Raw genomic sequence first — 288,358 nt, 5'->3', positions numbered from 1 at the left:
GAAGTTTAATCCCTCCACTGTTGTGCTCCACCTCCTTTGAGTGAGATTGTTCACCCTTGTTATTTTTTTAAACTATGTTTTTGCAGAGTTTAAAATTCAGGATTGGGCTGCAAATCAAGATTTAAAGTCACCACTAATCATCAGATACGGTCAACTTCCCTAGTTTGGGTTAACAGACTTCCCTTCTCTGCTGTGCTTCCTGTCGCTATAGATGCCACAAGAGAATATTTTCCAGTTTTATGTAGTTTGTAGTTTCAGCGGATGCATATTCTCTCTTTTTTCATAAATAGTTTATTAAGAAGTTTAAAACAATCCCAACCTTAATTTATTCTGTATGGATTTTTTTTCTTGAAGCTGCAATGCCAAATTTGGAAAACAAATGAGTTTAAAACATTTTTTTCATGCCTCTTAACAACGTTCTAACATAGTATGACTCTAACTATATTTAATATTATATATTACAGATAAATAATATCTTAAGTAAGTGGTTCTCTTGCAGTTTTCTAAAACCCATGCACAAAAATCTTTCTTTTTTTAATTTCTAGGGTAAGATAAGTTATTTAAAGACAAAAATATCTTGGCCAGCAACCTTTCAAACACTTATGAAACACTCAAACATTCCCATTGAGATTCTCTGACTGCTTTGGCTCTGATATTATGGTGTTATCAGAGATCGAGTGCACAGGAGGTCAGATCTACGAGGCCTGTGGGAGTGCGTGTGACCGGACGTGCCATGCTCTGTCTGGATCTGAGCCTGGCTGTGAGGGGGAGAGGGTGTGTGAAGAAGGTTGTTTCTGTCCTCCTGGGAAGTACCTGAACCCCTCTGGAGAATGTGTGACAGCTGATCTGTGCTCCTGCCTGCATGATGGACAGCTCTACCAGCCTAACGACGTCTACGCTGATCACAGCAGCATCTGGTATGTGACCATGTCTTAAAACTGTCTTTAAATCTTATTTCATGGTTTGAGTGATTTCATTGGTCTTTGTTTTTGTGTTTATAGCTACTGTGCGAATGGCTCCATGCACTGTAGCTCCACTGAAGCAACATCTTATCTGTCGGACCTTTTCTATGATGATGAAATGGTGCCATCCAGGGGTATCAATTCATTGCTTTCTTTCCTAATTATCCAGCCATTGGTTCTGTTTTATATCTAAATCACATATTTGTGTGTTTATGTTTGCAGAGCGAAGATCAGCTGAGTGTCCCCCTCCCCTTGTCCGTGCGGGGTGCAATGCAGGTGAGACGGGTCTGGAGTGTGCTAGAACCTGCCAGAATCTGGATCTGCCATGTGTCAGTCTCACCTGCTTCCCCGGCTGCCTCTGCCCACCAGGCACAGTAAGAGTGTGTGTTGCTCTGTATTTGTTAAACAGCTTTAACACAAGTCATGTCATTGATTAGTGGATTGATTTCAGGTGCGTCATCGCAGAGAATGCATTACACCCCAGCAATGCCCCTGTTACCATAACAACAGGCCATACGCAGCAGGACAGACCATCTCAGTAGACTGCAACACTTGGTAAAATTATGGTTTATGAACTAATTTGTTTAAAAATGTGTTTCCTTACATGTTTTCTTGTTTTACAGCGTGTGTGAGAACAGGAAGTGGAGTTGTACAAAGAAGCTATGTGATGGCGTGTGCCGCACTGTAGGGGAGGGCCATTACATCACATTCGATGGGCTCACATACTCCTTTCCCGGTCTTTGCCAATATGTTCTGGTTCAGGTATTTAAAAAAGAACACATTGTCCAATGGGAAAGGTCGTATTCATACTTGTTTTTCTAATTTATCCATGAAAAGGATTCGTGTCACGGAGAGACCACCTTCAGGGTGTTGGTGGAGAATGAAGCCTGTGGAATTGTGGGTCATCGCTGTGCTAAAGCTATCTCAATCTTCTACAAGGGCGGGCTGATTGTGATGCAGCATGGAGAGGTGATATATCACAATCCTGAACCATTTCGTTTACACACAGAGATAGTTGAGATAATTGGGGCAGCAGTGGCTCAGAAGGTAACCTCATGATTAAAGGGGTCATGGGCTTGATTCCAGCACCCACCAGGGGTATTCTACTGTTGTGTCCTTGGGCAAGACACTTCCCCGACTTGCCTGTGTTGGTGGTGGTCAAAGGGGCTGATGGCACAAAATGACTGCTTCGCCTCTGTCAGACCGCCCCAGGGCGGCTGTGGCTACATGGTAGCTTACCATCGCTGGCAGTGTGTGAATGTGAGAGTGTATGAATAATGGAAAGTGCTTTGGGTGCCTTTAAAAGTGTTGAATAAATCCAATCCATTATTATTACTCATGTGCATCGTGTTATGCACAACATGCGAGCTTTATATGACTAAATTCTTGCACTTTATTTCATTTCTGAAATCATTAGGTTCCTAAATTGCTTGTGCAGTTTGCTATCACTTATTAAAATGTGGTTTATAAGCAAAAACACCAACTGCAGCATCCGCCTACATACACGTCCCAGTGAAATAATTTTAAATTTGGTTTATTTCTGACACATTTATGAAATATTTTCTGCTTCAATTTCACTATTTGAGAAATTTCTAACAAAAAAATAAAAGTAGGCTTGATCTCCGAGTGTCCCCTATGCAACCATAGGTGAAGATGAAGAGACCAGTACCACAGAATTCCCAAGTGGAGATCATCCGATCTGGTCAGTTTTACACCCTTCTGCTGGGAAAAGACATCTCCATCAGCTGGGACAAAGGAACTCGCCTCTCAGTTCATATCTCATCTTCCTACATGGTACTGATGCATTCTGGGGACAGTTTTTATTTGCCATATTCAAACATTTTTTTAATCCTAACAAAAATGAGCTTTTCATCATGTAAAGGGCCAGGTGTGTGGTCTGTGCGGCAACTTTGACGGGAATGTCAACAATGATGTGATGAGCAGTAACAACCAGCTGGAAGTGGATGCTTTACACTTTGGGAATTCCTGGAAGGTCGTTCCCAGCTGTGCTGATGTGACACAGGTATGTCAAGAAGTAGAAAGAAGAATTTTTCTTTCTTCATTTTGAAAATAAACACATCAAACCTGTATCAGCATTGATAACTGGTAGAGTTACAAACGTTTATTGATACCCATCCAGATATTATTGCTAACATCATTTATCCTGCAAAAATATGTCTTTTTGCATCTATAGGTACCAGTTCCTTGCAGTGACAACATTGTGAAACTGGTTACAGTGGAGCAGTCGTGTCGTGTGATCACCGGTCCTCTCTTTAAAGAATGCAACATCCAGGTTCGTCATTTCTCACACTCCACATAAATTGTCTTGCTTACTCTTTTTCCTATTAACCAACCTTCTCTATCTCCAGGTGGATCCAGAGCCATATGTGGACATGTGTGTGAAAGCAGCGTGCTCATGCTCCTCCGTAGGCGACTGTGCGTGCTTCTGTGACGTCATCGCAGCATACGCTCAAGCTTGCTCTGAAAGGGGTCTGTCCTTCACTTGGAGATCCAGTGACCTTTGTCGTAAGTTTGAGGAATTCCCTTATTATTGTGATTAAGTGTGGCATGGCTGCTTGATCCAGTCTAACCAGTAAACTGCACCATTTAAGCTGCCATACTTTCATTTGTGTGGAATCCATTTATATGCACCAATGACATTAACTTGTTTTATTTTAGCCATGAGCTGTGAGGATCTGAACCCTAAGAGCCCAGATGTGGGGGAGGAGTTATGCCAGTGGAGGTATAATTCATGTGGTCCTGCCTGTCCAATCAGCTGCCAGCATCCTGATCCTCTTGTGTGTCCACTCACATGTGTGGAAGGCTGCCATTCTATCTGTCCCTCAGGTGACCCAAACACACATTTGTCCAAAACAGAAACAAATTAAAAAAATTTTACTCAAAGGTTGACTGAAATATATATTAAAAAATTCTTCCTAATGTTTAGGTCAAATTTTGGATGAGGTGTCAACGAGATGTGTAGATCCATCTCAGTGTCAGGTGTGTATCCATGAGGGTCAGAGAATCTCCCATGGCAACAAGGTCATCTTTAACCATAACGATCCCAACCACTGCAAGATATGGTAAGAATCAGATATTTTGATCATTTAAATTATACATCAGAGCTTTTTTGATTGATTTTAAGCACTTTTTTCTTTACCAAAGCCACTGTGAGAATAACTACCTGAGCTGTGAAGATTGCACCTCCTTCAGCATGTTCTCTCCTCCCACACCAACACCTACGTACGGAGCATTCACAACCCTGGCCTTCACCACGTTGATGCCCGAGGGCACGTGTGATCGTGCGATGGATCTGGCTTTCCTCCTGGATGGTTCTCAAACTCTGAGTGAAAATGAATTTCAAGCAACTAAAATGTTCATACTGGGAGTGGTGGAACGATTCAGAATGGGCTCGGCTCACACTCGAGCCACCGTGTTGCTTTACCACTCCGGGGTTAAAACATACGAGCTGCAGGTATTAAAACATCATCATTAAAATCCAAATTAAGCCAACTTTGACTTAAAGCCCAAGTTCACTGAGAAACAGTTTTTTAAATGTTGTGTTTTAAATATGATTGATCACTGAGTTTAACATGCTGGTTTCATGTGAAAAATATGTCTTCAACTCTGATTTCCTGCATTAGCTGCTGGTAAAAAAAATAGACAGAGAAACTCTTAGATTAGAAGTGCCTGACAATTGCACATCATGTTGTCAAAATAGCATTCATGGACTCACCCATCTTGGCTTGCAACGGGGAAGGCTATTTTGATTTAGCACCCAGGAGAGAGTAGAGCACCTCTCTGCTAGCAGAAGCATTAGCAACTCCACAACTTCTTCAGGCGTGTGTTCTTTGTGGAGATAAAACATCAACATATCAAAGCAAACAGAGTCAGTGGTAGAGTCACATTGCTGTTAGCAATCAGACTTGAGATGTCCGAATATCAGAAAATAAGGCGCCAGAACCTGCCAACTTCAGCTCAACTTTGTTGCGGCTCATTTCTAGTTCCTGAAACTGGAGCACAATAGCTTTTTATCCCACGGAAATCAACTCACAAGGCATTTATTTATACTAGAGACCACTGCAAATGTGATGAAAAGATGAGGGAACTTGGTCTTTAAGAGTTGAAAGCAGCAGTAAACCACACACACACACCTGATCTTCCTTATTCTATATTGTCTTCCTAATGGCTGCAGGTCCAAAAATGGCTTTTCAAGAAGACCGTGCGTGAGCTTCATTACACAGGTGGAGATGCAGCCTTCTTGGACGAGGCTGTCAAGTATCTAGCCATCAACATCTATGACAAAAACAAGCGTGAGCATGCTGGTCGTGTCGCCATCATTTTGACGGCCAGCGTTAATCCTCGACCCATACGTTCCATCGTCAAAATGATCCGAAAGAAATCCATCACCACTCTGACAGTGGCCCTAGGTCCAGAGGTAGATATGGGACAAATTAACGATATCACCAAAGCCAACCCAGACAACAGGGCCTATGTGCTTAGCAGCACAGGAGAACTCCCAGATCGTCTCTTGGAGATAACAGATTACCTCTGCACCTTGGGGATGGAGCCTGAGGAGCAGAAACCTCCAACACCAGCACCTACCAGACCCACAACTAGCACTTCGACAGTTCCACATCTTCAGACAAACCCACATCTAAGCATCACTACTGCTCCCACCACACCCTCAGATGTCACATTCATCCTGGAAGGCTCTGATTCTGTTGGCCAGACCAACTTTAGCAAGTCACTTCTCTTTCTGGAGGAAGTTATCTCCCAGCTAACTGAAGAAAATGAGGTCATACGGATCACTGTGATCCAATACTCTGTTACGGTCACTGTGGAGATCAGTCGCTGGGAACTAAGGAAAGAGAAGTCTCTTTTGCTCAAACGCCTGCGTGAGATTCATTGGAGAGGTGGAAGTCAGACAAACACTGGAGCAGCTGTCAATATGACTCTCCAGGAAACGGCCACAGTCAAACCATCACAAAGCCCCGCCCCTCCTCAGCTCGTCTTTCTGGTGACAGGAAATCCTCCTACTGATACAGTCACACGCCCACCCACTACAAGCACCCAAACACACGTGTTCCCTATTGGTGTTGGACCAAATATACAGGAAATAGACTTGCAACATCTCAGCTACCCTAACCAGCCAATGATGGTGACAGACTACAACCATCTAACAACCCTGGTCCACCGTGTTGTTAACATCACACGTACCACAGTCAGGCCCCAGTCACCCGAACTTCCTCCCCTAGTCCCCAACACACACTCCGTCCCCCCACCAGCAGGTACCTACACCATCCTATTTACATCCTTTAACCCAGTAAGGTCTAAAACTCCTGCTAATATGTGAACCTGTTATCAGAGCCGTGTAAGAAGCCTGTGGACGTGATGTTCCTGTTGAAGGCTGGACAGCAGCTCAAGGACATGAAGGCGTTCGTAAAAGCTTTCATCACTCAGTCAGATATAGGTGGGTGTGTCTAATATTCGTATTAGTGTTAGGATTCATTAGCTGATTAAAATGTGACACTTTGATTCTAGAATATGGAACTGTTCCACAATATTCTAATTATTCTAATTGCATGAAATTCTGAATTAGGGGTTTTCAAATGCTGTAAGCCATAATCATCACAATTATAACAAATATGGGCTTGAAACATCTGGCTTAGCATGTAATGAGTCCATCTCATCTATGAGTTTCACCTTTTTAAGTTGAATTACTGAAATAAATGACCGTTTGCATCATGCTTTGAAGTTTTTTGTAAATCAACTGAAAAGTACAAAAGAAGAAACCTCATTGCAACACAGAAAGTTGGTGGAGTTCAGAGACTACATAAGACTTTTTGAAATTAAATAAATAGGAAGAGACTGTAACACTTTTTGTTTGAGCAAATGTAACTCAGCGGTTCTTTGTGGTAGAGAGCTCACCCTTTAACATGTGGTTCCCATATTTGTTCTGCTACAGATTGCATACATTTGGACTTCTACCTCATTATCACAGATTAGTTAAATGACTGTTAAATACAAATAGGTATGTTGTTACAACCCACCCCAGTACCGGGGTGAGTTGTTACACTGTTAGGAGATGGAGGTCACAGTTAAATTATTATGTAAACGATCCACACTAATAAATGCACAGAAACACTTTTATTCATGGGCTTCAGGAGCCCAAAATGTACAATGCTGACATCTGATCCACTCTTCCCTTGGTCGTCAGTTATCAAAGTGCTCCAAGTACGCAATGCAGACATTTTCAGGTCTCTGCACCGCTGGCTGTTTTATGCACCCACTGCCTAGGCATGATGTAAAACTGAGACCAGTGTAAAATGACAACATGGTAGGGGGAAGGTTGTGATACCTGTTCAGATCTGTCACAACCCACCCCATGCCAGGTTCCTATTAAAAAGCTAAGCATTTTTAGCATTTTGCTTCAAAGCTAGCACTTGTGCTAGATATCAAATCAAAGAAAAGAAATAATTGCTTGAGCTTATGTAAGTCAAACAATTGTATTTGTAACACAGTAGACACTAGGCAAAATTATTTGTGAAGAAAATTTTTATTTTCTTACCATAAAATGTGTTTTATTGTTCCAGAACAGACTGTTTACAACTTGGAGACACGTGGCTTTGCCAGTGTGGTCAATTTGCAAGTGGGCATAAACTGTATTGATGACATCAACGTAGCTCACTTCTGACTGGTTAAACGGAGTCCAGTCTCCCTACAATAGATTTGCTTTTCTTAAATTAGAGTTTTAGCTTATTTCAGTAGCGTCAAAGCAACAAAGCGTGTCCAAATGTTTGAATCTGCTTTCATTCCCAGGATTGAATGGCACTCTGGTGAGCGTGGTTCAGTATGGAGAGACCAACACGGCGGAGTTCATGTGGAAGAATCAGCAGAGCAAATCAAACCTCCTGAAGCTGGTGGAGAGCATCCCAAGCAGAGCCTCTGCAGCTCCAGCACTCGGTAGGAAACGGCAAACTAATGTGCACACGCCATTAAAGTTAAACACACACTAATTGTGGTTTCTGTCTGCAGGATCTGCTCTGAGATTTGCTTTGCAAACATCCCTGTCATTTGCCAGTGGTGGGAGAACTGGCGTACCGAAGGCTGTGGTCATGCTGGTGACCGACAAATCAAGTGATGATGTCAACAAAGCGGCTACGGAGGCGGTGGCAGCAGGTAACTGAGTCGTCATTAAAACGCTAACATCATCTTTCAGATTTTACCTTTAAGGATCTCTTCCTTCAGGTGTGTCAGTGTTTCCAATAGGGATTGGATCAAGCTATGATAAGACTGAGCTCAGTATACTGGGTCGCCATGGTAACCAAGACAACACTCTGAGCCTTAGCAACATGGATCAGCTGCGAATGTTGCTGACTTTGGACAAGAGCTACTTTGAGAAAATATGCAGAGGTGCTTACAGACTTTTTCTTTTTTCATGTTCAGTTAAAACTTCTGAATATTATAATTAGTCTTTAAAAATATGATGTGCTTTGCATTCTAGCTGGTCCTACAAGAGTCTGTGTTGATGATTTGGGGAATGAGAAAAAGGTGGGTAATGGCTGCAGTCTTTCACAGTTTTCACACACTCACCCGTGACTGTTTTCTCTTGATTTTTTTTAAGTCTGGTGAATCGTGGCTGCTGGAAGACGGCTGTCACTCGGTCTTGTGCCACTCCAGTGGAGAAATGACGGTACAAAATCACAAAGTTAGCTGTGACAAACTGGAGCCGCCGGCATGCAGAAACAACATGCAACCTGTCAGGGTCCAGGAGGCCTGCAGCTGCCACTGGGAATGTCCATGTGTGTACACCAAACAGCCGCTAGAGTCCTAGCTTGGCTGTTAATAGATATTTGGAGCTAGCATTCCGCTCTATTAATAGATCGCATTTCTGACACCACTCTTGTCCCTGCTTTTGTTTTCATTGGCAGGCATGTGTATGGGTAGCTCAACCAACCACGTGGTGAGGTTTGACGGCTTGCCTCTCCGGCTGGACGGAGAGGGATCGTGCTCCTACACACTTTTCACCATCAGCAAAAGCATCACTCAAAGCTCAGAGGTCAAGCTTCACACTGGACCTTGTCAAGACTCAGAGAAGTACAACCAGATCTGCATGAAGGCCATGGAGGTGACCCATGGAGAATATAAGCTGATGCTGAAGGATGACATGACGGTAAACTACGTGTGTGCGCGTGTGTGTGTGTGTGTGTGTGTGTGTGTGTGTGTGTGTGTGTGTGTGTGTGTGTGTTTAATCTGATATTCAGAGAGTGACACTGTTTTTATTTGCTTTATTTTTGTGTGTGTCTGTCTGAGCAGGCCATGATTGATCGGGAAGTGCTTGCACTGCCGCTACAGTTTGCCGGCATGGAGCTAGTGCGCTATGGAGGAGTGATGCTACAGCTGAAATCAGATCTCGGCTACGTTTTGACTTTTACGCCTCAAAGCAATGAGTTTACCATCACGTTACTCAGCTCAGCTGCCAGCGGTCACACCTTCGGACTCTGCGGTAACGGAAACACGGCTCGGTTTGCTCAGAGCTATGAAAAAGACCTCGCGAGTGACAAGTGTCTCTTCCTGTCCCTCTTTGTTTTGGCTTTTTTCCTTTTGAGTTGTAATCTTTATACCTTTCTCACAGGTGCATGTGGAGAGGAGAAAGTTAATGTCATGTCATTACGTAACGGTAGCACAACCACCAACCAGCCGGCCTTCATCTCAGACTGGACCACGGCTGCAGGTGGTGGTGCTTGCTTGCCCAAAGCGGAGGCGGTGTGTTTGCCTGCAGTGGCGATGGGCTGTCAGGCCCTACGTTCTGAGGTGTTTGAACACTGCCATGCCCACATTTTTGTCCAGCACTTCATCACCAATTGTGAAGAGAAGGCATGTGAGGAGTCAGATGTGTGTGAGATCATTTCTACCTACGCACGCCTCTGTAGACAAAGGGGTGTGTGTGTGGACTGGCGGAGCCCCCATCTCTGTCGTGAGTCTCTATTTTTAAATTCAGTTGAAACATTTCACAATCTCGGTTCTGACTTTACTTTTCTCTGCGGCCCAGCCTTTAAGTGCCCCAGCTCCATGGAATATGAAGCATGTAGAACAGGATGTGTGGAGGACTGTGGCAGCATACACACACTGCAAGGTGCCTTGTCAGTTGCTAGGGGTAACGAGTCATCCTGTATAGACACGCCTACAGAAGGCTGTTTCTGCACTGGAGGGAAGGTTTTGCATCGTGGACAGTGTGTCTCACCTGAAGCATGCGGGCAGTGTGTCGACCAGCAAGGACACACTCATAAGGTGAGAGAAGAAATACTGACTTGTGTCTGAGTTGTGATTAAAAACAAACATCAGACGTGTTTAACACTTACTGTTCTGAAGTAAATTTAGATTTGACTGCCCTCTGGTGTTTGTAGTTTTTCTTTTCAAACAGCAGATGGAGAATAAAACATTTAATGAGGCCCATTTATAAAACACCCAATGCAAGAAGCAAATAAAAATGTCCGCCTGTGTCTGTGTGCACACGTTTGTCTATCTATTAGCAAAATATCTCATAAGTCACTGGATGACATGAAACTTTCAGAAAGTAATCACAATATATCTATCATGCAAACAAATATTTGTTTGTCTAAGCCCCATCTGACCTGGTAACCAAGTAACCTTAGAAACACAAAAAATACTTTACCTCAGGCAGTTTCACAGATATTCATTTATAATTACATATGGGCCACGTGTAATTGTAAATGAATATCTGTAAAACTGCCTCTCAGCATCAGCCACATGACGTGGCTGATGCTGAGAGGCATCCCTAACACATAATGTTAACAGACTGCATACGCTCCTGCAAATTATGTGAGAGTAAAATCAGAAATCAGGAGGAAAATGGCTTCCTCCAAGGAATACAAGACATTTAATTTGCCCTGTTTTTGTACAGCATCTAGAGGGTTGGATACCAGAAGACAACCCATGTTTGATCTGCATGTGTTTGGACCAACAACACATCAACTGCACTGCCAGGCCCTGCAATGACTTCAAAGGTTGGAGGTTTTTTATTCTTATGTGTTGCTTTACTTGTTGCATTGATGTTTTGGTATCACAATACAATAAGGCTCTCCTCATTAATTGTTATGCAATAAATTATCATTAGCAATTTAATAAATCATTAATAACTGTTTATTATGCATGAATAAAGGGTAAGAATGAGCGAAAGTTGACCATTTCTTGTAAATTGTGTCACTAATCTGTTCTCTCTAATTTGCCCTTAATTAATGCATAATAGACCCATATTAATTATTTATAAAATTTAACAGATTAATTAATAAAACATTTATACACATTTTTAGCCATTTTTAAAGAAGCTTCATTCCAAAGTGGTACCAGCTGTATGATTATTATGTGTTCGTGTGTTTAGCTCCAGCTTGTGGACCCTGTGAGACTCTAAAAGAAAAGAAGGGATCCAAGTGCTGCCCTGAGTATGAGTGTGGTATGTAAACAAAATTATTAAATAAATATTATTAATGTTTTAATTCCTGTTTTGAGACAGTGCAAAAGCATAGATGGTGTAACGGTCATGTGTCATTTACAGTTACAATTGGATTAAGATAACAGTAACACGTTGATAAAGGTTTTATAATCATTTAAAGTAATTTACACACACACACACACACACACACACACACACACACACACACACACACACACACACACACACACACACACACACACACACACACCTATATTAAATTAATTGTTTGCTCCAGGGATTCATCATTATCCATTACAGCAGCAATTAAAAACTAAAATTGATGATCTCTCTCACTCTCTGTGTACTCGTTGCTGATCTAACTCTCATTATGATTTCAGTGTGTGATCTTGGGAAGTGCGACCTGCCTGAGGTGCCCCTCTGTCTGAACGGTCAAACCGCGGTGCTGAAAAATCCCGGCGAGTGTCAGCCCGCCTATCAGTGCGGTACGCTTTCATAGCTAATTCTCTCTGATGTTTGAGCTCTGCTTTGCTCTCTCTGTCGAACAAATGAAAACATGCACCTCGAGTGATCTCTGTGACACAACTCCTCTCGCACCTCGAGTGATCTCTGTGACACGACTCCTCTCGCACCTCGATTGATCTCTGTGACACGACTCCTCTAATTTTTTTCCTCTCAGTGTGTAAAAAGGAGGAGTGTTCTCTTCAAGCTCCCCCTGAATGCTCGGCTCATCGCCAGCTGTCAGTCAAAAAGACAGCATGCTGTGATGAGTTTGAGTGCACGTGCAACTGCCAGAACTCCACCCACACATGCCCTATCGGGTTCGTCACGTCCTCCTTTACAAACGACTGTGACTGCACAGAGATCCTGTGCAAGCCTGAAAAGGTGGGTGTTTAAACCCCAAACATCCTACTTACTGCACATATGTCGCTGGATTCACATCCCACGCATGCTTCCAGGTGTGTGTTGTCAGTGGCACCGTTCACCCTGTGGGAAGTGAATGGGATCAAGGGTGCAAGAAATGCACATGCACAGAACTCCAGGACAAAGACACATCTCTTCATGTTGCTCAGTGTAAACCACCTATTTGTGATCAGAATTGTCCCCTGGTGAGACGCCAGCAAGCGTGTACGTTTAGCGCATTTTCATAAGAAGTCATTCTAACATTTGTTTGATGTGGATTTCAGGGTTCAACATATATTCAGACTAACGAAGAGTGCTGTGGGAAGTGCACACCAATCAGTTGTGTGGAGACAGAGGGAGAGGTGAAAGGAAAGCCTCTTACTGAGGGGAAACTCAGACACGTACGTGTGCATTTGTCTGTAGCGCTAGCAAACACTCTCATAAATCTCTGGATGGATTTTAATGAAACATCAAAAAGGAGCGATTGGATGTCCGTCTAAAACCGTCCACAGCTAATCAGCTTTATTAAACACAAGAATAGATACAGATTTGTCAATTTCACAGATAACAAGCACATTTTTGGTGTCATTGTAGCAGAAAGAAATTCACAGCATCTACTATGGGTGCTAAAGGAGATACGAATGTTATATTTGAGTTGGATTATTCTCAAAATTTGACCAAAACTGCTAAAATGTGATTGTTCAATGTAAGTCTTAGTTTGAAAATGTGAAATGGAAGGTTGCAATGCCTTAAAATGCATTTTATTGTCGTTCCTTGTGTTTTTATGCATCGATACCAAAAAAATGCGTTTTGCAAAAATCAACAGTAACATTTCAGGAAGAGTTATGAATAAGTGCAACATTTGATTTCATTCCCACGTGTTTGTGTTTAGGTGGGTGAGGTGTGGCCGTCTCCACATGATAAGTGTGTCCTGTATCAGTGTGTGAAAGTGAACAATGAGGTATTCATCTCTCAAACAAACATCAGCTGTGCCATCATGGACACTCCAAGCTGTCCACTGGGGAACGAGCTCCGTTGCGACACCCAGGACTGCTGCCCCCGCTGCCGCTGTGGTAAACCACTCAAACAGGGAAACATGATCAAGACCTTATTAGGAAACCCGCCACCAATGATGGAAATTCACCTGAAATGCATTTTCCTCTTCCTTAGCATCAGAGATGCCGTTTGTCACCAACGGATGGCTCTGTCAGACTGTTCTCCATTTACAGCGTGTTGTCCATGTGTGACCTTTTTTAAGAGCTTGACTTTAATGAATGATTCTGCTCTTCTCTGTGCAGTTCCTATGAATGGCTGCATCCTCAATCACACTGTGATCGGAGTAAGTCACTCAGAGACACGGAAATCCGTTCTGCAGGGATGAAATATAGATGGGAAATAAATTCAGTCTTATTATCTTGTGTGTGTTTGTGCAGGCAGGGGAGAGATTGATGGTTGATGCGTGTACACAGTGTGAGTGTACAGTGAATATTGGCCCAGTCACAAAATATAAACTATCCTGCAGACAAACCAGCTGCCCAGCTTGCCCCAGGGTTGGTGATGATGTCATTACAACTTCCCATCTTCTCTCTAACTTATTAATACATTCAATGCTTTTGTATCCAACTTGCCATGATGTTCTAACAACACACACTCTTGGAGGCTACTTTCTCCTGTCCTGTGGCACATGATGCTTTATGGTCATCTGTCTTTTTCATTTACAGCAGCATTCCTTTGATGTGTTTCCATGTGTGAGTTAACATTCAAACACATATTTTTCAGGGATACACAATGCAGAAGGAGGAAGGGAGTTGCTGTGGACGTTGTGCTGCCACTGCCTGCTTTGTACAAAAACCAGATGGAAAGCTCATCAGTGTACAAGTAGGTGCAGATGATGCCTTGTTCGAGAAACCTGTAATGAGGTTATGCATGATGCTATTACAGCTGCTATGGCAACAATGTTTGTGCTTCAGTAAGAGCTTAGAACGAGATCTCGGATAGAAGCAGAAATTAGTTTTCTCCGCAGGGTCGCTGGGCTCTCCCTTGGAGATAGGGTGAGAAGCTCAGTCATCCGGGAGGGGCTCGGAGTAGACCCGCTGCTCCACCCCGTTGAGAGGAGCTAGTTGAGGTGCCTCGAGCATCTGGTCGGCATGCCTCCTGGATGCCTCCCTGGTGAAGTTTTCCAGGCACGTCCAACTGGGAGGAGATCCAATGGAAGATGCAGAACACGCTGGAGTGACTATGTCTCTTGCCTGGCCAGAGAACTCCTTGGGATTTCCTGGGGACCTGGGGAGAGGGAAGTCTGGGTATCTCGGCTTAGGCTGCTGCTGCCCCCGCAACCCGACTTTGGATAAGCGGCTGAGAATGGATGGATAAGAGATAAGAGGCAGTTTGATAAGGATTGTCTTTGTGGTACATTTTTAATTTAGATATTTTTAATATTTTTTCCACATGTCTTTATAATTCCTATCTGAAATGCAAGAGATGAGAGAAGAGATCACGTTGAAGGGGAGTCTATACTTGTTGCGTTTCAATACATTTTCTGTTAATTTAGCATAAAAACCAATATGATGACTCAACCAAAGGCTTTTACATCCGTTTTCAGTAAGACATTCTGCATAGTAAGTCATCAACAAGACTGTTAAAACGTTTTTCATCTACATATGTGCTCCTGATGCACATTTATTAAGGAGCAAGGTTACTGAAAATCCATTTTTAATTTGGAAGCTAACATTAGCATTAGCAACTCCACTACATAGCAGAACTCCTTCAGGCTTGTGCTATTTGTGGAGATAAAACATCAACATTGCAAAGCAAACAGAGTCAGCGGAAGAGTCATGTTGATGTTTACCAATCAGAGGCGAGATGTCTGAATATCAGCAAATAAGACTTTAGATTCTGCAATGTACTCCTCTGGCTAACTCTACTTCCTGAAACAGGAGCGCTAGAGGGGTTTTCCCCACAGAAATCGACTCACAAGGCATTAATTTGTACTAGACCACTGCAAATATACTGAAAAAATAAAATAAAATAAAAACGAGTAAACTTGGTCTTTAGTAACATTTTCACCAAGATGTTGGCTTAAAACAGGCGTAGACACCAAACATTAAAATTAAAATTAAAATCCTTCTCATGTACCTGTGTATGTCCACCATCAGGTCAACACAACTAGTGAGGATGGCTGCAACTTGCATACCTGTGGTGTAAACAGCAGAGGAGATCTTGTCCTGGAGACAAGAGTGACCACCTGTCCTCCTTTGAACCGCCAAGTCTGTCTGGATCAGGGGGTACAGTCTCCAGACCTTTAAGCATGTTCTCACACACATAATTTTCTTCTCAACCCAAAGCTTTTCACACTGATCCTTTCTTTTGTGGTTATTGTCTTCAGGGGAAAGTCAGTAAGATTGGAAACACGTGCTGTGAAATGTGTAAGTGGCCTCTGTGTGAGAGTATGAGAAAATACAAATGCTTTGATTTTAATAAATAGTTGGGTTTGTGAAGGTTCTGAACCAGAGTGTCGGAGGACAGCAGGAACACTCAACTATGTCAGCGTAGATGACTGCCATTCAGAGCAACAGGTTGAGCTGCACTATTGTGAGGTAACAAACGCACACATTTGAGAATAAAACAGTTTTAGCCTCTAAACATCTGCAAAGCCACATTAACTTCCCGTGCCACCCTTTCTGTCAGCCCCTGTGATCCTTCTGCCTCTGCCTGCTTTGTCTTTCAGGGCAAATGTCGCAGTAAATCGATGTACTCGCTGCAGAGTGCCGCCGTGGAACAGGAGTGTGTGTGTTGTGCTGCCGTGGAAACAGAGCCTCTCAGTGTGCCCGTTCTGTGTGCCAACGGCACTCGGAGCCACCACACTGTCCTGTCTGTAACTTCCTGTGATTGTATGTCCAAACACTGCACCTGAACAGAAACTGAGTTTATCAATGTTGATATTATGTGTGTATTCATGTCATGAAAATGTACCCTTATAGAATAATCCAACAACAAACAGCAATAAAACACATGACACTTTTTCTAAAAGATGTATTCCTATATGAAATAAAATCATTACAAATTTAGTTTTTAAGCTGAATCAAGTCTAATACAACAACTGTATAATATTTTAAGTATTTATAAATATTACAGTCAGAAGGCGGGAAAATAATAGAGAAATAAAATTGGCCCTTGCCACTTTTAGAACTTCCACCAGAGGGCAGTAGACCTGTATGAGACTGGATAAGGTAAGTTTCTGGTTGAACCACATGTTAACAGGGATCATATGTGTTTCCATTGCCACAGCTCAGTGCAGCAAGGCATACTTTGTTACATTTAACTTCTATTCATCATTAAAGGAGCAATATGTACGAAATCTACAGTGAGGTAATCATTAAACACTCTGTCTCAATCATGTTGGAAGGAAAGTTATACTCAGTGCTTAATTTGAGCCGGATCTTGCCGGAACAAGATCCGGGAACTATTTTATTTTGAAAGGACCATGCCGGCAATTGTCTGCTAGGATCCGGCAAGTCACGCGACAAACTTGTGCCATATGCAGGATTCGAATTACAGGTGAGCTAAAGGGAGATGCTGGAAGCCCTCAACACACCCAGGGGGAGCCCCAAAACGATCCTGGTTCTACTTATATTACATTATTTATGTGGACTCTCCGATGATTTTGAGCTGAGAGACGCAGAGCTCTGATCGTTGATGCGCTCCAGACAGATGCATCCTGAGAACGGCCACAGTAACATTATCAAAGTGTCGCCACCTCAAAATCAAATTTAACGTGCGATCGTTTATGTCGGCTCATTTCCTTTTATGGTTTCTGTCTTTTATTTGTGCCTGATGCGTTTCGCTGCTGCGGAGCGGAGCGGAGCGCATCACCTGTTTTGTTCTCCGGTGACTTCACCGCACCGGTGGGGTCTGCGCGTGGCGCGCACTCCGCTCTATTTGCGTTCGGTAGATATTTTTGAGCTGCAGTTCAAAGGTATCTCATAAGGTAAATACATATGAAGCCAGATAGCAGTTTTTCTTTTGGATTGAGGAGATGCAGGAAGATAATAGATGGAGACAGAACAAAAATAGTCAAACAAAAACAAGTTAGTTTTTGTACCTGGTTGTTGCAACAAACAGACACCACTGAAGGTAATCAGAAGTGAGGAACAGAAAATGAATTTATTCATTCAATGTTTAGAGCAGCATGAACTCTGAGAGGCTGCAAGCGCACCAGGGAGTTTGCGGCCGCTGCGCAGGGGGAGGGGGCGGAAGCAGGAGAACAGTAAAGATGCAAACTTTACCAATGTTAAAAGAAATGTGTTGTGGGCACAATTTGAATTACTTGTCAACCCGCACATTTGTAATTTGACACCATCCACCAGACCACTCCAGAGTTGTGGACTATGTGTTAGTCAGTAATAAGAGCAGCCCAGAAGTTATTTTTTGTACTTCTAAGAAGCCACGATATTTTTTTGTTTATATCAGGTAAAGGCTAACGAGCTAACAATCAACAGTCACACTGATTTAGCAACAAATAATCAGCTCTAATAACATGGAGGTGCTTTTATCAATTCCAAATAATCCAATATTATAGTGAAATGTTTTAATCTACTTATCAGCTTACTGTGTGTGACTAGTTTTTGCTCATCTTCCAGATCATCATCTTCTGGTGCTGATCTGTAGCTGGCAATCAGCATTAAAATCATAGTGAGAGAGTGACTTGTGTATTTTGAAAACTGGACTGCAGTACCCAACTTTGACCACATGATGTCATTCTTACTTTATTCTTACATAACTCCCCTTTAAATAGAAATAACCTTTAAATACACTCCACCACTGGCATTACTTAAACCCGAATGCAAAAATAACAAAAGTTTTTGCATGAGTCATTATTTTAGCTGCAACCTATTCACATTTATACCCTCAACAGTAAAAACTGTGGAGAATATTTGATGCTATTCTACACTAAAAAAACTGAATTATTTTATCTTAATAAATTTTTTATTTCAATCAAAGTGAGCAGGAAGTTTATCTATTGTGCATCTGGGTGATACCTGCCTGCAGAGGGAGGCTGAGGTTCAGTTTCCGATCACCTGCAAGCTCTTCTGTTGCTTTAGACACACGCGCAGCTCGATAATTTACCCCCACATCTTCCCTACCCTTGCTCCCGCATGGATCAGTCAGGGAATTAGCCGCCCTGTTCGCGCGCAATAAGCCAGTGGTTCAGAGAGCGCGCGGATTGTCCACCATCTCAGCCTCTCTGGCGATGCAATGTCCGATCATCATTTATTCACATAAAGAAGTGTTTCTTCGCGGGCATTGGTGAGTTCTTTTTAGAACTTTGGTTCATATTAAACCTCTGTAGTCGCTTTTATTGCATCATTTCGCTCTCAAACGCACTTTAATTTGAAAAAGCAGATGGTTAAAGTGATGATTAAACGTAGGAGTGAACTCTGGTTCTAAAGCTGTGCTTGTGCCTGTTTTTACGCACAACTATTGCGCACGAGCATTTAATTAAGCACCCTGAAACAGCCACCCTGGGATTAATTAGTCAGAATGGACTAAGGACTTAGACTCCAAATCCAAGAAGTTTGGGAAAGAAAAGGTTTCGAAATATTTTTTTTTTTGAGTGGAACAAGAAGATGCCAAAAAGGAACGAGGTGTTGTGTTTTAGGAGTATTAAAGCAGCTGCCCCGTGCCAGTCAGTGTCTGCATGGCTCCAGCCTCTGTCGATGAGCTGACAGAAAGCTTTCAAGCCGTTAAGCTCGCGCTGAGACGCGCACGCAGCCGCGCGCGCATCTACTTCAGAGCTATAACGGGAGAAGGTCAAATAAATACCCTAAAAGTAATTTGTACTTTAGTAGAATGAACCACTACCTGCATGACAAACATTACAGGTGAAGTTAGAGTATCAGACGTCACAATAAATAAATAATTTAATTAATACTCATTCCTACCTTTGGGAAATTGTGAACTGCACAGATTTTATCCCTTTGATTTGTTCCATAAGCCCAGGAGAAAATGCTTCAAAAACAAAATGGTTAAAATATGGGAAAATGTTGCATTAGACGTTTAGAATAAATAGGTAATTGGTTTTCACTGAGTCTTAAAGTCTATATTACATATTGAGGAATTGTCAGTTTTCTTTCATCCATGATGTGGAGGGAGGTTTGGTAAATTCCTAAAATTAGCTACAGCAACGGTGTCCATGCTGGTTTGCTTCATGGGTCACGTAAACATTGCTGGAAGCAACAGCTGGAGGAAACAAATTTTGAGTAGCTTGTATGTTAGAAGTACATGTATATGTATCACTATCTTAAAGCAATCAGTTACATTTACCCAAAGTTTGATCAGCTTTAGAGCAGCTGAAGGTAAAACAAAGACTCAGCTGATTGAAAACGATTTAGTTTGTTCTGCACTTTGTCAGTGTGGAGTGAGTCAAAGATTCTTCGGAGCTGCAGGCTGGACCTGTAATATAGCTGACTTGTTAGAACATTTTCAAAAGGGGTTTGCATTTATACACATCAATGAAGTAATCGAAGCGTCCCATTGATTTGTGTATGCTTTTAAAAAGTCTGCAACTCAGGAAGTCCAGTGCACTCAGCAGGAGTTGTCCTCTCTCACCAGAGATGATGCACCTGAAACGCATCATTTGTTATCTAAACGTGTCATCCATCAAGCAAAAAATAGGTTTGCACTCTGCCAGTTTTGATCAGTTGGCTAAAGTTATTATTATTATTATTATTATTATTATTAGGGCCATTTTCCATCATTAAACCCTCTGCATGGGACTACTGTGTAATTTAATATCATAATAAGAGATTTTGGGCTATTTTTATAAGTAATTGTATGTTTAGTAAACTATTAAGAATTCTCTTGCTTTTTCTCTTCAACTTATTATGTCTGCATTGTTGGAAGCAGTACATATGAAATGTTCATAACTAAGTAAAATAAAAGAATAAAGAATAAATATTGACTGGTTTCATAGAGGAGTTTTATTAATAAAGACCGTGTCTCTGTACTTTTAGGTAATCATCAAACCATATTGACTGAGCCACACCATCACAAGATTTATTTCTGAGAATTTGTAGTGCATGAGCTTAGAGAAGGAGGCTTTGGTGAAATATGATGGTCAGGAGAGACACCTTGTGGATCAGGTGGCAAATATGCCATATTTGGAGCATACTGATGGGAATCAGACCAATTCTGCAGTTGACGTCATTTAGCAAATGCTGCTCGGTGCTAATGCTAGACAAGCAAACCGCATTTACCAATTCAAAAAACACGGACAGAGCGTTTGGGCATAGAGAAAAACAACTCAACAGACACAAAATTCAAATGTTTATGCTCAAAAAGTTATTGCTCTCAGTCCTGACCATTTCCAATTATTTCTGTGGATTCACACCTGAGATTTCACACATTCTTTCACTGGTCTTTTACTGAACTCATTCAAATGCTTTACATCTCAGAGGATGGTCCAAGTGACCAAATTACCTAAACAGATTATAAACTGTGTCGTCCGGATTTGCTTAATCTGACCCTACCACATGAAATGAGTAAAACGACCTAACAAGACTGAGTTAGATTCGTAGTTTACAGCAATAAAAGAAAAAGTCTGGGAAAATGTGATTTTTTTAATTGCTTGTTTTTTATTATCAAAATCAGGTTTTATTTTCAAATACAATGAGAATCATGATGAATTCCTCAGTTATCATATGATTTGATTATATTTTAAGTTATATTTAAACAATATAACTACTTAAAAGTTACGTCAATATTTAAAATAACTGTGGAAGGTTAATCCATTAAGATGCCTCAAAATTTTTTAATTCTGCTTTGGTTTAAGCAACACTAAATACGTTTCCTGCTTCTCCCACCGACTGGTTGAAAGCGGAATTACAAATGTCGTAAACAACTCTGCTGCAGCCAGCTTTAGCTAGCGTTAACATGGAGCTAACACTATGAGCAAACTGATACTAAAAAAAATCACAAAGTTAAAAGATCCACACTGCTGGACAAAAATATTATTGCTTACAAGTTCAGTAGCAACAAAGCCAGGTCATCATCAGTCTGGAACTTTGTAGCCTTCTTTAGCTCCCTCCAACAAGTAGGCAGAGCCAATGTTCCCTCTGGTTTTAGCTCTTTGCTTTCCCACCAAAGACATTACTCTCTTATTTTTTATTTTATTTTCAGGCTTCACCATGCAACAAAAAAGCTAAATTCATTATCTTCTTGTGCTTTTTTTTGACGGTCAGAGAATGGAAAAAGCTAACTGTTAGCCTTTATATAAGCTACCTGCACAGTAAAGAGCTATTCTGATAATCGTGAAGCACACTGAATTTTCTCTGTGTTTGAAATGTGCTCTATAAATAAAGCTTGCCTTGCCTTTTACCGTAAAGCAGGTAGAGACCTCCCACTTGTGTCAGTACCCGAACAAAAACTGTTAAGTTCAGTTTCTGGTGAGCAGATATCTACAGAGGGCTGTCCAATGTGAATGTGCTTAATTGTATGGCTGAACAACCACTAAAACCACTTTGAAGCAATGGCTAAAGTATTAAAAAATTTAGTATTACTTTAAAGAATAGTCATACAAAGAATTTTTATGAATAACTAAAAACTTTGCTAATTACATTTCCAGTTATTTTGCTTATTGAAATGAAAAGTGATTAATCCATTTTTCATGCTCCAACAGAGGGATGAAACGGAAAAGAGCATATATCCTTCATAACAGCAATGAGTGAGCCATCCACTTTTCACTCAGTGAAGCTTGTTTCGTTGGCCCGATCTCTGTCTGGGTTTGGACTTGATCCTGCCAATGGAGGGCCTGCAAACCCCCCAGAAGATGAGGAGCCTCCACTGCCGGTAAAGTTCCCAAATCTCATATTTGCCTCTGCGAATCTCCCTCATTAAATATCCCAGTTTTATAATTGTCATTCTTGAACATCACAGTGAACACCTGTGCAGTGGCGGATTTAGCAATTTGGGGGCCCAAGGCGAACACAGACATGGGGACCCTTACACAAAATTTTCGACTATCTTACCTTTAACTGGATTTGCGAAACTCTCCCCTCTTCTGACATGAGTTATTTTCCCTTTTTATTAGTCCTCCTCTTTTTTCCTGTCTTTCCCTGCCTTTGAGCGCTTTCAATATTTGCTCTGCTTTCTTCCTCCTGTTAGTGCTCCTGTGCTTTTGCCTTTGCTTTTTTTGTCTTCCTATTTGCCATTTTGGTCTATGTTTTCCTCCCTTTAAATATTTTCCATTGCCTTTCCTTTTCTGCTTCCTTTGATGTTTACATCAAAAAACAACTTCACTTTCAGAAGTGAAAATAAAAGCTTTTTTAAAGCAAACTGCTTCTTTCTCTTATTGGAGCCACTAGGATAACTCCATTTCATGCTTAATGTTTAGACTATCGCTTTGAGTTTGTTACGAACACTCCCGCCTCTCCTCTTCTTCTTATTTGTGGTCTTATGGTAGCCTGGCAAGCCAGAGTGACTAAATAAATGTATTATTTAGTCTGGCCACGCTCCATTGACGTCTCTCGGTTGTGGGGTGGGTTCTACCGTTGTCTTTCAAATGATCTCCGCATTCCACTGGACAACGAATGTGACATACTCTTGTTTCACTCTGTTGCATCATCCCACCCACCAGGCATATAGAGTGCCCTGACTGGCCCACAAAGCAGATAAAGCTCTGTGATTTGTTCACTAATCAGATAGAGCACTATGATTGGCCCACCATTATGGACCAATCACAGCTCTTTATTTGTTTGAAAACCCTCTAGAGAGTTGTGATTGGCTAGCCAGAGTCCTGCTGCGGAGGTTCCAATGGAGCATTCCTTGACCAAACTTTGCAAAGCAAGAATTTAGTCTAGCTCACTAGGCTAGTCTTATGGCACTGGGCAAACAACAATTTGGTGCATTACCGCCAACAACTGGATTGTAGTGGAATGACTACCAATCACTTCCTGTTTGTGCATCGCCATCTTAATAACCCTCTTATGATCACAATTATAACAGGGCCACCTGGTATTTTTCTTATTGCCGTAAAATTGTAATAAAATGTACAAAGTGTGTGTAACTCTTCTCCTTTTTTCAGAACAACCTCAGCTTTTAGTGTATGGTTTGTATTTAGAATTTATTTCTATTAAAGCCTTTAAAAAAATCAGCTTAAAAGTGAAAAAAGCAACAAAAAACGGATTTGAAATTTTTTACAGTATTACTGAACAGGAACTTCTAAATGACTTGGGCAAACAATTTAAACTTTGAACTGTAATACATCTATTCTTAAAAAAATAGGAACCACGGTATCTGTTTTTTTAGCAGTTTTAAGACCATTTATTTTTGTAAACTTTCAGACGTTTTTATCTGATGTGGTAGGCCTTGAAGCAGTTTCTCTCCAGCTGCAGGCAGAGTCCCACTCTGCACACCTCACTCTACCATGGGGTGCTTCTCTTGCACACCGTGCACTGCTATACCAAAAACTTTTGTTTTAGCAAAAATAGTTATTTATTGTAAAAAGCTAAATAATGCTGGAATAAATCTGAATCTTACAATTAGCAAATAGTTGAGGGTTGTTCAAATGAAAAAATAAAAAATAAAGACTGAACAAACATTCATACCCTGGTTCACTGGAGATCTGTCCTTCGTGGTCACTGTCTTCAGATATAAGCCTTCTGGGACACCTAGTGGATCGTGTTGATTTTCTTTGAGGCTTTTCCATAATTTCATGCCGGCTTTTTATGCTGATTAACTTCCCCTTTCCGTTATCCGCTTTCACCGCGGCACGGCACTCCGCTGTGCTCCGTTTCAATCAGGCTGTACAGCAGGATTTCCATAACTCTGATTGCTTCATGCTATAGATCGTTGGAAAGCTGCTTTTATGTACTTTTAGAACCCGGTGGAATTCTTTGAATCTGATCAGCCATTCAAAAGTTATAAAACGGAGCATTTTGGATGACGAACTCAGCACGTTTCTGAATCTGTGTTGTGATACGTTGCGCTCAAGACAGGGCATTCTGGTGGCTACCATCATGTAATGTATATGCACGAAAAGCCCCATTTTTAATCTTTTCAGCACCTTTGGAATTATACAGATATCTTGAACGGTTCAAGAATTATGGCAATTAGAAATGCGCATGTACAATCTCGTCGGCGGCGACAGGTTGGTAATAAGATTATTGTGGCATTAACAGAGGGGTGCCGGCGGTCAGGGCTAGGGGGCCCCCCAACATCAGGGGGCCCCAGGCGGCTGCCGACCTATGCCTAATGGTAAAACCGCCACTGCACCTGTGATATAATTCATCACTAATCCAAATATTTCTTAAATATTTATTTTTGTTTGCCTTTTTTAGGAGTCTGGTATTGATCTAGGACCTGGACTCTTTTTTGCTGATGGCAAGAGGAAAGTGGATTATGTGCTTTGCTACAAATACAAGAAAAGACGTTCATCTAAGGGACGTCTCTCCATCTCCTCCAACGGGACTGTGCCACTAATTATTCCAGTGCGATCGGAAACTGAAGCAGAGTCTGGGGAGGCAGGCGCTGCAGCAGGAGAGCCAGAAGAGTCAAAGCTGACTGAGGAGGAAAAGGTTTTAATGAGGGAGGAGTTCGAGGCTGGGCTGCTGGAGGCCGGGCTGCAGATTGAGAGAGATAAAGAGGTGTGATTATGTCGTGACATAACGTTGCATACGTTATATGTGGAATGTTCCTTTTTTTATTTTCATTGCATGTTCATGGTTGTGTTAGTTTCTGAGTGCATTTGCATGTGAGTTAAATCAGCTGGTGTTGTTGTTAGGGATTAAAAATGCTGACTGTAAGTAACTGGAGCCAAAGGCTGGATTACAAAGGCCTTCTTAGAGAGGAATTCACTCATGTTTGCTGGCAAAGCGTTAAACTCAGGGATGACTTAAGTACTCTTCTTTTCTGAATAGTTAAAACAATATGTGGTCTATATTTTGCACTGGATGCATTTATCATGCATCTCCTTGAAATTAGGAGTGAAGTACAACAAAAAATCAGATATATTTTGCAAATTTTTGATATTGTTTTAGGTTAACCATTTAAAGATTGATATGAAAATGAAAATTAGCATTTGTAATTTGTAGTACTTAAATTGTCCACTAGAGGGACATATTTAGAGTTGAAAATAGCTGATTTCAAAGGAATCTACCATCCCTGTTAAGAGGAAAAGCTCTTAGAAACAGGAATTATAGAGTTAACTGTAACAACACAAGTAAAAACATCCATATTCATTTAGATTCAGGTCAGTTTCAATGTGGATTTAATCAAAAGCGGTTATAATGAATGTGCTCACATGTAAACTTCTGAAAATATCTCACCTGGTGGAGCTGCAGGTGATCTGTCCTACCTGTTCTGCCTGAGTCCCGGCAGTGATTAAATGGACAGACTTGAAGTCCAGAGAACACAAAATCTAAGATAGGTCAGTTTTAATGTTTTTAAAGAATCCACATCTGGAACAAATAAATCTATCTGCACTTTAACTACTAGGTCATATTTAAGGATCCATGAAAACAAGTGAATGTTCTGCTTCAGCAAAAAAAAACCCATAAAAAATACCAGCAGCCGTCATAGAACTTCAGTCTCCTTTGATCAGTTTTGTACTAAATTTTGGGATCTGAGAAAGGAGATCCAAATTTAGTCAACATCTCAAATGCTGATGGATTTATCAGTAAAACTCTGATTAACTATAAGTTTTTGCCAACATAAGATTATTATTTGTATATATGCTCATAAATTAATGGCTAATGGCTTGCTATAGTACTTCGTACTATTATGTGAAGTGCAAATAATTGATATAGGATGTTCACTAATATCATATTTTTATCTAAAAAATTGTGTTTAAATTAAATTAAAGTGTGTTTAACTGACATGCACGATAATCTTAATCAACAATACACATTGACCCAGAATCCATCATTTCACCAAGATCTGCAATGCAGTAGTTCATTAGCAGTTACCAAAACGTTATTTATATATTTACCTGACAATTTTTTCTCCTGCTAAATATTGCTGCATTGTGCAATACTGCAGAAAATCCTATAATGCTTCTCATATTTTCATGTGTGCATTTACACGCAGAGGGTGAATGGTCTGGGGTTTATTCGGCTGCACATCCCATGGTCCATTCTCAGTCGTGAAGCCGAGCTGCAGAAGATTAAAGTTGCGGTAAAGAAGGTAAAATTGTAAATGTAAAATTGTATTGTAAATTGTAAAGTAAGTTCATCTTCATTGCAGAGCAAACTTGAATTCTAATGATGTGAATAACACTTCTTTTCATAAATAGCATACTATTTTAGGGAGATGTTTCAGAGCTATTAGACAAGAAGAGACACACAAAGATCCTTTTCATCCACCCGAGTCTTGTGGATGAAACAGCAATGCTGTGCTGCAGACTAACAGACCACTTCAACTGTTTGCTTTAGAAAAAAAATCGCTCCAAAAATAGCAACACAATTTAGCTCCTGCTTGACACCAACAATAATTTGCCTGCAATGCAATGTTCTCTCTCTCCTTCTCCTTCCGGTGTGTTAAGGTCCAATTGCTAAATTTAAAGATTGTAATTGTTAGGGATGTAAGAAAATGTCAATACACAGAAATATTACAACATTTTGTGCTATGACACTGAATCGATAATTAAATAAAAGCAGTGGATGATTTTTAGTTGTATTTGCGAGTCTACATGTGTCTATTTACTGTATATTTCTGTGTGGTTCAATTCAAACTCTGACTGCTGGGTGGCAGCAGGTTTTACCGCCTTCATTCTAATGAAACAATCAGATCGTGTGATAACACTGGGTGCGTTTTGAAAGCGTCTGACCAGAGTTTTCCTATTTAATTCAGTCTTAAAATAAAAAAATTCGTCTGGCTTTTAGTATCGTATTATTTCGTCTCCCCTTTATTGTGCCTTCATCGGGTCGCAGAGGCAGCAGCCTAAGCAGAGAAGCCCAGACTTACCACTCCCCAGCTACTTTGGCCAGCTTCTTCGGGGGAATCCCAAGGTGTTGCTTGTTCCATGTCCTGGATCTTAATTTAGGTCTCCTCCCAGTTGGATGTGCCAAGAAAACCTCATCAGGGAGGCGTCTGGGAGGCATCCTAGCCAGAATACCGAGCCACCTGGCTCCTCTTGATGTGGAGGATCAGTGAATCTACTCCAAGCCCCTCCTGGATAATCAAGCTTCTCACCCTATCTCTAAGGGAGAGCCCAGGCACCCTGCAGAGAAAACTCTTTTCAGCTACTTATATCCGTGATGCCACCTTTGCGGTAATACCCAAAGGTAAATCAAGAGTTTAGCCTTCTGGCTCAGCTCTCTCTTCACCACAACAAACTGGTACAATGCCCTCACTGCTGTAGATGCCGCATCAATCCTCTTTGCCATCTTCCGCTCCATTTTTCCCTCACTCGTGAACAAAACCTCGAGATACTTAAAGTTCTCCACCTGAGGCAGGACCTCATCCCTGTCGTATCACCAGATTCTTGCCAATAACACATCCCTACCAGCTGTTATAATTAACTTTGATCAGCTTGGTTCTCATACATGGTTCCTTTGGACAGAAATGTGAGTTGCGGAAGCGGACCGGCATTGCTGGAAAGTGGGATTCTTTTGTTACCAAACTGAACAGACTATTTCAGCCTGATGTTCCTGACATCGACGTCCACAGAGACTCGCAGTCACGGGTCCACTTCAAAACCCTCAAGCACCCCTTCATCAGAGACAAGCTCCACCTGTGAGTACACACGCTTTCTGTTTGGCTTCATAGATTTTTGTCAACACCTAAAAGTTGATGCTCTTCTAATTCCTGGATTAATGTGTGCGCAGATACGATATCAAGTCAACAGCTACTCTGTTTGACAATGCAACACGGAGCAGAATAGTGAGTCAACGAGTTAAAGTCAGACTTTGATTTATTTAGCTTCTTGGTTTTTAATTATATCAGTGATCACAAATGATTTGCTTTACAGTGCTGTGTGTGCTTCTAGGTTGCAGAGATAATTTCACGCACTACCTGCACCCGCACTTGCCAAACCACAGGTGAGGCGCAACTTTTGCTCTTTAGTAGTAAAATTGCAGTGAAGTTTGTCCTTGTCTGTTGTCATTCATCACAAAATGAACTTTGTGTTGCTCTCATTTTTTTCTGTCATGAGGCATTCACTCATTACTGGCCCGAGGTGTTTATGACTCTGCCTTCCCTCTGCATGATGTGAGTTAAACAAAAGCACCAAACTCACTGAAGAGTTCACAGTTTCAGCTAGTGCACCGATTTAGTGCAGGCATGTTTTTTCTTCTTCTTTCAAATGAACTGGTTCAGTCTTTTTAAACAGCATAATTTTACACCAGCATTAGAGCAGAAACATACGATAGGACTGATCTTCTGAGAATAAAATATCGGAAGGTTGGAGCACACGGGTGAGCCAAGGTGTATTAGGTGAAAGTAAAAAAAAACGTTTCAACCCTGGAAGTGTCCTCATCAGACAATAAAATTCACTGTCTCATGTCAAGAACTGATTTCTCTTTAGGGGTCGTTCACAAGAAGAGGACGGAGAGATCAGCGAAATGACAGACAGGTGAATTGATTGATCTCTGATTGTGTTTTATTATTAATACAAGAAAGTTATTATTATTATTATTATTATTATTATTGTTATTATTGTTGTCATTACTATATTTTATCTATTTAGCTTTAACTGAAGCTAAAAGGCAAAAAGAGAAAAAGTTTTAAGCTTTTTTCTTATATTTTTGAATATTTGAGGTAATCAGTGACCAGCTGCAGCACAGATTGCAGTCCCTACATTACACACCACCAGAAGTTCATGCAAAGCAACTCAAAAAGCCAATAATTTGAAGTGAAATTTTATTTAATGGCTGGTGATCAGGCACAATGTTTGTCTTCCAGTGAAATTTTACTCAAATTCAGCTTACTCTGAGATGTATCTTTTATTGTGTGTGTGAGTGTGTGAGTGCACTCATTAACTGTAGACACAGCTGGCTTTCTGTACTCGTGCAACCTTATTATTGACAGAGGTGTCACGAGTGGAACTTCACACTGTGTCATTTCCCCAGCGACGTGTGCAGGATTCAGGAGGAGTGTTTTTTGCATGATACACATCTTACAGGGGAAATAGTAAGGGCTAATGTGGACATTATATATTATTGGGTTTTCTGTCCTCTTGATTTCAGTCTTATGTTGTTTTAGGATCATTTAAAATGTATCATCAGCCTGCTGGGAAATTCAGTGAAAATCAGCTTTATTTTTTGCTTTTTTTCTTGTATGTTTATACAACAAACTAAATTACTGATGCTAAAATATTTACATTCTCTTTTAAAACCAATCTAGACCAGACATTTTAACCAGATGTTCATATGTTTATAAATATTTCTATTTTATACCTCTTTGAGCCACTTAAATAAAAAAAATACATCAGCATAAAATAGTTTTACGCATATTTCAATAAAATGAATCACACTTTTTGTAGTTCATGAGGGATTTTAGCTTGATGAATGTGACCCCTGTCTTGAAAAGTCTTGACACCATCCCCACAGGCACAGTTGTTGATTTTTAAGTATTTAATAAATGCATTATGAGTCGTAATTTGTAAACAACACCTGTGTAATGTGTTTTTGGGCTCCTTCAGATCCTCCATGAGGAATGGGCCAACTACGGAGTCATGTTTAAATATCAGCCAGTGGATCTGATCAGGTACCAGTTTATAGTTTCTTTCCTGCTCTAGATTCTGACTGCAGATTATTACCAGACTATCTGTAACAGAGCAGGTGCACTGATGACTTTATTAGTAGAAAACATTTATTTTTCACATTAATAATGCAAGATAAAAGGTACTAGTATGCTCATCATGGTCAAAATCGCCTTTGTGTGTGAAGGAAGTACTTTGGAGAGCAGATTGGGTTGTATTTTGCCTGGCTGGGTGTTTACACTCAGCTCCTCATCCCTCCCTCTGTGCTGGGCATCATCGTCTTTCTGTACGGCATATTCACTGTTGACACCAACGTGCCAAGGTAAACAGACTTGGCCTTTGTAAGGATCAAAGACTTTTAATAATGTGAAATAACAAACACTATTGTCTATGTCTTTTCACATGCATCCTTCAGTCTGGAGACATGTGATGAGAACCTGAACATCACAATGTGTCCACTGTGTGATGCTGTGTGTGACTACTGGAGGCTGAGTACGGTGTGTTCTCTGGCCCGAGCTTCTTACCTGTTCGACAACGGGGCTACTGTCTTCTTCGCTATCTTCATGTCGCTGTGGGGTAACTTGACACGCTGAGCACACACTTTGCAACAAGTATTTTACATTTCAGCAGGCAGGACCAGTTCTTTATTGTTATGCCATCAATGATCCTTTAGAGATTTTTAAGATTTATGAGGTAATATTACTAAGTACTTCCAAAATAAGACAGAATAAAGAAATGTGATCTGCCTTCAAGCCAATGTTTCCCAGTTTAAATGTTTACTTGTGTCAATCAGCTGACAGAGACAATAAGAAACCAAAAGTATATCCAATATGCAGAATAATCATAATCTTGACATTGGTCAACAATGTCCTCAATTGGTTATTATTAATAGTATAACATTTTATTGACGCAAACAAAGTAACTCAAAAAAATTATCGGTGTATACCTTTAATAAAACGTTTACTTTAAAGGGACTTTACGGAGTTTTGAATTTTTATGCTCGCGATTGCCCCCTCAGGCCAAAAGCGTAATGGCAGCTTCAATAGTAGGCTTGTGCACAAGGCGCGCATGCTGTACGTGCACACTCCTTAACGAAAATAACAGCTGAGACAGTCCCCTGTGTGTGTGTGTGTGTGTGTGTGTGTGTGTGTGTGTGTGTGTGTGTGTGTGTGTGTGTGTGTGTGTGTGTGTGTGTGTGTGTGTGTGTGTGTGTGTGTGTGTGTGTGTGTGTGTGTGTGTGTGTGGCCCGGGGACAGAGGACAGGAGAACGGGCAGCTAATTAATTAAATAAATTGGTTCTGTACCTTTCTTTTCAGCACAGCCGACAAAGGTTTATGATGGGTCAGTCCTCCTGCATGCTCAGATCATTCCATTCCCTTGCTTGAAAAACTGTTCCAAAATGAAAGTTGAACCCACATCTTTATTATCTGTGAATTCAATGCCGTTCGGTGAGTCTCAAATAAAAATTTGGGCATCTTACTGTAAAAAAATATACCATTAATGTAAAAAAGAAACTCTAAATGAACTATGATCATGTCCAGAATCGAACCCAGGTCTTCTGCATGAGAGTCGGACATCTCACAAGATGAGCTACACTCTAGTAACATTCACAGTATCTGTAACTTTTATATCTTTGATGACACCTAAAACGACGTCAAACCAAAGAACGGTTCAAAGCGAAAATGGCTATTTTGTTGCTAATTTGTAGGAAATATCTAGAAGAAAGCGTAAACAGCTTGTCAACACCAAATCCCTTAAATGCAGTTTGTTTTTTTTAACATGATGAACACACAAGGCTTTCAAACTTTTTGGACATCTCCTGTGATTTAGTGCAACACATTCGGATTTAGTCTGAGCAGTTTTCCCTCACAGTCCTTCCCAGATCAGAGCGCAGTTGAACAAAAGTGAAAGAAACTGGATAAACATCCAACATTGTTGTGATAATATTGAAAAAAGAGCATAATTTAAATGCAGTTATTCAAACTCCTGAAGTAAAACTTTACTTCTATGAGCAAATTACCTTGAAAAAAGAATCAGTAAGGCAGAAAGAAATGTTATCTGTGATTTCACATTTTTCACTTTAGTTCAAACTATTTCGCTTGTATTTTTATCTTCATCTTTATTCATTTTCAACAATGTTTCAATGGATGTTTCCAGAGATTAATGGTAAAAGTCACACATTGTCTCTTTAATGGGCTTGCTTTTTTCTAATGAGAGTCTGGATCTAAAAGTATAACATAGCGGTCTCTGTTAGCAGGATGTTTTAGCTTCACCTTTCAATAATTAAAAAGACGTCTTGTCAGATTATGTTTTAAGTTGATGGTTGGGTTATCTGTCTGTGTTGCAGCGGCTTGCTTCCTGGAACACTGGAAGAGGCGGCAGATGTGTCTGAAGCATACCTGGGACCTGACCAGTCTGGAGGATGAGGAGGTATGAACCCCCTTTACTCCTTTTTTATCTTGTAAAAAAGAAGAACACCTCCCTCGTTTTCATCCTCTTCAAAGCAGACTCGGTAGTGGTCAGACTGAAAACCTCACATCTCAGAAAAGACTGTTGATCATCCTTAACCTGTTAGTTCCCTGTAGCACAGTGAATAACACATAGTCAGCCACACATGTAGCATTAGCTGTAAAGGTCTGTAATGAGATTGGTCTTAATGTCAAAGGTCACTCGTTGGGTAAGATGACACAGCAGGGTCGCCGCACAATCATCCCCTGACACAGCTATTCTTTCTTCTCACTGTCTTTCATGAATTTCTGACTCTTAAAGGAGCGAGTTCAGGTAGGAAACACTGTCTTCCGCTGTTTTAGACACACTTTTAAAAACCTTTTAATCAGCTCTTATTTCTTAAAACTCTCCCACTGTCTTCATTAAAGATAAAATTATAAATGTATGAAATTATGAATTATGGTTCCCTTTCAGATCTATGTAGACGTGGGTCATCTATAGTCAACATGTTACTAATTATATTGTTGATGCTTTTTCAGAAATAACTTCTGCTTAATATCAGCTACCAGGTTAACCTGGCAGAGCATATTTTAGCCTCAGAGTAACCAACAAAACATTTTTCATGACTATTTTCTTGCTGAGAACATGCATAACAATAAAGATGCAGGAGCATATTTTCTGAAAGTTTGAATCATGATTTCAACATAAACCACTATAATAAATATGACTTTATCTGCAGCACATATATAAGTTTATAAAGTACATATTTGATTATGTGATGATTTATATGTCTGCAGGATGAACTGAGGCCTGAATATGAAGAAGCTCTTCAGGAGAAAAAAGCTAAGCTGAGAGCACAGGCTAAGAAGAAGGTAATTTTTACACACACACACACACACACACACACACACACACACACACACACACACACACACACACACACACACACACACACACACACACACACACACACACACACACACACGCACGCACACACACACACACACACACACACACACACACAACTATATATAGGGATGCAACGATATGACATTTTTAAGCTGATCCCAATATCCAATATGAATATCGCTGTTATGGCCGATAACTAATATCTTCCGATACCGATATGTACACACTGACATTTATGCTTCTCAAATTAGCAGATTTTGTATATACTGACAATTATGCAAGCTGAATTTTTTAATGACTTGCTTGACACACACACACACACACACACACACACACACACACACACACACACACACACACACACACACACACACATGTATTTATATATTTATATATATACATTTATGTATGTTAACGTGCAGCACAAAAGTTTTTGTTTCTCAAACAGTTTTTATGCTGTGTTTTAGTTGACTCAAGCTGGAGAAGGTGTAGACGGAGAAACAGATCAGATGTTGGCCTCACAGGTATCACTGCTCTGCTCTGAGTCCACCTTAGGTTGACAGACCTGCTGAAGAATTTCACAATTTGTCCTCCACTGGAAAAATTTATTATAAAAGCAGGTGACTTAGCTTGTTTTTAAATGATCACAGACGAACTCTGAATGCATGACTTAATGTTTGTACAAACTGAACCCTCCTTCTTGCACCGTGTGTGGTTGAGTCCAAAGCAGCTTACCTGCCTGAGATTAGCCCAGATTACTGATGGAGACATTTAGAGGGAGGAGGGAGAAGAAGAAGGGGAGGAGATTTCTGTTCTTTCAGATGGTGAACATGCTCCTTCCACAACACAACCACGTGTTTGTGTGCAGAACATGTGCTCAGCATTACAGCTCATCACACACAGCAACACACCATGAAGCGTGTGTTTGTTTTTGTCCTTCTGTTAAGTAACACACGTCCTTATCTCCACAGCAAGAACCAGAGTCGCTGGACATTGAGGACCACCTGTCAGGTTATTTCATCAATGTGTCCGCCTTACTACTACTGGTACTGAATTCAGACTCACTTCTTCATTTGCCATCTGCATCTCTGTTGATCCTCTTAGTAAATGTTTGATGAAAATGAGATGAAAGGAGCATTGTTGTATTTTTATGTGACATATCAAGCATTAATTACAACTTGGCTGATTGTTTTTAGCGGGGGTGTCAATCACTGGTTTGATCGTGATGATTCAGTGTTTGCCAATATCTCAAATTCAGTCACAAAAACATTTTGACTTGATTCGATTTAAGATTGTAACGACTGTTACATAATGTATTTTGGGGGTTTAATTATGATCAATAAGATGTGATGATTCTATATAAATATAGAATATCAACCTGATTGATCTTTGAATGTTTAACCAGAAGAATTTAGGATGCTTTGCTTATTCAGTGACCATAAACACAATTTGTATTAATTCAGAGTCAAGTATATAATTAAAATAAACTTTATTTTCTAGACTAATTATAATACATGGCAAGTTATGAAACGATGTGAGATGGATGAATATGTGTGGATGGAATGTGATTTTTATCAGAACCTTTGTATCTGGAAGAAACTGAGTTCTGAGTGTAAAACAATTTGGTCTGCTATAAACTAGAGAGTTGATTTATTAATGAAACGGCATCAGACGCAATCTGTCGTGTCTACAAACCTGATCGGAGACCCTCGTGTGATCCGGAATTTCAGGAAGTTTGGGTGGACCTGAAGGCTTCGAAGTTCGTAGAAAAATCACAGTACGACCAGTCCAGTCTCGGGTTGTCTCCAGGTCACAACAAACAGGAAGGTGTTGCGTCAAAGACGGACTCTTAAGGAGTCGAAGCTGTGTCAGCTTTGCAGCACGCAAACAGGTTTTGACAGCTTGTCAAAAGCTTTGGTGGTTTAAAGAGTTTCCCTCCAGATTGGCCACTCTGAAGTTCGCCTCAAAAACTCAATTTGGCTCAGTTGAACTCTCAACTGGACTACACGGGAAGTGATCTAAGTTTTATTCATTCCTATGTTATGATTTTCTGGCAATCCACATCGTGCCATGTTAAGGACGTTTTACCAAACAAACCTCAGAAACACTCCTTCTTCAGATAAAAGATGCTGATTTGTGGATAAGAAAATCTCAATCTCAATTACAGTAGCCTTGTGTCAGGAAGATGCACGTGTGTGTGTGAGCTTGTCATGATTAACTCGTCATATCAAACATTACTGATCATAACATATATATCTTTCAATGTTATAATAATATTCATTTCAGCTTCATTGATTTAGGCACAGATTAATCAAAACATCACTATTATTCAACTATTATTGTTCATTCAACCATACGATTATTTACATATTTTATTTAGTCATTCAGTATTCATTATTATAAAAGTTCATTCTTTATTCAGAGTGTGAAATCCTGCAGTCATATCAGAAGATAGCTTTGTTTGGGAACACTGTGTTGACAATCCCAATGTCAGCACGCACTGCAGAATCTCTGGCTTGTAGAAGATAGAGTAGCAGCTCCACTCGGATAATGGACTCGTGTCTGTGGGTGACCGGTCACTATGAGGTCAATAAATATAGGTGAAAATGGACCCTTTCTGGACATTACAAGATCCATTAATTGATACGAAATGATTTTACAAGTAATTTGTTTTGCGGTGGGAACACAATTTCTTCGTTGTTTTCTCACTACTTGCCATGATGTCATTAGTTTCTTCAAAACACGTTTGAGGATGTGCAGAAACACATAAAGTGTGTATGATTAATACTAACAGGCGAAACCTCTAAAAGTCAGAATATGGTGCAAAAATCCTTTCATTTCAATAATTCAACTTAGACAGCGGGACCATTTGAAGGCTCAGGAGCGCGTGCGTGTGTGTCTGCTCTGTCTTTTCAAACCCCCAGTTAGTTAGTTAGAGCTAACTTCTGCTGGGGGTTTCTTCCTGTTAAAGTGGAGTTTTCTTCTCCACTTTAATTACAGGAATCTGCTGGGTTACCATTTTATGTCTGATCTGAAGGGGCAATGCATTCCAAAGTCTCGGCCCCGCCCCTTTAAAAGCTCTCCCCCTGACCAGATAAGTGAGCGGGACTTACACGAGGTTTTCTTACATAGGAAATGTTTTATTGGCATAACAAACTGAACTCAGTGCATGGAAAAGTGGGTTCAACTGGAATGTTTACTTTGTAAATTGCTTTGAGATGACTTTTGTTGTAAATTGGCGCAATTTAAATAAAGCTGAAATAAATAATCATCAAAATTATAACCAAGGCTTGAAATGTCTGGCTTTGCATGAAATGAGTCTATCTCATATATTCGTTTGTCAACTTTTGCACCATATTCTCATTTTTCGAGTTTCACTTTCTACTGAGCGTTACATTTGGGTCAATGACCATACAATGGATTGGTGTTGATGATATTTATGTAGTTTTCACCAGTCACAATATTTCTTATTTTATTGACAAAAATAAAATTTCAAATCAAAATAGACTGATCCTAAATTACCCATCAGTTCACTCCACAAATGAAAGGCTTGTAAATTAGAGAATGAAAGGGATTTTTATGTTTTTTTTTGACAAATGTTCCTGGTTTGTGTTTTGTTGATTTTCAGATTTTTGTGACCTTCTCAGCGGTGTTTGGGGTGGTTGTTTATCGTATCTGCATGTTGAGCGTATGGTCCATGAACCCTGATCCAGAAGCCAAAGCCAGTGTCAGGATGACTGTCACCACCACAGGCATCATCCTCAACATGCTGGTGGTTCTGGTGTTGGAGGAGGTTTATGGAGCCATCGCTGTGTGGCTGACTGAACTTGGTAAATAAAACAGAGAAATTTAGAAGGATAAATTACAAAACTAAATGCAAAATTTTTTTTCAACTCCAACATTTTCTACAGAACTCCCTAAGACAGAAGAAGAGTTTGGAGAAAGGTTAATTTTTAAGTCGTTCTTCCTAAAATCCATGAACGCCTTTGCACCCATTTTCTACGTTGCCTTCTTCAAGGGCAGGTTTGTTTCCCTCTCTTTTTGTGCAAACTCAAACCGTTGTCTGTCTTCAGTTCAGATCAGGCCATCTCTTTGAACAGGTTTGCTGGGCGACCTGGTGATTATGTTTACATCTTTGAAGATTACCGCATGGAGGAGGTCTGTTCAGCTTGACACACCACTGAAAATTGTTCTTGTGAATTCTTATGTCAAGTTACAATATCTTTTTTACTTTAGGGTTGCAAAAGATTCTCTTCCTTTGTGTGTTTAGATTATGTCTGACTGAAAACTTCTGAAAACAAGCAAGAGCACATTTTTTAAGTCTACATTTCAGTCACTCATTGCAGATTCAGTTTGCGATTATTCATCCTGTTATTGCGTTATTTTATCTAAACTAGCTGTGCCAGTTATTCAGCTGCTATTGAAGGGGAGAAAAGGGATTAATCCACATGACTTATCTGTTTGTTGCATTCTTGATAACTTTCAAACCACCCTTAATGAAACATAATACTTGCCTGGCCAGCCATCCTATATACGTGAATGTATAGTCTGGCCACGACCTATAGACAGAGCTCAGTAGTGGGGTGGGATTTATGGCTGTCTTTCAAACTGTCTCCTCATGCTATTGGACAATGAATGTGACATACTCACCACTACAGACGTCAGTCAAGGGAGCGGTCTGCCGTACGCTGTCGAATAAGACGCAAATGCGTCTGTTTTTATAAAGCATCCTCTATCTGCTCTTGACTCAAAGAAAAGCCAAGTCTAAAAAGTCCAAAGTTGATTCCAAAGTTGTTTCAAACAAGCCGTCGCCACATTTGTCGTTTCACTCAGTAGCAGTAACATCCCTCCCATCGAAGCGATATAGCTCTGTGATTGGCAAGACACTAAACTGCTCAGGCGAATGGTAAACCTTCCGAGGCTATAAAGTAGCGTGGCTAGACTGGCCTGCAGAGCAAACTCATTTAGCTAATACTATGGCCTGTCTAGATTTCTAGGATAACATAATACAGAACACTTGTTCAGCAAAAAAATAAAAATAAAAAATAAAAAAATGGACTCCAAATGATCACTTATTTAAGTTAAAGCCAAACTTTTTCCATATTTTTAAATAATTTTCTTGAGCCAGTATGTGCTAAAATGACACTTTAGGGTTACCCAGAATACCACATTTGCAACTTTAGTGTGGCATGCTGGACTTAAAAAAAAAATTAGCTAACATACCTGCAGTCTGCTTCCAGCATGTTTCATGCATGTTTTAGATCTTGAACACAGCTGATTTGTTAGATTTAGTGAAGAATCACTCCTGTTGACACTAAGAAACGGTGGGGAGACGTTTCAGCAGTTAGATTAAGGTGTTAAAAAGAGAAATGCACAGCAAAGAGGTTTTATTTTCAGTTTGACTACACAGAATTATTAACAAACACTAGGGGGTGCTAAAAGCAAGCAAACCTGCCAAGTGCCTTCATCACCAGGTAGGACAAATTTTACAACCGCTTTTTTGAGACTGAATCCTAAATTTGATCCCATGAAGGCTTGAAGATATTTTGAACTGAAATTCCAGTCTTTATTTATTTTTTTGTTCCAACTGAGCAGAAACCTGCGTATATAAGTTGGGTAAATGTTTACATTTAGCTCAAAACTAATGAGTGTTTTTGTGATCCACAGTGCGCTCCTCCGGGCTGCCTCATTGAGCTCTGCATACAGCTCAGCATGATCATGCTTGGAAAGCAGCTCATTCAAAACAACGTGTTTGAGATTCTCATACCGTATGTATTTATCCTTTGATCCTTTTAATTCCCAACACACTTAGTTTATTGAACTTGTAAATATCTTCAACATATTTAACAGAAACTTCTAGAGAACCACTGTAAAATCCTAAAACTGCATTTTATTATACTTTTGTTTTATTTTCTTCATTTAGCAGCACTCAGATCAACTGCTTAAAGAGACAATGTGTAGTTTTTACCATTAATTTCTGGAAATACCCACCAAAATGTTGTTGAAAATGAATGAAATGATGCCCAGTTGTTGAAAAATATTGGCGGCTTTGTAATTTATACCCATAAAAACAGGGTCTAAAATACATGGGAGCGGTTCTAAGTCTCTGGATGACGCCATATTAGATGCCATGTTTCCTTCTACAGGAGCCCATTAGGACAAAGTGTATTTATTGATTTGAAACAAATGGTTACAAAACTTTCATCATTCTAAATGTCATTGTCTTACGCATTTACCTCCACTTTTTGCCAGTGATTAAAGGAAATCTGATGAGCTTGTTATTTTGCTAAAGTTTGCTCTCCCCGGGGCTTTTTGACCCTAATGGGCATCCATTGGTAAGGTCTTACTCTAACACAAAAATACTGCTTGCTTGCAATGATTTAAGTATGTACTGCCCCCTATAGCCAGGAAAAATACACACTGTCACTTTAAGTAAAATTTGTTTCAATTCTTTCTTGAAATACAAAAAAAAGTCAATACTTCAACATCTTCTTTGTCATACTGTTAAAGTTTTCAGAAATTCATGAGGTTTAGATAAAGTCCTGTTTTACTTACGTCTGTGTTTTTGTTCCCCTGCTTCATTTGCCTAATTTTACATCTTTGTTATGAATATTTAATTATTTTTAGAAAGCTGAAAAAGATGTACAGAACAATACAAGAGGAAAAAGGAAAGAAGCTAGCAGCGGAGGACGAGGAGAATGAAAAGGAAGAGAAAAGACAAAAGCAACAGTTTGACAAAGATTTCACCCTTGAACCGTTTGAGGGTGTCAGCCCGGAGTACATGGAGATGAGTGAGTCTCGTTTAGTTTGTCACTCATTTACTCACTAATTCACTCATTAAGTCAATTAAATTCTGTGTGTTGCATCATTAAATTACACAGTAATCCAGTACGGATTCGTGTCTTTGTTTGTGGCTTCCTTCCCGCTCGCTCCTGCTTTTGCGTTGCTAAACAACGTCATCGAGATTCGCCTCGATGCTGCAAAGTTTGTCACCGAGATCCGGCGACCCGATGCTGTGAGGTGTAAAGATATAGGTACAGATTTATTGTTTCTTCTTCTTTGTGTTGAATGTGGAAAAAAAAAACTTTTGTGTCTTTGTTCTACTCTGATTTTCCATTTTCTACACAACATTCACACACACGCTCTTCCATTTCCCATTTGTCTCTGTCCATCCTGTCTTCAGGAATTTGGTACAACATTCTGTGTGGAATCAGCAAGTTCTCTGTCATTACCAATGTAAGTGTCCGTGTGTTGTTGTTGTTGTTTGTCTTTTCTGCCTACAGACTCAAAAATTTGCTTTATTAACATTTTAATAAAAAAAACATAATTTTTATAAGAAGCCAATTAGGGTTAATAACAGAAAGAAAGTCAAAGATGTTTTTTTTTATTTCTTACATTTCTTTAATAACCTTTTTCTTACTAGTTTGTTGTGATGGCTATTCCACTCAATTCCATCTATTTCCAGGAATATTTCTGTCAAAACACAGCATAAAAATAAAAACTAGCAACTTAAAATGTATTTTCTCAAATACCTAAATTTACATTGTTGTTCATCAATGAATAGCTAGCAAGGGTTAATCTTTAAAGCACAGTCCTGGTGAGTCGTGTGTTGAACAGCTCTAGGTTGCTAAAATAACTCAACACAGCCCACTGGGCAGCAAATACACCAGCAACAGAACTCCGTTCTTGTTCTTTCTCTCTTTAAATGTTCTTTTCTAAGGAGTAACTTTAAATTAAATCATAGGAACAGACCGTTGCTTTGGTTTTCTTTAAAAATGTATCTCTAACCTGCTCATTTAATAGGAAAGCAGTGGTGAAACCTGGAAAGTGTTAAGGCTTCTCTCTTTTTTTTTATTTTATTTTATTTTTTTTGGGAACATATGAGTTTAAAGAGAATAGTTTTACACCCAAATTATCTCAGTGCTGCAAAAATCATGTGTTTAAAACATGATTTTTTAACAAAAAAGAAATCTCTTTAATCCAATAATAATTTCAAAGCCTTTATTCACATGAATAAGGTAAAATTGCTGTTTAATAGATGACAAGTAAAAAAAACTAAATCTTTGCACTCCTGCACAAATGAGATCTGGTAGCTGGTGCTTTTAAAGTCGTTTTGCTGATAAGCGAGGCAATTTGCAAAAGGGTTTCTTTTATTTGTTTTAGTTTCCTAATGTTTATAAAGCTTTACCACACCTTTTTACGCCTAGTTGTGGGCTAGCAGGAAGTCATTGCCTTCTAGAAATGTGCACAGTGAGTTCATGACAAGTGCAAACAATAAAGCCTGAAGGCTGTGCCTCCATGTGTCAAAAGTCAATACTACTACTGATTTTAATCTTGTTTCGAAGTTTTGTTTGCTGAGTTTCATAAAAGTTTATGTGCCGACGTTAGCTGCATATCTTTATGCTGAAGATCATATTCCAAGTTTATTTTTTCACAGGCGTTCGTCATCTCCTTCACATCAGAGTTTGTTCCACGGATGGTTTACCAGTTCATGTACAGTGTGAACGGCACCATGAGCGGCTACACGGAGCACTCGCTGTCTTATTTCAATGTTAGCAACTTTCCTCCTGGCACAGCACCAACCACCACGCTCATCACAGGTGTCAACATGTGCAGGTCAGTGATTCTACTAACCTTGGCCTTGCTTGATCTTCCTTTAATTCTCTTAGCCTGCCAGCTTAACCTTGCATTTACTGAGAAATGTGGCGTGGATTGCAGGGTCTTACTGATAAATGGTACATCTTACTAGTAAAGCAGTAGGATTGATCAGCTTTCAGTCTTACTGGTAAAGGCGGTTCTTTTGTAAATAGTCACTGTGTGTCTGTGTTTGTGTTTTAGATATAAAGACTACAGAGATCCACCATGGGAACCGGATGCCTACACCTTCTCCAAACAGTACTGGTCTGTCCTTGCAGCTAGATTGGCCTTTGTCATTTTCTTCCAGGTACCTAGCTCATTAGCAATCATCTGTATTTCTGTGTCACCTTCAAGTCTGTTTTTCTTTGATTACATCTTTGTTTGTTTATTTATTTATTTAACAATAGACCTTTCTTTAAAATATATACAGGATTTTTTTTTACTTTTTGGTGGAGGAGTTTATGTATCTCGGGATCTTGTTTACTAGTGAGGGAAAGCTGGATTGAGCGGACTGGTGCTGCGTCTGCAGTGATGTGGGCATTGTACCGGTCTGTCGTGGTGAAGAGAGAGCTGAGCCAGAAGGCAAAGCTCTCTTTTCACCCACTGGCTCGGGCATCTGATTAGGATGGCTCCTGGACGCCTCCCTGGTGAGGTTTTCCAGGCAGGTCCAACCGGCAGGAGGCCTAAATGGAGACCCAGGACACACTGGAGGGACTGCGTCTCTTGCCTGGCAAGAAAACGCCTTGGGGTTCCCTCGGAAGAGCTGGCCTAAGTGGCTGGGGGGAGGGAAGTCTGGGCCTCTCGACTGAGGCTGTTACCCCTGTGACCCAACTCCGGATAAGCGGAAGAGAATTGATGAATGGATTGGCTCACTTTCAGTTTTCCCCATCAGCAAGATACAAACTACGGCACCACATTCACTCTGAGGTTCACATGCAAGCTGAACTTGAAAATGGTCTTCGACCCCTATTTCCTAGCCTACAAACCTAGAACAACAGTAGCATAAGCAAAATGATTTAGCTCTGCATTTCAGTCTAGCCACGCCCCATAGGAGCCACAGCAGATCTACAATTGGCCCAATCAGTTTTGGGTTATGCCAATAACAGCGCTCTATCGGTTTGGTGGGTGGGATGATGCAACAAAGCGAAACATCTAAGATGGCGGCTACTTGTTTGAAACGGCTTTGGCATCAATCCTGGACAATTTAGATTTGGACTTTTCTTTGAGTCCAGAGCTACTCATGTAATTTACTTAGAAAAGGATGTATTTGCATCTTTTCTGACAGTGTGTGGCAGACTGCCCCTTTGACTGAAACCTGTAGCGGTGAGGGTCATATTGTTCATTGTCCAAAAGCCTGTGGAGGCAGTTTGAAAGACAACCATGGATCCCGTCCCATGACTTAGCTCTGTATTTATGTCTTGCAGGCTACGTTACATACTGCCTGCATTTCCTGCGGAAAGAAAATAGACGGGGAAACTCTCGAATTAGAAAAAGCCACACAGATCTACGTCACACTGTAAATTAGGATTCGTGGACTCATCCATCTTTGCTTGTGACGAGGAAGGCTGTGTTGATTTTTGCAGCCAGGAGAGAGTACCGGTAGATATCTGCTAGTAGAAGCTAACTGTTAGCATTAGCAACTCCACAAAATGGCAGAACTCCTTCAGGTTTGAGTCATCTGTGTAAATCAAACACCAACATTGCAGAGTGAACGGAGACAGTGGAGGAGTAATGCTGCTATTAGCCAATCAAAGGCGAGATGTCAGAATATCAGGAAATAATAATGAGTGAGACCCCAGCAATTTTCTGAGATTTATGAGATTTTGTAAATTTTATTAACACAAAAACTTTACCACTTTTCAATAAGAATATCCTTATAAAACATTAACAACAAGAATACATAACTGATTTAATATTTATGTCATATACTATATAAATTTTTAATAAACAATAGGATAAATGAAAAAGACAAAAATCACAAATTTTTGCCAAATAGTCACCTAATATTTACATATTCAGTGTTTGCTTAAATTTGTAAGGATAAATAAGACGCAGCAGTTGATCTTGCCAGATCCTTATCTTCCATCAATGTGTTTGAAAGTGTCATAAAATAATTTTATATTAATTAATGAATTGTTCACAAGGGAATTAGTTACAGAGCATTCATAAATAACTTATAAAAAAATCTCATGCCACTGAACCAACATCTCTTACCACTGAAGGAGTTGAGTATCTATGACAGAATGACACTCTTAAATCCGGGAAATGATACTGCAAGGTTACAGACTTCCTTTGAGCAATTCTTTGTTGTCTTGGCAGAGAAATAAGAGCTTAGCCAGACTGGATGGGAAGCATCAGTGCACAGCCAATTATCCAGTCTTTCCAGAGCTGCTCGACTGGGTTCAGAGCCAGAGCCTGACAGGTCTTAACTGATTTGTAATGGAGCCGCTCTCGTGCTTTCCTGGCAGTGTCCTTTGAGTTATTGTTCTGTGGAACTATAACGCTTGTTATGAAATAAATCTTGTAAATGGTTGTAAATTTCTTTGTCTAGTGTTTAAATTCAGCTTGGTCTAAAACGTCCTCATTAAGTGCTGCAGCCGTAGATGTGTTCGACTGTGTGAAGATGATCCTAAGAAACGCCAACCTCCTGAATGAAGTAGCGAACCTGCTTTTTGGATATTTTTTCTGCAATTTAAAACCAAATTTCCATTTCCTCGACAGAACTTGGCTATGTTCCTCAGCATGCTGGTTGCTTGGATGATCCCAGATGTGCCGCGGTCACTGCGAGATCAGCTGAAAAAAGAGAACATGGCTTTGATGGAGTTCCTGCTTAATCAGGACCAAGAAGCACGTGCCAAATCTCACTCTCCACAATGCCCAACCCCTTGCTTCCCAGCCAGCATAGATGTTGTAGTGGATGCTGCACCAGACGAGGAAGAAGATGTGTGCCAAGTGGAAAAAGATGAAGAAGATGAAAGAGGTGAAGTGAGGGTTGAGCTCAGTCTGATTGAACCCGGAGAGAAATATGACCATAACCCAGAGGTTGGAATGTCAGTAGAAGATGTTGAAGAAGAAAACGAAGTAGAGCAAAATGATGCTAGTTTTGAAAGTGGTAAGGAAGACGGTGAAGAACATGAAGATGTGAGTAAAGAGGAAGAAATGAAAGAAGAAGTAAAGGAGGATGCTGCAAAGGCAGATGAGTCTGAGAATTTCACTGTAGATTTGGACTCCTTGGTGCGTGACCTTGGCTTGTTGGGTAAGAGTAAATGTATCACTACATCATTTTATAAATTCACCTCTTCAAATATCTATAATCATGTTCTAAATGATCTAAGCTAGCCTGTGTCTTGTGCTTGTTCTCCATCCAGAAGAAGAACCTTCGTCGAGCACGTCTGCAGACGTTGAAGTTCCTCGCTTAAACTCCAAAGACAAGAAACTTCCGTCAAATCCTTCATCACAAAGAGGCTCATTGCAGAGTCTGAAGGGCTCCAGAGCTGATCTTACATCATCAGCTGTTGAAAATAGGATGTTCGCTCTAATAGCTCCTCCTCCCAGAGACTCTGACCCAAGGGTAAAGTCCCGCTGCTCCACCCTCCCTTCTCGATACCGAGGGGCTGAGGCTTGCTACAGCCTGCCAAGGCCCAGCCTCTCCTCCAGCCTCACCAGGCTCCAGCAGCAGAGCGTGATTTCTCCCTTCATTCCTTTGGCCCCTTCCTCAACTAAATCACCCAAAACAACTTCTCTCCCACACACGCCTGCTTCACTGTCATTTTCACAGCCTCAAGTGGCTCGAAAGCCCCATGCCTCAAGTGAACTATTTGTGCTGAAAAGCACCCCGCCTCAGCCGCCACATTCCAGGGTCAAAACCCGGTGCTCCACCCTGCCTCCACGACAGAGAGCGCCCGGCTCTGAGGAGCCACCTGCAAGGCCCAGTCATTCTAGCAGCTGTGTGAAGCTCGGAGACCGCAACCCACCTCCGCCCAGTGAACTGAAGCGCAACGACACACCAGGATGAGGCTGCAGAGGGAGGGGAGGACTACCCGCATTAGCCTCTTGTGTTTGTGCCTAGGGCTACATCCTTCTTGTTGTCCTCTACATCTACATCCGGTTTCAAACAAGAATATCCAGATCAAATGGACCACAGTTAACAATAGTCAGTGGTTTACTAAAGAACAATAAAAAATGGACCAGGACATCACTTTGTATTTTATTATCTGTTTGGGACATTATTGTATTTTATTTTTATTTATTTTTTCATGTGTGTTGGTTTGTTTTTCCCACTCAATAGTGAAATTCTTGGATTTTCAGCAGTTTTTTTTATGTTTTGTTGACACACCTGTAGCATCGCTGCTGTGTAGATCAGTGGCATGATGACAATATCCACATTACAGCCTGGATTCAACAGTTACGCTTTGTAGCTTTGCAGTTTCATCCTAGAGGTTTTGATATAATCACAAATTGAAAATCTAATAAAAGAACAACTTTTTCTAAAGTCATTGTTTCTTTTGAACTCTCGTGATTGGGGGGTGATTAAAAAAATCTTTCTATGATTCACAACCAGGAAAGGATTTGCCTGATCATTTTGGATGCTCTGTTTTATAAAATTAGGACATTTTTCAAGGTAAAACACTAGTAGCCTGTTTAACCTTGCTATCACATTGCAGAAACAGATTTCTAAGAATTGTTTTTACTGTTTTTTAGACATTTGAGCTTATCTTTAATCTAATATGAAAAACAAAACCACCAACGGAGAAGTAAAAGGAACAATATGGGGAGAAACCAGTCTCAAAGGATCTGCGAGTGATATTCTATTTTTCCACAGAAAAACTTGTTTGACTCTTCAACACAAATGAAGCCCACGCTGCACCGTCATTTTAAATAGAAGCCATTATAGTTCATGAGAGTGGGGAGCGCCACGCCGAGGTGCTGAATCTAGGTGCCAGTTCTATCTCAAGCTGTTTACAACATTGTGGATCACTTTACAACAGACATTACGATGCAGGACGGCTTTACGACACTAACCCAGCCGCAGTTTTGATAACTTTAAAATAATATTAATCTTAAAATATTTGAATAAATAGCATGCTTACCCACTGTTAATGAATTAGAGTCTCACAAAACATGACGGCAAGTCTGATCACTTATAAACAGTAGAGTCACGGTGCGTCCGCTTCTGGTACGCCCCAGACCTAACGCCAAAGAAAATTCTCATTTCTAAGCTTTCACCCATTCAAAGCACTGCTTCACAAATCTGTCTGGCAAGAACAGAGTCTCAAAATCCTTTTTGTACTTGTAAACCGATCTGTGTGTAATGTAGTTTTGTTTGTGTGTGCCAGGTGATTTGTGTGTGTGTGTGTGTGTGTGTGTGTGTGTGTGTGTGTGTGTGTGTGTGTGTGTGTGTGTGTGTGTGTGTGTGTGTGTGTGTGTGTGTGTGTGTGTGTGTGTGTGTGTGTGTGTGTGTGCGTTCAACCATTTGTATGTGTAGAAGTTTAAGTTACACACGTAAATGTTAAAACAAGTTAGAAATCAAGTTACACATGCGTAGATCTAAATACACGCAGATCTTTAGTTATACACACATAATTTTTGTTACATCCACACACATTTTGTCATGCACAAACAGATGTACACACACACACACACACACACACACACACACACACACACACACACACACACACACACACACACACACACACACACACACACATACACACACACACACACAGATATTTTGAAACTTGTTTCTCCCTATAGAAGCGTCTCTGTCGACATGTGTGTGTGTGTAAGTGCAGTCCTGCAGACCGAGAGGTTTAAACTCGCAGGTGCAGAAAAGGGATGGAGGAAACCTCATGTGAACTTTAACATTGAAACTGACCCCAAGGGTAAAATATGTTAGCAATTCAGGAGAAGAATAGGGAGGGTTAAGCTGATTATGTACTGATTTGTTGCCTTTGTTGCCCTTCTGTGGTTTGTTTATTATAAAAACATAATTCACTTTTCTGTATTAAACACAGATTTCCCCATAAATCCTAAAAACCTCCACCACATTTAGCAACTAATAGTTCTTTGCATAAAACATTAGAGGGAGGTGTTTTGCCCCACCTTTTGTCCCTTTTTTTATCTTAATGTGTATATGTGTCATTCCTCATATCTCTGTTGGCAGAGTGATGTTTCACTCATTGTCCTTCTGGGTGAGGGAGTTCCTCTTTCTTGCATGGCTCCTCCTCTGTCCCAGTCGTGAATGGGGCCTTTGTGGGGGCTTTTTGGCATTCCACGTAGAATTTGTGCAGGTGAAGGTGCGCAAACAGTCCAGCACACAGGCGACTGCTGGAGCTTAGTATTTACAGGTTGAAAAAGCAAAATGCTCCGAGGGGCAGCTACCTGTTTGTATTTGCTAATCTCTAAAGACTTATAGCGGCTGTAAAGGTGTGATCAGCAGAAACAAAGGGGGAGGGCAGGATCCAAATCTTTCTAACCAGGTGAGAGACCACATGCATGGTTTAAGTTTCACTCAGTTCAAACGCAGCAAGGTGGATTGTCCGGTTTAGCAAAAGCTCTGGCTCAGATTATTTCCATGAAAGGCGGCTCAGTGCGTCTAGCATTATTAGGAGAATCAGACGTGTAATATTTATGTCAAAATACACTCAGGTCTAGTTGCTTTTTTACTGATACAGCTCTGACAAGGCTGCTGTCCTTCTCCGTCTGATAAGCGTGTTCCAAAACCCGTTCAACTATCTGAAGGACATTTTATTCTTGATTGAAAGTGTTTCATTGGCTTTATAACTTTCATTGTCAGCTTTTGCTCTAGAAAACGCTGGGTAATCTTGTTCGTCCTGCCTCTTTAGTTCACTGCACAAGCCTTTTTTTTCAGTAACAGCCTGGATTTTCTCAGGCAGATCACAGGAAACACCACCATAACCTGAACTGGACACTCACAAGGTGAGACGCTTCATGTTTACGTTGTGCATTTTCTTCCTCTGATGTATTCTCTGGTTACAAATAAGTTCACTTGAAGATTTGGCTTGATAGAAAATATTAGCTGCATACATTCTGTCTATTATGAAGCTTTTTTATCCTTTGTTGGAACTTGTTAAAGCATCACAGCCTGCAGGTATGTAGACTTTTCCCTATGCTGACTTATTAACTGCCGAGTTTGCCCTTTACCAAGAATTTCTCCTTGTTTATAGTTATTTGAAGAGCTCTGAATGCACATTTGAAACAGGTTTTATTCTTGCTCAAGTAGCACCTTTTTATCTGAACTAATGAACAGAGTCTATAAAAGAAAGGACTTTACTTCTCTTTAATCTGTCTTCATCATTTGTTAGTGTTTCTTTATCTTTCCTGCCCTTTGCTATTTGCTCCTGCAGGTCTCTAGTCTCCAGTGTAATTTATCTATTATAACCGCTCCATTAAACATGGATTTAACCTCAAAACTCATCGTTGCCAATCATTTAAAAAAATCAACTGTTTTCTTGTTCTGAAATGATTTGGATGGAAGTTATAGTGGTTACTGCATTTTCAAACAGATTTTTTTGGCTTTCCATAAATACAAGAACATGAAAACCTTTCCACACATGTTGTACATGAATTCTAACCTTTCTCAGAAGTGTTTTTGTTAATCCATAGATTTGTAAAATTCATTTTGATCTATTATTTACCGTTTACTAATTGCTGAGGTATGTATCTGAAAAACAAACTTGTAATTGTACTTCAGTATCATATCATTAGTATTTTATGATGGCCATCGACCAGACTTGGAGATGGATAAAGTGGAAGATAAAACAAAACAACTGGCCCTCTAGTGGCAGGGTGCAGTACAGGCAGATTTCACAGTGGTAGCTAACATCCACACACAGAATAGAATAGAATAGAATAGAATAGAATAGAATAGAATAGAATAGAATAGAATAGAATAGAAACACAGACACGGACATTCTAATACATCCGGTATTGCACAAGTATTGAACACATACTTAATGTTGCACTGACGTTATTGTGTACCAGGATAATGCCAGTACCACTGAGGAGTCATTCACTCTTGCTGCAGAGGGGATGAATGACCTGTGGCAGTGTTCTGTTTTGCATCTGGGATGTCTCAGTCTGCCTCTGAAGGAGCTGTCCATGGTCTCCACAGTGGAATGCAGTGGGTGGGAGGGGTTTTTCAAGATGGAGGTCATCTTCACCAGCATCCTCCTTTCACACGTCTCCTCAACTGAATCTAGTGGGCAGCTCAGAACTGAGCTAGCTTTATTAACTAGCTTGTTCAGTCTCTTCCTGTCTCGAACAGAGCTGCCTGCACCCCAACAGACTACAGCAGAGTGGATAACAGAGCCAGCAACAGGGTGATAAAATAATTTTAGCAGAAGGGAATTAACTCTGATGGACCTCAGTCTCCTCAGGAGGTGGAGGCGGCATTGGCCCTTCTTATACAGAGCATCTGTGTTGTTGGACCAGTTCAGTTTACTGTTGAGGTGAACACCCAGGTACTTAAAGGTATCCACCACCTCAATGTCTGCTCCCTGGATGTTTACTGGTGAGTGAGGAAGAGTGTTTCTCTGGAAGTCAATCACCATTTCCATTTTCTCACTGGTGTTCAAGCAAAGCCGGTTACACTCACACCAGTCCACAAAGTCCATCAAGACTGACCTGTACTCTAGGTCATTCCTCTCAGACACACAGCCGACAATGGCTGAGTCATCTGAGAACTTCTGGAGGTGACAGCTGCTGGTGTTGTAGGTGAAGTCCGAGGTGTAGAAGGTGAAGAGAAAGGGTGAGAGCACCGTACCCTGTGGAGCTCCTGTACTGCATACAACCACCTCAGATGTACAGTTATGCAGTCTCACGTACTGTAGCCTATTAATTGATCCATGGTGGTCCATGCAGTCAGATGTTTGTCCACTCCTGCACCCCTCATCTTCTGCTGCAGTAGACACGGCTGGATGGTGTTGAAGGCATTTGAGAAGTCAAACTATTCATACAGCGCAAAACGCACTGACAGAGCTACGTAGGCACAATAAATAAGCACATCTGACACACACAAAAAAAGAGTACTTTAAATAAATCCAATGCTGTTTATCAACTTAAAGGTATGTTAACCGACACATCTGATTGTGGAATTTTATTGTTCATGAGCTGTATTTATTTTTTTATTGTCTCATTTTAGCACCATGTTGCAGACAATCGGTGAGTGGTTGTTTTGGGAACGTCTGTGGCTGCCTGCAAACGTCTCCTGGTCAGATCTAGAGGACAAGGGAGATCATATTTATCCTAAAGCATCCCATCTTTACGCTGCCCTGCCCTTTGCCCTCTGCCTACTTGTTGTCAGATGCCTGTTTGAAAGGCAAGAATACTGTCAGTAAATGTGCCTGTGTGTTAGAGAGCTAGGTTGTTAGGATTATGTTACCCAAGCGTAGAGCAGAATCAGAAAATTCCAGTGTCATGTTGGGAGGAAGGTTTCAGAGTTTTGTGTTTCTGCTTCAGATACTTGGCCACACCACTGGCTAATGCCTGGGGGATCAAGGACAAGATACGACTCACAGCCGAACAAAACCCGGTCTTGGAAAAGTTCTTCTGCAGTCAAACGCGAAGTCCATCACAGGTATGTTAAAAGAGGCAGTAGTTTAGCATTTGCGTAATCGGTGATAAAAACATACTTTTGTTTGCAGTTGGCTGTTAAGTTGATTGTTGGGTTTTTAAAGTCAAAAACTACTCTTCAGAAAATAAAACTTCTGTTGTGATAATTGCAAATGTTTAAAATCACTTTAATGTGGACGGACTTCCTGTTTTGGGTCTCAGGCTGATGTCACATCTCTGTGTAAGAAGACCAGTTGGCCACAGAGGAGAGTTGAAGTGTGGTTCAGGAGGAGGAGGAATCAGTATCGGCCCGGTCTTCGGAAGAGGTTCTGTGAGGCCAGGTGCGTGCATCTGTGTGAGCGGACTTTTGCACAAATGTAAGAACACGCGTGTCCACGCAAATGGATGACATCACTGTTTTTGTGGTTCCAGCTGGAGATGTGTATTTTATCATTTTGCATTTCTTGGAGGAATCCTGGCCCTTTATGATGTAAGTTCTCATACATTTTTGACTTTTCCTTTTTTGTTTATTCTCTTTGTGGACACACATTTATTCTTTGTTAAAACTCTCTTCACCCTCTTTTTGTTGTTCCCACTTCAGAAACCCTGGTTTTATAACCTGAGAGAAGTTTGGGAAGGATTTCCACAACAGGTGGGTGGTTTTATTTTTATTAACAGGCTTAATTGTATAATTTTGTAAGCAGGATGATGGAAACGTCTTTGATTTTTCCATCTTCATACAGTCTATGCTGCCATCACAGTACTGGTATTACTTCCTGGAAATGGGCTTCTACCTTTCTCTGCTTCTCAGTCTCGCTTTTGACGTGAAACGTAAAGTGAGTGTTCTCATGGCATCTGTTTTTACCTGTTGAGTCCATGTAATCTTTGTAACTTACTATTTAATTCGTCTTTACAAATTCTTAGTTTTGCATGGATGTATAATATTTCATTCTGTGTATAAAAGAAGGCGATTTAGGTTTTGTGTGACACTGATCTAGTTAAGCTGTCATCTGCATGTTTACAGGATTTTCAAGAGCAGGTGATTCATCATGTAGCGACGCTGACTTTACTGAGCTTCTCCTGGGTCTCAAACTATATTCGTGTTGGAACCCTTGTGATGATGCTTCATGACTCCTCTGACATCCTGCTTGAGGTCAGTGGTCCTCTAAGAAGATTTCAATAAAACCACATGTAAGCCACAGGTCAGGTAGCAATATGATGACGCACGCTGATCTTCAAATTTACAAATGTATCTATTCTAAGATAAGATTGAATGAAAAGTTTCAGAATTGGTTTTCTTGATGTTAAATTTAAATGGTTTTACAGAAAATTGTTTGATTTCTGCATTCATCACCAATTAAATAATGCAGTGCTTTTCCCGACACCTAGTGTGTGTAATTAAAAGACTCCAAGGAGAGGAAACAAAGATTTTATTTGAACTTAAATCAAGACTGCTGCAGGTACGGGGATTCAGAGAATGTTTAATGGTCAAATGAAGAAACTGCTTTTTAGGATGCAGGGACATTATAATTAAAAGAAGAATATGTTCGGGGATAGTTAAAAACAAAGGTGGGTGGGTGACATTAAAAACTTAAAAAGTGATGATTAGCTGCAAAGCAAACATGACAACAGATGCAGAAGAACTTGTATATTTTCGGGTCATGACAAATAAGATTTCTACTGCTTCTGCTTTTGAAAACTCAAAATGACCCTGTGTCTTCATTGTTTGTTCATCTCACAGGGTGCAAAGGTGTTTAACTATGCAAAGTGGCACCAGACTGCCAATACCATGTTTGTGGTATTTACAGCTCTTTTTATGGTCACAAGACTTGTTATTTTTCCATTCTGGTAAGTGCAATAAATACATAAAAAAAGATAGTTGTAATAACATGATTAAAAAAAGTGTGTTTATCTTCTGCAGGATCATCCACTGTACATGGGTGTACCCAATGGAGAAGTGCTCCCCTTTCTTTGGCTACTACTTCTTCAACATGCTGTTGTTAGTTCTGCAGATTCTCCATGTCTATTGGTCTTTTCTAATACTGCGGATGTTTTATAGGCTTGTATTCACCAAGGTGTGTCAGTGTGCATGCATACTTTCTCACTAAACGTGTGGAAAATAATTGCAAATATTTAATGCTGTTTTGTCATATCCTCTAAAATATTTTCCGTGGATTGTTTTATTGCTGCAGCTGGAAGGTGATCTCCGGAGTGATGAAGAGGAGGAAGACAACGATCCACCAGCAGAAGAAAATCACAAACTGGGTCACATAAATGGCTGTGGGGCCAGAGACCGGGGCAGTGGTCACTGATACATAAAGACAAATGTCCATTTCATAATTGGGATGCAGCAGTTAAATCTAAGGGTGAATAAAAAAAAGTTGACAAATTATATATATATATATATATATATATATATATATATATATATATATATATATATATTAGGGCCGAGACTCGATAAACAATTTTAATCGAATTAATTAGAGGCTTTGTAATTAATTAATCTAAATTAATCACATTTTAGTCGTTCAGAAAAATGTGCCCTCAAAGCAAAAATTTTAATTAAAATTATGAGACAGAGAATCAAACATTAGACATGGTTATTACTGTAAACTAAAGCTTTTAAATTAAAAAATGCATTTTAATTATTCAAATGTCACTGTGTGATGTGAAACAAGACCCAAATCAAATAAAATCAGGGTAGTGAGGATACGGAGCATTTTCCCAGCTGCAGCCAGGTGCCTCTCGTTTGTCTGACTACTTTCATAAACTACTGTTAGGGCAAAGAATTATTCTTTCAGGTGCTTTCAAATTTATAGTTAAAATTATAGCTCACCGCTACTTTTGTAAAGTATCCGGTGCCACCGGGCAGCTGCAGCAGAGATGATCTCTGAAAAATGTCCGCGACAAGGACTCCGTTGTTGTCTGGAAGTTTATTTTTTCATAGTTAAGAAAAGAGGCGGAATTGTTTCCTATATCCTGCATCAGTCCAAGCAAGGCAACTTCTTTCTGTTTTTATTCTGTTTTAGTAGCCATTAGCGCTGTGCATTGTTGTGTGTGCCAGTGATATTGGGTCTACGAGGAAATCGTGCAATGACAAAGGTTCCACCTTGCTCGAAATGCAAGCTGTGATTAAATGCATGAACTTTTTTAACGCGTCATTTTTTTCTAACTAATTAATCAATTAACGCGTTAAAGTCACTGTCCTAATATATATATATATATATATATATATATATATATATATATATATATATATATATATATATATATATATATATATATATATATATACTTTAAAGACAAATAAGAACAAAACAATTTTTTTCAGACTTGAATAAAGTATAGAACATGTTCTTCTATGTTTTCTTGTGTCTTTGTATACTTAGAGGAACAAATTTATTTACACACACACACACACACACACACACACACACACACACACACACACACACACACACACACACACACACACACACACACACACATATGTGTATATATATATATATTTTTTTTTTCATTTACTGCCCGTGGCAGCTTTGCGCAAGTGGTGCTCGCTGCAGAACCACAAAGGCGGAGCTGCACCAGAAGGTGGAGCTGCACCAGAGTCAGCCCCGCCCATTCCAGAATCAGCCCCGCCCATTCCATAAGAGTCAGTCCAATTCCTTCTAGTTGTCAGACTTGATAGCATTCTGGAACCAAAGAGGGTGTTATAGCTAAAAAATTGAGGACGGAGTTGAGAAGTTAATTGAACAGTTTTTGTAAAGGTTCCATATAATTAAAAATCAAACTTTTGGAACTTTTAATCATGTTATATTGTCATTTCCTCATAAGAAACACGCCAAAGCCATTTTTGGCCTCATTCATGCATTTTCTTCCCATCTCAGCTTCAATTTGGTCTCCTCCCCCGAAGAGGGTCTGGTCTTGCTTCTCAAATCTGGATATTCTGTGAATTTTCTGACAAATTATTTCTTAAATGACTTCTTCTGAGACACCGCCGGAAAAATCATACATACCATCTACAAAGACACACCGGATAGGACAATCAAATGTAACGCCACATGACCTTTTTAAGATGTGGTGGTGTAGTGGTTATAGAGTCAAGTTGACATGCAGTTTTGCGCAGGTTCGCCTCCCACTAGCAGAAATATTAGGTAGCTTACAACCCCTTTTCCTCATTTCTAGCTACACTTGCCAGTACTATGTTTACAACAATTTACTGGTATACCGTTTAACATATAATGACTAATGTGTTTATTTATTTATTTGTTTATTTAGCCAGTGTGAGTCCATTTGTGAGCAGAGTTTCAACTAAAATACTGTTTAGGAACGACCAAATTCAAAGAACTTTTAGAGACATAAATATTTTGCTGAAAATAAACATTACAACTAAAATATAAACAAATTAAAATGTTTCAGCTGGCTAAATGGATTGTTGCCGACCTCACCGAGAATCGAACCAGCACCAGCTCAGGGGAAAGCAAAACTTAAGTTAAACGATCTCGCCACTGGACTACCAGAGCACGTACGTAAGCCACAGATGCTGTTGTACACCACCTTTCTTGGAGCGGCTGTGGGTAGATATTCGTTAAAAGAAACCTTTTCATTTCGAGATATATTCAGGCTTTGTCATGTAGCAAGTTATATTTATCTTGTTTAATTGAAGCATAGAACATAGCATTAACGACTGTAAACTAGTAACAGCCGTAATTCATGTGGGTCAGGTTAGTTTGCGATAAAGTTGGAAAAACAAAAACGGAAGTCAGTGGGCTAGACTGAGTTTGCGTGAATGGGCGGGGCTGACTCTGGTGCAGCTCCACCTTATGGTGCAGCTCCGCCTTTGTAGGTCTGCAGCGAGCACCCTCTCGCTTTGCGTGGTAGCCAGGATCTGAAACGTCAGCGTAGTTTGCGGTACAAGAGCGCCCTCTGGCGATAATTACGCCGAACTTTTGAGAAGGCTGTTACCTTGGAAACCAAACCAAACTAACCTTTGTTTTTAATCCACCGATTCAGTACCGTTCTTCTGCACTGGAAATCGTTTACTGTAGTTTTTCCAATGGCTCATGCACGACGATCAAGATCTTTGAAGGGAAACTGGTTTGAAGACCGAGTCTTGGATGAGGTTTGTGAAAAAGAAAAAAAAAAAAAAAAAAAAAAAAAAAAAAAAAAAAAAAAAACATTCAAGCGCGTCCGCATTTGTCTTGGAAGCTATTTATACGCTTTCACATTTTTATAATTTTAATTTAATAGTCCTATTTTATTACGTTATCACTAAAAGTGCTATTGAATTTAGTTGAGTGAATTTAAAGTGCAGTTTTATTTAGATAAGAGTCTTTTCCAAAACAACTTCCTTTCTTGTGGAATAAATATAATCTTTTTATGCTTATTAACTAAGTTAACTTGCACAATTAATACAAACTTGTTTAAGTACAACATTTGTTCTATGAGGGAATAAAATAATTATGTTGGTCAAATTGATAAAAAAAAAATCCTTCTATGGTAAACCTAATTTCAGATTATAAAATGTTCAAGTGCATTACTAATAAAATGTGTTATTATTATTATTGTTATATTATTATTATTATTATTATTATTATTATTATTATTATTGTAGTTATTATTATTATTATTATTATTATTATTATTTAAACAGCTTGAATTTTGTTTATCTCACTTCATAAGATTGATATAATTATTAGCCTTTAACCTAATTAAAGACATTTACTATACTGGTTTTATTAAAACTGTCAGTTAAATGCTTTTGTTCACAATGGACAGTTTCCTTTTCCTCTGAGTTGACACAAAATATTTGTTCCCATCTTTCTTAGGATAGTAGGAAAGATTATTTAGAGAAGAAGGAGAGAGGTGAACTTCTTTCTCAACAAATAGACCTCCTCAAATGGAACATTTTACAACCGGTATGCATCTCAGCTCATTTTAAATCAAATTGAAACCACTAATACTGATGCAGTAATACAGAATTTGCTGTGCACATGTGTAGGTGAATCTCTTGGTGACAAAAGATGGAGAGGTGCATTTTGGGGATGTTGTGATGCTGATGAACAAGGGAGGAGAACATAGGAGCCGCAGCATTCTCAGCATTAATGCTAATCTTGAGAGTTTAATAAAGAACCCATCACCAGCCATTAAATCTCCATGTGGAGTCAGTGCAGGAAGAGTTATTCAACCCAGCACTCGCAATGCTTTTATTGTCACAAGGTAAGCCTCCTTAAAATGACATCAGTGTGACCTTAACTGTAAATATTTGTTTATTACCATGTAAGCCTGCTTTTGTTGTAGTGTTGATGGCAGTGCTGAAGGATCGACTCTTCGTTTTGAGCAAAAATTTGCCCTAAGAGCGACAAGTGGTTTTGCCAGAGGAGTAAGTGAACCGTAATCAGAGGTGCTGTGTGCTGACAGGCAGAGCAGAGTAGACGCCTCCTGGCCACAAGGGGGCCCCAGAGAGCCAATACCTCTTGAAATCAGAACTGAAACAGTAGGGAGACAGTGAAAAACATCATTAAAAACATAATTAAAAGGTGTGGATCATTGAAAAACATTATTTTATTATAATTTCTGATTATAATCTGTCACTTAGAATTTTTCATGCAGGCTGAATGTGAAATTAGCCACCTACACGTATCTCCTGCATTAGCTTCTGATTTGAACATCCATGATACATCTACATCACACTGTCACTTAACATTCATGGATCCACCCATCTAGGTTTAGCGTCCAGCAAACAGCAGCAAACACTTTGGCTAGTAGACGCTAACCATTAACATTAGCAACTCCACCAAAACCCCTCCAGGCTTGTGTTGTTTATGGAGATAGAACACCAACATTGCAAGGCAAAAAGAGTCAGTGGTGTTGCTGTTATCCAATCTAAGATGTCCAAATGTCAGGAAGTAAAACTCCATATCCTGTCATTTGAAGCTCAATTCTGATGAGGCTCACTTCATCAAAATGGTGCACTAGAGCTTACAAGGCATCCATTCTACCTAGAGACCACTGCAAATGTATTGATTAAACGAGTAAACCATATATTTACCAACACAGGTGGCCATATCACACTCCCTTTCCCTCCTAGCGGAAATCAAATTAAAATGCATTTTTGACCATTTAATGAAAAGAAGTACACACCAGGACTGATATTATCATCAAAAAACATATTATACTACAAACTTATACTAACGTATTACTTCTCTGAACAACTGAGGCTGACCTTGATCTTTGTTATTCTCATCTTATGAAAACCACTTTGTTATCCCGTCTGTCGTTTCACAGCCCCTCACATGTTTTCTACTGTTTTTTTCCTCAGCTTTATTTGACAAGTGCTCTGAAAAACTTCCAAAAGGTACATCAAGTTTTAGTATAACTAGTTGCTGAATATTTCTAAAGTGAATGCAGTTTTTAATGTCATGTTGTGGTTTACAATAAAGTTTGCAGAAAAGTCGGGCCTCCAGGCCGTGTACCTGAATGACAGCCACAGCCCTCTGTCATGGTGGAGGATCGTGCACTTTGACCCCGAGGAGAGACTTGAATACAAGGATCAGCCAGTTCCTGTAAGTATTTGCTTTACATATAAATAACTTTACTATTGAACACATATAAAAGACAAAGTGTTTTCATAACCTCTTTTGCATTTTTACAGGCTGATGAGAAAGTGCTTCTCTTTCACTGTTGGACTAACAAAGCTCTAGCTGTTATGGAAGATCAAGTAATTTGGTATTATTTTATTATTTTTCTGTACTAATGAACACCAAATACTGTATCTTAGACTGGGAGAGCGATCATGGGCACAAAGTCTGTAATCTGTCTGGTGTTCCTTTCTTCCTTTTTAAACTCTGATTGAAGTTAAACTCTTTATTGTGTCTTGATAAAACACACAAAGTCACATCACAGCGTCTGCTTCTGCTGTTTAGTGTGTAACGGTTATGTTCTTGCAGGACAATATACGGTAATGAGTATGAGGTGACGGCTCACACGTTCCTGGACTCCCACAAAGTTGAACGGGACAACAACCACTGGATCCTGTGCACCAAAGTCCCTCCTGAAGACGAGCGTGCACCCTCTGACGCCCTCGCCATCAACATCCACAACCAGGAACTCACACAGCCACATTCAGGCACCCCAAACCAATATCTTCAACAATAATTTTACATGTGCAACGTAACCCAAACCTTTTCACATTTTAACAAAGATTCAGTCATTCAAGATTTTTTTTTTTTTGGCGGGGGGGGGGGGGGGGGGGGGAGACTCGGCAAAGATAACCCGATTATATGCCCTTTTCCATAAAACTTTTGTAAATTTGGCTAAAAATTTGGTAAGATATTAATAAAAGCTTCATACCAAGAGTGTGAAAAAAACCCAACTTGTCACATGCTTGTTATTTAAATGTTAAGACCCAAACTTGCAGCAACAGCCTTTTTAGCTGCACATGTCAGCTTTACTGCTATTTCCTATGTGTTCATATATCTGCTGTCACAATCCCCCTTGATTAAACTCCTCATGCATTATTGTGATACTGTGAAGGTTTCCTCTTGATTTCCAGCATCAGATTTCAGCTTTTTGCAGACTCAGTGTTAAATACGCAAGAAGGGTGATTGGGAATGACACACCCATTGGTATTTTAGTTCCAGCATGAACAAATATGCTTCAACATTTCAGTCAAGTAAGACGCAGGTGAATAAACTCTGTGATAATTGCTTCGAGGCTTTTGCAAGCCAAAAATGTGAATGTGTCTAGGAGTTGCGTTCTTGAATTTTTTTTTTGTTGTTGATGTAATTTTGTGATTTTAAATGAAAACAGCATAACATACAAGAGCTTTTCCCCATGATCAGCTAAAATGTTTTTCATTAAATATATAATATGCTTGTTTTTTTCTGACTTTTGTTCTGGAAAAACTAGCAAAATACAAAAATAAAGTAAAACATATAGTACAAACGTAACAAAAAATAAATGAAATACGCACAGTTAAATTAACCCTGCAGGGTAAGGTCACCATAAAGTCATTTGTTGACATTTTATTCGCATACGTGTTGCTTTTTGGATTTTTGGCATCCATAACATTTTTGTGGCAATAAAAAGAATTGTTACCAAGTTCTTTGACAGTATTCAGAAATAGCTTTTTTACTTTTTCTTTATGTGCATTTTTGTGCATGATAACAAAATCTCAGTTGTAGGATGGGCTGCTATATCAAAACTGACTAAATGAGTTCGAATCAAAGGGCAAAAAAAAACATGCAGATTAATAGGCTACTGTAATTTTATCACTTAGTCCATAAATATGACTTCAGATCAGGAAATAAAAACATCTACTGTAAAGATAACAAGCTGAGACATATTGGTCTATCAAAAAAATTGTTTTGATCAATTAGGAACAACAAATGCTGCTGGGACTTCTTCCTGTAGGACGAATGGACTGATGTGTTTAACAAGATGTTAAAAACTTGGATTTTTAAACTTGCTTTGGCCTCATTTTATTGCTTGTCTTATTCTGGTGTTTGTTTGTGTTCTTGTTTTTTTTATTCTAATTTAATGTGAAGCACTTTATTTGGGGCTATATAAAATGTACTTAAAGTAGTTCAGACAAGATAATTAAGCATAGCAAATACGGTAATATATATGTGTGTGTGTGTGTGTGTGTGTGTGTGTGTGTGTGTGTGTGTGTGTGTGTGTGTGTGTGTGTGTGTGTGTGTGTGTGTGTGTGTGTTTGCCTAAACATATTTTGTTCCCAGCATATATTTTGGGTATTGGTCGGGTGTGAAGGCCCAGAGATGATTATATAAGCTCTCACTTTAAATATCTGCAACCAGGAGCTGACACAGCGGCATCCAGACTCTCAGAACAAACAGCTTCAGGGTGGCCACAGACCACCTGCACCTTTCCTGCACACTGGAGAGCTCATTTATTGGGATAATCTTTTAGACCCTTTGTCGACTGATTTTTAAAATGTTCTTAATTATATGGATTGTAGCCAACATGTCCCACAGCCTACTCAAAACAGAGGGCACACCCTAGACTTGGTCATCACGTATGGCCTGTCTACACGTGTGCTCTCTGTTGTTGGCTGTCTCTGACCACTATTGCGTGTTTTTTAATATCACCGGTTTCACCCAGCGGGAGACCTCTGTGAGAACTGTCAGGAAACATCATCTAACCCCTGAAGTGGCTGCAGGTTTTATTGATATCTTAGAAAAGATACCTCCTATTGCTTTACCTGCTCCCTGTCATTTTATAGTGAACGATTTGAACCCCAGGCTTCAGTCCACCCTTGACCGTCTGACCCCCCAAAAAATTAAAAAGATACAGCCTAGACTGATACTCCCATGGAGAAACGAAGCCCTCAGAATACAAAAGAGGAACTACAGGGTGGCAGAGAGAAAATGAAGGAAAAACCAAATCGCTATAAACTATCAGATATACAGAGCAACTCTAAAGTGATACAACAACGCAGTATGGAACTCAAGGTATGCATACTTTTCCATAATCATCTCAGAAAATAAAAAAAAAATTCTTAAAATCTGGTTTTCCATTATAAAGTTTTTAACAATACCCCTGATGCATCTCAGAAAACACCATCAAACACTCTGTGAGGTCTCACTTCGGAGGGAAGGTACACAGTCAGATGCTACATTTTTTCTTCTCACAGTGACATAGTTTTATCAAAATCTGAGTGTGCACCCTTACCAGAGGAAATGCTGGACAGTTTTGCCCTGGTTGAGGCTGGAACTCTGGATAGTTTTCTCCTCAGTGAGGCCCACCATGTCTTTTAGATCCAGTTCCTTCTTCGTTTTTCAAGCCATTTTATGAATATTTTAGAGATGAGATTTTAACCATGATGAACTGTTCTCTTCAAACAGGGGTCTTTCCTGCTGCCTTTAAAGGGGCGGTGGTGAGGCCCCTTTTGAAGAAGAGAAATTTAGATTTGAGCGATTTTAACAACTTCAGACCGATATCTAACTTACCATTCTTAAGTAAAACTTTAGAAAAGCTTGTTTTAATCCAGCTTAATGATTTTATTAATGCATCCTTGAGAAATTTCAGTCTGGTTTTAGAGTAAACCATAGCACTGGAATGGCCCTTTTAAGAGTTTTAAATGATGTAAGAATACCTTATGATGCACAGAAAGTAACAGTTCTGGTTCTACTGGATTTAAGTGCTGCCTTTGACACAGTGGACCACAGCATTCTTTTAGCCTGGTTAACACACATCAGCCTCTCTGGTGCTGTCCATAAATGGTTTACTTCATATCTCACAGACAGGACTTTAATGATAAGTCTAGATACCTTCTGTTCTAAGACCCGTGAGATTGCGTGTGGTGTGCCCCAGGGTTCGATTTTAGGCCCAGTGCTTTTTTTAATCTGTATATGCTACCACTTTGTGGTGTCATCGGGCGACACAGAGTAAAATTTCACAGTTGTGCAGATGATACACAGTTGTTCATCTCTGTGTCTCCCGATGACGCACGACCATTGGATCCCCTTTTAAATTGCATGTCGGATATTGAATCCTGGATGGCAGAAAACTTTCTCCAGCTTAACTGGGACAAAGCCGAAGTCTTAGTCATCGATCCTGAGACCCAGAGAGAGAAACTTTTACCAAAGCTACAGTCACTAACTCTTAATTCGTCCTCTCAAGTGAAGAACCTGGGTGTAATTTTTTACTCTGAGCTAACTTTTATCCCCCACATTTAGAACAGTACAAAAATTGTTTTTTATCACCTGAAAAATATCGCCAGAGTCCACCCCTTTCTCTCTCTGGCCGATACAGAGATGCTGATGCACGCTTTTATCAACAGTAGAATTGATTACTGTAATGCCCTGCTTTCTGGTCTTCCCAAAAACTACTATTAAAAAATACTATAAAATTCAGCGGCTCGTGTCTTGACGAAGACCAGGAGGCAGGAGCACATTACACCTGTGTTAAACAAGCTGCATTGGCTTCCTGTACGTTTCAGGATCAATTTTAAGGTTCTTTTAATGGTTTTGGTCTTGGGCCTTCTAATCTCTCAGAACTGCTTCACAGACACGAGCCTTTGCGGTCCCTGCGCTCCTCTGGCAGCCATCTCCGCATCATTCCAAAAGTCAGGACACAATCCCAAGGTGAGGCATGCTTCCAGTTTTATGGCTCTCACCTCTGGAACAGTCTGCCAGAGAACCTCAGGGCTGTAGAGAGTGTTCTTGTTTTTAAGGCCAGGCTCAAGACTCACCTTTTTAGTACAGCTTTTAGAAGAAGAAGAAGAAGAAAATATCATTTCTATTGTGCCTCTCAAGATAAAAATCACGAGGCGCTTCACAAAAACAAAAAATGTAAAAATATTAAAAAAATTTAGAAAATGTTTAAAAATAAATTTAAAATGAGCAAAAAATAGACAATTGTGGTAAAAAATGTGAAGAAAGAGATAGAGTGAATAGGAAAGAGGGAAACCAGTGGATCCTGAGGAAGGTGGAATAGGTGGGGAGAGCAGAATAAAGAGAGAGTGGTGAAGAAGGTCATACAAAAGCCAGCTTGAACAAGGGAGTCTTCAGCTGCTTTTTAAAGGAGTCCACTGAGTCCACTGATCTCAGGCTCAGGGGGAGAGAGTTCTAGAGTCTGGGGGCCACAGCAGCAAATTATCTGTCACCTTTGGTCTTTAGGCTGTTGCGCTGCACAACCAGTAGGCTGTGATCACTGGACCTCAGGGACCTGCTGGGGGTGTAGGGACTAAGAAGATCACCAATGTAAGATGGTGCTTGTCCATGTACAGTGACATGTCCAGATCTTTTAAAATGGGGTGGCCCAGGTGAGGCACAACTTTGAGCATGGGTGGCACCAATGGTTATGCTTTTTTTGTTTTACCCCCAAGCCTTTGGGGACAATGAAAAGCCTATTTAAAGGTAAATTAGTGTGGTGGCACCTGGAGTGGCCAATCAGATTCCAAGGGTGGCATGTGCTACCCCAGTCCACTCCCTGGACACGCCCCTGTCCATGTAAGGCCCTAGAGACCAGAACCAAGATCTTGAAATGAACCCTGAAGCTGACTGGCAGCCAGTGAAGCTGGAGGAGAAGCGGGGTGATGTGGGTGTGTTTGGAGGACTTGGTCAGAAGCTGAGCACAGGCATTCCGGACCACCTGTAGACAGTTCAGGGAGGTTCTGCTCAGACACGTGAAAAGAGAGTTACAGTAGTCTAAGTGTGAGGAGATGAAGGTGTGGAGAACTGTCTCAAGTTCAGAGCGGGACAGAATGGGACTCAGCTTAGCAATGTTCCTGAGATGGAAGAAGGAAGAGCGAACAAGAGAACTGACATGAGAATCCAGGGTGAGAGCTGGGTCAAAGGTCACGCCAAGATTCCTGACAGAAGGTTTGGTGTGAGAAGCAAGCTGACCAAGAGAGTCTCTGACTTTGGGAACCAGCTCGTCTGGGGCACAGATGAGGATCTCAGTCTTATCTTCATTCAGCTGAAGAAAGCTCCCAGCCATCCTGGTTTTGATAGAGTCTAAGCAGGTGTGTAACAGCTGCAGCTTAGACATCTCATGGGGCTTAAAGGAGATCCACAGTTGGATGTCATCTGCAACAAGATGGTGGAAGATTCCTTTGAAGGAGCTCAGAATGTGCTGAAGAGGAAGCAGATAGAGGAGGAAGAGCAGAGGCCCCAGCACAGAACCTTGTGGGACACCATGGGTAAGGGAGATGGTGGAGGACCTAAACTTGGAGACAGCCACAGAAAAGGAGCGCTCAAAGAGATAAGAGGAGAACCACTCCAGAGCAGATCCTGATAGGCCTACCCAGTCTCTGAGCCTCTCCAGTAGCAGGTGATGATCAACAACAGCGTCAAAGGCTGCAGTCAGGTCCAGCAGGACCAGAACAGAACAGTCCCCTGCATCACTGTGGGTCAGGAGGTCAGTAGAGACCCTAAGAAGAGCTGTTTCAGTGGACTGAGCTCTATGAAAACCTGACTGGAAGCTATCATAGATGTTAGGTTCATCAAGAGCAGCTGTGAGTTGTTTAGCCACAACCTTTTCCAAGATCTTGGAGATGAATGGAAGTTTAGAGATGGTCTGAAGCTGCAATGGAGAGAGGCGTCAAGACTCAGTTTTTTAAGAAGCGGGTGGATTACAGTGTTCTTAAAGTAAGCAGGGACCTGACCAGAGACCAGAGAAGCATTAATTATAGAGAGCACGCTGGGACCGATGGACTGAAAAGCACTTTTAAACAAAGATGAGGGTAAGATGTCGAGGGGGCATGCAGAGGTCTTCATAGAATTAACTAGTTTGGTTAACTCAGGCAAAAAAACAGGAGCAAAGCTATCTAGGATGATGGGCCTGGGTGGAGTCGGGAGAGGCAGCGACAAGGCTGAAGGAGAGATGCTAGATCTAACCTTATTGACTTGTTCACAAAGAAAGACAGAAAGTTTTCACAGTCTGCAACAGAGTGGATGGAGGCTGTAGGAGAGGCAGGAGAGACGATGCTGCTGATGGTGTTAAACAGCACCTTGGGGTTCCCTTTGCTCTGGGACACCAGGTTGGAGAAATAGGAAACCCTCACGTCTCTGACTGCAGAGTTAAAGGATGTCAGAAGATCCTTTAGGTGCAGCAGATGGACGTGGAGATGGGTTTTCTTCCACAAGTGCTCAATTTTTCTGCATTGGCGTTTCAGGCTGCGAAGGCTGTCATTAAACCAGGGAGTAGAGTTCACTGCAGGAACTGATCTGGTTCTGACAGGACAGATGTTGTCCAGAATGGAGAGGCAGTGCTCGTTGAGCTGAGAAGTTAAGGAATCTGGGTCATTATCAGAAGAACAGGGTGGATCAAAAGCAGCAGAAAAATTGCTAGCTGTGCTCTCATTAAGAAAATGAGAACTAACCATACGGCGAGCAGTAGGAGGGACGCAGAAACTGACAAATAAAAGAAAACGCAATGGTGACCTGAAATATAAATGTCCTCAGGACAAACACTATCAGCATTTAGACTCAGGGTAAAAACAAGGTCTAGAGTGTGCCCCCTGGTGTGTGTGGGGCCAGAAACATGCTGGGAAAAGCTGAAGGAGTCCATAAGGCTGGAGAAATTCATGGCAAAGTGAATTGAGGGATCATCAACGTGGATGTTAAAGCCACCAACAATCACCAGTCTGGACAGCTTCACAGTGGAGGATAGAAAGTCACTAAACTCCAGAAGGAAAGAACTGTTTGGACCAGGTGGACGATCGACCACAGCTCAGTAGAACGGGTCCTTAGGCCCGACTTTAATCAGCTGCAGATCAATGGAAGCAAAGTGACCAGAGGTTGTAGAGCTACAAGGAAGATGGTCGCTGAAAACAACAGCTAGGCCTCCACCACGACCAGAACCCCAGGGCTGGCTAAGAAAAGAATAACCACTCAGGCAGAGTTCAATCAGACCAGAATAATCAGATGTTTGCTGCCAAACTTCAGTCAGAAACAGAAAATCCAGGTTTTTAGAGAGAATTAGATCATTGAGCAGGAAGGACTTATTGTTAACAGAGCGGGTATTTAATAGAGCCATGCTGAGTGAGGTGGAGGAATCAGAACCTACAGAAATAGCTGGAGTTAGTGGACGTAAATTAGCAGGGTTAGATCCACGGTGTTTATAAAAACCACTTATGGAGGGAACAGGAGGAGAAACCACTGAGGAATGAGGATAAACCGACCTTAAAAAACTTGGACGGATGAACTGCGCTGCAACGCGGCCTGGCGGGAATGCGGAAGTGGCGCTCAAGTCGCCAAACAAGGGAAGAGAAGCTAGAAGATCATGCCAATGTTTACTAGATAAACCACGCTTTAAGAGAAGTCTTATTCTCACCTGGATTCCTGCTCATTTACCTCTTTTCCTCCGACGTTTTCCCGGGACCGGACAAACATCGCTGGAGGCGTGCAGGTCGGAACCGTCGTTTGGCTCCGGGCCAGCGCGCCACTCAGGTAAACAAACAGGGAGGTACGTGCTCAGTGCATCTTTTAGTTGATTTTGATCTATTTTAGCCTGTTTTACCATCTTTTATATATTTTATCAGTGTTTTATTACTTACTCTTTTACTTAAATGATACATATTTCTTGTATATACATTTTAACTTGAAATAATTATGGCGTTTTTGTCTTCTTTGTGCCCACTACAGCAGCGCTCAGCCAGCAGCCCTTTCTCTTTTACGTGTGTGTGTGTGTGTGTGTGTGTGTGTGTGTGTGTGTGTGTGTGTGTGTGTGTGTGTGTGTGTGTGTGAGTGTGTGTGTGTGTGTGTGTGTGTGTGTGTGTGTGTGTGTGTGTGTGTGTGTGCGCGCGCGCGCGTGAGTTTGCATCTGCTTGGGGATGGGATTGAGGGTGGGAGGAGGAAGTTACAAAGGGGATCTTGTATGTGAATCTATGTGGGAGGGGTGGGAAACCGACTGCTGTCTGATTGTTTTTAATACTGTAAAGCGCTTTGAGCTGCATTTGTATGAAAAGCGCTTCATAAATAAATTTGATTGATTTAAATATCTTTGTGCACTCACAGGGAACATGGGAAGAAGGGGAAAAGGCAAGTCATTATTACACAAAGGCTGTTAGAAATAAAACTAAACATGAGTTGAACCCTCTGGAGGCAGGCGTTGCAGATTTGAAATGTTAAAACCTGCCTACCTGGTTACTCCGCATACGTATTTCATGATCATTTTTTAACTCAGAAGTACCCCTGAAGGACTTGTTTGTCCTTTTATCAAAACTTATTTGGAGCCTGAGAGTGTTAAGGAAAGCTGCCCATAAACACACCAAGATATATGCACAACTTTTACATATTTAAAAATATATTTTTTTAATTTTAAAGGTAAATATTTATCATTAGATATGATCAAATATAAGAAGTTGTTTTTTACATGGGAAAACAAGGAGTGCACAGGTGTTATAGCGGAAGATCTAATGGAGACTTTGCTGTTTGTGTGTTTGTGAGTGAAGGTCTAATTCTACAAGCCAAAAGGCAGCTGACATGCATGAACTTGTAATTGGCCTTTTCCCCTGAAGGCCTTTACAACAGTCATTATGTGTTTGATCGACATGCTCATTTTGTCAAGCTGGAGCAGCAGGTAATTGGAATTACCATCATTAAATCACACAGTCACGCAAGAAGACATGTTAAACACCAGAGTGCGGAGTCAGATGTGTGCGTCAACAAATTGATTGTTTAGGATGAAGATTGGCAAGTTTGAGAAAACAACAGTTTTTCACTTCATTCTGAAAATAATATGGTAAATGATCTGTATTTGTATGGTGCCTTCTTAGGGTTCTACAACCCCCCAAGGTGCTTTACAACACAATGCGTTATTCACTCATTCACTCACTCAATCAAGCGCTGGTGGGGATGAGCTACAATGTAGCCCCAGCTGCCCTGGGGCGCACTGACAGAAGCGAGACTGCTGAGCACAGGCGCAACCGGTCCCTCTGTCCATCACCAGCAGGCAACGCGGGTTAAGTGTCTTGCCCAAGGACACAACAGCAGAATTCTCTGGCAGGAGCTGGGATTGAACTTGCAACCTTCCAGCTGCTGAACAACCTGCTCTACATCCTGAGCTACTGCTGCCCTTTAGAAATACTTTGGAAATTGTCATTTATATTAGTTTTCATCAACATTTATACTTTAATCCTGACATTTCTGTTTTCTTCCCCTTCTCAAAGCACTGGCGGTCCTAGAGTTGGAACAACAGGGGCATTGGCCCCTGTTGAAATCCAATTTTTACTCAACTGTTCTTGGCAGAATTATAGGCAGATGCAATTCATATTCTAAACAGCGCCAATGAGCCACATGGGCATTTCCAGTGTGAATTCTTGTGTAAAGCCTAGTTTATGCTTCTGCGTCTACGTTGGTATGAAGACACGCAACGCCATTATCCGTCCTTGCGAGGACTCTCTAGCAGGCCTGCAAGGACGGATTGAGTCAAGCCCACAAACATCTGTCAAATGAGACGGAGAACGCAAGCTTGTGATTAATCAGGACGCCACTTTTGTCAACAGTACCGCACCACCATTGCCCCCTCAAAAACATAAAGAGAGCTGAAGATATCTAGCGGGTGACTCGAAGCAGCGAGCAAGAATACATAGCTGAAAAACTTTTAAAATAATAACGTTTTACTCACCCGTGACTGGATGAGTGAAAAGATATGCGGCAAGTGTTTTATTTGTGAATAGAAATGATGGGAAACGTGGGTTTAGAGCCGGCGAGCACACGAAGAGGTGAAGGAGGATGAGAGACAATTTTGTTTCTGTTAAATAGTCTGATAATAATAATAATAATGCATTGAACTTATATAGCGCTTTTCTAGACACCCAAAGACGCTTTCACACACTCTCACATTCACACACTGCTAGTGATGGTAAGCTACTTGTAGCCACAGCCACCCTGGGGAGGTCTGACAGGCGAGGCTGCCATTTGTCGCCGTCGGCCCCTCTGACCACCACTAACACAGGCAAGTTGGGTGAAGTGTCTTGCCCAAGGACACAACAGCAGGATACCCCTGGCGGGAGCTGAAATCGACCCCATGACCCTCCGATCATGAGGCAACCCGCTCTACCACTTGAGCTACTGCTGTGATAAACACAATATTAAATGTACTGCCTTTGACCGGATACATGACATGATACCCCAGAACAGCGCTACGCTCTCTCTGAGTGCCAAACGTCTCTGTCAGTGCGTGTGTGTCTCTCCCTGATGGAGCTGAAGCATAAACTAGGTTTAAGAATGTCGGACTAATGCACCTCAACCCTAATTTATACTTCTCCGTCTGCTTCGGGACGGACGCATGCAACGCCATTATCCGTCCTCTCGAGGCTCTCCGACAGTCTCCCTAGGATGGACGGAATCGAGCTCTCTTTTCTAAATGTCGTTTGTCCAGACGGAGAACGCAAGCTTGTGATTGGTCAGGATGCCGTTGTCATCTACAGCGCTGCCATTGCGCCCTCAAAAACATGAAGAGAGCCGAAGATATCGAGCAGCAGACACGAAGCAGCTTGAAGAATACATTGCGAAAAACTAAAAATATGATTGTTTTATTCCCCCATGACTGGAGAAGTAAAAAGATATGCAGCAAGTGTTTAATTTGTGGACGGAAAGGACAGGAAATGTAGGTTCAGAGGTGGCTAGCGCATGAAGAGGTGGAGGAGAATGAGGGACAAATAGTAAAAATTCTCTTAAAGAGCAAGTCACCTCCAAATCTACTTTTTTCTTTCTGATAAACAATATAAATGTGTGTCTAATCATGCTGCAGACACGTGTAGTCAATAGTTTTGCGCTTTAGTGCATTTTAGTTAAAATTTAAAATTTCAGCCCAAAACTGTCAGTGTTGTGCCGTTGTCAGGTAAAAACTCTGCACTGCAGTTGAATTTAAATCCGCCATCACTATTGGCTAAGAGGTACCCTAGAATGTTAGCTGGTACGATATGATGTCACAATGTCGATGTGAGACTGTGTGTGTGTGTGTATATTTATTAGCGGCTCCACCCTCTCGGCCTGCTAGGCAACAGTATTTGTTGCATTTTTCAAACAGGAAGTGGGAGTGGAGTAATAATCTGGTAGGGGGTGACTTGCTCTTTAAATACAAAAAAAACACACAATATAAACACACTATCTTGGGCTGGACACAGGACAGGATACCGCACTACGCTCTCTGTTGTCCTGACGGGGAATTCTCCCAGGGAGACAGAGAAGTATGAGCCTCCGTCCGTTCGTCTCTCCCTCGTAGAGCTGACAAAGTATAAATTAGGCTTTAGCCTCTCTCAGAGGCAGCACACCATCATAGCTGGTGTTTCTTTAGAAAAAACAAATCAAAGAAAAGTGTTTTCTTTGTGAAAAGAGACAAACATAAAGAAATGCTGGTGGTAAGGTTCCAAATAATAATAATAATCTCTTATGATCATTTAAAAATAATAATGTTGGGTTCACTTTTTTAAATTTATATGTAATGTATAAAGTCAAAAGAAAAAATAAACAAAAATGGGGAAACGAGACACGTCCCTTTCAGTTTTTCCATGATTATTTTTTTGTCTGTGCATGGCACAAATCACCTACTATTATTAACGTGAGCATAGGCTACTCGTTCCTGGCTTGCGTGTTTCTTCGACATGAGTTTTAAGATGTAGATCTGGTTCCTCGCGTGTTTGTTATGACGTGCAGCAGCTGTGTACGGCGAGGGTGTCACCTTTCCAGCTTCGTTTTTCAGTTTAACGTGGATTCAAAGTTAAATATGTATGAAGGACAGTCGTGAAATGCTTTAGCTGACCGTATTCTGTCTCCCAGGGGTTAAAAACAGAGCATGAGCCAGGAGCATCCACCTTGGTCGGTCTTTCGCCTCCAGCTACAAGGTGCGTTCAAGTCAAACCCGTTTTTCTAAAACGTTCCCTTACGCGAAGACTGCTTCTGTTCACCGCTTTTATTTTGTCGGGGCGCGTTAACATGTTGGCTGTGTGAAGCAGAGACAATGACAGAAGCCTTAAGAGTTTTACTACAAAATGAAAGCGCGGACTGATGTGAAAACAGTTTTATAATAAGCTAAACTACAAAAACCGTTTGAGTGGAGAAGGATATTTGTGCCACAGAGAGGGATACACTAAGGGTGAGTGATTTTAAAAGTTTGATTGTGGTTGTGTGTTGGGTGAAAGACTTGACTGTGTTACACTTGGAGATAAGTGCTGTGTCCAGAAATACAGAGAAATAATTCATTCACGGTTGGGTTTAAAGACCAGAGCGTGAATAAAGCTCTCTGAGTGGAAGTTGCTTACACCTGCTCTGTTAGTAAAGCGTGTGCGTAAAAAATAGCGCAGTTTTAATGCGATCAATGTAACTGTAATTAGGGCAATTTAAACGTATTATGCATATGATGAGACCAAATCAATACATAAAAATATGCACCCCATATACAAGATTTATAGCACTTCCTTGGCATTTCATGCATCAGGGGCACATCTACAGGTGGGGCTAGGGCCCCTCCTCCTGTATGTCTGCCCCCCACCAGCTCCCCCTTAAACTTTCTTAAAATTCTCCTTTGGCTTTGCTAAAAGTGATGGCAGAAATATGTCCTGGATGTAACCCTCTCGAGCTCAAAATAAGTTTTGACAAAAGGATGAACAACTAAGTCCTTCAGGGGTACTTCGGAGTTAAAAAATGCTCATGAAATACATATGTGGAGTAACCTGGTAGGTAGGTTTTAACTGTTGCGAATCTGCAACGCCTGCCTCCAGAGGGTTAAGCATTTCAAATGCATTTCTCTCTGTATTTTTTTTTTTTACTCATTTATACCTAAATTCATGCATTCATACCTAAAATAGGGAATGAGATGAATATATGAATCTACAGTATGTAGAACCACTCCGTCATATTAAGAGTAATCTGAGTTACTGGTGAAGATGCAGAACTTACGGCAACATTGTACAGCAGACCCTATGAAGCACGGGAACCATAATGATGCTTCTCCATTTTGATATTTCCTCTGCAACCTGACATAGAATAAGCAGCTGGACACAGATGGATAGTCTATAACGTTTCTTTACTTTTTCATATCCTCGTTTTCATCCATCCAGACTTGTTCCTGGTGGGCAGAGTGCACTCAGTGGCTGTGGTATGATCAGTCATAATACAGAGTATATTCAAAACATCACCCACCCCTATTATGCACCTGCTTTTGAGGTATTTTAAACAGCTTTCTAATGCTGCCTCGCATGCGGGTAACTATACTGTATGTCATCATCTCTGTGCGTTAAGACGGGACCGTCCCTCTCGTCTTACTTAAGCACAGTCAACCAAAAAACTTAACTCCTTTTCACCACATTTAAGGAAAGGCCAGCACTTTAATTTTTAAATCTGTGACCACAGTTAAAAATCAGTTTAGTAAAACTTTTACCAAAGCTATAAATGAGATCTTTACAACTTAGTACAAAGTAAGCAGTGCAAAATGGATCAAAGGATAATAATCATGTTTTCAGTCAACAGAGGAATTGCTTGGAGGCTGTCAGGTGGTACAGACTGACCTTGCGTCGTTATCTTTGTTAGGCTGAAGTCCACTAAGGAATAAGGTGTGGCTCATTTAGGTCGGTTCATCTCAGATTTATATTTACTCGAGGTCATGATTTGATGGAATCTGATTTGAGTTTCAAGGACAAAGCATTTTGGGAAATGTCGTTTGACTGAGCAGCCTTTAACTTTGTGCTCGGTAGTGAAAGTACCGTTAATAAGTGCTGGTGTAGATTCTCAGTCGTCCAGTGGATTTCAACCTCAGATTTCTTAAACAACATCTGGACTTGTTTATTTATTTCTGAGGATGATTCACTTCTCATTTGAGGAGCTCTCTTGATTTAAACAGAAAGGTGCAAAGTGACAAGCTGCTTGGGGCAAAGTGTTCGACGTTTGGAAGAACGTGATATTAAGGACTTGATATTATAATTCCAGACGCCCTTTCTCTGCTGTCCATTACGTTTTGGATTTATTTTCAAACTTACTAAATTAATACCCCAGTATCATAGGGTTAATACTAGCTTTACAACATTTTGTCGTAGATCATTGTTGCAAATTATAACGAAAAAGCTACATCTTCATCAAAATATTGGTAAAGTAATATTTGCACATTATTTTAAGAGTTTAGCAGGTTAATTAATATCTTTTAAATCCTTTTTAAACATACTTCTGGAAGGATCATCCGTTTTGTAATAATAACTGATAAACAATGATAAGAAACTATAATTAACCTTGAAGGAGAGTGAAAGGAAATACTGTTCAGTATGTTTAAAGTTCACATCAACGTCAAGATGAACAGCTCTTGATAATCAGCAGAAACATGCTAACTGTTATCATTCAGTTATTTAACTCTCTGGACGCAGGCGTTGCAGATTTGCAACGTTAAAACCTACCTACCTGGTTACTCCACATACGTATTTTTAACTCAGAAGTACCCCTGAAGGGCTTAGTTGTTCATCCTTTTAACTTATTTTGAGCCTGAGAGGGTTAAACTGCATTTCAATAGTATTACTATAACAGAAAAGGACATCATTTGAGACCATTAAACCTAAAAAATCATTTTTATTCACAATTTAAGTGTCCTTGATGCCACAGCTTGTTACAGTAAATAATTATTATTAAATTTAGTTAGAAGTATAAATTAGAAGAGAGTAGAATGAGTAGCAAAGTTAAGCTCCGTTTTGTTCTTCAGAGATTTTAACTGCTGGAAATGTGTTCTAAAAAATAAAAATCTACTGGAAAATTACTGGATCTAAAAGCCACACAAGAAGAAAGAAATCTGGAGTAAATTTTTAACTGAGCAGTCCAAACTCCTAAGAGGCAGCTAAGGGTTATAAATTTGTAGACTAATTCCCATTTAATCATTTTCTAGTGTGTTGTGGGTGAATACTGTAGGAGAGAAATTTTCTGGGATCATTTCACTTGCGGTTGTATGAGAATCAGGGAGGATGGGGAATAGTTAGGGTGCTGTAAACAAGTAAGTAAGTAGTAAGTAAATTTTATTTATACAGCACTCATCACAGACATAGAATCACAAAGTGCTTCACATAGATCAAAGCAAAATAAAACAAAGTCATAAAATCATAAATAGATTAACATCATCAAATCAAAATGCTCTCAAAACAGAATTAGAATAACATCAGAAAAAAATAAGTCATAAAATTATACATTTTCATAAACAGATGAAATATTAAAAATTTGACTTAAGTTGTTTAAGAACTCAGAAACAATAATACACTTTAACTTGCTATGTAATTACCATGCAAGTACTTAGTAATTAGGGGACTGTAAAAGGAAGCATTACTGTTAATGTAAATGTCTATGTACTTTTATTACACAAAGTCAATGAAAGCTTCACTTTTAAGGTAACCTGTTCTTATGTTTATGTTGATTTGATTTGTTTTTAACTGTTTTTATAAATAACATTTGCAATTTTACAATTGTTCTTCAAAAGGGAACTAGGCAGTTTGGCTTGCTTTTAGCACCCCCTAGTGTCCGTTTGTAAAACCAAAACCCAAGCCTATCTTCTTGTGGTGCGTTTGTCTTTTTAACACTTTAATCCAACAAATCAGCTGTGTTCGTGATCTAAAACGTGCAGGAAACGTGCTGGAAGCAGCGCCAGGTGTGTCAACTCAAATATTTCTAAGTCCCAACAGAGCGGCCCTCCAGTCTAAAGTTGCAAGTGAATATTCTGGCCACAGGGGACGATGGGGGCTGGGTGGCCTTTCAGTAATCCTGTAAAAACAACAAAAACACACCTTCCTGCCCTGAATGGCATCTTCATCACTTGCTGCCTTCAAAAAAAAAAACACAAACATCCTAAAGGACTCAACCCACTCTTCAAAAGTCCAAAAATGGGATTGGATTTTTGAGTAGAGTTTACTAAATATATTAGTTAGATTTTACATTAATTACAGTTTTAGCTGGCGTTTACTATAGCCACAAGTCATTTTTTGAGTGCAGATCTAATTTAAATGTTTATGGTTTAATTCATCAGCTGATTCTTCTAAACACATTAATGATAAAGATTGTTCTCCTTGTGTGTAAATGATGGACGTGGGATCTTTTCTGTAATCAGGCCATCATGGCTGTGGACATCCCTGGACTGGTGTCGGTGATCGTTTTTTATATTTGCATCCTGGGGATCGGAGTCTGGGGGTCTCGAAAGTCCAGGAAGGTTGAAAAAGCGTGCACCGGCACCAAGAGCGAAATCTCCATCGTCGGTGGTCGGAATATCAATGTTCTGGTGGGGATCTTTACCATGACAGGTAGAACAGTTTATTATCAAAGTGAAATGTTCTGAATGTGCTCCAATTCTCCATTATTTTATGGCTCTGTTTTGTTTTTAGCAACATGGGTCGGTGGAGGCTATATTATGGGAACTGCTGAGGCTGTTTATTCTCCATCTCAAGGACTCATCTGGGCTTTGGGGCTCCCAGCATATGCCGTATGTTTTTTTCTGGGTAAGTAGACAAAACAAACAAAACCTCTGCTTAATGACAGCAAGATGAAGGTTTTCAGCACAAAGCGTTTAAGCGTTCCAGGAATTAACCAGACATATTCTTCACTGGTTAGATAAGGCTCTTGTGATTGTTTGTCATGAAGACACTAAAAGACACCCAGAAAATGTTTAAAGTTGCAATTCAATGAAAAAGCATTTATAATGATTATTTCTGATCATGATTGGTCACTGTGAGTTTTCCATGCAAACTGAACATGAACCTATCTCCTCTCCTGCATTAGCGTCTAAGAGAAAATAGACGGTGAAACTCTTGGATTTGAAAAGCCTGACAGATCTACGCCACACTGTCACTTAACGTTCATGGACTCACCCGTCTTGGCTCGCAACAGGGAAGGTTGTCGTTTTAGCTTCCAAGAAACAACAGACAACATCCCGTTTAGTAAAAGCTAGCTGTTAGCATTAGCAACTTCACCACATGGCAGAACTCCTCCAGGCTTGTGTTATTTGTGGAGATAAAACATCAACGTTGCAAGTCAGTGGTAGAGTCGTGTTTCTGTTTTCCAGTCCGAGGCAAGAAGTGAAAACTGTCAGGAAATAAGCTGCCACACTCTGCAGCAGCAGCCTTGTCTGTGCTGATCCAAGCATTCATTCTTGCAGAGACCACCACAAATGTATTGATTAAACGAGTTTCCCAAATCTTTAAATGTCTACAAATGAATAAGTAAAGACTGACCATATTTTACAGAATAGGACTTGAGCTGTAAAGTTTATGTATTTGTACTTTTAAGGGTTGGTCTGTTTGGTTGTTTCTGTTGAGGCGACTAAGTAATTATCAACCTTTTTTTGCACATTAGCAGCAGGATCATCTTGTTTTGTCTATGTTTGTGTTCTTAAATGTTAAAGTTAAAGTTAAAGTCCCATTAGTTGTCACACACACAGGTGTGTGTGTGAAATTTGTTCTCGGCATTTGACCCATCCCCTGGGGGAGCGGTGAGCTGCAGACACAGCCACGCTCGGGAACCATTTGGTGGTTTAACCCCCCAATCCAACCCCCTTAAGGTGTCAAGCAGGGAGGCATTGGGTCCCATTTTTTCAAAGTCTTTGGTATGACCCGACCAGGAATCGAACCCCTGATCTCCCAGTCTCAGGGCACTAGGCCACTGAGAAAGGTGTTTGTTGGTAAAAGGTGAAAGAAATGTGTTTGTTTCTCTCCCCAGCACAGTATCTTATGAATAACATCACTGATTTTAAATGGAATAAATAAAATACTGAAAAATGTATTACTGCGCCATCACTAGCAACTTTATCAAACACAAAAATGGCTGTAACTGTCAATTTAGCTGATATTGAGCTTAAATTTGGTGTAGCCATTTCATAAACCAATCTTTAAGTGCTAGATTGTGTGATATCTTGCAATATTCTATGAGATTGCGCACAAATCAATTGAAAGACTAAACCAAAGTTATTAAAAGATGGTTTTAGTTTAAATATTTTTATTTTCACAGGTGGATTGTTCTTTGCTAAACCAATGAGGTCGAAGCGTTATGTCACCATGTTGGACCCGTTTCAGGAACATTATGGCAAAGCGTTTACTGCAATAATCCTAATTCCTGCTTTGCTCAGCGACATATTATGGGTTGCCTGCATCCTCGCTGCTCTGGGTAAATAACACTCTGTCTCCATTTTTGTGGCATAATTCGACACAGAATTATGTAAGTATCATAATATACACATTTTATATTTCTATTAAAAATATAAAAAAATAAATCATTTTAACCCACCAGTTCTTAGGTGGACAAAATATAATTATGTTTTTTAATGGTTAAAAATGAGAAATTATTCACTGCTTTAAGTTACACTTTCAAAGCCCTCTTACTTTTCTTAGAGGATGAGAGCACGTGCACAAAAATGCATTCTGTATTCTACTTCTGTGAAATATGATGTTATTTCACGGTTTCCAGGTGGAACAATGAGCATCATCCTTGGACTGTCATCTACCATCTCCATCATCATCTCAGCTGCTGTCTCCATCATCTACACATTCCTAGGAGGCCTCTACTCAGTAGCATATACTGATATTATCCAGCTCTGCTTTATTTTTGTCAGCCTAGTAAGAATACAAGTAAAACTGAGATGAAAAGTGAATTGTTGCAGAATAGATTGGCCTGAAGTTTGATTTGGGAATGGGAAAAATAAATTTCGGACTAGAGACTGATGGATTAATTTGGTTGTTTTTGCTCTTTCAGTGGCTCTGTGTTCCTTTTTTGGTGCTAAGTCCTGCAGTTAATGTCATCTCACAAACTGCCCCCTTTAACCAGTCACACGGAGACGCCTGGTTAGGACGCCTGGAGCTGGAAGATTCTGGAAAATGGGTCGACGAGATTCTGCTCCTGGTAATTGTGAAGTTTTGAAAATTAATATTTTTTCTCTCTTTGTTGCATCACAAGTTGTTTTTGCTCTTAAAATGAAGAAAACTGCAGGAGAAACCCTCTACACTGTTAGATTAAGCACCGGTTTTCCTGCCTAACCTGTTTTTGATGCTCCAGGCTTTAGGTGGACTCTCATATCAAGCTCTGTACCAAAGGATCCTCTCTGCAGCCTCCTCTGTTCAGGCTCAAATCACCTGCTATGCTGCTGCAGGAACTGTGTTCATTATGGGAATCCCTTCAGTTATCATTGGAGTCATGGCTGCCTCTGCAGGTACTCTAACACACTCAAATTATAGATAATAATAAAATGAGCATTGCAAAACCTTCTCCTCCGTATCCCTCAGACTGGAACCAGACAGCTTACGGTCTCCCCTCTCCTTTTGAACGAGGAGATGCGGGGAAGATCCTGCCGCTTGCCCTGCAAAACCTTACTCCGACCTGGGTCGGGGTGCTGGGGATCGGCTCTGTGGCTGCAGCTGTTATGTCCTCCATGGACTCCGCGTTGTTGTCCTCTGCGTCTATGTTTACACAAAACATTTATAGGGCGACTCTGAGGAAGCAAGTGGGTGTGTTTTGATTCAGCATTAAACAAAGCCACTCTGTGCCTCTTATTGATTTTTCCTTCCTGCACTTCAGGCCTCGGAGAGGGAGCTGCAGTGGGTGATCCGTGTTAGTGTGCTGCTCGTGGGCATAGCAGGAACTGGCCTGGCATTTGGTGATGACAGTGTTGCGGCTCTGTGGATTTTAAGCGGGGACCTCATCTACGTCGCGATTTTCCCTCAGCTGGTCTGTGTGCTGCATTTCCAACGTGTGAACACTTATGGTGCTATTAGTGGGTTTGTGGTGGGTTTGCTGCTGCGAGGGCTGAGCGGGGAGCCGATACTTGAAATACCCCCTCTGCTACTGTACCCTGGTTGGAGGGAGGAGAATAATGTTATCACACAATACTTTCCATACAGGACAGTTGCCATGTTCTCTTCTTTAACGTGCATTTTTTTAGTGTCCTGGATGGTGGACCTGATTTTCAATCATCAGCTGGTTCCTCAGTCGTGTGACATCCTGAAGGTTTTTAAGGACAAAAAGGAGACAGATGGGGAGGAAACGCCTGACCTAAGAGAGGACGTGACCCGTGTTCTCAATACGAAATTCTAAACCAAGGAATTTTTGTTCTGACTTCAAACGGATCTTTCTTCTGTGGTTACCAGGATTTCTGTCACATCAGGATCTGATGAGTCCAGTTTTGATCCAAACCACATGTAGCAAAAATCTTTTGTTTCTCAGTCGGGCTTATTCCCTTGAAACCTTTAAAAAGAGGTACGTTTATATGATGATGCAACTTCGCTTTTTGTTTTCTCTAAGCAGAGAGGAAACTTTAGTGCTCATAAAAAACCCAGAAGAGATGATTTGTGGTTGACCTGTTCAACACTTTCATCTATGAATGTGAATTTAATTTAAGAAAAAGTAATTAAGCTTAAAAAGTGTTTTTTATTCCTTATAGAAAAATGTAGAAATAGCATTTATTTATTTATTATTTATAGGATTTTTTCATTGTTATCATCAAAGCTATGTTTTAAGCAACAATTAAAATCAATGGAATAAATTCCCCAAACAAGAATAAACGTAAGGAATGTAAAACACGAGTTAAGACTAATTATACAGTAATAGACACATTTTTAAACTATTAAAATTTTTGTTTATGTTTTAAGCTATAAAAAAATTATGTACTTTGCTTGCAAGTTTTGTTTCATATTTTCTTTTATCATAAAAAATAAACCGGTTACAATGTAAAATAAAATGTTTTAGATACAAAATGACATTATACAATCATATCTGTAAAATACACAGTCACATAAATTTAAGGATGTGAATGTATTTATGTTGTTTAAACTAGACGTTTTACATTTTTTGTAATGTGCCTTTTGGTCCTGTAGGGGACAGCAGACCAACACTAACGAGCTCTGAGCGCTTTAGTTTAACCACAGTAAAAGTTTCTATTTTCTAAAGAAATCTTTAAACTGGGAGCACAAAATATGTGTCAAAGAAATGCAATGTATTTATTTTGCAAAGGAGGTCATATTATTGTTTGTTTGTTTTACTTTCAGCTGTTTTCTGATCATTAATTGGATTTCAGAAAACCTGCAGCTCAAGATCCCATTTTAAAGTGCATACATGTATCTCATCCTCTTTATAACTACAGTTTGCAATATGCAAACTGTAGTTATTGGATATTTTAACAATAGTATATTCATAAAACTTTGTAAAAACTTAACTTGAGGCTTTGTGTTTGTAAATTTGCACACAATGAACAAACATTTATGTTTCACTCTGCAACTGTTACATTTATTTTTTATGTCATCAAAATTTGACTCATAGAAGCATCAAGATGAAGACGAGCAGACTCTGGTTTTTGCTTGGAATAAATGAAAAATAAGAGCAGGTAGATCCTGCTCCATGCCGGATTTTCTTTTTAACATTCAGGATGTTGTGTAGTGCAGCATAAGCTTTGGTATTTCTTCTGAGCGTTAAACAGTATTACAACTTTATTCCAGCAGCAACAACACCATTATCTCAGAAACACTCCAAACAAAGCAGCCATTTAATACTTTTCTGTGACTTTATAATAATTTCTCAGGTCAAATGTTCATGAATTTTTATTTAAATCACTGTTCATTTTTTTCTATTTAACTTATGTGACTTTTAGATCTAGTGTATTTTGCAAAGATGCTTTTGATGGAGCTGAGAGTTTAGCTTGAAATAAACTTATTTAAATACAAAAAGCAAATGAATTTTAAAGTAGTCCTTCAAATAATGATGTATTCCCCTGATATTCAAAGTAATTATTAGCACATGGTTTCCCGAACCAATTAAGTTCTAGAGGTAAAATTTAGATTTTGCATTTTTAAATAATTAAACAAGTGATTGTATTTTTAATTTAATATAAAATATTCCGTGGGCTACTTTTGTTACTTTTTCCACTAGGAATCTTGTCTCTCTTTGTTTCTATTTCTAGATCATGTTATTTTGTTTGGGTGTTTGTGTATTCCAAACAAGACATTTTGAATAAAATATTTTTTGGGGAAGAAAACGTTTTCAGATTAAACTCCAACAATGCTTTTTACGGTGCAGTTATGTAAAGATAAAACATGAGTTTTGGTGTCTTTTAATGTGCAGCTGTAATCATTAGCATGTATTGCGCTTGATCAGGATTGGGTTGCACTCAATTACAGATAAGAATCCTTCTCTTTCCTAATGGGACAAATTTTATTTTACTGCATCAATTCTTTTAAGTACTGCTATTTGCTCAAAAATGAACCTCATATGATTTGTTTATGCTTTTCTTTAAGAAAACTTGTTTATTTACCAAGTAAATTATTTGTTCTGTTTTGTGTTTATGACATCCAACTAACTGGGCCTTTCCACTGGGTGTGTATGTGCCGTGTAGACATCTGTGTAACATCTATTAAATGTAGTATGCAGAAATTGATGATGTGGTCCTGTTGGCATCATCAGAACGTGATCTTCACCTTTCGCTGGAGCGGTTCGCAGCCGAGTGGGAAGAAGCTGGGATGAGAATCAGCTCCTCTAAATCTGAGACCATGGTCTTGATTCGGAAAAGGGTAGAATTGCCTTCTCCGGGTCATGGATGAGGTCCTGCCCCAAGTGGAGGAGTTTAAGTGTCTCGGGGTCTTGTTCACGAGTAAGGGAAAACTGGAGCGTGAGCTCGATAGGCGGGCATTGTACCGGCCTGTCGTGGTGAAGAGAGAGCTGAGTCAGAAGGCGAAGATCTCGATTTACCGGTTGATCTACGTTCCTACCCTCACCTATGGTCATGAGCTTTGGGTAGTGACCGAAAGAACGAGATCGCGGATACAAGCGGCCGAAATTAGTTTTCTCTGCAGAGTGGCCTTCCCTTAGAGATAGGGTGAGAAGCTCGGTCATCCGGGAGGGGCTTGGAGTAGATCCGCTGCTCCTCCACATCGAGAGGAGCCAGTGAGGTGGCTCGGGCATCTGGTCAAGATGCCTTCTGGACGCCTCCCTGGTGAGGTTTTCCAGGAACGTCCAACCGGGAGGAGGCCTAAAGGTAGACCCAGGACACGTTGGAGGGACTCTGTCTCTCACCTGGCCAGGGAACGCCTTGGGATTCCCCCGGAGGAGCTGGCCCAAGTGGCTGGGGAGATGGAAGTTTGGGCCTCTCGACTTAGGCTACTGCCCCTGCGACCCGACTCCGGATAAGCGGATGAAAATGGATGGATGGATGGATGGACGGACGGACGGATGGATGGATGTAGAAATTAGCCGCCATTACAGTGGATTAGTGCAATTCCACTGGCCGTGAAGCATAATGTCTGTTTTTTAAATGGTACACTTCCAGACTGCATCAAACTCTGCAGTTCAGATTTAAACGCAAAAGCAGTGTAAAATATCCTTAAACTTTCAAAAATAAAAGTCACATGCAGATTTCCAGTTTCTTTCCTGTGAAACCTTCAGAGCTGAGGTAAACAGAGCAGACAATTAACCACAAACCTTTTTTTGAAAACAGGCTGCCATATTTGCTTGTTATCGTGCTATCCTGAAATCACACGTGGTGTTGCAATTCTAGTTGGATTTTGTGACCTTATGGGACCCGCTATGTGGAGTTCTTTTGCTGTTTTTTCACATCTGAAACGCTCCCAGTTGGAATGGAGCTCACAGGTTAAACAAGTCTATGATGTGCTGCTTACGTGCCCAGTGAAAAGGCTGGGTTATTCCAAATAGAGATTAAAGGCACTAAACAAAGTTAAAGGTATAGCGGAGGATCTTTTTCTCCCGAGTACATCGTCTGAACCATATGTTTGCATAAATGTCAATCATTCTGGTCAACCCTTCACACAAGTCCATCGTTGTACGTGCTTGTTGCTGGATAGTTTTCACTTCCTGCTCATGCGTAAAGGGAATGTTGGCCTTCCCACACACGCCTCTCTCGCCATTTATCTGCTCAACAGGTAAGCTAAAGTTTGGCATTCTATTTGGAGAAATTCATTTCAGATTACTGCTAGAAGAAGTTAGCTGCCAGGCTGGAAGCTACTTGTAAACAGAGGTTGCTCGAGGATAATTGGGTGTTCTCTCTCAAGTGCATTATTTTCAAAACATGGGTGGTTCTTTCCTGAAATTAAGAATAATTACCCACCATACCTTTAAGGATATGTTTTTAATATTTATTTCATTTCTATATACTAATACAACTGATCAAAATCAATGAAATCAATTTCAGCAATGAATTAATTTGAAATCGATAAATTTGCCCTTAAGTTGGGCTTGGCCCCCGGTGTTTTATCAGCCATTAACGCCCCTGCAGATCGTCGGTGCTCCCGGGATTTGAGCGCTCCGGGATGCCGTGTTCCTCCACCGTGCGTAAATCCAGTCCGGTTTTTCCGTGCTGCTCGCGGCCACCTTATCCGTGGAGCTATGTGTTTTTGTGTGAGACGCTGACTCTTGTTTAGAGGAGAGAGAGAGAGAGCGAGAGAGACCCGCAGCCTGCGTTTACCGAGGGCGAGCCGCGTGATTTCATCCTCTGGATTTATACAAGATTGTACTTCATCTTTCTTTTATTTTCTCGTTTACGTGGGGATAAAAGCGAAGAAAGACAAGAAACACTCTTAAGGGCAACTGCGTGGACACACTTCTCCCTCCCACCCCAGCCGAGGTCGTCTAGCTGGAGACCCATTCTCCTGCGTGGCACAAGTCTGGTATTTTCTTTCAGCTGCAAATCCGGCAGGGATACGTCCGAGCGGAGGAGCTGAGAAATTGGTTTAAAACAACTACAACACGGCTTCCTTACACCCCTAAACCCCGTTTTAGCCTAGTGGCACAAAGAAGGACAAAAAGGAAGGTTTTTCATTCATTTCCCAGCCACCCAGCCACCACCCCTGTGGATCTGGACGTGTTTTTTTGCCCCCCTCCTCCTCCTCCTCATCATCCCCATCATCCCCATCCATTCTCACAGGGGGACTCCTGTGAAAGGCTGTGGCTTTAATTCTTCTAAAGGCAGCTGATAAAAGCATCCAGGCAACATATTTGTACCGTTACCGCCTGCCCTGGACGCGCACTGCTGTTTTCAGGAGATGGAGAATGAAGATGGGGATTACCATCATTTATCCAGGAGAAACACTGGCCTGCGTGCCACACCAGCCAAAGTGCACAGTGATTGGCAAAAATAGCAGACATTTTAAGTAATTAAAGAAAACTCCCATTTTTTATCACTTGTGCGCATTTATTTATATTTTAACGCGATACACAGACTGCCAAAGAGAACCCCCTCCCTTTTTTAGGCTACATGCATTTATCATGTTCCTTCTTTTTACAGAAGTGGATGTGTACAACATTTTTCTTTAGTTTTCGTTTGATACCCACATTTTTCTTTTTATTTTCTTTTTTGAGAGGAAAATAATGATCTGGAACGAGAGATCAGGACCATCCATGGGTAGCCTGACCTTGTTTTGGGGTTTGCTGCTGTCTATCTCCACTATCCACATAAGCTCCATATATGGAGAGAGTAAGTATTCATTATGTTTTGTTTTAATGCCAGAATTTATTGCTTTATCAGAATGAGGCCTGGAAAACAGAAGAAGGGGGCGCGCGTTTGGTTACCTGGTTTAACCTCTTCAGAATCCTCCTCCCGGCTGGTGGAGAAAAACAAACCAGTTAAAAGGTTGTATGTCAAATAATTAATAATAGTATTCAACATTAGGGATTAGTTTTGAATCTGATGATCAAACAAAATTAAAAATAGACTTTTTATTAAGTCATTTTATATTCAAAGAGGACCATGTGGTGCGTTAAAATGGACAAAAGCCACTAAATCGTCCACATGTTATTTAGCAGATAAACCCCTTTTTATCCCAGCACACAGGAGGATCTTTTAAATCGTAGCTCTCCCATTTATTTATTTTAAAGTCGCCATGAGGCAGAGGATGAATCCAGAGAGCGGAGCTGAAGGTTACTACGACCATGTGGCCATTTTGCATTTTGTAGTGTGGCCTCGCTGCGCATGAACAGCCAAATTCAGACAATCCTCTGCTCTTTTTAACACATTAAACTCACACACAGTGGATCAGAAACGAGCAGAGATTTAAAATAATCACAAATATCACATAAAACGTGTTAAATCTATCATTTCTATCAGTTTATTATACAAATTCCGGAGTTTTTATCACATCTGTGATTTTAAAATGACAGGTACAAAAATATAGTCTTTAACTTTTGTATGACACAGTACTGAACGTGTATTATCCTGTAGGGCTGTAAACTGCAAATATACGTTTTACCCATTTTGTGAATTTAGTTTATTTTAATTCATTTAAATGCACAGGTACGTTTTTGTTAACTGTTGTTCTGTCAGCTGTTCGAGTCAATAACAGCAGCTCCTTTCTGTTCAGTGATTAACATCAGTTTATCCTCATGGTTGAAGATTAATCAGACTTCCTGTGAAAACTTAATAATTGACACATTGAATGGAAGGAGCACCTGAACTGTTTGGGGACACAATAAAAAATCTCAAAATTAATGTAGTTTTCAGTTTTACTGAATTGAATAGTTTGCATTCTTGTGTTTTCCTGATACTTTTTTCCACTCAGGCATGGGAAGAAGGCATGCAGACTGACCCTTATTAGCATTCAAATAGATGGAAATATTTACTTATTCCTGCTGACCAGCGATCTGACCTCAGATGTGTTATTTAAACCCTTCTGAGATCAGTCAAAGACTACTGAACACGCAGAGGACTGAATTGATGCAGATCGGCACTGGATAACACACAGGGCCTTCACCAACAAAGAATTCAGTGATAAAAACTGTGGAAAGTATCAGGATCTGCTTTGCCCCTAGGAGATGATGTTTACTTTAATGGGCTGCAGAGGTTCAGAGTTTCCAGTTTCTGTCATCACTTAGTGGAAAATCACAAATCTGTGAGAGCTCTATTTGGGGTTAAAAATTTCCTGTTCGTTTTGATATCTGTCCACACCAATAAAATGCAATTAGGCTCCCTTTTAACTCTCACCGCAGCAGACTTTCCATGCCACGGCTTCCAAGCGTGCAAGCGTCTAAAAAAGATGGAGAGGGTGCGAGGATGATGGAGTTGGTGTTTGGAAATAGACTGTGCATAAATACACTTGCAGCAACACTTGGTTTGAGTTTACCAGCTGTCTGGTGTGTTTGTTGAGCGGTCTCCTCCATGGAGTGATGCTCTGAGCTTCCTCTCTACAGCAGCACAAATGCAGGTAATAAAAGTTTCACCAGCAGCAGGGGTTGTGCGAGTCCTGCTCCATGCCGGCGTTCCTGTTCAGTTATTTATAAACGAACACACGGCCTGAGAAAACCCAAAGGAGTCAGACAAATAACCAAACGTCAGCAAGCGTCATGTTTGACAGGTAATCCTCCTCTTTGACCTTTCCCTTCTGGGTCCGGCATATTGCAGCTCAGCTCTCTATGTCATGACAGGGCACGCAGCTCAGCTATGACTGCTGTCATTCTCCCTTTCCCCATCCCCGCCCTCATCCCTCACTCCCTTCAGCCTTGTGATTCGCTCGACACAGCCTCCACCTTCACCTTCCTCCACCATCCATCACCTCTCTGCAAAGGTTGCTTACTTGCAAAAAACAAGCACTAGGAAATGTTTCCAGGCTCTGCCATGGTGCACATTTGTCTTTTAGTGTGTACCAGCACCTCAGAGTAAAGATCTGAAAGTGTGTCACTGGGCTATTTATGAAAAGCTGCCCTGTAGCTCCTCTGGGCTGCCAGCAGAGGTTTACAATGCTTAATTAAACATTTTATTTTAAGTGGCATGTCATTGGACTTGCTCAGATGCAGTCTCTGACCCACTGCACATGCATCTTCATTGCCTGCTGCTTTAATGGCCCGCAGAGTATTTTACAGTCTGTGCAATGATTACAAATGGATGTTACCCACTTTATGAGATGAGCGCTGTCAGATATGTCCATACTGAAGTGTTTGCAGGGATCATTCTCACGCTTGCTTCCTGTTTCTTATCGTTTTATTGCTTCTCAGTGATTTTGTAAGGCTTCTACAGACGTTTCCCTCCCCTGTATCCATAATCAGGCATATTTTTTACTTGGTTTGTAATGCTGCTCACCTCCTCCTCTCATATGTGAGGGGTGGTAGTGGTGGGATGGGGAGGGGAGGGCAGGGGGGTTCCTTGTGTGAGAGTTGATATGATGGTTGAGTGTAAAGTTACTGTTTAGGGTCTCGGTGATATTTGAGCTGCAGTGTTTGAAGTGAGGTCCGTTGAGGGGAAGCGGCCCCACCAGACCGCTGGTCAGATGACTTCTAGTATGCAGCGAATTAAGGGCCTGTAGATGTGGCAGGTGCGAGGTGATGTGATGACACAGTGACAAACCTCCCTCAGTTTGAAGAGAGAAATCCAGCACTTGATTTGTTTTGCGTCAATGAACACGTTTGCAAAATCTCAAAAGCGACATATTTCAATGTACTTAAAGATCTACTTTATTCATAGTTTTAATACACTTGCAGTGGTCTCTAGTTGGAATGAATGCCTTGTAAGTCATTCTCAGGGTAAAAAAAAAAAGCTCCTGTGTGCCCACAGGAGAAAGTAGCTTCAGACGACAGGATTTGGAGACTCATTTCCTGATATTTGGACAGCTCGCCTTGGATTGGCTAACAGCAATGCTACTCTAAAAAGATTCACGTTGGTTGTTTTAATTGCATGTAAACATGTTAGTCTGGCTGAAGACAAACTGGTTCTAATCGAGCTGAAGCACCCAGATAATGTGGTAGCAATTCAAATGCATGTAAACGGGTCAGCCGAACTAAAGCGGTAGGACGCTCGCGTCACAGAAGTGACGAGACCACGGAGGCGGTCTTCTGACAAGACCATCATCACAAAGCAACACGCATAACACTATAAAACAGGACAGTACATACCAAATAAGCTGTGCTGCAGCTTTGTTGTTGTATATTCTTCAGCTATTGTGCACATCCTGTTTCAATGCCATCTGCTTCACTCCCGCCATTCTCTGTTTACTGCTTGTGTTGCTAACCGGGAAAGTGCCGACATGAAAAGGGGCATGTCGCCACCTACTGTACCGGAGTAGAACAAACTTTATTTCAGAGGACGATTTTTTTAATGCACATGTAAACTAGGATAAAGACTCCCAGCTTGTTACAATAAGACTGACCTGAATCGACTTAGATGTCGGTCAGTGCTCATGTAACAGCACTGACTATCGATTTTCTATCAGAAGCTAATGCAGGAAATAGAAGACTATTTTCAAGTTCAGCCTGTATAACAAACAGAGTTTATAATCAGAACTAATAGTTAAAAATGTTTTTCCAGTGAAGTTGACCTTTAAAAAGCATGTTCACCGAGAAACCATTTTTGACTTATTATATTTTAAAATGACTTGTCACTCTGAGTTTTTCATGCAGGCCTGAAGGTCTCCTACACCTATCTCCTGCATTAGCTTCTGATAGAAAAAGATAGTAAAACATTCGGGTCAGAAAAGCCTGACAGAATTACGTCACACTGTCACTTAACATTCGTGGTCTCAATCATTTTGACTCATGATGGGGAAGGCTGTTGTTGTTTTAGCATCCAGGAAACAGCAGGGAACGCCTCAGCTAGTAAAGGCTAATCATTAGCATTAGCAACTCCACCACAGAGCAGAACTCCTCCAGAATTGAGTTATTTGTGGAGATAAAACACCAATGTTGCAAAGAAAAAGCAGTTAGTGTTGCTGTTATCCAATCAGAGGCGAGATTTCTAAATATCAGGAAGTAAGACTCTGGGCCGCCTTCTGCCACTTTCTCATCTGGCTGATTTCTACGTCCTCAAACAGTCATACCAGAGCTTGTTTTCCCCAAAGAACCACTTACAAGGCATTTATTCCTACTAGAGCAAATGTATAAAAATATGAGTAAACCTGATTTAAAAAAAAAGTGAAACTGTGGCATAGTTAAGCAGAGGCCAGGGTGAGTAATGGCCCCTTTACGTTCAACATATCTTCTAAACATGGTTGAGAATCAGCTCTACATTTCACTGTGATTGCCAAGGCCACCAGAGTTTTAGGACCTCAAAAATCTCCAGGCATAAAAATCAACAAAAGTCCTCAGCCGAAACGCTGGTGGGAGGAATTTTTTAACAACTTTTCTGGAGTTTATTAGTTGGATGTTTTCTCGAGGACCCAGTTAAATGCTTCCTCAGAATGCTCAGTTTGTGTCCCATAAATAAACAGAGCTGCGTGAGGTCTCAGTTTCAGTCCTCTCACTGTCTGCCTAAACTGAGATTGAGTTTATTATTTACCAGGGCGTGTTTACTGGTCAGGGAATCGGATTTTATGGGACTCGAAGACAAACGGCAACCATTGGCTTATTTGGTTTAATTTTAACGGAGGTGTGCAGAGGGGTCATGTTTGCCTGTGCGTGTGTGCTTTTGCAGGTGTGTGTGTGTATGTGTTTGTGTGTTGACATCTCCACAGAGGGCCAGGGCAGGGTTTATCAATCATAAACATGAGCCGATGGATCTTGTTACGCTGCAGAGATATGTGTGTTTACTCAGCAGTGTGAAGAGCAAAGAGACGCAGGAGGGAGACAGACGTGTGCAGGATGCCACTTTGTGTGGACCATGGTGCTGAAATATGGTACTTTTTTTTTGAATGATGCTTTTTTTAACAAGTGAATTTTCTGGAGTCAGTCAAGCCTGCAGGGTTAGTTGGAGGCAAATTGGTCTTTGTGCAAAGAAATGATTGGAATTCCAGGTCTTTAACATGACTAACAGGCAGATTAAGAGGGTTTTATCATTCCTCTTTATTGTTGCACTCGCTTTCCCAGCCCTTTTTTTATGTTTTTTGGGATGAAAATCCAGAAATACATTTAAAAGATAACATTTGTGTTGCTGCAGCCATTTCACACCAGCGTGGCCTCTCGATAGCTTGGCTTGGCTAAAATCTTATCTTTCCCTGGCCAGACGCCCCTGATTTTATTAATGCCCTCATCAGGAAGTGGAGCCCAGAGCTTCTCTTTACTAACAAACAAATTAGCCTTTGTATCCGAGTGGCTCCACCCCTCCTCCTCCCCTCGCTCCCCGGCTGCTGGAGAAGCTGGAAGAAAATTCTCAATGAAACAAAGAAGACGTGCAGCTCGATGGCTCTCAAGTGGAGCCCAGGGGCATTGGTGTTGATTGGAGAAAGCAAATACTATTTTCTTCGGGAGTAATTGTTTCCGTTCTAAATGTAGATGACTAAAACACCCAGTCAGAAGCAAAAATAGCTCGTTCATCCTCATAAAACAACGTGGATTCTATTTTTGTCCTGAAAGGTTTCAGCAGAACAGATCAAACGCTGCTTTTACAAACAATTTCAATGCACTTGTAGGGTTTAAATACGTCAAATGTAGTCACTTTTGTCTGAAACCCTGTTTCATTTTTTTCATAAAACACCCCCAGTGTTTGTCCTGGCTTGGAAACTTTCTTTCTGCTTCCTTCACATTTTTATTTTGATCAGATTGTGTTTTGATTAGTATGAAACCCTCATGGGACAGGTGATGTGGCAGAGTCTCTGCAGCGGCATCCTAAGCTTCTGTAAGAACATAACAAGTTTAACCGAGGAGCTCAAATGTCGGCGCTTCCTGCTCCGGTTGTAAAACCTTCTTTTAGACAAGACTAAAATAGTTAGCATTCATTTTCTTCCCACGTTACCATTTATTGTACTTAGATTCATTTTCTTTGCTTTTGTTTTGAAATAAATGTTAGCTTTTCAGCATTTTGGATTTTCGTTATCACACTGTGGTGAGATGTGAGATGTTGGATTAGCCTCGAAATAAAAAATAAAAAAGTGGGTAAATTAATTCAGTTCAATTAAATGGTTCTTCTTTCTGTAAATATGGTGTGAAAAATATTTATTTAAACTCTACATGAATGTTTTAAATGACTAATGGATAAATCCTCTAAATTGGATTTAAAGCAGCAAAGTTTTTAAAGACTAATATACATATATATATATATAAATATATATATATATATATATATATATATATATATATATATATATATATATATATATATATAACAATGAATAGGCAGAGAAATGAATAGTTATTGTTTGCTTCTAGTCTTTACTTTCATTAAAGAACTAAATGAAAGCTTAAAGGTGACCATTTAGTGCCTAAACATAACAAAATCTAAATATTTTGAAGTCTGTTTTTCCATTTTAGTGCTTTATTTTCTATATTCGAAACATTTTGTTAGCATTTAAATTAAACCTTAAAGCCAACAGACGCATGCAACAATATTAAATGAAAAAAAGATTTTGACTTTTTCTTTAATTTAGTTTTTTCCTGAAGCGTTCTCATTGTCTTATCTTTCAGATTTCTCTAATTTTCTGGCCCTTTTCAGATAAGTGCTGCTCCGAATTCACATGAATGTTACAGTTTTACTGTATGACTGTGACCCAGAACCACATTTATACATTATTTGGAAAAAGTGTTAGCAGTCTAGATAATGATTAATTAGACATGAAAATGTAGGACATTTATTTGTGATGTTTTCAAATTTACAGTCAAATCGAATGAAGGGAGTTTGGTTTTGGAAGTTTGACCTCTGAAGCAGTGCAAGCAAAGAGGGGAACATGTCATATTTTGGTGTCACATTGTCAAAAGTGTTAAAATCTGAAAATAATACAGTTAGTTTTCTAATATTTGGAACTAAATTGCTGATAATAACTGCAAATGAACCTAACTGATTTAACCTTGTGTGGTTTTAAATGGATCCTCTCAGAAAGCCTGAGATGTGTAGGAACAATCAGCATTTTTGGGTGTTGCAGCATTCATACATTAGAAATACTACACTGACATTTGGAAGTTTGTTTTTGGGTAAAAATGATAAATTATCTGTCTTACCAACATAATGCTTTCCTAAATTATTGCAGTTTGGAGAAACTGTTCATGTCAAAATAGGACTGAAGAGCTAATGACTAGAGCACAACCAAGACCAAACATTATAACATTTTGACATTAAACCCTGGATGCTCCAGAAGCGTCACATTTTATAAATAAAGTTTGCATTAATCACTGTGGAAATCACACTTCCTGGTCAAGTTTACAATTCAAATGTCAGAGACTGAAATGATATCAGTCTGTGAGAGAGTTATAGTGAGCCTAACGCCTACTGCACACTGGAAGCAAAAGCGGCGCGGAACAACAGTGGAACGGTTTACTCGCAACAATCACAGAGCTCGCTTTTGCTTCCAGTGTGCAGTAGGGGTAAGTCTCCTCCCTTTCCAATCGGCTCATGGGTCCTTGAAAGAATGAAAAAATTAATGCAACTCAACTTTCTAATTTGCTTAGCCTTACGTCCCGAATCACACTTCACTTTAAATGAAAAGTAATAATGTGTGTTTCGTCCACGCCACTCACGAACTTCGAGATTTATCAGCTTGTAAATGTTTGCAATTGGCGTAACTACAAATCAGATGTTGGTATGTCGCATATATGACATTACCACATAATCTCCTCTCCCCCAGCGTAGCTGCTACTTACCACATGGTAATGGTAACTTATGGTGGTTCTTTCTTCCTGAGGGAAAGATTAGAAGTTTGCTGAACTTACATCCATTTTTCTCTGGAACAATTTAGTAATGTGCATAAAACCTAAAATAACGTTTCCCCCTGTTCAAAAATAAGTGCACTCTTAGCATCAAAAGGATATGTATTTAAAATGATACTTAGCAAATGTTTCCTATTTTTAAATAATTTTCTTGAGCCAGATATGTGCTGAAATGACCCGTTACAGGGTTAAATGAAAAGCCACCCGGCCCCTATCACCCCCAGTGGCCAGAATATTCCTTTTTCAACTTCAGACTGGCGGGCCACTCCGTTTGGTCTTAGAAAAAAATGAACTGACATACCTGGTGCTGCAGTCTGATTCTAGCGCTTTTGCTGCATGTTTTAGATCACAAACACAACTGATTTGTTTAATTTAGTGATGAATCACTCCTGTAGACACTAAGGAAGGCCAGGGAGACATTTCAGCCGTTAGATCAAGGTGTTAAAAAGACAAACGCACAGTGAGGAAATTTGGTTTTGCTTTTGGTTTGGACTCTAGGGGGGGTTCAAAAAGCAAGCCAAAGCTGCTTCCCCTTCAAAATTCATGGACATCATACGTGAAATCCATGGCACATAACAATCGGGATTAGAACATAGCGCTTATAGCCCTATTGACTTGCATTCAGTTTTTTGTTCTTCGGAACATCTGGATGTAGATGGGCATGACTTGGACTCCCTATAGCTTTAACAGCTGAAGAAATATCAATATTAAATTACCTGGAAATCCTCTCATCATGTGCATATACAGTTTAACTTTTCTTTTTGAAAAGAAAAAGTCATGTTTTGGGCTCGTGCGAATGAGAGAAAAGTCACAGGATTGATAAAACAAGCAAAGTTTGGATTCCTCATCCTAAAAAGGTTCCTTCTATTCCCAGGCTCTTTTTCTTTATGTGATCACCGTCATGGTGTGAGTCACTGCATCTGTGTCAAAACTTGTTCACACATTTTTCCATGCTTGGAAGATAGCATCATAATACCCAAACCTTGCTCATCTAAATAGTATCAAAACTAGGAGTTATCGAACTGAGGAGTTGAGTTTTTTTTTAGCTTTCGCTCTTCACTTTTTAAAGCATTGTTTCTCTTTGCAGTTCATAGTTACACGCAATAACTGGCAGAGGACTTTGCCATCAATAATAAAAGGCGTCTTTGTTGTTAAGGACTGTGAGTGTGCTGTCAGCGGACGCTCCCAGCGCTGTGGTTTCAAGTGTTGTTTTCCAAGCTCAGAGAATTGGCTCACGCACATGTTGAGGTTATTTGAGGTGACTGACAATAACATTTTACAGCAAAGTCAGGGGTGTTTGTATCCGTTGTGACATCAAAGAAATGAGAACATGTTAACGTGCATCTCAGTAGAGACTCCATTACCAGTCCTCCGCTCCAATGATTGTTTTATAAAATAGACCTGGTGTTCTAGGGGTGTACATGCACTTCCAGATCTCTGTCAAGCATTCTGCCAGGCTCACCATCTTGACTAACAGGATTATATGCTTCAAGGAGATTACTGTAATCAAAATTTTTGGCAAAAGTGATCCATATGCGAATCTAAATGAGGCCAAACACCTGTGCTTCCTCTGTTTCTGTTAAAGAAAATGCGTAACTTTTTGCCCTAACACATCTCCATTCTGTGTTTTTCAGTCTGCAGCCCGAGTATTGACATCCGAAATGACATCAGCGAATTCAAACGTCTTGAGAACTGCACTGTGGTGGAAGGTTACCTACAGATCCTCTTAATTAATGAAAAAACGAGTAACATCAACCAGGAGGTCTTCCGCTCACTTAGTTTCCCAAAGCTGACCGTCATCACCGATTACCTGCTGCTGTTCCGTGTCTCGGGCCTGGACAGCCTCAGCATACTCTTTCCCAACCTGAGCGTCATACGAGGGCGTAACGTCTTTTACGGCTTCACTTTGGTGGTCTACGAGATGACCAGCCTGAAGGACATTGGCCTGTACAACCTGAGGAACATCACCCGTGGAGCCGTGCGGATTGAGAAGAACCCAGAGCTCTGCTACCTGGACTCGGTGGACTGGTCGCTGATTATGGACGCTGAGGTTAATAATGTTATAACTGGGAACAAGAAGGCAAAGGAGTGTGACAACGTCTGCCCGGGCATCATGGGGGATAACTCTCTGTGTCAGAGGACATCGATCAACGACAACAACGACTACCGCTGCTGGACATCCAACCAGTGCCAGAAAGGTAACCTGACCTCTCCTGTTCTAAAGCAAGAACGTACTCGAGGCTAAACGTTGGAGTTTTTGATTTGCAACACAAATGGAGTAAATGCTAACAAGACTGGTTGCTTTACATTTAGAAGTTGGCAAAACCTTAACCAACGAGCAAGTCCCACCAACTTATGCTGGGGTTTTTCCTTTGCGTCCCTCTTGGCTGCAGGATTGTCCACGGGCCAGTGAAAGCATTTCCTCTATGTTTATTACAGAGACCTTGTCTTTAGATCAGGCTATTTGTGGAGTGAAGGATGGCTGCAGCATTCAGCACCAGGTATTAGAGAGAGGTACAGACAGAGTAGGGTGAGAGAGAGAGGGAGCGATGCGCTCAGTCGAGGTTAAAGGAGGGATGCCAAGAAATGAGGTAGTCTAGCAGTCTGGACCATGTCAGCTAAATATTTGCCAGGGGGACATTTTGCAATTTGTGAAAAAGGGTTTTATTGAAAAAACCTGAGGAGGGTCATCCTTGCTTAACTTTGGCCCAGTGTAAGGGTCATGAATTATGGGCTTTGATGTTTTTAAACAAGTTTTCTGTTATGTTCGAGTGGATAGTTACTGTAATGGAACAGTTTTTGGGGTAAATTAGTTTTTATATAAAATCTGGTTCCATTCATTTAATTTGCATCCAACAAACTTAAATGAGATCTCCGAGCTTCTCTGGACACCCTCCAACCCTTCATGTTCGACTTTATTTTTCATTCTACCCATGTGAGTTTTCACCTTATGCGTCCTTAATACCAGGATGTTAGTGACTTTTTACCTCAGAGTCGGCCTTGAGTGGAGTCAAAACAAGCGTATTAAACCATAACTCCGCAGATAAAGAAGCATTTTGTGGTGAAAACACTTAAGTGGGATTACGCTCTGTTCCGTTTCCTTTGTTCTCTCATCTATGTGAAATAATTGTGGGAACGCATTCCCTCAGCCACCCCTCGCTCTTGTTCTTTAAGCTTTGTGCAGGTCTCATGGACAGCTCCGATTCACAAACAAACCCCTTCCCCGCAGAACAAAAAGTGGAAATAAAACCTGCATTTTTCCTCTGTTAGAATTACTATGGTGTTTATTGTCTTTGTTTATTTTTAGATGCAGGGGCCGCTGGACTTTCCTGCAAGCTGTAGAACAATGAGGATTAATAAGAATGTTGCATTATTTTAATCTTGAAGTTAAAAAAAAGAATTAGCATATTATCACAATGCAACATTGTGAAAGGTTTGGGAATCGAATGCTTCAGTCACGTTTACCCTTCCCACAGTCTCCTCTATGCAGTGTTTTAGTGGTGAAACTGTGTGTTCACATGCAGCAGACCTGAGAGCAGGAGTATTGTTTAGATCAGTTTGAGGCCCAGGCTGAGGTCAGGGTAAACACATTCATCTATGAGGGCTGTGAGGTCTCCAGATTAGAGATAAAAGCTTTAGAAAGCTACAGGTTGGTCTATAAACCGAAGACTTGACTGGGTGACGGATCAGGGTGAACATTTCCTACCTTTAGTTGTTTTAAAGACTTGACGTGAATGTTCTATCCTTCCTGTTTAAGTCCTCCTTCTTCTCCCTCCTCCCCTTTGCATAATTGCCTTGTTTTTCTCCAGTACAGATGTTCCTTCAAGTGCACACAGTGGTTTTCTAGTGAATACAGCCTGGTCTCCTCTTTAATTACCCTACATGAGGAGGAGTGCTGTCTGCTGGTTAAATGCCTCTGCCTTTGGGCTTTTGCAGAGCATCGAAAACATCTTTTTTCTCTTTTTTTCTCTCCATGTGTCTGTCCGGTTTTCAGACAATGGTTCTTGCAGCGGTTGTAGCAGCGTTAGATCTCAGAAGCACACGCTTGTGTGAGTCTGAGCGGAGTATGGTAGGTTTATGTCGTACGCGGTGACCGCATGGAAGTGAGTGGGAGTCCAGCGTGTAGGGAGGCAGGCAGGGATGCCCACAGAGAGAGAGAAGCCCTTACTGAGACGTTGTACACAGGAGGGAGGGTGCTGAGGGAAAATGTCAGACAAATGTCAAACGTACAGGCTCAGCAGAAGGCTCTCTGTGAAGGGCAGTGCTCTGTGTCCCTCCCTCCCCCCTTGTTTTTCCTCTTCCCCGTCCACCTTCCTTGCTGTTGCTGTCCTCACATCGTACACAGTGTCTGTTCATTTTCCTTTTAACTGGCATGCTCAACTTCACTTAGCCTCATCTTTGATTGTCCTTGTCAGTCTGTCGGCTGGTGTCTCCTGCCCCATTTTCACCTCACTCTTTTCTGCAGGGCTTATCAGGGGCTGCTAACAGCCGAGGCTGTCAGATATCGCCACTATTTACTTGTGGGAGACATTCTCTCACTCACACGTTGGTCTCAGGTGGACGACTTGTTTGACCAGGGCTCTGGGTCTTTTGACATTATCCTGCGACTTAAAGGTGCCTGGGCCTGGCTCAGAGAGCCTCCTCCAATCTGAGTTTTCTTGCAGATGGCCTGCCATCCACCAATGGACGCCAGCCAAATCCAGATTGACGAAAGCCTGTTACAATTAGTCAGATGAGCAGAAAGCATGCTGCCGGACACATGGCCCGTCTCTGGTCATGTTAGTCTCCAAAGCTCCACAGGGAGGCACACATTCTTTCAGGTTCTCACAGAGATCGTGTTTCTTTCTTTCTTTTTGTTTTTTTATGAAATGAAGTATTAAATTATGGAATGCTGGTGCTCTGCGTTCTGTTTATACTGTCTGATTCAGTGGAATACATTTTCTGTAGATCAAACCTACCAACAAATGTGTGACACGAGTCGGGTTTAAAGGACCTTTTATCTGAGGGATATTTTGCACTGTTTAAGAACAGAAAATTACTTATTAAACACAAAAAACCAGAAACAACACAAAACTAGGCTGACATATGAGTAAGTTAAGTATTGACAGGGTTGCATTTTGCTGTCCAAACCTTTAAATTTCAGTTAAAAGATAAAAATTTAAACCAAAAATTGATGTCTTTGTTCTTTCTGAACTCAAAATGAAGCCAGAAATTTAGCAGAGAAATAAACTGTTCGGGTCTTATTCATTGAATTAATTTGTTTTTAAAAATGCATGTTGGTAGTAGATGAATTTAATTGTGTTTTCAATTATTTGAACTTAAAAATAAAGGTGACGCATACTTTAAGAACATCTGGATGCTTCTGGAACTTTTTCAATGAACCTAAATTTCAATTAAAAGTCATTTTTGACTCATGATAAAATACATTTATTAGATTTTGGAACTACTAAAGTACACTAAAGTTATTCACAAACAATTCATATATTAATTTATAGAACACCTAATACAACAAAGTTCTTTGAAATCTTCCTTAATTATGCAAACATGTTAGTAGGTCAGGGTATCTAAATGGGCTGTCACTAATGAAGATGAGATAATGGCTATTGCTAACATTTCTAGAAGTTGGATTATATCCTAATAAACAAACAAACAAACAAAATAGCTGAATGCAAATTTTGTTTTTATTTAGATTTATTTCCAGAATTGTGTCTATTATTCAGTTTAAAAAATACGTAAAATTTGTTCTTGAATATTGGATTGATATTTACACACAAAGCATGCATGCTATGTTGGATAACACGTCTCTGCCCCTTTAAGCATATAAGGCAGAAATTCCTGCTAGCTTACTCATTGCACGTGTGAGGGGATAAAAAGGGGGAAATGCAGAGCACAGGCCGTATGTGTGCAAGGCCATACAGAGAGCCTCTGTGTCTTTTTTTGCCATTAGGAGTTAAACGGATTGATGTGTGGTCTGTTCTTTGTTTGTGTGGAGTTGTTGTGGGTCCAGTTCACAGATAGAAGGAAGCTTTTAAATATTTAATGGACTTTCTGGAGCTTATCAGAGTCTTGTGGTTTTAGGGACAGGAAACAGAAAAGGGCTCAAATTCCTGACTTGCTGGTACGGTGTTTTCCTCGGGGCACATTCAGCCCTGTGACTCAGTGCCCACACATCCGTTGTTCCTACCGGGTATGAAGCTCTTGCCTGTACTTTGATCCACTTTGCACAAAGCTACAGCTGCATTCCTCTGTTGGTACTGATGTTGATCAGACTCCTTTTAATCCTCAAACAGCAGACAAATGACAGAATGATCCACAGTCATCTATTATGCTCTCGTCTCTTTTGTTCACCGGATCACCACATCTTCGTGGGAAAACGGAAGCTGGACCTGGAGTGTATAGGTTCTGCCAGAACTCTCTGTGGTGAACACCTAAACTCAGATGGAGGTGCAGACATCTTAATCAGTTACCCTCCACCTTGCTGGAATTTACATTTATTATATCTACTGTAGACCGATATATCGGTCAGCCAGTACATCGGGCCTATATTTATCATTTTTTATATGTCAGCATTGACCGATATACTACCTTCTTAGTAAAGCCGATTTAAAGTCAGGCACATCCCCAGGCAGCTTGGTGCTGCTGCGACATTTCATTTATTTGTATATTTACGGGCTACGCCGCGGTGCAGTGGTTAGCTCTGTTGCCTTGCAGCAAGAAGGTCCTGGGATCACATTCCAGCCTGGGGTCTTTCTGCAGTGAGCTTGCATGTTCTCCCTGTGCATGCGTGGGTTCTCTCCAGGTACTCCGATTTACTCACACGGTCCAAAAACAAGACTGTGAGGTTGATTGATCTCTCTAAATTGTCCTTAGGTGTGAGTGTGTGTGCTTGATTATTTGTTATGTGTGTCTCTGTGTTGCCCTGCAATGGACTGGCAACCTGTCCATGGTGTACCTCACCTGTTTGCCCAGAGACTTATGGAGATAGGCACCAGGCCCCCCCCCCCCCCCAACCCCCCCACCCCCCCACAACCCTGCGTGGACCAGCGGGCTCAGATAACAAATGGATGGATGTATATTTACATGTTTTATAATGCTCAAAAATCATTTTCAACAAACATTTTCTGTAATTTACCAGTTTAGAATATTTAATAATTGGTCAGTTTACTAATTTGTTTGGTTACCTTTGGTAGAAGTCTGATTTTAACACTGAGCAGTGCACAAAATTAAGATTTTTGTGTAAAAAAACTGATTCGGTTTCATAAGTTTTGTGAATCAACTGTTGTTTGTGACATATTAGCATGAAAATGTCAACCATGAAAATCAGCCCAAAATATCGGCAGCACAAATCGGTCATCGGCTGACCATGAACTTTACCTATCAGCATTGGTGTCGGCAATAGAAAATACAATATCGGTCGACCTCTAATCCATCGTACACCACGTTGACTGAATCCTCTTAATCTCGTTGATGTTTCTGCTTAAAGAGCTATTACCAAACTACGACCAGAGTTGTTCATGTAAGAAACTCTACAGATGTCTGTTAGAATACAAAGAAACCTAGCTTCCATGGGTCTCATGATGAACTAGGGTGATTACGCCAATGCAGAGTTGTGTAACACCTCCTTTTCTGCTGATGGTCTCGCTCTCGAGTGTTGTGTCATATGTGCAACAGCTGTTGATGTTTTCAAGGTTACAGCTTATTCTCTGACCAGGATCTTTGTAAAACTATTTACTGACATGGATAAAACATTTCTAATGGAGTGAACATCTATTGGACCACTACATTCCTAATAAAATGTGGGCAGAGTTCAGATTGACTTGCCATTCTGTTTTGATCCAGATCAGCGTTCCGGTATTCAGTTTCTTCTCCTCCCTTTGCTTGGCCTTTGACGCAAATAGGTCACTTTCTTAAATGACATTCTTGGAATTTGGTGGCAGCTGATCTTCATAAATCCACCAAAAACAGAAACCCTCTTCAGTGCTTACCCCAAATCTCTTAAAATTTGGGGAAAACACAGCGTGCTTACATACGGTTTTCTATGCTCAATTGGTTTTATTAGTTGCCTTTGGACTTCCTCAAGAGGCCCTGCGTGAAAATCTTTTTTGCCTCACATTTGAATGTGTTAAGAGGTTTTTTGCAAATTCACAACTGTAAAATATGACATTAGCCTCTCTGTTGAAAAGCCACAGACAGGAGTTGACTGCTGATGGTGACGTTTAATGCCAGTGACTGGTGTCTTTTTTTGGTGGGAATCAAACTTGTGAGCTTGCAAAGTTTGCCAAGTCATGATGACATACAGTGTGTTATTGTCCACATTTGAACAGCGCTCCTTATTGTCCATTGATGGTCCGTTGTGCGAGTTTATCCGACTCGTGTCCTCTGCGGTCCACAAAGGTCTCCTCTCAAAGCGCAGACAGATTAGCTTATTTTCGGAGGTTTACTCTCGTAGACTTGACTGACCAAAATAGGTTGAGTGTGTCTTGCTGCCAACAACCTAAAGAGACTGGCAGACACACTCAGGCACAGCCTTTTTTCTCACACATATCTTCCCCTCTTGACAAGTTTTCCTCAGCTTTTCCTCAGGCTACATGTGTCCACTGTGACGGCGTGGATGCATGTAAACCTGTCTAAGCATTCACTCAGGGTGTAATGTGTTTGTAGCCTGTGTGATGCCTGTTTGGTAATAGGCTGCCTGCTGCCTTCTGGCTGTGCAGTGCGGAAGCTGTGACTCATCCTTTTACTCTCACCACTCATTCATAAATCTACACGAATACTACATCTTCTGTCCAACCCCCCCCTCCCCACTTCCGTCCCTCATTCTCCTCACTTCTGGCTGTGAATGGCTGGAAAGATAAATGCTGTTGTGGAGAAGTGAGAAAGAGGTGTCTGGCCTTGGCACCCAAGCCGCCCCTCCGCCTGCCTGAATGTCCCGTCGCTCTCTATATAGCCGGGGCCGGATCAGCCATTTACTCGCAGCTTGGCTGCCTTGGCAAAAGCTCCTGGGAGATAATGCGCCATGCCTGCGAGTAAGCTTTGAGAGCACGGGTTAATTCCACAGTGGAAAAAAAAGAAAGAAATCTCCTGCTGACAAATCTTTCCTGCTGAAGCGAGGATGTACAGTGGCGTACTGCGGGGAGAGGAGAGTATCCTGCCCTGCCAGAATTGTTTGTCAGGTTCACTGGGGTCACTGAAACACTGCTTCTCTTTTTCTCCCAGTTATGTGTGTGGTAAAGGGCATCTGAGCTATTCCCTCTACATTTCCTTTCATGCATGACTGAAATGTGTGTTCCTTAAAAAACAACAACAATCCACTTATGGAGTTAGACAAAGTTTTGTATTTTCAAGAGGTGTCTCCTTCACGCAAATGATGAGGCTTGCCTAATCTTATTTGAAGTGTTAGAGAGTGGAATAACAAAGTTACTGTATCTCGGAGCAGTTTAGCTAAGGATGAATCATGTTTTAATGGCTACGTTTGTGCATGCTTTTAGTGTGTGTGCACGTTTAACTATAAAGGACACATCGAGCAAGCCTCAGCGTGCCAGCAGTGCTCTGTTGTCTGTTCTTCTTCATAGCATGTGCACGACGAGGAGATGAAAGGGCATCATAAAATTACAAAGGAGCCCTCATGAATTACACATCTAAATGAAATGCCTTTGACAACCACACACTTCCCCTCAAATACTTTCTTTTCTATTCCCTTTATGTGCGCAGGAGGGCTCGCATTGTATTTGCTCCAAGCAAGGTTTGGATCATGACAGCTTTTACAAGTTGTCCACCATGTTAGTCTGAGTGTCAGCAGCTTATAAAATAATCAAACCCACTCAATAAAACAGACAGGGATTTTTAAGCAGAAGACAGACTGAAAGGCATCATTCGTGACCCCCCCCCCCCCCCCCCCCCCGACATTGTCTTATGAGTTCACTTGTCTTGAAATGTGTCAAGGTTGGAGTTGTCTCGGCCAGTAGATGTGTTGCTTGTGATGTTGCAGCGATGTATTGGACCGTATATTTATGCTAAAGGCACACTTTTAATCATCCAAGATAGATTTTCTGAAAATAAAGAGCAAGTTCACTGAAAAGAGCAAACAGAGGCAGTGGAAGAGTCATGCTGCTGTTCGCCAGTCAGAGGCGAGATGTGAGACTAGCCTGAATAATAATGAGTGAGACTCCAAATCCTGCTGTTTTCATTTTTTTTTCTTTGTTTTTGATTATTTTTGTTCCAGAGTAAAGTTTTTATTTATCACAAGTAATATCGTCATCGCAATATTAATAACTGTTATCGCATATTGCAGGTTTTCCTAATATCATGCAGCCCTACCCTCTATGAGCTCCAATCGTCTCTTCTCCGCTCCTCAGTCGGGACTCAAGATCCTCTGGATGAGGGGTGGTTTTCAAATGCTACAAACTCAGAAAATGTCAGTAGAAACACCCAAAAGTGTTGCTCAGATTGAAGTTACACATGTCCACTATCTTCTGGTGTAATGTAACAAATTCATGAGGGATTAAATTTGCAGGTGTGGCTCGCTCAACGCATGATTGAGACTTTGTCGCTTAAAAGATAAATTTTACAGTTCTTCTGATGCTATGGTTTCAATTATTGACATGATTACTTTCAGCGTTCCGATTTTCGGCCTTGGTTTGCTCATGTTCGGTTTTCGGCTTCGGCCGAGAATTTTCATTTTGGTGCATCCCTAATATATATATATACAACAAAACAAGTGAGTGGGAACTTTTATCCGAACAGTTTAGTTGTTGTTTTGGGTGAGTAATTTGGAGCTGTGTTAATCTGTCTCTATCTTACCTGCAGTGACAGTCAAAAGAATATCAGCTTTTCGAAAAATTCCCACTGGAAATAATTGATGCTCAGAGCATGACCATTCAAGAATTACTTTGTCTTTTGAAACACAAGCCAGACTCAAAACTCTTAGTTATTTCTAATCCCGTAGGCCACTTTTGCATCAGGCTGGGTTCATATGTGACTTAGACAAGAAGTTGCAAATGATTTCCAAACAGTTTTCAAATATTTGCGAGGGGTCTGACATTCCTAGCTTAACAGGGCCTCAGTATCTAGTTGCAGGAGTGCTTAATATTTACAAAGCATGTGTAAAACAAATGCCCTCTCTAAATAGTTGCAGAGTCATTGCGTTTGTTGAGAACCAGTGGGGTACTCACTGTCCTAACCGAAACAACCTTTGTGTTTCTGCGATACAGATTTGCCAGTTAAAATGAATGATTATAAAGCTTAAGACAATGTGTTCTTCTGGGATGATCTAAGTTAAAGAGAGTAAGAAGTGTTTGGTTACGGACATAAAACAAGCCTTGGCTAACTCCGCTGATCGGTAGGAAATGTTCTTCTATCTCCGTCATTATGGAATGCGTATGTTTGCGCCACAATATTTATTTCACACTTTTTTCCATCACTGCTTTAAAAGTAATGTTCAGGATTGATGGATGCTTGAGTGAAATAGAAACGAAAGTCCAAACGTATCATTCTTTTGATGTTATAAATCTGCTTTAAGTCAATGACCAATAAATTGACCTTGACTTTGCGTGGGTCCTCCTCTTCCTCCGCTTATCCTGTTTGGGTGGGATCTTGGTGGGCAGGGCAGCTGTCATCACGGGGCCTAACAGGCACAGGTGGCTGGGTCTACTCTGCCTTCTCCTGCCCTCTTGGCATGGTTCTCTTGGCAGACAAGAAGCTTCTTGGCTGCATGCCTCAATGGGCCACTCCAACTCTGTAATCACCAGTTGGTGCTTTGTTAACATCGGGGTGGCCCCAGATGAATTATGGCTCTCGACTTTGAAATATGGCTCCTCCTGTAGAGCGGTCCAACAGAGTGTAAAGTGCCGCTCAGAGTCCCGTGCATGTCTTCTTCCTTTAGCCTTGGACATAAACACGGTTTCATTCATGACATCTCTCGTGGTGAGGACATGTCACCGGGTCGGCGACAGGGTCCCCTCGAGATTGACCTCAGTGGAGCATAGAGGGAATGGGTGGAGTGGGGCTGGGCTGGGTCAGAGTGAGAGGGTTGGATGTGGAAATGCTGCGCAGCTGGACTGCAGCATGCAGCAGTCGGACAGAAGCTCGTTACTGTGTCAGATAAATTTAGAGGTCTCTGGAGCTCCTCGATGCAGCTCTGACTCTGCTCGCTGCTGGAGGGGAGGGGAAGGGCGCGTCACCTGGGAGCCACCGCTGTCCTCATTCATCCTCGCTAAATTGGCTTCAGATTTGCAGGGCATTAAAGATGTTGGTGCCTCTGACGTAGCAGATGGGGTAAGCTAAGGTGACAGGACAATTTTGTCACTCTTGTTCCGTAACCTCACTGGGCTGCCCGCAGGACCACGCAGTGCTGAGTGGTAATAAGATCAGCAGAGAGATTTGTTGTTTTTGGCAAGAGCTGGGTCTAGACAAGGGATAATAGTCATTTGTCTAATCTATTTTTTAGAGCTCTAGATTTGAGAGAAATCATTTATTGACACAAGTCGATAAATCAGTACTTATATTAAAATAAAATTCCACATTTTATTGTCACACTGCAAGTTGATTACTCTGACCTATCAGGTGTTTAAAACAGTTTAGAGCTGAGATGGATCCACCGACCGACATGTAGAAGTGTGTGTCAGGAGCTGTTACAGACACTTTTGTCCATGTTGCTTGAAAAGCAAAATGTGCAGCCTACTTAATGACCCGCTGTCTGTGCGCCTGTTTTAATGTCTTTAGTGTGTGTTCTGATATGACACTCCTTCCAGTGCCATCCTAGCTCTGCTGATAGGGGAAAAAAAGAGGTGCATTAGCACTCCTCCTTTCATCTGTTCCGTCCTCTTGTGTCTGATGAGAGTGTATTTGTTGATAAGCGTCCATGGAGTCTTTGAAGTCCCAGTCTGGACCCCCCCCCCCCCCCCCGATTCACCCACCCACTCACGGGCAGCCATTAGTTCATCAGTTACAGAAAGCAGGGCTTGTTTACACTTGCATCAGGATTTGTCTGACTGACTCTGCCCTGCGACCTGCTTCTAAACATATTTCCTTGTCATTCATATTTTATTACTCACTCCTTTATCTGCTCAGGCCATTTGCTTGCATACATTTTGTTTCCTCTTTTGTAAAGTACCATGGCTTGGAAATACTGAGGCTTACTTTAAAGGTGCATTATGTAGAAATGAAGTAAAAACGACATCCTGTGGTAAAATTTGGTTACTGCAACCACTTTAAACAACTCTGGAACTTTTTGCCTGCCGTTGTTAAATTACAATTGTCGTCGCTGCAGTATTAGCTCGCAGGAGACACGGCACCCCCACACTCACTAATGGTAAACAGTAGTTACGTCCCTCCTATGTCACGGTTTGCCTCTGCAGTAACCCATTTGCAGGAATAAAGATCCTTTATCCAGAGTTCAAAAAAGATTTAATAAACAAAACTTCCTCCACTGACTGTGGGAACCAAAACCAAACTCAATCCATACAAGTACAACTCAGCAAAGACAACTCCACACTGATGACTGGCAGCAGTGGCCTGAAATAGGGTGAGGGCAATCAAGATGATGTGGTTCAGCTGCAGCACTCCAGGAGGTTCACAGGGAAGGGGAGGATCCCTGAGAGGAGCTGCAGCTGACCTGAACAAAAACAGAGAAAAAGTTAAACACAAACACAAAAAGGGGCGAATCATAACATCCTAACTTTGTTTTGAAAGGAGAAAAACTGACAATCCCCACAGCATATATGAAATAAGTTTCAGTATAACCTTCCTTCCAAAATGACTGAAATATTAGACTCTTTTGGGATTTTCTCACAGCAAAATTCTCACTAACATTCTTACATACTGCACATTTAAACTAGTTAAAATTTCACCACAGGCTTTGCTTGACCCTGGTTGGTGGAGAGACTATTTTGTCACATGTGTACCTGTTGTTAGAAGGTTTCCAGACCAGGCTTGTGCTTGCTTGTAAGAGGCTTGTTTTTACATTCCACCTTCCTCCCTCTATAATATATGGTATTATCTTTCAACCCTTTTCCTTTCCTGCTCCCTTCCTTCTCCACCTGTGTTTGAGGTAATGATATTGATGCTCCTGTTTAGAAAAAAAAAACCTCAAACATTTTCCTACTTGGCTTTTCCTTGTTGCTATCCTTCATTCCACAGATCTGCCTCAGTGTGGTAACTGAAGGCAATATGTTAGTGTGGTAAAGAAACATTGGTGTCATGTTTATGTAAAGATTATGAAAAGGATTGTGTACGTTCATGAAGCATTGTCTTCTCATTAGGATAAAATAAAGTAATGTGCGTGCATAACATTGTTCACAACATTGTTGTGCATGCAGGAGAGCAGTATGTGAAGGTTTTTATTAAATACTGTATGACACATTTTCTCCTATTTAGAAAATGACAGGTGATTTAAGTCTTAATAGATGTTTTTTTATATATATTTACATCACAGACCTGCCTGTATTTAACAGAAAGACAAAATACTTTTTTTCCCACTCTTACGGCACATCCTTCAGTCAACAGCAACTTTTCAGGGGCTAGGATTAACTCTCAAACACTCGGCTTAGTGTTTAGGCTAAGTGTCAGCTTTGGTTGCGTGTTGATGTGAAAATGAATCTTGAGCAGCAAGGGGCATGAGCAGACGTGTGTGTATAATGCACAACTGTTTAAACTGTATATTGTATCTGCAAACTTTCAGCTCCGTCAGACACAAAGTAGACCCCGTTCCACTTGTTGTGTTGTAATGCCGACGTGTTTGCTGTGCCTCAAGGATTCGTCTGCATGGCAGAAAAGTTTCCCTACTTTAGACACTGTGTCCACCTGTGTTCTGCACCTACAACTCAAAAATACTTGTGACCCAACAAAATGAGCTGTGGCCATGCAGGTGCGTTAATTAGTCAGTAAATTAGATGAAGACAAGGACATGGTTGTTTAACATTATCCACACCTCAACACTACTTAACTGAGTAAGCACAAGGCCTGTTGACTGATAACAAGCTTATCCATTAACAGGTTTGACACAGTGGACCTGTAAATGGAAAGAACTGCATCCACCATTATGGATTCCAAACACGTTTTGCATCTTAAAACAAACAGCCTCTAAAATTTTAATAAGATTGATGTAAACATTGTTTTTAAAGCTTTACACCACTGTTGGTTTATTTTGGCAGGAATATAAAATGTTTCCTTCTGGACATGACCCCTGAATGCACTGGAAGGGCTTTAGTTTGCTGCAGCACTTGTAACTTACCATATGATTGAATATAAATGATGGTATGATGTAAAACATATAACCTTTTAAAGTTGCTATAGCAAATTTGGAAAACAAATTGAAGTCCCATTGGTCATCACAAACTGGTGAAATTCATCTACCATCTTGTCTACCATTGGCTGGAGCAGTTGTGTCTTGCCAATCACAATCAGTTTGGTAGGTGGGCTGTAACTGTGACTGAGCAGAACAACAAAGATGGTGGTGGCTGCTTTGAAATGGCTTTAGAATCAACTTTTGACTATTTAGACTTGGGCTTTTCTTCAAGACAAGAGCAGATAGAGGTACTTAAGTTTATTTAGATGAAGGGTATATTTACGTCTTCTTCAACAGTGTATGGTGGGCTGTACTAGTGCTGGACAATAAATCGAAAATGTATCGTTATCTACATTTCTGACTCTTATCAAGAATTTTTCCCATGTCAATAAACTTGATAATAAAAACGTCTGTAGGTTGGCAACGTTTATGTCCCTTTAAGAAACTATACCACCTTGAGTCACATAAAATTGTGACTCAACGTAATACATGTGATAGCCCCATCTAGTGCGCAACTTAAGGTGTAATCCTCAATGTATCTGATGCTGATTTTAGGCCATATCGCCCAGCCCTAGACTGTACCATTGACTGACATCCGCAGTGATGAGTTTGTCACATATTGTTTACACTGATGATACAGTAAATATATTTTCGTGGTATACTTTTCAGCCCCAGACACAACACGCTTTGTGCTAAGCTGTAATTGAACTAGCTGTTAGCCCATCAGTCTTGATAGATGTTAAGCACTATTTCTGCAAACAGAGGTTGTTCAGGAGGACAGCTACAGTGGGTACAAAACACATTTTTTATGACTTTTTATACACTGAAACAGGCTTCAAAATGATCAAAATATCATACTATGAAATAAGTGGAAGAAAAAGAACATTTAAAACTAAGTATTTGTCTAACTCATAGGTAACATCCTATAAAGCCTTAAAGCCTGCTAGTTCCTAATACTGTTTGTGGATCACTGAGTTAGAAAAAAGGAGCACGTGGAGAGGGAGTGAAGATACTTCACTTCATCACTTAGGTGTGGAAAGTCTGTCAATTGCAGCAGAAGCAATGAAGAACACTTGACTGACCTTGAAGTACAGCTAAGAGGGTGCTGGGTTCAGAGAGTGCACTTCTTTCAATCATTATCGATTATAGCTAAAGAAAAAAACACTTTTTCGTGTGAGGACTCCTCTGCATGTGATGATGGACAGTCATGATTAGACAAACTGCTGTAAAAGCTCTGACTATTAGCCGCTGGGGTTAGCGTGAGTGTCACATAGGCAACATGGAGCTGCTGAACTCAGTTTTCCTGTGTGTAGCTGCAGTATTATTAGCATTCAGTGCATCTGGAGGAGTTCTGGTCATAAAACCTACCCAGCTGTGTACTTTCGCCTGGTGAGGATGTCAAGTATAACTGATTTGACTCATTTAAAAAAACACCCATAAGTTCGGTCAAAAATCTGAATGAACTAATTCTAGTCACAGCTGCTTTAATTAGTGCAAATATTAGTGAAATTATTTCAGTTTAATTACATTTTTAGAATATTTGCAAAGAAAGTCAGTGTGAATGCCGTCTCAAATGTTGGTTTTATTTGGTTGATTGATTACATCTGGTTATTACACACAAATCACCAACCTAGACTAAAAGATAATACCAAAGTGTTTTGTTACGTGCGCGCTCCTTCCAGCTTGCTCTTTAATGCTGCCATGGAGACAGACACCTCTGCAGTTGACGTGCCACTTTGTGCCTGCGGGTGTCAGAAAATGCTGCACACAAGCATGCGTTTAAACCCTTGGCTCCAGCGCAGTGGGAGGATGCGGCCTCCCGGGGCACAGCGCCTCCACTGCCTCTTTTTAAAACACAACAACAGAGATGAAGCTCTTGATTTATGGAGTAAGTATGAGCTGGGCGGGGCATGTCCTGCCAGACAGGCCGGCTACTGGAAGAAGAGAGGGATGGCGGGGGAAAAAGAAAGTCAAAATAAAAATAAAGACTAAGCAGCTGAAGCCACAGTTTTCAAATGTCCGTGCGACAGTGAAGGCACATTCAAATCTGACCAAACTTCCTCTCTACTAATCATCTTAAAGTGAAAATCTTACATTTTGTCTGTTTGTATTTTTAACTAGGTGCTGACAGTATTTGAATAAGGATAAAAAAGTGTAGAACTTCCCTCAGAGCGACACACAATCCAGCACATTGTGTGCTTTTATGTGACATTATTCCTCTTTTCTTTCCTCCTTTCATTTTTTCTTCTTTCCCTGACAACTGACTGACACACCCGTTCCAGGAATCTGGTGGTTCTACTGATTTAAACTTTCTCATGTAAATACTTACGCTGTGGATGGACCCTAATTAAGAGCATTATAACAGCAGACTGGTGGAGCATGGAGGCGACAGGCCACTTTGGAGATGGTTTTGCAGCGTGATGTTTTCCTGACAGTTCAACGGAGTAGGTCTGGGAAGGTGTGTGTGTGTGTGTGTGTGTGTGTGTGTGTGTGTGTGTGTGTGTGTGTGTGTGTGTGTGTGTGTGTGTGTGTGTGTGTGTGTGTGTGTGTGTGTGTGTGTGTGTGTGTGTGTGTGTGTGTGTGTTGGGAGGTGGAGTAGTGGGTGGGTGGGTGGAGGTGGAGCTAACAGAAACAACAGCGACTGCTCTTTGGTGTGTCGCCTGTTCCCTGCCTCTTGGCTGTAAACTTGATCAGCAAAGGAAAATAAAAGCTCTGCCTTTTCAATGCAGGTCTTTGTCTCTGTTCAACATCAGAGCCATCAACTCTTTTGGAAATAGTTTCCATCTTATTAAAACGGTTCCAGACTGCGACTGTTGAACCAGTGCGTTTTCCAGTTAATTGCTTGGCATCTTTCCCCATCTGTGGTCTGTTGCGGGCATCTTCAGAGAGTCAAGGCCTTCTGGTTGAAATTTATCCACCGTTGTGGCGTCCAATCATTCTGTTTTCCCGCCCATTCTCTCTTCCTATAACACACACACACACACACACACACACACACACACACACACACACACACACACACACACACACACACACACACACACACACACACACACACACACTCCCCTGACTTTGATTAACTGTGAGGATCATGAGCTTGTTTAAGTGTGGCCTCACAGCCTCGTCTCCCTGTGTCATTGTTCTGACTAAGCTGCGCTCTTCAGCAGAAATGAATTAGCCTTTTTGTGCTGGTGGTCTTTTACAAATGGCCGTTTACACTCTGTTAGTTTAGTTTGGACTCTATTTCCGCTGAGTCATCCATGCCAATTAGCAACACGGCTAACATGGGACGCGGTATCAGACTTGTGACCCGTTGAAATAAACCCTATTGTTTTTTAGATTGTCAGTAGATTAGGTCTCGCATTAAAAGTGTAATTAGATTTCTTTTATGGAATATTACCTCAGTTGTGTTTAATCTAATCCGATTATCCATTCCTGCCATCACTTTTGAATTGATTTCTTGGAGGAAATGGGGGCATGGCCTCTGCGCTATTAGATCCAGAGTCCTTCATTGATCAACTGCGTAGCTTTTCCTCTGTTAACCACTTTTTTCGCCTCTCTTTTTGCCAGTGACCTCTGACTAAAATGAAAACAAAGCTGCTAATTGAGTTTTTTCGAGTGTTCCGGTTCGTTAAAGTGTTGGAAGAAAAGGTCTGGACTAGAATACCTTTAGTGGCAGAAAAATGCAGCGCTGCAAGTTTGATATAGCTCGCATATTTTTGTAAATAATGCTGATCCAAGGTTTGAAGTATTTTGTACTGGAGATATTTTCTCATCATTTATTAAGATCTGCAATTTCACTCTGCAGTCCTGGACAAAATGAATGAAACAATTGCTGGTTTCAGTATTTACTGTGGTAATTTTTAACATTTAAAAAAATATTTTATCTTCAAAACAGCATTGGGTGACCGTTCTACATAAAAGCTGTGGTAAGCTTTGGATTGTTCAACAGAGGGAGTGTCCTTCATGCCAGGAAAATTTGTATAACATGACAAAAACAAATAAAATTGATTTTATGTTGGAATTGTTGCTTGCTTTTGTTATAGCAAATGCAAAACTAGCTAACATTTTAACTTGTTAACTTGTTTTAGCTCAAATGTCTTCATCTTTACTCAACAATTGTTTGCTAAATTTCCTTAATGAATTAAATCAATAATATAATACATTTAAATATGCAAAATAATGCAGCTGGCTATACTGTAATAGTAATAATAATAATAATAATAATACCTTTTTATATAGCATCTCTCAAGATAAAAATCACAAGGTGTTTCACGAGAACAAAAGTAAAAAAATAAGGATTTTATATATATATATAGAGAGAGAGAGAGAGAGAGAGAGAGAGAGAGAGAGAGAGAGAGAGAGAGAGAGAGAGAGAGAGAGAGAGAGAGAGAGAGAGAGAGAGAGAGAGAGAGAGAGAGAGAGAGAGAGAGAGAGAGAGAGAGAGAGAGAGAGAGAGAGAGAGAGAGAGAGAGAGAGAGAGAGAGAGAGAGAGAGAGAGAGAGAGAGAGAGAGAGAGAGAGAGAGAGAGAGATGAATAACAAAAAGGTAATACAGGTTCCCGAGTTAATATTGTTAACTATGGTACAGTTATTTTTTAAAAAGGACCTTTACATCCTTACTACACATCTTTTAAAGTGGCAGTGTGTAGTTTCTTGGCACTAGGGGCAGTACATTCATTTCAGGGTAGTTTTACACCATAGCGCTGTGACTGTCGCTAGTTTTAAAAACATTACGGTAAATGTTGTTACCTGTGGAGCAGAAAGCATGCAACCTTGGCGTGACTTCAGATGTTGATGGTCCTTTAGTTCAGTAGAGATTCTGTTCTTTCACATAGGTTTTTGAAAGAGTTAGCAGTTGTGTTATTAAATTTATGTTTCTTACTACGTAAATGTTTTTGAACGTGGTAACGTAACTAATGTAAGTCATATTTCCAGCCAATCATCTAGTGTGATGTCATCTACAGGTGCATGACCTTGAGCCAGCCAAAAGGAAACATGGCATCTAATATAGACCCACACCCTATTTACTTTAGACACATTTTCTTGGTTATATGTTACAAAGCCGCCAATATTTTTCAATACTGGGCATCATTTCATTCATTTTCAACAATGTTTCGGGAAAAAAATACACATTTCCTCTTTAATGATTCAGCCCCGCTGTAAGATGCAGTTTCACCAAGAGATTTGCGATTTTCTGTAACTCAGCCAATGTTAAGTTCATTTTAATGGGTTTCTGTCCAGCTGGCATTCTTGTTGAATGCTGAAGATTCCTCTTCTTATGAAATAGACAAACTGATACAATGTGGGGAAGGTATGGGATGCCACAGAGAACCAGACAATGGGTGGATTCTGTTGAATGAGTCAGTTGTTATTGACAGGCTCCCTGTGTCTTGCATATTGTCACAGTGTTTGTACTATTCCCCCCTGGCTGTTCATGTCTGCCTCTCAAAATCCTTGCTCTTAGTGCACGGTAGAAGCCATAGTTAGTTAAGGCCTGAAAGAAGAAATAGACAGTGTTTTTTTAGGGCACAGCATGTGGGGGGCGTTGTTCTTTTCACCGTCTGACCCTTGCAGGGAGAGCTGGAAGAATGCCCATTGTTTCCACATAACTTGCATTGTCTGATACACTCAAATTTAGAGTTGTCTGAAAGCTGTCAACAACTTCCTATTCCCTCAAAACATCAAGATTTAAAAATAAATAAATAAATATATAAATAATCATTGTCAGAGCAGCTGCTGGGGCTGCTCTCTGAACATAATAATAGTAATAATAATAATAGTAATAGCAAACACTTTCTATCCATGCCAGCGATTTTCTCTCTGCTCAACGACTGCTTAAGATTTCATCATCTTGTTCAGACCTGCACTTTCTCTGAACCCCTCTCAGTACTTTTCCTTTTGTTGTTTTGCTCAAGTTTATTGTCAAAGAAAATGATGGCCATGGCCCGGCACTTGATCATAAATTATATAACGTGCAATTCTTGTTTTCACCTGGGGAGATTACTTTGGCAGTCAACAGGAATACAGCCCAAGTAAAGAATGCATGACGGCGTGTGATCAGCTGGCACTCGCCACCGCATGGCTAAGCTTACCCAGAAAAACACGTTTAGCCTTTAAAACACCAACAAATAAGGTATTTTTAGAAAATTCCACTGCTTATTCCTAGATTAGGCATTGACAACACATCTATTATGTATTTATACTCAGAAAATACCAATGAAGCTCTTTTGTAAAATGGTTTTATGTGGACAAACTGGGCTTTGTCTGACTTTTTCACAACACTAAACATGTTTTTCTTATGCTACGAGACAAACTGCTGTAAGTTTGGATCAGTTCCACTTCCACATATTAAGCATCATGTGTGTGTGTGGTCCTGGCTATAAGAAGTGTTGATGGTTTTGGTGTTTGGGAACAGACCAGCTGTTTAGCCGTTGCTTTTGGCTTGTTTGTCTACATTCTTCCCTCACCTCAGAGATATGAGCTCGCTTGTTTACATGTCACATGGCAGTGGCATCTACCAATGAATTTTTTGCATGCTCTGTTTTGTTGTTTTGCTGTTTTTGTCAGTGTAAATAAGAATTTAGAGATGTGTTTTACTTCAGCATTACAACAGTGATCATCAACCAGCGGCTACTAGACAATGTCTGGCCCATTAGCTTTTATTCTGTCTTGCAAGAAGTATTTAATTATTTATAAATTAGTCAATACAGTCCAGGAATCAGGTGTAGCACAGTTCAAAAAGATCATTGACTGTAGCAGCTCAGCCAATCAGAGCATTCATATAGCATGTGACCTGGAATGTAAATAAGAATATTTTCCTGTTGTGAATGTCGACTAAATGCTTACTTTTTCTTGCTAATTTAGTAAGAGATTTTGTTCATGTTTTGCCAGTGTGTCTATAGAATCTTAAGTTATTTCGATCTAATTTCAACCCCCCCAAAAATACTAATGCAGAGATTTCCTGTTAATTATTTGAATCATTTGTTTTACAGTAGAGATTCTGTTCCTTCACATAGGTTTTTGAAAGAGTTAGCAGTTGTGTTGTGTTATTAAATTTGTTTCTTACTATGTAAATGTTTTAGAACTTTTTACAATATTTCATGAAGCACTTAAAATTTAGCTCAATATCAAACATTTTTGTAGTCATTCATAAGAACTGTCTCATTTTATAGAAGGTGAAGAATTATTATCATTATTATGGTTACAAGAAAAACAAATGTTGCTAATAAAAACTTCAAGTACAATCTAATATCTAAAAAGTATAGCAAAAAATTTGAATAAAGATAGATCTGATTTGTTAGATTTACCAGAAACATGGCTAATAGGAATCTGTCAGCCGGTGTGGTTCACTGAAAAAAACAAATTTTAATTAATATTTCTGATAAAAATCGGTCACTCTGAGTTTTTCATGCAGACTGAACATGAAAATATTCTTCTGCACTTACAGTACCTCCTGCATTAGCTTCTGATAGAGAATGACAATAAGTTGCTCGCGAGCTACTGCACTTGAAAGTCGCTCGCCTGCAAGCAGCCAGAGAGCCGTGCTGCCTGACTTGAAATTAACAAGGGACTGATTTTAAATTTGATGGCAAGCTGCCCCGGTTTTTCGTAAATCTAATCTAAAATTAGAATTTTGTGGAAGTAAAATAAAAGTCTGATCATTGCACAAATCTTTTCTGGTTTCAGAAAAAAAAACATCCCCAGTTAAATATTCTGGGCAACTATAAAGTCCTATCTGTGTTAATAGAATAGAATAGACTTTATAGATCCCACAGTGGGGAAATTAACTTGATAGCTCATTAACGCAATTAAGTGCCATTTGTTTATTATCACGTGATGAACACATGCTTCTAAACTCTGGAAATCTCCTGTGATTTAGTTTAAACAAATTTCACTCAACACTTTCAGCAGATTGTCTCATTTAGGAGTAACCAAGCGGAGATGCCCTTTTGGAACCAAGATGTCGGGGGGGGGGGGGTCAGAGACCCCGGTACCGGAATCCATAGACTAACTCCTCGAACGACCAGGTCAATCCAGGGTCATCTTCAGGTAACGACAGTTGGAACTAGTTTGCGTCTCAGGAATAACTCTTAAGGAGTTGTAACAATATCAGTTTTGTTGTGCAGGAAACTATCTTGTTGCTTTCAGCTCCGCAGGTGCGGAAAGGTAAAGGTTTTGACAACGTGCGAAAATCCTTTATGGTTAAAGAGGTTTTGCGACAGATGGCCGGTCTGAAGCTTGCTCTAGAACTCGAGAAAACCCAGAATGACCTAGTTTTAATGGAACGATACTATGATTGAATAGCCAACCAGAAGTTGACAAGTTTGAGGAAAATTACCAAGAATCTCAGAGACACACCCTCTTTGATCCGGAGTCTCTGAACTGGGCAAAAAGTTAACTATGTGTCATGCGTTCACTTAACTTTACTTTGTTTTTGTGTGAATGCAGATGGTGATGACCTCGTCAAGTAAACATGCTAAACATATATCATTAAGCACAGATTAATAAAACATTTCATTGTTTTTTGTTTATTATAAGTAGCAATAAACAAACGTTTATTTAATGATTATCTTTAATTTTAAAATCTTCTTTCTTCTTTCTTTTGTGAATCGAGGAGTTCATTTAATGAGTTCCTCTGTAAAGGGACCTTGGTAGGAGAGAATGTTATTGTTTTATCTTATTATCTCTTTCAGTGCGTCCGGCTTTCAGTCTCCTGAGAGGGAAAATAGTGTAGGTTGACCTGGCTGTGGATTTGACCTGTGGGTCTCAAAATCAGGCCATTTCGTGACGTTACACCTCCAACAATATTTAAACACTTTCAACAAAAAACATATCAAAGCATAATTTTACCTGCAGTTATTGAAGCAAAACTGAACTTGTATGATCAAAAACCCATATAAATGATTACATGAATCAGGAAAGCAGGAAGAAATGTTATTTCTGTTTTTACATTTTACCTTCAGTTGAAGCTATTCAGAATGATGTGTTTTCATCATATTTAGCTTTTATTTTATTTAAATATCTTCAGCTTTATTCATTTAATGAGAATTGTTGTGTTGTTTGTAAAATAATCATAATACTTGAAAGGTTTTGTAATAAATACTATTTAACCCTTTGATGCATGAATTATGAAATCTTCAATCATGACTTTAACAATTTTTTTCATTCATCTTTAGGTGTGAATGAAACAAATTGCAACAAATATTTTTTGTAACCTTTAACAATTTACAAATAATTTATTACATGTCCACCTCATGGACAGCGTGCATTCTGAACATGAAACATGTTGGCTTGACTTACTGAAGTCCAAATGGAGGGGCTCAAATGCAATTAAGTCTTCAACAGCTGTGCTTAATAGCAAACAAAAATAAATAAATAATTTTGAGTACCTGTCCACTATAGTGACCATTATGCATCAAAGGGTTAAAGAACATTACATGTGACTTTACATGTTCTTTAAAAGGTATTCGGAAGTGTTTGTTCATTTATGACAAAATAGTTTAACACTATGAAAAACAGACATTGCTGCATAGGCTCTGGGCAGGATACAGGGTCAGGGGCTGAACAGGAACGGGTTAGCTAAAACAAATAAGTCAAATCATTCACACAAAGTAGATTAGTATTTAATTGTCTGAAAATATCTGATTAGTTAATATAGATTTTCAGAATGCCAATATTTTCCTTGTACTGTTTTTATCATATTGACATATTGAAATACAGAGAAATCAACTTGTCGATACAATGCATGTTAATATAGGAAGAAAGGATATTCACACATGAAAAGTATAAATGTGAATAAATCGTATGCGGTGGCTCTTCTGTACTTCCATTGTGTAAAAGTAGGTCACGGGCCAAAAAAGGTTGGAGAGTCCTGCAATCGAGGGTTAAATGCTAGGATTTGAAAATCCTGACAGATCTGCGTCACGCTGTCACTTAACATTCATGGACTCACCCATCTTGACTCATGGCAAGGAAGGCTGTTGTTTGTTTAGCGTCCAGGAAACAGCAAAGAACGTCTCGGCTATAGAAGCTAAGCGTTAGCATTAGCAACTTCACCACACAGCTGAACTCCTTCAGGCTTGTGTTATTCGTGGAAATAAAACATCAATGTTGTAGAGCAAACACAGGGAGTGGTAGAGTTGTGCTGCTGTTAGGCAGTCAGAGGCGAGATGTTCACATATCAGGAAATATAGAGTCTAAATCCTGCCTCCATCCTCCTCCAGCTGATTTGTACTTCCTGATTCAGGCGCATCTGAGATATGTTTACCCAGAGAACAACCAACAAGGCATTTATTCCTACAAGAGACTACTACAAATGCATTGATTAAACCTAAAAATTCTATCCCCTGAGCACGATGACCCCTGAGCTACAGGTTTTGGTGTTCTGTTGGTTTCATCAATTGATTGGACGTTTCTTTTGGTAAATAGCTTCAATAAAGTGGAGTTAACTCTCAAACTTTATCACATTGTTGGACTGTGAAGCCCTTTCAAGTTCCTGCTGGAGTGTTTAGAGGCATGTCTGGTTTGCTATAGATCAGAGAGTCAGTGGGATGAATGCCTTTGAACCATTTATCCCGTTTTAATCTGGAACTAGAGATTGGTGCCACAATGATACACCACTACTGGCAAACAGCACTTGCTGGAAAACCCTGTCCTCACAGCTCCCAGCCATGGTGTGCATGTTGATGTTTTGGCCTCTGATATCTCCTAGAAGTGAGTTACCATTGAACACCTGCAGTTGTTTTGACAAAGGTATTCATTGCTCATAACATTACCACTTCACAGTTTATCCACATGCATATGTGGAGAAATATGTGTGAGTAAAAGAGTCGGAGAAGGGATACTTCTCTGCGAGTTCAGAGTCCTTTGGGCCTTTCCTGACAGCTGCAGCAATCTGAGAACACAGGGCTCACCTTGGATGGGAAGGGCGCGCACACGACCAAACACAGTCATGTGTTCATCTGACAAAATGGGGTTAAGAGACCACTGCCATGTCTTATTACGTGCTTCATTTGTAAGAATAGACGTTGATGGCAAAGAGGCAAATTCTCCATCAAGAAGCCGTAACCTTTTTAGTCCTTATTCTCATTTGCAGACAAGTATGCTTGCAGAGTTGCGGAGAATGACCCCAGCCAGCGTGTGTATACTGTTCCATCCTGAGCACAAGGCAGATCCCAGAGCCATCAGAGGCAATTTATGTAGTCATTCATCTTGTAGCGCTCTCTGGTTAACACCAAAGGATATGTGGGTGGAGAAGCAGGCACATGGATAGAGCAGGACTCTATCAAACCCTGTGTTACTGACTGAGTGAGCTTGTATGGAGTAATGAAGTGCCGAGGCAAAAACACACACATGGCTTTGCAGGATACACTCACACCTACTCTAGCTTTATCCTGCTAACTCAGAGTTTAAACATGCATGAATGTGGGAAGATTTTAATCATACAAAAGACAGCACCAGGTTATTGGAGCTTAAGTAAAAAAATAAATTGGTTTAATTAGAAAAATTAAATAAAAGAAAACTGTTATATATACGAGTGCATTTGCTGCTGTCTCTTTAAGGAGAAACCTGCATCTTTTCAACCCCTACGTTTCTAAAGAGGGAAGCCAAGCTTTTCTGTTGTGATTTGATTTTGGTTGTTTGAGCGGCATATAGGAGGGGTGGTGGGAGGTTAGCAAGCCCTGGTGCTCCCTCCTTCAAGTGGGCAGGCGTGTGCATGCAAAGCACTCTCTAGTCTGTCCTTAGTCAGACGGCCAGCTGGTCATACAGGCTTAGAAGAGGAGTGGGATGTCTGGTTTCTGACTTAAGCCCATTAGGTCCACATCTTACTGGTCAACAACTCACAGCTCAAAGTTGTTTTGATAGTTATGTGGACGTGGGTCAAGCCTTGGGCGCTTTTGGCCAGTCAGTGGTGAAAAATCTTCCAAAGAAACCAGAGATCATTTACATTTTCATCTTCTGACCTGTGCCTAAGTGTTTTCAGGTTTATGCGTGTGTGTTATGTTGAGTGTGACAGGGTGCCCCCCCCCCCCCCCACACACACACACACACACACACACTTCCTGGGCTAGCCCCCCCCCCCCCATCCATGCTGTTGTGTGCTTGTGTCGCGTTGCACGTAGGCTTGTGGAATGTCGGACCGTTCTCCGCTTCCCTCATGGCGGGTGGCCTCAGCAGGAGGAGTCAGCAGAGTGGGTACCAGGAGGTTTCAGGGGCAGCTCGGCGTTCACTGGAATGTTCTTCAGAAATGTTATTTTCTGTGTTTAGAACAGAGGGCAAGGTTTAATTTTGTTAGCAAACTTGATTTTTTTCTCCCACCTTTGCAACATTCCTTCTAGCACTTTTCATCCGGCTAAACAGACAACACAGTCAGCTTTTGAATCAGGATGTTATTTATTAGTTAATGTAATACAAGACCAGCAATGACTGTCTTTGTTTCCTGCTCTGGACGGAGAACAGAACACAACACTGTATTCACAATAAGCACAAGGAACAGAGGAGATTATTGACTCCTATAAAAAAACTGTATTATTCCCAGAACCTGTTTATCCAATCCAACATTCGCCATCTGTACCACTTTTCTTTAAATTCAAGCCAGCAACTGCTGATCAACCAGACAGTGCTATTTTATTTGAACACTGGCTTTACTGTGGGCATCGGGAATGCCTCAGAGTTATTTGAGAGCAGACATATAATTATACCATTAGGCTGACAGTGAGTCCTCGCTGTGAAATGCTAAAGTTTCATTCTGCTTGCTCTAATCAAAGCTGATCCTAGTTTCTGTTTTTAGGAGGCTGCAAACGACTTTGAAATCCGGATCGTGCTCCCCTCCCCTCCTCGTCCTCTTTACGCAAAGCCAACTCATGCAGGCGCCCAGTCAAAGCACACACATGCTTACGTCACGCGGGCTGCTTGTGGGCTGACGTCGGTGTGCAAAGCCGAGCCATATCAGAGGAGTGAACGGGGCCCCAGCCAGCGCGGCTGCCTGGTAGCACAGTCCACAATGGCTCCTGTTCAGACCTCATGTCCCGCAGCCACAAACAACACTTATGAGTGTGTGTGCCTTGCGTCAACCACTTCATGCCAGCCATATCTAATGCAGCATCAGATCAAGGGATCAGTGTGTCATTCTTGAGAACAGCCTTCTTTATTTGTGTTTTACTCACTTTGGACTGGACATTAGCGTAGGCTAGCAGAGCCAGATGTCACTGCGTTAGCAGATGTTTATGCTTTTGGAATCGATGGAGGGGAAGTCAAATCATTCTCTACTTGTAGCCTTTTTCAGAAATTGCTATTTAGAGTTCGCTTTCCCTCATCTTGTCTCTCAAATGCACATTTGAAGTATTTCTACCCTATGATCCATCATCTGTCCATGGATCCGCTAATAGATTGGTGGGTTTTTAGCCCACCGGGGGCTGGATATCTGGTTACAAGGCAGTGAGGTTACTTCTGCTTGTCAGAGAAGTACCATAACCACTTTATGTCAAGTCTCACTAACAGTTTGTACTCACTGTAATAGTTCTATGCAAAGCTCAAGCTGGTTTATTTGACATAAATCAGCATTTTTCAGCATGTGAATCTGAGTTTATTTACACATTTTTTATCAACATTATTTGTTTGTTAAGTAAAAGTCCCATTTTCATAAAATCACAACAGAAAAGGAACCATTTGGTGGTTTAACCCCCCAATCTAATCCCTTAAAGCTGAGTGTCAAGCGGGGAGGCCAATCCCCCAGTCCCAGGGTGGACACTCTGCCATTAGGCCACTGAGAAGGTGAAAAAGACACTTAACTTTTCCAGTTTTCCTTTGCGCTTAAGAATATAAATTTCTGCTAAACTTTTTCTTTCACATTCAAAAATTTAAAAGAACATTTATGAAATGGAACAGTCCCGGTGATCAAACAAAAACATTCCCAAAAAAGACATTTCTTGAGTTGCATTGTGACAGTACCGTCATTAAACAGACCCAATAGCTGGATTATGTAGTGAGTGACCTGCTGTTTACTGGTCTGTCCAGTCAAGCTGAAAATGGGCAGATTCTGGCCACCAGCCCATTTTTCCACTCCGACGACCAATCACAAAGAAAAGCGAACACGTGTTTGTCTATGTTTTCCTCATTGTGAGAGGCGTATCTCTCCTAAACACCACAGTAGCTCGACAAATGCAGAGAACCGTTGGATCCAGGCAGTCACCTCTTAGTTCTTCCTCTCACATCTGGATCCAATAGGAGCAGCTTCCTTCTCTAAAGGAGGAACACATAAATAGCAAGGCAGACCTAACCCTAACCACACCAAGCATCTCAGTTTGGATGTTAGTTCATTTGTTTACCGCTCACTCGCCCCTCTTTAGCGCAACAATTTAAGAAATGACCCCTTGAGATCCCTCACCCTTTCACACTCGTGTCCCTCAGCCACACTTTGGATGCTTTAAACACTGGATTGTGGCGCGGTTGACGCACGTAGACCTAAATGCCGAACGCGCGTCCACACGGGTCTGTGCCCATGTGTGGAAAGTTTGAGTGGAACGAGGCCAGGATTGAAATGCAGATGAGTGGAGGATGGCTGGTGGGTGGGCTGAGGGTGGCCTGCGTGGGCTGGGACTTGTGGGCAGAGGAGGACGAATGCAATATCCTGGTTGTAGCTGAACAACCAAATGTTCCTTTGTGAGATTTGGAGGAACGGAGATAACACCAATTTTTATTTTAAGGCTGCTTGATAAATCTTGACATCATTCATTTATAAAGAGTTTGTTAAACCATGTGGCTGACTTTCCTTTGTTTCTTCTGCGTCTGCCATGTGTGTGTTTGAGTGTGACCCCCCCATGTCTTAACACGTCCCTTTTGTGTGGCTCATGTGCTCTAACCGTACAAGCTGAAGTTTTCCTGACCCCGCTCCTGCTTGGGGCTGCGTGGGGCAGAAGATGAGGTGTGTTTGTGAGGGACAGCTGCAGCTTTTGCTTGAGTGAGTTTTAACTTGTGTACAACAGAAGACGCTGAATAGTGCAAACCCCTTTGAGGCAGGGAGAAGCTGGTGCACCTTGTGATGAAACATGTCTTCTTGCACTTTTTAGGATTTGCCTCCTAAACACTTGATGTAGGAGACACAAGTTCTCCTGTTTGTGGGCAACAAACAGTCGAGGGATAAAGCAAATGGTGAACGTGCTTCTTGAGTCGCTTTGAAAGCTTGCCATGTGTGTCCGTGTTATGTGGTGAAATGGCAGAAACGTCGGTGTTGTGTTCAAGGGATGGAACTGGAGAATGTCCCTGTACCCCTTTTGCTGGCCTCCGAGGAGGAGCAACCAGTGCTTGCTCCTGCCCCCTATCTGCCCCACTCCTTTCCTTCCAGACACACACTTACGCAGCTACAGTTTCTGTCTCGGACAGAGAGGGTATCGGGTTTGTTTTGCAGCAAGGTAAAAAAGGAATTGGAAGGCTGGCATAAATTAGCAATTGAACATGTGTGCAGGATATAAATGATTCAGTAAGCTGTAAAAGATGGGAGAGGGGAAACGGGTTCCTCCTGGCCTGTTGCTGCCCCTGACTCCTTATCCATAAATTCCATGCCAGCAGCTGGAATTTAAAAGCGGCCATTTTATTAATGGGTGTAAGGGAGAGGAGGAAGGAAGCAGAGGGTGAGAGGGCAGGAAGGTCAGGTTGTGTTTGTCATGTGTAAGGGTAGGTAGGCTGCAGCTCAGAGGCGCTTGTGGTGGAGTTGGTTATATGTGTGTGTGTTTGTGTTTTGTTCATGCCTCTGTATAGGGACACAGCGCAGTGTTGAACAAAAGCTCGGTTCAGGGCTGGGCTTCCACCTGAGGCTGCCACGAATCAGTTATCAGAATCAGGTGTAAAAGAGACACATCTGTGCTTGTGTGTGTGCGTGTTTGTGTAAATGTGTGTGTGTGTGTGACAGACTTCCTGGTTTTAAATGTGTTCACCAGAGTGCTCTCATGTTGTCCCAGTCACGCCATAAACTGAACTCCTCTGTTATTTTAAAGTCCCAGAGGCTCAACAGGCTGGCTCACAACAGTTTATTTACTCTGTTACTTCATTTAAGCCTTACAGTAAATACCCGTTTTCTACTTTTTTTTCCCTGCTAAAACACCCAGGAGGTTTTCTTGCTATTGCAGATTTTTATCTTCTTACAATATTTTCAAGACAGTGATGAAGTACTTTCTGATATTTTTTATTATGGATGTGTATTCTGGTAAGGTGGCAATATGACATACGTCACAATACAAGGGATACCTATATGTGTATGTATATATATATATTATGGCAACACCTAAGAGCCAAACGATATTTGTAGTTTTAAAGGCTAAATTTAAAGCTGCAGTGGCAAATTTGGAAAACAAGTTAGCTTAAAACATTTGTCATGCCTCTTAAGCTTAACAAGCTATAAATATATTGTGGAGATAAAAAAAATAAAAACGTTAACCCTTAACGACCAGCGGGAGCGCTGGCGCTCTCATTCGCATATCTGTGTTCAAATGCATGTGCTGAAAATATACAAGATGAAATAAAACTTTTTTTTTTTTGCATATTAAACTGGAGGAGTTACACTTATATCTCACTCACTGAACATGTCCCAGAGCACTGCATATTTCTGCTAACGAGTTTGCAAAAACAACCAAAATGCGCAAATAAGGAAAGCGTTTTCATTCAGACAGACGCTGTGTCGTTCTGATCTGCAGCTCACAGGACTTCACACGCTAGAGTAAACGTCGTCACGTTGTCAACGTGAACTGTCACATGATTATCACTCACCCAATCACCTCCTTTGACGTCATTTCCCCACGAATTGTAGTTCTTTGTAGTCCCAGTCTTTCGGCTTTTTCTTGTGCTTTTTCGCAATAATACGTTTAGACAAACACGTCCTACAAACATCACACACCCACTACAAACTCCCAACACACTCATACACCACTACGAACGTTTTGACGAATCACGGACTCGCCAAATAGTACATCTTCCCTCCATGAAGCAGTTGACACCATAACAGCACCTAATGATGATGGAGTTTCTATTTCCTCATGTAAATCTTCATGAAATAGTCTTTATTATTGTTATTATTATAAGTGAGGAAAACTATACAATGTGCTACAAATATTCAACATTATTATATTAGACTCCTGCTGATTATTATTATTTATGTTTTCGTTTTTGTTATATAAATGAGTGTACCGTATCTCAGAAACTAATTTATTGAAGGACTTCAAATTAATTTGTTGTTTTTTGAAAGGATTGTGTGTAACTTTTTTTCATTGACAATTTTGAGGGATAAAGCTGTGGCAATTCTGTATAATCAAAAATATGTGTAAAAACAAAAACAATTTTAAATTTCTGTGTGGATAATTGCATTTTTTTTATTAAATTGTTTAGTTGCTGTGAACATTGAATGTAAGGGTTGTATTGATGTATAGCAGGTTGAAATACTCCCCAAAATGGCACCACAGCATGTAAAAATGTAAATATAAGTTCTGGCGAACTTGTTCTGTGGCAGGCCCTAAAGGATTAATAAATTGGTTCTCTCGCATTTGTCTAAAAACCTCAGCCACGTTTTGGACTGAAAGCAACCCTTGGATCACCCAGCTGTCGGTCTCACGGAACCACCGCACTTTCCAGGGTCCTCCATTCATTACTCGTGTATTTAGCAACAGAACACCACTGGTGTGAGATGTTCTCTACTTAATAATATCAGAGAAGGAGCTACCACTGCAACTTTAGGACAAACTACCAGAGTGCCCAAAAAAACATGATTTGAAGTCACGAACAACAAAAGATGTTTGGACCGCGCTCTGGAAAATTTCTGATTCTAGCAGAAGCGTCTCAGGGCAGATACCCGAGGGGAGGGGTGAATGTTTGGTGACCGTGTTTGCATTGGAAACCTAGCTTGTTCTGTAGATTTGCTGTAGCATCTCTCATTGAAAAACTCAGGCCAGACGCTTCCAAGGCACATCCAGTGTTATCGCGAGACCTGGTGGTTCCATCAGAATTAAGGTAGTAAAAACTGCTGCCACCTAGTGGTCATGGTTCGAATACATCACAAAATATTGTAATATTTCAGTGTATCCATATTTTCTTACATATGTATTTTATAAGTTTGGGAAAGCTAAATTTCAGAGTCTTTTAGATCATTTTGCCTCCTCTTATGGATGCTTTTGATTGGAGGCACCACGCTGCCAGCCCACATCGATCCCTTCAACTCCCAGTGCCAGCTGACCCACAGCGACCCTGACACAAATGGTGGCACCGTCCGCCATCCTTTAGTCCCTATGGAGCTGGTCCCATAATGCATCTGCCTTGTATCTGCTTATTACTTATTTAAATGTTTTAAATGTCTATGTAGTTAAATGCATTACTTAACAGACATGAACGAGCTCAAGGATAGTGTAACCTCTGTGTTGTCATGACGATCATACCATCACACTGTGTGCTGCTGGGTAAGAGCCATCAGTCAGTAAGTTATTCAGCGCAGGTCGTGCACAGCTGTAGGTAATGAGAGCTGACACAGAGTGACAGGGTGGACAGGAGGACATGCTGTCACTGCAGCTCAGGCCCAGGAGGACGTCCTTCCTGTTTGCTCCTCATCACTTTGCACATTAACCCTGCTGGTGATGCTGCTCTGCTCACCTTTTACTTGAGGGGGACTCTGGGAACAGTTGGGAAGAACTGGGTGAACTCCAGTTGCACTTGAGTATCCTTGTCTTATTTTTCCCTTTCAAATCACGAAATGCACGTGTAATGCGGCTGTCTGGTGCAGCCAAAAACTGGCCATGTTGCGACAAAATGACATTTGTGGGATGCACATCCAGGGCACGAAGCTCCTGTTCCACCACATCCCAAAGATGCTCTATCGGGTTGAGATCTGGTGACTGTGGGGGCCTTTGTAGTACAGTGAACTCATTGTCATGTTCAAGAAGCCAATCTAAAATGATTGGAACTTTATGACATGGTGCATTATCCTGCTGGAACCATCCAGAGGATGGGTACATGGTGGTCATAAAGGGATGGACATGGTCAGAAACAATGCTCAGTTAGCCCGTGGCATTTAAACAATGCCCATCTGGCACTAAGGGGCCTAAAGTGTGCCAAGAAAACATCCCCCATACCATTACACCACCACCACCAGCCTGCACAGTGGTAACAATGCATGATGGATCCATGTTCTCATTCTGTTTACGGCAAATTCTGACTCTACCATTTGAATGTCTCAACAGAAATTGAGACTCATCAGACCAGGTAACATTGTCCAGTCTTCAACTGTCCAATTTTGGTGAGCTTGTGCAAAATGTAGTCTCTTTTTCTTACTTGTAATGGAGATGAGTGGTACCTGGTGGAGTCTTCTGCTGTTGTAGCCCATCTGCCTCAAGGCTGTGCGTGTTGTGGCCTCACAAATGCTTTGCCGCATTCCTCGGTTGTAATGAGTGGTTATTTCAGTCAAAGTTGCTCTTCCATCAGCTTGAATCAGTCGGCCCATTCTCCTCTGACCTCTAGCATCAACAAGGCATTTTCGCCCACAGGACTGCCGCATACTGGATGTTTTTCCCTTTTCACACCATTCTTTGTAAACCCTAGAAATGGTTGTGTGTGAAAATCCCAGCAACTGATAGGGGTGGGATTGATACTTTTTATCAATATCAATGGCATTGTCGATTGTGTCAATCGATCGAATTCCTTATCAATTCCAGAGTAGTTAAACAGGTGGCAAAAAACTAACTGCACATGGCTCCTGCACTAAAACTGTCAGTTTCTTTATGATAAATGATCAGTTGTACCTGTATTGGTTGGAAATGCATTTCCAAATGTTCTCCTTTATGCTCCCTGTGAAGACAGAGTCATCTTCTTGTTTGGTGCAGTGTTGCTGTAGCTTTTGTAGAGTGGTAAAAATCTCACCACAGGTCAGACCTGTGTCCCTGGAGTCTGCTAGTGTGGATGTGTAAATATAAGATAAATGACACTAACATGATAAACAGTGTTAGTTGATCAGTTACTTGCAGCATTAATAGGAGAGGACGTGCGAACGTCACCGCTGCAGCTGCGTTGATATTCACTAGTCTGGAGCGGGTCAAAACACGTCAAAAACTTTACATTTTATCGTATTTTGTGCGCAAAGGCTTTTGTATAATCGGAATGCTTCCTGCCTTGATGAAATATCTACTTTGCAATTATTACAAGTTATCCTGTTGTAATTCTTTCTTGTAAAATTTAACCAAACTTTCGAGCGTGTCTGCTGCTTAGATGCCATGTTTCCTGCTTCCGTAAGCTATACAACGTGCGCGGTGACGTCATTTGCGCCGACTGGAACTGAAAAAGGGAATCATTAGCAGAAGTGGCGAACGATTCCTAGGAATTGAATCAACCGGTTTGCAACAACAACCGGTTTTCGATTCCCAACCCTAGTAACTAAGCAGAATGTGAAATACTCAGTCCGGCTCGTCTGGCACCAACAACCATGCCACGCTCAAAATTGCTTAAATCACCTTTCTTTCCCATTCTGGCATTCAGTTTGGAGTTCAGGAGACTAAGATGCTATCCTATCAATATGGGCCAACATTTCTAAAGAATGCTTTCAGCACCTTGTTGAATCAGTGCCACATAGAATTAAGGCAGTTCTGAAGGTGAAAGAGGGTAAAACACCGTACTAGTACGGTGTTCCTAATAATCCTTTAGGTGAGTGTGTTTGTGTCTTCTTTGACAAAGTATGGTGGACCACCCCATTGACTGACATCCGTAGCGTTGAGTATGTCCAGTTGTTTGTTGTCCATTAGCATGCAAAAACAGTTTGAAAGACAAGTTTGGAGCCCACCCCATGACTGAGAACCGTGAAATGGGTCATGGCCAGACAAATATAGAATGGAATTGTAGAGCAAATGTTCAGCAAATTAACATGTGTTTTTTGGTTTTGCAAGTTAAAACCATAATAAACATGAAAGTGAAAATTTTTCACACATTCATGTGTTCACACATTTTCTACTGAAAGCTTAATCATGGGCATTCAGGTTTTTGTTTTCAGCCTAACTGTTCTTCTCAAACCGGAACCCAGAGGCTTTAAAGGCAGCTAAATGGAAGAACATTGGTATGAGCCACTACTGCATTTCTCCAGCTTTTTCACAACCTTTCACTGAGTCCAAGGCAACAGTGGGCAGGTTATAATAGCTAGTAACTGCTGTTGTACAGCAGTGTTAGTGAAAAATGTATTTACATAGACCATTTATAACAGCTAATTGAATCGGTTTCACACTGAAAAACAACATTTACACAAAAACCTCTTCTTACATACAACAGAAATTAACTATAGGTCTGTTAGAGGAGGTTTAAGTTTAGTTTTGAAAGCCGGCACAGTCATGACAGACAGCAGAGCAGGACCAGAGTAACTAGAAATCACTGGATGACCAGGGAAACCTGATCAGTCCTTACACACTGAGCATTTCAGAAATGGACTCGAGGCTTAAAACCATTAAGTGCTTGATGGGCTGTTAGGAGGAGGTTAAAAGTGATTCTGTATTGAACTGGGAGCCAATGAAGTGACTTCAGTAAAGGAGTAATATGGTTAAATCTCTTAAGTGAAAATAACTCCAGGAGTTGAGCTAGTCTAACCTGAATGCATGGAGAAATTTATGACATTGGTGCCCTATTCTTTACTTATAGGACAGTGAGACACACACACACACACACACACACACACACACACACACACACACACACACACACACACACACACACACACACACACACACACACACACACACACACACACACACACACACACTTCCGCTGAGAGGGGTCTGACTAAGAGTAGAAGCTAGCCATCGAAAGAAAAAAAAAGCCTGGAGTCACAACCGGCCCTTTGATGGCTTTCTTTAAAGTGGTAGTTAAAAGATACAGTCTCCTGTTTCCTGTGTTTTGCTTCACGCTGTGTGTTTGTGTGTGTGTGTGTGTGTGTGTGTGTGTGTGTGTGTGTGATGACTCATTGATTGAGCAGCGTGCTCCTAGTTTCTCTCCCAGCCAGCTATCTGTCCCGTAGCTGCGTGAAGCGAGCCAACCCCTGCATTACAGATGTTTCAGAGCACACAAGCGCCGATGCACTGTTGTGTTTGTTTAAGTGCATTCTGGTGGAAATCACTCATCTAGCTGGTGGGACTCATTCTCTCTCGTGACATCTTGTTGTTCAAACTCATACGTGACACAAAGCTCAATCAAACTCCTTGACACCATACACATATATATATATATATATAATTTTCACTCACATTTCTGCACTTGTGTTTACGTTCTGAGTGGATGCGTAATGTGCCTGCAATGCAGCATGACTTCATCACATGTGTTGGGCCCCCTGTTGGTGCCTGAGTCCTGTTGCAGCCTGGTTTATGGGAGGGCATGAAAACAACAGCAGCATAAGAAACAGAAATGAAGTTAAGACTGTGCAGGGGGTGTCAAAGTAGTGATGTGTGCTCCGAGTTTAACTAAAGGGGGGGTCTGCAGCATCTGCAGCCCCAAGGAGAAAACTAAAGGAGGAGGGGTAAGGCCCACTGTTTTTAAACTGTCTCTTCCTGTGCCATAGAGTTTTACAATAGAGGCCATTGTTTGTTGGGGGTAGAAGGCATGGGCATGTAGTTTCAATCATTTTTGGAAGTCTTATGTTTGACATGGTGGGGGCTCAACACTTCCTGTAGTTGGAGGCAGGCTTGTTCTTTGTGTCCATCCTGCCTTGCTGGTGGTATTTGTCTTATGTGACCTCTGTGTTACTTCTTTGAGTGTTCTGATTCCTTCCATGCTCACATAGGTGTTGTTGTTTTTTCCCCACCCTCACAACAAGGTGTTTACCCTCAAAAGTAGCTGTGCTGTGGGTTAGAAACAATCTAACACACAAAGGAACCAATCCTTCTCCATCTGTCCATCAGTTCTTTCAACGCCAGCCCCCTCCTCCTGCTGCTGCTCTGTTCTGCCTCCTGCAGTGATATTTTACCTCTCCTGCATGCACCAACTCCTCCTTAATCCAACTAGAGCTAATCTCTCATGGAGGGATGCGATCATGGTCCGGACACAGTGTCTGATTGTGGCCGAGCAGCAGAAGGTCAGCTGACGGCCCAACTTACACACTTCTGTCACCTCCCTTCTCAACTCGTCTTCCTGTCTTCTCAGACACAGAGCTCCTGTGTGGCTCAGGATGGCTGGATTTCTTATCCTGGCAAACCCTTTTTTATGGACTATTAGTCTCAATATTCCGCTTCATCGCATCTTTCATTTGCAATTAACTTTTTTTTCTCTAACTGGCACCGGAACACAATTCCACGCTTTGATGGAGCTGTCTTCTCATGTAACTCCTCGCCTGACTTGATTTAGTTTTAAAAGAGCCGGTTGAGTATCCAAGTTTAAAAAATAAACACGTGGAAGAGAAAAACTCTCAATAATGGTTAGATTGATAACTCTATGAAACAGACTTTTCTTATTTTGTCCTTGTTTGTATGCTCTGATGCTCCCCAGATTCCTAAAAGGCAAAGTAGATGAAGGTAGGGTAGGAGACAGAACAGTGATGTCACACACAGCCATTAGGAAGTGTAGGTCGGTGACTTGTTGAGACCCGACAGCTGTCCTGCTCCATCCAGATGAACTGTTCATTTTTCCTGTTGGTCCAAGTGAAGATAAAGGTTTAGCCATATTCCGTTTCATCTGTGGTTGCTAGTTTCTGACCCTTTAATCAAGGAACTGTCCAAGGTTACATGCGACTTTTAAAGCTCCCGACCCCAGCTCAGATCTGACGCCGCAGCTGTTTTGCATCTGTCCCAAACTAAATATGGTAGAACTTAGCCTGAGGCCTGCAGTTTTTCACTTCTGTGGCGTCAACACTCTGTTGTGGGACCGTAGTGTTTGTGTCTGAGGTGAATGGGAGAATTTCGTCATGGCAAAATCTTATTAACACCAAAAGCCTGAGTGAAACTTACCAAAGGGTGACGTAACCCCCAGCCTTTTCAAAGACTTGTTAACAGTAAAGCTTCTTTTTTTACTAATCAAGGCAGGGATTTGTTCAACTATATTAGGTGTTGTTCTTACCTAATTACTAATGAGGATAAGCGTTTTCCAAGTTGATCACTGGCTGTGCAGTTAAAAGGCTTTAGCTGCTTGTTTCTTTTTCGCCTTCCTAAACCTTTTGGAGTCCTCAAAGAAAACAAATCAGCCACATTGAAGCATGTTTTTGTGTATACCTCCAAGTAGTTACTATTTTAGCATCCTGAATGGCATCTGTTCTGAGAAATAGCTTTTACATCCATGACTAATGAGCTAACAGCTAGTCTGAGTGCAGCCAAGACCAAAGTGAATTTCTGTCTTGAAATTGTTCCAGTCTGTGAAAAATTCTCAACAATTCATGCAAATGTTTTCTTATAAACATTTACACCACCATTTGATTAGGATTTCTTTATTTCTGCTAGTTTTGGGTTTAAAGACCAAGTTCACTGAGAAACAATTGTTATTTTTCAAATATAATTGGCCAATCTGAGCCTCACATGCAGGCTAAATGTGGAAGTCTTCTGCCCCTGTCTCGTGCATTAGCTGGTGATAGAAAATAGATGGGGAAACGCTCAGATTAGAAAAACCTGTCAGATGTATGTCACATTGAAAATTAGCATTCATGAACTCTCCTGTCTTGGCTCCTAATGAGGAAGGCTGTTTATCTAGCACCCAGGTGAAAGCATAGTGTCAAGCTTAATTGGCTGAGCTGATGTTTGACAGAGGTTATTTGTAGCGTGGCTGTGTGACCCAGTCGCGGAGTAGCTGGCGGTGGGTTAAACAGAACTTTAATCTGGGAACAGCGACGCAGCGCTCGGCAGGAGCTGAGACTGAGCAGCGGTTCCGATTGAACATGGAAGCTGACTTACTGGTAGCAGGCAGCGAGGAAATGTCTCTTTCTTGGTTTGAGGGCTGGTGAGCTTGAGAACTCGGGTCAAAGTCTGGCATGGACGATGACTGAGTGATGAATGAGCGGCGGCACTTTCGTAAATAGAGTCGGCGTGATGACGTCGACGAGCCACGCTGGTGATGGGAATGCTGGGAAGTGTAGTAGTCCGCCAGTTGGGTCCGTAGGGGGTGGTCAGGAGGAGGAGTTCGTGACACAGAGCATGTCTTGGCTAGTAGACACTAACCGTTAGCATTAGCTACGCATTAACACAGCAGAAATATTTTATTTGGGGAGATGAAACATCAACATTGCAGAGCAAATGTAGTCAGTATAGAGTCCCACAGAGATCCTCTCACAAAGCATTCATTTATACTGCAAATGTGATGAAAAAAACGCGTGAACTTGGTCTTTAACCCCTAGATGCACATGAAGTGCTACATTTAGCTATAAATACCCTTATTTAGGTTTTCTCATCAGTCATAGTTGATGTATTCTATTTCTCCAAACAAAGGCTGTTCAGGAAGCCACATAAAAAATGAGTGTGAGTCCTCCTTTATAACTTGGTGTAAAACAGATTAAAGACAATAGAAATACATTTTAACCCCCCTTTGTTGCAATATAATCTTTGATTTTGAAGGATCCGATGAACTTGTTTGTATTTCACAGTCATCAGCCCTCTTTGGTTTAATGTGGAGAACACTCTTTCAAAATCTTTGCCAAGCCATGTGTCATAAAAGGAAAATAAAAAATCCCTTTCATGTGGAATGAAGCTTCTTCTAGTTATTTTTTTATACCGCCCATGGATTTTTCATATAGGGACGTTATAGGAATGCCGTCAAGTCTCGATCCAGGCGATCCAGCTGAAGAAAATAATCTCAATGTCTTGCTGCAACAGATGTTAACTCCAGGCTTCGCTTTCCCTGCTAAACAGATCTAATCTGCAAACAAATGTGGCTTTACTGTGATTGTGCGATTTCTTCCTGTAAACTCACAGTAAAAAAAAAAATTGTTGACTCCAGAATTTTCTGTTCAGGCTCCATTTCTGAATATTTTCCAAAGAATAAGAAGAGATGCACAAAAATATGTTAATGAAGTCGAGTTCCACTTAAAATGAAAGAAAACCACTAGCAGATTTTAGTGCAGTTTCTGCATATGAAGCCACTCACTCACCAGTTTATATATACTAACAGTATATAAAGTGTATATGTGGCAAACTGTTGTTGTGACTAATCAGGATTAGAGCCTCTACCCTTGAAGTGAAAGGATGATGTGTTATTTTAAATCCAGACGTTGTGCCGGCAGGGAGAATCCACGCCAGACAGCTTGCCAGGATGAAATCTGGGTAACATTTGTCGCAAAGTTGTACATGATTATTTACATAAATAGGCCTTGGCATCAGTCGCACTGCTATTCTGATGCTCTGATGATTATAGACTGAGTCTGAGCAGAGGAGAAATGTTCAGCAGAGTGATGCATGTGGTTTTCGTGCAACATTTCTGTAAAACAATAAGAGCAAAAACAGTGTTAGCTGAAATTGTATGGTAGGCAAGTTTAAAGGGATAGTGCAAATATCCTAAGGGGAATTTCTGTAACAAGATAATAAACGTTTATTATCTTACTTACATTATGAAGCTTACTTTATTATGTTGAGCTAACCGCTGCTACGGCAGCCTTAAACATGTCTAAGTCCAAAAATGTTATTGCAGGTCATGCAACTTTTATTTTAAAAACAATGAGTCAAAGTTCAGAACTATAACAACAAGAAGGCAAACTACCGTAATAATAATAATAATAAGAAGAAGAAGAAGAAGAAGAAGAAGAAGAAGAAGAAGAAGAAGAAGAAGAAGAAGAAGAAGAAGAAGAAGAAGAAAATATCATTTCTATGGCGCCTCTCAAGATAAAAATCACGGGGCGTTTCACAAAAAAAATGTAAAAATATAAAAAAGAATTTAGAAAAGGGTTAAAAATATATTTAAAAGGAGCAAAAAATAGACAATTGTGGTAAAAAAATGTTAAGAAAGAGAGAGAGTGAATAGGAAAGAGGGAAATCAGTGGATCCTGAGGAAGGTGGAATAGGTGGGGAGAGCAGAATAAAGAGAGAGTGGTGAAGAAGATCATACAAAAGCCAGCTTGAACAAGTGAGTCTTCAGCTGCTTTTTAAAGGAGACCACTGATCACAGGTTCAGGGGGAGAGAGTTCCAGAGTATAGGGGCCACAGCAACAAATGATCTGTCACCTTTGGTCTTTAGCCTGGTGTGCTGCACAACCAGAAGGCTTTGATCACTGGACCTCAGGGACCTGCTGGGGGTGTAGAGACTAAGAAAATCACCAATGTAAGATGGTGCTTGTCCATGTAAGGCCCTATAGACCAGAACCAGGATCTTGAAATGAACCCTGAAGTTGACTGGCAGCCAATGAAGCTGGAGGAGAAGCAGGGTGATGTGGGTGTGTTTGGAGGACTTGGTCACCAGCCGAGCACAGGCATTCTGAACCACCTGTAAACGATTCAGGGAGGTTTTGCTCAGACATGTGAAGAATTACAGTAGTCTAAGCGTGAGGAGATGAAGGTGTGGATAACTGTCTCAAGTTCAGAGCAGGACAGAATGGGACTCAGCTTAGCAACGTTCCTGAGATGGAAGAAGGAAGAGCGAACAAGATAAATGACAAGAGAATCCAGGGTGAGAGCTGGGTCAAAGGTCACGCCAAGATTCCTGACGGAGGGTTTGGTGTGAGAAGCAAGCTGACCAAGAGAGTCTCTGACTTTGGGAACCAGCTTGTCTGGGGCACAGATGAGGATCTCAGTCTTATCTTCATTCAGCTGAAGAAAGCTCCTAGCCATCCAGGTTTTGATAAGAGTCTAAGCAGGTGTGTAACAGCTGCAGCTTAGACATCTCATGGGGCTTAAAGGAGATGTACAGTTGGATGTCATCTGCATAAAGATGGTAGGAGGTTCCTTTGAAGGAGCTCAGGATGTGCTGAAGAGGGAGCATATAGAGGAGGAAGAGCAGAGGCCCCAGCACAGAACCTTGTGGGACACCATGGGTAAGGGAGGTGGTGGAGGACCTAAACTTGGAGACGGCCACAGGAAAGGAGTGCTCAGAAAGATAAGAAGAGAACCACTCCAGAGCAGTTCCTGATAGGCCTACCCAGTCTCTCAGCCTCTCCAGTAGCGGGTGATGATCAACAACAGTGTCAAAGGCTGCAGTCAGGTCCAGCAGGACCAGAACAGAACAGTCCCCTGCAACACTGTGAATCAAAAGGTTATTAGAGACCCTAAGAAGAGCTGTTTCAGTAGAATGACCTCTACGAAAACCTGACTGGAAGCAATCATAGATGTTATGTTCATCAAGAGCAGCTGTGAGTTGTTTAGCCACAACCTTTTCCAAGATCTTGGAGATGAACGGAAGTTTAGAGATGGGTCTGAAGCTGCAATGGAGAGAGGCGTCAAGACTCGTTTTTTTAAGAAGCGGGTGGATTACAGCGTTCTTAAAGTAAACAGGGACCTGACCAGAGAAGCATTAATAATGGAGACCGATGGACTGAGAAGCACTTTTAAACAGAGATGAGGGTAAGATGTCGAGGGGGCATTCATAGAGTTAACTAGTTTGGTTAACTCAGGCAAAGAAACAGGAGCAAAGCTATCTAGGATGATGGGCCGGGTTGGAGTCAGGAGAGGCAGCGATAAGGCTCAAGGAGAGATGCTAGATCTAACCTTATTGACTTTTTCCACAAAGAAAGACAGAAAGTTCTCAAAGTCTGCAACAGAGTGGATGGAGGCTGTAGGAGAGGCAGGAGAGACGATGCTGCTGATGGTGTTAAACAGCACCTTGAGGTTCCCTTTGCTCTGGGACACCAGGTTGGAGAAATGGGAAACCCTTGCATCTCTGACTGCAGAGTTAAAGGATGTCAGAAGACCCTTTAGGTGTAGCAGATGGACGTGGAGATGGGTTTTCTTCCACAAGCGCTCAGTTTTTCTGCATTGGTGCTTCAGGCTGTGAAGGCTGTCATTAAACCAGGGAGTAGGGTTCACTGCAGGAACTGATCTGGTTCTGACAGGACAGATGTCCAGAATGGAGAGGCAGTGCTCGTTAAACTGAGAAGTTAAGGAATCTGGGTCGTTATCAGAAGAACAGGGTGGATCAAAAGCAGCAGAAAAATTGCTAGCTGTGCTCTCATTAAGAAAACGAGAACTAACCATACGGTGAGCAGGTGGTAGGGACGCAGAAACTGGCAAGTTAAAGAAAATGTAATGGTGATCAGAAATATAAATGTCCTCAGGACAAACACTGTCAGCATTTAGACTCAGAGTAAAAACAAGGTCTAGAGTGTGCCCCCTGGTGTGTGTGGGGCAAGAAACATGCTGGGTAAAGCTGAAGGAGTCCATAAGGCTGGAGAAATTCATGGCAAAGTGAATTGAGGGATCATCAACGTGGATGTTAAAGTCACCAACAATCACCAGTCTGGACAGCTTCACAGTGGAGGATAGAAAGTCACTAAACTCCTGAAGGAAAGAACTGTTTGGACCAGGTGGACGATCGACCACAGCTCAGTAGAACGGGTCCTTAGGCCTGACTTTAATCAGCTGCAGATCAATGGAAGCAAAGTGACCAGAGGTTGTAGAGCTACATGGAAGATGGTCTCTGAAAACAACAGCTAGGCCTCCCCCACGACCAAAACCCCAGGGCTGGCTAAGAAAAGATAAACCACTTGGGCAGAGTTCAATCAGACCAGAATAATCAGATGTTTGCTGCCAAACTTCAGTCAGAAACAGAAAATCCAGGTTTTTAGAGCGAAGTCATTGAGTCATAAGTCATTGAGCAGGAAGGGCTAAAGCCTGATTCATGCTTCTCCGTCAGCTCCGCAAGGGACAGACACGCACGGATTGACAAAAGCGTTTTGCGCTCATGCTTCTCCGTCTCCTGGGGAGTGTTGCAAAGCAATTCCCCAGCAGGACAACAGTCGGGCGTAGCACTGTTCTGTGGTATCCTGTCATGTATCCGGTCCAAGATAGTGTGTTTATATTGTGTTTTTTTGTATGTAAGAGACTTTTTAACACAGACGAATTTGTCTCTCATCCTCCTCCACCTCTTCTTGCGCTCACCACCTCTAAACCCACGTTTCCTGTCATTTCTGTCCACAAATAAAACGCTTGCTGCACATCTTTTCACTCCTCCAGTCACGGGGGAATTAAACGTTCATGTTTTTAGAGTTTTTTCGCGAGGTATTCTTCAAGCTGCTCCGTGTCTGCCGCTAGTTATCCTCGGCTCTCTTTATGTTTTCGAGGGCGCAATGCCGGCGGTGTAGACGACAGCGGTGTCCTGACCAATCACATGCTTGCGTTGTCCGTCTCGACTTTCGGATGTTTAGAAAAGAGAGCTCGACTCCGTACGTCCTTGCGGAGCTCTCCGGCAGGCCCGCAAGGATGCTGCGTGTCGCCGCACTGACGCAGACAAAGAAGCATGAATCAGGCTTTATTGTTAACAGAGCGGGCATTTTTTAGAGCCATGCTGAGTGAGGTGGAGGAATCAGAAACTACAGAGACAGCTGGAGTAAGTGGACGTAAATTAGCAGGGTTAGATCCACGGTGTTTATAAAAACCACTTATGGAGGGAACAGGAGGAGAAACCACTGAGGAATGAGGATAAACCGACCTTAAAAAATTTGGACAGAGAAACCGCGCCGCAACGCGGCCTGGTGGGAATGTGGAAGTGGCGCTCAAATTGCAAAACAAAGGACAAGAAGCTAGAAGATCACGCCGATGTTTACTAGATAAACCAGGCTTTAAGAGAAGTCTTATTCTCACCTGGATTCCTGTTCGTTTACCTCTTTTCCTCCGATGTTTTCCCGGGACCGGATAAACATTGCTGGAGGTGTCCAGGTTGGAAGCATCGTTTGGCTCCGGGCCAGTGCGCCACTCAGATAAACAAACAGGGAGGTACGTCCTTGGTGCATCTTGGGCGATCGTGAACGAACGGAAGGACAAAAGAGTCTGGCGATCATAGGAGATGGTAACAGGGACACTACTGAAGAGGATCGCAGACAGGAGCAAAGTGAAAAAGAGGAGGTTAGTGGAGAAGAGTTTGAAAAAGTGGCCAGTGACTGCTGCTAAGCCAAGCACAGGCGCCATCTTGTTACTGATCGGAAGCTAAGCCTCAAATAGGGATGCGCCGATACTGGTACTGGTATCGGTATAAATAAAAGTTTACTGATACCAGTGCAGTTGACTGGAAGAGGCTTCACTGTAACTTGTCATTTCTGTTCACCTAATATTTTAGTTTTGTGATCATTTCTAATAATATTTTTTTATTTTTTTATCTACCTCACAGTCTTTTCCTGTTGAAAGCAGAGAAGAAAATAAAACCTGTATTCCAATTCATTGCATCTTTTTGTGTGGTAGAAGTATCGGTATCAGTGATCTGTATCAGCGAGTACTCAGATGAAAATATCGGTATCGTATCGATTTGGGAAAAAAGTGGTATCGGTGCATCCCTGGTAACAAGCGTAGTAAGTGCTCCACACTCTAAAACATCCAAGAGTGCTAACACCAGACATATTTATCTACAAATCAACTTAGTGTGCATGGCTCGTCTTTACTTGAATCTTCTGCTGATCTGTAACTGGCCACAGCCATGAAACCCATGAAACAGGAGTGAGAAAGTAAGATTTTTACTTAACAAAATACTGTAGTAACCACATTTGACCACAGGATGTCGTTCTTAAAATATTGCACCTTTAATTATAGAAAACTGGTTAAATTTGTCTGCAGTGTTATTTTTTAAAGGTCATGACTGCTAGGCAGTGTACTAAAATGCATCTAAAATGGGTTTAAAATAGATAATTTTCTCAATCTTTCATGCTGCCAGAGCTTGTCACTATCTAAACTCTTAGTCAACTTCCCAACCAGTCACCGAGGTAACGGAGCAGCCAGCTGACGCAGCACTGCCAGGAAACATGCTGTATTTTAATGATGCAGATATGGGAAATTGGATATTTTTAAAACTTCTTTTTTTGTTCAAGGGAACACTCCTAAAGTTTGCTTCCAAGTTGCTTTCCCCATTTGTCTTCAGATTGTAACTCCCTGCAATTAACTCAATTCTTTAAACCACTCTGAACTCAGAAAATGAACTGTAACCAATAGCATGACCTTGTTTAAGGAGCTATAAAGCACGTTTAGCTTTTGATAGTGAGTTAACACTGCTTTAGAAGTAGTTGTTTCCTTAATTTAAATCAGAAAGTTGCCTGATTTAACTGGGAGCTTTGCTGCAAGATACCCTTCTGTCTGCTGTGATCAAGTTTCTGTGGGAGATGATCAGGGACTCTGGGATTTCTAGACCAAGAGGTCTGACCCAAAAGGGATTAGAAGTTTAGATTGGGTCCAGGCTCAGCTTTGACCAACTCACACTACCGTATGTATTGCCACCAACACTCTCCTTGGATGGAATTTGAAGTATGAGCTATACAATACATTTCTGTTATTGATTTATTTAAAGTCATATACTTTAAATTCCAGTTACAAGAAGGAAGAGTAAAACCAGGTTGGACTTCCATTCACTATTTTGTGCCAACGAACTTCTGAAAATCGATATAAATTGTAATCATCTGTGCGTCGGTAAGATTTTAGTTCAAATTATTATTTTTTTCATCACGTTTTTTACCGTTTTAACAAGAATCCAGAAGTTTTTAACCTCAAACCGGAGTTCTTTTTGGTAAGAACAATCAATCACCAACAAAGCTTCAACAGCAGCTGCAGATTGGGCCAAGCCCTGAGGGTAGACGGAAGGCAGTGTGTGTGTGTGTGTGTGTGTGTGTGTGTGTGTGTGTGTGTGTGTGTGTGTGTGTGTGTGTGTGTGTGTGTGTGTGTGTGTGTGTGTGTGTGTGTGTGTGTTGTTGTTGTTGTTGTGATTGAATGTGAGTAAGGGGAAATACCATGCATGCCTGAACACAGACCAGCACATAGTTGTGTAAAAGAAAAAAAAACTACACGTATGCTCTTTACGAGTGTGGAAGAGAAATGCTGGAATAGGGAGGATATGAGATCACACACACACACACACACACACACACACACACACACACACACACACACACACACACACCTTTGCACACATGGATTTTAATTAAGCTGACCTGACCCAGCTGCATGGGAAAATGATATTACTTTGCACCTTTCGGGACAATCAGTCTGTGATTTTTTACAAGCAGATAAAATCATCCAAAAATGTAACAAACCAAAACACCACTTTAGCTCTGGAGACTGTAGTGATGAGACGTCAGTAGTGGAGTCTGTGATGCGGTTTGCTTTTGGCCGTGAGTAAAGGAAGCATCTTCGCCCCGTCTGCTTGGGCTGATGTGGTTTAAACAAGCATCTGGAGTGATCCGCTGGGGGCTCGGGGGGAGATCGGGTTGCTGGTAGAGGATGTGGACTGATGCAGCTCAGAGGCCTGGTTTTGGGAGAGGAGAAGGGGAGTGTTGTCAGGCTTTAGAGGAGGCAGCAGCAGCTTGTGATGGTTTTGACGTCTGCTACTGTTCTTCTGCTCTCTTGTTTGCTCTTCCTTCTTCCATCTCAGGAGCATTACTAAGCTGAGTCCCATTCTGTCCTGCTCTGAACTCGAGACTGTTATCCACACCTTCACCTCCTCAGGCTTAGACTACTGCAGCACACTTTTCACTTGTTTGAGCAAAACCTCCCTGAATCGTCTACAGGTGTTTCAGAATGCCTGTAGTCGGCTGGTGACCAAATTGTCAAAGTACACCCACATCACCCCTCTTCTCCAGCTTCACTGGCTGCCTGTTAACTTCAGGGTTCATGTCAAGATCTAGGTTCTGGTTTTTAGGGTCTTACATGGACAACCTCCATCATATATTGGTGATCTTCAGTTCTTACTCCCCCCAGCATGTCCCTGAGGTTCAGTGATCCAAGCCTACTGGTTGTGTATAAAGACCAAAGGTGACAGATCATTTGCTGCTGTGGCCCCCAGACTCTGGAACACTCTCCTCCTGAGCATGAGATCAGAGGACTCAGTGGTCTCCTTTAAAAAGCAGCTGGAAACTCACCTATCTGGCTTTGGTTTGACCTCCTGCTGATTCTTCCTGACTACCTTCTCTTCATGCTGCTGTTTCAACCAAGTATGTCTTTCTTGGGGGCTCATGATGAACATTTTAAAAAAAAATATTTTTTATTATTTTTTGTTCTTGTAAAGCATCTCGTGATTTTTATCATGAGAGGTGCTATATATATTAAAAAATGTTTCTTCTTCTTCTTGTTCTTTTCGGCTACCCTGTTGCTCTTGAGTCTAGTAACCCGACCTCCACACCGGGTGGGAGGATTTGCATCCACGGGTGCAGTGTGTAGCAGAGGGATCCGTGTGCAAAACATTAGAGAGATAAATCTAATTATGTTGTAATGGCCTTTTTTTTAAATATAAATATCATAAAGCAAAAACACTTAACCTTTTCTGACTTCTCCCTTTTTATCAGCAGGGTTATTATTAAACTATATATATGCTTTTACTTCCTAAACAGCTTAAATGTAGCGTGCCACTTCTTTTCAATAGACTAATATGGTTGTGGAAGACTAATGATGTAAGGAAAAATAAATCAGCATCATTTACTGGAAGAACGATACAAACGCTTGTTGTGACATGAGCCCCGGCTGTTCAAGGTTTTCTGTAACTTACCGTTTCTTAGAATCAGTGGAAAAGTCATGTTTAATCACTATGGTTACAACTCCCCCTCCCAACGCCTGCTCAAGCGAGGACTTGTTTACCATCTCTGCTCCAGACTCAATAACATGTCAGTCATTAGGCTAAGAACCTCCCTCTCCTGCCTGCTATTGGTCCAAAAGAGGGCAACCAGTACATCCCCCACCCACCGCATCTCAGACAGCACACACACACACACACACCTCCTTCCCTCCTTCCTCTGCCCCAATGTGAATAATGAATGACTTCCCAACTGTCTGTCACGCTTCCCACTTATCTTCTTTGACACACACACACACACACACACACACACACACACACACACACACACACACACACACACACACACACACACACACACACACACACACACACACACACAAATGCTGTGCTTTGATGTCAGAGAGAATCAAGCTTTTAATCTTTCATCACACCATTTTTATGTTTTATTATGATTGGCATCGGCAATGAGCTTTTGAAAAAACAGGATGGTTTTCAACATTTCTTCTTTCCTCGTATCCCGCCCCATCTCCTGAGGTGTCAGCGGCGTGCTGGCAGTGAACATGTCACTAGTCTTCCAGTGTAAACAATGTAGTAGTCTACTTAATGCAACACACTCTTGAACAAACAAGACGCGACTGGAGTTTAGATACGGAGCTTTGCCATTTATTTCCTTTCATGTGTTGCTGTTTTATATGTATTTAGACACTAAGTTACTGTGTAAATGATCACCAGGCCCATCACTATGGATTTAAAAATAACATAAGGTGCCACTTGTGTTGGACTAGAAACTTTGAGATTTGCTGCTTCCCTATTGTTGTTGTGATATATCAGAATTGTTTTATTTATTGCAAATGTAGAATTTAGGCTGCAATTTTTAATAGAAATTTATAAAGTGATCAGAGCTGATTTGGTTCTATTATAAAATCTATTATTATTATTATTATTATTATTATTATTATTATTATTGTTATTATTATTATTATTATTATTATTATTATTATTATGGAGCAGAATCCTGCTGTGGAGCTGGACCTGAAGGTTGATCATCTGTAAGTAAAATGTTAATTAAAAATTTTAATATGTGAAAAACGTAAAACTGAGTTGATTATTGATTCTAGCAGCATATTAATGTGTATTTTACATTGTACACCTTTTGGTCAGATGTAATGTTGACATAAAGTACAGTAATTTTAGTAGTGTGCACGTAACAGTGTGTTTAAGTAACAAATTTAAGTTCAAAATCAAAATAAAAGCAAAATAAGTAAATTATTCAGCAGCTCTAACACTAAAACAAATATTTCTGTTCTTTTCCATTTTCACATTTTACACTGCTGTAGTCACCTTGTGTATGTGTGTATTTTTTTTATTAATTTTTTGGTGTTTAATTAATAACACATAATAAGCTGTAATCCAATTCAATTTGATTTTATTCATAGGAGAACCTTTATTCAACAACTTGGATGGTTACATTTTGTATGTAACATGTCCGGCTTTCAGTGAAACTACAAATTAATAATAGAAAGGTTTTAAATGCTTTCTTTGAGTTTTTAGAGATTTTTGACTTGTCTAAATCTATAATAGTCCACTCAGAGTCTTGCAGTAAAACAAATAAATTCATAATCAGAACTAGAAAAGAAAATTTTAATTTAAAATTTACATCAAATACAGGCCATTTTTCTCCTAAAGGTGAAATTCTGAAATCTCATGAACTATATTTAATAGAATAGAATAGAATAGAATAGAATAGAATAGAATAGAATAGACCTAATTGAAGGTATATGATTTTCTAATTGTAACCTTCAGCAACTAGAATAACAAATAAAAATAGAAAATTGAATTTCCACAAAGAATTACAAAAACAAATGTACATTATTAATGTTAACATGTCTGTTGGTGAAGTTATGATGGTAAAAATATTATAAATAAAAGTATAAGCAGCCTGGTAAAATTAAAACTAAAGCACGGATGCTTTCAAAAGTACAAAACATCTTCTGTAACTTTATATTCTTCTCCTTTAAAATGAAAGTGGAAATGTCCCACGATACATAATAATACCATGTGAGCAGCCCAAACATAACAAACTTGGCGGTGCTGCTGACACAGGGCTGAAATGCTAAAAGACAAAAGTGCCCTCTGAAAACTCAAAGAAGTCCAAATCAGCCCAGCAGAAACTAACTAAAGAAAATAAATAAAATTGTGTTTTTTGTGAAAATCTCATCAATTCCTCTCTTTCTGCTCCTCTTTTTTTTCTAATTCCACTCCGTTTGCTTTTAAATTAAATGTCTGCCTCTCAGGTTTTCACAGCATTTCTTAAACTTGTCACAAAGGATTAACATTCTCTCCTTTGAATCCTCAGCTGCCTCGCACATTTTGCAAATTCTTCACATAGTCGTCCTGTAAGTGGACAAAACCGTGTAGGATTTCAGGAGAAAACCAGCAGCACGGTTCTGGCCTGTCCCTCCACCCGCCCCCACTTAACGGTGGTTGTAGCGCCGCTCCAGCTCGTGGGGACGCTCCTCTGTATTGACTGTTGTCTTGTTGGGATGATTGCGATCCGGCTGCTACTCGTGTTGCAGCGGGGACAGGCTGATGCTTGGGTTTGGTGTCTGACCTGACTGTGTTTGCTCAGTGAAAGAAGCTGGAGGCAGGGGAGTTGTGTAACTACTGTATGAAGAGAACAACATCTTACGCCTCCCCACCCCCAGCAGTTGGATGTGTTTGACTCAGATTATAACAAAGATTTCTGCTCTGAGATCTGATTGATGTGGGCTGGGAACACAGTCAAGACCTCCTGATGTTTATCCTCGAACATGCCGACCAGCGAGGACGGTGACGTATTGTCTGTAGAGAAGCCCCTTGTTAGGAAGTCCCGTTCCTTTGAAGTAGTGGAAACCTACCTCACATAGCTGTGTGTGGTGGGTAGCAGTGTGGAAATAGGCCTGCAATGGGAGCATCTAAAAATAGGGGGGTTGTGATACCACGGGTTTCTCTGGTCCCGCAGTGAAACCCGCTCGACTTATATGGATTTAGGACGGTGACTCCCCCCTTTTCTCTGCTCTCTGGCAGAAGGTATGCATGCTTGGAATTCTTCCTCACTGAGGAATCTGCTAAAATGCTACAGAGAGAAAAGACACCCTTGCTGTGGCTGCCCTCTTTTGGTAGGTTTCCAGGAAACTAAACCCTCGCTTGTGTTTCTCCACACCGTGCAACACTACTCTGCTTGTGCTAACCACACTCGTGTCAGAATAGCATTTCCAATCCAACCCCAGCTGTTGTCCCAGAGAACCTGCGCGCGTTGACATTTGATGCTGTAGTTTTAAATAAATCTTTGCCTTGTGCTTTGGACCAGATTCAGAATACTTGGGCAACAGTGTTTGTGGAGTGCCTCAGAGCAACCCTAGCCCCTGTGTGATAAAACGTCACAGGAAGGCCCGTTTAGCATGATACCCTACTTACTTGTGTCCATGTGAAAATTATGTTGCAGACAGAAACTACTGGGTGGTTTTTATGTGCTGTCTCAAGTAAATTGCATTAAGCAAACATGATATCTCACCGGTGCTGCCGAATAAAATCCAATTTGAAAAGGAAGCAGCCACAATAGATGTTCCATTTTGTTGTAGAACCCTGGAGGAATTTCACCTCCTCTGCACCATTAGATCTGACTGAATGGGAAGTATTCAGGAGTGGGAGGGTCACTTCTTTGCCTTGTGAAGTAAAACTAGATTTGGCACGGTGTTAGTGTAGGTTTGTTCTGCAGAAATGCTGCGGTCCACCATCGTGTTCTTAAGCTAGATGTTTGGTAAAACGAGAAAGATCCAACAATAGGATATATTCTTATAATGAAATCTCAGTTCATACTGAATAAGGGGAACAAAATGCAACAAAATGTGAGTCGAATTTTTAGACTTCTACATAAATGACCATTTAATCCAAAAGTAGCAGCGATGTAACAGTTCATTAAATAGTGTTCATTTGAATTACCGTGACATTTCTGAGGATGAAATTGTTTCAAGACAACGGCAGTCCACTGTGCTCCTAATCTGTTTGGATTAGCTGTTATCTTGTCAACACGGTCAAGACTAACCGCTGCAGGTAAATTGTTAATTGTTCATAAGCTTTCCACAGAATCCTATAAATCTATCGCTTTAAGGCTCCAAAATCTCCTAAGTCTATTGTCAGTAACACACACACACACACACACACACACACACACACACACACACACACACACACACACACACACACACACACACACACACACACACACACACACTCATTTCAGGTGTGTTTATCTCTCCTACTTGTATCGAACCAGTATACCCCCATCTGCACAGACTCAGGACTGGAAAGGGAATCCTACGCTTTCTTTACTGCTTTGTTTAGTTTTGTTTTATTTAAATATGTATTTTCTAGCTAAACAATTAAACAGACTTACATTTTGCAATACTTAAACAAATAGCATTAGGCCTCATACTGGGTATTTTTATGGTTTCTGTCTTTATTTTCTGTCACACTTCATATTGTAAACGACTTATTCTCTAAAAAGGAATGCTGTGTCATTAAAGATCCACATTTGCAAGATAAATCTGACAATCATCTGCACGCTTTGTTTATCAATGAAATAGTCTGCCATGACAAATAGAAAAAATGCTGCATGTTATTATATTAGTAACACATTGTCTCATGTTTTGGTTTCTCAGTGATGCCCAGTAATGTTGCTCAAGTTTAATGTGGAACCAAGGGCGTCAGTTTGTTTTCAGAATTGCTGGGGACAATAACCATACACTTGAGTGGGGTTTAAAAATTGTTGGGGACAATAAAGTAGGCTAGCACAGGGGTCGGCAACCCGCGGCTCTGGAGCCGCATGCGGCTCTTCCATCCATCTGATGCGGCTCTCTGTGTTTGTAAAATAATGAATGGATATTTAAATAAAATGCTTTATATTTTACTGCATTAATTTTACACCTGTATGCTAATTCTAAATGTAAAGATTGTCTGCGTAAACCTGAACAGTTCCAACCCGGTCTTACTGTGAGACTGGGTTGATAGGTCACGCTTGTGCGTAATCATATGGGCACTTTATGAGCTGAAGAGGATGTGAGATTCTGGGCTTCTCCTCAGACGGCTCCTGGATGTGTCGCCACATTGGAGACAGGAACAAGTGCTATTCAGCCAAAGTTTCATAATCAGGGAACATTTTCTAAGTGACAAGTCTCTCTGAGAGACAGGGTTTGGAAAACACTCGCTTCAGTGGGAGGTATCTTCCACATGCGCTCTGGTTCTCTGGGGTTAATCAAGTTTAATTGTTTCTCTTTGCAACAATCTTCACAGGAAGGCAAAACAGTTAAACGGCAGGTTACAGATATTTCCATTTGACTGTTTATTTTGACAGATGAACTCAAGGATGTTGCTTGGTTTGAAAGAATTACCCCGACGCACACTGATGCGCATGGATGAGCTGACATTTTAATCGTTAACGCACATCGCGGAGGTAAAATATTCCCATCAGAACATCAGAGCTTTATACTGGACACTGTGTTCAGCGCGGCTCGGAGCGCCCACGGTGGACAGTGAGCTGAAGATCTGGGGTTCGCAGCGCAGTGCAGAACCACGCGCATGCGATGATTTCCTCCCACTGAAGCGGTCTAGAAACCCGGTCTCTCTGAGGGATGCGTCACTTGGAAAAATGTTCTTTTTATGAAATTATGAAACTTTGGCTGAACAGCGCTTGTTCCCGTCTCTAATATGGAGACGCATGACGCGTAGAGACATTTGATCACGCACAAAGTTTATGTGGAGCAGAGGTGGTCGGGCCACGGCAGGTGAAATGTTCCTAGCCTACATGAAGTGAAACTGTTTAATTGTAACATTAATATGTTACTGGACACGCTGGTCTGGTTGGTTAGACCAGTGTTTGAAGTGGAAAACACACACACACACACACACACACACACACACACACACACACACACACACACACACACACCAATTAAAATAATGCTGATAGCGTGGACTAGAAGCCAGGTGATGGTTTACGTATTTAAATGATGATCAGGCTGCTGTAAAATGTAATCTCCATCCACATCCAGACACAATTGTCCTTTATTCTTTCTCTATTTGCTCTGCTCTTGTCTGGGCTGATCAGCTGATGGTGCGCGCGGCGCGCCTAACTAGTGGCTGATGCACATTTTACGCATTTGGAGAGGTGGACTGGATGCTTTGCGTTTACTGGAAGATGGTCCACTTAACGCACGGGTGTAGACTACATTTTAATGACAAATGAATGAAAATGAAATTGTGAGTTTTTACTTCATATTTTATAAATAAAAATGACGGGGGAAAACATTTATGACATCTTTTTAAACTAAATTTTCTAGCGCGACCTGCCTGCTTCACTTAAGTCACTGCTTATTAAGGTCCGTCCAAAATTACCGTGGGAAACGGGTAATAATGGCTCTTTGATGGGAACAGGTTGCCGACCCCTGGTATAAGATCTGAGCTGGTAAAACAAAAATCCTCATCAGCAGGCGTTTTTGAAAGTGGGGGGACACAGCTGCCAATCACAAATTTTGCCGGGGACATGTCTCCGGCGTCCCCGGTTAAAATGACGCCTATGTGTGGAACACCACACATACTTATCTTCTGTGGAGTTTCTCACAACCTGGAACCATCTGAGGCTTCTCTTTCAGAATCTGTAGTGATACAGGAAGGAAGCTTTTCTTCTACTATTGCAGATTTGAAACGAAATGAGACGTTTTTATTGTTATTATTAAAGAGATTTTTACATATGCACGAACAATAACATGATATTTTTTTTACTTTAACATCACCCCCCAAAAAACATGTGTGCCACTCTAAATTTGCATAATTTTGAATAAAAAATGTACATCATTAGAAGGCAGGCCCTCAGATTTTTTTTTTTTTTACCTTAGCATCCCCCAAATATCATTATTTGGCCTCTTTAGCATGTTGGTGCAAGATAGTGGCCCTTTTAAAATCTCTTTTGGAATTTTCTTCTTCTTCTTCTTCTTCTTCTTCTTCTTATTATTATTATTATTATTATTATTATTATTATACTGAATATTTTCTCCCCATATAACTGGGTTTGATAATTATTTACAGACGTTTAACCCAGCTGGCACTTCGTTGCTCTTGAAATGCTGTCTAGCTTTGTCATTTTGGATTTGTGAGGGCTCTATAAATGAGAATCTCTTTGAAATATTACAGAGTTGTTTTTTCCTCTCTCTAATTGCAGATCAAGACTGTGCTCATGTTAAAATTTTGCCTGTCCAAGCAAATTTGCAGATGTGACAGTGTAAGAGAGAAGTGTGTTTTAATATTGATTCCTTCCTTGTGTTTTTTAAAGGAGACGAGTGAAACTGTAGAAACCCACTGAGACGCAACACTGCTACTAATTAAGAGCTCAGTTATTGATGGAGCTAGGTTAACAACTCTTTTTGGATATTCTGGACTAATGTTTAAGAACGTGAAACTGATTGCATTAAGGAGGCATAATCTCATTTCATCCATGGAGAATGCACCAGGTCTTAGCCCTGTTTAGGTCATTTAGAAAGCAAAACACCTCTAGGTTCATTGTCATTGTCGTTTAATCGGTGTCACTATTTTGAATAAAAATAATAATTTGACTGAATAAAGGCAATTCATGAGGAAGGAGAATCTTGTGGTAAATAATAATTATTTTTATCACTTTTTATAACCGTTACATATATGTACACTAAGAAAATGTCACAATCCTTTCTTCTGTGAGTTTTCTTATTCATTTCAGACATTGAGAGTCAATAAAATATATGGTGATACTGAAACAACAATGTGAATAGGGGGATAAAAGTCTAAGGTAATGTTTAAGTTTTTATTTAAAAAATACTATTTTTATGTTTTCAATGAGGGACTAAGTTCTGATCATACTCAAGTAAAAATGATTTTATGTTTATTTATCTGTATTTATTGAAATTAATATGATTTAATACTATTAATTAATCAATATATTGGGTATGGGAATGGGTATGCTGCTAGTAAGTGGTAGGAATGAATATTTATGTACAGTATGAGATTTAAGCACACTATATTTGGGTTTGTATTAAATTCTAAGGAAATGAAAAGAATACTTTATATTTTGTTCATTTTATATGTTTTGTTATGTTGTTTGATAAATACAAAGTAAAAATAAATAAAAGGATATCTTTAAAGTTGAGGAAACGTGTAACTATCACCTCTTGTATCAATATCAACAAAGTGCGTTTTCCCAAAATGAATTTAAATTTTGCTCATTTTTGCAGTTTTTCTCAAAACAAAAACAAGCGTGTATCAAGGCTGTTTTCCTTGCATTTTATGTCAGTTACTTATTTGCACATGGCTTCTTTGTTTTTGATCAGCATTTTCAAATATGTGACCAACATTTCTGTTCTTCGCAAAACCGTTGACTTTTTCTGAAACTGACCTCTTCACCTCGTTCCTCTGTCTACCTCAGTGTGTCCGGAGAAGTGCAAGTTGGCCTGTACAGACAAAGGCCAGTGTTGCCACAGCCAGTGCTTGGGAAGTTGCACCGAACCCTTCAACGACAAGGCCTGCTCGGCTTGCCTCCATTACAACCACGACGGTCGCTGCGTGCCTGATTGTCCCCCTGGCACCTACAAGTTTGAAGGCTGGCGCTGCATCACCATAGAGATGTGTGCACAGGTGCACCTGCCCAGTGACACTCACTTTGTCATCCACGGCGGAGAGTGCATGCTGGACTGTCCCTCTGGTTTCATGCGCAATGATACTAATCGGTAAGGACGTACACTTCAGGCCTCATTTGGGGCCTGGTGGGTTGGGAACGAGGCGACACGCTTAATGTACAAGCTTTACTGACATAAATGATTCATGTAAAAATTTTCCTAAGGTTTATTTATTTGTCTTCGGTGTTGTGTATTTATTTTTTTGTGATTGAAACCCAAGGCTTATAACAAGCAGAACCAGTCTTTGTGCTATTATTTCCCTGTGAAATTTCTCTGAACAGATGTGTGTTTACACTTCACTGTTCAGATACATTAAAGCAGCTTGTAGCTACTGTGCACTTATGCATAATGAATTCTTTTGCATAAGCTATCCTTGAACTGAACTTCTCTCGACCTCGCTCTTCACACGTTCCTTTTCTTAAAGTAGGTTTCAACACAGAAAGTGCAAGAGGTTAAGAGCGTGCCGGACCATTAATGATTTATGCTCAGATTTTCCAGCCTATTCAGTGAAATGTGTCCAATTCTCACCACTGCTAGAATTTTCAGACGAGTGCTCAGCCACTTGAAGAAGAGGCTTGGTAAAGCATCTCCTCCTGTGCTATTAAGTGTTATGTTTAATTTGAAACAAGAAAGCACTCCTGTGCAGTTTCTGATTTGTTCGTCTTGTCAAAATCTAAAGTTTGGCTCTGTTGCCGAGTGCATTTCTGGCAAAAGTATGCGTCGATGCAGTGAGTCACTCTCTCACGAAGTGGTTCAGCTAAGGCTCCATAAAAGATTAAACTGTCCGTGTGAGAGTTGACCTTTTACCATGCTCTGAATTTACTTTCCTGAATTCTCTGGAAAGTTTGGGAGAAGATGTATTATTTCAGGGCGAGGTTGAAAGTGCCATAAGAGTTTTTCTAATATATTTTCATTCTCTCTGGATCTGCTGTATGCAGAATGCTGTGCACTGCTTGCAACGGTCTGTGTGACAAGGTCTGTCCATCAACTGTCATCGACAACGTGGACGCTGCTCAGTCCCTGAAGGACTGCACTTTCATTGAAGGCAATTTGGACATCAACATTCGCAGAGGAAGTAAGTAAGCTCCTGGACCAAGTACCGTAATTTCCGGACTATAGAGCGCACCTCAATATAAGCCGCACCGGGCTAAAAGTCGCAGATATCTACTGAATTGAAAACGTAGTTTAACTGAACGTAACTGAACTGATCAGTATCAAACAAAACAGAAAAGTTATTGATTAGTTTATTCATCGTCCTCCTGCGCACTGAAACCACTGAAGTCATCTTCTTCAGTGTCGGAGTTGAACAGCCTCAGAAGAGCTTCGTCACATACCTTTTCTGTGGCGATGTCAGTGTCGCTCTCCGTGTTGCTGTCGTCATCCCGGGGTGAAGCTTGGAAAACAAGCAGCGCCGTTTTACTGTGAAAAAAATCCTCCTGGGCGCTTTCCGTAGCACTCCTTTAACCATTCCTTCATTAGACTTTCCAGCATCCTTTCTGGTTGACTAAAGCTGCACCTCATTATAAGCGGCATGGTTCAAAGCGTGGGAAAAAGTAGTGGCTTATAGTCTGGAAAATACAGTGAGCAGTTTCTGACAATAGGGTCTACTGCAGATTATCTAAACGGGTAGTCTGCTGCCCTCAAACTGAACAGAAGTCAGCAGAATATTTATATTTGCTAAAGATCTACACTGCAATGTTTGGTAAGGCTTTAACACGATGTGGTACTCTTGCCCACCCTGAAAGCCGTTAGGCCTAGTGGAGTAAGCTGGTGGGATGCACAGTGCAAGTTACGAATCCAATATCATAACTACCTTCCATACTCTAACTCATGATTCCATAATGGTGCTAGTTGACAGAGTGGCTCATAAGCTTATTTTCACTTGTAATGTAGCCCGTCCAGTTAAGTGCCTCATTTCATACTTGCATTAGGGGCTACTCTGGGTAATACAGTAGCAGTAGATACCTGGGAAGAATTTCATCACTTTCTTACTTAGACTGTTTTCGTTCTTCTTTGTCATTGTTCAAGTTTTGTTGATTTTCCCTTCCACAGATAACATCGCCTCTGAGCTGGAGAACTTTATGGGGCTTATTGAGACAGTGACAGGCTACGTGAAGATTCGACACTCCCACGCTCTTGGCTCGCTGTCCTTCCTCAAGAGCCTCCGTTACATAAATGGGCAGGAGCTTATTGAGAAGTATGGCTCGTCTGTGTGCATGAATGCATGCATGTGTGTGAAAGTGCATTCAAGTAATAGTTCAGATCTTTTAAAATATGCTTCTGTGAAAATTTTACAAATGTTTTGCATGTTGTAGATAGCTCTCTGAAACACTTAACAGAATAGTCTGACCGTATTGACGAGTTCACATGACCTTTATTTTGTTTTGCCAAAAGTTTTCCATTGCATGTTCAGTTACATTTAATTATATGGTTACTGAAGTTCAAATATCTGTAGCAACTTTAGAAGATACCTGCATGAAAATTATAACAGCTCTGCGAGAATAACAGTATAATGCAATATTGACAGTAATGTGTAGAGCTCCGGACGTCACGTGACTCTCAGAGAGTAGATGCCATGTTGGCAGGCAACAAAGGTAAACAAAATGAATGGGATCGGCTTGGATTTTACTCCCGTCTGAGTTTACTTCACACTTTAAAACCGAAGAAATCATTTTATATAGTCAGAAACATCTCCGACCCTTACCATGCCCCTGGGATACTTTTTAAAAACGCCAGAAGCTGTCGGAGCAGACCTGTCACCGGATTTGAGATGCCCTGACATTTATAATTTATAAAACTAATTAAACAAAAACACAAATAACATAGATTTACAAGTCAGATTTTTTTCCCGATAAATAAAATAAATGTCAGGCTGGAGCGTCTCAGGATCTGTCTGAGATCTGTCTCGCTGAGACAGATAATAGCAATCCAAAGTGCTTTTTATGTGTTATCTGACAATTGATCAACCATTGCTTAAAAATGAAATACAGCTTAGCCGGTTTATTGCTGTGATCATAAGACACGTAAACGGCAGCACGCAGAAATCACGTGATGTTTACTTGTTGCTATGAGCAATGATGGGAATAGCGCTGTTTAAAATAACGGTGTCAATAACTGTGTTCTTTTTGAGGTAATGGAATAATCTAATTAATTACTTTTCCCTTTGTTGCAACTCTGTTACCGTTACTGGGGATGGAAGGTTGTGCGCTACTACGTGCTTGTCGAACGTTGAGCAACAGTGTGAGGCTTTCTGACCGCCACACTTCAGCTGCAGCCAGGGAGAGAGAGGTGTTGGTAACACACTTACAAACACGATGGTGATTGGCCGGGTGGGCGGAGACCCTCAGAGTTCCCAATGTCTCAGTCACTGCATGCTGTAGACACAACAGAGCAGTGATGGGAATAACGCCGTTTAAAATAACCGCATTATTAAAAAAATATATTTTTTTCAGTAATGAGCAATCTAATTAATGTCTTCTTTTATCAAAACGTCGTTTCTGTTGCTGATAAGAAAAAGCGTGCGTTAAGCAGCACGGTGTGTTGAAGCTGTCGTCAGCTGATCAGGAGCTAAAGAGGCAGATGTTTTCATCCAAGCGCATCACGGCCCGTGAAGAACGAGGAAGACATGATGAATAGTCTACGGCTGCAGGTGTGGATCTGCAGCTGTGCCCCTTCTTAGCATGACAGCGGGACTACCCAAAGGTCCGCTAACCTGTTTACCGCTCAGGCGTCATGATCTTCTACCTTCCTAGATCATCCAGCTGTAACCTATTTCTGATCATATCTTTAGTCCCGCTGTAACACTGATGCATCAGTTTCAGACGTCATGGAGCCCAGGTGTTATTAGAAATACCTGTGTGTGTTTATTTATTTATTTATTTATTTATTTATTTATTTGTACCTTTACTAGATTACCAGCAACAGAAATGCTACTAAAAACACGCAATTATGTGAAGCTGGAAAAATTTTAATACTGTGCAAAATTACATTTATTTCTGTACTTTAACTAGACTGAGAGACCATTTAAAGGCTCAGGAACCTTTACAGGTGTTTCTATTTGCAATTGTAAATTTTGACTGATTGGGGTCTTGTTAAATATCACACAGTGACCTTTTAATAGTCTAGATTAGTGTAATGTTCCTGTTAGTAGTTCCTCCTGTTAAGTGCTCATTTATTGAAATTATTCAGGTTTATAAAAACATTTGGACATACATTTTATTATGTTCCAGTCATTAGTCATTTAAATTTTACTATTGTAGTAATTTATAGTAAATTAAGTAAGTTTAATTAAGAGGGGGACACATTTTTCTTGCATTCTTTAATGAAAAAGTAACTAAGTAGTTATTTTTCTTGGTAATTAGTTACTTTTATAATCTCGTAACTCGGTAAGTAACTGAGTTACTTTTTGACAAAGTATTCAGTAACTATAACTAATTACTTTTTTAAAGTAACACACGCAACACTGGCTATGAGTAATAAGACAGAAAAAGCCACACCAAAATACGTTTAGGAAGCCCACTAAGAATCGTAATAAAAGCATTTAAAATAAATACCATACACAGTTGAAGAAACGGTGTAAGTACCTGATATGAAGTGGTCGCTGCATAAGCAAAAACCTTTACTCTCGGCATCCCACAGTTTCAATTTAGTCCGGTCACTAGCGCGTTTTATTGCAATGATCCAACATTTGCGGTATTACAGATTTTGGGGAATCCTGTAGAAGGCTCTTCCCTTATCTCGTCCGCGTCTGTTCTGGCATCCTGGGGCACAACAGGAATCTACCATATTTCCCGTTTGATTGAGGTTTCTGACAATAACAAATAGCCTAGCTGCGGGCTACTGCCTTCCAAGATGGCACCATTTCGATTTGAACTGTTGCATGCCGGGAGAAGTGACGCCAACTCCCGGAGCTCTATAGGTTCATAATTTAATATTTTCCTAAACGTAAAAAGCAAGTCACCCCAAATCAACTTTTTTTGCTGATGAACTATATAAATGAGTTTCTAATTGTGCTGAAGACACGTGTAGACAATAATTTGGCACTTTAACATATCTTAGTCAAAATTAAAATTTTCTTCCTAAAGCTTCAGTGTGCAGTCGTCAGGTACACTGTTAGCTGGTACATTGTGATATCACAATGTCGTTGCGAGCCTGTGTGTGTGTGTTTGTTAGTGGCATTTGTTGCATTTTTCTAACAGGAAGTGGGAGTGAAGTAAGACTATGGTAGGGGTGACTTGCTCTTTAATTGTTTGACTCAAGAGCAGCAATCGACTTTGCCCGCTCCAATTAGTCGATATTTCATCAATTTGGTCAAACATCTGCACATAGCTGCTTAAGGTGTCCTGTTTATTTCCATTTGTTTCCCATCCATCCATCCATCCATCCATTTTCTGAACCCGCTTGTCCATGTAGGGTCGCGGGGGGGCTGGTTCCTATCTCCAGCGGTCAACGGGCAATCAGGCGGGGTACACCCTGTACAGAGAGCCAGTCCATCGCCGGGCGACACAGAGACACACAGGACAAACAATTATGCACACACACACACTCACACTCACACCTAAGGGCAATTTAGACAGACCAATTAACCTAACAGTCATGTTTTTGGACTGTGGGAGGAAGCCTGAGTACCCGGAGAGAACCCACGCATGCACAGGGAGAACATGCAAACTCCATGCAGAAAGATCCCAGGCCGGGAAGCGTTTTCCACCATATTTTATTTTTTAAACCCAAAGCCTGTGCAATGTTTAAATCTAAAATGCACAGTTTTTGCAAGTAATATGCCATGCATGTGCAAAGACATCATGTGGGGGCTGACATAAAGTAGATTCATAGAACTCGGATGTAACTGTTGCACATTTAGATTTAACCAATATGATTAGGGCAACTAAATCTCATCATTTTTGACTGGACCTAACTGTTTAAATTAAAATCAGTTGACACATTTTTTGTTGTTGTTTTTAATATAGATTTGATTGGCATTTAGATTTTATTAACAATGATGAATTGTGTATCGTAATCATTGGGATCTAGATTTTATTTTTAAGTGGCAGTGTCTAGTTTCCTGCCACTAGGGGGCAGTACATACATACATTTCAGAGTAGTTTTACACCATATTGCCGTGACTGTCGCTAGTTTAAAAATCATTAGGTAAGGGCAGAAAGCATGCAACCTTGGTGTGACTTTGATAATCTTCAGTTAATTTTGTCTAGAGAATGCAATGCCACTTCTGGCGCTGTAGTTTATGGACCTGCTCAGGGTCCTGCGCCTGCCGATGACATCATACTACGGCAATAACGCTCGGCCAAAATATATTGCATCTCTTTATCGATCCTGTTCTGTCACTTGGATTTTGGAAGGAGTTTAGCAGTTTTATTATTAAACTCATGTTTCTTACTACCTAAATGTTTTAAATGTGGTAAACTTCAGTAAGTCGTACATCCAGCCAATCATTTAGTGTGATGTCATCGACAGGCACAAGACCAAGAGCCGGTCAGAAGCTGGCTAAAAATGCTAGTCCAGCGCCCTATGTAACTTAGGCCTGATTTTTATGGTTACATGGTACGAAAACGCCAATATTTTTTGACCACTTGACATTATTCATTTTCAACAATGTTGCGATGGAAATCTCCTGAAATTAACGGTTAAAACTACACATTGTTTCTTTAATAGTCGCTATTTTCAAATAAACAACAGAAAGAGTTGCCGTAGTTTATTCTAACTATCAGCAAAACAGTCAAGGTTTTCTATATCTATTCCACTGTTTTTGAACAGATACTCATTTCAGGTACTTGCAGAGTGTATTTAGATACTGAATCGTCTGAAACAGGATAAATAAATGGTTCCAAAGCTGATTGAAAGTCTCAGTTGCAGTCCAAGAAACGAGAGCTTTTTTGGGTTAAAGAGGTCATGGGAACGCTTTTCAATCTTCCTGTTATCATTTTTCCCAGTGTTAGGTTTCACTCAGAGGAATGTGCTCGAGGATGACAGGCATTCCCTTCCTTCTGAAGGTGCTCTGATTGGCCCGCCGGTGCTCAGAGTGTTAACATGACTGTTTCTGTTTCATGTCTTGTTTCGAACTCATTGTCAAACACAACGCTGAACCCACACAACATAAAAATGGCCTACTGTTATTTTTTGGTCTTTCAATCAACATGTTTCTGCTCAATAAATAAATAAGTTGTTGATTAGATCTGAGTACCATGTTTGTGACCATCTGATGGTCTCTTTCTCTTCTTGTCAGTATGTACTCGTTCTCCGCCTACAACAACCACAATCTGCAGTTGTTGTGGGACTGGAGCGAACACAACCTGACTATTCGGGCTGGACGCCTCTTCTTTCGTGGAAACCCAAAGCTCTGCATGTCTGAGATACACACCATGTGGGAAAAGACGGGCATAGGTGTGAAGCCAGAGGAAGGTGATTTCCGCAACAATGGAGAAAGAGCCAGTTGTGAGTATTTTTAATGGCGTCATTTGAAAGAGCTGTATTTTAGGGGCTTTTCTCATTTCATGGTGTCGCTCTACCTTTTAAGTGTTCTGTTTTGTATAGTTTCCTTCTTTTTAAGCATTAAGTGTTTGCTGTTGCAGTTTCAGCATCCCTTCAGTGAGAATGTATTACCTCGGATATTAGGTCAACCAGTAACAGTATATTAGGAAAGCATTTCTTATATTGGTCAGTACAAATAGTAAAAGTTGCATGTTTCAAGACCTCCCCCTCAGAAGGCCTCTGGGTAGGAGGCTCTGATTAAGAAAAATGGTGGCGTGTGAGGCTGCAGCTAGTTCTTTGTTTGAGGTCGGCCTGGTTAAACATTAGGCAGACTTCATGTTAGTATTGTGCATGCTTACGTATCATTTGACACACCTGGGCTACAAAAGGAATGTTCCAGGCCGATCAGATGAGGCGATTTCACTTCTCAATATAGAATCACTTTCTTTGGTGTGAACTTTTGTCTTTGTGACCATAAAGACCTTTTCCACTTTAAAATGTACCTTAAACTAAAGGAGACGTCCAAAGGGTTGGCTCTGTAATTGCAGGTGAAAGTCATATCTTGAAGTTCAAGTCAAACATCACAACAAGCGACACAATCAAGCTGACTTGGGAGCGCTACCAGGTCCCCGAGCATGGAGACCTTAACAGCTTCATTGTTTACTACAAGGAGTCGTAAGTTCTTTACAGTGTTCTCAGCCACTGAACAAGCAGCATGTAAAACACACGTTTTTGCAACTAAAATGCACTTTTAATGTATATTTTAGCTTTTAGTTGTGAACATACTGTGAACAGTCTTGAATTATCTTCCATAGCTTTCTCTTCCAAGCAACCAGACCTTCTCATGCTCTTTGAACGTGATCTTAATCATTAGTTCTCCAGGTTCACTAAGGCTCTGTAAGTTTTTTAGTGGACTTTTGCTGCTTTTTTTGCTCAGATTCAGTCCAATACATGTTAAGGAGAACATACTTTTTGTTTGGACCAAGTTAGAGGCGGACTGGCATTCTGTGAGTTCTGGAGAATCCCAGAACAGCCGGTGTGATCCCGAGGTGGGTGTGCTCCGGGCTGTTGTCAGCAATCCCCCCACCTCGAACATCCCGACAGAGGGTTGAGCGGACTGCAGCAACGTTCCGCCTCTTACCTGCTCGTAGAAGTTATTACAGAAAACTCTTGCAGCAGTGTAACACCCCACCCCTAATCCTAACCCTAACCCAATCTTTCAAAGACAGATTCAAACGTATTAAAAGCATCTTCCCAACATTTAATTCGATTCTTGTTTGGGATCTTTGGTAGACTGCTTGAAGGATGTCTAAAGAAAGACATATTTGTTGTTTGCTTTGGAATACAAAAAGGAAAACGTTTTGGTAATTCTTGTTGCATTTGCTGAACGTGTCATTTTTATGTAAAATCCTTTGTGTCGTTGATTTTCCAGACCTTTCCAGAACATCACAGAGTTTGATGGCCAAGATGGCTGCGGCTCAAACAGTTGGCACATGGTAGACGTAGATCTTCCTCAGGATGAAAACATCAACCCAACATTTACTCTTCAACAACTGAAGCCCTGGACCCAGTATGCTATATTTGTGAAGGCCACCACCCTGCAGGTCAAAGACAAACACATAGCTGGAGCTAAGACCGATATTATCTATCTGCGCACTCGCCCATCATGTACGTATTTTTATTTTGCTGTATTTATTTATTTTTTAAATAATCAGCCGTAACAGTTTTACCAGCTATTATGTGCCATGGTTTGGTCTGTTATAGTGCCGTCCGTGCCCAAAGATGCCCGTGCATATACCAACTCTTCAGCCAAGCTGGTTGTGAAGTGGTCGCCACCTGCTTCTCCCAACGGGAATCTGAGTTACTACCTGGTGCGCTGGCAGCAGCAGCCAGAGGACAGGGAGCTCTTCCAATACAACTATTGCTCAAAAGGTCTGCAAAACACAAAAAATCAAACAAAATAAATGCATTTGTTGTTTGAATTTTCTAACTGGTGGCCCTGCAGGTGGGCTTAGTTGTGTATAAATATTTAGATGGGGGGACAGGAAACATGTAGTTCTGCCTATTTTCCACAGAATAAACAAACAGAATATGGTAATTATTAATCTGCATTTGTGTAGCCTTTGGCTAGATTTAGGTTTTGGTATTTTGTATTGTTTTTTTTTTTGTTTGTTTGTTTGTTTTTTTGTCTTGGTGCTGCAACCTAACCCGCTCCAGATTGTTGCCTCACATTTATACACAGATATGGTATTGTACATGCATAAACCAATACATTGATCCTTTAAAGCTTAAATATAACACATGGAACACTCTCTAAACATGGAAAACAGCCTTTCATTACAGTATCTTTTGTTCTGTTTCTGTTTTTTTTGTGTTTATAATCTAGACCTGAAGGTTCCGATCCGGATCCCAGCATCAGGGCTCACAGATGTGGAAGACAAAATGAAGCCCGCCAAGTCGGACCTAGCAGGGGAGAAGAAGGGACCTTGCTGCGCTTGCCAGAAGACACCTGAAGAGAAGGATCGGGAGAAGCATGACCGATACTTCCTAAAAGTTTTTGAGAACTTTCTCCACAATGCCATCTTTCTGCCGAGGTACGGGTTGAGTGACGCCGCTTATCTCTTCAAATCTCAATCTGAACTTTTTTGTGGTGACAAGGATTAGTTGACAGGCAGCGAATTAAGCAATCCAAACAAATCCAGGACAGAAAGGAAGCTGCTCTATTCTCCTCAAAATAGACTGAATTTAAACTAAACCAAATAGAAAAACTAAAACCAGTTCCTTGTGCACACCAGATAGTTTTTTGCTCCCAACTGAAAATGCGTAAATTTACATTTGGATAAGAAGGTGACTTTATCAAATATTTCATATTTTTAGTAACTTGGATATTTAACCTTCACTCTTTTTTTGTGGTTATCTGGGTTTAAGGATATCTCACTTGTTTGTTTTCAGTGTTGAGGTAGTTACTGAAAAAGTTAACAGTTACAGGTACTTTTTTTTACTTTGTTTAAACCCTTGTTGATTCCTTACACTGAAATGTAATGCATAACTGTGAAAAGTAACTATTTAGTTACAATTTAAAAGAACATTCTTAAAAAATTAAAGAGATACTTGGTAATTTTTTCAAAAGTTTAAATCATATTTTTCAGGCTATTATGTACTAAAATGACCATTTACAGCATTAATGAAAAGCCACCCAGCCCCATCACGCCTTGTGGCCAGACAATTCCACTTGCAACTTCAGAGTTGCCGGTCTGGTTTATTGGAACTTAGAAAAACTTGAGCAGACTTACCTGGCGCTTCAGTCTGGTTCCAGCATGTTTGCTGCCTGTGTTAGATCATGAACACAGCTGATTTGTTTAATTTAGTGATGAATCGCTCCTGTAGGCACTAAGCAAGGCTGGGGAGATGTTTCAGCTGTTAAATTAAGGTGTTGAAAAAGACAAGCGCACAGCGAGGAGATAGATTTTGCTTTCCTTTTTACAAATGGACACTAGGGGGTGCTAAAAGGAAGCCATAACTGCCTAGTTCCACTTTTATGTCATCTTAAAGAGCAAGTCACCCCCAAATAAACATTTTTTTTGCTGATAAACAAAATAAACGAGTGTCTAATCGTACTGCAGACACATGTAGTCAATAATTTGGCACTTCAGTGCATCTTAGTTAAAATTTAAATATTCTGCCTAAAACTGGCAGTGTTGTGCCATTGTCAGGAAAAAAACTCTGCACTATATTTTAATTTAAATCTGCCACCGCTATTGGCTAAGAGGTATGCTATGATTTAAACTGGTGCATTATGATGTCACAATGCTGTCGTGAGCATGTGTGTGTGTATTTGTTAGCAGCTCCGCCTTCTCGGTCTGCCAGGCAACAGCATTTGTTGCATTTTTCAAACATGAAGTGAGAGTGGAGTTAGACTCTGGTAGGGGTTGACTTGCTCTTTAAGACCAGCAAATTCAAACTATTGGGAAGCTCGGTGGAGCCCAGCTCCCCGAAAATGGTGATGGACTCCCCTGGAAGGCCTCAACCGACACACCCAAGATTGGACTTGTCATAAACTTGTCATGAACTATGTCATAAAAAGGAATTTACAAAGCATGTTTTAGGGCAAGCATTTAGAAACCAATCGTCTGGAATGCATCTTTTAAACTTGCTGAATAAATTTTGCGTAGCATGGGTGAAAAGTTAGCTGCCACCATCCCCTAAAATGCCCATTCAGCATGGGCGACTAATAATGGACAAATGCACTCTTGGGTAACGGTAACTCAGTAACTCGTTAGATTAATAGTTACTGGTAAAAGTGACGGCGTTACTGACTAGTTGCATTACTACCCAACACTGTTTGCTTGCACAACAGATTGTTTCTTGTGGATAGCAGAGGCCAATAAAAATGTCTTGATTCCATTTACACTCTAAATAAGAATCTCAAATACGTGTTTAAACAACTTCTAATCTGTCCACAGGATGGGTTTGATCGCTAAAGTGTTTATGTTTAGGAAAGTGTTGAGTATGTTTCCTATAATGGCTGATGTACAAACAGCTGGCATAAAAACTGTGGAAATTGTGTGTTTTTTAACCTAAAGTTTAGGGTTGAGAGAAAAGAGGGTTCATAAAAAGCACAGGAAGTGTTTCCCATATTGCCTGAACAACCCCCGACTCTTTTTCTTGAGTTTTTTTTTCTTTTCCCTAAATTGAGACAGCTGCCAGGAATTGTACAGTGAATCCATTTGGAGTTTAAATGAATGAGTCCCGCCAGCAGTGGAAGACAAACAGGAAAAGAAAGAAAAGAAAAGAAGGCAGAATAATTGACTCTAGGGAGTGGATCGTTGGCTGTAGTAGTGCAGTGCAGAAGCTGCCATCACCTGACAGGAGCATTAAGTTACTATAATCATCTGCTGTTGTTGGGGTTGATGAAAAAATACTGATACATTGACGCAGATTTCCTGGAAGTTGCCATTTCTAATCTGTTTTAATCTCATAGCCCACGCAAAACCTTCAAACTTTCTTTCATCTGCCTTTTGCATTTCTCTTCTGCTGATCTGCTTTTACAACAGGCTGCCTGTCAGAATAATGAATCTGTCTTTGCTCGGCTCTAGAGGAGAACGTTTACTTCTATTTACAGTTTATTGTAAGTTGTAACTTATGTGCTGGGCTTTGCTGGTCTGCACCAGATACAACTGTCAGAGAAGAATGTTCACATGTAAGTGTGACTGGTCTTTCCCACGATGTGTGCGTGTGTGTGTGTGTGTGTGTGTGTGTGTGTGTGTGTGTGTGTGTGTGTGTGTGTGTGTGTGTGTGTGTGTGTGTGTGTGTGTGTGTGTGTGTGTGTGTGTGTGTGTGTGTGTGTGTGTGTGTGTGTGTGTGTGTGTGCGTGGGATTAGTTAGAGCTGATACCTCATGAGGATGTTTTCTATCTTTTTCTGCTTCATTTAGTTAAAAAAACTGTAGGAGTTATAAAACAGTTTTCAGCCACTTCAGGATCAAATCACTTGGATAATCAATAAGTTCAGTAAAACTGGTATCAGCTGTCCTCTTTTCCTGTTCCAGATAGAAACTCTTCTCTGTATCTTCGCTGACAACAGAGCAGATCTTACAGGTGGACTCGCCGCCCTGTGGGGGTCTCTTTTACAGCTCCTGGTGCTACATTCACAGATGTCACCACCTCTCCCTCCTCAGTAATGGCAATGTGCAGTTCCAGGAGGCTCTGCAGCTTATCTTCTAAATTCTGATACCAAGTGCCAAAACACACCAGCAGCCTGTGTTTGACAGCTGAACATTGACCTACATGATTAGAGCCTTTGATGTTTCTCTGCCGTGACCATCTCTAGTCAACTCCTTTTATTGTTGATTGTTTTAAATTTGGACAGGAGCTTTCACCCCCTTTATTTATTTATTTTTGTGATATGGAAAAAATGTCTCCCTTCATTCATTTTTTTCCTCCTCTGTCTGTCCACTGTGCAATGATCTGTCTGACCTCAATCTTTTACTTCCAACAGCATCACAGGGAGTGCTGTGCAGCATCTGGGCTTATGACAGTCACAGCCACACACACACACAAACGCACGGACAATATCTGCTCACTCAGTCTCCTCCTTCCTCGCTATATTTCACTGTTTGGGTTGACTGAACTTTTTATTTGTGTCTGTTTCAGACCTCCGGACCGTCGACGCAGAGACATTTTCGGTGTTGCAAACAACACTTTGCTTCAGGAGGGTGGTCAGGGAAATACGTCCCTTGGCCCCGGAGATAACAGTACAGATGGCATTCCTCCTGTCGTAGAGTACGCCTTCTTTGAGGACAAAACCCTGGCAGAACATTTGGAGATCTCCGGGCTGCGGCCTTTTACCGTGTACCGTATCGAGATCCACGCCTGCAACGAGGAAGTGGGCTACGACTGCAGCGTTGGAGCTTTTGTCTTCTCCAGAACTAAACCTGCTGGTGAGAAATGCAGCAAGTTGCACTTGATGGAAATGTGCAAACTTTTTTTTTTTGTTTGTTTTAATAATGTGCATTTTATTGTGTGTTTGGTAGCTAAAGCTGATGACATCCCTGGTAAGGTTGTTTATGAGAGGAGTGAGAAGACTGAAGGGTGTGTGGTTCTGTACTGGCCCGAGCCTGTCATGCCTAACGGACTTATTCTGATGTATGAGATCAAGTACCGTCTGGGTACCGAGGTGAGCACTGTATACTTTATGTAAATATAGAAAATATATGCAACTACAACACATTAACTTTTGTTGTCAACCTGATATAAGATGGGTACCACAGCTAACTGGTGCTAGCAACACAAAAAGGGAAATAGAAATAAATTTTTCTGATTGTACTCAGTCACTCTGAGTTTATCTTGCAGGATGAACATGAAAATAGTCTCCTACACCTATCTCCTGCATTAGCTTCTAATAGAAAATAGACGGTGAAACTCTAGGATTTGAAAAATCTACATTACAATGACACTGATCATTCATGAACTCACCCATCTTGGCATGTGACAGGGAACGCTACAGTTGGTTTAACCTCCAGGAAACAGCAGAGAGTATCTTGGCTAGAAGGAGCTAACCATTAGCACTAGCATCTCCACCACACAGCAGAAGCTCCCCCAGGCTTGTGTTACTTGTGGAGATAAAACAATGTTGCAAAGCAAAAGGAGTCAATAGCAGAGTCACAATGCTGTTATCCAATCAGAATAGAGATGTCCAAATAGCAGGATCCAAATCCTGCCGTGCTCTGCCACTTTTTCCTCCAGCTGACTCGAGGCATACCGGAGCGTTTTTACCCCCGAGAACGACTGACAAGGCATTCATTCCTACGGAGACCACTGCAAACGTATTGAAATATGAGCAAACTTGATCTTTAACTTTACAGATGCTAAGCTCAAATTTGGTACTGGTAACACTTAGCACTAACACATCCTGCAGATCACGTTATTTATTCAACTATTTAAAGTCGTTAGAAAATAGGTCATGAACTAATTGTGGTTTTGCCGAATAATCCAGCAATTACAAACTTAAATTGCATGTAAAGTAGAATGAATGTAATTGTCATTTTACAGATTATACTCATACGTGCACAATTTAGCTGATTAATGTAAAAAAGTCTCTACTGCTGCACAATAACAAAGATCAACATCAATTACATGCAAGGGGTCAAACCCATTGATTGGTAATTAGCCATTTCTTCAACAATAGTTGAGGTAAACTCTGTACTGACCTGCCCTTTTCCTCTCCCACAGCCTGAGAAACATAGCTGTGTATCGCGGCAGCAGTACCGTCAGCACAAAGGAGCCCGTCTGACCAATCTGAGCCCAGGAAACTATTCTGCCCGCGTGCGAGCCACGTCTTTAGCAGGAAATGGCTCGTGGACGGAGAGCATTTCCTTCTACGTTTCGCCACCTAAACGTACATCGGCATTTCTTTCAATTCAACCACACATTGATTAGTTTTAATGTGCAGCTGATTTTGTTTTGCTGTTCTGTCCTACAGGAGATGACGTTGTTGCACTCTACTTGATCATCCTACTTCCCATCCTAGCGACTATCTTAATTGTCGGCCTCACCATCATTGCCTTCTTTATCAACAAAAAGAGGTGAGTGCTTCTGCAAACGCCGCTTCCACTGACTCGATTAGGTTGCCATCGTCATGAAGCTTAATGACGAGTGTAATGTTATTTAGAGTTAATAGGTGTTTTCATTATCATGGCTCTTTGGGGAAAGAGTAGACATCCCATTGAGAACTGAATATTGCATCCAGAGTCAGAGCTGCCTGTCAGCTCACTGAGCCGGGTTTGTGTTTACAGGAACAACAACAGACTCGGGAATGGAGTTCTTTATGCATCTGTCAACCCAGAGTACATCAGCGCTGCTGAAAGTAAGACACGTGAATATCCTTGTTGTGTTTTATGGTTCTGTTTCGATGTTCCTGCACATTGAGACGAGATGCTGTCTCTGTTTGCTGCACCAGTGTACACACCGGATGAGTGGGAGGTGGCCAGGGAGAAGATCACCATGCACAAAGAGCTGGGTCAGGGCTCCTTCGGCATGGTGTACGAAGGCATCGCGAAAGGCGTTGTTAAGGACGAGCCTGAGACGCGGGTGGCCATCAAGACTGTCAATGAGTCGGCCAGCATGAGGGAGCGGATAGAGTTTTTAAACGAGGCGTCTGTCATGAAGGAGTTCAACTGTCACCACGTGGTAAGATGGGCTTGTTGAAGGGTTTGCTGCAAACAAAAAGCCACACTGACAGAAATAAACATGAATGGATAAATGTAGTTCTTCCTAAACTAATTTGCATAAACACAGGGAGGCCAGCAGGCCTTGAGGAGTTTAAGCGTTTAGTTATTTATTTTTATTTTTTTATGCAGGCGGCTTCAGCCTGAGGCAGGGCAAAGCCTCCTGGAGGTTCAGTACATTCTCACATCGATGTAATCACGGCCTCATTAACCACTATAAATGAATGTGGTAAAGATTTCCCTCTAGAAAGCTGCTAAAGAACCCAAACACTCAATTACTGAATTCACTTTGAATTATTCAAAGGAAAGAGTCATTTTTTATTTTATTTATTTATTTTTTTAACAATCTTCAAAGTCAATCAGAGCTAAATATTTTTCTAGTATGTTATGTGTGACGGAAAACCTCCAGTGTTTAGTTTGTTTTCCCTTGTGCATTTCTTATTGGAGTACCTCCGACCTGTGTTGTTATTTTTGTTATTTAATATTAGTGTACAGTAAAAAAATAATTTTTAGAGAACTACGATAGGCTTTTGATGCCAGTTTCATGATTTTAATTTTTTTATTATTTTGCAGTGTGACATTAGTTATAATGTTTATGCTTGTTTCCATTTATAATGTTAGAAAATACCTCTTTATCTTGAGTCATTAGATCAATAATTAATACACAGATGAGCTAAAATGTGATGTTTTGGTGGCTGTGTGTCATTCACATCCAAATGCCAGTGTGGGTGTTTTTATGTAACTTTGTGGTTTAACAAGGAACCGGAAGAATAGGAAATGTTTATTAAACAATCAGAATTTTAGCCCGCGGGTAATATGGATTGATATTTTTTATGGTGACTAACTTTGCTAAACACTGATCCCTGACTTCTTTGGTAATATTCTCCTAATAGGGTATCTGTTATTTCACAGCAGGTTCACTAAGAAACTTAGAATGTTCTTTTTAAATACAGTCTCTCTGAGTTTCACATGTATGCTGAATGTGAAAATAGTCTTCTAGCCCTATTTCTTGCATTGGCCACTGACTTTACTGAGTAAACAAAAGGAAACTCTCGGGTCAGAAAAGCCACATTAATCTACTTCCCTTTGTGAAGGTAGTATTCCTGGACTCACCCATCTTGGCTCGTGACGAGGAAGGCTGAATTTATTTAGTGGCAAGGAGAGAGCAGAGCATGTCTCAGATAGTAGAAGCTAACTGTTAGCATTAGCAACTCAAAAAAAACTTGGCAGAAGTCACTCAGGTTTGTGTTATTCGTGAAGATAACAGGTCAACGTTGCAGTGTGAAAGGAGGCAGCAGAAGAGTTGCGTTGCTGTTAGCCAATCAGAGGCGAGATGTTGGGATATCATGAATAGTAATAGGAGTCAAAATCTTCTGTTTTCTGCCCCCCACTCCTCCAACTAACTTTTACATCATGAAACAGGAGCGAGCGCCAGAGCTTTTTTCCGCTGCACATGTGATGAAAAGAACAAGTGTATGCCTGCTTTAAAATGTTTTGCTTTGCTCACCAAGATGGCGCTGGGAGACATGTTTGTCATATAACTGACTATTATGACAAACAAGCCAGTATTCATAACATTAATAATTCCTGAAATTAATTAATAACACATTGAATTAGCTTCTTCAACAAGAGCATTGCATGAAATTGCAATAATTTTCCAGAAGGTTTTAAATTCTGACTCTATCACTTCTTGACATTAACAGTCCTAGATTAGGATTAAAGCAGCAGTGGTATGGATTTGAAACCCAGCTGTTGATTCCCCAGAAGATGTGAGCTTGTTTTGTTGTTGCTGCAGGTGCGGCTGCTGGGTGTGGTCTCTCAGGGACAACCAACCTTGGTGATCATGGAGCTGATGACCCGTGGAGATCTAAAGAGCCACCTGCGCTCTCTGCGTAATGAGGTAAGCAGCTCCGAACAAACACACAGATATGTCAAACCCTGTTGCCAGAAATTTTCATGAGCAGTGTGAAAATCAAATACTTTCTGCCTTGCCCCACAGAACTCTAACACTCAGGTGCTACCCCCGCTGAAGAAGATGATCCAGATGGCGGGGGAAATTGCCGACGGTATGGCTTACCTAAACGCCAACAAGTTCATCCACCGAGACCTGGCTGCCAGGAACTGCATGGTAACAGAGGATTTCACGGTGAAGATCGGAGGTGGGTCCATTTAACGTGCTGCCTTCGGCTCCTCCAAGTTTGCCCAATGCTAAGCCTGCTCTGCTGGCTGTGAAAATAACTGTTAGGATTTCAGCAAGTGCCTTCAGGCGGTGGGGTGTTAATGTAGACGGACAGAGAAGGAGGGAGGACGTGAGGGGAATGCATGAGCTCTCAGGAGTCTCCCACACATCGTGAGTGATGTTCAGTGGCTTACCCCGTCTGATTTCATTATTTTTTCCTGCAGATTTCGGCATGACCAGAGATATTTACGAGACAGATTACTACAGAAAAGGAGGGAAGGGCCTGCTGCCTGTTCGCTGGATGTCTCCAGAGTCCCTGAAAGATGGTGTCTTCACTACAATGTCTGATGTCTGGTATGAGAAAACATTACTCACCCTCAAAACAAGCCTGCATCATACGTGCATGAACCTGCTGTAATCCAAGGGGGTGGGGGGGTCAGGGGGACCCTGAGCTGCCTGCATATTTTCCCTTTATGCACTCCAAAACAGTTCAAGCTGTGGGGGTCACAACTGTAAAAACCTGCAGATCACCTCAGAATTTCAGTAAGAACATGAATTTTCTGACTTTTCCATAACATCCACAGTGTGAAGACAAAACAGCATGTTTGCCTCCTTATGAGCTTTTTTTTTTTTTTTTTTTTTTACTGTAGCTCGTCTGTAGTTTTTGTTCCCAGCCTAAAATGCCCCACGGGTTTGTTCCCGACAGTGGGTTTAAACTTCTCCAGATGTTCACAAATGAGAGGCTGCCGTGCCAGCGCAAACCCACCTTCACATGTTGAGCACCATATCCTCCTCTTTGATGTTGAAGTATGTCCTCCTCTTTGATGTTTAACTTTAGTGTGAAACAAACCAATTCTTGGGTTTCATGAGTAGGTGATTTTAAAAGAGTTGATCGGTGAGGGGAAAAAAACTTCATTATGGCATTTTTATGAGTTTTGCAATCAGTGGTTTAGGAGACAAAAGTCCCAAAATAAACATGTGGGTAAAAAAAATATTGTGGTCAGCGTTAGTCCAGTAAAACATTGTTTTGTTCCGGACATAATTTCATATTCATGTCATTGGCCGGCGGCCTGAGGTTCAAACGTCAATAGTTTATAATTGTCCTACAGTGGAAAGTTCTCTGAATTAGGTCCAGGTTTGCTTGTTGACATGTTTTTAATATGCAGGAAGAAAAAACTGAGGTTTATTTTAGCGTAAAACATCTGCATGAAACTGAAAATATTCTGCAGTTTCATCTCTGCAGAGCATGCAGAAAGGAGGACATGATGCTGCAAACACAAAGTCTCTTTTTTTCAGTCATGGGACAATAAACTCCTTTTTTATAGTTCATGTCAACAGTAAATTGATTTAGACTTATTTTTATTATCAACAAACAAATAGAAAGTAATATAACAGCACACAGAGTAGAATTGGAGTCAGCAAGTGTGTGTGTGTGTGTGTGTGTGTGTGGGGGGGGGGGGGTTACTAGAATGCTTTAGGACTGCTGTGCTGAATGAGCATTTTCTGCAGAATTTTCTTCCCTTGGGAAGAATATTTTTACATAATTTTACCTGAATCCTGCTGTAAGAAGATGAAAACACACAACCTTTTAATTTTAAGTTCTTGTATCATGAGCAGATTTAACCCCGACCCTTTTATAAAAGGTTTTACTTTCCAGGTTGGTCAGAAGAATGTTTTTATATGCATAGTGCAGACTTGCAGAGACACCAATTGTTTTTTTTCCTTTTCAGCTTTTACATCAACATGCATGAATGATCACATTACAAGGTCCTCAAAACACAGATTCCTTAAAGTTCTTTAAATTATGATTTGGTGTTGAAATAAGTGGAAACATGCTATTTCTCCATAAATCTACAATTACATGATATATTATATATATTATAAACAAACAATTATGCAATTTGTTTAACATTATTGCTATTAACAGCAGCAATACCTGCTTGGGCCACACGTGGAAAGAAGACTGAACAAAGCACCGATCTATAATGAAAACATTTATCTCATTTTATAGAAGTTCAAAACATTTTCTGATGCTACTAAAATCCCACTGATGGAGGTTCATATACGCGACTTTCTGCTGATTTTATGACCTGATCTTCTGCTGCAGGTCATTCGGTGTTGTATTGTGGGAAATTGCCACCTTAGCAGAGCAGCCTTACCAGGGAATGTCCAACGAACAAGTGTTGCGCTTCGTCATGGAAGGAGGACTCCTGGAAAAGCCTGACAACTGCCTAGACATGCTGTGAGTCTGAATTTATTTGTGATAGAATTTATTATTCCATGCAGCCATTGTAACCTTTTTTTTTTAATTCCCACCATTATAGTTGGCCACACGTCTATTTTAGGTGTAAGGGATATCATGTACGTGTGCTAAACTAGAGCGGAGACCAACTCTGACATTAACGTCACCGGCTAAATGCTGTCAGCTGACAACATCGCTTCATCTGTCAGCGACGGCCTCCTCACTCATCAGTGTTGGCCAATAGAGGCAACATCCTAACCCGTGTGTGAAAATGCCCCTCATTTCCTTACTGAAACACCTCTGATTGTTGTAAAACATCCTTCTTCTGAAAAGCTGTATGTATATATATATTCTCTCCTTCTCTGACCTCAATATAAAGGCATCCTGCAGTCCCCCCTCCCACTCTACATGGCTGACCTCACCTTAGACGGAGCGCGAGGAGAACGAAAAATAGGGCCGATTGTTGTGCAGACACAAACCTCGGGTTTCTATGGCAGCCTGACAGTTTTGTCCTGATTACAGGAGTGTGTGGATTGTGTTACAGAGGTGGTGGAGGCGCGGGGGCTTAGCCATTTGAGCGGCTGTGCCAGTGATGGTCGCCTGTGGAGATTCACAGAAAACTGCCTTTTTTAGAGTATTAAAGCCAGACACTTAAAAACGGACAAACTGTGGGAAACACAAAGTCAATGAGGGTTAGATAGCACATCTCCTCCTCGTACTCTCCATCTCACGTGGATGTGAGTCACTGGTTAGGTTTTTCTAGTTTGCAGATCTGGACATACTTGCTTGTGTTAAGATGGATAGAACCAGTTAAATTCATTAAACGTTACAGCATCGATATTCAGAGACGGCTCTGCACTCACACTTGGCCTGAACTCGAGTCTGTTTCTAATTTTATCAAATATTTGCAGCCTCTTTCTTCTGTGAAACATTTGGCACCGCAGCCTATAGCTCATGTTTTAACACAACGTCACCACACATTTGCTCGAAACGCTTACCATCTCACCCGTTAAAGTTTTAAATCTGCACCACCGGCGCTGCGTTTTTGAGTCGCAGCTGAAATTTAAAACCAGCAAAAATAAATCAATAAATAAACAGCTAAACGAAGAGATAAACAGGAGAAATAAACAGAAACTGGACGAAGTATCGGCTCAGTCGATCCGTAGCGACGGAGTTTATTGTAATAAATTCCACTAAAACAATAATAAAAACGACAGTATAAGAATCAGCCTTTTTATATCATATAAACTAAAATGTACATGTTGTTCTCTGTTAAGTAAATGTGGACTAGATGCACATTTTTAATTATCTACTTTTCTGATTCTTTTAGAGAAATTTCTTAGTTTTCTGATATTTTTATAACGTTTATGACAACATTTTCTTTATTTCTTCCTAAATAACCTAAATAACCAACTGTGGTGTGCAGCTTTAAAAAATAACATTTGCATGAATGAACCACTGATATTTAAGCAATGGGAGCTGGTTTCAGACAACAGAAATTGGATTTGGATGTGGCTTCATGCACTAAAAACTATTTTAGCTGCAAACTGAGTTATTTAAAAAGGCTATTTATAAGATAAGAAGGCAAATATGATTTTTACCAAAAAAAAAAAAGAAGTGATTTAAATTAATAGCCACGTGTTTCATGACATAAATCTGGATTTCCTGCCTTGTTTGCTAAATCTTCATCAACAGGTTACTGTGGTGTGTCAGCACAGCTCAACAAATGTAAGTCAACTCTGAGACACTTCCTCCAACTCTGAAGTGGCAAAAACAAAAGAAAACAAAAAAATCTCTGTACTACATTATATTCTGTAGCAAGGCCCGTGATTACGCAAGTTCTACACTGAATTCCTCAGAGTGGAGAAAACTGGCATCTAGCTGCAGAAGTGTTTCAGGGTAGGAAGGAGAAAGCAGGGAGGAGAGAGGTGAGAGAGGGTGGGGGCAAAAAACCAGACGGAGGGGAAAGCTGTAACCCAGCGAGCTAGCCGAGGTGTTTATGTCAGCGAGCCTTAGAGAGTATTCTTAGCTTGTTTGTGTATAATTGAAGTTGCGGGATGTGGCGCCGTACCACAGAAAAATGTAATAATTCTCCCTTTTTATGGCGTTGTTTTGACATTCCCAAAGCTCGGCTGCTGGCCTGGCACAGTAACCTGAGTGTGATTTACTGCTCTGCTGAGTACACGCTGTGGTACTGATCTAACCGTTTGTATCGCAACGGGGTACAAAACCATCAGAATTCCACATCAACTGATCAGATCAGATGCCATCAAAGTCTAAATTAACAACATCCCAAAATCATTATTGTCTTTGTTTTTTATTTTTTTATTTTTTGTCAAATTGTTACTGGATTTAACTTCACATCAGAACAAAAAACAGAAATTATGAATTGCACTCAAATAATAAAGGTCAACTTCATTGGCAAAACTTTTTGTTTGTTTCTGATTATAATCAGTCACTCGGTTTTTTTATGCAGGCTGAACATGAAAACAGTCTCCTACACCTATCTCCTGCATTAGCTTCTGATAGAAAATAAATGGTAAGACTCTAGGATTTGAAAATCCTGACAGATCTACATCACACGGTCACTCGTGGACTCACCCATCTTGACTCGCGACGGGGAAGGCTGTTGTTGGTTTAGCACTCAGGAAACATCAGAGAACATCTCGGCAGGTAGAGCCTAACAGTAGAGTCGCTTTGCTTTTATCTAATCAGAGGGGAGATGTCAAAATATCATGAAATGTGACTCCATAACCTAAATGGCCCGCCCTAAAACAAGCGCACCAGAGCTTTTTTTCCCCCAGAGAACAAGTTACTTGCCTTCATACCTGCTGGAGACAACTGCAAATATATAAAAAATGTGAGTTAAACAAGCGATGAGGATATTTTAGACAATTGTTGAAAATTAAAACAGGAAAACAAATTGAAATGTAATTTTTTACATTTTTAAAATCTCTTTAGACTGTTTTTAAGACCCATATGCAAAAGAAAACTATGTTTCGGTGTCAACAGGTACAAAAACCAACACGAACTGCAGCTTCTTCTGCCACCTGCTGGTAAAAACAGGAAATGCTCCTCTTGCTTATCATGGATGTGATGGATTAACCTCTCTGCAGGATGATTATGTCAAGAAAGAGTGGAGAAAATTAGAATTTTAATCTAATATAATGCTTTGAGTGTTCCAGTGTTCTCTAATTACACATGTGATAAGTTACTTTTAGGTTTACACTTTATGCGTTGCTTCCAGGTTTGAGCTAATGAGGATGTGCTGGCAGTACAACCCTAAGATGCGTCCAACCTTCCTGGAGATCATCAGCAGCATCAAAGACGATCTGGATCCCCATTTCAGGGAAGTAAGTTTCTTCTTCAGCGAGGAGAACAAGCCACCGGACACAGAGGAGCTGGACATGGAGGTGGAGAACATGGAGAACATTCCACTGGACTCAGTATCTACGAGGCAGCCGTCTTCTTCTTCTGCTGCTGCTGTTTCGTCGTCTGGGTGCGCGGGAGGCACGTCGCCTCCTTCTGCCCAGCAGTTATCACTCATTCAGGGCCCAAGTACTCCATTACTAGGACCTGTGTCCCCTTCATCCCCGGTAGCCTTGGCCGGAACGTCTTCAGGACAAGGCTCGAACAAGCACTCAGGACACGCTTTGGCCAATGGGCCCGTGGTGGTGCTTCGGCCCAACTTTGACGAGTTACAACCATACGCACACATGAATGGGGGTAGAAAGAACGAACGGGCGTTACCGCTGCCCCAGTCGTCGGCCTGCTGATATCAGTCCAGCACCTCCTTTTTCCTCTCACACAGGGTATTAAAACCTCTCTTAAGTCTTCTAAGGAGGGGCGGATGAGGTTTGAACATTACTGTGTCCTGTGTGTGCCAGTAGACGGTCTCTCCGCTGTTTCAGGAAGGAACAAAAAAGCAGAGGACCTAAACTGTACAAACAGATCAGAAACCTGCTGAGGCGTCTGGAGTTGGGCGGCTCAGACACACACTGGGGGACTCCTTCCTGGGCAGCCTGCATATTTCAAATTTTCGTTCCACATGAGACGGAAAACGACGCACACATGCGTCCTGGCACGCACAAACTTCAAGTAAATCCTTTTTGTTTATAGCATATCTGCCAGCAAAAAACCAACAGAAGAGCACTTTTTTTTGTCCTGAGGATTTCAGAGATGATGTGATGGATATTTGAGTGTGTATTTATATAATCACGTCTTTCTCTCCACAATATGATATAGCAACTTTTTTTAATTACTTTGTTTCCATGAGCCGACTGGCTGGTGTTTGTTTGTGTGAGGTTGCCTCGAGTAAAAGGTTTGGAATATGATTCATGTTGCATTTAAATATTGAATTTTCTACGTGATCCTCTTGGGCGGGTATGGGTGATACAGGTGGACGGCCTGTTTTTTACCCGCCAAATAATTGCCAAAATTGAGCGTTTCTTTCATGTTTCTCCTTTTTTATGTTAAAGGCTGTGATTCACAGTTGATATTAATCATTCTGTGCAATAATAGCTGAATTATTTGGTGTTTTTCCAGACTTTTTTTTCCTTCGAGTGATCATAACTGCTCTGGAAGCGAGGTTTACCAGATGTTGCTGTATCTGCACTGGGTGTGGAAATTATTATTTTTATTTTTTAAAGAACACAAAAACTCCAGGGAGTGAATTTTAGTCAGCACTGAAACAAGACATGATTGAGCTAATATCTGTAAGAATTTTTTATTTAATTTATAAAAAGCAGACTAAACACCAAGTAGCACTTATACCACAAAATATTTGTCAATCAGACTCCAAGATTTTTATTTGTGGAACTAAAGCATAAAGTAGTTTGTGTACTGTGTACATGTTGTACATTAAAAAGAGTGACCGATCACAAAATTATTTAAATTATTACGAGGTAACATAAAGGCTGTCCTCACTCATCACGCATATTTATTTTGTTTTTGAATTGTAAACAATCAGAAAAGTGGAGGTTTTTGCCCCTCCCAGCTCAAAATTAGTTTATTTTTATATTTTATGCATATTTTTTCTTTTTTGTTAAATCATGTCATGTGGAAATAAACAATAAAAGCATTTGTTATTTTAGGGAGCAGTTTTCTGAGACGTTTGCATATCAAACACTGAACTGAAAGTGGCCTTATTAAGATGTTGCTTTACCACCCCGATCCTCGCAGATCTGAGCAAAAGTGACTTCCTTATCCATCGATTTAAGTCACCAAACTGTGAATCACAGCCTCACGAGTGTCTTTGGTTCAGTTTTGGTTAAAAGAAAGGAAAAAAAATGTTTTTGCAAATCATTTCCTGTCATAATCAGTCAATACAGCCCCTCCTCCACAAAAACGAAACTTTTATTTCTCTACATCTGCATTTCTCACCCAAAACGGAGAAAACAGATCCATCCCACCGAGAAGTTTTGCCTGGAGGCAAATTTAATAAAAGGTTATTAATGTCTCTGCTTTTCAGTCACAGTTAACAAGGTCTTGTGGATGTTCTGTTTTTGATAGCAGGATCATTTTTCTTCTAGTTTTCTTTTATACATCATTGGTTTTGTCACTTTTTGACGGACAAAAAAAACTTTTTTACGATACAAATGTTTGCCTCTGTGTCTGTACAAAACAAAGCTGCTATTTTATTCTTCTCTCTCTTGGTTGATTTATATATATATGTATATATATGTATATATATATATATATATATATATATATATATATATATATATATATATATATATATATATAAGAAATCCTTCAGGTTTTCATACTTTATGATCTCAACAACAACAGTCCACTTCTAAAAGATTTCCCCAAGTTTCCGGTCACATGACATTTTCTTCATTGCCTTTTATTTTTATGAAATGTTTTCTTTTTGTTGTGTAGATGTGAAAAAATATTATTATTACTATTATTATTATTAGAAATGAACATGTTAGCTCGGTGCGCATGAGTGTACATTCTGCCCCCCCCCCCCCCCCCGCCCCCCCCCCCCCATTTGTATTTTACGTTTATCGCGCCTAGCGTTGCCCTCTAGGTGCGACTTAATCTCAGGTTCAAGTAAAAGGCTTTGTTTTCTCCACACATTCTCTTATCATGTCCTCCTCACCTCCCCCTTTTTGTTGTGCTGGATGAAACCATGTCCTCCCCCCTTCCCTCTGCCACCCTTCACACACACCCCTGCTGTGCCTCCTTTAAAACTCAAAATTAGCTCTAAACCAGCTCTGGGTTTGTCACCTGTTCGTTTCTTCCCTCTGACAAAGTAGGGCTACCTAAGTTGTCCTGTTTGCCTTAATTCACAAATCATCTTTTAAGCATTTATTCATCTTTTCCTATTTATTTTAATTTCCCCAATCCACTTCTCCTAGCAGGACGCCCTTTTCTGCTAAAGCTTCAAAGTGAGAATTTCAAACTGGTTGATTGTGTTCATTACTGCTGCCTCTGAAAACCAAATACAGGATGGTTCAAGTCCATGGAAAGGAATGAATCTTGCATTCATAAAAAAGGTCTTAAAAGTGGCTGAACAGTGAAAGTTTTGAAGGATCTCCCATGCTGCCTGCTTGTTTCTCTCTCTTATCTCCCTGTAGGAGTGTTTATATTTATTTCCCTTCCTTTCTGGGTGACCAGTACACTAGAAGTCATTGTATAAATGCCCCATAATTCAGTGCAAACATTTGTTTGTATGCGTTGCCCCTTTTATTTGTACCTCACACCCCCCTTCAGGCATATCTACCTCACTCTTTTTGAATATATTCGTGCGTGCGTGAAATAAATACATCTCACTCATATCAGTTTTAACAGAAACCTCACCTGATTCAAACCCACAGGGATCTAAACGAACCTCATGAACTTGGACAGAAGATGGAATGGAAGCATCGTGAGTTTGGCTCATGAATTTATGAACTACTTGTTTTACAAAAAAAAAAAGCATGTTTCTATGTCTGACTTTAAAAACTGAACCAAAAGTAGATTGTGCTGCTGATCATTAAGCACAGTCTGGTTTAGTTCTCTGCAGAAACACTGTCGAACATTTGCCGATGTTCATCAGAAACAATCTAACGCGGTTAAATCAACCTACACTGTTTTTCAGCTGGTTAGCAAACCGTGTGTGGCGAAGGAGTTTTAAGCATTCCATCTTCACCGAGTCGCAGAGTTATTATCATCACAACCTCGAATCCTCAAGACACAACCGTAACGTTCTCATCTACAAACGCATTTATCGAGAAGAATTTAACACGGGAAATATTACAGAAGGGAAACCTATTGTTCACCTCCAAGAAAAGAAAAATAAATATAAGTGCTTCATTTGCAGCCGACAGTCGCACCTATTCCGTATAAAGAGATGGCATTTATTTCTATTACATTTATGTATGTAAACTAAACAAAAAAAAATTCATTTCCACCCAAAATAATTTAAAAAGCATCAAATTCCCCAATCAGCTTTCTACTGTTAGTGGAACTTAAAAGAGACCTTTGGTGTTTTTACTATTTTGATTTTATTTATTTGTGCAAAGTTCATCATTTAAAAATTCAACCAACTCAATGCCTTAGTGTTCATTCTGACGCATGCTCATCAGACACTCTCAAAGATTATATATTCTAAAGGTGTAGAACACTGAAAAAACGTTTTTAATTGTTATTTCTGATCATAATCGATCACTCCGAGTTTTTCATACAGGTTGAGCATGAAAATAGTCTCCTACACCTATCTCCTGCATTAGCTTCTGATTGAAAATAGACGGCGAAACTCTAGAATTTGAAAAGCCTGACAGATCTATGTCACTTATGTCAATTAACACTCATGGACTCGCCCATGTTGACTCATGACGGGGAAGGCTGTTGTTGATATAGCATCCAAGAGACAGCAGAGAATATCTTGGCTAGTAGAAGCTAACCGTTAGCATTAGCAACTTCACAACATGGCAGAACTACTCCAGGCTTGTGTTATTTGTGGAGGTAAAACATCAACATTGAAAAACAAATAGAGTCAGTGATAGAGTTGCATTTCTGTTATCCATTTAAGGCGAGATGTCCAAATATCAGGAAATAAAACTCCCAAATCCTGCAGCATTAGGCTCACCTCTGCTGCAGCAGATTTGTCTGGGCTAATGCAGGCGCTTCTGGGCTTTTTACCCCCCGAATACGACTTGAAAGGCATCATTTCTACCAGAGACCACTGCAAATGTACTGATTAAGTGTTCAACACCTTTGAATTATCTCTCTAATGTAATCTATACACACCTGTTTGTGTGCTGCCAGCTCAGTCGCCACAGTCAGTCCTAAACTGTCATCAAATACAACTACCTAGGAAAAAGCAAAGTAACTCAGACATCTTTAATCTTCTTGAACTTCCTGAAACATCAGCTGGACTATTTAATTCCCAGTTTTTGGCCTATCTGTGATCCCCGCTGATGAATATCCAAAAGCAATAAAAAACTTTAGATAATGATTTAGCCGACATCTAATGTGGGAGGCGAAATTTGAGGTGCTCAATAAAGATTAGTATGTTTTCTTGATTTAATGTAATAAAAATGAAAAATATTTTGGTTATAAACAGTAAAACTGATATTAGCATTTACTATTTATATGTTTAGGTGTCTTATTTCAGATTTTCACTTCAGAGTAGAAACTGATCATCAGTGAGGTGAACTATTGAAACTGCAGCATTTCACATATGAAAATTATGAACAGGGATGTCGCATAGATTACGGGTAGTCATAATAAATAAACATTATTAGCAAAGAATTCACTCTAGATGCTTTTTTTCCTCATTTTAATTAAACGTCCTGTATGGCCATACTCTTATTTAGTGATACTCATGTTTTTAATTTCTTCAGAATGTTTATCAGATAAATGTCAGGTTTGTGGGAAATTGCATCCTTGTGTTCCCCTGCAATAATAGGGTTGAGGTTTATTGTTAAAGTCTCTTTTGTACCATTTGCATTCCTACACCTTCTGAGGGGCCTTGGTCTACTTCTATGATCTACTATAATGTTTCTACTAAATCTGTGTTCATAACTTGATTGGGGAAAGCAACTATTGAAAGATAATGACTTAGACTCTCATCTTCTTTTAAACTCTGTATCTGAAGCCTCAAAGTTGTTTTATCACTTCTATGGCTGAGACGGTGACATTTTTTGATGCGCCGTCTCCAAATGTGTATGAGAATTATTTGTATTTTACTTTTTTGTTCTGAAATTTTGAATAAATAAATCAATGAGAACAGAGACTGCTTTTATTTCTGCTCATGTCCCGCATGATGTTGTGTTTGCTGACATGATGCAACGTGTCAGATAAGAATTGGGGCCACTGAAAAGAAAAATAAGAGAAGAAACAATCTTGGCTTTAGAATTGAAAGATTCTAAGGAAGATTTAATCTCAGAACTCTGACTTTTTTCTTAGACTTCAAAAAACTGAATTCTTACGGGAAAAGGGTCAGAATTTTTCAATTAAAATCAGAATTCTGATATTAAAGTCAGAATTCTGAGGGGAAAAAAGTCAGAATTTAGAAATTTAATTAAAAGTTCTGAGAGAAAACAGTCAGAATTCTGAGAAAAAAGTCAGAATACTGTTGGAATTCTGAGATTAAGGTTACAATTCTGAGATTAAATTAAAAATTCGGAGGGGAAAAAAATAAAAATTCTAAAATTAAAGTCACAATTCTGAGATTAAAATCACATTTCTGGGAAAAAGTCATAATTCTGAGAAAAAAATTCATAATTCTGAGGGGGAAAAAGTCACAATTCTGAGAATAAAGTTGGAATTCTGAGATTAAAGTTGGAAGTCTTTTCCTTATCTTTGTTTTCTCAGTGGCCCTAATCTTCATCCATACTACATAATTGTTGGGTCCAGGGGTCTGTCTCCTCCAGTTGTTGGAGCATTTTCATAATGATTTCTTGCAGTAGAGGAACGAGTCTGTCAACTGATGAGAGATGGCCTTAGAGGTGATGTGGACAAAGGCTGCTCTCCGATCACCATGATGTAATGAGCAGTAATACGCAAATCACACATCTGGGAAAAAAAGTAGCATCCATTACTTATCTCCATCAATACAGTGCAATAATGAATGCACACCAGCATCTCTTGAATAAATCACATCCTTCTCTTCTTGTTAAAAGTGCTTGGAGATGATCTTCATGTTAACCACTGAGTCTAGTTTTTCTGCTCCACCTTCGATGCAGCAGTGACCTGTGGGGCAGAAGCCACACACATCTCCATCTCTGTAGCCATCGTTTTTGCCTGTTTGCTCCAAAATGACGAGGCTGGAACCTCTGGCAATGCCCAGATAAACAGCAAACTACAGTAGAAAGATACAATTAAAAGGTGCTTTGTTGACAGTATAAACAGTACTGTGCAAAAGTTTTAGGCAGGTGTGAAAAAGTGTAAACCCTGCTAAATGTGCCTCACTCCATCTGTCAGTGGATTACGGACTTCCTGGCAGATAGAAGACAGCATGTGAGGCTGGGAAGAAATGTCTTAGTATGAGGAGAAAAAAGTTTCAAAAGATTTGTGCATGTGTGTCTAAATTTTTGCGTGTGTATCTAGATTTGTGCGTGTGTGTACCTAAATTTGCGTGTGTGTATCAATATTTGTGTGTGCGTGACTAAAGATTTCTGTGTGTGTGTGTGTCTAGATTTGTGTGAGCATAACTGAAGATTTGTGTGTGTACCTAGATTTGTGTGTGTGTGTCTAGATTTGTGTGTGTACCTAGATTTGTGTGTGTGTGTCTAGATTTGTGTGTGCATAACTAAAGATTTGTGTGTGTGTAACTCTTGATTTGTAGCATGTGTTTACATTTTCATGTATAACTTCAGCTCCTAAACATACTGTTCGGGGTTTGTTCTGTTATTACAGTTATGTGTTTGTTGTCATGTTGCTATGGTGACAGGTGACGCGCTCTCTTGGCGACTGTTTTTCCGGTGAGAGCGCGCCTTTTTGTTGTTGTTGCTGTGGTCACGCTGAGGAGTGTAAGATTAAACGGGTGCTCCCAAAGAAACCTCTGTCTCCTCCGTGACTGAGCTCACCACATTGGTGTCAGAAGTGTGATTTTCACACTTGCCATAATGGAGAGAGACATTCGGAGGCTGGAGCAAGCTATCGAGGAGAACATTACTCGCCTGGAAAGCTGGCAATTGGAAAGAGAGGATGTGAGCGGCCATGTAAGCTCCCCGATGGGTCCCGATGGCGCGAGCGCACCGAGATGGCGCCCGCCGCGACCGACGCTAGGGCAATGCTTGATGGGCTGCCTCCGTCGGCCGACACACCGGGCCCCCGACAGCGAGCAGTGATGCCTGCAACGCCAGCTAAAGTACCGAAATATAATGGGCTAACCCCGCTACAGCCCTACCTCTCACAAGTACGGCTAGCCGCGAGACATAATGGCTGGAGCGACGACGAGGCTGCTACACACCTAGCGCTAGCATTGGAAGGAGATGCACTGCAGGTACTCCTCGACCTAGCCGCGTCAGAGCAGCATGAGCTCCAGGCCCTCACCACAGCACTCGAGAGGTGATTTGGGCAGCGGCACTCCACTGATCAGAGCAGGGAGCAGCTGACCAACCGGAGCCGTAGGCCGGGGAGAGCCTGGGCACCTTTGCAGTGGATGTGTTGCTGTACGCTCGTCGTGGCTACCAAGAGTTCCCAGCAGCAGCCCGGGAGGAGCTTAGCCTGCATGCTTTCCTGCGAGGACTTTTCCCAGAGCGACTGCGCCAACACGTCCGCCTGGCCATGCCTCAGACTCTCAGTGAGGCGCTCCTTCAGGCTGAAAGGGCCGAGCTGGTGCTCGCCTCGCCACCCCACCAGCAGGTGCGCCCCCCCCCCCCCCCCCCCCCCCCAAGCTACCTTGTTTAAAAACTTTTAAAATGATCAGACACTCCAATTTACAATTAATTCAGTACAAAATTCTACACAGAGTACTATACAGGTCATCGGATGTTCAAGATGGGGTTTGTGTCATCTGACACCTCTACACACTGCACAAACAACATTCCTGACAATTACATTCATGCACTGTGGTCCTGCCCACCTGTCCAGGAATTTTGGGGTGGAGTGTGTGAAGACCTGTCAAAGTCTCTGAAATGTCACATCCCAAACACCCCCTCTCTTTGTTTACTGGGAAACCTGGACGATGTCCCGATTGAAACATCTTTGGTTCACGTGGTTCTGACTGCCATATGCATCGCTAAGAAAACTATCCTCTTGAATTGGAAAAATAGAGAAACTCTCTGCATTAACCAGTATAGAAATCTTTTGTTAGATCATATTACACTTGATATAGCCTCTGCTTCCACTTCAGATCAATCTCTCTGGGCTCCTTTGATCGGTTCCATCACATAGAGAGGGTGGGGGGCCGTTGATGTTGTCCTTCGGGATGGTGTGGGTGGGGGGGTGTGGGGTCTGAGTTTGGAGTATCCGGATGTTCCCTGGAGGTGGGTTCACTGGGGGTGTCTGGGACTGGGGGGCCGTTGCTCCCCTCTGGAGGTGCTTGGGTTGCCTCGGGGGGTGGACTGCTGGCAGTTGTGAGTGGGGCCCCTTGGGGATCTTGGGGGCAGCCATGGGCCACTGCCTGGCAGCTGCATTGCCCCTGGGTGGTTCTGGGTGGGGGCCTGGGGGCTCGGGGTTTGGGGGTGGCCGGCCCCGGGTGTGGATCTGTGCGGGGCCTTGGGGGTCAGGTCCTGACATGTATGCTGCCGGGAAGAAGGCAGGAACATGCAGCAGTGCCTGGCCCGGGTTCGGGAGCCTCAGGTAGACCTTGGCTCCTTGGCCGTTCCATCACAGGGGAGGGGGAGGTCCAGGAGGGGGAGGACCCAACCTTACCTGGATGTCCCATGTCTTATATATTCTGGAAGTTGTGTAAATGCAGGGATGGGCATAGATATTCTGCTGGAGTGGGGCTGGGTTGGTGCCCTCGGGCTCCGTGAGGCTCTGTAATGCTGCTGCTTTGGGCCCTGGCATGATGGGCTGGGGTCTCCATGCCCTGGGTGCCAGTTTGACAACAGAGGTGCCTATTGGGGCCAGTAGTGGACCTGGCTCCCTGGAGGGTTAAGCCCAACCAGCCATTCCTCCCCATCCCCGCATGTTTCTCTCCTCCTGCTCCCTCACATCATCACACAAACATACACATAGGACCTTGGGGGGTGGGCAAGTCAGGGAGTGCGGGTATGGACCCCATTTCCGCATTCCTGTGGCTACCTGCCCCCCAATTTTATTTGCACCTTATACACTTCCCCTGATGACATTCCACACAAACACACACTTAGGGCCTTGGGAGTGAGCACATTCAACAGCATTTGGCAGGGGGATATATCAGCCTCCTCCCGGGTGCCGGTGCCCACTTCCAATTTTAAACCGCACTTAGCCACTCTTCTTCCTGCGCTCACAGGAAGCAGACGCTTCTGCCTTTTCCTCCCTTATCTGTTTTTTCCCAAGGCTCTTTTTGTCCCGTCTGCCTACAGAGCGCTTCTCTGCATTTCCTCTGCAATCACCTTTTTTCAGCATTTTTCAACATGGACTTGATTAATTGGTCATTCAACGCGATTGATAAGATTTTTTCTACAATGAGGACGGAGGAGGGGGCTCACGCTTGTCCTCAGGGGACACATGCAGCGGGATATATGTTCAATTCCTGGAAAAAGTGGAATATCATCTGTCTCTCTCAGCTGTCCATTGAGGACGTCGAAGATATGTGGATATTTGGCCTGATGATCGTTGGATTTCTTCTGATTGGAGTGGGAGGATATCTGGCTTTCCGTAAAATTGGGATGACGGGAGCGATTGGAGGGCGACCCGCAACCATGGACGGCACCGTCCGTGTGGATACCTCACAGACTGGGACGTTGCTCGAGGTGAATCGCAAGCTGGACAATGTCTTAGCTGCGTTACCGGTGTTAGCGCACAGGATTGATAACATCTCAGAAAGGGTCACCGGACGGTGTGGAGATGTTTAATCACTGAATTGGCTTCACTGGAGGACTGGAATGATCAATACAGACTTAAGGCAGAGAGGAAAATTTATCTCTGTCTGACCCAAACAAAGTTCTGTTATCGAATCTGACGCCATAAGCAGCCTTGGAGTTGCATGCAAACCCCCCACGATGGAAGGAATGCAAACAAATGCTGTGAATCTCTATCCACCCACCCCCCCGCCTTCGGTTTGTGGTCTCTACCGAGGTCATTAAGCTAAGGACTCACTGCTCTCTGTGCTTCCCCATGACCTCCCTCCCACCTGCGGAGCCAGCTGGTTGAGCGCCACACAGGCAGCCCCCGCTGAGGAAACCAGGATCCCAGCCCCTCCCCCCTACCTACCGGGTCTCATGTTGTGAACTGTGACGTTTGTTGCTTACATGTCGGGTGTTTTTTTTTTTTTTTTGCATTGGAGTGCTACACCCTGCTGGTGTAACCCTGTTAATGCCTTTTTTATCCCTCCCTGAACTTTCCTCATGTATTGCCTTGCTCATCTACAAAGGAGCGCCGTCATGGCTGCTCCCATGGTCTGCCTGTATCTGTCCTGTCTATATATGTGTGTGTGTGTAACCTTGGTCAGGTTGTACTATGGAGTCAAGTTCCTACGCTCTGAAAGGAGCGCTGGCAATAAAATTCATTCTGATTCTGATTCTGATTTTGTTGTTGCTTGGCTTCCTGGGGCTGGAGGCTAGGAGGGAGATCTGGCCGTCTGGTTGGGGTCTGGGGTGGTAGATTGCTGTGCTCAGCGTTGGGCGGGGGAGCCTGCTCATCAGTACCCCAGCAGAAAGGGTCAAACTCTGGTTACTGGTGATGGTTGTACCCAATGTGCAGCAGTACCGGGACCAGAGTGAATAGGGTGTGTATGGGGAGCATGAGTGGGTGTCCGGCGTGCATTTTTGTAAGTCTTTGGTTGTATGTGTATGTGTGAGCATGAGGGAGGGAGTGTGTGACTGTGTTTGTGTATGACTGTATATGTCAGGTGGGGCCTTTGACTCCTCCTCTCTCCTGGAACTTCTCTTGATGATATAGATCTTCGTCCCCCCTCCCCCTGCCACACCTGGTGTGAGGGGTTGTGTCTTGGTCTGCCTGAGTGCTCGTGGCAACCGGGTCTGGGGGTTTAAGATTTTGGCATCTGCCTGATAGATCCCGGTGGCTGCCTGGTGGGGTCTGGGACCCTGGGCTCTGCTGGGTCCCCGGCGGGGGTAGTCGCCCCTGGGTCCCGGGTCGCTGGGTCCCGGGTCGCTGGGTCCCGGGCTCGGCCGGCTAGGGTGTGGGAGGCTGCGGGCGGGCCTGTGGGCTTGCCGCTGATGTCTCCCGGGACTCTGCCGGCTGCTGGTTGTGGCCCCCCGGGGCGATCCTCTGTGCCTCTCGAGGGGGGCAGGGGCCTTTCTGGTTGCAGTCTCCTTGGGGTTCCTGTGTTCTGGGGCAGCGCCTGGATCTCTGGGACTTGGAGCTCCCCCCGTCTCCTGCACATCTTTGGGGGGCGGATCTGTGGTCCCTCGCACACTCTGTTGGACGCTCCTATAGAGAAACCTTAAATAAACAAGCGCGTGTACACACACAGGTGCTCACATGGTGCTCTCAAAAGTATGGGCTTGGGCACGTTAAACACAGGTCTTAAGACTATGGTGGGCACTTAATGCACTGTGATTTATTATCGTGATTCTTCAGTTAAGCAATGTTGATTATATATTTTTTCATCAAGTTGACGCAGTGATAGCTAGATCTTGTTGTATTGTTGTTGTGTCCCTTTTTTTTGTCCTTTTGCTTTTTTTTGTCTTTTTCTGCAGGTCTAGAAGCAGACTCTTGTTCATTATTGTTTATTTTTGTGGAACCCCCCCCCCCCCCCCCTCTCTCTCTCTCCCCACCTTTTCTTTTCCTTTCTCTTTCACCTCTGTCTCCGTGTCTGGTCGGAAATACAAAGCATTCAACAACAATAACAATAAAGTTTTAAGTATCAGGCGTGACATTAAAAGCAGACGCTTTGATGCTCCACCTGAGAACAAATCTGTAAGGCTTGTTACCAGCATTCAGACATCAATTCTGTTTGCTTCACAGCCAGACAGGACACGGTAAAAAAAAAAAAAAAAAAAAAACCTGTGTGTGGTATTTATTTTAAATGCTTTTATTACGATTCTTAGTGGGCTTCCTAAACTTATTTTGGCGTGGCTTTTTCTGTCTTATTACTCATAGCAGCAAGTAAATGTCACGTAAAACGTTGCCTCGTGAGTTCTGCGTGCTGCCGTTTACGTGTTTTATGATCACTTTGGATTGCTATTATCTGTCTCACCGAGACAGATCTCAGACAGATCCTGAGACGCTCCTGCCTGACATATTTATTTTATTCACGGAACAAAATCTGACTAGTGATTTCTCTTGGCGTTCAGTTTATACATTCAAACAGCACAGCACTCTATTTAAACTACTTAAGTGTAAATCTGTTATTTGTCCATCCATTTTCATCCGCTTATCCGGAGTCGGGTTACGGGGGCAGTAGCATCGAGAGGCCCAGACTTCCCTCTCCCCGGCCACTTGGGCAAACATCCTCCGGGGAAATCCCAAGGGGTTCCCCGGCCAGGTCCGGTAAGAAGTCCGCTCCGACAGCTTCTGGCGTTTTTTAAAGGTATCCCAGGGGCACGGTAAGGGTCGGAGATGTTTAGTCTATTTAATTTCTGACTATATAAAACGATTTCTTCGGAGGAGTCTGGGGATCGAAACCCGCCCGGGCACTCGCCTCTCCACCTTGCCACACACACGCCGATGCTTGACCCCTACCTTAAGTTTCAGAGGAAAAGGAAGTCGTTCATTCAGTCAGAAAGGCAAACGTAGGACAGAGACAAGGCAAGGAGCGTAATTACACAACCATACACAATCCTGCATCTCTACAAAACAAAGTGTGTTAGGAGGCCCGTCATTGATGTCTTGCTGTTACAGAACAAACGTCTGATGCCCTGATTTTAGTTTAATCCTAAGAAAAACAAAGGCACATGGTGATTGATCCGGTTACTCAGGACAACCAACATTTTCTTTTTTATGTGGTGAGAAATGTATAAAACTAGAAAATCCAGTGATTATTATGCAAGGTTACACAGAACTGATGATAAAGAGTAAAATGGCAGAAAATTCAGATTTTATTCCTACACATCTGTGACTAAAATGAGGCACCCCTGCTTCTTACAGCTGTTGTGTTGGTGTTACAGCGCCCCCTGTAGGAGAAAGGTGGAGTTTACAGCACCTGTAGGTGGTTTAAGATGGACGGATGCAGCACCACTCTTACTCCACTGACATCACAATGTAACAAAAATGTCAGGAAATAAAGTCCTGGTGCGTTTATTTTTTATTAAAATAATTTATAAATTTATTGTTACATCAAAACACAGTCATGTTTTTCCTGTTTAAAACACGTTGATAACTCTGTGTGTGTGTGTGTGTGTGTGTGTGTGTGTGTGTGTGTGTGTGTGTGTGCGTGTGTGCGTGCGTGTGTGCGTGTGTGCGTGTGCGTGTGCGTGCACAACACCAACCTGTGCTGCACATGCATACTGCACCCTAGTGGAGGATCTACAGATCAGTAAATGAGATTTTTATACACTCACCTAAATGATTATTAGGAACACCTGTTCAACTTCTCCTTAATGCAATTATCTAATCAACCAATCGCATGACAGTTGCTTCAGTGCATTTAGGGGTGTGATCCTGGTCAAGACAATCTCCTGAACTCCAAACTGAAGGTCAGAATGAGAAAGAAAGGTGATTTAAGCTATTTTCAGCGTGGCATGGTTGTTGGTGCCAGACGGGCCGGTGTGAGTATTTCACAATCTGCTCGGTTACTGGGATTTTCACCCACAACCATTTCTAGGGTTTACAAAGAATGGTGTGAAAAGGGACAAACATCCAGTATGCAGCAGTCCTGTGGGCGAAAATGCCTTGTTGATGCTAGAGGTCAGAGAATGGGCCGACTGATTCAAGCTGATAGAAGAGCAACTTTGACTGAAACAACCACTCGTTACAACTGAGGAATGCAGCAAGGCATTTGTGAAGCCAACACGCACAACCTTGAGGAGGATGGGCTACAACAGCAGAAGACCCCACCAGGTACCACTCATCTCCACTACAAATAGGAAAAAGAGGCTACAATTTGCACCAGCTCACCAAAATTGGACAGTTGAAGACTGGAGAAATGTTGCCGGATCTGACGAGTCTCGATTTCTGTTGAGACATTCAAATAGAGTCATAATTTGGCGTAAACGGAATGAGAACATGGATCCATCATGCCTTGTTACCACTGTGCAGGCTGCTGCTGGTGGTGGTGTAATGGTGTGGGGGATGTTTTCTTGGCACACTTTAGGCCCCTTAGTGCCAACTGGGCATGGTTTAAATGCCACAGGCTACCTGAGCATTGTTTCTGACCATGTCCATTCCTTCATGACCACCATGTACCCATCCTCTGATGGCTACTTCCAGCAGGATAATGCACCATGTCATAAAGCTCAAATCATTTCACATTGGCTTCTTGAACATGACGAGATCGGTCAGATCTGGGATACGGCGAGAAGACCCGTGAGCCTGATCTGGACTCCAGGGAGGATGCTGAACATCTTCAGAACCAAATTCAGTTCAGTTTGCTTACTTTAGATGAATATTTCATTTATAAGCTTGTAGCCCTCAGCTGGCAAGTTGTTAGCTGACCATTAGCCCCATCATACCGTCCCAATATTATTCACTAATCTATAGATAAAACAATGTGCTGCCAGTTGAACCGCTGCGTGTTTATATTGAAATAACTCCAGAACAAATTTAATCGATAGATCCGCAGAATAATTCCTCCTGACTGGGATGCTGCAGTAGCTCGCTAGCTTTTGTTTGTAGTAATCCAGGATGGTTCTGAGGTTCTACCGGTCCCTGGAGGATCTATTGTTGAAATATGTGGATCTTCTTTTAGATCTTATCTGTGTGAGTGTGCCGTGGCTTTCCAAATGACTTTTCCCCTTGCTAACACAGTTAGCTGTGTTGCTGCAGTCATGCTAACGGGACTCGTCTGGAGTGCAGAAGGACCGGTAGTGGTTCCAGATAGATTTAGGTTATTATTTTAGGTCAAACCGTTAGTTACAATGTGTGTAGGACTCCAACATAGGGTTCAGACTTTTTGCTGCAACTGTAAACACAAATTTCTGTAATTATTGAATATGAAGTTGATTAAAATACAGCTAATCACGACGTACTAGCGGCATGAGCTGCCCTGTAAGACATCTTTTTAGTGACGTATGACAAACAGCTCTTCACTGTTTAGAGGAAGTTAGATTTTTATGATGATTTATGACAAAATTCCTTAAAATGAATAACTGAACCTAGTTTATCTTTATGTAGATGGTAAAGTGAAGTGAAACAGCGTTAGTCTCAGTCGGCATAAGCAGCAGGGCCCTGCAGGGAATCGAACCCCGTCTCATTACTGAGAGTTCCATTACCAGAGCCTTTTGCTTTGGGCGACCGGAGACGGTAAAGCAAAACCTGCATCAACATAGCATTTAATGTTGGAACATGAATTCTGTCTTGATGCAGGAAAAAAGAAACCGTCAGAATAAAAAATTATTTCTAATTAAATTCATTTTAGTATTTTATAAACGTTTTAAAGATTTAGAGCCTCCTTTGACTTTTATGCTTTTCGTTGACTTCTCGTTCTTTTACGATGATTATCCGTTCTTTAGTCGCGGTCAAACGCATCGTAATTTTGTTCTGCGGTGAATCTTAAAGTTATGTTCAATGTAAATAATCTGAGTCTTTATTGCTTTAATTTAACAGCACAGTAACTTGTTAAAATATTCAAGTTAATTTGAATCATTTACATGTTTAGACTATATTTTATTAGCCTTTAATATTTTAGTATTTATTGTTTAACTTTTGTAAAGAGCTATTTTTAAACGCGTGCACATTTAAACACTAAAACCTTTGTTTGCTCCGTCTGTGTCAGAGCTCTGCTGTTCAGCTCCTTCCTGGTTCCTGCAGGACCACAAAGCCCAGAGAAGCTCAGTCCAGCAGGACGTGAGGACACAAACACAAACAAACAATACTGGCCGTCGTCAGCACATCACTCTAATTTTAGCAAGACTTCACTGGCTTCCTGTGCACTACCGTATACGTTTTAAAATTTTATTGTTTGTTTTTAAGGCGCTGAATGGCTTAGCACCACCCTACATATCCGAGTTACTCACTCCTTATGTGCCAGGCAGGACTCTCCGTTCAGGTGACCTACACCTACAGATTCCCCGTCAACGCTGCAAAACCCGTGGTGAACGAGCTTTTTCTGTCTGCGCTCCAAAACTCTGGAATGATCTCCCACTGAATATCAGACTCTCCTCCTCCATTGGGGTTTTTAAGTCTCACTTAGTCCTTACCTTTATTCTCTTTCTTTTACTACCTAGCTATTTTATCGATGGTTTATTTACACTGTTCTTTTACTGATTCTCATGGTTGGTTCTTTGTGTTTTGCTCTAGTTGTTTTATTCTTTTATATTATTCGTTTAACCCTATATGTTTTTACCCCTGTACAGCACTTTGGTCCGCTCACATGCTGTTTTTAAATGTGCTTTATCAAATAAATGGAATGGAATGGAGAGCTCCTCCTAAACCTGGAATCAAACTTTTCTACAGATTATTTAGAACAGTTTCTTGTGGCAGAACAGTTAGTGAAACAGAAAGGACATGATGAAGATGATGTTATCGTCCTTGTCTTTCATACAGATCAAATATCACCCCAGCTTATGCTCATGTCACCAGGTAAACGTTCCATTTCTCACTAAGACCTTCTCTATCTGCTCTACCAGATTATCAGAAGCATCACTGTAGTTGTAGTTTTGCCTCCATCTTCCTGCCCTCCTTGGTCTCTTGTTAATCTTCTACTACCTCTCACCATCCATCTCAGGTGGGATCTTATTTGCTCCGATGGCCTCTTGTGTTCCAGGCTTACATCTTTTAGTGAACATTAGAATATCATATACTAATATATATGCATGTGTGTGTGTGTGTGTGTGTGTGTGTGTGTGTGTGTGTGTGTGTGTGTGTGTGTGTGTGTGTGTGTGTGTGTGTGTGTGTGTGTGTGTGTGTGTGTGTGTGTGTGTGTGTGTGTGTGTGTGTGTGTGTGTGTGTGTGTGTGTGTGTGTGTATGATGCTAAACCAGACTGCCTGCTCCATCAGATGAAAAGGAAATCCTCTCAGGACCAAAATAAAACAGAAGATTTAGCAACCAGACACAGAAGCCCAGGTGAAACCGTCCACATCAGCATCTCCAGTTCTACCAGCTCCAAAAACACACTTCTTAAATAATAAAACATTAAACTCAGCCAACGGATGAAGACGTCCTGGTGCCAGATGCTACCTAAGACATCACCAGTTCAGCTGACTTGATAAAACACTTGGTGACTAAAACAAACATCTGGTGACCTGGTCAAAAACAGTCCTGGTGCAACAAGCTACCTGAGACAAACGTTTCCAGTCAACCAGTTGAAAGAAAGAAAGAAAGAAAGAAAGAAAGAAAGAAAGAAAGAAAGAAAGAAATGATCTTCAGTGGCGCTGCACTGGAAGAAAAAGATATCTCTAGTCCGAGTTGGAGTCATCCGAGTCGTCCCATCTTGGTCTCTTCGGTGGGATGTACGGGAAGCACTCTCCAGTCCTCTTCTGGCTGGATCCAAGGACCGAGGTAGAAGGAGTGGGTTCTTCTACCTCCTGGTCCTCTTCAGTGCTCCCGTGGGCAGGCCTTGGATCTTCTGGAAGCTCTTCCGGCAGGGCCGGAGGAGCTACCACCAGCCAGAAGTCTTCTGGTGGTGGAAGCTGCTGGTCTTCATCGCTGTCCAGAACTGAGCTACCATAACCAGAGTCCACACTAGAAGCCATAAAACCTTCTAAAGATGACCAATCTGAGCTAATGTCAGTCTCCTCCGACTCCTCATCACTACTCAGACCCTCAAAAGCAAACTCTGCCTCTACTGGAGGAGCCTGACCATGATCCACAAACACATCATCCTCATCAGGAATGTGAAGGGCTGGGTACCTACCTTCATCTTCATCGAGAATCCGGATGACCTCCTCAGGGACCCCTGCAGTCACGGGACGCTCCACGATGAAGATGCCTGTGAGGACAAAACAAGACACATTAAATCCACTTGTGTCATAAAACAGTTATGAAAAAGCTACAATGACTTGTTTACAATACAAGAGATGTGTGTCTGCATCTGCATGTGTGCACAAGACACACTTTACTAATCTGGTTGTTTTTGGGGGTTAACAGGTTAAAACCGAGTTCTGCTTTTACTGAAAAAGTTTCCATTTTTAATTTATGTGATTGTTTATTATTTATGTTTCATGTTTATAGCTGATGCATTTCTTAAAAGATGTAATGTTTTACAGCTTGTAGACACAACACTGCTCAAATAAAGTTGTTTTAAAATGGGCTCTATAAAAATAAACAGAAGACTCATTAAACTGGTGAAAAGTGTTTGAAAAATATTCAAACGGACAGAAATGCATTTATAAACCTGAGAACCAACTCAGAGAACACGTCAAACTTTCTACTTGGATAAAACAGATGAAGTCCTTAAAAATCAAAGGTCTCTAGTTCACTCAGATTTATGGAAACAACTCATGTTCACCGATGCTAACAGGCCGAAGCTAAAGCTAGCTGTACGTTCTAGCATGTTCTACGTCATGACGTTTCATACCTGGTTCATCCGTTGCTATGGTCACGAAAATAACATGTTTTTGTTTGAATACAAATCATCTGATGTATTCAAACTGGAGATTACAAAAGCACAACGGCACTAAAAGTCCTCACTGCTATTACATAATTAGCTAAGAGACAGTTCGAAAACAGCTGCAGTAATAGCTTCTGTCCACCAGAGGGCTGAGAGACCTCTCGGGTGCACCTGCTGCAAAGAGACAGGTTAGGAATCTGTTGCACGCATGTGCGTGTATACGTCATAGAATTAGAACGTTGCTCGTCTATAAAAGCTCATCGAATTTTCAAAAGTCTTTCTTTCTTTCGAACTTGCGCTAGAGCAGCACTTGGTCGAGAGAGCCTCTGGAGATTTGCTTCAAAAGTAGCCCTTGGACGAGCTTGGAGAGCCTCTGCAGAGCAGAAATCGCTGAAGAAGTTTGTGGCTAGCTGAAGAAGACCCGAGAACCAACCTACTAGAGAGATGTTGGTCTTCTGGGAGGAGCACGGTAAGCTAACATCAGTTAAATTCTCCATCTGACTTATTTCATGTTTCCTAAAGGACAAACTATTGAAACGTTATTATAATGTTAAATTCGTGTATTTGAGAGACCGAATGTGTGTTTAAAATCACATTTGGTGTTTTACTCGTGAACAAGACCCCGAGATACTTGAACTCCTCCACTTGAGGCAGGACCTCTCCACCGACCTGGAGTTGACAAACGCTCTTTTCCGATCGAGAACCATGGTCTCAGACTTGGAGGTGCTGATCCTCATCCCAGCCTCTTCACACTCGGCTGCGAACCTCCCCAGCAAGAGCTGTAGGTCGGAGCCTGATGAAGCTGGGAGGACCACATCGTCCGCATAAAGCAGAGATGAGGGTGCGAGATCGACAGGCGGATTGGGGCAGCGTCTGCAGTGATGCGGCCGCTGAACCGGTCAGTTGTGGGGAAGAAGGAGCTGAGCCGGAAAGCAAGGCTCTCGGTTTACCAGTCGATCTACCGGCCAGTCCTCCCCCATGGTCATGAGCTTTGTGTAATGACCGAAAGAACACGATTGCGGACACAAGCGTCCGTAATGAGTTTTCTCCGCGGGGTGGCTGGGTCAGCCTTAGGGATAGGGTGCGGAGCTCGGACATTCGGTAGAGACTCGGAATAGAGCCGCTGCTCCTCCATATCGACGAGTCAGTTGAGGTGGTTTGGGCATCTTGTTAGGGATGCCTCCTGGACGCCTCCCTGGTGAGGTGTTTTAGGCATGTCCTGCTGGCAGGAGGCCCCCTGGACGACCCAGGACACGTTGGAGAAAGTACATATCCGAACTGGCCCAGGGACGCCTTGGGGTCCTGCCGGAGGAGCTGGTGGAGGTGGCCGGAGAGAGGACGGTGTGGATCGGGATGCTGCCCTCGCGACCCGGACACGGATAGGCGGAAGAAGACGAGACGAGATGTGGTGTTTTATGGAGGTGAAACATGTTTTCCGTGGACAAGTGAGGCTCAAATTCCCCTGGAACAGTTTGAACACATCAAATGTTTTTACTAGTTTTGTTCTGGCATGTCGGTTTCTTTTGTATTAATGATATAAAAAAGGATGGACAGCAGCGAGGCGAGAGTGAGCGCGAGGAGCGCCTGTTGGTTTTTGTCAGCTGGGCAAGCAAAATAAAAGCTGAATATGTGGTTCTTTTAGCGGGATAGAGACAAAAGGTTTCTCACATTAGCACCGACCTGTGACTCAACCTCATCACACAGCCTCAGCATCTTGAGGGTCCCAGCAGGTCGGTGGGATGACTAAATCAGACTAGAGAGAACCGTTAAAAGAAAACCACCAATTTGGTTTCAGCAAACCCGTTTAGTTCAATTTTACATCGAAAAATTTAAAACTAATAAAATGACAAGTACGATTCTAAAAAGGAATGCTTCAAACAAAAACATGTTTTTTTCGTGACCATAGCAACGGATGAACCAGGTATGAAAGTCATGACGTAGAACATGCTAGAACGTACAGCTAGCTTTAGCTTCGGCCTGTTAGCATCGGTGAACATGAGTTGTTTCCATAAATCTGAGTGAACTAGAGACCTTTGATCTTTAAGGACTTCATCTGTTTTATCCAAGTAGAAAGTTTGACGTGTTCTCTGAGTTGGTTCTCAGGTTTATAAATGTATTTCAGTCCGTTTGAATATTTTTCAAACACTTTTCACCAGTTTAATGAGTCTTCTGTTTATTTTTATAGAGCCCATTTTAAAACAACTTTATTTGAGCAGTGTTGTGTCTACAAGCTGTAAAGCATTACATCTTTTTAGAAATACATCAGCTATAAACATGAAACATAAATAATAAACAATCACATAAATTAAAAATGGAAACTTTTTCAGTAAAAGCAGAACTCGGTTTTAACCTGTTAAACCCCAAAAACAACCAGATTAGTAAAGTGTGTCTTGTGCACACATGCAGATGCAGACACACATCTCTTGTATTGTAAACAAGTCATTGTAGCTTTTTCATAACTGTTTTATGACACAAGTGGATTTAATGTGTCTTGTTTTGTCCTCACAGGCATCTTCATCGTGGAGCGTCCCGTGACTGCAGGGGTCCCTGAGGACGTCATCCGGATTCTCGATGAAGATGAAGGTAGGTACCCAGCCCTTCACATTCCTGATGATGTGGTGTTTGTGGATCATGGTCAGGCTCTTCTAGTAGAGGTAGAGTTTCCTTTTGAGGGTCTGAGTAGTGATGAGGAGTCGGAGGAGACTGACATTAGCTCAGATCGGTCAGATTTAGGTTTTGGGTACCCAGCCCTTCACATTCCTGATGATGATGTGTTTGTGGGTCATGGTCAGGCTCCTCCAGTAGAGGCAGAGTTTGCTTTTGAGGGTCTGAGTAGTGATGAGGAGTCGGAGGAGACTGACATTAGCTCAGATTGGTCAGCTTTAGAAGGCTTTATGGCTTCTAGTGTGGACTCTGGTTATGGTAGCTCAGTTCTGGATAGCGATGAAGACCAGCAGCTTCCACCACCAGAAGACTTCTGGCTGGCGGTAGCTCCTCCGGCCCCGCCGGAAGAGCTTCCAGAAGATCCCAGGCCTGCCCACGGGAGCGCTGAAGAGGTCCAGGAGGTAGAAGAACCCACTCCTTCCACCTCTGTCCTTGGATCCATCCAGAAGAGGACTGGAGAGCGCTTCCCGTACATCCCACCGAAGAGACCAAGATGGGACGACTCGGACTCGGACTAGAGATTTTTTTTTTTTCCAGTGCAGCGCCACTGAAGAACATTTCTTTCTTTCTTTCTTGAACTGGTTGACTGGAAACGTTTGTCTCAGGTAGCTTGTTGCACCAGGACTGTTTTTGACCAGGTCACCAGATGTTTGTTTTAGTCACCAAGTGTTTTATCAAGTCAGCTGAACTGGTGATGTCTTAGGTAGCATCTGGCACCAGGACGTCTTCATCCGTTGGCTGAGTTTAATGTTTTATTATTTAAGAAGTGTGTTTTTGGAGCTGGTAGAACTGGAGATGCTGATGTGGACGGTTTCACCTGGGCTTCTGTGTCTGGTTGCTAAATCTTCAGTTTTATTTTGGTCCTGAGAGGATTTCCTTTTCATCTGATGGAGCAGGCAGTCTGGTTTAGCATCATACACACACACACACACACACACACACACACACACACACACACACACACACACACGCATATATATTAGTATATGATATTCTAACGTTCACTAAAAGATGTAAGCCTGGAACACAAGAGGCCATCGGAGCAAACCTGATCCCACCTGAGATGGATGGTGAGAGGTGGTAGAAGATAAACAAGAGACCAAGGAGGGCAGGAAGATGGAGGCAAAACTACAACTACTGTGATGCTTCTGATAATCTGGTAGAGCAGATAGAGAAGGTCTTAGTGAGAAATGGGACGTTTACCTGGTGACTTGAGCATAAGCTGGGGTGATATTTGATCTGTATGAAAGACAAGGACGATAACATCATCTTCATCATGTCCTTTCTGTTTCACTAACTGTTCTGCCACAAGAAACTGTTCTAAATAATGTGTAGAAAAGTTTGATTCCAGGTTTAGGAGGAGCTCTCCGTGTCTGTTTGTGTCCTCACGTCCTGCTGGACTGAGCTTCTCTGGGCTTTGTGGTCCTGCAGGAACCAGGAAGGAGCTGAACAGCAGAGCTCTGACACAGACGGAGCAAACAAAGGTTTTAGTGTTTAAATGTGCACGCGTTTAAAAATAGCTCTTTACAAAAGTTAAACAATAAATACTAAAATATTAAAGGCTAATAAAATATAGTCTAAACATGTAAATGATTCAAATTAACTTGAATATTTTAACAAGTTACTGTGCTGTTAAATTAAAGCAATAAAGACTCAGATTATTTACATTGAACATAACTTTAAGATTCACCGCAGAACAAAATTACGATGCGTTTGACCGCGGCTAAAGAACGGATAATCATCGTAAAAGAACGAGAAGTTAACGAAAAGCATAAAAGTCAAAGGAGGCTCTAAATCTGTAAAACGTTTATAAAATACTAAAATGAATTTAATTAGAAATAATTTTTTAATCAGACGGTTTCTTTTTTCCTGCTTCAAGACAGAATTTATGTTCCAACATTAAATGCTGTGTTGATGCAGGTTTTGCTTTACCGTCTCCGGTCGCCCAAAGCAAAAGGCTCTGGTAATGGAACTCTCAGTAATGAGACGGGGTTCGATTCCCTGCAGGGCCCTGCTGCTTATGCCGACTGAGACTAACGCTGTTTCACTTCACTTTACCATCTACATAAAGATAAACTAGGTTCAGTTATTCATTTTAAGGAATTTTGTCATAAATCATCATAAAAATCTAACTTCCTCTAAACAGTGAAGAGCTGTTTGTCATACGTCACTAAAAAGATGTCTTACAGGGCAGCTCATGCCGCTAGTACGTCGTGATTAGCTGTATTTTAATCAACTTCATATTCAATAATTACAGAAAATTCTGTTTACAGTTGCAACAAAACGTCTGAACCCCATGTTGGAGTCCTGCACACATTTTAAAGCCATGATATGAAATTTTTTCTTATTTTAAAATGTTCTTGAGCCACTATGTGCTAAAATGACTGTTAACAGCAGTGGTATGAAGTCCCCAGCCTGGAGGGCCGGTATCAAGCACGTTTTGGTTTTAACTCCGTTTCGACACACCTGATTTCAACCAGCAGGTGATTAACTCATTAGCACTCCAGCGTCCCGCCCGAGGGACAAAACCCCATTGCGCTGGAAATTTACGGGGTTAAGCTTCTGCAGAGCCTGAACTGCTGCACAGGTGATTAAACCACTGAATCAAGCATATTGGAGCAGAGAAACCACTAAAACTTGCTGGATACCGGCCCTCCAGGACCAGAATCGAATACTCCTGTTTTAGAGGGTTAATGAACAGCCACCCAGCACATATCGCACCCCTTTGGCCAGAATGTTCTACTTTCTACTCCAGACTGGCAGTTCGCTCTGTTGGGACTTATACAAATATTGAGCTGACATACCTGGAGCTGCAGTCTGCTTCCAGCACATTTCCTGCATGTTTTAAATCATGAACGCAGCTGATTTGTTCAATTTAGTGATGAATCACTCATGTAGACACTGAAGGTGGTTTCCCAGGAGCACTATTGAGTCTAAAACAGCTCTGTACAGCGTGGTTTGAGTCAGCCCATCTGAAAGCAGTTTTGTTCCCACGCCAGCTCCTTGAAGCCCCTAGCCAATCAGCGGCCAGAATCACAACACCGGCCCACCTCAGCCTTGCCAGGTACCTCAATGGAGCAGGGACTAAAAATAGGGGAGAAAATACCAAAGCGTGCCCTTGGAAACCGTGGTCGGGCTGAACTGCATCGGTCCGAGTTGCCCTGAGTAGTGTTCCTGGAAAAGCACCTTAAGGCTGCAGAACCAGGCATATCAGCTCTACTAACTCCAACAGACCTGACCGGCAATCTGAAGTTGCAAGTGTGGTATTCTGGCCACAGAGCGGTGAGGGTCTGAGTGACGTTCCATTTACCATGTAAAGGGTCATTTTGGCACATGCTGGCTCAAGAAAATGAATTCAAAATACGAAAAAGTTGTAAAGTAACACTTTAAGTTATCTTGGTGTCATGGTCTGGGGTGAGTCCTCCTCTCTCTGCTAAACCTTCTCTGAGCTTCTCCTACAGGTGGGCGTGTCAAGGAGTGGACCAGCTGCAGCCCATCTGCTCATCAGTTGGCCAGGGACATGTAAGCTGCTGGGAGACATCTTTATTCGCTGGATGATTAACACAACTTTGGTATCTACCGCTCCCGAGCCTGATTACTGAGTAATCCAAATATATATCGTCCAAGTCGTACTTCTAGCCAGATTGCTAGTTCCTGTGTGTTTTTCCAAGCTTGCCTGATTTTTGTAAGCTGCCTCTTCTCCAGATTTCCACCACCACCTTTCACACGATGCTGCAACCTACCGGACCAGTCCCGCTGTCTCCCAGCCGCTCCCTGGCTGTCCACTCCATACTGACCTTACCTTACCGGATCCTGCTCCCTATTCCGTGCTCCGTTCCTCCAGTCCTCCAGCAACCTGGAAACCCAGTCTCCTGTGATCCAGCAAGTGTGTGTCTCTGTCCTCACCCCCCAGACCAAGCCTCCCTCCCTTCTCTGGTTTCCCCTGGATCACAAACTGTAAGTCTCGACCTGTACCTCATTTGTCCGGATCGTCAACATCCACTAACTCTTCCCCCATCTCTAGATACCCCCACCCCCCGGAGCCCCAGCTGGATTTTCCTGCTGCGCTTTTAGTTCACGTTTTATAAACCTTTTTCTCTGTGAATGATTCTGCATGTGGTGGGTCAGACACCTTCCCCCCTAACATGACACTTGGTTTGACAAGTTTTTGTTTATATTTATACATTGTTTTCATTTTGTTCTTAATTCTCTCAACTACTTGGCTTTAGTAGGAGGATGTTTTATCTCAAGAAGCTTTATTCTGTAAGTGAATAAATATGTGGGTGCATATAGGAAACACCCAAAGTATTTTCTGGATTTGAATCATTTGGATGTGTCACAGTGATTTAACTATAACGCTGTTGGCAGACAAAGCAGAAACGTGATCAGTAATTCTCAGTTTTTACTGTGATAAAAGCTGAGCCAATCAGGGGATGGGTGGGCGTGTCCAGCAGCAACTTTAACAGCCCCAATGAAACGACTCATTCTGAAAGATACTGAAAATGTCAAAGAGCTGGTGAGATTGCTTAATTTAAAGGGGTTTTGTGCAAAAATCTTCATGTTCCTGTTTTGTATAGACCACAAAATTGTTCTAACTTTAAAAATATAGCCGTAACACGTCCCCTTTAACATGTGCTTTTGTAGCAGGAAGTCCTTTACAGTTCTCCAATCAGCCCCAAGACAAAATGCACATTGCCGTACATGACGCATTAAAATGGCAGAGCGAGGTTTAATTTATACATTTATTTTGATCACAACTGTACAGGAATGTATCGTCACAGCAGAAACGCAACCTAAACCTGACCGTGGAACAACAGCCGTCACAACACATCCAGAACTCCAACAGAAATGTACAGGCTCCGATCATTTCAGCTCAACATTTAGATTCCTCTTTATTATCATCATAGTTATTATTATTTACATAGAACTATCTGTCTTTCAAATATATCTTTGTTTTAAAGAGCATAAAAATACAAGTGGACTTTTCACTAGGATGAAAACTGGTGGCTGATCCACCGTCTGGCTTATATGAAGGGAAAACACTGAAAACTGGGGGCGTTGGGAGGAGTGAAGCCAACTTATTACAGCTTACCAGATTTTTTGTTACTTTATATATTTATATTAGCTCATTCAAGGCTTTGCAGTAGTTACAGAAGGTTGCAGACATTTGGGGGTTGACTTTTAGGGTTAAATCACTCGGACATCACTGACACAAAGGGGCGTTGTCAAAGAAATCATGAAGCTGTTAAACAAAAGGAATAGATAAATATGAAAGCACGGAGATTTGCAGAATAAACACCAGATTTAGAAATAATGGTGATAAAAGAGGAAGACGAGAAGGAGGTTAAGTTGATTAAAGGCAGTTTTACTAACCAAACACTAGAGGGCGCTTTAGGAGCGCCTGTTTTAAACCTATGTGTGAATGTTGATTGGATGGGCTATATAAAGCCTTGAAATGTAAAGAAATATATTTTTGAAATCACTGTTGTGCCTCACGTGTGCTTTTAGTCAGTGTTGGTCTCTTATTATTATCAAGCATAAAACCTTCATGGGTAGAGATGAACACCGGCGATCTGATTTATGTGCAAGTGTCTTAAGAATTCATAGCTGGTCTGATCCTTAGCGTAACTACGTACTGTACGAGCAGGAGGACACTGACATGAGCAAAAAGCAGGGACTACGCACACGCTCGAAACAACAACGCCAACAATAACAGCAAGAGCACCAACAACAACGTGAGAATAGACGACACGCGGGCCAGGAAGTCCAGCGAGCCACTGGCCTCCACTCGTACAGAGGAGAAACGGAGGCTATGACGCATCTGGAAAAATGAATCCTTTTGATATTTTAGAGGAGAGACGGACGCAAAGAGAGCGGTCCGTGTTTCAGTGTGCTTTTAAAAATCCTCATCAGAGCGTGTCGTGTTTGTTCATCTCTCCGTCTACTTGCCTTTGAGACAATTAGTGTGCTTAGTTTCTTCGTAAGACTGCACCCGAAAGTTTGTCTAAGCCAGCCTTTTTGTGTAGGGATGAATTATTGTGCTTCTCAGTCCACGCAGCACTCTGAGGCTGGGTGGAGGTAACGCACTGGGCTGCAGAGGTCAGAGGTTGTGTGGGAGCAGCTTCCTCGCATCAGGAGAAGGAGCCAGAGCTACTGCACCAGATAAAGAGGACTCCCTCTTCAAGGCTACTCAGGAAGCACTTAACATGGGAGGGCCAGACGCTCAAACACGAGCTCCCCAAAGCGCCAGCATTTAGTCTTGGGAGCGCCGTCTTCTCACACACCTACATGTCATGAGGGATGGGTCAGGGGGAGGGGGGCTGGAGATCAAATGAGGGGAGGAGATCAGTCGAGCATTGCATCCAGTTGGTCTGCCAAGTCGTCCAACATGCTGCCGATGTCATCCAGGATAGAGACGGTTCCTTTTTGGCTGGGAAATTTTGAAAAAGAAAAATGGAATAATTAGCTTTTACTGAGGCTTCGATAAACGTGCTGACAGAATCAACGAGTCAGGTGTGGAGGTGAGTTCCTCCACTGACGGAAAGCAGCTTTAAGATTCAGTTTATGGGTAACATTCACTATTTTCACATACACACGCACGCACGCACGCACACACACACACCTGACAAACTCAGAAACAGTCGACTAATTGTAAAGATCAACAAAAAGTAATGATAAATCTTAAAATAATCATATAAATCATTATTTTTTTTATTGTTTATACTTAAAAAACTCATGTTTTACAATTGTTTTCATTTTATAGGAGAATGACGTTTTACAAAGACCAGTAATGAGAAATCATGTTTTTATTAGGTGTCATGGCTGCCATGGAGCTTCGTAAAGAAAGTAAAAATCGATTAGACTATCTGGACAATGACTGTTTTCTTCATTTGAGTTTTTTAGTTTTAGGTCATGGTAAAGGGGGAAACCTGGAAGTAAAGATGATTTTCTACATTTTTGCCCCTCATCCAGATCTAATTTCTGAAATTTCATATTAGACTTGTTTATTTCAGAAAACAAAAAGATAATGTGATGTGTTTTATTTACCCGGACATCCTATGTAAAGGATTCTATTTGATTCTACTCTCTAGCCTGGCTTCATGTGTACTCACTCATTTGGCTTGTCCTCCTCTTTTATTTTGTGCTCTACAGCCTGCAGAGCTGGCTGTAGAGCACAAAGAGGAGCCAAGGAGGCGCTGGTCTCCTCCAAACAATTCTGAATCTCTCCCTCTTTCTCCCCTTCCTCCACGTGACCCACCATCTCCTCCTTCGCTCCATCCCTCCTTGAAGGCTTCCTCTCTTCCTCGTGTTCTGCTTCCCTCGCTCTCCTCCCCTCCTCCTCTTCCTCCTCCACCTCCCTTCCTCCCAGGAAGTCAATAGAGAGGCCAGCGATGGAGGAGCGAGGAGGTTTGACGGGGTGAGGCGACGGAGTGGAGGGACTCTGAGCTGGAGACGGGGAAGTAGGAGGGAGTCCCGGAGACAGACAGGGGCCGGAGGGGGGTGTCAGGAGCTGGAAGAGGGGCTACAGAGGAAGGCTTAGGGGCCGAGGTGGGACTGGCTGCAGCCGGGCTCATGGTAACTGGAGACGCTACAGCTTTGCCGGGTTTAGGAGCTGTCAGAGGCCCGCGAGGCTTCGGTGATACTGGAGGAGGAACGCGCTTTGGCTCTAGACAGAGAAAATGGCAGAAAATATTTTGAATTGAATTAAAACAAAACCAAATGGGTTATAGGTAGGAGCAACCTGACATCTACTCCTTTAATCTACTAGCATCAAGCCAACAGGGATGCAGGAGAGTAGCCTCACTCTCAAACCTCAGAGCGTCAAACATAAAGACACTGATCTAAAAGAGCTACGAAGCACCAGAGTCATGCTAAAACTCTTAGCTACAAATCTTCTGATTGGCTTCAACAAGAGAGTGACTCTAATGCACAGTCCTTTTCACACATAAACATGTGGAAATATGTAGAGTTCAGGGTCCAGACGTTGACTCTCTTCACTTCAGGATGTGATGTTTTGTAGGGCGGAGGATGAAGCTCTTACCTAACATGTATGTGATGACACATTTGTGTTGGCTGGTATCATGTGTGTTTGTTAAAGGATACTAAGCAGTTTTGCTTGCTTTTAGCACCCCCTAGTGTCCGTTATTTATTCTCTGTGGTCAAACCAAGCCCCCACAATGCGGCTCAGAAATTGGTGTCGGTACAAGATCTGCTCGGGTGCAAGATCGGCTCGGGGTCCTTCGACTGCCGATGACGTCAAAGTATGGCAAACCCACTCGGACAAAATACACTACACATATATACTGTTGGAAAGAATTTAGCAGTTTCGTTATTAAAATAATGTTTCTTAAGACGTAAGTTTGTGTTTATAATGGTATTTGTCAAATAAAACACTATATTTTATTCATAATGTTGAACTCCTCTTTGAGCACATCCCTTGAAGAATCATAGGTATTAGCAGTGTTGGGAGTAACGTCGTTTAAGTATAACGGCGTTTCTAACGGCGTTCTTTTATAGGTAACGGAATAATCTAATTAATTACTTTTCCCGCCGTTGCAACACCGTTACCGTTACTGGGGACGGAAGGTTGTGCGTTACTATGTGCTTGTCGAACGTTGAGCAGCAGTGTGAGGCTTTCTGACCGCCACACTTCAGCTGCAGCCAGGGAGAGAGAGGTGTCGGTAACGCACTTACAAACACGACGATGATTGGCCGGGTGGGCGGAGACCCTCACAGGCTCAGTCACTGCCTGCTGTAGACACAACTAAGCAGTGATGGGAATAACGCCGTTTAAAATAACCGCGTTGATAAAAATATTTCTTTCAGTAACGAGCAAACTAATTAATTACGTCTTCTTTTATCAAAACGTCGTTTCTGTTACTGATAAGAAAATGCGTGCGTTAAGATGACTGATGAGCTGATTGGCCAGCCGTATATTCCTTTTGCTATTGTCTGTGACCCTTTTGGGAGTCCTATGCTAGGACAGTGAATTTGAAAGCCAGAAAAAATATATTTAAATGCAAGAAGGGACTTGTTGATTGTGAACAGAGTGATTTGAGAGAAAGCAGCACAAGATGTAAGCATGAAAATAAAAATGTATGCTCTCAAATCATCAAAATACACTCTTGATTAAAGGTAGGATATTCATCCCATTAGATAATCATTATCAAATTTCCCATGCAGACATTTTACCTTCTTCCACAAACTGCCTGAAGAACCCTGCCACCTGTGTAGTTTCTGATTCCAAGTCATCGCTGTCCTCACTCTCATCAGTTTGACTCACCCGAGGCCAAATGATTGACTGCAGGACAATCTTTAATTGTGAAATGTTACAAATCCCTGTATACGAGATAATTATTTAGACTGAATTAATACTATTAGATACATTCTAAGGTTCTGTGAATGCACCTGGGGTGTGATTTCCACATCACTTCCTCTGGGGAAAAGGAGTGGCACCACATCAGGTCTGGAGGTAATCAGTGGCCAGATACCAGTTTCTTTTAACCCCTTTTTCAGGTGCTTTATTTGCACACTGAGTCGACTGAGGGCTTACAAATTTTAAACGTCACAATATGAACATTACTTACTTCTAAATTACACTAGGACATTGGTTACTGCAGCTAATAAAAGAAGAGGTTCTGTAATGAAAATATAAAAGATGTGGACGTGTGTATTACAGCATGAGTGAGTAGCTGCTGGAGGAGGATGAGTTTATTTGTCCTCTTGGTGGGTACAGGGAAATACCATTCAGTGCACAGCTGGGACAATCTTGAGGTCTCTTCCTCAGTCATTTCTTCTTTCAGCAGCTGGAAGACATAATTGTGTTTCTGAATAGAACCAAAAATATCTAGATTTCATCTTTGAAAGTTGTTACATTTAAAATGTGAAAATAAGGTCAATTTAATGTACTTACAAGACGAATGGTCTCCCGGTCAAGTCAAGCCAAGTCCCGGTGATCAATATCTGGGCAGTCATCTAGGGAAAGGTAAGTTGTGGCTAATTCCTTTGAGCCGCCCGTCATGGCATGTACCACTGCTAAGCTGAGACCTGACAGTGTTGGGCCTCCGTTAATTACTGAGTGGCCAATCAGCTGACCAGCCATGACAAAAAGCTCCCTCTCACTGATGTGGCTGGTACAAGGTGATCAGTTCCCCCTTCAAAGATTGCAGTCACTGCAGCATTTCCTAGACAATGAAAAGGGTAATACATAACTGAGTACCTAATCATGTACTATACATTCCTCAGTTCAAAAGCAGAGTTTTATTATTTATTTCTGGTGAGGTTATTAAAATATATATTGTGTTTTTTCCAACCATGATTGTCTAAATGAGTGTTTAAGGTGCTTATGATACTTTAATCATCAGAAAAATGGCAACTTGCCAAAGTTTATTTTAAATCCTGTTTTCAGTTTGGAAATGGCAGATGAGATGATGAGTCTTGTTACACCTCTACCAACTGCAGCGTCTCCTATAAGAAAAAAGTAAGACCGGTAAACTAATCTGGTATTTTTATTGGTGGTTCATCCTAACTTTGAAGTATTACCTTGAATGCGACACCGAAAAGGAGCAGCCCACTCGATCTTGTCCCGCTTGTAAAATGAAAGGAGTGATCTATCAGTGTCCCGAGCATCCAGATTTAGCAGAAGTGCTCTCTGGTGCTCTCCTCCTTGCTTCAGTTGTCCGAGGAACAACTCAATTGCCTTCTGTGGATCTTTGATTTCTTTCCATGCTGACAAATCAGTTAATAACATTAAATATTTTTCTATTACAATTTTTATGCACAACAGTGAATTATTTTATAAAAAATACATTTTAATGTTGAAGTAAAATCTCAAAAAGCATGTAGTTGTAGAAAGAATAACTATATAAAACAGGAAGTCACACAGCTGTAGGCATTTTAACTTTTAATAGGGCAAGGCGGACCACAAAGTATTTGGTCATAAGCAATGTGATTAAAAAATAAAATAATAATCAGGCATTAAGAAAGAATCCTACAACTCTACTGTTCTTTAAAATCAGCATTCAGACTGTAAAATTACCTGCTGATTTCCTACATCAAAAAATGGTCATTTGGATTTAACCAAAAAATTTCCAAAAATTATATGTCTAATACAGTTTTTCACCTTCAGTTTCCAGGTCCATGACGAGAGTCTTTAAAGGGTGAGGTAGAACACAGAGAGATTGTGTCTGAATGTATTTTTGATGATAACCGCTTTATAGCTTAGAGCAAACAAAATTCTTTTCACCAGAACTCAGCTTATTTTGATAAGGAAGCTCTGACTGATATCGCATTCACACATATGTTCCTTCAGCACGTTTAGTTACATTCACTCACAGTAAATGCTTAATTCATTAGTCATGTTTTAAATTGTTTGTAAAATAAATTCTTAGTTTTATAAACTTGACTCTTTCTTGAAGTAACACAAAGTGTGGTTGATCACTGAAAAAGCAAAGAACCTAGATCTTCTGAATTAAATCCTAGAATCTTCTGAATAATTACAATGAAGACCTCGCAGATTAATATTTTATATTTATATAGAATATTACATCTTCGTGGTCATAACAGATAAAATCATCAATTTGCCTCCGCTACACCAGAATACCGCATTTGCAACTTCAGACTGGTGGCTGCCGCCTGTTGGACGTAGAAAAAATTGAGCTGCCAAAAAAATTGACACACCAGCGCTGCAGTCAGGTTCCAGCATGTTTCGTTTCCTGCATGTTTTAGATCATAAACACAACTAATTTGTTTAATTTAGTGATGAATCACTCCTGTAGACACTAAGGAAGACTGCAGAGAACTTTTAGCAGTTAGACTGAGGTGTTGAAAAGGTAAGTGCACAGTAAGGAGACAGATTTCCTTTTTGGTTTGAACACAAAGAATTCATGACGAACACTAGGGGGTGCTAAAGCATGTAAAACCACCAAGTGTGCCTTTAACTGAGAATGGATTAATAACGGGCACTAGAGGGTGCTAAAAGCAAGCAAGTGTGCCATTAATTGACTACTTTTCTGCATGTGGTTATTGACAGTGATGATTCCGATGAAGGAAGTGTGTGTTACTATTTTTATTATTAATGTATTTAAATTAACCCTAGCATGAGTGAATACAACATGGGATAATTTCAGAAAGTGGTATTTTTTCCAGTAAATGTGATGACTTCCATTTAATACAGACATTTTATTCTGTTTACCTTTGGTATGAGCGTTTTCCAAATTCCAATAATTATCAGAAGAGTTGTGACGTAACTCACTAGTCGCTCCCTCACGTAAATACTGATTTTTTCTCCCAGTCTGGACATCTTTAAACCCTGCTGGGTTATTTAAAATGATAGGATCTGACAAACACTGGAAAATAAGCACAAAACTTAATGCGGTTTACAAACATGAATCCGTACCTGAGCTGCCTTCCAGCTGGGGTTCACGAAGAACTCCGTGAAAGGTCACCCTGAAAAATACATGTACTTTAAATTAACCCTCCTTTTGAGAAAAGAAATGTAAATAGAAAAGCAAAATGTCAGTTTACCCGTGATAACCACGATATCCTGTTCAATCATAACGCAGCTAGCACTGTAGGTTTAAGTAAACACATTTATATGAACTTAAAGAGCAAGTCACCCCCAAATCAACTATTTTTTTCTGATAAACTATATAAATGCGTGTCTAATCGTGCTGCATACACGTGTAGTCAATAGTTTAGCACTTTAGTGCATTTTAGTTAAAATTTAAAATTTCTGCCTGAAACTGTCAGTGTTGTGCCGTTGTCAGGTAAAAACTCTTCACTGGATTTGAATTTAAATCTGCCACCGCTATTGGCTAAGAGGTATGCTATGATGTAAACTGGTACACTATGATGTCACAATGTCGTGAGTGTGTGTATTTGTTAGTGGCTCCACCCTCTTGGTCTGCTAGGCAACAGCATTTGTTGCATTTTTCAAACATGAAGTGGGAGTGAGGTACGCTTCTTGTAAGGGGTGACTTGCTCTTTAAATAGCTTCAAATGTTTGTTTTTAAGCCAGTGTACCTCACGATGTGTCCACTAGGGGGAGCGCTGCTCTAAAGAAATGCGTGCAGCCCGCAGCCTGAGTGGCCGTGAGGCGTTCATGTCCACCACGTTAACTTGAATTGTCAACAAAAAGATCAGTAAACGGACTTAAACTCACTTGATCATATATTTACCAATTACTGTTAAAACTAGAAAACATACTGACAAGGTTTCATGTAAACAAGATGCACTCAAATATTTAAGGATCTATGTTTAATTAAATAAAAAGGATGTAAACACTAATGCTGCTGCCAATAACGGAGTATGTGATTCTACTGTAAGCACCCCCTTTTAAATTTTCAGAGCAATGACTGCACAAAATTTACTTTTCCAGAGTAGAAAATGCACTACTAGAGAGTAAAAAGCAAAACTCTACAACATTTGCTACAAGCAGGGAAAACATGACTTTAAAATCATTCATTTCATTTGCAATATGGAGTAGATTTGTAATGAATGCAAGCTATTACAGCTGTACTCTCGGTCAGTGAAGAGGATTCACGCATCATTGTGAAGAGCAAAAGAGATAATTATATAGATAAAGTTTGTAAACAAGAGTCTGTTGCACGGGATTGTGTATTTACCACAACACACGAACGCAGCATCACATCTGCCAGGGACAAGAGCGCAGCGCTTAGGACCCGCCCTCCTCCGCTGCACTTGTCAAAGGGTACTGATCGCAAAATTACATCACAGTTCTGCCCCAAGACGCAGAGGCGAATAACTCCAAGGGAGTTTTAACAAGTCCTTTCTATTCGCCTTGACCATAAAAAATGCTTCCTTTGAAGAGAACTTTTGAGAGCGAAAACCAGCAGCTGCATGAGCTCAACAGCAGACTTGCCCGCTACCTGTCCAGAACGAAGCAGCTGGAGCAGGAAAACACACATCTTATAGCGGAGATCAGTAAACTGAGGCAGGTGAGCAGGAAAGCGGAATGGGAGCAGCAGTGCAAAGCGGAGATGGAGGATCTGAGACGGATGGTGGGACAGCTGTCCTTAGAGAAGTCCCAGGCCGAGATGGAGAGGGAGAAGCTATGGCGAGAGCTGCAGGCGGTCCAGAGTGTGTGCAGCGAGCAGACGGTGGTGTGCAGGGACATCAGTGAAGAGCTGAGGGGCTGCGAGAAGGAGCTTCAACAAGCTCACAAAACCAACACTGAGCTTCAAGGGAGACTTCTTCGGTTGGACAACGAGCATAAACGCTTGGAAGATGCGCACAACCAAGAGGTAGCTCATCTCCGGCATCAGGTGGAGTCCCGGGTGGCACCCATCATCACGCAAACTTATTGCGGGGCCCCGGCGGTCTCTGTAGAGGAAGTGCAGGAGTACACCCGCGGTCTGTCTGAGGGATGGATGGAGACGTTTGAAATGTACCAAAAGAAGGTGGAGGAGATGGAGCGCTCGATTAAACTAGACCAGACGAGGCTGATCGACCTGCAGAGGGAGAAGATGCTTTACGCGTCCGAGTTGGACAAACTGCGCACTGAGGCGGTGAAACAGGGCCAGATCCAAGAGCGTCTGGAGGAGCAGCTGATGAACATGCAGGAGCAATTCCGCGTGGACCTGGGTGAACATCAGGTGAGGAAGAGTGCATTTTTATTTTCACCTTTCAGGGAATGAAAACAGAACAATCTCTCATTAATCCCACTGAGAGAGGGGGTTGAGGCGGTGGCCTCTCCCCCTCTCCCTGCCACACCCTCTCTGCTCTTAGCTGCATAGCTGCAACAAATAAATTATAGATCACTCTGATTCTTTAGAACTAGCTGCTAAATTATTGCTATCAACTCAATGTTGTAATAAAATATCCACTATTTTAATTTTAGGACCAAGTCTGAAATCTCATGATGGCTCAAGTGCAACATTTGACCTCTGTATAAATGGATTAAAAAGCCTGGTGAGCGTTAGCCTCCAAAGGTCTTTACAGTCACTAGATTATTTCAGCCACTTAAACCGATTAGCTGTCAGACTGACAAATCCGTATGAGGTGCCTTAAACTGTCAGAGCCCCAAACAAATGGGTGAGTTACAAAAAAAAAAAAAAAAAAAAAAAAAAAAACAGAGATGATCTCCAATTAGTGCTAAAACATCAAACTAAATTAAGAACGTTAAATTATCATGCATGGGGTGATTAAACATTTAACGTGACAGTGATGAGTCTGCAGTTGAATTAAACAGTGTTCAGAAATAAAGAGTAAACATTTCCTCTCCTTCTAGATGATTATTGAGCAGCTTGAACATGAGAGGAACATGCTGGTTGATGCCATGGAACAGAAAATGAGAGAGCATCAGCATCTTTTTCAGGTGAAAATGGATCTGGGCATGGAAGTAGCTGCTTACAGGTGAGGACTTTGTAAACTTTGTTCTGTTTTCAAATAAAACAAATCAAGCATGTATTTTTAAACATCATACTAAAAAGAATGTTGAAGAATGCCATCAACAGGGTCCAAAATGAGTCTTCCTTATGTGCTCGTCTCAGATTATAACAAACCAACTAATTTCTCATTTGAGATGTCCATATAGGGCTTGTGATCGTGACGTCATCACCGACGCAGCCGCCCCGTTGGAGGCTTACTTGCTGCACTACTGTAAACAGCTCAGTCTCGTTCTTGCGGCTTAAATTAATATAATATTCAGTTGATCGGTTATATTTATTACACAACTTTAGTAAATCGTTGCTGTGTTGTGGGGTGACACACGTGATTGCCAGGGGAATAAAAGTGGAAAACAAGCTACCTTTTCACCGTTTTCCTGCTTGGAGTCAAAGCGACGAAGACCAAACATCTAGCATAACAAAGTCTCGTTGGCTCACTTGGATCGCAGCTATACGATGAATAAAAATCACATTCCGGAGTATTTTCATTCTGGTAAGTTACAGATGGTGTACGTTTTTTATACACCATTTCTTTCCTTCAACAGCGACATGCACACGAAACACACACACACATTTTGGTCCTGAGAGGATTTCCTTTTCATCAATGGAGCAGGCAGTCTGGTTTAGCATCACACACACACACACACACACACACACACACACACACACACACACACACACACACACACACACACACACACACACACACACACACAGAGGCTACATGCACATTCCAACTAATGCAGGTGCACTGACACAACACAACTTCTCTTGCTACATTTCTTCAATGGGATGACAAATTTGATTGTTTTACTTGAAAAACCAACAAATAAATCGTTTACCTCTCAGCCGGACGTTTACATCCGCTCATACCACAAACAGGATGGCTGAAAATGTCCCTTATGCAGAACTGCTGTGGTAACGATATGTCATCGGTGCTCCAGTCTTGGCTCTTTCATAAGGATCAAAACCATTTTAACGCTGATTTTGTCCACATACCGGTCCCCGGCGTCTTTATCCCTGCATATTCCACATCCTTTTTGGGATTTTATAATGTTGTTTAACACTTTCTTTCACCTAAATCTGCTTCTTCTCTGCAACAGTTCTGTTTGTTTCATGGTTTGTTTGCACTCATCAACTTTCCAACATGTCCGTGGACATCCCAGAATGCTATGCGTAATCACGTGTGATCACAAGCCCTATTCCTTCACGTATGAAGGGAGAATTTAGATCATTTGTTTGTCTTTAAAAATAAAGCTCGTGTCTATGAAAACTTTTTTGTTTGTTTGCATAAATTACCTAATTTACGATTCTTCGGCTCTGAGATAGGCCCAATCCCAATGCTCGCACTTCCACCCTTGCGCCCTTCAATTGTGCGATCCGGACCAGGGAGGCAAGTGCGTAGGGTGTCTCGATTCTCAAGTGCGGAAGTTGATCTCGCCCCTTTTGCTCCCTTGATGCGCACTTCACCCAAGTCCACAGCAATGCAGATTTGGGTGAAGAGTATTACCCACAATCCATTGCTGCAGGAGAAAAGGCTAAGTTCCTTTTCTGAAAATATGTATTTTCTAATGAAATTAGTTCATTTTAGGATGATTAGTTGATGCTCTGAAAGTTTTTAGACAAAGACGAAATGATTTTAGATTTATTTCAAATAATTGTTTGGTTGTTTGTTTGAAAGTTGTTAATAAAGGTTTTAGAAAAAAATTCACAGCAACCAGCATCCCGGCAGGCATTGCGATTGATGACGCGGTGCTCTTCGTCTCAATTTGGCAATTATTTGCACACTTGTGTACTACACACTCAAAGACATTTAGCACACTTTCTCCAAGTGCACTTTGCTGAAGACCACAGGGCACAGTGCGAGTATTGACATTGGGCCATAATCCTATTTCCAATTTCATCAGGTTTTCACTTCCTGAAACTGAATAAAGATTTTGTCATCTGGCTTCCAAGAGGCTAACTTTTGAAAATGAGAAGCTGCCATTCCGATAACTAATGACCTCTATACATTACTTGAAACCACCTCAGTGGTTGTTTATGAGAATGAGTCGGTTATATGTGACTAGGGATGTCCGATATTATCTGTCTACCATTAATTTCGGCCGATATTGGCATTACAATTTAACATTAGAAATGATCTGTATTGGTTTTCAGTCATTTATTGACACAACTTCTACATACCATAAAAATATTATACATCAAACTCTTAATCTACTTCTCCCCTCTCAAAATGTTAAAATATGACCGATTTGAGGTAAAGTCTTTGAGATATTGTACTTTATTTGGCACAACTTGTGAGGTAGAAATTTGCCCTGTGAACGTACGCTGTCCTCATCGCACGTATGTGTAGCTAGACAGCTAACAACAAAAACAAAAATCTTCATCCAAGGCTTGCTTTTCTTGTATGATGATCTTTATAAATGTTTTATCACTGTAGATGCAACATACAGAAATATACACACACTTTACTAACTAAAACACACATCTTAGCGTCACACTTAAGAGAATGAGATTCAGCTGCTGTTGGAGACAAAATAAATATGGCACTTTTCTTATTACCAACTTAAATTGAAGTTTAAGCACGTATGGTGGGAGATATATGTTAGTAACCTAAAATGTTTTAGTTTTTCTTTTTATTTTATGAGAGAGGGACAAGACGTATATCGGTATCGCAATGTCGGTATAGCGGATATTGGTAAAAAGGCCAGTATCAAGCTTCCCTAGATGGGATATTTATTTTCCTGCACGAGTCTACCGTATATGGATCTTGTTCCTTGTTATGTTTTTGTATTACATAGAACCTCCACTCAGAGATGTAGCACTGCCATTTGTTTTTAGAAGTCTCACAATTCTGCTTCTGCAGTGGGATTTATAGGGAACAGTGTGGACAGTCCCACATTGTCAGGTATTTTTAGGTCAGTCTTTGGAAAGCCGCTCTCTGGTGAGGTAGTTCTATCAAGAGATCTATTAGTTTTTCTGCTGGATCATGATAAAAGAAAGGTGAGCTCTTTAAGCTAAACACAACAGAGTTGTTACCACTGTAAATATCGGTATCTTGGTTTTGCTGACTACTACCCTATAAGACCAGATTCAGGATTTGGTTTAAGGAGGGGAGAAATTGCTGAGCTGAATGGTGCACATTGCCTTGTGAGGCATTTGACCTTCATATCAATGAAGGATGTCCCGACTCATTTTCTTTAAATGTGTTTTCTCTCACCTCAAATTAGGGCTCTCCTTGAGAGTGAAAGAGCTGGCCTGCAGGATGCCGACAGGAAGGTGACTCAACTTCATAGGGAAAGAATAATAGGTACTGTATTTGATATGTAACCATTAGAAAGCATTCTAATGTCTAGCTTCTGCCAAGATAAACAAGAAATACTCAACAGTTTATCATTTATAAATATTAATTCATCTTCTGCTTCAGATATCAAGATGCCCCCTCAACCTTACACCCCAAGAGCATCTACCTTAACCACAAGACAACATTTGGATATCCGTTATGCATCACCATCAAACCTGAGAAGGTCCCCCTTGCCCTCTTCTGGATCCACAAGTCCATCCAGGATCACTCCCATTTCGGCTGCAGAGAGGGCTCGCCATCAGAGTCCGGCATCTAGAAGGGATATGATCTCATTCAACAAAGCCCGGGCTGCTGCTTCTGCCCCTGCCACCACCAAGGAGCAAAATCGTGGTCAGAGTGAAAAACAAAAAAGTCAAAATGTGCAAAAAACTATGGCAGAAGAAAAACTCTTGCAGATCAAACAGGTACCCCCAGAAAACCAGATCAATGCTACGACTGAGAGGCAATCTGTAAGAGTGGTAAGAACGGAAACCGAGACAGTAAGTAAACAGCATGTGTCAGACAAGAAGGAGAACGGCAGTGCTCATGATGAGTTCAAAGACAAAGAGAGAGTAGAGCCTATCACAAGCTCAGGTGAGAAAAAGATACTAGACGGTGTCTCTGTCGAAGAGATCATTGACAAAGTGATAAAACCAGCAGGTTTAGAGGCTAAGGTTTGTTCATCGGGGGACTCACAGGTCAGTTACCATGTGGAGAAAACTGAGCAGGAGGATGGCACCACCAAGACACAGATCGTCCTGGAGTCTAAAGTGGAGGAAGAACTGGATGTTTCCAAAGATTCAGCTCTGGATGAACTCCTGAGCCAAGGTGTGAAGAAAGTGTCACTAGAGGACATTGAGAATACAGCAACAGGAAACATGATCAAGAATCTGCTAAGTAGCCTTCAAGGTGAAGAAAACTTGGAAAATAGGTCTGTCAATGTACAAATCATTGAGGAACCTATTGAGTCTCACAGTGACGAACAATTAGAGGTTGAGAAAAAGGCTGGATCAAGTTTTTATGAGCCCTCAACCTACTTCCAAATCGAGGAGATGCAAAATACACATCATGTTCCACGTGAAGGAAAAAGTGAGCTTGATGGGATGGATTCTTCCCTAGAAGTCATGGACCAGTCCAGTGGTGGGTTTGCTAAAGTCCAGAAGGTCTTTAGAGAAAGTGAATCTCCACATTTCTTCCAAGATCAGGAGTTCCGAGAGTATTTTGTGTCCACACCAGATGAAGACCTTTCGGAAACCGAGGAAGGTGGAGGGATAACCTCCTGTGGTCACTATGGCATTGTAGATGACCTGTCAGATGAGAGGTATTATCAAGATGAAAGCCTTCCTCAGAGAAGAGTCATCGTGGAGGAAAGTGATGAGCACAAGCCAGGTGTTCGTTCATTTGCCAAAGAGAATTTCCCAGAATGTATCATTGAAGAAGAAGTCCGCGTTTCTCCCATAGTGCAAGAGTCGGTGCTCGAGTTCCTGAGAGAGGACTCTTTGGAGCCCAAAGAGCAGCTGAAGGGAGCTCTGGAGACACTTCAAAGTTCAGTATCAGGTCCTTTGAGGGAGGAACTGGATTTCCTCTCAAAATTGAGCAGTGAAAATCCACAGAATGTGGAAGTCAAAAAGGTTGAACAGACAAGCGATAACGGAACCATGACGATAGTTGCAGAGCTGAATGTCTCTCAAACCCTTGAAGATTCTGGGCTATTGGATGATGGAGATGATCTTTCCAAAGAGCAAATCATGAAAGCTCTCAAAGCATCCAACATAGAGTTTGGGAAGGCCTTCCAGGAAGGAGCAGGAGCTGGGTACAGCATCAGAGTTTCCAGAGAGGAGGGTGTTGCTGAGATTGGGGGTTTCGAAGGCTTGGGAGAGTCTACATCGGAAATCACTGAGAAGCACGTTCAGCTGGAGCCATCAGAGAAGCCCTTCACTTTTCAAATGGATGTTCAGGGAGGCCATTCTGAGACAAGCTCAGGTCAAGCTCTCGGGTCACATATTTTGGAAACATCCGTGAATAATTCTAACGAAAAACGAGTTGCAACAGTTTATCTTGAAAGCCCCTTTGAAGGGTGAACAAATGTAACCAGAAATAATTTCAGATGGAGAAACAGAAGCTCCACAGTCATAGCAGGCTGTAGACAACACGAAGCAAAATGTCTTTAAATGGTATTATTCATTTAGCTAAAAACATTATTTTTGATTATATTGCTGCTTTGCTAACACCAAAAACACCTAATATTAACAAACATTAGCTTGATGATGCCAAGCCTGAAATCTGCAGCAGTTTTCCTCTCAGGACTTGCCGGTTATTATATTTGATCTTTAACGGACTTTCAAGTTATGCATTCTCCTTTGATTTTTTCAGTTTTAAACTGTCCTGTTGAGCTTAAACAGCATGTTTTGCAGTCAAGAACACGTTTGAGTCAGCTACATTTCGCCATATTGTTGATTCTTCTGGATCCAACACAGGCCCTCTGGAGTCATGAGGTGCTACGCTCCATTTGCAAATTGGAGTTTTTGTGCCTTAGACTCCTCCACAAAATAAAATAATGTCAGTAAATCTTGGGGACTGTGATTCAGTTTAAGAAGAAAGTGCAAATGTATAAAAAGCAGAGTTAGGCTTGTAGCCAAAAGCTTTGTGGAAAGGGAGAAGATCAATGTCTAGGCAAAAAAAAAAAGGCATAAAACATACTTGCTTGATATTTTAGATTTTTTTTAGCTACTCACAAATAACAAAAATCTGTATATTTGTGTTAATTGTGACATGAACCTGTGCAAATTTGTTTAACCATGAACATTCAGGTCTAAACAGGTAAATTGGGGATTTGGAATTGAAATTCTAGACCTCACTTTTCAGAAATCCAAGAATAAAACTAAAAGTAAAGGGACATTAAAAAATGAGGGGGAAATGGTGAACCGCTCGTGAAAATGTAATCTTGTTTGCTTCTAATGTATGTTGTGTTTGACAGGTGTTGCTTGTTCATCTTTGTTGGAAATGAAATGACAGTGCTGGCACACAGGATTCAACTTTGCTCTGACCTAAGTGTGTTTACGACTGAAGCTATTTTTGGATCATCAGCTTAGTGGCACCCAGTCTTCACTAAGGATGGTTGTGTCGTGTCACGTTTGCAAAGGCAGAAGTGAAACACTGTGAATTCTGTCGGATACCATGCATATTTTCTGTGTTCAACACGTTTCCACACATTTTTAGCAGGTCTGGTTAAAAAGGATGTCACTCGTTTATTAGAAATCCACATTTCAGTGTGACACTGACAGTTCCACGCATAAACACAAATATGTAAATGAAAGAATGTATTCAAGTATAAGGAAAGCTTTGTGTTTGGTAAATGTTGAGAAACCAAAAAAAAATTGTAATTTCAATGATTTCTGTTTAATTAATGATACAACTGTTTTGGTTGTCAGTTCTTAACTGGGGAATTGATAAATAATTAAAAGTTGTCATTAGAAATTCTTGTTGGAGATTTTATTTTATTTTATCTGACGTGCAGAGAAATACATTCTTTTTGAAACAGGTTTTTTGTGCAATCCTTCACAAAATCTTAAATAGTAGAATGTTTGAAACATTTACCTTTACAGCAGGGACTGGTGCTGGTCACACAGAAGGATCAAAAATGTCTTTAAACATTCTGTACACATACTTACATAAACAGCGGTATTTGATTTTGAAATGAAACAAAATAGAAGAGATGAAATAAAAGGAATTTTAAGAGTGAGACTAGGAGTTTTTCTGGTTACCACTGGACGGTACAACATAAAATGTGTCAGATTTCTTTTTTCTTCGGTGTTTCCTCTGTTGCGCCTCAGTCACCTCTGGCATGCTGAAACCCAAACAATAAACAGATGCATCACTTAAACGTGGATTGCCTTTTTAAAGAAAGACTCAGGTCAGAAATCTTGCTGTCACTGATTCAGACCTGAGCTTCACTGGTCACATTAAGGCTATAACCAGATCAGCGTTTGATCATCTTCATATAGCAAAACTCAGAGGTCTCATGTCCAGACAGGAACTAGAGAAACTCATTCATGTGTTCATCTACAGCAAGCTGGACTATTTCTATGGTCTTTTGTTTGGCCTTTCCATAAAATCTGTGGAGCAACTGCAGCTCATTGAGAATGCTGCTGCTACAGTCTTAACAAAAAAGTAAGAGGACCGAGCACATCACTCCTGTTCTTAAATCTGTACACTGGCTTCCAGTAAACCACAGAATCCATTTCAAAGTGCCTCCACTAAATCACTCAATGTCATGGGGACAAAATACATGTCAGATATCCTTCAAATATATACATCCAGCAGGGCTCTGAGATCCTTAGGAAGCAGTCAGCTGGAAGAACTCCGGGTCAGAACCAAACAGGGTGAAGCTGCTTTTAGCTACTGTGCTGCACACAGAGGGAATCGACTTCCTCATTCTGGTGTAATTCTAGTAACTTTTAAATCGAAATTGAAAACTTTCATTTGAAATGAATTCTTATACTGAATGATTTTTATTGCACTTTCTGCACTTTAACTGCTCACCATTTAACTATGTATTTTTTAAATCTCATTCTTACATCTAATTTTATTTGTGCATTTGTAAATTTGATTTTAAAATCAGCAGTTTTCTGTTCTTGCTGCAATAAATCACACTGAATTGCTTCTGTGTATGAACTTTATAAAGTTCCTTAAAGACCAACTTAATTCGTTTAGTTTTTCAATACAGTTGAAGTGGTTTCCAATATTAATATGAGTCAGTCTCCGTGGGAAAGAAGCTCTGGCGCTTCTGTTTCAGGAACTACAAGTGGGCCTGTTATTTGGACATCTCGCCTCTGATTGGCTAACAGCAATGAAACTCTACCACCGACTTTGTTTGCTCTGCAATGTTGATGCTTTATCTCCACAAATAACAAAAGGACTTCTGCTGTGTTGTGGAGTTGCTAATGCTAATGGTTAGCTTATTTTAGCCAATATTTCTCTGCTCTAGAAGCTAAACCAGCATCAGGCTTCCATGTTGCGAGCTAAAATGGGTCAGTTCATCAACGCCAATTTTCAGTGTGAATGACTTTTTCTGATCTGAGCGTTTCTCCATCTATTTTCTATCGGCAGCAAATGCAGGAGATAAGAGGAAGAACACTATTTACACATTCAGCTTGTATTTTCAACAGAGTGGCCAATTACACTTAAAAAATAACAAGAGAAAACTGGTTTCTCAGTGAACTTGCTCTTTAAACCGTACTGCAGATTAGCTATTCAAACAAAATCCATCTTTAAATCAAATCACTCTTGTCTTTAAGTTACCTCGCGAGCATGTCAACAGCTTTCTGTACAGCTTTTGTTTTCTTGTGCTGAGGCCCGTACAACCAACTCTGAATCTCCAGGCACTATAATTAAAACACACATTCACAAACACAAATATAACAGTGAGAGGTAACCTGAAGATGAGAAGTGCAACACATACTCAGAGGGGAAGAAGCATTCGTCCTAGCAACATGTGGATGGACTAAACACACTAAAATAACCACTGTAGCTGTCCGAGGTTTAGATAACACCTGTGCCAACCACTCAGGAGCGTCGTGTGAAAGATAGATCTCCCAGAAATCCGATAAGTTTGTAAACCAGAGTCTAAAATAAAGCCTGCACTTCATTTGCAACAGAAAACATCAGCATTGCTTGAACGTATGATGTCATGATCCTGTAACCAAATTCAAAGCACAGAAAAGTTAAAACACATGAACATGATTACAGATATTGACACAGACCTGTCCCCCTATTCTGCAATGACTACACATAACTGGAAGCAAATGCTGAAAGCAGGGAAAGAGGGAGGGAATGGCTCAATTCTTCACTGGGGAAAGCAAAACACTGGTAATCTGGAAAAGATCCATCTGGCCTCTTGGATGTTTTCACTGTTGCTAAGGCTGATGTAATGGAAGAGCCTTTTTTCAGCAGCATGTCAGAGGAGGAAAGAGGGAAAAGTCACATTTTCATCTATGTGCTACATTGTTCTTTGTTTTTAGTCCCTCTTATGGTCTGTATCCACTGTATAAACAGGGTTTTTTGAGGGGGAGGTAAACATTACTCAATCGGAGTACAAGTAGTGCCCCGATGACAGGAGATTAAAAAAAACCCTACTGACATATCCGCTCTGGACTGAGGCACTTCAGAAAGGTTAGGAGTGAGACGTGGTGCAGATAGTGAATCCTGGTGCATCCTGTCATACTTGGACCCCCTTTGAGCTCAGATAACAACAACAAAGCAACATAGCAACAGGACTGTTTCACTTAGTGACATGTCTTTACTTGAAGAAAGCTATACCCCTTCCCTTGTGTGTTACCATGATGGAAATGAAACGGGGCTCGTGGAGCATATGTGGGAAAACCCCACAGCTTGTTACACAAAATGGGATTAACAAGCGTTTTTATGTTTAATAAAAAGCTGATTGATTTTTAGTTTAACATGTAAGTGAGGAAAGACACAGGAATGTCACTTTTCCTTTAAAGGACATCCTGCTCAAATTGGGGTCAGTGTACCTTCAATCTACTTCATTTAGCAAAATGTCGTTCTCTGTCCAGATCCGTGCGGCCCATCTGCCAGGTTCAATCCAGGCCGAGAAAACACAGAGTCACTCTGTGATACTTTACACCAGGGAGGGTAGCTCTGCACACTGCACCCCTTCCAAGATTAGCATGCAACTTTGATAACAGCTCTATAGAGACAGAGGAAATAGGTCTTCTCAGACTGGACCTGTCTCACTGGTGTGGGTGTCCCAACATGACGAGTTGTGACCTTTTATTAAAACCCTCTCTGATGGAGATGTCCTGTTTGATAAAAATAACTATTATTCATGTGTTGCTCATATTCAGGGGTTCTGGGATTACCTGAGACATGGTCCGGTGGGCCTGGCTCATCTTGCCTTCAGTCATCTCTGCACTTCCAATCAGCTGGAGCGTTTCTGCAACCTCTGAGCTCCGATCACCAAAAGCAGATCTTTTAGAGTCAAGAGAGGATCTCTGGATCTCCACACATTTCTGAGAGGATACATTTAATGTGAATGACATTAGCTGGGGAAAAAGTTATTAGCATAAACTGGCATAAACAACAGTTAGCATTTCTACTTATGAAAAAAAAGGGTTACTGTTGAGTTAAGTTGCTATATCCTTCATCCACCACAAGAGGGCTGCAGCAACAACAGCCTTTCTACTTCCTGCTCTAACAGATGCGTCACAAGTTTAAATGTTTATCAGTTTTTGGACAAAATAAGTAAATATTAAATATCCTAATGCACTTATTACAACTGCTTTGCAGTAAGTTGAGTTTGTGATGGTGTTTGACCTCCTGTCGTCCGTTTGCAAGAAGAAAGCGACAGAAGTCATCCTGGGCGTTAAGGAAGGCTGGATCCTGTAGGCCTACAGACTTCTTGTATGCACCTAGACTCTGCTCAAAGTAGTGACCTGCAGCCTCTGTGGCAACACACAGAGAAACCATAATATAGCAAAACCCTTCGTTTTAAAACTAAAATTCCCGATAAGCTCCATTTTACACTCAAAACTTTATTTTTTCCAGATGTTTTGCACCACATAGCTTCCATTCAGCCCACATTTGCCTTGTAGCTGGTGACAAGTCTGAACCTGATCAATGAGGCTGTTGTATGCCTGACTCCTATACCGCTGTCTTAAAGAACTTAATGCAACATCTAGATCCTAATTAGCCCCCTGTGTGAATCACTGTAACCTTGCCTCTGTCAGTGAATAAACTCACCATTGTGATGAGGCTCTGCTGCAGAAGAAAGGATCATGGCCAGGCAGTGGGAGATCTGAGCCCCCTCTAGACCCTCTGGACTATGACTCACAGCAATGGCATGAGCCTGTCAGAAACACGCATGTCCAACAAGACAGATCAACTAAATAAGAGTACAAGAGTGTGTGTTGCTACTCACCTTGGAGAGATGCTCTATGGTTTGATCCACCTGACCTCTGTCCTGTTCAATGGCGGCCATGTCCTTATAAACAGCAGAAGTCTTTTCTGGCTTATTGCACTCCTTCAGCAGCCGCAGAGACTTTTCACACTGATTCAATGCCTCCTCTGGTCGGCCCTGTCTCTTATAGACACTATAGGACATATGGGACATTTAAAAAGACAAAAGGGACAGTATACATAAGAGAAAATATAATTAAATGACAGCAGAACATGTCTATCCTTATTCACCTCCACATAATAATTATTAAAAAAAACAGCACAGCAGTAATATCATTTTACATTTCGCCACATTTTGTTTAGTTTACAATATAGCCCAGGAAGAGATGCCAGTTATCACGTCATTGTGAATTGGTTTCATAAAACTGCAGTAAATCTCCAGCCAAGCTGAGGAAAGAGTTGGCCCATGGCTGCAGTTAACACTCAACACGGTACAACTGTAACAAACTTTGATTGAATCCACTCATAAGGATATTACTCAAGGATGTCTAAATGAGGGAATGCTTTTGGAGGGTAAAGAGAAATCATCTAAGCAGATGTGACACTCTATAAAAACACAGATTTTTGTTTGTGCTATCCTGGATGGCTGAAAAAGGCTGCTGTGCTAACAGCTTCAAATGGACTATATTTAATCCAGCTCTCCAAGAAATGGGTTGGCCTTCCTCAGAGGGCAAAATGGTCACCGCTGAACAATCTGAACAGAAAATATTGAAAGAACTCAGCTTCTGCACTGTATTGTATTTTAAAACAGGTCACATGTTTGATTTAGGTTTGATTTAGAATCCAGACTCAAAAATAATCTAAGATCCTTTTTTTAGACATTTACTTTAAGTATTTGTGGCTCAGTCACTTTAAAGCAACAGGTTACGTAAACAATACAAAAGTTTAGATTCCCATGAGTCTAAGTTTATATTAATATGCTTTGATGGACAGAAGGAGTTCCCCACCCATGAATGGTTTTTGGGCTGGCATTTCAGACCATTTTAGGACACTTTTTCTTATTTTTGCCAGGTTAATGTCTGCAGCCTCTGCACCTTGGCAGACAGGCAATTTAATGCAGAGTCCAAAAGACAGGAATTTAATATGATTAAGGATTTGTAGATGTGCTGCCAAGCAAGCCACACTGTGCTCTATTGTAAATGTTTCCAGACGATGGCTGACGTGCATTTGCTACATTTTCTACAGGAAAATGAAACAGAAGGGACAAAAACACAACAGCTTGTGCATGCAGGTGAAGAAGAAAATGTATTACCACAAATATGGTTCCAACTAAAAGAATGGCTACCTCTGAATTCAATAGACTAAATTTGGGCAGATTTCAAAGGTGTGGAACACTGAAAAAACATTTTTAAATGTTGTTTTGGATTATTATTGGTCACTCTGAGATTTTCATGCATGCTGAACATGAAAATAGTCTCTTACACCCATCTCTGCCTTAGCTTCTGATAGAAAACAGAAGGTGAAACTCTAGGATTAAAAATCCTCACAGGTCTACATCACACCGTGACTTAACATTCAACTCATGGGAAATCAGTTGTTGGTTTAGCGTCCAGGAAACAGCAGAGAACGTCTCGGCTAGTTTAAGCTAACCGTTAGCTTTAGCCACTTTAGTTCACAGAAGAAATCCTCTGGGCTTGTGTTATCTGTGGAGATAAAACATCCATGTTCCAAGTCAGTGGCAGAGTTGTGTTGCTGTTATCCAGTGACGTGCGGTCAGAGGAGGCAGGGGAGGCACTGCCTCCCTTGTCAGTGTGACAAGTAAAATTCTAATAATGATTTAAAATAAAGTCAGTGTATCCACTGACTGGTTTATACATTAGTTTTCTGTATGATTTCATCAGTTTCATGGTAAAAATTGCTGAATCTCTGGGGAGACAGACGAGCCTGCCTCTGCTCTCACGGAGCTGCCTCACACGCATTAACTGATTCAGGCATAATGCATGCTCCAACTTCCTGTATCAAGGGTATGCAGCGCTAAATCAAACCAACAAAACATTTAATTCAAAGTCAAAAATAAAACACAAGCTTCTATTTCAGGATCATTTATTCCAAAGCAGTCAGTGCCTCCCCAGCCATGAACCTCACCGCACGTCACTGCTGTTATCCAATGTGAATAAACAAGTAATTCACTCCCTTAAAGTAATTAAATATTGTCCAAAGGTCACATTGACGTATTATTATGAAGAGAATTATTATTTTTAATAATCAGCTTCTCAAACACTGACTACAGTCCTCTATTAATTATTTCCAGTGCTTATGTAATTACTTTCACTGTTTCTAAAAAATACCATTTCTTACTTAAATTACAAATGAAGGAAAGAGCAATCTGAAAATGCGTTGCAATCCCCTAATAGCTTCCTTTTCTCATTGTGCACATTAATTATTCAGAGTTTAGGAGTGACAGGCAGATGTTTAAATGGCCCAAAAGCTGCTGATTTAAAAAGCAGCTGAAAAGTCACCTGTTCAAGCTGGTTTTGGTGTGACCTTCATCGCCCTCTCCTTGTTCTGCTCTCCCCACCTATTCCACCCTCAGGATCCACTGATTTCCCTCTTTCCTATTCACTCCCTCTCTTTCTTTACATTTTTTAATCACAAATGTCCATTTTTTGCTCATTATAAATATATTTTTAATGATTTTCTAAATTATTTTTTATATTTTACATTTATTGTTTTTGTGAAGCGCCTTGTGATTTTTATCTTGAGAGGTGCTGTAGAAAAGATATTTTCTTCTTCTGATTTGTGGATAAAGGTTTTAAAAGTCTTTACGATTGCATATTATATCACTTAAAAATAGTACAATGAAAATATCTCATTCAGCCAAAAGGAAAAGTTATACAGTTCTGTTCTTATTAAAGTAAATTATTTATCATAATTGACAGATTTAAGGGTTTACACAGATATCTTCCTAAGTTTATAAACCAAACCTTTTGTTGCTATATGCAGAATCTAAATGGCAAAACAAAAGAAACGTTGACGCAAAATCCATTAATCTAAGTTAAATTCTAAGATTTACCCTCAAATATTTTCATGCCACTATTAGAAGCTCAGTTGAAACTGTTCAGTCAACATTGTTACAGTGGCTATAGCAAATTTGGAAAAGAAATTAGCTTAAAATGGTTTTTTTCATGCCTCAAAGGGACTTAACAGAGTTTTGAATTTTTATGCTCGCGATTGTCCCTCCAGGCCAAAAGCGTGATGGCAGCTTCAATAGGAGGCTCGTGCACGAGGCGCGCATGCTGTACGTGCACACTCCTTGATGAAAATAACAGCTGAGACAGTCCCTTGTGTGTGTGTGTGTGTGTGGCCCGGAGGACAGAGGACAGGAGAACGCACAGCTAATTAATTAAATAATTTGGTTCTGTACCTTTCTCTTCAGCACAGCCGACAAAGGTTTAAGATGGGTCAGTCCTCCTGCATGCTCAGATCATTCCCTTTCCTTGCTTGAAAAATTGTTCCAAAATGAAAGTTGAACCCACATCTTTTTTATCTGTGAATTCAATGCCGTTCGGTGAGTCTCAATAAAAATTTGGGCATCTTACTATAAAAAAATATATCATTAATGTAAAAAATAAACTCTAAAACAACCATGTTCACAATCAGAATGGAACCCGAGTCTTCGGCACAAAAGCCCAAAGTCTTACTAGGCGAGCTAAACCACCAGCAATGTCTTCTGTATCTCTAAAATTTATATTCTTAATGATAGCTGAAACAACGTTCAAAGAACGGTTCGGAGGGCTATGCCTGAGCGTGAACGCGCATGAAGCAGCCTGCTTGACCCGAGCAGCTCTCTTTTTCTGTGATTTAACAGAAAAATAGGCAATCACAGTAAAATTGCCAGGGCTCATTCTACAAGACCAGGGCATTGCAGGAGAATGTATTAAGAAGAAATTTATTATTTCTATACGTTTTGTCTGTTAAACTTCCACAATGCCCCTTTAACAACATTCTAACATAGCATATCTATAAGTATATTGTGGAAATTAAAAAAAGAAAGTGGTTCTCTCGCATTTGTCTAAAAATCTCCACCAATAACACGGTTTGGACCGAAAGCAACTATCTGAACCATCCGGTTGTCGGTCTCGCCGCACTTCCCTGGGTCCGTCACTCATTACACACTTGCATATCAGAGAAGAAACAGTTGGCTGCTACCACTTCAACTTTAGGACAATGTACCAGAGTCCCAAAAAGAAAAATGCAATTTTAAGTCACGGAAAACAAAAGATGTTTGGACCTAGAAAAAGGTGACTGATGTTTCGCGTTACCTCATTTCCTCTGGCAACGCAGGTTTCCAGTTGCTCTGGACACGGATCCAGGGGAGACGCCCGAGGGGAGGGGTAAGTGTTCCATATAATGCTTTTTGGTTTACATGTTTCAATAACATTAAGATAAATGAGTGTTGACAATCTTGACAGGGTTTCCTCCAGTGCTTATTAGACAAGGTTTTCCTCACTCCACCAGGCTAAGCATCACTTATTTATGTAAAATGTATTTATTTTTTCATGTCTGACTTTAACCACATCTAATACTGTATTACGGCGTGAGCGCAACAGCGATAACTTAAGATCGATGTGTGAGCAGCGTGAGAGGTCGGGTGTTTTCATCTGAACCCTAAAACCTCCAGCAGGCTATGCTGCACTATTGACATGTTAGCGCACAGTGCTAACAACTTAGCAACGTGACGTGTCTCAGAGAAAGCGTAAAAACACGTTGGACGCTTCTTCTGAAGCGGGAAAATAACACTTCTTCTTAAGCAGAGCACGACGTTGCCTCGGCTCGTTCACGGCCGAGCCGGACTGAGCTCGATAACATTGACCCAGCACAGCCACTGGGTCGTTGGAGCTGCCCCATGACTGCCTGATGGAAAACCAGCGGGTTTCATCAGACTCGTAAAGTTTCTTGTTTTTGCTGGGGACCCCCTGTATTTTACCGCTCCCTCCTGCAGTCTTCCTCTATTAAAATGATTCTGTAAATTCCGTGTCAATAGAAAAAATGTCTGCCTCTGCCAGCTGCAGTAAATGTAGTTTCCAAATAATAAATAAGAGGTGCATTCATCTGTGTATCTCCTTTGATCCGCATTAGTGATATTCTCAGCACGAGAACAGTGAAGCAAAGAAACAGATTCCTGAGTTTGTTAGTAATTTTATTTATTAGGTGCATCTAACCTGTTCTATTTTTCTCTGAAATGAGATCAGATCAGTGCTTCTATGGGTTGTCTCCACTCTGCACTAGAAAATTTTTACTTTATTTAGAGATGCTGGGGTCCTGCCCTCATGAGAAAATTTCTACGCAGTATTTTCTCCAAAAGACTGTGCCATCTACGCCCTGAAGCGTAGACAAATAAGGCATATTGAGATCAGCGCCAGCAGGGACTTCATGTCCCATGATTCCCTGCAGCTGGCAGCAGCTTGATGATGTCATCACGCAACACCAGTGGATATCGGCCCATACAGGGACCGCCTGCTGGACGAGTCTATAAAGCCGAGGCGCAGAGCGGAAATCTTTCTCTTCCCGGCCAGTTCATCTGGTGAAAGGAGACACCCGCCTCTGCCTACCGCTCCGGACAGCGTGTGCTGAGGCCTAGCTGCTGAGACCGACGGACCAACGCCATCCGATCTGCTCAGCCCGAACACGGAGGGACGCCTTGTGTTCGTTCATTCAAGATTTTTTTTTCCTTTTTTCTCTCTCTCTTTCTCTCCTGCTTCTCTAATAGTCCGAAACAAGCGGTCGACCACGTGACCGCTTTAAATTAACAAACGGTTTCTCTACTCCGTACTAAAACGCCAAGGGATCATCTCAGAGTAAGCTCCGTTCTTTCATTGTTTAATATCTAAGTTTGTTTATGCTGTGGCCAGGCTGACAGACTGTTCAGATATGTGATTTGCCTTTTTGACTGATCTGTTGTTTTTTTCTTGATCTTTGTGAAGCGGTTTGAAGTGTTTTGATGAAGTTACTGTGAACGTTTGCTCACACATACACAGTTCGATCCTTTGGGTCAGCCAAACAAAGGATCCGCCATTTTGTTTCAAAACTCCCTCCAGTTTGGTAATCAGCCTATCTCTGCCTGATTACATCATCAAGCAGCCTCACCATTGCTGGATCACACAACATCTCACCCCACCGGTCTGATTAGATTGTTACTGCACATTATCATTCCATGGTTTCATTACTTGTGGTTTGTTTGATAAAATCAGTTGGTTGATATTGATTGGCTAGCACTTTGAAGGAGCTGAAGTGGTTATATTAGTTAAGAAATGTTATTGCCAATTAAGTTTTGTCTCAAGTGAATTTGTCTGTGTTGGATAGAATATGACCGCTGCTTGTTAAAATAATTTTACGTACTTTAGAACGATTGACAGAGGTTTGGATTCGTTTTTCCCCTATTAAAGGGGTAGTGCCCCAAGGCATATCCACGGATATCCTAAATACGTAATAAATCGGTAAATATTTCCATATTTACGAATTTTAATGATGGATCCAAAAAGTAAGTAAAGCTTACAAATTATTTCCCCCAGCTGGAAAAATTCCTAGGGGAAACACTGAACAGTCGTTTAATTTGCAGTAGTGGTCTCTAGTAGAATTAAATGTCTTGTAAGTCGTACTACAGGGGGAAAGAGCCAAGTGCCTGTATCAGCACTGAGAATTTAGCTTGGGAAGAAAGTAGCTTCAGATGGCAGGATCAGTAGCGGTTTTAGGCACGGGCAGACAGGGCAGTTGCCCGGGGCGGCATTTTTTCATGACACAAAAGGGGCGCACAAGCGCGGAGTAAAAAAAAAAAAAGGAAATCTGCGCCGCACCGAGGTTTTCTATTATCTGTCTTATGACAGTGTCTGGATTGGAAACAGCAAGTTGGCGCCCCCTGCAGCTGCAGGCGCTCCTGCTGACTGAGAACGTTCACGTGCTCCGTGTGTCTATGAAGAACAGGAAGGGGAGGGGTGCGGCGGGGGAATTCACCTCTGCGTCTTTCCCAAATGAATGAGCGTGCAGGGGCTGAATCAACTGTATTAACATGGCTAAAGTCAATCACATCTTAACGTTCTTCCATATTTCATTCATAATATCATAAACACAGGCCTATCATTCTTTCAGGTTTCTCTGAATTGTGTGAAATGGCCGAATAAAAAAAGGAAAAACAAAACGATTTTGTGGTCACCCCCCATCAAGGTCAAATTGATTAGTCCTGACTAAAGGAAACTTACTGAGTCAGGAGCCAAACAGAAGAGATGAACATAAAAAGGCTAAAACCACCAGGTGCCCGATTCAGGGGGAAAAAAAGAAAAAAGAGCAGAAAGATAAAGGTATGTAGCTCTCATGATGCATGTTTTCAATTTTTTGAACCAGTTAACTGGGATTTTAACGGTTAAATGCGGTCAACTACTTGCTAACAGAGCTAATAGGGCTGAAATATTTAAACAAATATTCAAATGGTTTGAAAAAAGTCCTCGAATCGTTTTTTACTGGTTCAAACTAGGATTTGTTAAATGCTCACTGCAGCTTGTGGCCTGCCTGAACAACAACAAACACATGTTGATCATGTTCACATAATAATAAATAAAACAACTCTTCAAGCAGAAGAAAACACCCCAGTCACCACTAACTATCCTGTTTATTTATTGCAGATGGCTGCACTGATTATTTTTTACATGATTTGTTCTGTAAAAGTAGGTATTTTTGGTAGTCTACAGTTTTTTATGTCAGTTTAAATTACAATTTCAGAGGCAATTGTAAAATATTATGGATCATGAGATCTATTGGAGATCTACCCCAACTTTTGGACTGCTCTGTCAGTCACTGTGGCTCAAGCTGAGAGGAGCTTTTCAAAACTTGATCAAGTCATACCTGAGGTCATCTATGTTTCAGGGGCGGCTCACTAACCTGGCTCTGATTAGTACCAATCACTCAGTAGGGGAGCAGATTTCATGTGATGACATTATTGATGACTTTGCATCAAGGTTAGGTTTTAATTTTAGTTTGTGTTTTCTATTCTAAGTGCAATGCTGTAGTGATTACCTTTAGTTTGTTACGTGTGAAATATTTTTGCTATTTAGAATATTTATTATCTATTATGTTCATATATTCTTAATATTTAGTTATTGTTTGTTTTTGTATATTTGATTCTATATATTTTGATACAGTATATAATGTATAGTGCTTTACATTCTGACAACTTCATAGTAATTAATGTAAATATGTGCAACTTAGAAAAATGAATGTTCAATAGTCGTTCTAATAAAACATGCCTGTTTGTAGAAAACATGCGTGTGTTCATGCAGGTGGGGTGGTGTGGTGGTGGTGGTGGTGGTGGTGTGGGGGGGGGGGGGGGGGGGCGCTCAAAGGGGGCCTCGCCCGGGGAGTAATTCGATGTAGAACCGCCACTGGGCAGGATTATTTTTTTCCTGAGAGTGTATACTCCTGGACCACTCATAGGTCCACTCATGGGACATGGTGATCAATCGAGAAAGTGTGGACAGTAAAGGGCGATATAGTCTGGGGGCGGTGCTCTGACGAAGGCGGCAGTGGACGCTGAAACATGTCAGCAAAGGTAAAAATAAGCTCCGTTTACTTTGTGTACAACGAAGAACCGCAAAAAATGAAATCAGATAGAAAACGCAGAATGAACGTAACAAAGAAGTTCAAAAATAAATTACATTTAGATCCCAAAACTTGAGAAACACTCACCAAAATCTACAAGTAAAGCGTGCTTTTCAGATAAGATCATGCATCTCTGCGAAATTAAATCAAAATTCAGCTAAATTCATTAATCATTTAGCAACAGTTTAATGAACCACAGAAACTTTTTGCAATGCTTATTGCAATAAAGTTTGTCATTTAAATCCCTTAATTTACGACAGGAGTCAACAACAGTTGAAGAAATAAATCTTTTAGCAGCAATGTTTAAAGAAAATCTGCAAAGAAAGACAGGCCCCAACCAACCTAGAGGTAAAAACGCCTCGATCTAAAACCTCTGCTGAATGTTTGGACCTACAGCTGAGCGTATGTCATCGTTCCAGGCTTTGGTGGGAACGTTCCCCTCAATAACAACAGTGTTGACTGACTGAGCTTTAGAAGTGTGCCAAATTCTTAGTCACCAACAAACAAAAGCTTACAATCACCATTCAGAGTCTGCACATTTTTTTTACGCTGCACACACATCAACAAATGTCTGCTCTCTGAAACATATAAAGATGTTTACAAATTCCTGCAAGTGCAGCTCTGTTGACACTCTCAATTTCAAGAACTATTTACAGATTTAAACGCACATAATCCAACTCTATTCATCTCTCAGCATATAAAATCAGGTTAAATGCTTCAGAATAAACATTATTACATTTATTCATTCCTGGTTGTGCATTTAATTTTATCCCAGAGGACCTGAACTATGAAAAGTGGAGGGCATTTTTTATGCTGCCATGTGGCGTGATTTCTAAAACAGACCGTCAGTCTGCAGAACACATGATGTGCATGCTTGCTTTCTCCACCGTGATCCTTTAATTCCTTAATCTCCTGAGCTAGTATGGTCCTAACCTTAGCACCACCACTGTCAACAACAGAGGTCACAAATAAAATAGAAATAAATCTGAATTGTAGATTGGTCGTTGGCTTGAAGCAAACAAAGCAGCTGACATTTAAAAGAATAGAACTTTACTTCTTTTCCCTTCGTTGTCTCCAATTCATAAAAAAGATGCAGCAACACAAACCAAAGAACACAAAGGTGTGCTTGAAGATCAAAGGGAAAATTGGGACGAAGCTGTTCGCAAAAAAAACATTAAATGAATATTTTCATGCTGCATAAACAAGTCAGGAAGTTTCTCAAATGACTGATATTGTGTGCATTCGCAAAAATATATCGCCATCTAGTGGTCTAAAGTACAATATAAGTTTTTTGAGGAAATTATAAAACAAAAATGAATAATTAGACTGGGCTTTAACATCACACTGCAGGTCTCAGGACGTGTTAAATTATATAACAAAATTAATCAAAACCGAGCAAAGCTTTTTATTTTATACCTCAAATTCTCACATTTAGATAAAAATTTATGATCTGCATAATGTGAACATCTTTTTTTATTCAAACTACATTTTTTGCTCCACTGAGGAAAAGGTAAGAAGACAAATGTGACACTTTCCCCCTCCCTGACTACAGTACCTGTACAAACCACCGGCGATTTCCAGCTGGGTTTTTATCTTCTCTTGTTGATTGACAACATCATGCTGATGAAGTTGCTCCAGGACTTGCTCTGCCTTCAGTAAGCCTTGGCCTGCCTCCTCTAAAGTTGAACAGTCAAGGACTTTTTCCAGCCTTGTTTGTTTATTTGTTTACATTTTACTGACTTGTGCATTACTGTAAAACACTGCAGTGGCAAGGATATTCATCTGTTAGAAGTGAAGCACCTCCCTGTGTAAGGTGTACACTCAGAAGACATGTGAGAACTTCCAGCCTTTCATCTCCACAGGAGGACATAGAGGAGCAGAAAGGTAGGAAGTCTTTGGGAAAAGCCAAGTGATCCAGGGCCTGCTGTCCCCAACCTGGGACAGAAAACAAATAGAAACATTAAATCAGAGGGAAGTTATCAAGAATGACTCTTAATGTACAAGAAAGGGCAACTGAGAGTTAAAACTTGTGAAAATAAGTGCTTTAAAATGACCTTTGAACTGTAAATAGGCTTTAGCCAGTCTGGTGTGGGCCTGGGCAAGTTTTAGGTGTCTGTCTCCGTATACAAGCCTCGTCAGAGCCACGCACCGCACCAGGTCCTGAATGCAAGCGTCAAACTGAACACACATTACAACTCTGTCAGTGCCACGTGTTGGTCAGCCACTTCACCCTCCATCAAAAAGTAGTAACAATAAAAATAAAATTCTGTCCATCGGTTTTCTGTCAGTGTGTGGTTTGCCTAAAATATCCACCTCAAAGAGTCTCTTTTGTTTCATCACAAATGAGGAAATTAGAATTAAACCACTTCTTGTGTGTAAGAGAGAGCTGCTGCTGGAGAAGCAGCAACTCTACTCCAAACCCCTCCCAGATATCAGAACTTCTCAGCTAAATTATCTTTTGCACTACCTCACGTGGGTCCACCATAGTGGACGGCTACAGTGAATTACCGGAGTATTGGACAGAGAGCAAAAGTGATAACTGGTAGGATTTTTCTTTGCCAATTTACCCTGGTTTCTATTAGCTCAAGCCCATTTCACTTGTGGGAAGGTTTAGCACACCTAAGTGGGGCTCAGAGTATTTACAAATGCCAGTTTCACCAAGAAATATATTCTAAAAAAAAATTTCGCTGCTATTTGACATGGAATACGACCAGAATATGACCGGAAGACGACCAGACAGTAATCGAGTGTGCATGAGAGGGAAACTTTTTCCATGTCAATAATACAGCCATCAGACTGACAGTTTGTGGGAGACAAAAACAATCATATTTATTTTTTGATACATTACTTTATGAAAATAATAACATTGACTTAAAGGACACACATAAATAGGAAAAGTCAGGAAGCCAGGACAATGTGAGATCCATGTAACTAAAGTTATTACAAACAGTCAAAATGACTTCCTTGGGAGTTCTAGTTATCCGTGAGATTAACAGTTGATCTAAGGCAACAAACAGGCTTGCTTTGACTAGCTTCACAGGAGTTTTGACGTGCATAAACAGCTTCTGTGCCGTCCATCGTAGCAAAGGGGGTGGTTTCATGATGTCTTGTGCAAAGGTTCAGTTGCAGCCTGAGTAGGAACGGGTGGGCATGGCCAGCTCCAGCTTGTTTTCTTAAAGTGACAGAGCCCTGAAACAGCTCATTCTGGAAGGTACTGAAACTGCCAAGAATAAATCTGCTGACTTTGCTTTATGTGAGAGGGATTTACAGCAAAGAACTTCATGAACATGATTTTTTTTTACCACAGAACTATTGCAACGTAAGAGAAACAGCCATAATGTGTCCCATTTAAACGTTCCTTGCTTTTACAGCCAATTGAGATCAGTGGACTCAGAGGTCTCCTTCAAAAAGCTGCTGATATCTCACTTGTTCAAGCTGGCTTTTGCATGACCTTCGTCACCACCCTCTGCTTATTCTCCACCTTTCCCGCGATCCACTGATTTAGCTCTTTCCTATTCATTTTCGCTCTCCCTTTCCTTACATTATTATTGTTTTTAATCACAAATTGTATAATTTTTTCCTCATTTTAAACCTATTTCTAATCATTTTTTAAATCTTTTTTTATACTTTGTCTTTTTTTGGGGGGTTGTCTATGTGAAGCGCCTCGTGACTTTTATCTTGAGAGGTGCTATATAAAAGATCATTTTCTTTGTTTCTTTCCTTACTGAAAACAGCATTTTTCTCCCTTTAACAAACGTCTCAGACACTTGTGACCAGCTTTATTACTGGTTAAAGTATAAACAAATTGCAAATAACAAAATAAGTCTTTAAACACTGAGCCCTCATTCATTATTTTATCGCTGTCCCTTTTCTTCTCTTGTAAGTCTTACAGGTTAAATGAACAGTGTAGAAAATGTATATGATTTAAAAAATATATTTTCTCTACTTTGTGATGATGCTGTAAACCAGTTATCAATGCTCTATTTTTAGATTACATCCCAAATCGCTTGCAAATGATATCAGTAGGTATTATCTGAATTACATTTATGCAATAAAGACTAGAAGAAGAAGTTCACTATCTACCTGTTGGCTGTCTTCACTGGCTTGAGCCCGACAGGTAAAGTGCTGCAGCTTTTGTTCAGGAGACATCATCAAAAATTCCTCCTTTGCAGATCGTGAGGGACTCGGTCCATCTGAACATCCATCAGTAAAGACACTTCCACCTCTGCTGCCATTTCTCTTGTTTTCAGGGAATCTGGGGGTTTGTTAGAATAGCTCTTGAGAAAAAGGCTTTGAAATTTAAAGAATGTTTTATAAGTTATTATCAAAAAATATTAAAAGGAGGGGTTCGTTTTTGCACGTAACTTACTCAGTCGAGGTTTCTGGTGAATGATGTTCTGCTTGATCGTTTTCCATGTTTACTATTGGTGAAAGGGCATTTCTAGGAAGTTGTTGATCGCCTGCCGTTCTCGCCGTTACCACTATGGTAGTTCTTCCGCATACGAAGTTGGGCTGCATTCAAAAGCACCGTTAAAAAAAAGCAGCAACAATAACACCAACGGCCAATCTCCTACTAGGGAGCTTAAGTCGTTTTTTTCCCGAACAAACAGACCGTGGTGCATGTATGATATAAAACATGTCAAAGTGTTCCTGATTACAAGTTAAGCTCGTATGTACAGTCTATGGTTAAGCTACAACCGCTGGCGTCCGAAGCATGGAAGTCGGGTGCATTCAAGAACACTACGACATCAGTGTTTCAGAAATGCAGGCCTATCCGAATTTATGACAAAAGAACTACGTCAAGTGGAAAATAAAATTACAAATTCGTCTTTCACCGCATAAATATTGTACGTAGCAAAACATCCTGCCTCTATATTTTTGTATTTTTTGTCAGAACAACGCTTCACTTTTGTTTTAGGATGATCGATTGATCAATCAATCAATCAATCAATCAATCAATCAATCAATCAATCAATCAATCAATCTTATTTGTAGAGCACCTTCCACAACGTTATCAGAAGCTCAAGGTGCTGAACAGCATAATCATAAAAACATTCCCAGTACCTGGGCATAAAAGCAAGATAAAAACATAAAATCATAAAATAACATGCAAGCAATATTGCAAATACAGAGAGATAATGGAATAAGACTATATCAATTAAAAACAAATGGTGGAAAAAATAAGATCAAGCATCCTGATCAAAAAGAAGAAGTATTAAAAACCATAATGTCAGGGCAATTCAAAGAACACTAGCGCTGAAAAGCAATCAAATAAAAATGAGTCTTTAGACAAGACTTAAATACTTGAATGGATGGTGCCTGCCTAATGCTCAATGGCAATTCTGTCAGCGCGTGGCGGTGAGTGAAGCAGATGCAAGGATTCACATGCGGGTGAGGGAAGCAGGCAGGCGGACAGACCAGCACGAGTAAAAGTATTTAATGATCACACGCTGAACAATGAAACAATGATCCACAAAAAGACACAGAACTGAAGGGGTTTAAATACAAGAGGGCTGGGAGCTTGGGTGATTGGAAAACGAGAGGCAGGTGGGAGCAATTAACAGAGATGCAGGACAGGGTGTGACAGTAACCCCCCCCCCCCCCCCCCCCCCCCCCCCCCAAAAGGGCAGATTCCAGACGCCCACAGGAGCACAGAACAGGGTGGGAGGGGGGAGATCTGGTGGGAGGGCCAAGAGGGGCTGATGGAGAGGAGGCAGGGACCAGTAGAGTCCGGGGGCCTGCGTCTGGGGCAGAGGAGGAGGCGACAACGGATTCTTGGGGGCCTGTGTCTGTGGCAGAGAAGGAGGCGACGTCGGGCTCTTGGGGGCCTGCATCTGGCGAGGGCGGGACCGGCGGTGACCTGAGGCAGAGACACCGGAGGGGACGTCCTTGACCTTTGGACTGGAGGAGACGGCGTTGACCTCTGGGCTGGAGGAGGCGGGGTCAACCTCTAGACTGGAGGAGACGGCGTCAACCTCTAGACTGGAGGAGACAGCGTCAACCTCTGGACTGGAGACGACGACGACGACCACTGGACTGGAGACGACGGCGTCGTTGGACAGGAGGGAGCGTCCACCTCTGAACTGGAGGGAGCGTCGACCTCTGGATTGGAGGGAGCGTCGACCTCTGGACACGAGGGAGCGTTGACCTCTGGACCAGAGGGAGCGTCGACCTCTGGACCAGAGGGAGCGTCGACCTCTGGACCCGAGGGAGCGTCGACCTCTGGACACGAGGGAGCGTCGACCTCTGGACACGAGGGAGCGTCGACCTCTGGACACGAGGGAGCGTCGACCTCTGGACACGAGGGAGCGTCGACCTCTGGACACGAGGGAGCGTCGACCTCTGGACACGAGGGAGCGTCGACCTCTGGACACGAGGGAGCGTCGACCTCTGGACACGAGGGAGCGTCGACCTCTGGACACGAAGGAGCGTCGACCTCTGGACATGAAGGAGCGTCGACCACAGGACACGAGGAGGCATTGACTTCAGAACACGAGGAGGCGTCGACATCAGGACTGGAAGAGGCGTCGACATCAGGACTGGAAGAGGCGTCGACATCAGGACTGGAAGAAGCGTTGACATCAGGACTGGAAGAGGCGTCGACCACAGGACTGGAAGAGGCATCGACCACAGGACTGGAAGAGGCGTCGACCATAGGACTGGAAGAGGCATCGACCACAGGACTGGAAGAGGCGTCGACCATAGGACTGGAAGAGGCGTCGACCACAGGACTGGAAGAGGCGTCGACCACAGGACTGGAAGAGGCGTCGACCACAGGACTGGAAGAGGTGGCGAACACAGGACTGGAAGAGGCGGCGACCACAGGACTGGAAGAGGCATCGACCACAGGACTGGAAGAGGCGGCGAACACAGGACTGGAAGAGGTGGCGACCACAGGACTGGAAGAGGCGGCGACCACAGGACTGGAAGAGGCATCGACCACAGGACTGGAAGAGGCATCGACCACAGGACTGGAAGAGGCATCGACCACAGGACTGGAAGAGGCATCGACCACAGGACTGGAAGAGGCATCGACCACAGGACTGGAAGAGGCGTCGACCACAGGACTGGGGGCGTCACCCTCCATCGACTTCTGGTCTGGGGGCGTCGACTTGTGGTCCGGGGGCATCGACTTCTGGTCCGGGGGTGTCGGCTTCTGGACCGTCGGCTTCTGGACCGCCGGCCTCTGGACCGCCTGCTTCTGGACTGTCAGCTTCTGGAGTGGAGGAGGAGTTGCTGCAGACGGGACCGCTTGGACAGGCTGGACCGGATGCGGTGCGACCTCCGGGACCACTGCTGGAACTGGATGCGGTGCAACCTTTCGGACACCACGGGAACTGGACGCAGCGCAACCTCCGGGACCACCGCTGGAACAGTATCTGACTGAACAGGTGGTGCCGGAAACTGGGAGAGAAGGGAGGATAGATTGTCCAGCTGGAGCTCCTGGAGACTGAGGCTCTGATGGAGTTGGGCCAGCTCAGCTCGGAGACCGGCAAGCTCTGCTGGGTGGACTGCGGGCTCGATCCTTTGGCCAAGAGATGAGGGAGCTGCAGACTGGACCAGAACCTTCTCCTGGTAATTCGGGGAGGATAGGGTGTCCAGCTGGAACTCCTGGAGGCTGACGAGCTGACGGATCCGGCCAAGCTCCGCCTGGAGACCGGCAAGTTCTGTCAGCTGGGCTGTAGGCGTGGTTCCTCCACCTGCAGATGACGGAGGTGCTGATTGAAATGGAGACGGGACAGCTGGTCTGAGTGGGGGCGGGTCCAAGCTGGTGCGCCGAGCCGGGGCAGCGGCGAGCTCACGGCTCCGTCCTGGGACACAGGGTTGCGGTGGAGCCCGGCATCCTTCCCCACGCCGTGGGCCAACTCCGGGGGAGCACACAGCCAGCCTGGTGCCCACGTAGCAGGAGCGGTCTGGCAGCGTCTCCCGGTCCAACCTCTCACCTGGCTCCGGGAGGGTGTAGAGGATCACCGAGGCTGAAGTTCGGTGGCGGCGTCTGCGGCGAGGAGACGCCGGAGGAGGAGAAGACGGCCGGTGGTCCGAGGAGAGAAATTGGAGCAGGAACTCCCAGGGGAGAATCTCCCTGCTGGATCCTTTAGTGGGGTGGATCATTCTTTCAGCATGTGGCGGTGAGTGAAGCAGATGCAAGGATCCACATGCAGTTGAGGGAAGCAAGCAGGCGGACAAACCAGCACGAGTAAAAGTATTTAATGATCACACGCTGGACAATGAAACAATGATCCACAAAGAGACACAGAACTGAAGGGGTTTAAATACAAGAGGGCTGGGAGCTTGGGTGATTGGAAAACGAGAGGCAGGTGGGAGCAATTAACAGAGACGCAGGCTGAACCAAATGGGGAGACAGGACAGGGTGTGACAAATTCATTCCACAGAGTTGGAGCCAAAACAGAAAATGCACGATAACCCCTCGATCGATATTTCGACCGGGGGACCACCAGACGTCCCTGCTCGGCTGAGCGGAGAGAGCGAGATGGAGCATACCTGTGCAAGAGTGCAGTAATGTAAGAGGGGGCACTGCCCTGGAGGGCCTTATAAACGAGAGTTAAGATTTTAAATTTAGCTCGGTATTGCACCGGGAGCCAGTGCAGAGCATCCAGCACTAGGGTAATGTACTCTCGACATCTAGTACCTGTCAGGAACCTAGCCACTTAGTTCTGTACAAATTGGAGCCATGCAACCGTGCACTGGGCCAGACCAGCATACAGAGCATTACAGTAGTCCAGACGGGACAGGACGAAAGCATGCAACACAGACTCCAGATGAGCTCTGGACAGCAGAGGCCTGATCCTGGATAGTCGTTTCAGATTAAAAAAACAGGACCTCTCCACTGTATTTACGTGAGTGTTGAGATTAAGTGAGGAGTCAATTTTTATCCCCAAATTACTGACTATTTTCTTTTCATAGGGGGTCAATGGGCCAAGGTCAATATCAGCACCTGAGCCATTTCTTCTGCCAGGACTAAGTATTATGACTTGCGTTTTGCTCTCATTTAGGTGCAAAAAATTAGAAGCCATCAAACATTTTATGCCCTTCAAACAGTCCAATAAAGGAGAAACAGATCTATCCTCCCCAAGTCGAAGAGGCAGTCATCAGCAAAAAAAAAAAAATGAAATTTCACATTATGCTGACGAAGGAGGACTCCAAGACGAAGCAAATACACTGCAAATAGGAGAGGACCAAGGACAGAGCCCTGTGGCACACCCCAACAAAGTCTCACGCAGGGTGAAGTCACCTCACCCATCTGAACACTAAATGTCCTGTCTTGAAGGTATGAGAGAAGCCATTGGAGGGCCTGCCCAGTTATCCCCACCCAATGCTGTAGTCGGTCCAGAAGGACTTCGTGGTCGACTGTATCAAAAGCTGCAGATAAGTCCAGCAATAGTAGGACAACATCGTTATCCATGTCACAGGCTAAAAACGTGTCATTATAAAACATTAAAAGAGCAGATTCAGTGCTGTGGCCTGCCCTGAACCCTGACTGAAAGGTCTCCCATTAATCATTTGTGTTCATAAAGGCAACCAATTGTGAAATTCAGAATTTAAGGAACCCTGTTTAAAATTCCCCTAACAAGTCAACTTTCTTTTAATGAATATTGCAGCTCATATAAAGTCATTGTTTAGTAAAATATTTGATTTACGTTGTTTGACAAAAATTCAACCGAACAAATTTTCCAAAGAGCTGTAATTTCCTTTATGTCCACAAGATGTCAGTATAGTAATACAAAAGTATTGGTCCCAGACAAGCAGCAGGTTTTACATCTTGATATAAAGGTAGAAATTGTATTTTAGCGTGTGTCATTGAAACAGTTAATTTGTTTCAAACTATTTTTAGGTTCTACCAATTAGAAAAAAGTATCAGATCTTTAAGGGTCACATGCATTTTCTTAGGGAACTGCAACAGACATTATTTTCACAAGTTTCTTGGAGATGATCTCTCTATGTGTATTCAATTTAGAAAAATTATATGCTTCTCTGAATAAAAGACATTTAATTATTGATTGCTGATGTGTCTATATTTTGAGAGAGAAGCAAGATTGACCTTTAAGCTTTCCAAAGTCATTTAGAAATAGCCCATTAGTTTTAAAGGGTGAATGTTAAATGGACTGAAGTCAATGTGGTGCTCAGGACTAAAGGTACCACTCAAATGAGATGGTGAACAATGAGGTTGAAAGTTTAAAAAGAGTCATATATTTCCCACTTTGCTTCTTTTTATAATGTTTAATCTCTGTGTTTATTCAAACTGTGAGCAAATATTTGATTTATCTCTCGAAACGTTCTTTTCTTTCATTGATTGTATGTGTTATGGTGTTCTTACTCTGTGTAGGGCTCAATAGGTGTCTGAAAATCTCAACTGTAGATAAAATGCTTGACATGCTGAAAAAATAAACAAAGGTAGAGGAAACTCAGAGTTCCACGTGATTGGGACCTGCAAAATAAAAGCTACTGTGTGTGCATGCAGCAAGAAGAGGAAATGTACATTTACTTGTGAAAATATTCCTTTTGACATCAGTGCCCAAGTATCTGTGCCAAATAAACAACAAGTAACTTGTGTGGCTGCTTTGAGAAATTGGCCCCTGGAGACAGATTTCTAGGTTAATTTATACTGTATTGGTCTGGCAAGGGGGTTGTACACGATTGCTGCTTTTAAACTCGGGGCAGGGCAAATTTTGTGTATGCAACACAGCCTAAGATAACTCCTGCTGGCTCCTTGGGATGGCTACTGCCGGTTGACTCTGGCAGGCCATGAGACGACTGGTTTATTTGTTTGTTTGTCCCATGAGTTTCTTGGCTGGCCATTTGGCCCTGGTCCCTGTTGGGCTTCTATTTCTGAAACCCAAGTGGCTCTTAATGAAGCTGGTGGGGTTGGCATGGGCCCTCAGCAAACCCAGGCCTGATCAGACCCTTCTTCTTCTGCCTTGGCAGCCGCACTCCATTTGCTCCCTCTGCCTTCCTAATTTAGTAACGGTGGGTAAAAATATGCGCTAACGAACGAGGTCTGGTATGTCAGGCTGGCGTCCAGAGAAGAGGAAGAGTGGAGGGGAGGGGAAGAGGGGGTGAGAAGAGTGGGGTGGTGCTGTTTTCACAGCAGTCAACCAGTGACAGGGATAGAGTCACTCAGACTTTTCTGACATCGGAGTGTGTGTGTGTGTGTGTGTGTGTGTGTGTGTGTGTGTGTGTGTGTGTGTGTGCGTGTGTGTGTGTGTGTGTGTGTGTGTGTGTGTGTGTGTGTGTGTGTGTGTGTGTGTACATTCAGGGGAGTGTGTGGGTGTGTGATGAGAGGTAGAAGGTGAGGAGTGGTGCTTAAAAATTTTCACCCTTGCCAAACTCCATTCAGACACTTCTAATCACATCTTTTCTGCTGCATTCTCACCACTCTGAGATTTCTGAAGAAAACATGCCAGAAGGGCTAAAAGTATTGATAGATTTTTATGTATTACAAACTTTAAGCTGCATGCGGTTTTACAACGTTTTCAACAAATGCCTTGAGTTTAATGTTTAAATTAAGAATACTTAGATACTTGAACCCTTTGATACACCTATTTCTGAGCTCTACCGCCTCAAAAACCTGCTGTGTCCCACGCATGGGATCTGATGTTTTTTTAAATGGTTTTTCATGACTTTATTCAGCCAGAATTACATTTTTACTGGATTATTCACACGCTTATACTTTGCATTCATGTTTTTGAATGGTTTATGGGTTAAATCTGTAGGGTAACCCTTTAGCTGCAGAACTTCCTTTGGAAATCACTCACACCTTGCCAGCAGTGGAAGAGAAAACATGTCTTTAAAGCATGTTTACTCTGTGTGCCCCTATGAGTTTCCAAGTACTTTTTCATGGAACCACTCCATTGGCACCTATTCTGTGAATTAACTTTTTTAAAGCGTTTTATGGAAAGGCAAAGCAAGATTTCCAGAAAACAGTTGTTGCTTGAAAGCTGTTTAGAAATCTTCATCCAAGATTGCAGAGAACATATATTTTACACTTCCTGGTTAAATGCAAAGACATTTTGCCAGCTTGGTTTTAAAAACCCCAAACTTTGCATAAAAACAAAATAAAAAAACACACCCTGAAATATTTATCTTAAAACACGGGACACATTTCCTCCCATTGTGCTCTGAACTTTTGCCACACAAATTAGTGGTCACTGACAGGCAAGGTGACACACCACGCTGCTGCAAGAACCATGCCATTAATGTGCATTTAAGCCACAAAATTGCATTTTTGCTCTGGAAAATAATTGAAAAAATTGACAACATTTTTATTTAATTTGATTATTATTTACAGCCATACCCAGCTTTAGCTTTCTGTGCAGAAATGCAACAATGGGAAGTAATTTATGGATCCAATTCACAGCAGGATAAAGCCTTCAACATTTTATTGGAGTCCAAATTCAATTAACAAGAAGCATCGATCATTTTGTCCTCATGCTTGTCAAATATGTCACAGTTATTTGTTGAAACCACAAAGTAGCACCTATCTTTCAGACAGCTGTCCCCACTTCCTGTGTTAGTTAACCCACAGACGCCACCACCCAGCGATGAACATGAGCCGCTTTTACCCACAAATACTCTTTAAAACAGCTACATAAACAGCATCAGTAATAAACATAAAGTTTCTTTCAATTCAAAAAATAGTTGTACCTGTTTATCACATTTAAATGGAGGGTCTGTGTTTTGGGGAAACTGCATGAGTGGTTCTCCACTTTCACAAAGGTGTCCTCTAATGACTCACAGCGAATATGCAAATAGCCTTACAGGTGCTACACTTCAGATAAAACCACACTATTTGCAGGAATATGTGTCAATGCAACAATCAAACAATTTGTGCAAGAATATGCTTTTGTTGAGAGGCAGAAACAAAGCCAGACACTTAAGCTAGCAGCCCCTCCTTTTGAGCTAACTGAAGCTGCCCGCGTTGCAAAGATGTGATAGCTGCAACACAAAATGATAAGCTCCCCTTCGCTCATCCTCTTCCCATTCCCAATGATTTGTGAAACAATGGCTTCATATTCAGCTGTGAATTGTTCTCTGCTGTGGCGAAAAATGTGGACCGGCTTAAAGTCGTGTTTATTCTCAACTAAACCTTAGAAGCGAAACAGAAAACAAATCTGCCGTTCTTTCGCTCTTAAAGACATATTCTCTTTTTCCATTCAATGTCAAATTCAAAGATTACAGCCAGCTTTTGAAAACATGGTGACTTTTTTTCTTTCACACACAATGACACACTAAACCGGTAACCGTGTTTTGTGTGCTGATGGGATGTAGACTCCTTCACAATTGCAGTTTTAGCTGTTTTCACAGGAAGACATGTATAAAGAGAGTTTCATCTTATTTCACTGTCTGCTGCTAAAACAAGGATCAGCAGCTGTTCACAAAGAGGTTTTTTTGCATCTCTGAAACTTCAAACCATGACACTTTCACACTTGCACACAATTACACACTCATGCACTCACACACATGTAATCCAGCCAAGGAGGATGATCAGAGAGATGAGAGGATTTTGCATGTCTTTGTCCCTGTACTCAGTGGTCCAGCCTTGCACCCTCTGTCACACCGGTGTTTATAGTGTAAAGTGTTGCTTATTTATAATAGACGTAATTGGATACATTTTATTATTGCATCATTTAAATCAAATTCTCAGAAGCTTGTCATTGGAAGTACATCTACACTAGATGGACTTTAGAAATAATTCTGCTTCAAGATGGCCACTAGTTCTAATCAACATTAAAAATGCAAAAATATCAAACTGTCTCTCTGACATATCAAAATGGATGAAACCCCACCATCTCCAACTCATCCTCTCTAAAACTGAACTACTTGTCATCCCAGCAAAACCATCCATACAGCACAATATCTCAATCCAAAATGACTTCCTATCTCTGGCTCCTTCAAAGGCAGTTCGAAATCTGGGTGTTGTGATTAATGAACACCTGACCTTTAAAGATCATGTTGCCTCTGTTGCTCATTCATGCCGCTTTACGCTTTATAACATACGAAAGATCAGACCATACCTAACACAACATGCCACCCAGCTCCTGGTGCAATCTACTGTCATCTCCCGCCTCGATCACTGCAATGCCCTTCTAACTGGTCTTCCAGGCTGTACTGTGAGACCTCTTCAAATGGTCCAGAACGCAGCGGCGCGTCTGGTCTTTAATCAGCCAAAAAGAGCACACATCACCCCTCTGTTCATTGAGCTCCACTGGCTACCGCTAGCAGCACGCATCAAATTGCTAACACTAGCATACAAAGTCCGAGATGGTACGGCTCCCATCTACCTGAATCCTCTTACAAAGGCTTACGTCTCGGCCCGGCCGCTCCGGTCATCACAGGATCATTGGCTAGCAGTGCCTACACCACGCTCAGGACAATCCAGATACTTCTCATGCATCTTCCACAAATGTGGAATGACCTACCAAGCACTACCAGAACAGGGGCTTCCTTTTCAATTTTCAGGAAACTCCTGAAGACCCTGCTCTTCAGCATCTTCTTAACTAGCACCCTCCCTGCACCCGTCCCCCCTCTCTACTGTCCACTCCTTGTTCCCTCCTCTCCATGACTGATGTCAAGTTGTTGTTATTGTTGTTGTTAGCCTCAAGGGCAACATGCCGATTATCACTTGTAAGTCGCTTTGGACAAAAGCATCTGCTAAATACATAAACATAAAAATATAAACATAAAAATAATGAAACGTAAATGGCTGAAAGTTTCAGTAGACAGACACTGAGCTAAAACATAGTGAGATGGTAATCGATGGTCTTCTCCACTTTGAGCACAAGATCTTTGTTTCAAACTTTGCTAATAATTCAAACAATTACCACTGGAGTCAGATGGATTTTTTTTAGGAAACTTGTGTCCATCCATCCGTCCGTCCGTCCATCCATCCATCCATCCATCCGTCCGTCCGTCCGTCCGTCCGTCCATCCATCCATCCATCCATCCATCCATCCATCCATCCATCCATCCATCCCATCCATCCATCCATCCATCCATCCATCTTTCCAACCATCCACCCATCCATCCATCCATCCATCCATCCATCCATCCATCCATCCATCCATCCATCCATTTTTGTCTGCTTATCTGGAGTCGGGTCACAGGGGGAGAGCCAAGCAGAGAGGCCCAGACGTCCCTCTCAACTGGCTCCTCTCGATGTGGAGGAGCAGCGGGTCTACTCCGAGCCCCTCCCAGATGACTGAGCTTCTCACCCTAGGGCTGCATGGTGGCGCAGTTGTTAGCACTGTTGCCTCGCAGCACATAGGTCGCAGGTTCGAAACTCGGCTGTGGCCTTTCTGCGTGGAGTTGCGTGTTCTCCCCATGCATGCGTGGGTTTCCTCCAGGTAATCCGGTTTCCCCCACAGATCACAGCATGCCCTATAGGTTATAAATTGTAAGTCGCTTTGGATAAAAGTGTCTGCCAAATAAATAAACATAAACATCTCTAAGGGAGAGCCCAGCCACCCTGTAGAGAAAACTGATTTCAGCCGCTTGTATCCGTGATCCTGTTCTTTCGGTCACTACCCAAAGCTTGTGACGATAGGTGAGGGTAGGAATGTAGGTCCACCGGTAAATGGAGAGCTGAGCCAGAAGGGTACAACACCCGCATCACTGCAGATGCAGCACCAGTCTGCCTATCGATCTCACGCTCCATTTTTCCCTCACTCAAGAACAAGACCTGGAGATACTTAAACTCCACCACTTTGGATTGGACCTCATCCCTGACCCGGAGAAGGCTTTCTACCCTTCTCCGACTAGGAAACTTTTGGAGAGTAATTTTTACATATGTACACAGAAAGCTCATTATCTTTGGAGTCAACCCCTAGAAGAAGGCCACCACAGCTACAATATTTCACCTTAGTAAACACTAAAAAGGTTACAACTTTACAGCTATTGAGCTAAAATTATGTTGTGATATTCAAGACTCCACTTAAACACTCACTCTACACATGATAAAATCTTTATCACTTTTCAAAATTGTATTTATTTGACCTAAGCCAATAGTTTCTCACCAAAATCTCAAACTTTTATTTAATCACTCGGCAAAATAACAACGTTAAAACACAAAAAAGTAGATGAATTTTCAGAATATCAGTAAAAAAAAACAACTTTTTTTAATTATTGTTACTCAAGACAAAATTCAAGGCTCCAGTTTTGTTCATCTACAGGAAATATATCAAAATGTGTGCTTTGTCACGTTTGACTGATTCCACGCTTGTGTTTGAGACAAACTGTCTTCATGTGACCTTTTGACTTTTTGCTCTCCCGCTGACTTGATGCAGAGGAGCCCAGGTTTGTGATGCAGAGGTATCAGACGAGGAGGATAGACAACCCCCTCCTTCTCTGCTATGTGGGTCAGAAGAAGCTCCTGGTGAATCTGAGAGATTGATGAAGAGAACCAGGGAGAGCGTAGGAGTGCGTACACCTCACAGCCGCGCAACTGAAGCCTCTCCCTCTACGCTCACCGCACCGCCTGGTGCTCTTTAAATGACCTTCAAAATCTGCTTTATTCATCAACACTCCAAACCCTTCAGAAACCTTCATGGATGGTTCTTGTTCTCCTTCTCGTCTACTTTTTCCTTTCGGTATCCTTCTGCTGATAGCAGATGGAGTAAAAAAAGAGGAGCCGATGCAGCAAAGGTGACTTTTATTTTTTCGTTGTGTGTCCGATGCGATTAGACAAATGTGAGCGTGAGTTACACAAACACCTAACTACAGATACAAATTTTCACATTTTAATGCACATCCTCATGATGTCAGCATCTGTAGACAATGATTCATATGATGGTATGAGATGTTCTGTGTGTGAAGGTGGACGGGAGTCACAGCGGTCCTGTTCCACTGCATCACAGAGCAACACTCTGTCAAGCAGCCATCCATCACCACATCAAGGGTTTGCGGAGGCTCAGTGGGTCACTCTGGTCCTGTGTTCAGGTCAGATGAGCTCTGGATTCTCCATTTGCTTTAAGAAAAACACATCTCTCTTATGGGATAAAATCAGTCAGACAAGTATGGTTTATAGGTTATGCTTTGCTGAGGGGGAAAAATATTTAACCACTGTAAAGATGATTTTCTTTCAATTTGGACTCATCATCTCTCATCTTATTTAACGACTCTCCTATAAAAGGGAACGACTGTTCTCTGTGATTGCAACCAAATCACTTCAGCCATAATGTGAAGATGAGGGTTTGAATCTTAGCTGTGAGCTCAGAATAAAGCAGCACTATTTAAGCTGATGCTACTTTTAGGAGATATTTGTTACTTTCTTGTAACTTTATTTTGAAGGTGCGAAACACTGGAAACGCGTTTTCTAATGATTATTTCTGATTATAATTGGTCACTCCGAGTTTTTCATGCAGGCCCGAACATGAAAACAGTCTCCTACACCTATCTCCTACTTTAGCTCAGAAAATAGACGGTGAAACTCTAGGATTTGAAAAAGCTTGACAGAACTTTGTCATACTGTCACCTAGCATTTATGGACTCACCCATCTTGACTCATGACAGGGAAGGCTGTTGTTGGTTTAGTGTCCAGGAAACAACAGAGAACGTCTCAGCTAGTAAAAGCTAATTGTTAGCATTAGCAACTCCACCACACGGCAGAACTCCTTCAGGCTTGTGTTATTGTCATGGCCTGTGCTGAGCTAACCCCTGTTTTTTGGATCTGAGTTTTTTCTACAGGTGGGCGTGTCCTGGAGAGCTCAGCTGTTGCTGGTCGACTCATCAGTGGTCAGGGGATTTAAGGAGCGGCATGACAACTCACCAGTGCCGGATGATTACTCAGTCTTGGGTAGTTTCTAGCCAATGCTCTTGCCTGCCCAATATTTTGTTTGTCAGTTCATTTGCTGTCTCAGTATTAATCTGCCCTGTTCTCCTGACCTACTCCTGCCTTTCAGCCATGTCGCTTGCCCATGACCATCTGCTCTCCGCCGCTCACCTGCCCGCCTGGAAACACCTGGATTCCAAATCCTCCAAGCTCAGCTCCCAGTCTCAGTCTCTCGATGATCCTGCTCAGCCAGACCTGACTTGCCCTCCTCATAAGCTCTAAAACATCCTGGAAACCGTGAGCCTCCACTTCCTTTGTTTATTTTGTTACAATTAACTTCAAGATACTCACGTCTGTTTTCCTCTCAGAACCTATCAAAGCCTCCGAACCACGGATCTCCACCTTCACCTCAACCAAGCATAATAAATAACATTGTTTTAATTACCTTCTGTCTCCCGTGGTGATTCTTCATGTCGTGGGTCAAAAACGACCCTCAAACATGACAGATATTTGTGGAGATAAAACATCAACATTGAATGTCTCGTCCTCTGTTTAATTCTGCACAGAGAATGAATCTGGTAATGGTAACTGTCCCATTCAAATAACACCACCCCTGAGAATTCAAAATGAGCCATCAACGCTGAGCAGCGTATGTCACACACCACAATGCTCAGTTTCTCATAAACAACGAAGATGGCACTTGAAGTGGAGTTCGCTGCGACTCTTTCCTCTTGGACATGTCTTTAAAACCACAACAAAAAGAACCACTAAAACTCTTTCTTCTAAAAAAAGATGTTTGCGCAATCGCCAGGCGCCATTTTTGACGACATCTAAAAGACTACAGCGTCGCGCGGTACAGTCGGCACTTCCGCGTTTTTCTGATTATTTTTTTTTTGAGCTGGTTAGTCCTGCCTCTCTGTCTTTCAGTGACAAGACATACTCTCCTCAGTGCTGATTGGCTCGGTTAGAATTCTTAGGGGTGGGGTTATTTGCATGGGAGAGTTACCAGACTCATTCTCTGTGCAGAATTAAACAGAGGAAGAGTCTGGCAGGCCAGGTTAGTCTGATGTAGGATGTACAAACATCAGGAAATAAGACTCCAAAACCTGCCACCCAAAGATCTGCTGTGATTTGGGTCACTGCCAGTTCCTGAAAATGGTGCACCATTTTTGTCCCACTGAGAACAACATACAAGGCATTCATTCCTACTAGAGACCACTGCAAATGTATTGATTTGATGAGTGGACCACATCTTCAATTAATTTTATCTATGTGGCAATGTCACATGGATATAGATATCAAATGGTGACAATTTATCGCATTTGATTTTGAAGAGGAATTTCCAAAATGTCTCGAAGCGTTCACAAGATAGTTGTTGTAGGTGTCTGGAGCCCGTCTCGAACTTGCCTCTGTTTAGTTTTGAAGTCAGGAGTCAGAAAAACTAACAAACTGTGAAGAAACTCAGATTATGTTTCAGACAACTAGGGACATAATTACAGTGTAATTGGTAATTTTTTAACAAGATATTTTTAGCTGATGGGCAATCATTAATAAAGTATCATAAAAAGTACGGAATATACCAAAGAAATCGAATCTTGAAATAAAGATATACCATAAACATTTTCATCTTAGGACTTTTTCTACTTTTTCATGAAAATTTGGTTCACAAAAGTCAAGAGTCAATAAATGCGACATAAGTGCATGAAAATATTTAGTTTTTTACTCTGGAAAGAACAAGATGATGTAAAAATAGACAAGAGGAGAGGTGGAGCATTACTGCTGGCTGAATTGGATGGGGGCTTGTAGCTCCAGAAGGGTAAACATGAGCTGATTGATTGCCAGTTAAATTTTTTTTTGTTTGGTTTCTTTTGCAGCCCGCATGCACATTTACAGAAACGCAGGAGAACATCTGTAACATTTTGTTGACATAATGGACGGGAGAAAGAACATTATTTTGTGAGTGAATGAGGAGGAATGAGGGCATCATGATGTCATCAGTGTTGGTGGACTTTGGTGTTGTGATTGAATCGGTTTGTAGTTGTTTCTCAGCTTTACTTTTCATGATGTTGAGCTTAGATCATCTTGTCATTCTTTCCAGTTATATTTACTTAGTGATTTTCCTCAGTTTATTCCCTTGGTTTGCGATTTGGTTCAGTTCATTAGTTTCCACCTCCTCCACGCAAGTTTTACCTTTCTTTGCGCAAGTTTTACCTTTCTTCCATTGAGTTTGAATTTGTCTCTTCTTCTGGCATTTCCTGAGCTCGTCTCTTGTTAAGTTTTTGCTTCATGCTTTTTCTTTCTTTTTACTTTCCTAATGTTGCCTTCATGGTAAAAAAAACTGCCCCCTCCCATGTTCCTCTATGACTAATATTGTTTTTGAAGCTTGATTTACTGAATGTGTTATTTTGTGTATTTCATCTTGATGTTTAACAGAATTAATTGCAGCAAATTGGAAATTTTATTCCAAGCGTTTATACTTGGTGAAGTAAGAATTTGTTTGTTCTGTGAGGCTTCGATAAATTTAGCCAATTCTGTGGCACTGCTCACGTGTTAGGAGAGCCCATGTTGCTCTGATAGTGGCCTTCATCTTCATCTTCCGAATAACCCAAACAAGAACAGGGATACCATGGTCCTTAAACCAGGTACTGGTGGCTTTGGCACTGTGTGCAGGTGCCAAGTCCTGTAGGAAACACATGCATCTCCATGGAGTTGGTCAGCAGCAGGAAACAAGACATGCTCTAAAACTTCCTGGTAGATGGCTGCATTGACCTTGGACCTCAGAAAACACATTGGACCAACACCAGCAGATGACATGGGACCCCAACCCATCACTGACTGTGGAAACTTTACACTGGACCTCAAGCATTGTGGATTCTGTGTCTCCTTTCTTCTTCCAGACTCTGGGAACCCGATTTCCACAGGAAATGCAACATTTACTTTCATCAGAGAACATAGCTTAGAACCTCTCAGCACCAGTCCAGTCCTTTTTGTCTTGCTTCTGACGCTGTCTCTTGTGGCTTGACACAAGGAAGCGACACCATATCTTGCATACGTCTGTGAGTGGTGGTTCTTGAAGCACTGACTCTAGCTGCTGTCCTCTCTTTATGAATCTTCTCCACATTATTGAATGCGTTTTGTTTCACAATCCTCTTCAGGGTGTGGCCATTCCTATTGCTTGTACACTGTTTTACCACATCTTGTCCTTCCTTTTGCCTCTCTGTGCTTGGACACAGAGCTCTGTGACCAGCCAGCCTCTTTAACAATGACCTTTGTGTCTTGCCCTCCTTGTGCAAAGGCTCAATGGTCATCTTTGGGACAATTGTCAAGTCAGCAGTCTTCCCCATGATTGTGTAGCCTACAAAACTAGACTGAGAGACCATTTAACCCTTTGATGCATGAATTATGAAATCTTCAACCATGATTTTTTAAACAATTTTTCTTATTCATCTTTAGGTGTGACTGAAACAAATTTCAACAAATATTTTTGTAACATTTTGTTAATTTACAAATAATTAATTACATGTCCACCTCAGTGGACAGCGTGCATTCTGAACATGAAATGTGTTGGCTTGAGTCACTGAAGTCCAAATGGAGGGGATCAAATGCAATAAAGTCTTCAACAGCTGTGCTTAACAGCAAAAATAAATAAATAAACATTTTGAGTACCTGTCCACTGTAGTTACCATTATGCATCAAAGGGTTAAAGGTGTTTGCAGGTGTTTTGAATTAATTAACTGATTAGAGTGTTGCACCAAGGGTCTTTAATATTGAACCTTTTCACAATATTCTTATATTTGGAGATACTGACTTAGGAATTTTCATTAGTTTTCAGTTCTAATCATCAAAATGAAAGAAATAAATGTCTGAAATGTATCAGTCTTGTGTAATGATTTGATCCAATTTACAAGTTTCACTTTTTGAATGGAATTACTGAAATAAATGTAACTTTGTCATGATATGAATGCTGGCTGGGCTAGTTGTTTAAATGTAAACATTTAATGTTTTAATGGAACCAGTTGACATAACTTAAGTTAATTCAACATTTAATTTCTTACAGTGCAACAACACCAGATATTAGTTAGGATTGAGGGACCTCTAAAATAATTTCCTCCAAGGACAATTAAAACCTGCATGTGGCCAGCTGTGTGATAATAAAGTGAATGAAACAGCATAAATCCTGGAGGCGTGCCACCTCCATGCGCAGAAACCACAAGTTTTAGATTATTAAGCAACATTTTTTCTTCCTAATCCTAATTACAATGAGAATCTCGGCATACTTTCTACTGAAACAAACTCCAGGAAATAGGGCATTAAACTTTAGCAGAAAGACACATTAACGTTGCATTGAGCTTCAGTGAAGCTCTGCTCTTTGTCTGGACCGCGGAGTGGCTGCTTCCCGGCTGTCTAATGTCTATCCTGAGACCTTATTATACAGAGCAAGTTCTTTATGATCCACAGACATGATTTAAAAACATCCATGGCAGCCCACTGTGAACTTTGTCAGAACATGGCCAGCTGTTTGGCTGTTTTAAATAAGGAAAGAGGATACATGCTCTTTCCTTCTGCTTTTGCCTCTTTGAACCTACTTCAAACATTACCCTGTGTGTGTTTAGTGTCATGCCAGCCATGTGGAGGGCACATGCTAACACTATGAATGGGCTGGCGGGGTTCGAGTGTGTGTGTGGTGACCAGTAGCTCTCTTGTCCTTGAGCTGTAACTTTGATGTGAGGTGGTGGATGCCACGAGATGGCCAAGGTGAGTGTGTAAACAATTCAGAGTGTATTACAGTAGCCACCTCAAAGGCCCTTTTGTGGGAGCTCTGCTACCTTTCAGAGAGTCATCTTCCCTTGTCCATTAAATAATAACAGTGCTTGATGTCTCCCGGGCCAGATGTGCTAAATGGGTATGATGCCAAAAGGAAACAAATCGGGGGGGGGGGGGGGTATCCATTTAATTGAGCGCTGGTGTGTTTATTTTCTTGAGACTGTCATTATAGACTCCAAAATTCCCATAAAATGCAATTCTGATGGCAGATTAGCCCATTTAGCACCTCTAGACAGTAAACTTTCACATGAGACTTCAGTCTTAAGTGCTGCTCTGCTGGTGGCGAGACCTCCACGCGGGACTGACCACATCTTTAGTCTTATTTCTGCTCTGTGATCTTGCACTCAGAGGCACCTCTTGTAAAAGGAACAGTCGCAGAGAGGTCGCCCTGACATCTTTATCATAATTGCCCTAAATACCCCCATTAGAGAAGCTAGCCAGTATCTTCAATAACACAAGATATCCCTGTTAGCAGTGGTGCATCTAATTGCCTGGACCCTTTTTTTTTTTTTTTTTTTGAAAGATTGCCTGACATCAGCTCGGTTCCCTATGGGCTGGCCCTCTTCATTCCCTGCCCAGCAAAGCATATCGTTATCGCAGCCAGTGAAGAGACCTGGCCTCCCTGCTACCGGATAATTAACTGTCTGGCTTAACTGCATAATGGAAAAGAGGAACATCGGAGGTATAGTAGTTATTCAAGCAGGCCTGGGAGCAGAGAGGTATAAGACAATACCAGGGTCATCCATGCTCACCATTTTTCAGTTGGATGGGTGATAATGTAGATGGATAGAAAGTCATATTGGAGGCCAAGGCTGGTTATGGAGACTTGGGTTTCTTATGATAATTAAGCCCATATGCTAATTGCTGAGGAGGCTTGATGATTTTTTTTCGAGTCTGGTGCTCCACTCTAGTGCTGCCTCTGCTATCAGCTGTCCCCAACATCCCCTACTTCAAAGGCTTCAACCGTCTTTACACAGCCCCACATTTCCCCTTCCCGCTTGCACCCCTCCACAATCCCACTAAAGAAAAAAAAGTTAAAAACAAAAAGTAACAGCAGTAGGGGGGAAGTAAAGGGACGCCTGCCATTGTTTGACATTTACAAGTCTCTTAGTGAAATGTATGATGCACATCCTTGTGAGTGTGTTTTTTTTGCACACGCCTGTGTAATTAGAACACGGCAGGCATGCGTTTGTCTTTGCGTTGTTGTACGGTGGAGGTATCAAGGACAAGTGCATTAATGAGCACCTGGAGAGGAACAGCTTGTGTCTCCTGGTTAGTGTGACCGCGAGCAGGGCACAGACTCCTTCACTGACTCAGATGACGTGACTGATGGAGGGGGAGGTTTCTGTCAGAACTGGGGCGCTCCCAGGAGCTGCAGTTTATCTCCGGATGACAACAACGCTCACTGAAAGGGCCCTCATCCCACTCCTCAGCTGGAAATGGAAGAGAAGGCGCTGCCATTTCCTCTGATCAGGACTTAGTGTTGCTTGTTCCAAAACTCATTTGGTAATTTGTAGAGTTTTGCACGTTTTCATGTAGTGTTTGAAAATGTTCCTACATGTTTGACGTGCACAGAAAAACATTGATCACTGATATGCAAAATAAACAAATGTTTATTATTTTTTCCATGTAAAAATGAATCAGGTTGTGTTTTATAGCACTTCACAGGTTTGTGAAACTAAATTTTTATTGATTTCCAGCAGTCAGCACAAACCTACTATATATAAAGATAAAGAAAACATATTTTCTGTTTAGAGACCACAAACGTAAAATGCAATGTGAGATCAAAACAGTACAGTTTATAATAAAATGTGATTAGCAGCATGATACATGAAAGAAAATGTACTTTTAAACATTTTAGAACAATTCATAGGATTAGGGTTAGTACCTGCAGTGCTTCTAGCCCCCCACAAGAGGTCAGAAGACACATGTAGGATTCAGGAGTCCCATTGGTTTTTGAGGAACATACCACTCTTGTTAAAGAGGTAGAGCTCTAAAAACCAGGAATGGGCGTGTTCATGCTTAATGGTGCTGTGGGCTTAACTACTCACCAAGAATGTGTCAAGAAAAAAGAAACAAAGAGATCTTTTTGTAAAATTTTATAAAAAAAATTGACAATCTCTGAAAATATAACTAAAATATTTGATAATGATTATGATGATGATCATCATCATCATCATCTTGTCAGAGAAGATATAAAGATCAGGTTCACCGAGAAACAAGTTTTTACTTTTTTTTAGACCAGAGAATTCTGCTGTTGTGTCCTTGGGCAAGACACCTAACCCCCCTTGCCTGCTGGTGGTGGCCGGAGGAACCGGTGGTGCCTGTGTTTGGCAGGCCTCGCCTCAGTCAGGGCACCCCAGGGCCGCTGTGACTACATCGTAGCTCATCCCCACCAGCGTGTGAATGGGTGAATGACTGATTGTGTTGAGAAGCGCCTTGGGGGGTTGTAGAACCCCAAGAAGGCGCTATAAATGATAAAGACCCTCACTTGTATAACCCCTCTCAGAGTAAGGACTCCAAAGCGCTTTACATTACAGTGTATCATTCATCCATTCACACACACATTCGCACACTGATGGTGATGAGCTACGACTAACACATTTATTTTATATACATACATTTATCATTTTTTAAAACGATCAGTCACTCTGGTTTTAACATGCAGGCTGAACATGAAAATAGTCTTCTACCCCTATTTCCTGAATTACCATCTGATAGCCTGACAGACCTCCATCACACTGTCAATTAGCATTCATGAACTCATCTATCTTGGCTTGTGACGGGGAAGGCTGTTGTTAGTTTAGCGTCCAGGAGAAAGCAGAGAACGTCTCAACTAGTAGAAGCTAGAACTGTTGGCATTAGCAACTCCAAAACACGGCAGAACTCCTTTAGGCTTGTGTTAGTTGAGACCACCAGAAGTGCCTTGATCAGTACGGAGCAGAGAGTGGCACAACACAGCAGGATTTAGAGTCTTATTTCTTGATTTTTGGACATCTTGTCTTGGATTGGATAATGACAACACTTCTTCTTTACCACTGACTTGCAACGTTGATATCTCCTCAACTAACACAAGTCTCTGCCATGTGGTGGTGTTGCTAATGCAAATGGTTAGCTTCTACTAGCCAAGACAATATCTGCTGTTTCCTGGACACTAAACCAACAACAGCCTTCCTCGTCACGAGCCAAGATGGGTGTATCCATGAATTTTAAGTGACAGTGTGATGTAGATCCGTTAGGATTTTCAAATCTTAGAGTTCCACCATCTCTTTTCCATCAGAAGTTAATGCAGGAGATAGTTGTAGAAGACTATTTTCATGTTCAGCCTGCATGGAACACAGAGTGATTGATAATAATCAGAAATTATCATTATATGGATTTTCAGTGAACTACATCTTTAAAGTTGTTTCTAGAAGTCATTATGTTTCTTGAAGCCACTTTTCACACTCACTGCTTCTGCCTTTTACGTTAGTTTTTATTAGATACATCACAACACTCCAGTGTAATAATGTTAATACGAGGTTTAACTTATCTTTTAAAATCTTAGTATTTGCAGAGGCATAAAACATATAAATTTAAAGTGTATGTGCTTTATTTAATGCATGACTGTAAGTTGGGTCAAGTATTATATAAACAATTCACCAAAACTTTTATAGTTTGATCCCCCCTTTTTGTTTTTGTTAAATGGCAATAGAACAAAGAGAAAGAGTCACATCCTCAGTTACATATGGACTGAACAGGATGCATGTGAGACCAGGGCTGCAAAAGAGCTGCAGTTTTTTTAGGAATTTGGCATTGCTTGAAAGTGTACCATGGTGCTGATTTCAGACATCTTTGGGGGAAAAAAGGCATGCAGAGTCACTCCTGCAACTTAACAATTGGACAACCATGTTCAAGCTGGGACATTGGTACCAGCTGATTTTTAGATAAGAACCCCCCTGAGATTTTCTTGTGCCAGCTTCACATTTGCACCGATATTAGTTTTACATTCCCTTGTTTTATCGAACTGCTGTAAACCACAAAGACCTTTTCAAACATGGGGATCATGGCATTCAAAACAGATGTTTTCATCGTGAATATCTACAAAAAACTGAACAAGTCTGAGACCTCACAAAAGCTTCAACATGTGTGTCATTCAACCAAGATGTTTAGTGCATCTGAAGAACTCATTAACACTGAAAACAGTCTGGACCACAACAGAATGACCCGATCACCATAACTGGAGGTACCCGCAGTGATTTTGCATAATTCTTTTAATTGTTTCCCATCACTTTAATGATAGCATTCAAGTAACAGACACAAATTCCTCAGTATTAACATATCATTATCACCACTTGACGTTATTAGTCTTTTGTTGTGGCCCTTCTGCTGTGTCCTCTTTATGACACCTGACTGAAAAATATCACTAGTGATTTAGTTTCAAAGGAATACAACAAAGACCTTGGGTATGCATTTTAATCTTCGATGAAAGGGAAATATAGAACTCAGTTATTCAGAGGAATGCATCTCTAATTCCAGTTGACTTGTGCATCTGCATGTAACTTTCAATAGTGGTGATAAAAATTTGAACATCTTTTGTACATTCTTGCTGTGTCTGTCTTCAAATTCCATTTTTGGTTCTTTTTTAAACACAGATAAGGTTTTTCTTTACCTTGCTGATGTTTCGTTTGCGGCTGCAAACATCTTCAGAGCTGTTACTGATGGTGGCGTCGCTTCCTACTCCGTTTATCCGCGGGCAGCAAAGGACGACAAACACCGATCCGGACCAAGACAGCACAGAACATAATGGAAAGAACACAGAGAGCACTACTGAAAGAAAGGATAAGAAATGTCACAACCAAACAGAAGCAAGTAACGAACTGGAAAGAAGACACTTGGACTTAAAAAGGAATTACAAACTTGATGAAAAAACAGAGGAACAAATTAAAGGACACATGATGGAAAAAGAGTTCACAAAAGTAAAAGAAAGACACATAAAGAAGTTAAACAAACTCATCAACAAGAAAAAGAGAAAAGAAATACAAGATAACACCACACAAAGCTCATGGGTCTGTAACCTTTCACAACACGAACTAACAGATGCAGAAGAGAGCATATTAAAAAAAAGGTTTAAACTTTGCAGTAACACCAAAGAAAATACCACATGATGAATTTATTGTAGCAAAAGAACTAGCATGTCAACAGATGACAGATAAGGGAAAGAAAGCAGAAAGGAAGAACCACAGTGGTAATGGACAAAGAAAAATATAAACAGATAAAACAGATGTTAGAGGACAAAAATACATACAAAATACTTTAAAAAATACCCAACAGAAAAACATGAAAAAATTACTGAAGCCACTACAAGAAAAAAGCAAAATAACAGAAAAAATGTCCCTACAGCAAACATAATACCAAGAATATACAGAACTCCAAAAATACACAAACAAAACACCCCACTTAGACCAATAGTAGACAGCATAGGTACACCAACATACAACATGTCAAAAGAAATCAGCAAAATCATCAGCCCGTTATTAGGTAACACAGATCAACACTGCAAATATAGCACAGAACTGGCAAAAGAACTAAAAAAGATTACAATAAAAGATAACGATATACACATCTCACATGACATCACATCCCTGTTCACAAAAACACCAACCCAAAAAACCGTAGACATAGTAGTTAACAGAATCAGACAGACAACTTTACACAAAAGAACAAACCTCACAGCAGATGACATAGCACAACTGATAGGACTGGTAGCTAACTCCACTTACTTCACATACGATGACACAATTTACAAACAACTGGAAGGCTTCGCCATGGGTAACCCGTTATCAGGCAACCTGTGCGAGTTTTTCATGGAAGACCTAGAACAAAAAGCCATAGGCACTGCTCCCTAAATTGCTAAATAAAATTATGGAAACGCTACATAGACGACATACTGGAAATCATACCAAAAGGACAAACAGAAACACTAACACAACACTTCAATAACAGTGATGACACGGGCAACATAAAGTTCACTTATGAGTTAGAAACAGAAGGCAGCATAGCATTTATGGACATGAAAATAACCAGGCAGACCGACAGGACCCTAAACATAAACAGACATAGGAAACCAACACACACAGACCAATGTTTATTATGGACATCAGAACACCCTACCATACACAAAATGTCAGTAATCAGAACATTATATCACCGAGCAGACGTGATAACAGAAGAAAGAGACCGTAAACAAGAGGACAAACACATACAACACGCTTTAAAGACCTGCGGATACCCCCCATGGGCGATAAATAAAGGAAAACAACAACAGAAAGAAAAGAACAACCTAAGCAAAGAACCAGAAACCCAGAAAGACAAGAACCAAAACCAGTGATAACCTTACCATACATCAAAGGCATAACAGAAAAAGTAAGAGCAACAATGAAAAACCATAACATAAACACACCAACAAAACCATACACAACAGTTAGAAACAGACTAGTACACCCAAAAGACAAGATACCAGCTGGACTTGAATGTGGAGTCGTTTATGAAATCCCATGCAAACTCTGCAATTAAACATACATAGGAGAAACCGAACGCCAACCCAACACACGAACAATAGAACATAGAAAGGAGTGTGAGAAAGAAACAAGTCGAAGACACACAAGAGCAGCAAAAGAAGAAGCAGAAAGTACAATAAAGAGATCGTCCGTAACAGATCACTGCACAAGAGAAAACCATGTAATGGACTGGGACAACACAAGGATCATAAACACAGAACAACAGAAATACAAAAGATGGATTAAAGAAGCAATCGAGATAAGGAGACGTGGATGTGGGACCATGAACAGAGATGATGGAGTTTACTCATTGGATCGTACATGGGACTGCATCATCGGAGAGGAGAGAGCGGGCAGCAGAGGGCGACAACGTCCTCTGCTGCCCGCAAATAAATGGAGTAGGAAGTGACGCCACCATCAGCGTCAGTTCTGAGGATGTTTGCAGCCATGAAACGTCAGCAAGGTAAAGAAAAACCTTGTCTGTGTTTAAAAAAGAACCAAAAATGGCAGGTGATAAAAATTGTTTTACAAATAATTTGTCTCAAGCATGACAATGAACTACATGTTGATTATAACACCAACTTTGTCATAACCTAATCTAAAATGCCAACCTTTAAGGGCACTGGGTGTGTGAACTGATCAAAATCAACAGAAATGTTGAAGATGCTGCCAGTAACTCATTAAGATCAGCATGGTAACCAGACATCTGTTTCTTTTAACCAAGAATGGCAAACTTAACAAAAGGCAGACAAAAATGAGACAAACTCATGTAAAGTCTGCAACGGTGTTAATTTTGTTGACTAAATATTTTCGTTTTTTTTTGTGACAAATTCATTTTCATGAACTAAAACTAAATGAAAACGTACACACCAATAAAGACTAAATTATGATGAATATTGATCAACATTTTCATTGACCAATAAGAGAGGACAACGAAAATTGACAGAAACGAAAATCCAATCAGAAAACAGAAAAGATGAGAGGCCATAAAAAAGAACCAATCAGCAAATGAGTCAGGCGGGACTCGATGCGAAAAGAACCAATCAGAGTCTGGTGAACAAGCTCTTTGAACAAGCTACCACTAACCAGACACAGTTTTGCCAGACGAATGATTATTGTCGTATTTGCAGGTTAATTTAGCCCTCTGTAGATCATAAATCCCACATGTACGATAATTTCAGCCCTTCCTTGTGTGGAATGTGCGACTGTGAATTGCATCCAGAGCCATTCCTTAACAACCAGTCATCGCTTACGTTGCATGCAGTGACAAATGATGCTGCCCATGACTGCACTAATATTGAAGCTGTGGATCATCAGATGTGTCAGGATGCAACTAAGTAGTGTACGATAATTTTTCTCAACATACAATAATTTTAAGATCCTGGCTTGATACCTTCCTATTTTCAGTCTGGCAACACTGACCGGACATCATATGCTGACGTTCATGCCGGTAAAAGTTATGTGTAAAGGGAGAAAATGTCCGCAGCTGGGGATAAAAGCAGTAGATGTGACAATCTCAAAAGTATTTGCTTGTTGAGTACACATCAGGGTTTACCAAAGGTGTTAGCAACTAGCAGGGGTGGGCGAGTGGGTACTGAAGCTCCGCTAACCAAACCAAGGTCATGAAGGAATGCGCCATGCATCTTGTTAATCTTTTTTTTTTGTGGTACTGTTACGGCTGTTACGGCTGTTACGGCTGTTAGGGCTGTTACGGTGTTCTAGTGGTGCTTTTGTGATCAATCACTCTAATATAAACTCTGATAAATACACCTGAAAATATTACTTATCTTTACTTTATTATAACCCCTTGTAATGTTTTGATGGTATGATGTAATTTCCTGTCATGTTTACAAAAATTACTGCACATTATACAGATTTGTTCATTTTATTAATATTGAGCGACTAAATTTAAAATCCGTCAGTGTTATTTTTGATATTTCTAATAATTATTGTTATTAAAACATTACAAGTATAAATTATACAATTATAAATATAGAGTTTTATTGATCCAAAGTGTGAAATGTGAAGTCTTTATGTTTCAAGTAGGTGTAGTTAACATTTTCTTTACAAAAGTTGAAAATTATTGCATCAAAAGAAAAAAAAAATAGTCGACTAAAGTAAGACTAAAGCTAAAAGTAATTTGATGACTAAATTATGACTAAAATTAAAGAGTTTTAGTCAGAAGACTAAAACTAAAACTTAATTAAATTTCTTGTCAAAATTAACCTTGGTCCACGGAAAGTAAGACGTAGCAATTAGCCATGCATCGTGATAGTGGATGGTGTGTTTCCACTGACCTCAAAACATTCATTTTGGATGCCTCCCAGAATGGTAATGTTGCGTTACTTTGCTAAATGTATGCTTGAAGTCTACTTTTTTACGCAGTATTCTTGCAGATCTTGTCAAGTTCAGCAGCTCCGATCAGGCCAGAAAGAAAGTCAAGCATGAATGCAGTGTAAACAGTCTGGAAACTTTCAAAATAAAAGACACGAGCAGATTTCCATTGCTTAAATGGAAAAATGTATACCTGCGACGTCTCTGTAGCAGAGGCAAGCATGTAGCTGTCTTGCTTCTTGCTTGTTATGTGAACTGGTGAAGTCACACGTGAACTTGCAATTCTCCTGTGATTTCGAAAGCCCACAGGATCAACTGCTTGAAATGCTTTCACTGCCGACTTGTGTTTAAAACGTTCCCGTTGGGAAGGGATGTGCTAACGGGTCGAATACCTTACACAACACTTACGCATCTGGTAGAAAAGCTGGTAAACAAAAAGCAAATTTACGCTCATTCATCATACTTCTCTGTTCTCATCTTGAGATGACAAACCATAAGTTGCGCAGATTAAACTCTGCTTGTTTCAGAACTTCAAGGTTTGTAGCCACTGTAAATGTTTACAATAGTTTCAGTCACATGGCTCTAGTTACCGTAATGAAAATGAGCATTTTTTTTGGGGTCAAATGTATCGTGGAACATTAGGTAATTCTCTCTGACTTACAATGTTTTTTTTATTTTCCAATAAAAAACATTAAAACTGGAAAAACAGAGTTTCTTTGATGTGTAAATGGAGCTCAAACTCCTTCAGAGGTTTGAACTTTTGACAGTTGTTGCTGTAAATGAACCAAGTCTGCTAAAAGTGTTCTGGAAGCTAAGAATTTCCAAACACTTAATAACGTTATTGATAAATTGCCTCCTCACAGCACTTTCTGTATATTAAACCCCCCTTCAGTCAAGAAAATACTGTACATACAGTTTGTGCTGGCGTTACAGCTGCTTGTGTTTACCATCCTCCACCTCGGGCCGTTTCCACCGAGAGAAAGATGCTGGCTTGGGTGCAACTCTGCAAATCCCACCTGGATGTGGCATTTGTAATAAACAGCCTTGAGGCAGAGCTGCCACACTTTCTTTTCACTCCCAGCGCTCCTCGAGCCCCTTCAGCACAGTCCATAGGTTCTCCAAACAGCCCCTAATTTATCTCTTGATTAGTGGCTTATAAAGTGTGGTGTGTTGTTGGAAGTAACTATATAAGGTATTTTTTCTCTCCCGTCTTTTTATACGCACACATAAACTCTGACTTTTAGCACTGTGATAGCACATTTCAGGGGAAGATATAGGTATTCAGGGAATTATCTGGCTCATTGGTGCCATATCTCATCCCGTGCTTTTGTGCCAAATGGCCGTGTTTCCATAGAGCCTGCCTCTGTTTACTGTGACGCACAGCAACAAGGCCTTTTCTGGTATAGAGGGACTTACTGCACAGCAGTGGAGGGTATTTCAGTTCCCGATGGAGTTTTGGGACTTACTTCTGCAGCTCTCTGCGCTTCTCCCACCTGTTCTCTTTGCTGTTCCCTCGAATGGGCGCCAGTGTGACTGTGCACTGCTGCTCCTGGCCCTGTTCTTGGACAGGCAAAGCTAACTGAAAGGGAAAGCTGCTCTCTGCTGATCAGGTCTGACAGCAGCATCTTGCCAGAGGTAGGTGTGCCGCCCCATGCTGAGAGTTTTCGCAGGCAAATAACGTCACTGTCGTGAAAACAAAAACTGAAAACATGCACATAAAAATCCAAATCTGCGCCACATCTATGCAAGCAGCTTGCAAAAGGAACCAGGTGAATTTTGCGAACATAAGAAAAGCACACTTCGTATTCCTCCTGACTCAAGAGATAAAACCTGAGCCAGAATTCAGTGGAACTATTATCAAACATTGTTTTACTTTGGCAATAACTCTCGGAGTCAACCAACAAAAATTCCCATGACTCTTGATGATCCCCTTTTTAGCGGTGTTGAGTAAAATCCATGGACACTACTTTTCACGGGCTGTCCCTTATGTATCAAATGTCATTACCACACGAATCTTGCTTTTTCAAAAACTCACACTGACCGTCTCGACACGACAGATCTTTCCCCCGTTCATTTCAGATTCTTCTTGGCAGCGCCTCCTCAACTTTTGCAACATGTCTCAGTCTGCTTGCAGGTCCGTCTCACTGCCCATATCAGAGGTGCCGCTGTTCAAAGTGACTTGATGCACCAGGACAGGCTGGGAGCCCTCAGCAGGCCCACAATTGACAGCTGTGATTACCGCTGACAATAATTTATGGTCCCCTCTGATTGAACAGAGCTGGAGCAGGGCGGACTGGTGGGGAGTCAAGGCACCACCTTAAGATATAAAACTGAGGCCGCAGCTGCTGTCAGACGCAGGACTCCCACCAAGCTCTGCAGGCCTTCTGCCCATCCAAACACCAGCTCACAGTTTTCACTGTTTTCTCTTCTTTTCTGTTTCATCTTGCTTTTACTCCACCTATAGTTGCTCTTTCAAAATAAAATCACACTGTGTTCTCAGATTTTTGTTGCAACCGCTCATCGGAAAGGCATAAATGAAATCAAACGTTCGACTAAACAATACAGGATGGTTTTTCAATTTATTATTGAAGACTGCATCTTGCAGTTAAACTGCAGAATATAAAGGAACAAGTACTTATCCACTCTCTGTGATCAGGTGTCTCCACCCAGAGCTTTTCCAGCCCTGAGATTACCCCACTAATCCTAACAATAGCACAGTGCAGCTGGTTTGAACAACTAACTGCACCATTGTTTATGTTGTCATCCCCGCTGGATCGTACTCATGAGGAGTAACCGTTTTAGTGGATTTGCATTTACTATTTTGGTGCCTCATCTAGGGATGAGGACCTCTTCCTCCAAAGTGATGTATGTTGTGGGTATTATGCTCTATTTCTAAAAGAGTGAGCCGGTGAGAGAAGAGCTGGAAAAGCTCTTGTGGTTAGAAAAGTGAAATCAAACATTTTCAGATTAAACTGAAAATGATTTAAATTGAAGATCTATTGATTGCACTTGAGTAAATTAATGTATTTTAGAAGCTAAACATAGTAAAAGTTTTTAAAAAAGTAAAAAAAAAAAAAACCTTTTTTTGACACATTTTACAATGTGTCACCCCTACAAGACTGCTTGGGACATGTTTAGGCCAAAATAAATATTTTTGGTTTAAGAGCAGGTTCACAGAGAATATTTTTACTTATCATTTTGGAAAATGATCAGGCACTCTGAGATTAACATGCAGGCTGAACGTGAAAATAGTCTTCTACCCCTATTTCCTGCATTGGCTTCTTATGGAAAATAAACATGAAAACACTGCAGAGTACTGATTTTTAGTTCAGAAACACCTGACAGATCTATGTCACACTGTCACATAACATTCATGGACACACCCATGTTGGCTCGCGACGGGGAAGGCTGTTGTGGGTTTAGCGTCCAGGAAACAGCAGAGAACGTCTTGGCTTGTAGAAGCTAACCGTTAGCATTAGCAACTCCACCACACGGTAGAACTCCTTCAGGCTCGTGTTATTTGTGGAGATAAAACATCAACGTTTCAAAGCAAATAGGGAGCCTAAGTCACATCCATCTACTTCCAGACAATGTGGTCCTGCAGAATGAAAAAAAAGAATGCTAGTCAATGGAGCTAAAAATGCTATTTCCTCATCCAGTTTGTTATGTAACATTGATTTTACATATGATGTCTGTGAATTTTAAAGTCGCATTTTCGTGCAAAGAATGTACTTATTTTTGAACGGGGGGAAACAGTATTTTAAGTTTTGTTTGAAAATAAGTCCAGGACAACAAATGTGCCGCACCAAATTTATGTCATCGAAGCAGACACGTAGAAGTGCAGAGAAAAAATGGCTGGAAGTTCAGTGGACTTCAAATCCATCCCTCAGGAGGGAAGAACAACCATAAATTTTGCCTATGTGGTAAGTAGTGTCATGTTCTGAGGTATGTGCTTAACCCAAGACATGCAAAATCAGAGACCGGAGGCAAGTATGATGGTAAAAAGTAAAAATAATTTTATTTTGACAGTAGAACTAAGGGCGCACTTAAGTCCAGCGGTTTCAGAAACAGGAAGCGGCGTCTACAGGGAAACAGAGGTGAGCATGGGAGTTGTAGTTCTGGGAGATTTGTTTGTAGTCGGACTTACTATGCGGAAGAGGAGTTGGAACTTGGAGGGGGAGAGAGCCGGGGTGATATCCAAAGCGAGGTAGCGGTACAAGATGATGAGTGAGACGGAGGATGGTTTGAGGATGTTGATTCAGAGAGGGAGCGTGAGCGTGGTGGAGAGCGGGTCGGCTGGCGGAGGTGAAACAGGAAACGAACCAGTGATCTTCTTCCAGAGAAAGCGAGATTTCCGAGGATCCAGGAACCTGAGGTGAGTACCAAAAACACACGAGCGAGTAATCCAAAAATCCAAAACACGACAAATCTTTGAGCAAAGTTTAAGCGAAATCTCGAAGGGCAAGCGACTACCAGTTAGTGGCAATCATCCGGCGTCGTAGTCTGGTCACCCTCCTCCTTATAAAAGCGGCCCGATGATGAGGAACAGCTGTAGCTCCCTCTCCTGCAATCAGAGCTCAAATGTTTTGAATGAAGTGACGAGTACTCACCCCAGCTCATGACAAGTAGCAGCTATGCTAGGGGAGAGGAGACTCTGTTGTGATGTCACATATGCGACATGCTGACATCTGATTTGTAGTCATAGTAATTACAAACGTTTCCAATCTGTTAATCTCAAAGTACGTGACAAGCGTGGTCAAAACACACAGCATTACTTTTCATTTAAATTGAAGAACCACATATGTGTGATTCAGGGTGTGAGGCAAAGCAGATAAGAAAATAGCTCTTTTAGCCCCGTTGACTTTCATTCATTTTTTCTATCTTCTGGGGACCCATGAGCTGACCGGAAAGGGAGGAGACTTAAGCCTGATTGATGCTTCTCCATCAGCTCCGCAAGGGACAGACACGCACGGATTGACGGAAGCGTTTTGCTCTCATACTTCTCCGTCTCCTGGGGAGTGTTGCAAAGCAATTCCCCAGCAGGACAACAGAGGGCGAAGCGCTGTTCTGTGGTATCCTGTCATGTATCCGGTCCAAGATAGTGTGTTTGTATTGTGTTTTTTGTATATAAGAGACTTTTTAACACAGACAAATTTGTCTCTCATCCTCCTCCACCTCCTCATGCGCTCGCCACCTCTAAACCCACGTTTCCTGTCATTTCAGTCCACAAATAAAACGCTTGCTGCGTATCTTTTCTCTCCTCCAGTCACAGGGGAATTAAACGTTCATGTTTTTAGAGTTTTTTCACGAGGTATTCTTCAAGTTTCTCCGTGTCTGCCACTAGTTATCCTCGGCTCTCTTTATGTTTTTGAGGGCGCGGCGGTGTAGACGACAGCAGCGTCATGACCAATCACAAGCTTGTGTTGTCTGTCTCGACTGACGGATGTTTAGAAAAGAGAGCTTGACTCTGTCCATCCTTGCGGAGCTCTCCAGCAGGCCTGCAAGGACGTTGCGTGTCTCCGCACTGACGCAGACGGAGAAGCATGAATCAGGCTTAGCTCCCTATGGCGTCAGCCATAGAGTCGTGGTGCTGTTAGCCAGTCGGAGGAAAGATGTCCAAATATCAGACAATAAGACTCTAAATCCTTTCACCATTTTTGTCTTTTGCAATGTTTTCCTTCAGCTGATTTCTACGTCCTCAAAAAGAACCACTTGAACTTGAACCAGACTGACTTACAATGCATTCTTCCTACCAGAGACCACTGCAAGTTTATTAAAATTGTGAGTGAACTTTATCTTTTAATTTACTTAAAACATGCAAATCCAATGCTTCATTTCCAGTTTAAGCTGCAATAAGTAGGATTTTACAAGAGTCTACAAGGTCTTTTGATGCATCTTGAATTTCTTCAGTATTCCATCACTCTGGTGTGAGCTGGTACAGGAAGCAGTTTATTTATTTATTTATTTATTTATTTAATTTTTGCTTTTTAAGGCTTAGAAAATAGAGAAGTAATGGTGAATGGCACACAGCATCATCAAAGCCCTGAAAAAAAGGTAGAAAATGACTAAATAAGGAAAAACAGCATTCAGCTCACGGAATGAGCATGCTGCCTTGAAGGTGCATTTACTCCAATTTGATCTAGGACTTCTGGGGTAAAAACCAGTGGAGCCATTAAAAAGATCCATTAAGGTGAATTAAAATCACTATTGGTGGAGAGCATGTTGAACCATTTAACACCTTTATATTTGACTCAATCTTCTGTTGCAACACAGACCTACTTTTAGATGCACTAAATGCAATGAAAAAGAATGATGGAAATAGTTAGGGTTAGCCTTTAGCTTTCTGTAAAAATGGGAATAAACAAATTAACACACAAATAATAATAACAATAGAAATGTGAAAGGATGAATGACTGACTGTGTTGTAAAGCACCTTGGGGGGTTCCAAGACTCTAGAAGGCACCATATCAAATACAGGCCATTAAATGCATTTCTTCTTATTATAAGAAAACCACATTGTTTCATACCAAAAGCAGGTCATTAGCAGAAAATCCTGAAAATAACAAAAACAAAAAAGTGGTGTATGAATAGCAATGAATTGTGTTAAGGGACTTGTTTGAAAGAAAACACCCTTTGATGTCTAAAAAATTCTTGGAAGTGTTATAAAAAGTTTTTAATAGTTGCTGCTTTTTGGCTCATGAGTACATTTTGTGTTGTAAAAGTTTCATGTTGTGCCTCAGTGTCACGATTCTGTATTAGTCTGCATGGACTCATCATGTTTTGCTCCACTGAGCTTGTTGTAGGTGGGCGTGTCGGAGAGTCTCAGCTGTGGCTGATTTTCCCATCAGCAAGGCTAGGAGCGGTGTTGCCACACTTCGGCGCTGGTTGATACTCTCACGTTGGGTAGCCTCCAGCCCAGCCCTGTCCCGTCTCGTGCCGTCCCAGTACATTATTCTGAAAACTCTTGTGATGTGATTGCCTGTCCTAACTTGGATTTCCCTGACCACAGAGTAACTATCCTGGATTCTAGTACCGATCCCATCCTGCCTGAAGTGTGTTTATCTCTGTATCGCTCACCTCCCCTGGCTGCCCGCTCTCCACCGTCTAGCTGCCCTGAATCTTCCTCAACTACGACCCACTCGCCTAAGCCTGATCCATCTCAAACCAGACCTGACCAGCATTCCCCCTTCCAGCCTGTCCTCTGTTCCTGCACCGTAAGACTACTACATTTTCCATTTATCCCCTGTTTCTCTGATTCCTGGTTCTCACCCCATTTGTTCTGTTTTAGGCCTGGACTTTTATCCTGTCAGTTTTGGAACAGCGTACTCAGTTTCCCTTTTTAGTTCCTTTTAAAAATAAACGTTTTGTAAAATTTTACCAGTTTTCCCCAAGGCCAGATTATAATACGGGCAAACTGGGCACACGCCCAGGGGCCCACAGCCACAAGGGGGCCCATGGAAGCAGCAGTCTTTTTTTTTTTGTGCCGCAGTCTTAATGTTGGAGAAAAAAGTTGACAAGTAATTAAACTTGCGCCCACATTTTCTAAGTTAACACATATTTCTTTTAAAAATGGTAGTTTTGCATCTTTACTGCCTGCTTCAGCTCCCACCCCCTCCCCCTGCACAGCGACGCAAACTCGCTGATGCGCCTGCAGCCTAGAGTTACTGCTGATCTAAACTGCTGATCTAAACTAAATATTTCATTTTCTGTTCCTCATTTCTGATTACCTTCAATGGTGTCTGTTTGTTGCAACCACCAGGTACAAAAACAAACTTGTTTTTTGACTATTTTTCTGTCCTGTCTGTCTCTTCTTGCATCTCCTCTCAATCCTGAAGAAAAACTGCTACCTGGCTTCATATTTTCACCTCATGAACGACGTTTGAACTGCAGTTCAAAAAGATCTACGACCGCAAATGTAGCGGAGTGCGCGCCAGCCGCACCGGTGCGAAGAGGTCTTCGGAGGATGAAACAGGTGATGCGCTCGCTCCACAGCAGCGAAACCCATCAGATACAAATAAAAGACAGAAAGCATGAAAGGATATGAGCTGACATGAACGATCGCGTGTTACATTTGTTTTTGAGGTGGAGACACTTTGATAATGTTACCGTGGCCGTGCTCAGGACGCATGATCTGTCTGGAGCGCGTCAACGATCAGAGCTCTGCGCCTCTCAGCTCTAAATAATCCCCAGAGAGTCAACATAGATAATTTAATATAAGCAGTACCAGGATTGTTTTTGGGCTAAAAAATAGTCTACAGGTCATCTTCCCTAATGTGTTTGTGGCCCTGTGGATTTTTCTAACTCTACCTGTTACAAATTGTGAAGGAGAAGGATCATTTTCACTAATGGCAATAATAAAAAATTAACTGAGAACAACACTAACTCAACAGCGCCTCAGTGCACTGTCACTGATGGCAATTGAATCTCAGCTCGTCAGGAATCTGGACTTTGATGACAATGTAAATGAATTTACTAATATAAAGGCCAGAAAGCAGTTTTTCTGAAGGCAAGAGAGGAGACCAACAAGAGGAGATAAAAAAGGAGTAAGGAGACAAGAGTCAAGAGGAGGAAGGAGACAGGAGACAAGAGGAGGAATGAAACAGGAAACAAGAGGAGGGAGGAAACAGGAGACAAGAGGAGGAAGGAGACAAGAGGAGGGAGGAAACAGGAGACAAGAGGAGGAAGGAAACAGTAGACAAGAGGAGGAAGGAAACAGGAGACAAGGGGAGGAAGGAAACAGGAGACAAGAGGAGGAAGGAGACAGGAGACAAGAGGAGGAAGGAGAAGGAGGAGGAAGGAAACAGGAGACAAGAGGAGGAAGGAGACAGGAGACAAGAGGAGGAAGGAAACAGAAGACAAACAAAAAGCATGCAGATATTTTATCTTTGCAAACTTTTCAATAACTGTATAATCTTTTAAATAATCCTGCATTACTTTCTGTTGTAGTTGGTCAGTGGGATCTCTTTTACAACAGACTCAGTCACCCCCACTCTCCCACAGATTGACAACATCTTTATTATTACAGACAGAAGAGAAGACATGAGTGCTGGGAGGAAGAGAGAGACAGAAAAAGAGGAGAAAAGAGAGAGGACAGAGGAAGAATGATATATGAGTGAGGCACAACTCACTCAGGCCTGAGTGTTAGGGATTAGGTTATAAAACTATTTTGACCTGGCAGTAAATGCTTTTGTATCAACATAAGCAGGCAATTTTTAATATCGACAAAGTTATGAAATGTCTAAAAGGTGCTACTGGGTGACAGTAATGTTGGGGAGGCTGGGTGGGGTGGGGGCGGGGCCCTAAGCACATTGTGCCGAGGGGCCCCTGCAATGATAATCCGGCCCTGGTTTTCCCGTGTGTGATTCTTTCATGTGGGTCAGTGAACTTCCACCCACCATGGCACTCAGGGATTCCTTCATCTCCATCTTTGTCATTCTTTATTTTGTCCCTTTGTACAAAAGTTTATGTCAATTTGACCAAAAACCTACTTTTCTACATGTGAAAAAGAGCAAACCAAAACTCTCGAACTTTGAAACCTTGTAATCTTGGTGTGTTGAGGTGATCTGGTCTTTATGAGAAGGATTCCCATTACAGTATTTAAGATAAAAACAAAGCAACAAAGTCAAACTTCACATTATGGCAGTTTTCTTTGACATGTTGTTACTGTTTGCTTGAACTTTTATTGCCCTCAGAAGGCAGATACCATCCGACTAGCTATATTGTTTTCTCTCACATCTCCCCCTCTCTACCACTTTGGCTTCCATTCACTCTGCCACCTGCACACACTGATGTGCACACTTTAGTGACATAAAAAGACTGCTTTCTGATGAATAAATTTGTAAATTTTAGAACATATCCCCATTCCTGCAAGTATCCTCCAGAGGCCTTGGCTTCTTCTCTCTTGAGTTTCCCTGCAACCCAGTGGAGTTATTAGTCTGCTTGCTGTGTTGAACTCTTTAATCATCTGTGTGTTACATAAAAAGAGGACTATTCCTCAGTGACACACAACGGCATGCTCAGCTTGGTCGGGGCTTTCTTTGATGTGTGTAGGCTGTTGTGTTGTGTCTATAGGCTTTTTCACAGTCAGGTATTCCATTTCTTGGTGCATGTCAGTCTTCCTTATGTTGCAGTGAAGTTGTGACTGTGGTTGTATAGTTTGTAGTACTCATACAGTGTAGCATAAATTAGTCACTCCCAGATTTTTTGATCAGTTTGTTTCCCTATGTGATGAGCCTTTAATTGTGGTACTTACAAATTGTTGCCTCCAATTATTAAAGGGGGCATATTATGCAAACCTCGCATTTTGCATTCTTTTGTGCTGCCATGTGGGTCTCTACTGTCTCTTTAAACACTCCAGACATAAAAAAAACATCCATTCCTTTTTCGTCAGTGTTTAGTGTCGGAAACAATCTTTTAAAAAAATCCCTGTTTGTGATGTCACAAGGTAGAATAGGATATCCTCTCACATGCAAGAGAGCAGCTGCTGGAGAGACAGCAGCGGCTCTACGCTGGGCCTCTCCCAGATATCAGAGCTTCTCAGCTTATAGCAGCCTGAGCAAGAGATGGGTGGGTGTGGTCAGCTCCAGCTTGTTCACTTAAAGTGATACTGCCCTGAAACGACTCATTCTGGAAGATACTGAAACTGTCAAGAATAAAACAGTGGATATTGCTTTATGTGAGAGCGATTTTGTAGAACTGGTTTTGTATAGAACAATTATAACTTAAAGGTGCAAAATGTTAGCCTAGAAATCTAGACGGACTGTAGTAAAAGGCTTTTGATCTGCAGGTCAGTCTAACCACACTCCATTGGTACCTCAGCAGCCCTGAACAGTCTTGTGTCTTGCCAATCACCTCACTCTATTGGTTTGATGGGCAGGATGTTACTGCGAGTGAGCGAAACCAGGGGCGGCGTTAGGCCCGGCTACTTGGGCTGAAGCCCCGGATGTTTCAGAGGAAGCCCCGGATCTAAATCGCGGAAGTAACATGCAGTACGTCTGTTTCTTTCAAAGCTCATTAGACTAACATGCAGTACCAAAGTCCAACAGAGAGGGAGCAGCTGGCAGTAGTTTGTATACAGCCTGCCTGAGCCTCCACCACTGAAAAAGAAGCCCTTCAGCAGCCGGCTTCTTCTACTCTCTGCCTGAAACGCATGAGTGAAGATGGACATAAGGACGTTTTTTAGACCAAAAGTACGGCGACAGAACCCCAGCTTTGATGAGACTGGTGCTGACTCAGGTTTGTGAGTCTTATTTGAAAATATTTGTTGTGCTGCTGGTTTGCCTAAAGTTAGCTTACTATCAAGTACAGTTGATGGAGAAAGAAAGGGAATATTTACTATCATCTCACACTAAACACTAACAGGAACAATACTCTGCCCTGAATATGCTTAATATGTAGCTTCAGATTAAAAATTATGTGGTACAACACAAATATATATGATGTTGACTAGTGCGTGTCACGTGTGTGTGTGTGTGTGTGTGTGTGCGCGCGCGCGTGTGTTAAGCCCCGGATGTTCTTCAGTCCTTAATCCGCCCCTGAGCGAAACAACAATGGCAGTGGGTCATTTGAAACGGCTTTGGCATCACATTTGCACTATTTAGACTTGGGCTTTTTTGAGTCAAGAGCAGATAGAGATACTTAAGACCTTTATTTAGAAAAAAGATGTATTTGTGTCTTCTTCTACGCTGCATGGCAAATTGCCCCGTTGACTGACAACCGTAGAGGTGAGTACATCTCGTTGTTCATTGTCCAAATGACAGTTTGAAAGACAACTGTAGATTCCATCCCACGACTGAACTCAGTTTATCAGTTGTGGCCAGACTATATATTCACATATATAGGAAGGCACACCAGTCTAGCAAGAAAGAAGTAAGAATTACACCCTGTGGGCAAATGTGGGTACTGCAATCAATTCATCCAAACAAAAAGTGACTTTCTCACTCCTGTGAGTATCATAGTCGTTGCCAGTTACAAATCAACACTGAAGATTCTGGATGATAAGCAAGGACGAGTCATACACAGTAATTATATAAGTGCACATTGTCACATCTGGTGTTAGCACTCCAGGGTGTTTACATTAGGAAGCACTTATTACGGTAGTATGCATCCAGCTTTAGAGTAGTTTGCTATTGCTGTTAGCTTGCTGTTATATTTCTGAACATTTCACTGTGATAACGAGATGTTGGCAATTGAAAAATTAGATTGAGATATTTGTAGAGGCGACTATTTGCTTCTAATTCACTATTAGCATTGTTAGCTCAGTGTTAGCCTCTAGTCTGCTCCACCTGATATTATAGTAAAACAAAAAGATGCCTTGGTCATTTAGGGTTACAAAAAATAACTTCTGGGTCGCTCCTGTTTACTGGCTTCGGCTCTTTAAACAACTCTGGAGCTTCTTGCCTGCCAGTGTCAAATAAAAAATGCCAGCAGCGCAGCATTAGCTTGGCACAGACTTGACACAGACCTGGCAAGCTAGCTGGCTCACAGATTGTAAACAGTGACTACGCACCTCTTTGACCATTTTGAAAGGAGAAAAACGAACAACCCCCCAGCTGGCTGAGACTGAAATATGTCTCAGTGTAATTTTCCTTCTAATTATGATTGAGACATCTGACTGCTTTGTGATTATTTCATTATAAAAGTCTTACATAAGAAAAGCCACCATGATATGTCTTCTTTAAATAATAGATCAAACATTGTTTGAAGAAATGCCCATCACACACCACCAGAACAGTAAATGGCAAGAGTGACATGCAAAGGAAAAAAAAAATATTTACAACAATAACATTTGAAAACTTGGTCCTTTCTCTAAATATCTTTCAACTCTTTGTGCAAATCTTGACGTTAACATGCAAACACATGCAGGCAAGTGCATCCAGCACTTGTGGCACCAGAATCCCAAAGGTCCACAAACCTTCTAGAAGTTTCAAAGACCAGATATAAAAGTCAAAATGATCGCTCAAGTGAATGAATGCTGAATGCAGTATTGACAGTCTGGTCATCTTTAAAAAGACAATTTTTTAAAGCTGCTTTTACTTAAACCTTTTGTGTTTTTCCTTTTTTTTATCTGTACAATTAATTTTAAATTATCTTTAATTTGTTTTATGATATTCTTGTACTTTGACTTATGAATATTTTATAATTTTATGACTTTACCCTTTAACCTTTTACATTTTCTGATTTGAACAATCTTTCAACTTTTTTATGATATTACGTTGTTTTTTATGATAATTTTATGACTTTATGATTTGTTTCACTGTTTTCTTTCTCTTATAAGTGCTATATAAATAAACTTTACGTACTTTCTTACAAAGTCAGGCGCCTAAACTGCCATTGTATCAGGTTGCAGGTCTGTTAGACACAATGGTGAGGAGTTGCAGCGGGGCTCCACCTGAGAGGACAGAACAATGGAGCCGCAGTGCAGACGGAGCAACAGAGGGCACAACGAGCCGATCTGTCAGCCTGGCAAAGCTACACTGACCCACTCCGGGCTAAGACACTCTCCTTTTGCACATACAATAGAGGGTGGGAGGTCAAGAGCACACGGAAATCGTGGGGAATTCCCAGCATGCCATAATAAAATGGAGTTCTCTATTTTGGTAACTGGAGGACTGGGACACAGTGAGGCTACACCCAGAAAACATCACTACATTCAGCCGTTTCGGTGAAGTCACACCAGTTGGTCAGCGTGCAGCTGGAGATAATTTCATTTATGGTTCAGTGGCCGCAGCTTATTACTTGTGCACAGAAAGAAAAGCAGCTTGTCTGTCTGACAGCTGATTTTCAGGCTCAAAGCTATGCTGTCGTCGTGGCTTTAAAACGTGTTGTGGTGCAGAAAATGTTTTCAGCATGGGTCTAAGAATTTTATTGGAATAATGTGAAACGTGGTGCACGTCTAAATGTGCTGGAAAAAAAAAGAAAAGAGTGAATTATATCAAGCTGTGACATCCAATAAAGTTTAATAGGTTTGAGCTCCTAACAGGAAAAGCGATAGCACTTTAAACCAATTTAGTTTAGAGTTCATGCAGCACAGCAGTAATATTTCCATTCTTTCTCTTTTTATCAGTCACGCACATGTACTTTGCCCTCAAAGATTCAGGAGGGGCTTGGTGTTTAGTTGGGGGCTGTGTGCAAACGGAGGTCCTAAAGACTGCTGCCCTCAGAGGCAGAGACTGAACGGGGGGAGTTGTGAAAACCAGATTTTTTAAAAGCTCTTAATAAGGCACAGTGTGATATATAAGCCCGCAGGCGGCAAAGCTCTGCAGAAACAGTTGAAACGCTAGTGAGATAGGGTGATCTGTGTGGAAGCAGTGAATGTCCCGACAACTCTGTTATTTCACACACGACCCTGTTTGGCCTCTCTGATATCCTTAATTTGGATGCTGAATTCGATATAGCACAGTAAATATTTGCCTAGGCACATTAACCTGTTTACCTGGTGTGTTATGGTAAACAAACCGCAATGGCGTACTGAATGTAATAAATGTTAAACAGTGCGTGCAATTATATACTTCCCAAGCTCGACCTTAGACGCTGAAAGCGCACTCTGTGGGTCTGAGCTCTGTTTTGACAGATCGTTATTACCCTTCCTGGCCACCTATAGGGTCACATTCAGAAATGAACTGTTTATGGGACGACCACGGTTGGTTGCAAATTTTAGGCCGTATTTTAGTGGAAAGGGAAGTAGAGATTTTGGCATATTTGCTCTAGCTTTGAGCAGAAAAAGCACAATTAAAAGATACAATTCACAGTTTTTTAATGTTCCCATTTATACAACCATTAAAAACGAATAAAATAGGAAGTAGTACTTATCTTTGAGAGGACTTTAGTCTCTGCATGCAGAAAGATTTTATGATTTATTAGTAAACTTGTATTGACTAAAAAGATGCATAATTAAAATCCTGTTTTCAGATAGACTTTGACAAGTTTTATGATAGTAAATCTTAGATTTTTGTTAATTTGTCTTCTTGCATGAGAAATTCTCACAAAATATCATGTGATTGTTACGCTGTGATAATTTCAGGAAGACAGTTTTGGATGTTTTTTTTTTTTGTCTCCAAAGAAATAAAAACAAACAAAAGAAAACATGCAGATAGCTCTGACACTGTGGTGGCTTTTGGTTTTCATTCTGATCATATTTAGTGTGTTATAACTCTGGAGTGAGAAACTCAAAGTCAAAATTCAACTTACCACCCAAACATGAGATTTAATATTTCTTCTGCTCTGATTAGTTTCCTGAAGTTCAGCCTCAAAAAGGAGGAAGTGAGTGTGTGCAATCAGTAGAAAGTGGGGCATCAGCAGTCAGCTGCATTTGGATTATAAGTCAACATGCTTTTAGCCACGCAACCTGCTGAATCAGCTGTTTCCTTGCCAGGACAGTGAATGATCTTAATCCTGTATATCCAGGTAACCTTCTCTGCAGGAGGAGAGACTCTTGAGAGGTGCAGTTCGGGGTCCTTCGACTCATTTAGTAGATTTTAGCAATTGTTGAATTAAAAGAATGATAACAAGGAAGATCTGTTGTTGTTTTGCAACTGTGCATGTATATATATATATATATATATATATATATATATATATATATATATATATATATACGGCAGGCAGATTTTAGCTTTTGTCAGGATGGTGACAGTTTGCAGCGCTGGTATGAGGGAGGAAAAGACAAAGAGCGCTGCACTCTGAGGCCATGTGTGATTAATGACAGAGGTGTGTGTTGCAGTGGGCACCCTTAGAGTAGCTACAGATCAGTCTTCCTGTGAGACAAATCTGACACTCACCAACTCACTGACTCACCTGCTACCCCTTCCACGCCATCAAACCTTCAGTTCCTTGCCGCCAAGCGTGCCCAACACGACACCGTGCTCATAAATCATCCCAAACAAAGCATGTTTAATCTGTGACGCGCAGGCCTGACACGCAAATGTATTACCTGTTGTCGGGAAAACTGCATGTGTCTCAACGAGTCAAGCCTCTATTTACCTTTGTGAAGCCAGTGGAAATCTGCAGAGACGAAATGTGCAACAAAGAAAACAGATGAAGGCCATGTCTTTCACTGGAATTCAGAAGACAAAGCCTCGCTTTACTCCGTCGTCTTGCTGCCTTTTCACAGCGGATGACATGCTTGCATGACTTTCTCGACTGTACTTGCCAAAAGATTTAGGGATTTTTCTCATCCACATTTGTACAACATGAATACCAAATTATATTTTACAGAATAGAGTTGGATAGCCATTCTGTGCCTGGTGTGAGTCATAAAGCTCAGACTAAACTGAGAACCTTCTAACTACCACTTTTCTTTAGGTTTGGTTAAGTTTCCTTTGAAATAGTAGAAGTGCATTATTTATATGTAACTCTGCTTTCTGTTAACAAGCTGCAGGATAAAACTAATTCTACAAAATTGAGATTAGAGTTGCTTTACGATGACAGATATGCATTTGTTATAGGCATGTATCAAACTAGCTGTTAGCTCATCAATCCTGTTAGATGTAAACAAAAGCACAGATCATAATTTACCTCTCTCTTGAGATTTTTAAAGAATTTAGGCAAGGGCTCAAGACTTAAAAGAGTTTATTCCAACCATACTCTGGAATATTGAGAACACATTTCACTTTGATTTTCTGCTTTCATTTTGTCAGTGGACTCCAACTCCGGTCCCAGTGAACACATTTTGAAAAGCACACACACTTTTTCCACCCAAATCTTTCACTATTTCTTTTCATGCTTAATATAGGTGATTATTGATCATAATTACTAAACAGATCCTTTATGTTAAACTTTGTGGTCCAGTTAATAGAACAGCTTAACACAAGTGGCCTTATTGAGAGAGTTAAACATGGTAAAGGAAGGTGACCTGGAGTGCTGGGATACAACTGATCATAGGTCATTTATGTGATGGAAGGAACTTTGGTGCCTATCTCCAGCGGTCAATGGACAATCAGGCGGGGTACACCCTGGACAGAGAGCCAGTCCATCGCAGTAACTACTTTATTCTACTTTTAAAAGTTCTCACATTTAACACACAACAATAAACACAACGTTTATTAATGTATAACCTGAATTAAAACAGTTTGGCAATAACTTTTGAGAAAGAATCTAAAAGTTGAATACTTTGTTTTCATGAAGTTTTATTTGATAAAATGAACCTCAAATATAAAGGCATGCCGCTCTAAAGATGTTACAAAGTATCTCTGCTACATGAAAACACAGTTATACACTCAAAAAATGTTTTTTATCAACACAATCTTAGCTGTTTTCAAAATTTTTTGGGCACTGTGGAATGATGACGCAAATTAGTTGCAGACATTGAAGGGTTACAATGACACGCTGTGCTGCTTTTGGTTGTGATTTCCAGTCGAAAGAACACAAAGGAACCAATATTAGTGTCCACGGCTTTCCTCACGAGAAGATCGTTATGCAAAATATTTAAAAGAAACCAACAAACAGGAGGTCAATAGGGCTGAAAAAGATTAAACATGAGATGTGGAAAGCATGTTATATAATAATAATGACAATTCTGATTTTTAATGTTGTCGTGATGTGATAACGTATAATAAAGGTAGTTTTATGCATGTTTATTATGTTTTTCAGTAATACCATGGATAGCTGCTACTATAAAATTCAGCTCTTTGGAACTAACGCTCTATCTCCGTCGGCATTGGCATGCATTTGCTGCATGCGTAACGATGACTGAACCCCAACTTTCAACTTTCATTTTGGAACAATTTTTCAAGCAAGGGAAGGGAATGATCAAGAGGACTGACCCATCATAAACCTTTGTCGGCTGTGCTGAAGAGAAAAGTACAGAACCAAATTATCTAATTAATTAGCTGTGCATTCTCCTGTCCTCCGGGCCACACACACACACACACACACACACACACACACACACACACACACACACACACACACACACACACACACACACACACACACACACACACGGGACTGTCTCAGCTGAGCTGTTATTTTCGTTAAGGAGTGTGCACGTACAGCATGCGCGCCTCGTGCACGAGCCTACTATTGAAGCTGCCATTACGCTTTTGGCCTGCGGGGGCAATCGCAACCAAAAAAATTCAAAAGTCCGTAAAGTCTCTTTAAATATTACTTTAAAGGATAACATTTGGCTTGTTTTTATTCCACATTTTTACTAATGACAGTAAAAAATATGTTATAACGCAAACTTGACTTAATAGCCCGGGTTCCTTTTAACACGTTCTTGTGTTTGCCTAAAACTTAGAAAAGGGTCCACATTATTGTGTGAAAAAATTTGTTTCATCTAATTTGCTTCAAACTTTGACAACTGGGCAAAAATCATCACCTTAGTGTTTCTGTGCAGGACAAAAGAAAAACCCATCAAACAAGCAAACAAATAAAAATATGGCTAGCTGAAAGCTTTACATGCCATTGTAACTAGAAGCAAAAAAAAAAGGGAACTGAGCTGAAAAGCAGAAATGAGGGTGTTTTCTCCCACGAGTCTTTTCACAGACTTTCTTGATGCAGCCTGTCCTCAACATGTCTTCGCTTTGAACAGTGGGAATGAGAAGTGATGGCACCTGCTCGCAGACATCGGCGATGCCAGAAACTCACACGTACACAGACACATTCAGACACATTTTTGCATATGATGCAATCAACATGTCGGAGGATGTGAAATTAACCGACAGTGAAGTGCCTGAGTATACGAAATGACGGTTTGGTCTCATTTAACATGGGAACGGCTCTCCTGGAAAACCATGGAAAAGCAGCTGAATCTGGATGCTCGTCTCACTCTGATAAATACGACGAACAGGTCTGATGTTTTTGACTGGATAGATGAATGTTTGTAAGTATAAAATGTCCTAATATCACCCAGAAATCTATTATTATGATTAATTAAACTATACATGAAATTAGCTAGGACGTGAATAATGGTGTGATCAGTTTCATTTCTGACCTTGCTTAATTTTTAATGAACTCTCTTCAATGGGAAATACATTTCATAAATTTAACTACAGACTCGTGTGAATCCTGCAGATAATTAAGGAACTTATGTTACTATCTGAATCTCAGTACATGTGCTGTGGGGGAGCAGGGACCATCTAGCTAACAAGCTGGATGGATGCGACTTCCCTTTGCAGATGATAAGCTTTGAGTAGCGTGATAAACAGAGAGGAATACATTAAGAAACCCAGGAGACTGGTAATCTCAAGAGGAATCATCAGCTCGTCATAAGGACTTTGGTGTGTTGTCGTTCTCTGCCTCAGGAGCACAAACTCTCAACAAAACCTACTGCTGTGTCAAAGTTCTACAGAAAAAATAGATGCAACCAGAAAAGAACATCACAAAACTCTTGCAAAACTTCAAAAACTGCTCTGTGCATTAATTAACTGGTGCTACACCAAACCAGCTTCAGATTCAATGTTTGACTTTTGCTGACCATTTCTGTGGACCCACACATTTATTGGGGATCAGTTGCTCCAGTCTCAGGAAATTTTTAACATAGCAAGAGTCACTCCTTCGCATTAACACTTGAGTGTTATTTGGAGTCTGGAGGCCTCGGTTACTTTTAATAACAGCGGGTGACGAGAGAAGACTTTCAGACGATGACTCTTGGGGTATTTTCAGATCTTGATCTTGATTATCCAACCCAGGGTTGGGGAACTTTTTATTTTTCCTGGGAGCCATGTTTCTCACGTTAAAGGGACCGATGGGCCATTTCAATTTATTCAAAACACTGGCATGCTCTAATTTGCTTCTGTCACACAGTGTACATAGTTTTTTTTGTTGGTTCATTAATGCTCGACTTTATTTTAAATAACAATTTAAGGGTTTTTAATATGATTGATGACATTTTTGCTCGCTATCACCTGTAGCCTCAACAAAACTACTCACAAAGCACTTGACGAACACACCAATGGCGATTGGATTTATGTCAAGCTAAAATATGTCAGTAGCTGAAAGTCAAACTTTTAGGAATTTCAGATTGTGTACAACTTTCCAATACCATGAGTTTTTCTGGATTTGATTACAATAGCTATGACCACCATCCCTTTAGTGTCACGTTGAAGGTTAGGAGGAGGTAAGGACCCAAGATGCAGAAAACCCCAGATGACACGAGGCAGGAGTGGTTAAAGGTAAAATCCTTTTTATTAGGAGATGAACCAAAAAATCCAAAATGGCAGGAAGCCAAAAAACCAAAGTCCTGAATAACAGGAGGACGAAAGCTCAACATAGAGCACAAACCAAGAAACGAGGACAAAAGCTCACTGACCCCTTCTTTCCACCGGAGCCGTCAGCAGCACGTTACTGCAGCAACATGTCTTGCTCGCGTAAGCTGCTGCTTGGCCCTTCCCACGAGACGCGAAGCAGCAGGGGAGCAGCTGTCACCGACAGAGCACGAAGTCACACGAGTGACTTCGTCAGTAAACACAACAACAAGCAGGAGAAAACTACAACATGGCTCCAAAAGGTTTGTGTTTTATGTTCTGTCCGTTTTATAATCGCCAATAAGGACCTGAAAAACAAAGGAGACCGCTAACTAGGTGATAACTTCTCACGGGGCTGCACAGTTAGTAACTGTTTTTTAAAGTAAAGCAAACGGAAGGCAGTACGTTTCTTTATTCTGAAAATCTCGGGAGCTTCGCTCCGTTTCCGCGTCCGATTTCCTGTCTTTCCTTCCCCAAAAATGTCGAACTTGACCCGTTTCAGAGGCGTCGCGCGTAGAAAATAGAACCGGCGCGTAAGGGCCACAACATGCTGCTCCTGAGACGCGGCCGACTCGCGCTGCTGACGGCTCTGGTAGAAAAGGTTATGTTGACCACAGCGGTTCCTATCACTAGCTATGACATGCTGCTGCAGTAACGTGCTGCTGACGGCTCCAGTGGAAAAGGTTCTGTTGACCACAGCGGTTCCTATCAGCAGCTATGACATGCTGCTGCAGTAACCTGCTGCTGACGGCTCCCGTGGAAAGAAAGGGTTAGGGCACAAAACCTATAGACAAGGTGCAAAAGCTCACATGGGGCACAAAACAACGCTGACACAAACAATGGACCGACAAGACAGTGAGACAAAGACAGGGCTTATATACACTGGGGCATGATGGGCTGCAGGTGTGTGGAGAGAGAACCAGGTGAAAGCAATTAATTAATCAGGGAGGAAACTAACATGACCTAAGAGTAAAACCTAAAGACAAGAAAAGCAACCACATAACTAATAGTCTAAGGGGAAGGAAAACTACAAACACCGGTGGGAAAAAACACACTAAAGAGACTAATAAAATGAAAAGCTGAAACTATAAAAACTGCAGAGGGATGACTGGGGAAGACTAAAGGAACACAGGACCAGGGAGAGATATCTGGAGGGTGGAAGACCAGGGGACACATGAGGAACACAAAGAGACACATAAGGGGGATTCTTAGGGGAAATGGAGCACACAAGGAGACACATGAGGGAGACGCAGACACAGACCATGACATTAAGAAGATAACCTAAAGCTGTTATAACAAATCTGCAAACAAGCTAGGCTTTGAGCGAACCCCCCCCCCCCCCCCCCCCCCCCCCACACACACACACACGGTATCTTCCCTGAGATGCTTCTGCTGGAAACAGAAACCTGCAATGCCGGAAGAAACGAGATAGGGCTAAACACTAGTTACCATATTTTAGGCATACCAAACCAAACGTCTTTTGTTGTCTGTGACTTCAAATGGTGTTTTTATTTTGGGACTCTGGTAGTTTGTCCTGAAGTTGAAGTGGAAGCAACCGGCTGTTTCTCCTTCCCTGATATTATTGACCTGTGAACCTCTCACACCAGAGGTGTTCTGTTGCTAAATACGTGAGTGCTAATGAGTGGAGGATCCAGGGAAGTGCTGCCGTTCAACAAGACCTACAACCAGACAATGGCTGCTTTCGGTCCCAAAGTTATTATTGGTAGAGGTTTTTAAACAAATGTGAGAGAACCACTTTAATTTTAATCTCCACAAATTATTTATAGCTATACTATATTAGAACATTGTTAAGAGGCATGAAAAAAATGTCTTAAGCTAATTTTTTTCCCAAGTTTTTTTTTAGCGAGACAATACTGTTTGCATCCTTTTTGTGCTGCCATGTATAGGTGTTTACTACTTCTATAAACTTTCCAAAAGTTAAAAAATATCAGTCCATCTGTTTTCTGGCAATGTTTGGACTTAGTAATAATGTGCCTAAAAAAGCTGTTAAAAAAGTCCCCATTTGTGATGTCACAAACGGGGAAAGTAGAGATGGTTCCATTCTATTTTCCAAATCCCATTTATTTATTAAATACTCATTATAAAACGAGGTACGCCATAGTGCTGTACAGTAAAATACAAATAAAATTCAAAACAAACAACACAGAAACACAAAGACAAAATATTTACAGTAAAATCCTCAATTTTAGTCAAATGCAAAAGAGAATAGGTGAATCTTACGGTGAGAATTAAACACCGTAAGCAAATCATACTGTTTTATGAATGTCGGCCCTGAGAGATCGGGGTTCAAACCCCAGTCAGGTCATACCCAAAGCCTTCTTGCTTGATGATCAGCTTTAAATGGGATCGATTGGGGTTAAACCACCAAACGTTCCCAAGCGCAGCCACTGCTGCAGCTCTCCGGTCCCCACAGAGATGGGTCAAATGCAGACATGTAATTCCACCAGTGTGTGATGACGACTAATGGGACTTCAACTTTTACACTCAGGGGCAGATAATTCTCCCCCCCCCCCCCCCAAAAAAAAGCTCTGTCTCCTTCAAGTTTTTTGTTTGGCCTGAGGAACAATTATCAGAAGTTTGCAAAGGGGCGTATGACATCAGCAGGTCAGACAGATAGCGCAGCCCGGGGCAAGACTATTTAGGCATTTAGAAAATAGAATAGAAACCACCTTTCACGTGCAAGAGAGAGCTGCTGCAGAAGTAACAGAGGCTCTACCAAGCCCCTCCCAGATTTAGGATCTTCTCAGTTATAGTAGCCTGATTGGGTGATGGTTAGGTGTGGCCAGCTCGAGCTTGTTTTTTTAAAGCGACAGAGCCCTGAAACAGCTCATTCTGGAAGGTACTGAAACTGCCAAGAATAAAACTGCTAAATTAGCTTTAAGTGAGATGGATTTTATGCAAAAGAACTTCATAAACATGTTTGGTATCGACCCATTAACTTTTATAACTTAAAGAAAAAAGTCCTAATATTTTCTTTGATATGTATGACAGCCATTCCATTCAAGGAATCCTGGGTTTTTGAAAGCACACACTTTGAGATAAATTTATAACATCACTTGCATGCTTGATCGTTACGCTTTCTAAGTAAATAAAACATACCATCCATATAAAAACAACACTTGGGTTTTAATCCAGGGTTTAATTATTTCAGTTGCTTTAAATAAACT

General features: G+C 41.3%; 9 protein-coding genes across 13 annotated transcripts in view; 7 read left to right on the top strand and 2 right to left on the bottom strand.

Annotated features, from left to right (window-relative positions):
- Positions 1-16,482, top strand: part of vwf (von Willebrand factor) — a 21,259-nt gene extending 4,777 nt beyond the window's left edge. Inside the window, exons 16-53 of one of the 2 annotated variants that reach the window (XM_015964565.3) lie at positions 671-917; positions 1,002-1,096; positions 1,185-1,336; positions 1,414-1,517; positions 1,586-1,724; positions 1,800-1,931; positions 2,610-2,756; positions 2,845-2,985; positions 3,157-3,255; positions 3,332-3,488; positions 3,642-3,809; positions 3,910-4,045; positions 4,128-4,437; positions 5,158-6,253; positions 6,331-6,435; positions 7,785-7,928; positions 8,001-8,144; positions 8,214-8,378; positions 8,470-8,516; positions 8,590-8,767; positions 8,897-9,138; positions 9,282-9,471; positions 9,601-9,942; positions 10,018-10,256; positions 10,891-10,993; positions 11,368-11,439; positions 11,820-11,924; positions 12,119-12,324; positions 12,399-12,548; positions 12,627-12,743; positions 13,235-13,415; positions 13,641-13,681; positions 13,776-13,892; positions 14,122-14,220; positions 15,498-15,626; positions 15,728-15,767; positions 15,841-15,938; positions 16,070-16,482. In XM_015964565.3, the coding sequence (XP_015820051.1) occupies positions 671-917; positions 1,002-1,096; positions 1,185-1,336; positions 1,414-1,517; positions 1,586-1,724; positions 1,800-1,931; positions 2,610-2,756; positions 2,845-2,985; positions 3,157-3,255; positions 3,332-3,488; positions 3,642-3,809; positions 3,910-4,045; positions 4,128-4,437; positions 5,158-6,253; positions 6,331-6,435; positions 7,785-7,928; positions 8,001-8,144; positions 8,214-8,378; positions 8,470-8,516; positions 8,590-8,767; positions 8,897-9,138; positions 9,282-9,471; positions 9,601-9,942; positions 10,018-10,256; positions 10,891-10,993; positions 11,368-11,439; positions 11,820-11,924; positions 12,119-12,324; positions 12,399-12,548; positions 12,627-12,743; positions 13,235-13,415; positions 13,641-13,681; positions 13,776-13,892; positions 14,122-14,220; positions 15,498-15,626; positions 15,728-15,767; positions 15,841-15,938; positions 16,070-16,255 (6,563 nt within the window). In that variant the 3' untranslated portion in view covers positions 16,256-16,482. Of the gene's footprint in view, positions 1-670; positions 918-1,001; positions 1,097-1,184; positions 1,343-1,413; positions 1,518-1,585; positions 1,725-1,799; positions 1,932-2,609; positions 2,757-2,844; positions 2,986-3,156; positions 3,256-3,331; positions 3,489-3,641; positions 3,810-3,909; positions 4,046-4,127; positions 4,438-5,157; positions 6,254-6,330; positions 6,436-7,784; positions 7,929-8,000; positions 8,145-8,213; positions 8,379-8,469; positions 8,517-8,589; positions 8,768-8,896; positions 9,139-9,281; positions 9,472-9,600; positions 9,943-10,017; positions 10,257-10,890; positions 10,994-11,367; positions 11,440-11,819; positions 11,925-12,118; positions 12,325-12,398; positions 12,549-12,626; positions 12,744-13,234; positions 13,416-13,640; positions 13,682-13,775; positions 13,893-14,121; positions 14,221-15,497; positions 15,627-15,727; positions 15,768-15,840; positions 15,939-16,069 lie in introns of both variants that reach the window. The other variant, XM_070550682.1, reaches the window with a different exon arrangement.
- Positions 16,483-18,497: 2,015 nt separating this feature from the next.
- Positions 18,498-46,689, top strand: ano2a (anoctamin 2a). The gene is made up of 27 exons (XM_015964564.3): positions 18,498-18,648; positions 22,019-22,188; positions 24,678-24,983; positions 26,425-26,520; positions 27,899-28,071; positions 28,164-28,218; positions 28,325-28,376; positions 28,490-28,545; positions 28,862-28,909; positions 29,978-30,042; positions 30,225-30,359; positions 30,453-30,613; positions 32,385-32,467; positions 33,283-33,357; positions 33,862-33,918; positions 34,366-34,440; positions 37,023-37,224; positions 37,306-37,417; positions 37,495-37,552; positions 39,062-39,162; positions 40,022-40,185; positions 40,276-40,428; positions 40,578-40,630; positions 41,832-42,010; positions 42,233-42,338; positions 44,753-45,287; positions 45,400-46,689. The coding sequence occupies exons 2-27, from the start codon at positions 22,060-22,062 to the stop codon at positions 46,044-46,046; spliced, it is 3,876 nt and encodes a 1,291-aa protein (XP_015820050.1). The 5' UTR covers positions 18,498-18,648; positions 22,019-22,059; the 3' UTR covers positions 46,047-46,689.
- A 1,184-nt stretch (positions 46,690-47,873) lies between these two features.
- Positions 47,874-54,760, top strand: cers3b (ceramide synthase 3b). Of its 2 annotated transcripts, none has more exons than XM_015964561.3 (12): positions 47,874-48,513; positions 48,927-48,973; positions 51,198-51,374; positions 51,515-51,632; positions 51,830-51,948; positions 52,040-52,097; positions 52,209-52,259; positions 52,351-52,443; positions 52,632-52,760; positions 53,349-53,455; positions 53,529-53,682; positions 53,800-54,760. In XM_015964561.3, the coding sequence occupies exons 3-12, from the start codon at positions 51,202-51,204 to the stop codon at positions 53,917-53,919; spliced, it is 1,122 nt and encodes a 373-aa protein (XP_015820047.1). In that variant the 5' UTR covers positions 47,874-48,513; positions 48,927-48,973; positions 51,198-51,201; the 3' UTR covers positions 53,920-54,760. The 2 variants fall into 2 exon arrangements, with proteins under 2 accessions (XP_015820047.1, XP_015820046.1); XM_015964560.3 differs by having other exon boundaries at positions 48,906-48,973.
- A 90-nt stretch (positions 54,761-54,850) lies between these two features.
- Positions 54,851-60,766, top strand: cfap161 (cilia and flagella associated protein 161). The gene is made up of 8 exons (XM_054733110.2): positions 54,851-56,732; positions 57,439-57,528; positions 57,612-57,829; positions 57,911-57,992; positions 58,932-58,967; positions 59,053-59,175; positions 59,265-59,338; positions 59,560-60,766. The coding sequence occupies exons 1-8, from the start codon at positions 56,667-56,669 to the stop codon at positions 59,765-59,767; spliced, it is 897 nt and encodes a 298-aa protein (XP_054589085.1). The 5' UTR covers positions 54,851-56,666; the 3' UTR covers positions 59,768-60,766.
- A 10,903-nt stretch (positions 60,767-71,669) lies between these two features.
- Positions 71,670-83,955, top strand: LOC107388827 (high-affinity choline transporter 1). Of its 3 annotated transcripts, none has more exons than XM_054733107.2 (9): positions 71,670-71,927; positions 76,151-76,340; positions 76,422-76,535; positions 78,040-78,195; positions 78,496-78,644; positions 78,781-78,927; positions 79,081-79,234; positions 79,308-79,525; positions 79,600-83,952. In XM_054733107.2, exons 2-9 carry the CDS (start codon positions 76,157-76,159, stop codon positions 80,113-80,115), a joined length of 1,638 nt encoding a protein of 545 aa, XP_054589082.1. In that variant the 5' UTR covers positions 71,670-71,927; positions 76,151-76,156; the 3' UTR covers positions 80,116-83,952. The 3 variants fall into 3 exon arrangements, with proteins under 3 accessions (XP_054589082.1, XP_015820044.1, XP_054589083.1); XM_015964558.3 differs by lacking the exon at positions 71,670-71,927 and adding an exon at positions 71,934-72,178; XM_054733108.2 differs by lacking the exons at positions 71,670-71,927; positions 76,151-76,340 and having other exon boundaries at positions 76,445-76,535; positions 76,816-78,195; positions 79,600-83,955.
- Positions 83,956-85,331: 1,376 nt separating this feature from the next.
- On the top strand, positions 85,332-178,097 carry igf1ra (insulin-like growth factor 1a receptor). The gene is given in 21 exon segments (NM_001323792.1): positions 85,332-85,495; positions 95,208-95,771; positions 151,943-152,243; positions 153,131-153,267; positions 154,245-154,389; positions 159,433-159,641; positions 160,226-160,352; positions 161,110-161,345; positions 161,442-161,609; positions 162,064-162,271; positions 165,829-166,115; positions 166,209-166,351; positions 167,407-167,572; positions 167,657-167,759; positions 167,970-168,040; positions 168,134-168,363; positions 170,197-170,301; positions 170,401-170,560; positions 170,805-170,934; positions 172,688-172,822; positions 176,070-178,097. Coding segments are annotated over 21 exon segments (4,260 nt in total). The 5' UTR covers positions 85,332-85,389; the 3' UTR covers positions 176,599-178,097.
- A 4,537-nt stretch (positions 178,098-182,634) lies between these two features.
- On the bottom strand, positions 182,635-210,708 carry pgpep1l (pyroglutamyl-peptidase I like). The gene is given in 3 exon segments (XM_054733106.2): positions 182,635-182,759; positions 182,762-183,116; positions 210,380-210,708. Coding segments are annotated over 3 exon segments (588 nt in total). The 5' UTR covers positions 210,488-210,708.
- A 1,183-nt stretch (positions 210,709-211,891) lies between these two features.
- On the top strand, positions 211,892-219,683 carry synm (synemin, intermediate filament protein). Its single transcript, XM_015964554.3, has 4 exons — positions 211,892-212,801; positions 213,437-213,561; positions 216,824-216,903; positions 217,021-219,683. Exons 1-4 carry the CDS (start codon positions 212,001-212,003, stop codon positions 219,015-219,017), a joined length of 3,003 nt encoding a protein of 1,000 aa, XP_015820040.1. The 5' UTR covers positions 211,892-212,000; the 3' UTR covers positions 219,018-219,683.
- Positions 219,684-220,167: 484 nt separating this feature from the next.
- Positions 220,168-238,088, bottom strand: ttc23 (tetratricopeptide repeat domain 23). Its single transcript, XM_015964555.3, has 11 exons — positions 237,872-238,088; positions 237,586-237,757; positions 235,557-235,680; positions 235,281-235,437; positions 235,058-235,183; positions 224,876-225,047; positions 224,698-224,803; positions 224,272-224,399; positions 223,818-223,967; positions 222,238-222,320; positions 220,168-220,783 (listed from the first exon to the last, which is right to left on the bottom strand). The coding sequence occupies exons 1-11, from the start codon at positions 238,018-238,020 to the stop codon at positions 220,681-220,683; spliced, it is 1,470 nt and encodes a 489-aa protein (XP_015820041.1). The 5' UTR covers positions 238,021-238,088; the 3' UTR covers positions 220,168-220,680.
- Between the last annotated feature and the right edge of the window lie 50,270 nt (positions 238,089-288,358).

The sequence above is a fragment of the Nothobranchius furzeri genome, chromosome 4, assembly GCF_043380555.1.
Source record: "Nothobranchius furzeri strain GRZ-AD chromosome 4, NfurGRZ-RIMD1, whole genome shotgun sequence".
Classification (NCBI taxonomy): Eukaryota; Metazoa; Chordata; class Actinopteri; order Cyprinodontiformes; family Nothobranchiidae; genus Nothobranchius; species Nothobranchius furzeri.
Note: the sequence above shows the minus strand (reverse complement) of the source record. Positions and strands in the feature narration are given on the sequence as shown.

What these genes read in the sequence shown, in the direction of transcription:
- ano2a (XM_015964564.3), top strand. Translation starts at nt 22,060, where the DNA reads ATGAGTGAGCCATCCACTTTTCACTCAGTGAAGCTTGTTTCGTTGGCC. An exon ending in CCGCACTTGCCAAACCACAG is followed by an intron (nt 28,377 to 28,489) that starts GTGAGGCGCAAC and finishes TTCTGTCATGAG; the next exon opens with GCATTCACTCATTACTGGCC. An exon ending in CAGCCAGTGGATCTGATCAG is followed by an intron (nt 30,043 to 30,224) that starts GTACCAGTTTAT and finishes TTGTGTGTGAAG; the next exon opens with GAAGTACTTTGGAGAGCAGA.
- cers3b (XM_015964561.3), top strand. Translation starts at nt 51,202, where the DNA reads ATGTTGCAGACAATCGGTGAGTGGTTGTTTTGGGAACGTCTGTGGCTG. An exon ending in CTTTTGACGTGAAACGTAAA is followed by an intron (nt 52,444 to 52,631) that starts GTGAGTGTTCTC and finishes GCATGTTTACAG; the next exon opens with GATTTTCAAGAGCAGGTGAT. An exon ending in CCTCTGACATCCTGCTTGAG is followed by an intron (nt 52,761 to 53,348) that starts GTCAGTGGTCCT and finishes TTCATCTCACAG; the next exon opens with GGTGCAAAGGTGTTTAACTA.
- cfap161 (XM_054733110.2), top strand. Translation starts at nt 56,667, where the DNA reads ATGGCTCATGCACGACGATCAAGATCTTTGAAGGGAAACTGGTTTGAA. An exon ending in CTCTGAAAAACTTCCAAAAG is followed by an intron (nt 58,968 to 59,052) that starts GTACATCAAGTT and finishes TTTACAATAAAG; the next exon opens with TTTGCAGAAAAGTCGGGCCT. An exon ending in ACAAGGATCAGCCAGTTCCT is followed by an intron (nt 59,176 to 59,264) that starts GTAAGTATTTGC and finishes GCATTTTTACAG; the next exon opens with GCTGATGAGAAAGTGCTTCT.
- LOC107388827 (XM_054733107.2), top strand. Translation starts at nt 76,157, where the DNA reads ATGGCTGTGGACATCCCTGGACTGGTGTCGGTGATCGTTTTTTATATT. An exon ending in GGGGATCTTTACCATGACAG is followed by an intron (nt 76,341 to 76,421) that starts GTAGAACAGTTT and finishes TTTTGTTTTTAG; the next exon opens with CAACATGGGTCGGTGGAGGC. An exon ending in GGGCGACTCTGAGGAAGCAA is followed by an intron (nt 79,526 to 79,599) that starts GTGGGTGTGTTT and finishes CCTGCACTTCAG; the next exon opens with GCCTCGGAGAGGGAGCTGCA.
- synm (XM_015964554.3), top strand. Translation starts at nt 212,001, where the DNA reads ATGCTTCCTTTGAAGAGAACTTTTGAGAGCGAAAACCAGCAGCTGCAT. An exon ending in TGGACCTGGGTGAACATCAG is followed by an intron (nt 212,802 to 213,436) that starts GTGAGGAAGAGT and finishes CTCTCCTTCTAG; the next exon opens with ATGATTATTGAGCAGCTTGA. An exon ending in ATGGAAGTAGCTGCTTACAG is followed by an intron (nt 213,562 to 216,823) that starts GTGAGGACTTTG and finishes ACCTCAAATTAG; the next exon opens with GGCTCTCCTTGAGAGTGAAA.
- ttc23 (XM_015964555.3), bottom strand. Translation starts at nt 238,020, where the DNA reads ATGCAGCCCAACTTCGTATGCGGAAGAACTACCATAGTGGTAACGGCG. An exon ending in AGCCTATTTACAGTTCAAAG is followed by an intron (nt 235,438 to 235,556) that starts GTCATTTTAAAG and finishes TTTCTGTCCCAG; the next exon opens with GTTGGGGACAGCAGGCCCTG. An exon ending in GCTGTTGACATGCTCGCGAG is followed by an intron (nt 220,784 to 222,237) that starts GTAACTTAAAGA and finishes TTTGGGTTTCAG; the next exon opens with CATGCCAGAGGTGACTGAGG.